This window comes from Macaca fascicularis, chromosome X (assembly GCF_037993035.2).
Source record: "Macaca fascicularis isolate 582-1 chromosome X, T2T-MFA8v1.1".
NCBI classification, from domain to species: Eukaryota; Metazoa; Chordata; class Mammalia; order Primates; family Cercopithecidae; genus Macaca; species Macaca fascicularis.
Window position 1 is genome coordinate 159822024 of NC_088395.1, and position 256954 is coordinate 160078977.

Sequence of the window (256954 nt, forward strand, 5' to 3'; positions counted from 1 at the left end):
CCAGGCGCGGTGGCTCACAGGCTCATGGGCCAGTACTTTGGGAGGTTGAGGCGGGAGGACCACTTGAGTCCAGGAGTTTGAGACCAGCCTGGGCAACATAGCGAAACCCTGTCTCTGCAAAAAATTACAAAATTAGCCGGGCACTGCAGCGCCTGCCTTTAGTCCCGGGTGTTTGGGAGGCTAAGGTGGGAGGATCGCTTGAACCCAGGAGGCTTCAGTGAGCTGTGATTGTGCCACTGCACTCCAACCTGCACAACAGAGTGAGACCCCGTCTCAAAAGAAAAAAAAAAATCAGATTGGTAAATGCTATGATATTAAAATTAAGACTTTCTGTTTATCACATGACATACAGCAAACTGAGAAGACAAGTAACAGGTAGGCCGAAGACATACACCCCAAGGATTGGTATGGAAAATACAGAACGCCTGCAAAATGTAAGGCCAAGACATGCAAGGGCATTTCACAGAAGAAATGAAAAGCGCTGCAATATGGCTGGTGGCCAGGGAATGCCGACTCAAAGCCCAGCAGGGCACCATTTCACACCCACGGTATGCGCAGAAACTATCAAATCTGCTCACTGGTGTACATGAAGACGTGGAGCAGCAGTGGCAGTGGGAGTGTCCGCTGGGATGCTAGCATGGAGAGCTATGTCTTCAGCCCAGCAAACGCGAAGCCCACGTCCCACTGACCCAACGAGTCCCCTTCCAGCATTGAGAAGCCTGGCACACGGAAAGGAGACGATGCTCCTTCCCATCCCTCGGTGAGGGGACCCAGCCATTGCAGGATACATCCAGCACAACTCCCCTGACATAAGATGTTCCAGTTCCCCAAACCAGCCTCGATCCTTTCTGGTTACACCAGCTTCAGACCAGGGGCTGCCATAGCCACGCCTCTTATCTGCTCAGAAAGTTTAGAAGGTGCATTTGCCATCTACACACATATTTATGAAAATGGTGCTGCCTGTGGATGGATTTATTTTCTCTTTCTTTCTTTCTCTTTCTTTCTCTTTCCCTTTCTTTCTCTTTCTTTCTTTTTCTCTTTCCCTTTCTTTCTTTTCCTTTCTTTCCCTCTCTCTCTCTCTTTCTCTCTTTCTTTCTTTCTTGACAGAGTCTTGCACTGTCACCCAGGCTGGAGTGCAATGGCACCATCACGGCTCACTGCAGCCTGCACCTCCCAGGCTCAGGCAATCCTCCCAACTCAGCCTCCCAAGTAGCTGGGACTACAGGCTCACACCACCATGCCTGGCTAATTTTTAAATTTGTATGTAGAGATGGGGGTCTCACTATGTTGCCCATGCTGGTCTAGAACTTCTGGGCCCAAGCGATCCTCCTGCCTTGGGCTCCCAAAGTGCTGGGATTACAGGCAGGAGCCACGGTGCCCAGCCTGATTTATTTTCTTCTGTGGAAAGGAAGGAAAATCCCATCCCTCATGCCAGATTGCAGGCATCGCTGTTGTGCAGGGCCAGCAAGGACATGTGTGTGTGTTGGGGTAGGCATGGGGGGAAGGACAGGGAGAGGGAGAGAGGGCAGGTGGCTCCCCCGAGCCTGCCCTCCTGGAGGTTCTAGATCCCTCCGTGGCCCCGTCAAGGCCGCCCGGCCTTCCTGTTGGGGAGAGACCCCTCGCCAGCTGCTCACTCGATTTTTGGTGGTCCCTTCCCACGGGCCTGCCTGGTTTGCCTCCACGTCCTCAGCGGCCACAGGTGAGAGGCTGTGGATCTTGGGCCCAGTGGTCCAGAGTGTGGCCCATGCCAGAATGCCCGGTTCAAATCCCATCTCCGTGGAGTGCACTCTGAAGAAATGACGTCAGGCCATGGCAAGCCACCTGCCTCTGCGCCCCATTTCTCTCCATGCAGGTTGGAAAGAATGACACAGCTGCTCAGGGAAGCACCCATACGCCGAGCCTGCTGGGCCTTTGAGCTCCAGGGCGAACACCTGGCCCCATACCCCAGCTGCCCCCAGGGCTCCAGTCACCTGAGCCAAGCTTCTCACCCCGCGGCCTCCCCAGCCCCACTGCCATTTCCTCCTCCCTCATGAGCCCCTCAATCTTACCATCCTCCCACTTCTGCCGGCACCTCCATGGACGGCCCTGACACAGGGGGAACAGTGCCCCAGCAGAAAAGCCCCAGGGTCGCCTGGATTCTCCTGCCTTCACCTCCTGCCCTGGGTCCAACACACAGTCTTCAGAATGCTGCCTCCTCAGAGCGCCTCTGGAATGCACCCACCTCTCCCCATGCCCACAACCACCACTGGACCAGGCCTCCCCACATTCTCTGCCCCAGCACCACCAACTTGCAGTTGCCCATGGCGAGGCAAGTCCAAGTTCTCAAGCCTGACTACAGAGACCCTGCCTGATTTGCTGGCCTCTGCCACACCCTGGAAGCCAGCCGTCGACCAACCTTGTGTTCCAGCTGGTGGGAAACACTGGTTTTTTCTCAACTCCACGTGGGCATGTCACGTGCAGGCCTGGCCTGGGGTAGGCCTCAGCTCCATCTCCTGCCAATGCCGGCCAATCTTCATGGTTCAAGGTCATGTAGCCTGATGGTGAAGTGAAGGGGCCCTGTTGTTGACTCAGTCTTGCCACATACTGTGTGACTTTATTCAAGTTTCCTAACCTCCTGTGCCTCAGTTTCCCAGCCTGTGTTTGTTTCTGAATGGTGCCAGTGCCAAGCCCAAGCCTGGCATCCAGTAGGTGCTTCGTGCCAGGTTATGGAATGCCCGCCCGATAGGAGGGCGCTGCCTTCTCTCACCTGCTCCAGCCAAGTGCCCACAGTCAGTCCTCCATCATGCCAGCTGCGGCCAGCAGAGGGCAGCAGCGCCCTGCCCTGCGCCACTGGGCAAAGGGGCGGGCAGAGAGAGGTTGGGCTGCCTGGCCAGGCTTGTTGGGATGAGTCGGGCTGGGCACGATTGCATTGCGGGGAGGGAGGCTGGGGCTCCGTGAGACGTGCTCCTGGCACTGCCAGCTACTACTTGGCCCTTGCTGGTGGCCCGCCAGGTAGGCAAGAGCTGGGGCAGGCTTGGGCTTGGGGTGCCGGGGCTACCAGGCTTCAGACCAAGGCAACAGGGTGTGCTTAGGCCAGGGGGAAGCAAGGGTCTCAGGGCCAACTGGCTGGGGTCAGGCAAGAGCTCTCGGGCGCTGGCCCAGCCTGAAGACGGCATTAGGTGCCTGAGAGCACAATGTCCCCCAAGGGGTAGCCCTGGGGTTAGGAGGTGGGGAACCGTGTTTCTTCCCCGAAATGGGAAAGCCAGCACCAACCCCAGGCAGAGTACAGGGTAGAGAGGCTGCCCGCCTGGCTCCCCACCCCCACAGCCACCCAACTGGCCCAGCCAGGTGGCAGCAGCCCGCTGCCACCTTGCCCTGGAGCCTACTGCTGCCGTGCTGTGAGGGAGGAAGAGACCCCATCCCCAGTGCACCTGCTCCTGTGCCACTGGCCAGGGTGGCCTGCGAGGGTGACAGGGGGGCTAGCTGCTAGGTGCCCCTCCCTTCCCCACCCCCTGCACGGATGGTGTCTAGGCCAGCAGGATGGTGCTTCAGGGGGTGGGGTGGACAGCCCTGGCCTGTGGACCCTCTGCCTCAGCCCATCTCAACCAGCCTCCTCCTGTGGTCCTGCTTGCTGCCACCATGCTGTACCTGGCACCACTTCACCAGTCCCCAGGGGCAGGGCTGGGCCGGGGGTGTGGGGGAAGATCTTTTGGACAAAGGCAGGCATTGAGGGCCAGGACTGGCACTTCACCCAGGCCCCAAGGCTATCAGCCTTGGCTCTGAAGCCCGCCCCGTGCCCTTCACAGGGACCCAGGGGAGTCAGGGAGGGGCATGCTTAGTGACACAGGGGTTGCAGGGCCAGAGGGGGAGGGCTGGCTGGAGGAAACCCCGGCCCTTTGTCCCCAGATCCCGGGGGTGGCTCCCTGAGGGTGGGAAGTGGCAAGGAGCCCCCTGTCCAGAACAGCCCAGTGGGGGTGGCAGCACCAGCGAGTGGGGCCCCGGCCTGGCCTCTGGACAGAGGGAACATTGTTGTGGTGGAGGCAGGGCTGCCTTGGCCTGGCCACTATTGACAAAGCTGCCAGCTGTGAGGGAGCCCGGTCGCCAGGCCCTGGGCGCCACCCCCACCACCGCCCCTCCTTCCCCAGGCCAGCTCGAATGGGGCTGAGCCTCAACTATCTCCCTCCCACTCAGGACAATGCCCCCCACAGCCATCTCATGCCCATCACCACTGCCCTGGGGCAGCTGAACTGAGCGGATGTGCCACGCCACCCACGAGACCCCTCTGCTGCACCACTTCATGGTAAGTGCCCAGGCCCGGTGTCCCCAAAAATGTTCCTGGGAGGGGCAGGGTAGGGCAGGATGGCTCTGGCCAGGGCCCAGGACATACAGGCTGCAGTCTCCCTCAAGGCAGACACTGCCACAGATAGCCCGGGGTCTGCAGGAAATGTCCGTGCTCTTCCTGCCTGTGTTCCTGAGATAAGGGGCCTCTGGGCCTTCCTCCAGGCGCTGCTCTGCCCTGAGTCCCAGCGGCCCCACTCTTGGTTGGCATGTGACCACACACCCAGGGCAACATCTCTCTGTGGGGGACAGCAGGGGCCACAGCAGGGGCTGCTCTCACCTCTCACCCTCAGCGGCTCAGCCCCGGGTTCCCACCAGGCACACCCAGGAGCCATCTCCAGTCTGGCACCCCTCCCTGCCCCTTCCCTGACCCCTCCCCCGGCCAGATCTCCTGGTCTGCTCTTCTCCCGGGACACTGCCACACTGAGGCCCCCTGTGCCAGGCCCTGAGAGACCCAAACTGCTGGGGCCCATGGGGCAGGAGCAGGCCTCCCTGCACCTCTGCAGCCTGTGTTGTCTCTTGGCACCCCTGGCTTCTCCCAGCACCCCTACTGGCTTGCCCCAGTGCTTCCTCACCCCGGAGCTGGGCGCCAGCATGGAGCAGGCCAGCATGGAACTGACCCCTGCTCCTCGCTGACTTGCTCCTTGCTCAGCCCGCGGCTGCCTGGCTCTTTCCCCCAGCTGGGGAGGGTTCCTCCTTGCAGCCGGCCCTGGCTGTCCAGGGCAGGTTTTCTCTCCCTGTCCAGTCCCTTGGTGGCCTCACTCCTCTCACTCCACTTCCATCTCTCTTGTCTGGGTGGTGGGCGCAGGGGCGCGTTGTGACACAGCTTCCGCCAGCCTTCCAGCTCCCATGGCCTCCCTCCCTCCCCTGCCCGCTCTGTGACTCAGAGTCCCTCTGTTAGCGCTCTTGCGGCTTTCCAGGACCTGCCCCCCTTCAACAATCTACATGCATATAAAGTAGGAGATAAAAGAATTCTCTCCTTGTGTGCTTGTGCGTGCGTGCGTGCACCCCTCCCTGCCTCTTGCTCCAGCTCTTGGACTCTGTCTTTGTCCCTCCTTCTGTCCTCCTCTCTCTGTGCCCCCTCTGTCTCTTTGTCTCTGCTCACTCTCCCTCGCCCTCCATCTCTCTGCCTCCCCTGCTCCCAGGCCCTGAGCACCCTGGCCTCTCTCCACCCCGCCTTCCACCTTCCTCTGGTCTTCTATCTGCCTTGCACTCCCACTGCCCTGACCTGTGCCCTCTCACAGGCCCCCGTGATGGCTCGCTGGCCTCCCTTCGGCCTCTGCCTCCTCCTGCTGCTGCTGTCCCCACCACCACTGCCCTTGACAGGGGCCCATCGCTTCTCCGCACCTAACACCACTCTCAACCACTTGGCACTGGCGCCTGGCCGAGGCACACTCTATGTCGGCGCCGTGAACCGCCTCTTCCAGCTCAGCCCTGAGCTGCAGCTCGAGGCCATGGCTGTCACTGGCCCTGTCATCGACAGCCCCGACTGTGTGCCCTTCCGTGACCCGGCTGAGTGCCCACAGGCTCAGCTCACTGACAATGCCAACCAGCTGCTGCTGGTGAGCAGCCGTGCCCAGGAACTGGTGGCCTGTGGGCAGGTGCGGCAGGGTGTGTGTGAGACACGGCGCCTCGGGGATGTGGCCGAGGTGCTGTACCAGGCCGAGGACCCTGGTGACGGGCAGTTTGTGGCTGCCAATACCCCGGGAGTGGCCACAGTGGGGCTGGTGGTGCCCTTGCCCGGCCAGGACCTCCTGCTTGTGGCCAGAGGCCTGGCGGGCAAGCTGTCGGCAGGGGTGCCACCCCTGGCCATCCGCCAGCTGGCAGGGCCTCAGCCCTTCTCCAGCGAGGGCCTGGGCCGCCTGGTGGTAGGCGACTTCTCCGACTACAACAACAGCTACGTGGGGGCCTTTGCCGACACCCGCTCCGCCTACTTTGTGTTCCGCCGCCGTGGGGCCCGGGCCCAGGCTGAGTACCGCTCCTACGTGGCCCGCGTCTGCCTGGGGGACACCAACCTGTACTCCTATGTGGAGGTCCCCCTCGACTGCCAGGGCCAGGGCCTCATCCAGGCCGCCTTCCTTGCCCCGGGCACCTTGCTAGGGGCGTTTGCCGCGGGCCCAGGGGGCACCCAGGCGGCACTCTGCGCCTTCCCCATGGCGGAGCTGGGGGCCAGCATGGAGCAGGCCCGGAGACTTTGCTACACGGCAGGCGGCCGGGGCCCCAGCGGTGCAGAAGAAGCCACCGTGGAGTACGGCGTCACGTCGCGCTGTGTCACCCTGCCCCTTGTGAGTGGCATGCCCTTCCACCCCCACTCCCTCTGTGGATGGCTAGCATCTTTCAGCACTGGGCAGGGGTGCCTGCCCATGGGAAGTGCCAGCCAACCTCTCAGCCAGGGGTCGGCTGAGTCTCCAGGTCTCCTGCCTGCTCTCCACCCGTTTCTTTCCACCTTTCTCCCTCTGGATGCTATGAGCTTGCCAGGTGCCCTGGCCCTTCAGCCCTGATTGCTGGGCCTTGGGATCCTCCCAAGCCAGGGTGCCTGGCTCTCCTCCCGCTGGCACCCTGGGCATGCCCCCTGACTGCCTCTTTGCCCTCTTCCGGGGGCTGATTCTCTGCTCCCTGTCATGTAGGACTCCCCCGAGTCGTACCCCTGCGGCGACGAACACACCCCCAGCCCCATTGCCGGCCGCCAGCCCCTGGAGGCCCAGCCTCTGCTGAAGCTCGGGCAGCCGGTCAGCGCCGTGGCAGCCCTCCAGGCAGACGGGCACATGATAGCCTTCCTAGGGGACACCCAGGGCCAGCTGCACAAGGTGAGGGCCTGGCCTTGCTGTCTGGCTGGGTGTGCCCCTGGCCACAGAGGCTCAGGGAAGCCCCCAGAAACCTCCACCTCTTAGCCCACATCCCACAGTTGGGTTGGGGGGCTTTGCCACACAGTGACGGCTGGTGGTGGCTCACGGTGAAGGTAGCTGAGGTGGCTGGGTGAGGTGGGCAGGGTGTGGTGCCTCCTGGTGACCTTCCTGTCTCCCCATAGGTGCCCTCCCACCTGGCAGAATTGTCCCTGGTACGCAGGGCCTCACCCAGGGTGCCGCTGCTGCCCTGGTATCATGGTTCCCTGGAGAGTGTCCCAGACCTGAGGGTGCTGAGTGGGGGAAGCGATGTGTCCTCCCTCGATGGCCCAGCAGGAAGGGGAGCTGGCTCTAAAAAGGAGCCCCCACTGGGAGGAGGGCGTGTCCCTTGAACGGGCAACCTTTGGCCATCTGGCCCAGCCTTGTCCTTGTCCCCCCACTCAGGTCTTTCTCCACGGCTCCCAGGGCCAGGTTTACCACTCCCAGCAAGTGGGGCCTCCAGGCTCAGCCATCAGCCCAGACCTGCTGCTGGACAGCAGTGACAGTCACCTCTATGTCCTGACTGCTCACCAGGTGAGGGCCGTCCTGGGGCTGAAGGGGCCAGCACACGCGGCCCGAGTCTTGTGTCCATTGCCTCTCTGCTCTGCTGCCCCTCCAGGTGGACCGGATACCTGTGGCGGCCTGTCCCCAGTTCCCTGACTGTGCCAGCTGCCTCCGGGCCCAGGACCCGCTGTGTGGCTGGTGTGTCCTCCAGGGCAGGTGAGCACGGGGCCTGTGCCTAGGCTTGGGCCAATGGGTGGTGTGTGCCAGGAGGCTGCCCCTGGAAGCAGCCCTAGGTGCCTGTTGGAGAGACTTGGGACCACCACGGAGATCACCCATCCTGCCCCATTTCACTGAGCCGTGAATCTGGTTGGCACCCCCCTTTTCCAACACCACCCAGCCTGTGGGCTCCTCATCCCAGCAGCCCCAGCCAGGGTCCAGGACCCCCACATAGCTGCCCTCCAGCCCGTGCTACACCCGGCATTCCCAGGAATCCTTTAAGGCAGCCCTGAGTCACTTTGCGTCCCTCAGCCCAGTCACAGCTCCTTTTTGGCTGGAGCCCATGCCTCGGCCATGAGGCCTGGCCTGCTTGGCCCCTTTCTCTCTGGGCACAATCCCCTTCACACCTCCTGCTCATTGCACCCCACCGCACTCCAGCTGGGCCGGCCTCCCCAGCCCCGTTGTCGGTCATGCTTGGAGTCTAGGACCCCCACGGTGACCTGATAGGCCCCTGCCTGGCAGGTGTACCCGGAAGGGCCAGTGCAGGCGGGCGGGCCAGCCGAACCAGTGGCTGTGGAGCTATGAGGAGGACAGCCACTGCCTGCACATCCAGAGCCTGCTGCCGAGCCACCACCCCCGCCAGGAGCAGGGCCAGGTAAGCTGCCCACCACCACTGGGCCCTCTGGGCAGCCTGACCACTGCCTGGAGCATGAACCTGCCTCCCTTCGTCTCTCTCCCATGGCCTCTGCTGCCGCCCCCAGCAGTGGTCACCCCCTCTGCTCTGGCTCCATCTCCCTGTTTCTCCCTGCTGCGTCCCAGGTCACTTTGTCTGTCCCCCGGCTGCCCATCCTGGATGCAGATGAATACTTCCATTGTGCGTTCGGGGACTATGACAGCTTGGCTCATGTGGAAGGGCCCTACGTAGCCTGTGTCACCCCTCCCCAAGACCAGGTGCCACTTAACCCTCCAGGCACAGGTGAGTGGCTCATGGGGTAGGGGGCTGGGGTGAAAGCTGGAGGGGGAATGAACCACCTGACCTGTCCTGCCCCCACTGTCCCCTCCCAGAACATGTCACTGTGCCCCTGGCCCTGATGTTCGAAGATGTGGCTGTGGCTGCCACCAACTTCTCCTTTTATGACTGCAGTGCCATCCAGGCCTTGGAGGCAGCTGCCCCGTGAGTCCCTGGGCCTGCCTCTTGGGGTAGAGGTGGCGACCGCAGAGGGCACTCAGCTGAGCAGCTGCCCTTCCCCTCCAGGTGTCGTGCTTGCGTGGGCAGCATCTGGCGGTGTCACTGGTGCCCCCAGAGTAGCCACTGTGTATATGGAGAGCACTGCCCAGAGGGCGAGAGGACCGTCTACAGCACCCAGGAGGTGGGTGGGCCCGACCTTCGGGCAGAGACAGGGCTGTCCCTTCTCCACCTTTCCCAGGCCCGCCCGGCAGTAGGCCCTTTGAGTTCTAAAGGGCTGAAGGCTCTCGTTTTCCCAGGTGGACGTCCAGGTGCGTGGCCCAGGGGCTTGCCCACAGGTTGAAGGCCTGGCAGGTCCCCACCTGGTGCCTGTGGGCTGGGAGAGCCATTTGGCCCTACGCGTGCGGAATCTTCAGCATTTCCGAGTGAGCCGTCAGGAGGGAAGTGGGCAGGGCAGTGGGGTCTGCCAACAGCATGTCCACATTCCTGACAGCATCCTTCCCCAGGGCTTGCCTGCCTCCTTCCACTGCTGGCTGGAGCTGCCTGGAGAACTTCGGGGGCTGCCGGCCACCCTGGAGGAGACAGCAGGGGACTCGGGCCTCATCCACTGCCAGGCCCACCAGGTGAGAGGCTGCCCTCCAAACCCTCTTGTCCCCAAGCTTCCATAGACTCTCAGGAGTCTGCCATCTTTGTGGAGAGCCTGTTTGGGGCCCACTGCCTCTGTCCCTGGGCCCCAGTGTTGGGGGAGAGGCAGGGAACAATCACATTAATTCTAGGGGGTGGCCCAGAGGAGACAAGAGTCAGAGGTGCCCTGAGTGGGCATCCAGCCTGACCCCACACTCTGCCCACAGTTCTACCCCTCCATGTCCCAGCGGGAGCTCCCAGTGCCCATCTACGTCACCCAGGGCGAGGCCCAGAGGCTGGACAACGCCCATGCTCTTTATGGTGAGCTTGAGGGCAGCCAGGCAGGCGGGGCAGTGTGGGTGGCAGATAGGAGGCACTCAGCACACTGCCTGACCTTCCCTAGTGATCCTGTACGACTGTGCCATGGGCCACCCGGACTGCAGCCACTGCCAAGCGGCCAACAGGAGCCTGGGCTGCCTGTGGTGTGCTGATGGCCAGCCTGCCTGTCGCTATGGGCCCTTGTGCCCGCCGGGGGCTGTGGAGCTGCTGTGTCCTGCACCCAGCATTGATGCGGTGAGCCCCCGCCTCTAGGGTTGAGTGCAGGTCTCCTGCTGGGGCCCCTACAGCCCAGTGGCCCACTTCTCCTGCCCTGCACTGTCCTATCCTCCGTGGTCAGACCAGCCCTACCCCAGGCCCCCAAACCCCAGCAGCTCGGTCTGGCTGGGTTGGTTGGCCGGCTGGGCACCCGGCACTGTAGAGTGGGGTGTGGGTGCGGGGGATCCCATCTGCCATAATTTGCCTGCTGCAGGTGGAGCCCCTGACTGGTCCCCCTGAGGGAGGCTTGGCCCTCACCATCCTGGGCTCCAACCTGGGCCGGGCCTTCGCTGATGTGCAATACGCCGTGAGCGTGGCCAGCCGGCCCTGCAGCCCTGAGCCCTCTCTCTACCGCACCTCAGCCCGGTGAGGCACTTGGAGGGTGAGGATGGGTGGGGAGGCCCTCAGAGATGGCCACCCAGAGATAAGGCAGGCCTGTGGCCAAGAAACCTGGGGCACTGGGTCACGGGAGGGGTGGAGAAGGTGTGCTCAGTAGCAGCTGGTGGGCTGTCCCCTGCGTCCCTGGGCCCTGAGCAGCTCCCAGGCCTCGGCTTTCCAGGATTGTGTGTGTGACATCTCCTGCCCCCAATGGCACCACTGGACCCGTCCAGGTGGCCATTAAGAGCCAGCCACCAGGCATCTCAAGCCAGCACTTCACCTACCAGGTCAGTGGCCTCCCAGGTGTGCAGGGGAGGGTGGGAGGGAGGGCCAGGAAAGGCAGGCGCCTAATGAGGATGTCAAGCTGGGTCTGCGGGGAGCAGGAAGCGCCGCTGCATGTCTAGGAGGGAAGCCACAGCATGTGAGTGGAGGCGGGCAACCAGGCCAGTCTGGGGCACGAAGCTCTTGGGAAGTGTTGCCCTGGGCATTTGGTGGCACCACTTCCCAGGTGGGAAGGCTGGGACAGGAGCAGTGGGGGCAGGGGCAGGTTCTGCTTGACCCATGCAGTGCCCCAAGGAGGCAACTGGATTTCAGAGTTCAGAGCTCCAGGTCTGGGGCTGCAAGCTGTGGTGTGGAGGAGGCTGTCCCAAGGGGGAGAGACTGGCCGTGAGGATAAAAGAGCCCCACTCCTACTCCCCATGTGGCAGGGGTGGGTGGGAGGAAGCTGCCCAGCGTGCAGTGGCCTCTGGAAGGAGGGTGTGGTCCACTTTGGCCCCAGGAGGTGAAGCCCAGAGATGACCTGCGCTTCAGAACCGGAGAACCTTGGGCATGGCCCAAGGGGGTGAAAGGGCCAAGCTGGGCTGCCTTGCCTACCCAGCCCACGCTGTTCCCCAGGACCCTGTCCTGCTGAGCCTGAGTCCTCACTGGGGTCCCCAGGCAGGGGGCACCCAGCTCACCATCCGAGGTCAGCACCTCCAGACAGGTGGCAACACCAGTGCCTTCGTGGGTGGCCAACCCTGTCCCATGTGAGTCCCAGCCTGCTGCCTGCCGTCGAGTGGTGGGCACTCCCATAGGCCTCAGTGTCCTTTCTACATGGCGGGGGTGGGGGGTGGTTCATTCAGAGAAGTGCTTGCTGTGGCCACCCCCAGTGGTCCCTGCCCTTGTCAAGACAGGCTAAGTAGGGCTTCTCCTATGGGGGCTGGGCCAGGGCTGGGCCAGGGCTAGGGTAGAGGGGCGGTAGTTAGAGCCAAGATGAGATATCCCGCTACCCATCCTGCAGCCTGGAGCCAGTGTGTCCGGAGGCCATTGTGTGCCGTACCAGGCCCCAGGCTGTCCCAGGAGAAGCAGCGGTCCTTGTGGTCTTTGGCCATGCCCAGCGCACACTGCTCACCAGCCCCTTCCGCTACACCGCCAACCCCCGGCTTGTAGCAGCGGAACCCAGTGCCAGCTTCCGGGGGTGAGGGTCAGCCCACAGGCCAGCCTGTGCACCAGGCAGGAGGGAAGGTGGGATGGGGGCTGGGCTGTGCTGCCCACCACCCGCCCACACCCGACTGCCATCCTGGCACAGGGGTGGGCGGCTGATCCGTGTCAGGGGCACCGGCCTGGATGTGGTGCAGCGGCCCCTACTGTCTGTGTGGCTGGAGGCTGACACAGAGGCACAGGCTTCCAGGGCCCAGCCCCGGGACCCAGAGCCAAGGAGGAGCTGTGGAGCCCCTGCTGCGGATCCCCAGGCTTGTATCCAGCTTGGTGGGGGACTGCTGCAGGTGAGCCCCTCACCAGCAGGCAACAGGGCTGTCCCTGACCATGCCCATGCCCGGTGGGGAGGGGGAGGGCAAGCTGCCATGCCCCTGGCAGTGCATAGCGGAGCCCAGCTCACTCCACCTGCGGCCGGCCCCACAGTGCTCCACCGTCTGCTCTGTCAACTCGTCCAGCCTCCTCCTGTGCTGGAGCCCTGCTGTGCCAGACAGGGCCCGCCTGCAGCGGGTCTTCTTCACCCTAGACAACGTGCAAGTGGACTTTGCCAGCGCCAGTGGGGGCCAGGGCTTCCTGTACCAGCCCAACCCCCGCCTGGCACCCCTCAGCCACGAGGGGCCTTCCCGCCCCTACCGCCTCAAGCCAGGCCACATCCTGGATGTGGAGGTAAGGGCCATCTCCAACCCTGCCCACCAGGCTGCTCAGGCCGCCTCTGTGGGGACCAGTGGCTTAGGCTCCCATGTGTGTCCCAGGGTGAGGGCCTCAACCTGGGCATCAGCAAGGAAGAGGTGCGCGTGCACATCGGCCGCAGCGAGTGCCTGGTGAAGACGCTCACGCGCACCCACCTGTACTGCGAGCCGCCTGCGCACGCCCCGCAGCCTGCCGATGGCTCTGGCCTGCCACAGTTCGTGGTGAGTCCGCACCCTGGGTGGGCAGGTGGGCCAGGTGCCGCCGGCATGCACTCAGGAGTCTTGCCCACCCAGGTGCAGATGGGCAATGTGCGGCTGGCCCTGGGCCCTGTGCAGTACGAGGCTGAGCCCCCGCTGTCTGCCTTTCCCATGGAGGCCCAGGCAGGCCTGGGCATGGGTGCTGCCGTGCTGATTGCCGCCGTGCTCCTCCTCACCCTCATGTACAGGTGAGACCCGCCCACCCCCAGCACACTTCCCTCCTCGCCATTGGCAAGGGTACCCCAGCAGGCGGCCAGCCTGGCCCTGGCCCTGGCTGATGCTGGCCCTGGGCTGCAGGCACAAGAGCAAGCAGGCCCTGCGGGACTACCAGAAGGTGCTACTGCAGCTGGAGAGCCTGGAGACCGGCGTGGGGGACCAGTGCCGAAAGGAGTTCACAGGTGGGTGCGGAGGCAGGGGGGACAGGGTGCCCACAGGGCCTGAACTCACACCTCAGCTGCTCCTGGCCTGCAGACCTCATGACGGAGATGACCGACCTCAGCAGCGACCTGGAGGCCAGCGGGATCCCCTTCCTGGACTACCGCACCTACGCCGAGCGCGCCTTCTTCCCTGGCCATGGCGGTTGCCCACTGCAGCCCAAGCCTGAGGGGCCAGGGGAGGACGGCCGCTGCACCACTGTGCACCAGGGCCTCACGCAGCTCTCCAACCTGCTCAACAGCAAGCTCTTCCTCCTCACGGTGAGGGCCTCGTGGCAGGAGTTCCCGGTGGGCAAGGAGGTGGGGCTGGGGAACTGCTGGCCTGAGACAAATGTGGGGGAAGAGTGGGGCTTCCCGGGATGAGCCTCCAACCCTTGCCCAGCTCATCCACACCCTGGAGGAGCAGCCCAGTTTTTCCCAGAGGGATCGCTGCCATGTGGCTTCGCTGCTGTCGCTAGCACTACACGGCAAGCTGGAGTACCTGACTGACATCATGAGGACCCTGCTGGGTGACCTGGCAGCCCATTACGTGCACAGGAACCCCAAGCTCATGCTACGCAGGTTGGCCTTGACCTGGACCCAGTGGCGGGGGTGAGGGCTCGCCACAGACCTGCCCTCATCGCACCCTGGGCGGGCTCTGTCCAGGGGTGCGGGGGGCCAGGAAGCCCCAGAAGGTTGCGGGAAAGAAAGTGAGATGTCCTCAGCAGGGACACAGGCACAAACGCCTGACCCTGTGGCCGGCTCTCCGCAGGACAGAGACCATGGTGGAAAAACTGCTCACCAACTGGCTGTCCATCTGCCTGTACGCCTTCCTGAGGGTGAGGGGCACTGTCCCGGCTGCCCCCAGCCCCGAGTGGCAGACTCCTCCCCTCCCGCCATGTGGGGGCTGCTGCCTGCGCCCTACCTGACCAAGGCCCAGCAAGGGGGGGCTTTGGAAAGGGAAGGACTTTGAACCCTCTCCCGGGCTGGAGGCGAGGCAGAGGCGAGAAGGGCTGCCATCCATCCCCTCACTTGGCTGATGCTGGCTCATCTTGGCAGTGCAGGAGGTGGCCGGTGAGCCACTGTACATGCTCTTCCGGGCCATCCAGTACCAAGTGGACAAAGGCCCCGTGGACGCCGTGACAGGCAAGGCCAAACGGACCCTGAATGATAGCCGCCTGCTGCGGGAGGACGTGGAGTTCCAGCCCCTGACACTGATGGTGCTGGTGGGGCCTGGGGCTGGCGGGGCCGCATGCAGCAGTGAGGTGCAGCGCGTGCCGGCCCGGGTGCTCGACACAGACACCATCACCCAGGTCAAGGAGAAGGTGTTGGACCAAGTCTACAAGGGCACCCCCTTCTCCCAGAGGCCCTCAGTGCATGCCCTAGACCTTGGTGAGAGAGCCAGCCCTGCCCACCCACCCCAGGGACCCTTCCCTACCCCTCCGGCACCTGGAGACCCTCATCTGTGCCTTACTATGAGCGTGGGGCATGGAGAGCAGGCTGTAGACTATCTGCATCCCTGACCCCCTCCAGAGTGGCGCTCGGGCCTGGCTGGTCACCTCACCCTGTCGGATGAAGACTTGACCTCCGTGACCCAAAACCACTGGAAGAGACTCAACACTTTGCAGCACTACAAGGTGTGAGCAGTGGCAGGGCAAGGCAGGGCAAGGCAGGGCTGGGGCGGGGAGGTCGAGGCAGGGCAGGGCGGGGCTGGGGGCAGGGCAGGATGAGGCAGGGCAGGGTGGGAGCAGTGTAGGCGCCTCACCAGGGGTCAGCACAGCCTCTGCTCCCCATCTCTGCCAGGTCCCAGATGGAGCAACAGTGGGGCTCGTCCCTCAGCTGCACAGCGGCAGCAGCATCTCCCAGAGCCTGGCCCAGAGGTGCCCCTTGGGAGAGAGTGAGTCCCTCCGGGTCGGCCCCGACCTGGGGCCACTGGAGTCCAGGCTGGACAGGCAGAACTCCTGGCCACGCATCTGCCTCAGCTTCATCCCCCACCCCACCGAGATCTTCTGCCCATCTCTCCTTCCTTTCTTCCAGTCCCCACCCTGCCCCACCTTGTCAGGGAAGTGGACTGGGCATCCCAGGCCAGCGGCAGGGGGCATAATCCTGAAGCCAGGCTCCTGTGCCCTCAGACATCCCCACGCTGGAGGATGGCGAGGAGGGTGGGGTGTGCCTCTGGCACCTGGTGAAAGCCACCGAGGAGCCAGAAGGGGCCAAGGTGCGGTGCGGCAGCCTGCGGGAGCGGGAGCCAGCGAGGGCCAAGGCCATTCCGGAAATCTACCTCACCCGTCTGCTGTCCATGAAGGTTGGTGCGGCCCGGGCGGCTGGGCCTGAGAGGAGGCTCAGCCACGGGCCCCCGACCGAGCCAGGAAGTGGGAGGGGCAGAGGCAGCCTGGGCCGTGGATGGGCCCCCACACCCTGCCCTCCACATGGCCCTTATCCCCTGCCTCGCAGGGCACGCTGCAGAAGTTTGTGGACGACACCTTCCAGGCCATTCTCAGTGTGAACCGGCCCATCCCCATCGCTGTCAAGTACCTGTTTGACCTTCTGGATGAACTCGCAGAGAAGCACGGCATCGAGGACCCAGGGACCCTGCACATCTGGAAGACTAACAGGTGCCTTTCCTGCTGCCCCACCCCTGCTGTGCACATGGTCCACTGAGTCCCAGAGGGACCAGGACATTCCCAGGGTGGATGCACCCACCTGCGGTCTCTGGAACTTACAGGAAGATCTAGGGCCCAGGTCACCTGGGCCACCAGGCCAGCTTCCAGTGGCCCCTGGCCCCAAGTGTGTTGCCAGTAGGCTGGAGCGCATGGGGTGGAGATCACGATGGCGGGCCAGGGCCTCAAGCCCACGCCCGCCCTGCACCCCCAGTCTGCTGCTGCGGTTCTGGGTGAATGCCTTGAAGAACCCACAGCTCATCTTTGATGTGCGGGTGTCGGACAACGTGGACGCCATCCTTGCTGTCATCGCCCAGACCTTTATTGACTCCTGTACCACCTCGGAGCATAAAGTGGGCCGGGTAAGAGCAGTGCCAGCAGCAGCTGGCAGGGGCTTGAGGAGGAAAGTATTATGGGGGAAGCCTGGAGGGCTCTGCGCAGAGCTCTGGGTGGGCAGTGGCAGCGTAATGGTGGCACCTTCACCTCCTAGCTCATGCCTAGCGCCTTCCCTCCCTCTGGAGCAGGATTCCCCAGTGAACAAACTGCTCTACGCCCGGGAGATCCCACGCTACAAGCAAATGGTGGAAAGGTGGGTATCAGAGGCATTGGGGCTGCGGAGAATGGGGGCTGCCCCACCCCTAACTAAGTCTGTTCCTCCAGATACTATGCAGACATTCGCCAGAGCTCTCCGGCGAGCTACCAGGAGATGAACTCTGCCCTGGCTGAGCTCTCCGGGGTGAGGCATGGCCCAGGGGGTGCGCCTGTCCACATGTGGGTGGGAAGACTAGCAGAGGGGGGACTGGGCTTGAGGACCAGGCTGGGACCTCACTGCCCCCCTCCACATGGTGCCCCCAGAGCTACACTTCTGCTCCCCACTGTCTGGAGGCTCTGCAAGAACTCTACAACCACATCCACAGGTACTACGATCAGGTGAGGCCCAGGGCACTCCAGAGGGGAGGCGCAGCGGAGCGGGAGGCCCGTGGACCCTCCCGGCGGAGCAACGGTGCCAGCCCATGCTGGCGGGGCCCAGGCTGGGGAAGGGACTCGGCTTTCATTCAGATTTCCCAGGAAGACCCCAGGCAGCCCCCACTGGATCCCCAGGCTCCTGCAGAGATGGAAGCAGGGTGGGTGGCCCTGGGCCAGCAGGCAGAGGGGCAGGCTCAGACAGGCACCTTCCTCTGCCTGGGCAGATTATCAGTGCCCTGGAGGAGGACCCTGTGGGCCAGAAGCTGCAGCTGGCCTGCCGCCTGCAGCAGGTTGCCGCCCTGGTGGAGAACAAAGTGACTGACCTGTGAGCTCTGGCTCAGACAGCAGCAAGCCGGATCCACCACCACCGCAGTGCCTTATGACCCCGGAACCGAGCCAGCCACTGAGGGGAGCTGGCAGAGCCTGGGGGCGCAGGATGCACAGCCAGGCGCTGTGCCCAGCAGTGGGCTCCCTGCCTGCCACCTCCCCTGCCAGCCCACCCACTTTCCCCCCACCTGGGATTATTTCTAATTTATAAGGACCCCCCCTTCTTCCCCCTCTCCCCACTATATTTATTTGCCTGCTGGAAAATCACATCTGGAAATAAAACAGAAATATGTCTTTATTTTGAGATGGAGTCTTGCTCTCTCAGGCTGGAGTGCAGTGGCGCGATCTTGGCTTACTGCAACCTCTGTTTCCCGGGTTCAAGCAATTCTCCTGCCTCAGCCCCCCGAGTAGCTGGGATTACAGGCGTGTGCCACCACACCTGACTAATTTTGGTATTTTTAGTAGAGACGGGATTTCCCCATGTTGGTCAGGCTGGTCTCAAAACTCCTGACCTCAGGTGACCTGCCCGCCTCAGCCTCCCAAAATGCTGGGATCACAGGCATTAGCCACCACACCTGGACAGAAATGTCTTTTTACAAAGGGCGCAATCCCCAGCCCCTGCTTTTCCCTGCAGGAGCTGACTCAATGCTCTCCTGACTGAGAGCCCCTCAGCCCCATGGCTATGACCTGCTACCCACAGACAAAGAGAGGCCATCAGGTACCCGGGCTTCACTTTCCCTCCCACTCCCTGACCTCGCTGGCCCCTCCACCAATGCGTGGCCCACCCCTACCACTTCACGGACACTGGTACAGGAACACTGCACCAATATCTTACGACAAGCACCCTCTCTGCCAAGCCCCCTCCCCTTCACTGGGACTCCTCTGTCAGGCCCCAGCTGGCCTCTCAGCTCCACTCTCACCCCTCCATTCCCTTGTCCTTCAAGTGGCCAGAGTAACCTTTTGCTGAGCAGAAACTCAGTGACCACTCCCCAACCCCATATCACCCAAGCTCCACATTGAGCCAACAGACCCCAGGCCTCCAGTCCTTGCCCCCAAACCATGCAGCAGTCATGGCCAGCACGTGACGGGCTGGAACGCGTCTTGGCTGCAGGCCTTGCCCCACTGTGCCCTGGGTTACCGTGGATGCTTCTGGGGACCCAATTTCTCCTGGTCTCTCAGTCACCACCACACTCATGGAGAAGTGGCTATGGGCTTGCTTGTCCCCAGCAGCGAGCAGCTTCCTGCTGCCTCCCCCATGTCTGGCTATGGAGCAGCCCATAGCAGGCACCTTGCAAATGGTGGAGAGGAAGAGCAGGTGCTGGGAGCCAGAGTGCCAGGCAGGGTCGCAGGAGCAGGTTCTGGGCTCGCAAGCTCCCAGGCCTTCCCTCAGCAGGCCTGGTGCCTCTGGTAGGGGAAATGAGGGGTCCCCAGCGACGCCACATTCAGAGGGCACTGGGATCCCACTTGTCCTAGGGGCTGATGAAACATAGAAGCAGGAAGTGGCTGGGAGCAGCCAGGGATGGGGGTTCCCACGGGAGAGGAGCACCTCAAGGAGGATGCCCACGGGGGCACAGGTGGTCAGGGATTGGCCTAAGGACCAGGTTGCCAAGCAGAGCACATCCCCACAGTCGGCACTGGAGAACGGGAACCCAACCTAGGGTACGGGTTGCTTCACCCCCTCGTGGACCTCCCCCTCAGCTGGGGTGCGGAGGCTAAGCCTGGGGGCCCAGTTGTCCCTGGTCCCCAAGCAGTAGCCCCCTCTGCCTCCAGGGTGGGCCTGGAGCAGGAGGGGGGCTCTGCCTGGGGGCCGGGCTCTCTGGGGCCGCCGTCGCGCCGCCCCCTCCTCGCGCCGCATACCTTGCCCACAGCCGAGCAGCTGGGAGGCTATTTATAAAGGCGGGTGAGATCAGCGGCCGGCCGAGGCTATAAATTCACAGGCCGCAGCCAGGCCCCACAGGAGCAGCCGCCCGGGGCACCGGAGCTGCGGGCTGCGCAGCCGGGATGAGCGCGAGCACAGGCGGTGTTGGGGACAGCGGCAGCGGCGGCGGCGGCGGCGGCGGCGGCGGCGGCGGCGGCGGCGGCGGCGGCGGCGGCGGCGGCAGCGGCGGCAGCGGCGGCGGCAGCAGCAGCAGCAGCAGCAGCAGGTAGGGCTCGGCTCAGGCACCCAGGGCCCCTGGCGTCTCTCACGCTCACCGCCCACCCACCCCACCCACAGCTCACAGGCCTCCTGCGGGCCCGAGTCCTCAGGCTCCGAACTAGCCCTGGCCATGCCGGCGCCTCAGATGCTGCAGGGGCTTCTGGGCTCTGACGATGAGGAACAGGAAGACCCCAAGGATTACTGCAAGGGTGAGGCTTGGCCTTGGGCACATGCGGCCTGACGGCCACTACGAGGGACCCAGGGCAGCCCTGGGCCCACATGGGCCAGATGGCCAATGGGGTCGAGGTGTTTGGGGGCCCAGGGGAGAGAGAACCCCCACCACCCCAATCTATCATCTCCCCTTGGCAGGCGGCTACTACCCTGTGAAGATTGGCGACCTGTTCAATGGGCGGTACCACGTGGTGCGCAAACTGGGCTGGGGCCACTTCTCCACTGTCTGGCTCTGCTGGGACATCCAGTGAGTGCCTCCTTCGCCTTCTGGGCCCAGCACTGGCTGGGATCCTGTCCCTGGGTTTGGTTGGGGCCACCCTGATCCCTGCCGTGGGTCCTGCCAGGGCCACAGCCTACAAGGGTCTCGGTATTACAGGCGCAAGCGCTTTGTGGCCCTGAAAGTGGTGAAGAGTGCAGGGCATTACACGGAGACAGCTGTGGATGAGATCAAGCTCCTGAAATGTGTGAGGCACCTCCCTACCCACTCCCAGCTCCCCTGGAGCTGCCTGGGGCCTGGCAATGCGGGTGCAGGGCCTGCTGGGGCTCTGTGGGGCAGGGCGGGGCTCCCCGAGGGGCAGCCTGCAGCTGGCTGTGCCAGAGGGGGAGGATCTGGAGGAACGGGTGAGGGACAGGGGGGGTTGGCGACCTTTCTTCCAGCAGGGCCCAGCTGGAGCAGAAGAGGGATACACTGAAGGGAGCTGTGGGCTTCAGGGCAGGGTGGAACCGTCTGTGGCCCCTTGGCTTTTACTCCAGGTCCGAGACAGCGACCCCAGTGACCCCAAAAGAGAGACCATTGTCCAGCTCATTGATGACTTCAGGATCTCAGGAGTCAATGGAGTCCGTATCCTTTGCAGGAAGAGCAAAGCAGTGTGGCAGCCAAGGGCCGGCAAACGGGGGCCCTCACTGCTAGAGCCTGTCTGCAGATCCACACAATGGGCTTGCATCCCTCCCAGTAAAGCAAGCCTCTGGCATGACCCCACCCCCAGGTAATTGTGTTTACGTGGAGGCAGTAATAAGTTAGCGTTGATGGTCCATGGACGTTGCTGTCACCCCCAAACGGCAGGTGCTGCCTCTGTGGTGCTGCCTTCCCTTTGAGGGACTGCCAAGAGGCCCTATGGCATAACTGGCGTGGGAGTGGGCTGGCCCGAGAGGCCTCTGTGCCTGCTTCTCCAGCGCCACCTCTAGGATAACCACAAAATGCACCATCCCAACTGGTATACCTGTTGAGAGCGACAGGGACACTATCGACGACACCAGCATATTGGTGACCAGGACTGCCCCGGGGAGGCCCTGCCTCCCCACCTCCGCATGGCCCAAGCCTGGCTGCTCCCCCAGCTGAGGGTGGGTGGGGCCTGAGCCGCAGCTGGTGTCTACTGTCCGCCCTTCACTCCCGGCCTAGATGTGTGTATGGTGCTGGAGGTGCTGGGCCACCAGCTCCTCAAATGGATCATCAAGTCCAACTACCAGGGCCTGCCCGTGCCCTGCGTGAAGAGCATCGTGAGGCAGGTGAGTGCCACCCACTAGGCTGCCCAGCCTGGCCTGAGGGGGAGTTCGTGGAGGTCAGGTGCAACCCTCCGCAGGTGCTGCATGGCCTGGACTACCTCCATACCAAGTGCAAGATCATCCACACGGACATTAAGCCCGAGAACATCCTGCTATGTGTGGGGGACGCCTACATCAGGCGCCTGGCTGCCGAGGCCACGGAGTGGCAACAGGCAGGGGCGCCGCCCCCTTCCCGCTCCATAGGTACCAAGGGTCCACATGGGGCTGGGTCAGGACCTCTGGGCCTGAACCCTTGCCTGAGTCTCTGTTCCTCCCTGTCTCCTGCTCCCCACCTACACTCCCAGTCAGTACTGCCCCCCAGGAGGTCTTGGTAAGTTGGGGGGCCCCTCTCTCCCATGCCTCCTCTCCCATCCGAGCCAACTGGAGGCCATCTCTGGAGCCACACTGGCTTCACTCCCCCCTTCATGCACTCCCACGGTGGTCATCCCGAAAGGCCGGGTGGCTGGGCGGAGGGTGACTCCCGGGATGGCTCAAATGCCCCAAACTGCTCTTGGTGAAAGGATGCTGTCTTCCCCGAGTGGCCACTTCCGGCTGCCTTAGCTTGGGCTGAGAGGGAACAGAGAGCACCCTGAGGCGGGCCAGTCAGGTCCTCCCACTCCTAATGGAGCTGTGGGGAGTGGGGCCACAGGTGGGGAGGCAGGGACAGTGGTGAGGAGCTGGTGCCAAGGGGCGCTGGCACCACATTCTGGTGTCCATGGGAGCCCTGGGGCCCGGAGAGGCCTCTTCCCTGGTGGCCATGCAGGGAAACCTCCACTTCATGCTGACTGGGGTGGGCGACAGGAACCCTGGGGTGACCCTGGCTCTGACAGCAGACCGGTAAGCTGTCCAAAAACAAGAGGAAGAAGATGAGGCGCAAACGGAAACAGCAGAAGCGGCTGCTGGAGGAGCGGCTGCGGGACCTGCAGAGACTGGAGGCCATGGAGGCCACAACCCAGGCTGAGGGTGAGGGGCCACAGGGGGTGCTGGGTCGTGGAGCGCAGCAAAGGCTGCAGGGCATCTGCTCAGCAGCTGCCTCCACCCCGTCTCCCTAGACTCTGGCTTGAGACTAGACGGGGGCAGCGGCTCCACCTCCTCTTCAGGTTGCCACCCTGAGGGCGCCAGAGCAGGTCCCTCCCCAGACTCTTCCTCCCCCGCCCCGGGGGATGGTCGTAGCCTCAGCCCCGGCTCACAGACCTCAGGTTTCTCTGGCTCCCTCTTCTCTCCTGCCTCCTGCTCCATCCTCTCCGGCTCATCCAATCAGCGAGAGACCGGGGGCCTCTTGTCACCTAGCAGTAAGTTGGGTGGCGGGCGGCGGGCAGGCAGGGCTGGCAGGAATCGAACCACTTCAGTCTCCCCGCTCTGCCTTCTCCAGCACCATTCGGTGCCTCGAACCTCCTGGTGAACCCCCTGGAGCCCCAAAATGCAGATAAGATCAAGATCAAGATCGCAGACCTGGGCAACGCCTGCTGGGTGGTACGCGCAAGCCTGGGAGAGCAGAGTGGGGGGCCCTGGTCCAAGGGTGGAGGCACAGGGCCACTCTTGGGGAACCCTGCCCCAGCCTGCAGTGCACATGAACCATTGGCTGGGTGGGCATCGGTCCTGCCCAGTCAACAGCACCGGGGCTGTGGCCAAGGGCAGGGGCCATTAGGAAAGGGTCGGCCTCAGCCTCAGATCACTGGGCCTGTCCCTCTTGGAAGATCTGGGGACCCCGAGGCTCAGAGCAAGCCCCACCGAGCTCCTCGGGTAGGTGGATCGGGGTGGGGTAGGAGTCCGTGGGGGCGGGCCAGCCTTGGCCCTGGCCCCTGTCCCCAGGGCTCCCCTTGCCTCCAGCACAAGCACTTCACAGAGGACATCCAGACTCGGCAGTACCGGGCCGTCGAGGTGCTGATTGGTGCCGAATATGGCCCCCCAGCAGACATCTGGAGCACAGCCTGCATGGTACGCCCACCCGGGCTGCCCTGTGCCCAGGGCCACCAGCCCACTGGCCAGCAGCCTCACTTCCTCCCCCTTCCAGGCCTTCGAGCTGGCCACTGGTGACTACCTGTTCGAGCCACATTCTGGAGAAGACTACAGTCGTGATGAGGGTAAGGGATGAGGGCCCTGGGCTCAGCCGCTCAGCCTCCCGGCCTCCCGGCCTGCCCGCCCCCAACCTCCTCTTTCTGCCCACAGACCACATAGCTCACATCGTGGAGCTTCTGGGGGACATCCCCCCAGCCTTCGCCCTCTCAGGCCGCTATTCCCGGGAGTTCTTCAACCGGAGAGGTGAGGGCCCGGGCAGGCTCAGGCCATGTGGCTGCAGGGAGGGTGGGACAGGGACCTTGGACTCTGCAACAGAGGGAACACTGGGGTCCCAGTAGCCAGGGCCAAAGCAGAAGGCAGGCCTGGAGACAGGGACAGAGCCTGACGCCCACTGGCCTGCCCACAGGAGAGCTGCGGCACATTCACAATCTCAAGCACTGGGGCCTGTACGAGGTGCTCATGGAAAAGTACGAGTGGCCCCTAGAGCAGGCCACGCAGTTCAGTGCCTTCCTGCTGCCCATGATGGAGTACATCCCCGAAAAGCGGGCCAGTGCCGCTGACTGCCTCCAGCACCCCTGGCTCAACCCCTAGGCCCGGCCACGGCTCCACCTCCAGCTCTCCATGCCTTGAGGGAAAAGCGGCACAGCTCTCACCACCCTTCTGGGCGCCAGCTCCCCACAACCGCAGGGCAGAAGACACGCTGGAGCCAGGCCCGGCTCTCAGAGCGTGTTCTGCCTGAGACCCCCAGGTGGGCCCTTGGAGAAAGTGTGTGTGTTCCTTTCTTAATAAAGCGTGGACTGAACATCGGTGCCTGGAGTGAGGGAGGCCCACGTCAAGTCTAGGCAGAAGCTGCTTTATTCTGGGCTCTGCCTACCAGGCTGGCTGGGGTGCTGGGGTGGGAAGGGGAATCCAAGGAGGTCCCAGGGCCAGCCTAGGCCTCCACGGCCCGGCCGTTGATGACGCGGATGTGGCGGATAATGTCCTGGATGGCTTCAGATGTTGTGCCCTGGCCCCCGATGTCTGGAGTGTGCATCTGTAGGACACAGGCAGGCTCGGCACACGCCAGGCCCCGCCACTCCCCGCTGTACAGGTGGCCTGGGGCTACCCACTGTCTCCCGTGGCGTGCAGGGCTGGGACTGCCACAGGAGGGAAGTGGCACCAGCTAAGGGCCAGAAGGTGGTGCCGGATCCATTATCACCCTCCCCTGGGGACCGCGGTCAGTGCATGAGGTGGGCTACAGGAGGCTGCAGGGGGAGACTGCGTGGGGTAGCAGGGTAGGGTGCAAGGGGAACCTCACATTCTCATTGTCCATGGACGCCAGGACAGCCTTACGGATGGAAGTGGCATAGGAGTGCAGCCTAGAGGACGGGACAGCCAGGCTTCAGTCCCTGGGGCCCGGAGGGCTGGCTAGGGGCTCGCGGGGCACCGGGAGCCACTCACTTGAGGTGGTCCAGCATCATGCAGCTGGCCAGCAAGGTGGCCGTGGGGTTGGCGATGTTCTTATTGGCGATACTCTTGCCGGTGTTCCTCGTAGCCTGGAGAGGCAAGATGAAGGAGAGTGGGTGGAGGGCAGAAGGATGGTGACTCTGCTCCTGTGACGTGTCCAGAAGAGACCACTCCACAGGGACAAAAGCCCATCAGCGGGTGCCAGGGGCTGGGGGAGGGTGTGGGAACAGACAGCTTATGGGGACAGGCTTTCCTCGTGGGGTGGTGAAAACGTTCTGGAATGACATGGTGGTGATGGCAGTACAACCCTGGATATCCAAAAAACTACTAAATCATGCACTTTGAACGGGCGAACCCGATGGGATGAGTGTGCCTCAGTAAGTCTGTGAACTGGAAAAACGCGGCAGGCTACGGCCCTGCCCCTAGTACTCACCGTTTCAAACACTGCATACACATGGCCATAGTTGGCCCCAGCCACAAGGCCTGGGCCCCCAACCAGTCCTGCGCAGACGTTGTTGACAATGTTGCCATAGAGATTGGGCATTACCATGACATCAAACTGCTGGGGTCGGGACACCAGCTGTGGGACAAAGAGGGGGCTGGCTGAGGGGCAGATTCGGGAGCATGGGTAACAGAAGCCCAGGGCACCCAGGGCAGGGGGGATAGCACTGGGCAGGCTAATACCTGCATGGTGGTGTTGTCCACAATCATGTTCTCGAAGGTGATCTGGGGGTAGCGGGCTGCCACCTCCCTGCAGCACTGGAGGAAAAGCCCATCGCCCAGTTTCCTGGTGAGGGGTTAGGAACAGGACACCAGCTTGGCCATCGCAAGTCAGCCGGAGGGATGGGGCATGCAGAGGCCCCAGGAGGCTGGGGTCTGAATTCTAACCTGTCCCTCACCAGCAAAATGGACAGAATCCCACCCCACCTCCCCTAAGTGTGGGCTCTGGCAATGCCTCGAGGGCAACAGGGCACTCGCCTGGGGTGGCCCCTCGGTGGGTAGCTGGGCTTTTGGACCACAAATCCCTGAGAACAGGCCCAAGCAGGCCACTGCAGCTGCTTCTGGACTACTCTCAGAGGGGTCAGGGGACAGGGGGCATACATGATGTTGGCCTTGTGTACAGCCGTCACTTTCTTGCGCCCGCTCTCCTGCGCCAGCTTGAAGGCATACTCGGCAATGCGCAGGGACTTGGCCTTGGTGATGATCTTCAGGCTCTCCACCACTCCCGCCACGCTCTGAGGAGGGGATGGGGAGAAGAGATCCATGTGCTACTGAAGAGCGGCACTGGCCAAACAAGCTGGTGTGACGGGGCCACAGTGGGAAGCACCCCATCTGCGTATTTCTGACTTCTCCCTCAGGCACAGCCCCTGCCCTCTGAGGGTACGCCTGTCCCTGGTTCCTTAAGCTCTCCCCTTAATCTTGACCCCAAGGGGGCTCATCCCGGGCCGCCCATGCACACCTCATGCTCCAGGCTGCTATACTCGCCCTCTGTGTTCTCCCGGACAATGAGGATGTCTATGTCCTTGTGCCGGGTCACCACACCTGGCAGGCTCTTACAGTGAATGACATTGGCATAGAGGTCCAGGCTGGTGCTGGGAGGGGACAGAGAAAGAGGCTGCTAGGCCTGACAGGTTGCTGACTGGAGCCAGACTCCGCTGGCTCACCCCACATTAGCCCCACCGAGCCCCCAGCCCGCACACCCGGATCTCACCGAAGGATGTTGTTTCGAGATTTGTGTGACGGTGGCAGGTTATGGTTGGTTTCAATGTTGCCTGCAAAACACAACACAGGTTTAGCGGCACTGCCCATCCCCACCCCACCTCAGCAGGGCAGCTGAAGTCTGCCAGGGTCAGGAGAAGACTTGGGGAGCAAAAATGCTTCATGGAACACTAGAATGCAACTTCCAGCCTAAGCCCCACAAGGCTACGTGCTCAGGGATCTCGAAGGGTGCCTGGTGGAGCAGGTGCTCCATGAATAACCACTGAGCGGTGGAATGAACAAGTCAATAAATGAATAAAGGCTGGCAACTGGCCAGGCGGCCATGCCATTCCCTGCCCAGGCTCTGGAGCCACAGAAAGTGACGACTCTTTATTAAACAGGGTGGCCGGCCAGGCTGGAGCTAGCAAGGTGGCCTTGGCGGTGTTACTGCCAGGACCCCGCATCAAGGCACCACACTCAGGGGCAGGCAGGGGCTGCCTGGAGAAGGCCACAGATTGGCCGGGCCCTGCCCTACGACCCAGGGCACCTGGAGTAAGGGAAGCAGAGGCTGGTGGCCACTGGAGACAGCAGTCAGAGGGTGCCAAACAGAGGCCGCCTGCTGGTGAGCGCCACCCCGCCCAGATCGCTCCACTCTGAGTGCAGGGGTCCCCTGTGGCTGGCACAAAGGCCCCTCCACTTGACTGCCAGAGCCTGGGGCTCCTCCTGGGTTCATTTTTGCTCACACGCTCCTCACACAGTGCAGGTGATGGGCTGAGTGTGCAAAATGAGCGATGGAAGCAGTTTAGGAACCTCAAGCGAAGCCCCGAGAATCCCTGCCTGGGCTGTGCCATCCACCCCCAGGCTGGCTGCACCCGAAGCGCCAGGCAGAGGGTCAGAACTACATCTCTGTGATACCTGGTTTGTGAAGAAAGATGCTGAGGGTCAAAGCTGACCCCAGCAGAGATGACTGTCTCAAGAGGGAAGGAGGAGTGGGAGGGAGCCTGTCACTGGACAGGCGCACACACAGCTGCTCCCACTAGAATCCCAGCATCATAGCGCAAACAGGCCCGAGGAGGCGTCCACCCAGTCTCCAAGCACAAGGGTCCTCTCTAGTCAGACAAGCCCTTAAATCAGAGCCATGGGACCTCACAAGAGTCAGCTCAGAGGGAGGTAAAAGAAATCATGCGGGCCGGGCATGGTGGCTCACGCCTGTAACCCCAGCACTTTGGGAGGCTGAGGCGGGCGGATCACGAGGTCAGGAGTTCGAGACCAGCCTGGCCAATGTGGTGAAACCCTGTCTCTACTGAAAATACAAAAATCAGCTGGGCGTGGTGGCACACGCCTGTAATCTCAGCTACTCGGGAGGCTGAGGCAGAAGAATTGCTTGAAACTGGAAGGCACAGGCTGCACTGAGCCGAGATCGCACCACTGCACTACATCCTGGGCGACAGAGCGAGACTCCATCTCAGAAAGAAAGCAAGAAAGAAAACAAGTAAGCGGCTGGGCGCAGTGGCTCATGCCTGTAATCCTAGCACTTTGGGAGGCTGAGGCAGGTGGATCACAAGGTCAGGAGATCGAGACCATCCTGGCTAACACGGTGAACCCCTGTCTCTACTGAAAACACACAAAAAATTAGCCGGGTGTGGTGGCGGGCACCTGTAGTCCCAGCCACTCGGGAGGCTGAGGCAGGAGAATGGTGCCAACCCAGGAGGTGGAGCTTACAGTGAGCCGAGATCGCGCCACTGCACTCCAGCCTGGGAGACAGAGCAAGACTCCGTCTCAAAAAAAAAAAAAAAAAAGAAAAAAAAAGAAAAGAAAACGAAGGAAGGGAGGGAGGGAGGGAGGGAGGGAGGAAGGAAGGAAGGAATCACACCTAGGGCCCCATCCTGGCCCCTGGCCCTGGAGCTCACCCTTCAGGGCCACACGGTTCCGGCGGATGGCCATGATGGCATTGCGAATGTCCTCTTCATCAGCGTTGGAACTCACGTGCACCTCTTCAAAGTCCACTGGTACACATGCGTGCCTGAGGCAGAGCAGGGTCAGGGAGGCTGGCCCAGGCCCTCCCCGCACCTCCTCCAGGAAGCCTGCCCAGGCTACCACTCTCCTGTTGCTACCTGCCCTGACCTGGCTCTAACTGAGAAGGGACTGGGCCCACTTTCACCAACTGATGGGGACATGCTTGAACTCCACAATGCACACTGTGGCAGGACTGGTGCCACCTTCCCTAAGCCCAGGCCAGCCTGGCAGCATCACAGGCCATGCAACGCAAGGCCTGGGCTTACAGGTAGTCCTGCCATGGCCTCACCGAGTGCTTCTGGGCGCAATGCCCCTCTTGGCACAAAGTCCTCAGGGCCCCCTGCCTGAGGACAAAGTGGGGACCCAGGAGCCCCATACCTGAAGACGGACTTGACATGCAGCATGAGCTCCGGCCCAATGCCATCCCCTGGGATCATGGTCACTGTGTGCCGCCCGCCATACTTAGCCGACGGAGGCTGTGGGAGGCAGAGGGTGAAGGTGGGCCTTCCGGGATCCCACATGCCTCCAGCTCGGCCCCCATGGGCTCCAGCCAGTTCCCTTCTTCCTACTGGCGCTGACCCCACAGGCCACCCCGTCACAAGGTGCCAACTTGGGGCAGCCCCGTCCCAGACAGGGCTGCTCATCCAGGGCTCCTGGGTCAGCAGCAGCCCACCCCCACCTGGAATTTAGTCAACCCCAAAGCAACTAAGAGCCCCCTAAACCTAACAGGCAAAGAAGAATACTCACAATTGTTTGTTGCTAGAAAGGAGGAGAAAGGAAGAAGACATAATCAGCCAAGGTTCCAAGAGCAAAGCTGTGACCAGGAAAGTGGGGCCTTTTCCCGGGGGGATGCTGGCCAGTACAACTCCCAGAAGAGGGGTGGGTAACCCGTGGAGACCGCATCTCAGAGGAAAGGACGCAGGCCGTGCGCACACGCGTACAACTGCGGCCACATGGAGACAGACACATGCATGGGCACGGGCAGGTACTTACTGAAGAGATGCTCCTTGAGGGGACCTCGTGGGCGCCTAGAACCTGGCAGAGAGACCAAACGCCAGAGGTTGGTTTGATGTCCAGCCCAGAAAGCCAAGTTAGAAGGAAAAACGGACCGTCCCCACTGTGCCCTGGCAGGTCCCCTGTCTGTGCGGCATGGCCCACTGCCAGGGGCACAACAGACAATTAGCTCCGAAGCCTCTGTCCCCAGGGCCGACCCGCTGGAGCACCCGGAAAGCAGAAGGCACTCCAGCCTCCTGCCTCCTTCGGCTCTTCAGCAAATTTCTTTTTTTTTTCTTTTTTTTCTTTTTTTTTTTTTTGAGACGGAGTCTCGCTGTGTCGCCCAGGCTGGAGTGCAGTGGCGCAATCTTGGCTCACTGCAAGCTCCGCCTCCCGGCTTCATGCCATTCTCCTGCCTCAGCCTCCCGAGTAGCTGGGACTACAGGCGCCCGCCACCGTACCCGGCTAATTTTTTCTATTTTTAGTAGAGACAGGGTTTCACCATGGTCTCGATCTCCTGACCTTGTGATCCGCCCGCCTCGGCCTCCCAAAGTGCTGGGATTACAGGCGTGAGCCACCGCGCCTGGCAGGAAAATTTCTTAAAAGGCATGTCCCTGCCCTCCCTCCTCTTTTTTGCTTCTGATTATTTTCTTGGCCAGTTATTCCTGCTCAGCGATGTTTGTAACATGCGAAAAAGGCAAACTAACCCTGGTACAGCAGAGAAATCATTACAAAAAAGCACAGATCCATGACAACAGTCATGTTATCACTTCGCTGAGCACTTTTCCTTATTACAAAAGCAGCATGTGGTTGCTACAGAAAACGCAGAATAGGGAGATAAGAAGGTAGTACCCAGCCTCCAGCCTCCCTGAGACAAGTATTGTTGGCCCCCTGGGAAATGGCCCTTCGGCGTTAGAAATTGAAAACAAATGTGTAGGGACATCCAGCCATTTCCGGAAGGTTGATAACAGAAACCCAACTCTAGGAAGGCCTTCGGAAAAGACGGCTGGATGCCAAATGTCCCCAACGCCCTGCCTGGAAATGCCGAACAGCTTCAGAGCCAAAGCTGCCTAAGCCAAATGTGCCAGGTGCCAAGTGACCTGCTGTCCTGGAAGAAGCCCCACCTAGGAACACACCTGAGATGGTGGCAGAGCCAAGGTCTTCCCTGCCACTTGGGGATGTCCTGCCACTTGACCACCAGACAGGAGCAAACTGTTCCAGCCAATGGCAGAAGCATCACAGCCATTGGCCAAAGAGCCGTGCCTTCCTGCTAGTCCAGAAGGCTCGGGTGGAGTCTGACCTCTCCCTGTCTGTGTGTATCTGGCCGGCATTCGCAAGGGGCCCACTTGCCCAAGCGCTGGCAGTGCAGATGTACCACTCATCAGTCCAAGCCAGGGGCTAGGAGAGTGTGACCACAAGGACCAGAGCCCTGAGTGGAGCTCAGCTGATCTGTGTGGCACCTGGATCTGCAACCACAGGCACAGTCGGGACTTTTCTGTCTTCTCTCTAGCGCTTGTCAGCATCTGAAATCATCTTATTTGGGGGCTCTTGTAAGCACGCAGAAGGTGGCTTCGATGGATCTTCCTCCAGGGAGCTCTCCCTGATGCCCTAAGGCTACTGAGCTGGGATCCTAAGGCCCTACTTACCCCCCTCCCTAGGTTGTCACTGCATTGCTCCCTCCTCAACCCCTGAGCCCGAGAGGAGGGGCCAAGTCAGTCTGGTCCAATACTGTCACCCTAGGACCCAGCACAGTACCTGGCCCAGAGCTAGGACATAAGGAACATTTCCTGAGTGAACAAGCACATCAGAAAATGAGGAAAGAACTGGAGACTAGGGAGGCCTCGGTCCAAATCCACCATCCACTCCTCTGGAGATGGCTTCACGGCCTCATTTGAAATTCACAGAATGGAGGTACCTACTTTCCGTGACTGCTGGAAAGATTAGGCGAGAGGAGGTGTGTGAGTTGCTCACAGTAGCTAGTGCTACATAGCACACCTGCCCCTTTACCCCACTGGCACCTCAGGTCAGAGTTCAAGGCTGGTGTCCCTGGGGGGGTCACAGGTGGACCCCTGCAGCTCCCAGCAGTAGTTCCTCCTGGGCTTCAGCTGTGGCAGCGAGCCAATCTCCTGAGGGCATGGACCTCCCTCACAGATGGCAACATCACCACCAGGGCTGAACCTCTCCGCCACCCGGTCCCTGTGCCAGGTGTTCCTTTGGACTTTGGCAAAAGACCCAGAGAGCACTCCAGATGGACTTCCCTGACCGTACTGTACAGATGCAGGCACCTTCCTTCAGGAGGTCGCAAAGGCTCTGCCTTGTGCCCCAACTTCCCTGTGAAGCCACCAATCAAAGGAGCCAGGTGTGAGGCAGGATGCAATATGCACACGCCTCCCGCTCTCCCATCACCCTTTCATAGTTCCACAGAAAGAAAGAACATCCACACCCCACATCTTATGCCTGCTGAGGCTTCTCTCTTTCACACATTTCTGTCGGACCATGTGCCAATGGTGGCTGTATGTTCTCCCATGGCGTCCAAATCAGTGGGATCCAAGACCTGGGATTCCTCTATAAGGGTTCCCATACCCAGGACAATCAGTCTCAGGGCAAGGCACTGCCCAGCTACCCACCGTTCACTGTCCCCTACTCCCACCCCAACGCACACACAAGCACATACACAGGGGAGGTCAAGGAGGAGGCACATGTCTTCACCGAGAGCCTACAGGAGCCCAGTTGCTAGAGCCATCAGAGCCTCTGGAAAGCCACTATATGCTGCCGTCCTTTCAGCAGCAAGGTAGGAGAAGTCGGCATTGTCAAGAGAATTTCATTAGGCACAAGCATCTCCCCCAGAGGCCAGAAAGAGAAAACAGCAAGTAGAGGTGTCCCTGGTGAGTGGCAACAAAATCACGGAGTTCTGGAAGGTCAGAGTTGACAGGATCCTTTGAAAACATGAAGTCTCCCCTCTGGGTTCCAAAGGGGAAACTGTAACCCAGAGAGAGGAGAAACTGGCCTAAGGCCACGCACTGGGTCAGTGGGGGAGCATGGCCTAGAGGCCAAACCTCTTACCCATCAGGGCCAGCTGCTTCAGATGGTTTCCAGCCCACCTAGGACCTAAATTAACCTCTTCTTAAATAAGCGTAAGGAAAAAGGACTCAGACCTGAATACGCAAGACCGCAGACCAAGAAGAGCAGAAGCAAAACCCCCGCAGCCTGAGAAACCCTAGCTCCTTCCCATTCCAGGCGCCTCGGGGGGAAGGCATCTGGGGCTCTAAGACTGTGGGAGGATGGGGTATGACTGGCAAAGTCCGGTTCTTTGCCACCGGGACAAGTGGCAAAGCGGTCAACGAGACGGGAACCCATGGAGAAATTTGAGTCCCGGAACCGGATTCCCGAAGCGGTTTGAGAAAGGCGGGCCGGGATACGTGAGTGACTGCGTCAAAGGGCTCTTTCAAGGACAGTAAGGAGGTGACAGCCGCCGTGGCCCACTCTCCCGGCCCGTCCGGAACCCCCCCCCCCGCCACCCGATGCAGACGCCCTGGGGGAGCCGGCCCAGGGCCAACTTCGGCCAATCCCCTCAGTGACAGCGGAGGCGGCCAATCAACCCCGGCGCGCAGCCCTCTCCTAGCCAATCGGACTCCAGACTGCTTCGGGAGCGGCTACCCCACCGCTCCCCTGCGAGCGCTGCCGCGGCCCCGTGGCCCTTTCCCTGCTCACCTCCCAGGGACGGCAGAGAAGGGCTGGCCTGAGCACTGCCTTCGCAGCGCCGCCGGCGACCGTCGCTACCTTCAGCGCCATGACGGAAAGTGAGAGCCTCCGCACGTCCCGTCACGCAGACACCGCTCTCGCGAGAGTTCCACGGGGTGCGAAGTTTCGGGGACCGGCGCGGGCCCGGTACTGCGCACGCGCGCGGTCTCACCGATTCCCACGCCCCCTTCCGGCGCCTAGAGCGCCGCTGCCGCCATGTTGATGGGGGATCGCGACCAGCTGGGCCCCTGTCTCGGGGAGGGGCCACGTCAGTGCTGCCAGAGACGTCACAATGCCGGCCCGGCCCTTCGGTGCACGATTGGCTGCCGCTGTCACTTACGCGTCGCTCTTCCTCGTTTGCCCCTCGTGTTCATGGGAGCTCGTTTTCTTTTCCTCTAGGCAGAGAAGAGGCGATGGCGGCGATGGCATATCTCGGCGCCCTGGCGCTGCTCCTGCTGTCCAGCCTCTCCCGCTGCTCAGGTAGCGGCCCAGTCGGGGCTTCTTTCTGGCGAGCCTCTGACCCACCCCACGTGGTGTTGAGGGGAGGAGGGATGCGGGGGTCTGGCTTTTCGGGGTCCGTCGCTGAGAGCCGGGCCTTCCTCCGAGAGGCAGGCGGCCTTGGGACGCGGGGACCAAAGCACCTCGGGCACGTTTACCGGCAGCCAGGCTTTTCCTTGTCTGCCCATACGAAGAGGAGTCCCGGAGCCTCCACCGTGCGCCCGGCCCCCAGCTCCAGCACGGAACGTGACACATGTCCCCGCTCCCGCTCCCCGCGGGGTCGGACCAGAACGAAGCTCTGTAGTGCTGAGCGATCGCGGTCAAAAACGGGGCTGGAGGAACCACATAAGCTAGGAAGGGACCTCAGTGAGGAGAGGGAGCAAGAACGGGGCGAGTTAGATGGGGAGCCAGAGGTGCGCAGGACCTTGAGTGCCAGGCCGAAGACTGGCCTTTCCGGAGGGCCCTGCCTTACCCTTACCAGAGTTTTCGGCAGAGCCTACCAGGGGTCCCGTCGATTTGCGTTCATGAGGGTCTGAGGCTCCAGAGTGTGTTTAGGAGGTGGCTGCAGCAGCCAGTCCCGGGCCCGGGGGCCAGGACTGGACAGGGGTGGCTTTCTGCACATTCCCTTTTCTGCCGTCCTTCAGGCCAGTAGCCTTGCTGCCTGCAACGTTTTGCCAGCTTAACTGGCCTCCCTGCCCGCACCCTCTTGTCTGCCCCTCAGGAATTCCCTGAGTTATAGCCAGGGACTTATCCAGAGGACAAGCCTGGCCATAAAACCCTTTCGGGGGCTCCCCTGCGCCACAGGAAGCAGGCCCAACTTAGGCAGGACACAGAAAGGCTGGTAGGATCTGGCCCCTGAGAGCGGCCTCCATGCTGTTCCTACGGATCTGCCTCCTCTGGTCCGGACCCAGAGCCTTCTCTGACGTCCTCTGCTGAAGCCGTCATTCTGCCGGAGCATCACATTTGGACAGCTGGTGACTGAGAACGTTCCCATTTTGGGGAGCCTTTGTTTCACACCCTCTGATGTAGGCGGCAGCCTGTCTTTCCTGTGGGCCTCTGTGGTTATGGAGAAGGCTAAGGCAGAGTCCTTTCTCTCACAGCTGACAAGTTGTGCTTCTGGAAGCAGAGCCTCTCCTGATGACTTCCTCAGGAAACGCTGGGGCAGTGCATTGCCTGCCTGCAGCCCTACCCCTGATGTCTCTGCTGAGGATGCCTTCAGTAACCCGTCCAGGCCGTTTGTGGTTCTGAATGGAGGCTGGCCTGGCCCCCTGGCCTCCGTGTCATAGGTCCAAGCGTTGGCATGTATTGTCCAGTGAATCCAGCGCCCACCTGTCCCCAGCACACGCGTTCGCTCTTCCTGCACACCTCCAGAAAGCCGGCCTTGCCCCTCTCCAGTCTGCTTTCACAGCCATCCCACCTACCTTGCCACTGCATTTGTGACCGAGCACTTGGATCTGTCTGGATCCCACCTGGAAGGGACAGGAGGATCCCGTGCGTCCTCAGCTGATCCGTGCTGTGAGGCAGGGCCCGGCCATCCTGCCCTCAGACTGGGATACTCGAGCTGGCCTTACCCAAGCATCTCTCCCTCTTCCCTGCAGCTGAGGCCTGCCTGGAGCCCCAGATCACCCCTTCCTACTACACCACTTCTGACGCTGTCATTTCCACCGAGACTGTCTTTATTGTGGAGATCTCCCTGACATGCAAGAACAGGGTCCAGGTGAGACAGTGGGGTTTCAGACAGGAGGGCGGGTGGGGGTGCTCCTCACTGCCAGTTGATGGGGGACCCGTGTCAACAGAGATTCCAACTCTTGGGGTGCTGGAGAGATCAGGGCACGGCGATGCCAGATCCTAGCCAGTGTTGACAGGTCACCTTCCTCACCTGCTTTGTGTGCTGTGCCTACACGAGGTAACACTGGGCTCACAACCTGTGTCCCGAATGAGTATCTGAACCGGGAGAAAGGGCAGCCCACCCTCGTTGCCATTGGCCAGTTTGTCTGTGTGGGTGTTTTGTCTTTGTTTTTGTTTTTTGTTTGTTTTGAGACAGGGTCTCACTCTGTTGCCCCGGCTGGAGTGCATTGGCACGATCTTGGCTCATTGCAGCCTCCGCCTCCCGGGTTCAAGAGATTCTCCCCTCAGTCTCCCGAGTAGCTGGGATGACAGGCGCTTACCACCATGCCCAGCTAAGTTTTGTATTTTTTGGTAGAGACAGGATTTCGGGTGTTTTAACTTCAAGATTGAGGAGCCTTGGCCTTGGCCCCTGACCTACGTTCCCAAAAGTCCAAAGAAGGAAATGGGGCCTTTTTTTTGGGTATGGCTCTCTTAGGGTAAAGCACCCCTTGGGCAGCCCACTGGGCATCCCGGACCCCAGCACCTCCCTTGTAGACTCAGGAAAATCACTCGGCCCTTTTGATCATCCCGCCCCTGCTCACAGTCAACAAGGTTCCTATGCGTCCAGTTAGGTCCGACCATGGGGATCTAGCCCTGTGCCTCCGTAGGGAAGACCGATGCAGAGGGCCAGTCACAGGATTGGTGAGTGTTACCTGGAACCTCCTGCCAGGGACACTGCAGCCCCCAACTGGGCCTAGCCTACCCATCTGCAGGCCGTGTGAGCAGCACACAGGGTTCCTCTGCCCACACCCAGAGAAGGCAGAAGGTGACCCTGCCTTTGTCTCCTCACCCAGAACATGGCTCTCTATGCTGACGTCGGTGGAAAACAATTCCCTGTCACCCGAGGCCAGGACGTGGGGCGTTATCAGGTGAGGGGCCAAGGGTTCCCTTGCTAGGGGGCTTCCTGCTCCCGGGTGTGACCTGAAGCCCCAGGGGTGGCCAGTCAACCAGGGCCAGGGGCTGTGGGCTCTGGCTGCTGGAGTGCTGCGGTGTGGGCACTGGTGGGCAGGGTGGCCCTTCCATGTCCACTCTGCCCACACCGTGCTCAACACACCCAACCCAGGTGTCCTGGAGCCTGGACCACAAGAGCGCCCACGCAGGCACCTATGAAGTCAGATTCTTCGACGAGGAGTCCTACAGCCTCCTCAGGAAGGTGAGGGCTCCCGCAGCCCACTGGGCTCCCCTGTCCCTGGGGAGCAGGATGGGCCGGGTTGGGAGGCGCTGGCAGTGAGTCCTGAGCTGGGTGGCCTTTCTGTAATCCTGGCCTCTTCTACTGAGAAGGGTCTCTCGTCCATTTCTCTCCTTTCCTTTTCTGGGGCTCTGGCCAGCGTTCCTATCTCTTTCCCCTCCCCTTCCCACCCCCGCACGCTGGGCACCCCTGACCCTGACACCTCCCTTGCAGGCTCAGAGGAATAACGAGGACATTTCCATCATCCCGCCGCTGTTCACAGTCAGCGTGGACCATCGGGTGAGCGGCCTGGTCCGTCCTCCTTTTTGGGGTGGTTGGGCTGAGTGAAGGTTCTCATCCTCTCCACAGCCCCAGCTCCGCTGCTGGGCCGTGATTGGCCAGCGTGTCTTGGTTCCCCTGGTGGAGGGTGACCAGCGCTGGCTGGTCTGCTTGCCTATACCCACCTGAGCTGGCTTGTGATCTCCTTTCTTTCAGGGCACTTGGAACGGGCCCTGGGTGTCCACTGAGGTGCTGGCTGCGGCGATTGGTCTTGTGATCTACTACCTGGCCTTCAGCGCAAAGAGCCACATCCAGGCCTGAGGGTGGCACCCCAGCCCTGCCCTTGCTTCCTTCAATAAACATCACAGGACCTGAGGCTGTTGGCTTGCGTTATTGTGCCTTTCCCTGACCGGGAGAGCTGGGGGCCCAGCGTCCCCTTGTCTGCCTGGCCAGCAGAGGCACCAGGCGGGAAAGGGGCAGGCTTTGGTCCAGAACTCCCTTTCCTCCTCCCAGTGAAGCCCTCTGTCTGGTCCCCACAGAACCCTGTGTCCACCTTCCCATGTCTCTCTCCTGGTTCTGGTGAGGGCAGTGGGCTTGGCCACCTCATCCCCAGGTGGCCCCACAGGCTCCATGGGGAGACAGCCAGCCTGGTCTCCATCACGGCTCCTGTGTTGGAAGCCCCGGGCCCAATCTGCACGCAGAGGGGTTTCCCTGCACTGCTCTCAGGCACAGCAAGTTCCCCCACCTTGCTCATGTGGTGTGCAACTGTCTGGGCTCAGCCCCTCCACACTCCACACCCTGACCACACCACCTTGCTTCCAGTGTGCTGTGCCTTCATGGGATATTGGGAAAATACACACCCATGGCCAGGTGTGGTGGCACATACCTGTAATCCCCACACTTTGTGAGGCCGAGGTGGGAGGATCACCTGATGTCAGGAGTCTGAGACCAACCTGGGCAACATGGCGAGACCCTGTCTCTACAGAAAAATTAGCTGCGTGTGGTGGCATGTGCCTGTAGTGCCAGCTACTCGACCTGGAGAGGTCAAGGATGCAGTGAGCCATGATCGCACCACTGTGCTCCAGCCCAGATGACAGAATGAGACCTTGTCTCAACAAAACAACCAAAAACCCCACCTGTGAGGGGCACATCAACTTCCTCCTAGAGACCCCTCTCCCAAGAGCACCCGTGCCCTCAGGATACCAGGCAGGCGTCCCGGCCTGACACCACACCTGCAGTTCATCCTGCACCTCTCCCATCAGCCTGTTTTTCAGCTTGGCACATGCTGGCTCCTGACTAGCTAATGGCATTCCTTAGTGGCACTGAGGGCCCGTGAGGCAGTGAGGGTCTTGGGGACCAAAGGGACTGGGTGCAAATCCCAGGTGAGCCCTTCCCAGCTATGGGACCCAAGTCAGTTTGCTCAGCTGCGAGGCAGTGACAGTGCCTACTCCAAGGTGTCAGGGAGTCCACTGGTATCAGCCACCAAACTCCTGATGTCTGGGTCACCCATTGGCTGTTACTGGAGAGAAATGGAAATCTCCAGAGAGGCTGTTTTTGTTGTTTGTTTGTTTTTTTTGAGACAGAGTTTCGCTCTTGTTGCCCAGGCTGGAGTGCAGTGGCGCAGTCTCAGCTCACTGCAACCTCCACCTCCCGGGTTCAAGTGATTCTCCTGCCCCAGCCTCCCGAGTAGCTGGGAGTACAGGCGCCACCACCAAGCCCAGCTAATGTTTTGTATTGTTGGTAGAGATGGGGTTTCACCATGTTGGCCAGGCTGGTCTCGAACTCCTGGCCTCAGGTGATCCATCCATCTCGGCCTCCCAAAGTTCTGGGGTTACAGTCATGAGCCACCGTGCCCAGCCAAGGCTGCTCTGGAAAAGGAGGGAAGGCCCAAAACCTGCCTGGGAGGTAGGGGCTCCTCAGTACTTCAGCTCAGTTGCCAGAGAGAGCGGCACTGTGAGGGGCCGGGGGTGTCAGGAGCAGGTGTAGGCTGCCTGTGACCTGGGTCTGTCTGCTAAGCAGAGTCTCGGGTAGGGGGGTCATCTGTACAAGCAGGGAACCCTCTTCCCACCCCCAGGCCTTGGGAAGGGGGTTGGGTGGGGCCAGCTGCCAAGAATGGGCAGGCTCCTAGGAAGAGCTGGGCGCTCACCCCAGGACAATGCAGCAGGAGCGTTGGGGCTGAGGGGCCACACCAACTTTGCCAGCAGATGCAGTTTCCAGATTCCAGAGGAGACCCAGCAGCCTGTGCAGGGCAGGTGGCTGGGGCAGGCCGGGTGCGGCAGGCACCGGTGTGGCTGTTGGGCACCCAGTTGCTCTTTTTAGTTTTGGCTCTGCCACGAAGCCTGATGGCAGTGGGACCCGGACGTGAAGTTGCTATTCCAGGGCATCGGTAGCCAAGTGCTGCCAGCCTTTCTGGCGCCACCTCTCCCTGAACCAGCCAAGGGACTCCAGCCTCCAGGCCCATCTGGGCCCACATCCCATGAACACTGGAGGGCACCCCACCAGAGGAAGAAGGAAGATGCCTTTAGGACCATCCAAGTGAGGCCCCCAGCAGCTAGAGGGAGGCCAAGGGAACAGTTTGACCTCCATCTCCAATCAACTCCGGCCAATGCTCTGTGGCAGGGGCTGGGCCCTTGGACCCTTATTCCCCTGAGGGGCAGGGTTAGGGAGTTGGTCAAGGGTTGGATGTGCCAAGCCCTCATGGGGGTGAGGCCCTGAGGGGTGGGGGAAGCCATTATCTCTAGCCCCTGCCCTCTGCTCCCCTTCCTGCCACCTAGCCAGCAAGCCTCTTCCCCTCTTCCCTGCTGGTGGGGTGTGATATGCCAGGCCTTCCCTCCCGGCGCTGCTATGCAGCAGAGAGGCAGCTGGCACCCTTGTGATCCAGCCTTCCCTGCAGCGGGACTCCAGGCTTCTGGGAACAGGCACTGGGACTTTTCCTTCACAACCTTCTTAGCATCTAATCTGTCACTGACTTGCTGCCCAGATCTCAGTACTTAGAAAAGTTTAAACGAAAAAAAATTTTTTTTGAGACAGGGGTCTCACTCTGTCGCCCAGGCTGGAGTGCAGTGGCACGATCTCGGCTCACTGCAGCCTGCACCTCTCGGGTTCAAGCGATTCTCCTGCCTCGGCCTCCTGAGTAGCTGGGATTACAGGCACCTGCCACCATGCCCAGCTAATTTTTGTATTTTTAGTAGAGACAGGGTTTCTTCATGTTGGCCAGGCTGGTCTTGAACGCCTGACCTCGTGTAATCCACCCACCTTGGCCTCCCAAAGTGCTGGGATTACAGGCGTGAGCCACCGCAACTGGCCTATATTGTCTTCTTTCTGGAGAATCTGAATGCCTCCTTAACCACTTCCGCTCCTTCACAGCAGCACTGCCCACTCCAGGGGGTACCACTCTCATGGCAGGCTGTGCCCATGTTGTCTGCGGAGTTGTCTTTGAGGCCCTGACCCTGCCCAGCATTGAGCTCCTGGCACTTGACAGAGCCCGAAGGTTTGCTGAGAGCTCCCAGGATGCAAGGGCCCTGGCAACAACGTGGGTATTCATCTGTCTGGCCGAGACATCCACTGAGTGCCTTCTGCAAACTGAGCACCTTGCTAGGCACTGTGGAATCACCAAATGGGAGGGCAGCTTCCGCCCTCCAGAGTGGATGGCACCAGGCCCTGCTGGGCAGCATAGGACTGGAACCCACTTCTCTGTGGCATGTGCCAGCAGTGGGCCCCACCTACGGTTTGGTCCATGGAGATGACCATAGCCCTTGCCTGGAGGCTAGTCTGAAGTCAGGCTTCTGCCAGCCTTCTGCATCTGGTCACCACCCTGTGACTGTGACACCTCTGAAATGACTCAGGTGACTCTGGTATATCTCCTCCTGGGGTGCCACACAATTGCCCATGGGAGGTCACAGTCACTGCTCCTGACATCCGAGACAAACCGAGGGCTGCAGCATGGCTTTCAGTTGACTCTAACCCTGCCCCCTCTTCCTTCTCCCACCCCAAACTGACAACTCTTTCCCCAGCCCAATAAGAATGAACACAGGGAGGCCACGATTCAACCAAGTACAAAGGCAGCTTGCTTTATTCTCAAGATGCAGGGGGAAGGGGTGGTGCAGCCTGTCTGCCTCCAATCTGGGGCTCTCCAAGCCTGAGGGGCACCCCCAGGCAGCCTAGTTCACACGTGCAAATCCTGAGGAGGCTGGGGGCCTCTCCTTCCCAGTCAGCCCACCACCTTACTGGGGTCCAGGTTGCGGATCGCCACCAAGTCCTCTCCAGGCCGCATGGCCCAAGGTCTTCCACTGCTGCTCACAGGGCTTGGCTTCTAGACCCCTTCTAAGCACCTTCTTCAGTTCATTCAGAAGAGAAGCCCCTGCTCCAGATGGTGTGGGGCGCAGAACGGGCTCTGTGACTTCTTGGTGGACACCCTGCAAGACCCCTCCGTTCCTGCAGTCTTGCTCTCTCTCTCAGTCACTGGGGAAACAGGTGCCCCCCAAAAGCTCCCCGTTCCCACACCTCAGAGTGGAAGCCACCAGAACAGCTGCTTCCCATTCCTCCCACCTTTCCCTCCCCTTCCCTCCCATCCATCCCCAGCCCTCCCTCCCGGTCTTCCTCCCCAACTCCCTTCCCAGCCATCAGTGGAGGGGGGAGTTCCACCTCTGCCAGGCTGCCTGAAGGAGCTGCCAGCCCCCAGGTCAGGTCCACAAAACAAAACAACTATTGGCAAGCACAGAAAGGGAGAAAAACCACAAAAATCGGGGTGCCTTTGTCTACAAATAACTGCAGCGGGGAGAGGCCGAGCTCAGCAGCGAAGCCGGACACTCTCTTGTGCTCCTTTCAGCTCAACTTCCCTGTCTGCAAGTACACGGGTCGGGTGGAGAGATCACTGGGTGTGTGTGTGCGTGCACGTGCAAGCACACGCAAGAGCATGGGGAATGGGAAATGCACACGCACAGCCGAAGGGGTGCCCATTACAGGTGTGCCCCCAATACTGGCCACTAGCGTGGTCACTTGACTTGGGCAGAAAGAAGAAAAGCGTCCCTTCTCCTCAGGGGCTTCTCTCTGCTAACAAAGCCCTGTGCGCACACCTAGACGGGGAGGTGTGTGCATGCGCACAGCGAGCACGCGCGCACACACACACAATCTCTATAGGAGAGTGAGGGCCGGGGCCCCAGGGGGCTCCTTGGGCCTGGGCCGTGCACCCGCCCGGGCAGCTCACACAGTAGTGACCGAGAGGAGAGGGTTGTAGACCCGCTTGCCATCAGCCGAGCGTGCGCCATGGGCCAGCATCTCCTGGATGGTGATCCAGTTGTCCAGGATCTTCTTGTTCCGCTTCTTCATGGTTTTGCGGTGGCTCAGGGCAATGATGTTGAGCTCGGGCTTGCTGTCGCCATTCTGCTGCTCCCGCAGGCACTCCAGCCGGCTCTGCATCATGAACTCGCGCCGCTTCCGCTGTTCGCGGGCTCGGATCAGGTGCTGCTTCCGCTCCTCCTTGCTCCAGTAGCGGCCCATCTTCATCTCGCTCACTGCGTCATCGTCGGTAGTCATACCGCTGCGCTCCTCCCGGATCTTCAGGGCACGGGCTTTCAGCAGCCGATCTCGCACGGGCCGCTTGGCCACATAGCGGGTTCCATCGCTGCGCACCTTCACCTTCCACTCCATGCGCGGTGCTTCAGTGGCCGCGGTCGCCACCCCACCCACCCGAGGGCCACCGGCCAAGCTCAGGGGACCGTGGCCCAGCTCCTCCAGGCCTCGCGTCGGGGCCAGCTGCACGCAGCTGTGGTAGTGCTCGCCCTCCTGGCCCTGGCCGCGGTGGCGCCGCGAGAGGTAAGGGCTGCCTTCGGGGCCCATGCGCTCCAGGGTCAACCCGGTCTTGGGATTGCGGCGGCCGCGCTCCTCCGCATGCTGCCTCCGGCCGGCCTCAGGATCCCGGGAGAGGGACCGGAACTTGGTGGGGCTCCCCGGTGGAGGAGCTGCCTTGGCGGGGGTGGCAACAGGGGGGCCGGGAGGGGTCCGGTTCAAGTTGGAGTTGCCGGCCGCCGCCCGCCGCAGGGGACTCTCAGGCAGGGGTTCCACGAGCAGCGGGGTGCTGCGGCAGCTCTCCCCAGTGTTGTAGGCGCTGGTGCTGTCCTTGTCCGACTTCTCAGGCAGCTCGGAGATGTCAGACAGCTCGTGCTTCTTGGGCTCGCTGGCCGCCAGGTCGTAGAGGCTCTCCTCCTCCAGCAGCCAGGCCTTCATGCAGCGCTCACGCAGCTGCTGCATCTTTTGCGCCCGCAGGATGTTGCGGCACTTGAATTCCAGGTGCCGTAGCTCCTCCTCCAGCATGGCCATCTCGTGGCCCAGGCTCTCGTTGCGGTTGACGTCCAGGGCACTGTTGCCTCCGGAGGCCCGGGGAAAGAGGAGGCCCAGCTGGTTGCCGTTCTCTAGGTGGCACTTGATCTCCAGGAGCTCGCGGTAGCGCTCATACTCCTCATCCGTGAGGCCCGGGACGTCGCCAGCTCCCAGCCCCGCCCCCTCGGCCAGCAGAGAGTCCATGCTGAAATGGAAGTCCCGGCTCTGCAAGGCGTCCCCTTGCAGGCCAAACTTGCGCAGGCTTCCCGGGGTGTTGGTGGAGCTCGGGGGTTCGTCCCCCAGCAGGTCGTGCTCAGAGCTCTCTTCGTTCCGGGTGCTCTCGTCAGTCCGGCCCACCCCGCTGTCCAGCTCCTGGCTGTTGCTCAGGCCTGGGCCTGCGTCGGGAGCCCCTTTCTCTTCTTCGTTTCGGAGCTACAGCAGAAAGGTAAGTACCGCTCAGTTAGGTCCCATGGACAGGGATGTCACGGGATGTCACAGGAGGATTGAAAGGGCTTCAGACCTGGTTCATTTTCCTGCCAAGCATTGGGAGACCCTGCACAGCCTCAGCGCCTTCCACCCAGTTCTTTCCTTCTTGCCCTCCCCACCAGCGCCCTTCTCCTTCCTCACCTGCTGGGCAGGGGATGATTTCAGTTTATGAGCACGCAGCTCCCCCTCATTCTCAGAGCCAAAGTCATCCAGGAAGTCATCCCGGTCGCTGTCCTTCCACCGTTTCGCCAGCTGTGGAGACAGGCCCTGGTGTCCCCACAGCTTCAAGGACCTCCCCATATACCCTTCTTGTCTGCTCTGGGCCCCACACTTGGTTTGTTTCAGTGAAGTTCAACAACCTGGGGGACAGGGTCCCAGCCCACTCAGCCTTCAGAGGCCAGAAGGGGAAACGGGCCCTGAGAGACCCCTGCCCACCCGCCCTCCATCAACTCCAGGTTGTTGGCACATCTGTGCCCTAGTCACGGCCAGCAGCTTCCAAGACAGAAAGCCTGATGTCGTGGCCCTGGGTCGCCCTGCCAGGCACACACACCTGGCTCTCAGGTCGGGCCACCAGCAGGGAGATGTTGGTGTTCTCTTCCTGGCTCAGGATGGCCACCGCCTCTTCCCGGTTCTGGACGTCCACACCGTTAATCTGAGGCAGGCCAGGGTACAATCAACAAGGATGCTAGGGCTGGCCCTAGGGCAGACCCTGGGCGAGTGCAGGGAGCCCAAGCACTCTGGGCTCCGCTGGGCTAGGCTGGGGCTTGAGCTCCGGGAGGATGTAACTAAGTGGAGGGTACCAGGGAGAGGGTGGCCTGGCTCTTGCAAGAACCAATGTGTGCTCAGGACAGCATGGAGTGGAGCAGAGGGAGGGGTCTGGAGGTTTCAGAGTAGCAGGGGCCCTGGATGCCAGCAAATCCCATAGGCACACGGGAGCCACTGGGGTGAGTGGGCAGGAGAGAGATGAGACTCAGCCTGGGTTTGGGACATGGCAGGCTGCTGGGCCTCAGGCTTGGCTCTTAGTGGGAGAGAGCTAGGGACTGGCTAAAGAGAGGTAGCTGGGCCGACAGGTGCAGCAGGGCCTTGGGCCAGGCCTGCAGCCTGCCAGTGCTCACCTGGATGATGCGGTCTCCCTCACGGATCCGGCCGTCTTTGGCTGCAATGCTGTTGGGATTTACCTGCAGGACACACACATCTTGGGGACTTGGTGCCTAACATGCCCTTTCAGTAGAAGGGAGCAGGCTTACCTCAGGGGCCTCCAAAGCAAGCTGAAGGCTCTCTGGCTCCCCTTCCAGCCCCGAGTCCCAGAAAGCAGGGGCAGAGGCTGTGGAGTAGTCGCCTCTCCCTGCCCCTGCCCCTGGCACTCCTAGGCTCCTCTGCATGGAAGCCTGTGCTTTTGGTCAGCCCTGGGCATTGGTGGGAAGTAGGACATTGTCCATCTGGAAGGGTGGCTTTAGTGGGATGCTGCTAGTAGGGAGGGGAGCGAGGGGCCATCCCCCTCCTGGGGATACACAGACATCTGCCCAAGATGGGTTCAGGAGAAGACTAGAAAGCAACCCTGTTGCTCGTTCTCAGGCCCATCTGCTGTCCCACCCGGACACAGGCCTCTTTCTGCAGATGACTGCCTCAGTGGACAGTGGCTGAAGCCATCGACCATCCTCGCCTCACCACGCAGTACCCTAGCTGTGATGCCCTGTCTCTGCTAGCTGGGACCTCACGGGCAGCCTGTGAGCCATGGGCAGGCCACATGGAGGGGCCTCGGGGCTGGGGCATACCCGTCTGCATACCTCTCCGACATAAATGCCCAGGTCCTCCTCGTCGTCCGTGCGGTAGCAAACCATCAGGCCCAGCTTGTCCCGGTGGCTACTTTTATACAGCTCCACTTCCTGCCACGAGGGGTCCGGGAGGAAGCAGAGATAGAAAGCCCCAGAAATGCGTGAGTGAGGGAGCAGGCAGCACAGCCCAGCCCCTCAACCCGCAGCCCCTCAGCTTCCTCTGGGACCCCTGAGCTCAGTTTCCAGTCCCCGCTTTGAGGGTCTCTCTTACCATCCCACGTGGCGCATGTACTCAGTGGTCTCCCTCCCAGGAAATGCGCGAGGCACACACACAGGCACAGGACACAGAAGACAGACATGCATGGGACGTGGACTCACCAACATGGACGGAACATGTAACCTCACCCGCACCCTCCCTGACTCAGCCAGACACGTGCCGGAAGGGCCACAGGGTCAGGCCTGGGCAGGAAGGCACGCAGGCGTCGGGGCGGCTGCCACAGCTGGCTGCGGGCCCTAGCCTGGCCACCCGGCTCACCTCATACTCCAGCTCGTCCAAGCGGTCTGCCTCCTGCGGGCCGCCCTCCATAAATTCCGCTGGGTCATAATACTCATGGCTGATGGGGGGGCTGCCCAGGAGAAGGTGGGGGTCAGACCGGCTGGCTGTCCTCTCACACCTCAGCCCCAGCTCCCAGGCAGGCCAATCCCAGCGTGCCTGGCACGGAGACCTGCTCTGCTTGTGCTCTCAAGGGTGGGTGGCCCAGCTGCCTCCTGCAGAGCTCCTTCCTGGGCAACATGCAGCCATGCAAAGACCGGGGACACTTCTGGCACCTGAGTGTGCGGCATCCACACGGAGGACCTGCACATGCCTAGCTCGCCCGTCCCGCAGACCAGACTCCTCCAACCACACCAGCTGGCAGGGACTGACTTCTCCAATCTCTAGGTGCCCACCCACCCGCCCAGTACTGGCCCCACTCATGCAACGCCCCCAGGAGTTATCCAGGCCCTGGAGGACTTCTGCAGAGCAGAGGGAGGCCCACCCTACCTCCAGGGGCTGCCTTCCTGGCCCCAAAACTAAGATTGGCTGTTCATGGCCCTGTGGCCTACCTCCCCACAGCCCGAGCTAAGATTAGCAGAATGAGGCAGCGCTCACGCGGTCATGAGCCACCAGGCCTGGATGAAAGGCCCTTCTTCCGGTCAGGCCAAAGAAAGAAGCCGAAGAGATGGAGGAAATTCAGAGCAGGTAGAGGAATGAGACAGACAAGGGATGCAAGAAGATTCAAGGAGTGATGCTTGTGAGGCAGCAGAGGAGAGAGGATGGAGGAGTAGGAGCTGAGGCCCTCAACCCTGGCACTTCCGGCAGCGTCGTCCCGGACAGGAGGGTCCTCCCTCGGCCCTGGGGGTAGATACAACGGGGCACCTTCTGGAGCCCGGCCCAAGGCTAGAGGCCTGGAGGTTTTGGAGCCCTCGGATACCACGGTCAGCTCTGGAGGCCGAGGGGCCTGCTTCCTGCCCAAGAGGGTGGTGTGCAGATGGCCACCCCAGGTGGCCTGCCCTCTCTGGAGGCAGGGCCCGGGGCCCTCCTGAGGGCGACTCACAGCTCAGAGAGGACGTACGGCTCCAGGATGACCATGGGCGGGGTGGGCGGACGCAGCTTGCCCAGCGCCATGATATGCTCGAAGGTGATGTCGGTCTGAGTGCCACTGTCCACCAGCTGCAGGTCATGACAGGAGCTGTCCCCCCGGAGGCGGGGGCTGCGTCTCAGCACCTGGATCACCAGGGGCTCCTTGGAGGAGCGCAGGGCCTGCAGAGTTTGCTCCTGAGACAGCTTGGAGAGCTCCTTCCCGTTCACCTACGGCAGAGACACGCCTCTGTGAGAACCCTCAAGGGCCCACTCCTCCCCTGTGAGGTCAAGGCAGAGGCCCTAGCTGGCAGGACCTGGGCTGACAACCAGCACCCTAATCCACTCAAGCAAGGAATCTGCTCTCTGTCTGCAGCCCTGGCTACCTTTGGTGCCCCCGTTCCCAGGCAAGCCCCACTGCTCAGCCTTCATCCCACTGAAGGCCAGCTGGGGATCGCCAAGTCACACCAAGGGCTGGGGGACCCAGCCTCTGTGCACTGGGTCTGGAGGCTGTGATACCACCCTACAACGTCCTCCAGACTCTGCTTGAGCTCTCCTGGTCTCTCCCCATCCGGACCCGCTTCTTTCTAGGGCAGCACTAAGGCCAGAGCTAGCATGAAGAAGATCCCATTGAGTTCCTTAGCACTGACTGGACCATAACAGCCAACACTCAGTGAGCATCTGTGTTGTGCTCATTCAACATCAAGCAAGAGGATGACCTTGACTCTTCAGATGAGCTGAGTCTCTCAACAAATGTCTACTCACTAGGGAGGGCCAGGGTCAGGTTAGGGGACAAGTAGGAAGATGCCTAAAGATATGGTGTTGTATCCTCACAGCGGCAACTGACTTGCCCAAGAGAAAAGGCTTTGACATACAAGAAACCCCCGGAACTGCAAAGTAGCCTAAAAGAGGTGCCAGGAAAGTGGTCCTTATAAAGCCACCACTGGGCCGGGCACGATGGCTCACGCCTGTAATCCCAGCACTTTGGGAGGCTGATCACAAGGTCAGGAGATTGAGATCATCCTGACTAAAACGGTGAAACCCCGTCTCTGCTAAAAATACAAAAAAATTAGCCGGGCGTGGTGGTGGACGCCTGTAGTCCCAGCTACTCGGGAGGCTGAGGCAGGAGAATGGCATGAACCCAGGAGGCGGAGCTTGCAGTGAGCGGAGATTGTACCACTGCACCCCAGCTTGCGTGACAGAGCGAGACTCCGTCTCCAAAAAAAAAAAAAAAAAAAAAAGCCACCACTGGTTTTTGGGCACGTGCCATGTGCTACATTCTGGGAAAGACCCCTGATGTGGGTCCCCCACAAAATCCTAATCCCCAACAACCTTGAGGGAGATGCCATTATTGCAGATGAGGAAACCGCGTCAGCAAGCTCAGCAAGGTGGTGGCGCTGAGTCAAGGTCATGAGCCAGGACAGGCTGCCCGGTGGCCAGAAGGAGGGGTCAGGGAGGAGGCGGCCATCGAGGGCCAGGGCCCAAGGTGGAAGCGGGACCTGAGCAGCTCTGTGGGATGCTGTGGGGGTGAAGGAAGGACGATGGAGGGGAGCAGAAGGAAGCCCATTATGTACAGCACAGCTGGTGAGGCAAGGAGTGCCCACAAGGTCGAAGGCTGCTTCCACAGCACCCTGGGACAGTATGCTGCAACCTTCAAGTCCTCCTTGGGGAAGGGAGGCAAGTAGAGAAGGGATGAATGACTAAGGACCAAGAAGGACTGAACAGACTCCACCAGAATTCAGGGCACGTGCCACAGGGCCAGCAAGGGTCAGCAGGAAGTACTTCCAGGAGGAGGCAGCCCTCGAGGCAGGTGTGCAGGGTCTCCTCATGGGCCCAGTGGCTTGTGGAAGGGCTGTTCTGGGCCCGGGGAGGCTACACACTAGCATTGTGCCCAAATGGCTATGCCCCACAGGTGAGCGTGGGGACAGGTAAGGGAGCGCACATGGCCGGCCATGCACGCCTCGGCGGGAGGCAGAGAAGGCTTCTGGAGCAGGGGCAGCTGGCCTCCATCAGGCAAAGGGAGCAGGGCCAAGAAAAGACACGGGGAGGTTGGTTTGCAGTTGGAAGCAAAGCCCCCAGTCAGCACGGAGAGGACCCAGAGTCCACCCAGGGATGGAGCAGGCTGGGAGCTTGTGCCAGATGAGAGGGCAGAAGGGCCCTGGGCGTGGGTAGAGGTGGCTGCGGCTGCACAGAGTCCTCTGCTTTTCCGAGTTGTGCGAATATTAGCAAGTTTACAAGAACTCTCTGTCCTGCATTCTCAGGGCAGCACCTCCCTCCCCGGGTTTCTCACAGAGGTATCAATTCCGACGGCAAAATCTTGTCTTAGTGCCTGCAACACAGTAGAACCACCGCTGTAGGAGTCTTTTCAGGAAGACAGATATCACAGGAGAGCCCAGCTTGTCCTCAGAACCCCTGTGGCCTCAGCAGTGGCTCCTGCGTTACCTTTTTTCGACTTATGTCCTTGTAGATAATCATTGAAGTTTTCTATGTCTCCCTTCTCCCCCAAATTTTTCATATTCTGAAAAGAGCTTGTTGTCAAAATCAGTTTTGTCTGATTGTAAAAGAAACACATGTTCATTTTTTGTTTTTTGGGGCTTTTTTTTTTTTTTTTGAGATGGAGTCTTGCTGTGTTGCCCAGGCTGAGGTGCAGTGGCACGATCTTGGCTCACTGCAACCTCCACCTCCTGGGCTCAAGCAATTATCCTGTCTCAGCCTCCCAAGTAGCTGGGACTACAGGTGTGTGCCACCACGCCCAGCTATTTTTTTTTTTTAGACAGTCTTGCTCAGTCATCCAGGCTGCAGTGCAGTGGCACAATCTTGGCTCACTGCAACCTGTCTCCTGGGTTCAGGTGATTCTCCTGCCTCAGCCTCCCCAATAGCTAGGATTACAGGCACCCACCACCACACCTGGATAATTTTTGTATTTTTAGTAGAGATGGGGTTTCACTATGTTGGCCAGGATGGTCTCGAACTCCTGACCTCAAGTAATCCTCCTGCCTCAGCCTCCCAAAGTGCTGGGATTACAGGCATGAGCCACCGCACCCGGCCATGCGGCCTATTTCCTTCCAGTCTGTTTTCTATTTGTGCCATTTTGCAGCTGCAGGCCCCTTAAGGTCCATCCACACCAGTGGACCATCATGTTCATCATCACATCACTAAGGCTGGCTTTGATTTTTTATTATAAAGAATGTGGCAAAGACACATTTCGGGGTGCATTTTGCACATTTTTCATACTTAAATCTTTGTGTAACCAGTGGTTGTCAAAGTGGATAAAATTTCTTGAGGTGCAATTTCTGGATCACAGACTATAAAGGAAACAGCTTTCAGCTAAGAAGGTATTTGTTGGAAGACCATAAGAATGTCAGTCAGGACAGGGCACGCTGTGCTTGGTGGAGAGGCTGCAGTGAGAAAGGCAGGATGGAAGAGGGTGGGCGGCAGCAGAGTGTGGGTTCAGGAAGGCTGTAGACAAAGGGACATGACGGAATGGCCTCAACACTCTCAGCAGCAGTGACTAGAGCCAACTGAAGCTGGGAAATTTGGGAGCCAGTTGTCAAACACAGCCATTATTGATATTGTAACTGTAGAAATGTACAGGTAACTGAATGATATTAACAACAAAGTCAATAAATCCTCGGAACACATCACTGTCTAATTATCTTACTACACTTTTCTGTCATCTGTGTTCTTGGGGTTATTCACATCTGGCGTGGGAGGTGGGAATACTCTGATGGTGTGTGCATTCCCCCCAACTCCAAGCTCAGTGACATCGCAGTGGTGGCTTGAAATCGGCTATAGTGGCAGCATTTACACCAAGGATATCGGCAAATGCTCCAAATCAGGGCTTTTTGTCTGGGAACATTTACCAGCTTACCACTGCCCTTGAGGAGAAGCCAAAACACAAGCAGAAGGGCTCGGAGCTGTCCTCAGGGTTTCTTCCTGAACTCCCGGGGCAGGACAGCAAGCAGGCAGCGGGATGCTCAGGTGACAGAGATGACAGAGAACGCAGGAATGCCTTTCTCCCTGGAATCATTACCCAGCAGCAGTGTTGCTATGGAAACTGAGGAGCGCTTGCTGGGCGGGCTGGTGGAGGCTGGGATGTCAAGAGGGGGATGGGCGCATGCACAGCCTCAGCACCTCAGATCAACAGCAATCAGAGTGATCGCCTGTGACAGCCAGGCAAGTCTTTGGGGGGAAGCCACTGGCTCTTGAAGCCTTCTCTCTCTCTCTCTCTCTCTCTCTCTTCCTCATCAGGTCATGCTGGACCCCCAAGGAAGAAATGAGCTCCTCTCTGGGGAGGGGCTAAGGGCTGCCAACAAGGTGGGACAATATGGGGCCATGAGCATAGAGGTACAGGGCCAGGCACATGGTAAGGAGCCACATTGTGGCCCTTCTGATAACAGCAGCTCTTCCAGTTCTGCTCAGAGCCCTGCCCCCGCCACCCCCAACCATCCTGACGTAGCACACTGGTAAAGCCACCCCTGTAATGCCCCAACTTTCAGATTGCCTACTCGACCACTCCAGTCTCTAAAAGGCACAAACACTCAACATGGCCAACCCCAGGCTTGCTTCCCGCCAGACTCTCGCTCCTGCCCCACCTGCAAACATACCCTGGGAGCTCGCCCCACCAAGACAGAAGACCTAGTCCAAGCCCTGGCCAAGCAATTCCAATTGGATCAAAGACCTACAGGGACAAAGCAAAACAAGAGAACAATATCTTTACGGTGTGGGATAGAGATGAAATTCTCAATATTTCAAATGGGCAAGCAATAATGGAAGAGATGTAAAACTTCTAGATGACAAAAGACACCCTAAATGCAGTATAAAGGCGGGCTCAGAGAGCCTTACAATGCACGGACCTCATAATGGGTTTTCCAGAATATGCAAATAATTCCTACAAAACAAGAAGAAAACACAGACACAAACAACTCAAGAGGAACATGGGCAAAGGATATCAACAGGTGCTCAGGGCAAAGGGGACCCACCAGCAAGCACCTGGAGCCATGAGATAGGAGGAGACGCCCTTCAGAACCGCCACCAGGAGGACCAGGAGGATGTGGGCATGAAGGCCACAGCGGCCAAACACCGGGGACAGCCCAAAGGTCTGCCAGCGGTCAAACAAACAATTCCTGGCATTCTGTATGTGCGGTTAATGGAGGCGCACATGCTTATTCATAGTATGTACTTGGTGGAAAACATGGCAGAGAGGCAAGCAGAGGAAGGGCGTCGGGGACGGGTGGGCACAGTCGGCTTCAATCTGCCTTTAATACCTTCTTCAAGGAAAAACGCTCAGGCCAACAGGGCCCACATCAAGACTGGGTGCCAGTGCTGGTGCTAAGTAACGCTAGATGATGCCCCATACTTCTCCAGATGCTACAGCAAGTCCAGGAGGCCTCAAGGTACCCAGGCCGGAGCTCAGCCTTTTATGTGTGATTGTCTAATTACCTCCCTTTCGTTAGACTACAAACCCCAAGAGAGCTTCACCCTGAGTTCTACTTCCATCCCAACTCCTGGCAGTTTGCTAAAGACAAAAGTTTAATGTTTCTTGGCTGAATTAAAATTTTATATATTTCCATAATTTATTGAATATATATTAATGACCTGTAATTTATCTGATCTATCTTTTAAAAAACAATAATAAGAAATGGGAGGCCGGGCGCGGTGGCTCAAGCCGGTAATCCCAGCACTTTGGGAGGCCGAGACAGTCAGATCACGAGGTCAGGAGATCGAGACCATCCTAGCTAACATGGTGAAACCTCGTCTCTACTAAAAAATACAAAAAACAAAAAACAAACAAACAAAAAAAAACAAAACTAGCTGGGCAAGGTGGCGGGCGCCTGTAGTCCCAGCTACTCGGGAGGCTGAGGCAGGAGAATGGCGTGAACCCAGGAGGCGGAGCTTGCAGTGAGCTGAGATCTGGCCACTGCACTCCAGCCTGGACGACACAGCGAGACTCCGTCTCAAAAAAAAAAAAAGAAGAAACAAGGTTTCACCATGTTGCCCAGGCTAGTCTCTAACTCCTAGGCTCAAACCATCTGCTTAGTCCTCCCAAAGTGTTGGGATTACAGGCATGACCCAGCCCCTGGGTCTGATGTACCCAGACTCTACTAAAAATACAAAAATTGCCCGGCGCGGAGTCTCACGCATGTAATCCCAGCACATTGGGAGGCCAAGGCAGGCAGATCACCTGAGGTCAGGAGTTCGAGACCAGTCTGGCCAACAGAGTGAAACCCCGTCTCAACTGAAAATACAAAAATTAGCCAGGCATGGTGGTGCACGCCTGTAACCTCAGCTACTTGAGAGACTGACGCAGGAGAATCACTTGAACCTGGGAGGTGGAGGCTGCAGTGAGCTGAGATTGCACCACTGAACTCCAGCCTGGGCAACAGAGTGAGACTCCATCCACCCCCCATTCCCCCCCAAAAAAGTCTCCTTCATCAAGTGCAAGCCTCCCTCCTTTGGAACAATCCAGAAGAAATCCACTTTGCTTCTAGTATGTGGAGAGTGGGGATTGTTGACTGAGCTCATTATCACAAAACTCTCACTATTGAATGTTTCCTTCATTGAGAGCAACCTCCCTCCTTTGGAACAATCCAGAAGAAACTCACTTTATCTTGCAACGCTTCGCGTACCTGAAGCCCACTCGAATGCCCCTTGTCCCCCCTCGTCCGGGTTCCCAGTGACTCTCATCTTCTCCAGTGCTCCTGTGCCATCCTGACCACATGCTGGGCATCATGCTTCCCCTAAGCGAGGCCACCCTGTGGCAGTTAACCCTGTTGATTGGGTAGTGAGCTGGCAGCCAAGCAAACCCTCAAAGCCTGTTCACAAAGACCCCTCCTCCATCCCATGCTAGCGCGATAGATTTTGTCGCCATTTCCTTTCAAATAACACTGAGGAGGCAGAGGAGCACAAAGATGAAAATACAAGTCCCTGGTACTCCGCTGCCCCAGGGAGTGCAGCAGCCTGTGAGCACAACAAGGCTCAGCCAGGAGCTTGATGTGCCCTATGGCGACTCTTCAGCATACAGATCTATTTCCTTCCTGATTTGTTGGAGGAGCTCGCCTGGGGAGTGAATGTAGACAAGAACAGGAGAGGCCCAAGGAGAGTCCTGGGGCACCCTGACATTGAGCTGGCTGGGGAGAGAGACTAGGAAGTCCCGGGAGGGAAGTTGAGGAGCAGCTCAATGCACTGGGTCGGAGCCCGGGAGAGGAGGGCGGAAAGTGTGACCTCTGGATTTGCTAAAAGGTGGGAGGGGGCCGGGTGGGGAAGCTCGACCTGCATCGACACAGCCTTCTGGAGCTTTTTGCAGAGAAGGAGCAGGGGCAGCTCGGGCAGAGGAGCTCTCGTTTGGGTTTTCAGGGACATCAGAGCGGCGGCTGAGTACCAATGAAAGAGCAATTCGCAAGGCCAGGGAAAATGCTGGCACCACTTTCCCCGCATGAGGGGGACATGCGGGCAGGGGAGTGGGACACAGGGACAGGGGAGGGGGCAACACGGGGCAGGCGAGGCAGGCATCACGGGCAGTCGCTGTGGGGTGACGATCTCCCGCAAGGCAAGGGACTGGCGGGCCTTAGGGGAGGCGCGAAGCGGGGCGCCCAGGGTGGAGAGGGCGGGGCCCCAGGCGCGCTCGCCCCACCCCCGGAGCCCGGAGCCGCAGACAAAGAGCGCGCCGCAACGGCAGGGTGGCTGCGGCCGCGGGAGCAGGGCGGACCACACTCGTCCCTGCGCCGCCACGCTGGTGGCTGGACTAGCAGGACTCCTGCCCGCCGGCCCCGCCACCTCCGTCGGAGGCTGAGCTCTGTTTCCGGGCCCTGCCCCAGGCACCCTCCCACATCCAGCGGTGGCAGGCCCACAGCCGGGTCGGGCGCGACACCCTCTTGCTGATCAGGAATCTCTGGGAAGCGGAGAAGAGAGACCGGAGAGACTGAGAAAAAGTTGTGGCCTGGGAGACTCGCAATCCCGAGTGCTTGTCACACGGCGCCTGCGACCCCTTTCACTCTCACTGGTAACGCGCGGGATGGGAAGTGAAGCCACATCACTTCCAGGGGCCCCCGTGGCTGCCACGTTCGGACTCCCCTTACCCTACAGATGTAGAGTAGGAAACAGGCTGGGGAAGGACAGACAGGAAGTTATCCTCTGCCCCGGGCCGAGCTCTGACCTACCTGCTGGCTCTCAGCTCTGCCGTCTGGACTATCCAGGACACCTTGGAAGCAGTTGTGACTGTAGCTTCCGGGCCAAGTCAGGCATCAGGGGGATCTTCCAACGGGGAGAGCATCGGAGGAGAAAGGAGGAGCCGCAAGCTCACTACATTCACCTACTCAGTGGCCCAGCAAAGTCCCCATTCATGTTTCCCCAGCTCGGGATTTTGAAAATTGCCCGCCCACAAGCATGTGGGAACATCTGCAGATTCCCCACACCTGCTCTCCGGGTTTCTACACACACATTTGCAGAAGCATTTGAAAGCAAGATGCCACCAGTCCCATTCTCCGTGGAACCACAACACCCTTGGCACGGAATTCCGCACTCATACAATGGGCCAGCCTCACATCTCCCCAACTGTCCCACTAACACCCTTACAGCTTTTTTAAAAAATCTAAGATTTGAGGCTGGGCACAATGGCTCATGCCTGTACATCCCAGCACTTTGGGAGGCCGAGGCGGGCAGATCACAAGGTCAGGAGTTCGAGACCAGCCTGGCAAATTTGGTGAAACCCTGTCTCTACTAAAAATACAAAAATTAGCCAGGTGTGGTGGCTTGCACCTGTAGTCCCAGCTACTCAGGAGGCTGAGGCAGGAGAACCACTTGAATCATGGAGGCGGAGGAGGTTGCAGTGAGCCGAGATTGTGCCACTGCACTCCAGCCTGGGTGATAGAGCAAGACTCCGTCTCAGAGAAAAAAAAAAAAAAAAAAAAGGCGGGGCATGGTGGTGCGGTGCAGCCTGTAGTCCCAGCTACTTGGGAGGCTGAGGCAGGAAAATCAATTGAACCCGGGAAGCAGAGGTAGAAGTGAGCTGAGATCACACCATCACACTCCAGCCTGAGCGACACAGAGAGACTCCATCTCAAAAACAAAACAAACAAACAAAAAATCTAGGATTCAATCAAGAAGCACACATACTACATTCGGTTGTTAGGTCTCTAGTTATTATGTCTCCTCTCTAATCTAGAAAATATATATATATATATGTATATTTACTTTAATGAGAATGACTTCTTGGAAGAGACCAATCCTTATAGAATGTGCCAGAGTATGAATTTGCCTGATTCATTCCCGCGGTGAGATTCAGGATGAGCATTTTGAAAAGAGCACCTTGCAGGAGAAGCTGTATGTCTCCTCCCCAGCCCCGCATCTGGCGGCTGGCAGGGTCAGGCTGCCCCACTGTTGAGGAGGCTGTTTGATCACATGGCCCAGGTGGCGGCTGCCAGATCTCTCGCCTGTAAAGACGCAGTTTCCCTTCCTGATTCACAGGTAATTTGGGGTAATATTTGGAGACTTTGTGAATATTCTGTCCCCAACAACCTCACATCTAATGATTTTGGCATCCAGTGATGATCTTTGCCTGAATTAATTACTGCACTGGTGGCTGCAAAATGTCTCCACCGATGTGTAAGAATTCTAAAAGGGACAAAGAGGTGACAGGCCCGACAAGTAGCATGGCTGCCCACGCTCCCAACTGTGGCCGCCTGGGCAAGCCACACCACCCCCCTCCATAACTCTGTGTCCGCCCTTTCTGCCTGGGGACAGAAGAGAGAGAAACATGGGAGGGCTTCATCTCAAAGGCCTTTGAGCAGTTAGTAGGGGGAAGGGGTGTCTGGGTGTCCATGAGAGACATGTATACTGGTAGGGGTGCCGGTGACAGGGAAGGAGGGTTAGTTAGCTGCACATGGCAGGGAAGAACAAGTTATGTCCTGTAAAGACCCCACGTAGGCAACAACCCCTGGAAGTTCTGATTTAATAGGTGTGGGGTGAGGCCTCACCCTCTTATTTGTTAAAAAACAAAACAAAACAAAACAAAAACAGCTCACTTCGCCATCCATGTTAGTGTGGTTTGGGGCTACCACGGACGTACTCCCGGTCCCTACCCAAGGCCCTAGCTACCCACAGCCAGTGGGTTCCACATCACCTGGGAGCTTGTGAGAAGTGCAGAATCGGCCGGGCGCGGTGGCTCAAGCCTGTAATCCCAGCACTTTGGGAGGCCGAGACGGGCGGATCACGAGGTCAGGAGATCGAGACCATCCTGGCTAACACGGTGAAACTCCGTCTCTACTAAAAAGTACAAAAAACTAGCCGGGCGAAGTGGCGGGCGCCTGTGGTCCCAGCTACTCGGGAGGCTGAGGCAGGAGAATGGCGTGAACCCGGGAGGCGGAGCTTGCAGTGAGCTGAGATCCGGCCACCGCACTCCAGCCTGGGCGACAGAGCCAGACTCAGTCTCAAAAAAAAAAAAAAAAAAAAAAAAAAGTGAGAAGTGCAGAATCCCAGGCCCCATGCTGGTGGCTCAGTCAGAAAGTGCACTTTAACAAGGACTTCCGGTGGAGGGTGGCGCTGTACTGACTCAGAGCACACCCTGGAGGAACCAGGACAGACCTCAGGGAAGGCCTTCTGCACGAAGCAAGCATCTTTCCTTCCTCTCACTTCCCCTTCTCTCCCCGAATCCCAGGGTCTGTTGAAGTCTCATCAATCCACCTGGCCCCCACCTTTCTGGGAGAGTGATGGCCTCTCAGACACCTCTGTAGTCCTGGCTCAGAAGCAGAAAGGAGGCCGGGTGCGGTGGCTCATGCCTGTAATCCCAGCACTTTGGGAGGCCAAGGCAGGCGGATCACTAGAGGTCAGGAGTTTGAGACCAGCCTGGCCAACATGGTGAAACCTTGTCTCTACTAAAAACACAAAAAGTAGCCAGGCGTGGTGGCAGGTGCCTGTAATCCCAGCTACTCGGGAAGCTGAGGCGGAATTGCTTGAACCCAGGAGGCGGAGGCTGCAATGAGCCGAGATCACGACACTGCACTCTAGCCTGGGTGACAGAGCCAGACTCTGTCTCAAAAAAAAAAAAAAAAAAAGATAGGAAAGAGGAGTGTCCCACACCTTGCACAGGAAAAGCCAACCACTTCCGGAAGCCATTATCAAGATCAACCTTCAGATACATGTTCACAGCTTTCCAGGCACGTGGCCCAGCAACTAAACTCATCCTCCCACCCACCTCAGGCTAACCTGACTGGCTAAGGGCACAGTTCACATCTAGCAACAATCAAAGCAATGTTCCCTCTGCAGCGTTTCTCATTTCCAATGCTCCAAGCAGCCATGAGGACAGGCAGAATGCACTGAAAGGGAGGACATCTTGTCCAGTCCCAGGCTGCTCAGCCTCGCCTAACTCCTGGGCAAAATGACCATATATGCCTCCGCTTTGTTCCCTGTCCATCTGTTTTCTTTCTTTCTCTCTCTCTCTCTCTCCCTCTCTTTCTTTCTTTCTTTTTTTTTTTTCCAGACACAGTGTGGCTCCATTGCCCAGGCTGGAGTGCAGTGATGCAATCATGGCTCACAGCAGCCTCCAACTCCTGGGTTCAAGCAGTCCTCCTGCCTCAGACTCCCCAGTAGCTGGGATTAGAGGTGCAAGCTACTACGCCTGAGCAATTTTTTATTTTTGTAGAGATGAGGTCTCAATATGTTGCCCAGGCTGTCCTAACTAATATTATACTATGTCACACTTCTTCAAAACTTGGAGGTCCCTTTCCTGAGAGAAATTCTCAGAATAATACCGGACATTCTTCTGTCACTGGGCATTAACTGTGACATACCCAGATGTAAGGCCTTCTCCATGTAACTTCCTTTTTCATTATTTTTATTTTATTTATTTATTTATTTATTTATTTATTTGAGACAGGGTCTCGCTGTGTCACCCAGGCTGGAGTGAGTGGCTTGATCTTGGCTCATGCAACCTCCACCTGCTGGGTTCAAGCAATTCTCCTGCCTCAGCCTCCCGAGTAGCTGGGACTACAGGCGCATGCCACCATGCCCGGCTAATTTTTTGTATTTTGGTTTTTTTTTTTTTTTTTTTTGAGATGGAGTTTCGAGCCCAGGCTGGAGTGCAATGGCATGATCTCAGCTCGCTGCAACCTCTACCTCCTCCCAGGTTCAAGCAATTCTCCTGCCTCAGCCTCCCGAGTAGCTGGGATCACAGGCATGCGCCATCATGCCCGGCTAATTTTGTATTTTTAGTAGAGATGGGGTTTCTCTATGTTGGTCAGGCTGGTCTCGAACTGCTGACCTGAGGTGATCCACCCGCCTCGGCCTCCCAAAGTGCTGGGATTACAGGCATGAGCCACTATGCCCGGTTAATTTTTTGTATTTTTAGTAGAGATGGGGTTTCACCATGCTGGCCAGGCTGGTCTCCAACTCCTGACCTCATGATCCACCCACCTCGGCCTCCCAAAGTGTTGGGATTACATGTGAGCCACGGCGCCCGGCCAATTTGCACTTCTTAATGACCAACTGAATGGCCTGTGGGCAGCAATTCCCCCCTCCACCCAGTGAGATCCCGTGGGACACATCATCTGTTTTCCTTGTCACAATGGCCTTCAGAGGCCTGCACTCTTTTCACTGCCATTTCACAGGTGAGGAAACCAAGTCACTGAGCCAGTGGACCATGCAGCGACTTGCCCCTGGCCACACAACTGGCAGTTGGTGACTGCCTCCATTCCTATCTCTACGCTGCACTGCCTTCTCTGGCAGGGCCCCTGAAGTAGAAGGAAGGAAGGGACGCCTTTCTCCCCGGGATGCGTGCATGTGGCCATGGAGTTCCTGTTCTAAAGCTTTGGTGAGGTTTGTCACTGGGTGGTAACCTGCACATCTTCAGTGTGCAGAGGGCAGGTGTTCATATGTCATACATGAACCTGGGGAACCGTCACCACCGTCAGGACAGTGGCCATTTCTATCTTCCCCAAAAGTGTCCTCGTGCCCCTCTGCCCATCCCTGCAACCACAAATCTTTTCTCTGGCACTATCGAATTTCATTTCAGCGGACTGGACAGTCCTCAGGAACCCCAAGGTGAGAGGGGAAAGGGCATTCTACAATCTTGGAACAACAATACAGAGCAGGATGACCTGGTCCGGAAGGTGGCAGTCAGAATTCAGTGTCCGGCCCTCTGTTCTTCCACTCCACAAGGACTTTCTCAGAGCCTGCTGCTTCCCCAGGCAGCTTCTGTGGCAGAACCAGCTGACTGAGAGACCAGCTTTCCCTGGAAGGATGGAGGCCAGCGTGGGTATGCTGGCACCATCTGGTGCTGGTGGGGTGGGTAGGCAGACTGCCCGTGTCAGATCCAAATCCCTGCTCACGGGAAGCCCCTGTGCAAGCGGGAGGGAGCCAGAGAAGCCACCTTGCTAGGTGGGTGGGAGAGCAGCTTGGAGGAAGATGTCGCTGAAGAGGGGACACTGGCTGCCACCCTTGCTCCTGCACTCAAGCAGTACTTTCTCCCCCCCACAGTTGCCTACGTGTTGGTGATGGTCTCCCTCTTATTAAAAGGGGAGCCTAGGGCCAGGTGTGGTGGCTCACTCCTATAATCCCAGCACTTTGGGAGGCCGGTACGGGTGGATCACCTGGGGTCGAGTGTTCAAGACCAGCCTGACCAACATGGAGAAACCCCGTCTCTACTAAAAATACAAAATTAGCCAGGCATGGTGGCGCATGCTTGTAATTCCAGCTACTCGAGAGGCTGAGGCAGGAGAATCGCTTGAACCCTGGAGGTGGAGGTTTCAGTGAGCCCAAAACATGCCATTGCACTCCAGCCTGGGCAACAAGAGTGAAACTCTGTCTCAAAAAAAAAAAGTGGGGGGGAGACTGGGGGAGGGGGCAAGGCCCTGTCTGCAGTGAATGCCCTGCACCCAGGATGGCTGCCAGCACCATGGGGGCTCACATGTAGGTGCTTTAGGCAAGAATGCCCAGGAGACCACCAGAAGGGCTGGCCAGGTGTCCTTTGGCCTCCCCCGATGTGGACGGAGGGAAGACATGTGGTCCTGACCCACTCCCCTTGTAAAGCCTGAGTAGGATGGGCGGGAGGCCAGTCCCAAGCACCAGGGATTTATCCCCTGACCATCTCCGGCGTGCCCGGATGCTAGCAAGCACATCATGGTGTCAGAGAGGGAGTGCCAAGGCCGAGAGACAAGTTCAGCAGAGTGTGGACCATGATGAGATATACGACAAGGGGGCCCGGTGGCAGTGGAGGGACATGGGCTGCAGAAAAGGCTCGGGAGCTGAGGACATGTTGCTTCCTGTCTTCCATTCTGGGCAACCGGCCTGCTTCCTTTTCCTAGCTCAACACGCAGTAATCCCCCATTTTCAGGGGAGGTCCCAGATTTTTCCGAACTAGGAGGACATGATTGGAATATAGGAATGGGGCTGAGGTTCCGACATGACACACGAAAGTGCCTGTGACGGCCCACATCCGTGGAATAAAGGAACCATGTGGTCATCTCACTAGCCACAGAAGCAGCACTGCACAATCCAACATCTCTCATGATAGAAACAAATTAGGAACAGAATGGGAACTTCCTTACACTGATAAAGGACAGCTATGAAAAAGCCACAGCTAACTTTATACTCCCTAGTGAAAGACTGGAGGCTTCTTTACCTCTAAGATAAGGAACAAGGAAAAGACACTTCACCGGCACTTCTATTCAACATTGTACTAGAGACTCTAGCCACAGCAAATTAACAAGAAAAAGAAATCGAAGGGTCGGGCACAGTGGCAATCCCAGCACTTTGGGAGGCCGAGGCGGGCAGCATTACTCGAGGCCAGGAATTCGAGACTGGCCTGGCCAACATGGCAAAATCTCGTCTCTACTAAAAATACAAAAATTAGCTGGGCGTGGCAGTGAGTGCCTGTAATCCCAGCTACATGGGAAGCTGAGGCAGGAGAATCACTTGAACCCAGGAGACGGAGGTTGCAGTGAGCCGAGATCACACCACTGCACTCCAGTCTGGGCGATAGAGTGAGACTGTCTCAAAAAAAAAAAAAGAGAAATCGAAGGCATCCAGATTGGGAAGGAAGAAGAAAAACGATTTCTATTTGCCAATGACATGATCCTAATATGCAGATAATCCTGAGGACTCTGCTAAACAAATGATACTTAATAAACAATTTTAGTAAGGTTGCAAGATATAGGATCAATGTATAAAAATCAATTTTTTTTTGAGACAGAGTCCTGCCCCTGTCACCCAGGCTGGAGTGCAGTGGTGCGATCTCAGCTCACTGCAACCTCTGCCTCTGGGGTTCACACGATTCTCTTGGCTCAGTCTCCTAAGTAGCTGGGATTATAGGCACACACCACCATGCCCCGTTAAATTTTTTTGTATTTTTAGTAGAGACGGGGTTCCACTATGTTGGCCAGGCTGGTCTTGAACTCCTGACGTCAGGTGAGCCACCCGCCTTGGTCTCCCAAAATGCTGGGATTACAGGAGTGAGCCAACACGCTCGGCCAATCAATTGTATTTCTATACAGCAGCAATGAGAAGGCTGAAAGTGAAATTAAGAAAACAATTCCATTTACGATAGCATCATAAAGAAAATACTCATGAATAAACTTAACAAAAGTGCAAAACATCATTTAAAGAAATTAAAGACCTAAATAAATGGAAAACATACCCCATGCTCATGAACAATAATCCCCAATTGATCCACAAATTTGATGCAATCTGTATCAAAATGCCAGCTGGCTTCTTTCCAGAAATTAACCTGATCCTGAAATTAATATGGAAATTTGAGGGACTTAGAGTAGACAAAACAGTCTTGAAAAAGACATACAAAGTTGGAGGACTCTCATTTCTTTATTTCAAAACTTGCTACAAAACTGCAGTAATGAAAGCAGTGTGGCGCTGGCTTAAGGACAGACATTTTTCTAAAGAAGATACACAAATGGCCAACAAGCACAAGAAAAGATGCTCAACATCATTTAGCTAACAGGAAGTGCAAATCAAAATCACAATGAGATACCACTTCACACCCAGCAGGACAGCCATAACAAAAACCCAGAAAATAACAACTGTTGGCAAGGATACAGAGAAATTGGAACCCTTATATGTTGCTGGTGGGAATGTAAACTTGTTCCAGCCACTGTGGAAAGCAGTTCAATGGCTACAGGCAAATACTCCAAAGAATTAAAAGCAAGGATTCAAACAGATACAAGTAGACCAGGGTGCCGGGCGCGGTGGCTCAAGCCTGTAATCCCAGCACTTTGGGAGGCCGAGACGGGCGGATCACGAGGTCAATAGATGGAGACCATCCTGGCTAACACGGTGAAACCCCGTCTCTATTAAAAAATACAAAAAAACTAGCCGGGCGAGGTGGCGGGCGCTTGTAGTCCCAGCTACTCCGGAGGCTGAGGCAGGAGAATGGCGTAAACCCGGGAGGCAGAGCTTGCAGTGAGCTGAGATTCCACACAGCCCAAGGGGGTTGGAAGCACCCCAAATGCCCATCAACTGACGAATGGATAAATATTATGTTGTACATCACAAAATGAAATATTATTTGGAAATAAAAAGAAATTGACTACTGATACATGGATGAACCTTGAAAACATTATGATTAATGAAAGCCAGACACAAAAGGTCAGTTTCTATGAAACGTTTAGAATAAACAAATCGATAGAGACAGGAAGTAGACTGGTGGGTGCCAGGGGCTAGGAAGTTTGTAGGAGAAATGGAGGTGTGACCGCTAATGAGTGCAGGGTTTCTTCTGGGGTGATGTAAATGTTCTGGAATTACTGGTGTGGGTTGCACAACTTTGTGAATATACTAAAAACCAGTGAGTTGTACACTTCGAAAGGGTAAGTTGTACGGTAGGAGAATTATAGCTCAATACAGCTGTAATTTTGGAAGTGCTGTGAGTCATTGGCAGAAAATGGCTTGGAACACAAAGCTAGGCTAGAGACTTGGGGGTTCCTAGCCTGGGGGTCCCAGGCCTCTGTGGATTGTATATGGAAGGCGCTGCAGATGCACTTGTGCTTTTTTCTGAAAATCAGACCCATGAAGTGTCTCACCCTGATAAGGTGCAGAGGCCCAAGGGGGTGCAGATGAGGTTATTCAGGGGAGACAGGGAGAAGTGTCGCCTGAAGATGGGGGAGCACCCGTGTTTAAACTGGCCGGGAGGCAGGCACGGGGTCCCAGAAGCTGACTAGTCTTTTGGAACAAAAGCGCCTTCTCCTCTGAAGAGGCTGGGACCTGTGATGCGTCCACCTCCAGAAGCGCAGTCCCCTGGGACAGCTCATGGCCTGCACTGCTTTCCGTATCCACTTTTTTCAGTCCTCTTGTTTTCTCTTAGCTGTAAAGGATAGTTCTCCTCCTAAAATCCCGGCTCTGATTGGGCCAAGGAGGAATGTAGAAAGTGAAAGTTTGCAGCCAAACTTCCACGGGAGTTTTCAAAGGGAGCCCAGCAGGAAAGCGCACAGAGGGTGCATGCGGTAGTGGCCCTCCTCCTGGCGGGTCTCCTTGGAGAGGGCAAGTCCATTCTATGAGGGAGAGCTTAGGGCGCAGAGCAAGGAGGGCCCAGCCAGGTTCACCTCCCTGAAGGCAGGCCCAGCCCGACCTGCTGAGGCCTTCCCGGAGGGCTGTGGGGAGCCCCAAGGGCTACCGGTGTCTTTCCATGGCTCATTTCAGGCCTGGGGTGCAGCTCGGGTCGCTCTCCCCTATCCACGCGTCCCCACGAGGTTGGCCTTAAATGAAGAGCGACACCAATCCTTCTCCAGGAAAGTCAAGACGGCCCCGGAGGAATCGCTTGGAGAAATCGCTTGCCGTTTGATGGAATAACTCCCGAAAAGGAAGCAGTAGGATGGGATCCAGAGTCCCCGTCAATTAACCATCCCAGCCCCGGAATCCAACACGGATTCCACAGGACGCCCTCTCGGTCGCATTCCTATCTCGCTAGGGGGCTGGCAATGGCCACACAAGGTTTCCAAACAGCGGGAACAAGAGATGAGGAGTGGCAGCCAGGAACTGAGAGGGAAGAAGGCGGAGGACAGCGAACGGGAGAAGCCGAGGACCCCGCGCACCCCCGAAGAAGGGCCGGGGAGAGGGGACCCGGAGTTCCGCCAGGCTGAGGCAAGATTTGCGTCCCCGCCCTGCCCCTCCGCTCCCGCACAAGGTGGCCAGAAGAGCTCGGCTCACAGCGTGAAGTCAGTCCCCGGATTCCTAGGAATTCTTCCCCGCGCCCCGCCCCGCCTCCCCTCACCCCCACAGTCGTCGCCGATCCCTGCACGGGTTCCCCCACGTTCTCCCAAGCCAACACCCTTCTTTGCAAAGCACTTGATTCCTTCCCAGTCCAGACCAATAAACCCGGGAGCTGAATCCAGGCCACTAAACGCATACCTGTCTGAGCCCTGTCTGCTCCTGGGTGCCTTGACATTGACCTCCCGCCACTTAGCCCTAGGGGGTCTCAGCCCACAGCATCCGGGACATTTCTCTAGACAGTTTGCAGGGTGCACACAGAAAGTACACAAATGCGGGGCCGGGGGAGCCTCCGCGCACACAGAGACGGGGCACAGGAACGCACTCACGTAGTCACGCCACGCACAGGCAAGAAGCCCCATTTCGGGCCGCGGGGCTGGGCTCCAGGTCCGAGCTCGGGGCCCCGCGTCTCATTCCCTCCCTGCGGGGCCTTCCTGGTCCACGCCCCCCAAAGCCGGGTCAAGCACTGCCACCCGCAGAGAGCCCAACCCGCTGATCCCGGCGGTGCCCACTCACCCGAGACGCCCAAGGCCCGGGAGCCCAACGTTCGGGCAGGGCCAGGCGGGAGTGGGTGTCCGGGTGGGCACGCAGCCCCCGGCCGGACTTGGACCGCGCCCGGGGACGCCCACGCACTCCTACGCTCCAGGCCTGCCGGGATCGAGATTCGGCGCCCCCCCGCACGGCGGGAGCCTGGCTCCCTCCCCCGCCCTGGGTTCTGCGGGGAGAGCGTGTGGGGGGAACTGCGCTCGTTGCTATGCAACCTCCATCCCGCGCCCGCCGCACCGCGCCTCCCGGGACGGAAGCGCGCCCCACCCGGGCCAACCCCAACTTCCCACCCCACCCGTGGCTGGTTTCCACGGAGCGACAACACTCAACAGCCCCAGGATGGGAGGGTGCGGACGGCACACTACCTTTTCCTCCTCAAGCCCTCCCGCTCTCCCACGCCCGCCGCTCCGCCGCTCCGGGCCTCCCCACTGGCCCGCTCCTTCCCGCGGAGGGCCGCGCCCCCGCCGCAGCGCTGGCAGCCCTACCTGCAGCATCACTTTGTACTGCTCCTCCGGTTTCTGGACCACGCACATATTACATCCCATGGTGCTGGCCGGCGAGAGGAGGCGGAGGGTGGGAACCGGAAGACGCCTTTCACTGGCCCGGGCGCGGGACCTCGGGTCCCGGGCCAGGGCCGGGGGCCATACCCTGGCGCGGGGGGCGGGCCGCCTAGCGGGGGAGGGGGGCACGCCCCCGAGGTGGGGGCAGCGGCTCGCCCCTCAGGTTAACTCTTCGCTGGCCGAGGCCAGGCGCGGGCATGCTCCCTCGCACCCGGCCAGGAGAAAAAGGGCAGCGGGGGATGGGCGGGCGCGCCGGGCGTTGCCAGGCTACGGCCCCCCAGGGAGCGCGGGGTCGCGCCGGGCCGCCAGGGGCAGTCAGGGGCCGTCAGGGGCCGTGGGCCGCGCGCCTCCCCGCCCGCGGGGCCCGCCGCTGCCGCTGCCGCCTCCGGCTCCTGCCCATGGCCGCCAGCCCTGAGAGCCCGGCCCTCGCGCTCGGCGCCGCGGCCCGGCCCGCGACAGGGGGGCAGCGGCGCGGCGGCGGCGGCCCCCGCCCGCGGCCAGGCCAGCGCCCGCGCTCCCGCCTCGCCCGGCCGCGCTCTCGGCGCTCCCGGCGCCCGCTCTTCGTCCAGCAGCCGCCGGCAGTCTCCAGCTCCTGCCTGGGACGATGGGCACGCGCGCGCGCCCACGGCGGCGGGGGAGGGGCGCGGGCACGAGGCGCACGCGCGCCGGGAGGGGCGGGGAAGGGAGCGGGGCCTGCTGCAGGAGGGAGCGGCGGGGGCGCAGGAGCGGGCGCGGGAAGCCGGGGGCGGGCTCTCGACGGAAGCGGGCGGGAGTCCTAGGCACTCCACGACACCCGGCGTCCGGTCCTGAGGGGCAAGCACCCGGCGCGTTGTCTGCGCGATGCCGCTCTGGGAGAGAGGGGTCCTACCAAGAGGAGCAGTCTCCTGGGTTCCCCAGAGAGAGTCCGCGATTTCAGCCCCTCTCCCCGTCCTGGACGCAGCAGCCCTCACGCCTCTGCTTCTTTCTGGGGCTTCTTAAATGACTGCATCCCTCCTTCAACTCAGCCATTCCTTGCTGTCTTTGAAACGGACACCTTTGTTTAAAACAAGAAAGAAAGAGAGAAAGGGAGGAAAGAAAGGAAAGAAAAGAGAGAAAGAGAGAGAAAGGATGAGCGAAGCGTGGGGAGGGGGTAGGTCGTGGGGAGAGTGGCCGGAGCAGCCTCGGAGGCCTTGGGACCCGGACCTGCACACAGCACTGGCCAGCGTGGGTCCGCCGCCTACCTGTTCCTCAGCCCCAGCCCTCACCCGGCCCCCGCTTTCACAGCCCTTCCATCTCTTCCTCTTCTCTCCCACCACCTGCCCCCTCTTCTTGGACAAGCCTGGAGGGAGAAGGCCTTTGCCTGGAAAGCAGCAGCGGGTGGAAGGCTGCGTTCCCAGGGGCTGCCCCGGCTGCAGGAGATCACTTGGAGAAATTGGTACATGCTTCATTTCCAGGTTTGGGCAAGTGAGGGAACCCCCAGCCACACGGGGCTGTTTAATTAGAGCCCTTCCTTTTCTCCCTGACTCCTTAGAGGACAAATCAGGAATGGCGGGCCTTCCCAGAATGTGGAGAAGGAAGGCAAGTTTCTTATCCGGGCTTCTCCCGGAAAGCAGAACTTGAGACAAGGGTTGGTGTGCAGGTTGCAACCTGCCCCCCAATGGCTGGCTAGTCTTGAGGAATGGCGTCATATTGAGGGCTCAGCATCGATCGCTGCTGCTGGTGGGGGAACATTGACTAGCGGCAGTGTCTAGATGAGCCGTGGTAAGAGGAAGCCCTTGCCGTTGGGCTTATACAGAGCCTCCAGCCTGCCCACCATAGCCACTGGCATCGTGTGTCCATCGCATCCTGGGGAGAAGCTGGCTGACCTCCACCAGATGGTCCCTTCTGTTCGCCAGCTTCTGGCGCGCCCCCTCCACACTGCGTGCTCCCCAGCGGCATGGGTGCAAGTACGGGGCTCCACACGCTCCCCGAGCACTCCTGTAGGTACCTCTTCGCCAAACCTGTCTCTTCTTCCAATCTTTCTCCACCCGGGTCCCTGACCAGTCAGCCCAGCCATTTTCCACCGCCCAGGGGTCACAGACCCCTTCGTCTCATGCCATTTCTCCCTCTACAAAGTAGGCAACCTAGTGTCTTGCTCCCCGAGAGGATGTCCCCTCACTACTGTCCCTCAGGGCCACCCTGCATAGGGCCTCAGTGTGGCAGCAGGTGTTTTTCCTAGTGGTGACATGAGATGACCAGTCGAGAACCTGGGTCTGAGTCAGTCATGGGAACATCCCACCACCGCTACCCATGAGGCCATAGGTGTGAGCTGAGGGGGCATGCCAGTGTGAAAGAGCCGGGTGACCGGGGTCTGGACTGCCTGGGCCTCAGTGTGCTATCTCCACCTCAATACTCAGTTCACAGTGGGTGGCTTGGGTCACACAGGCCCTGGATGCCCCATGGTCAGGCTCTAAGTCTCTCCTAGGTCCCAGTAGCGTGGTCACAGCTATGTTTTATTCAGTGGTGAGTAGCCCTGCCACTGAAGGTGTGGCCCTGCCACAGCCCCTATGGTCCCTGCTGGGATCCTTCCTTTGAGGCTTCCTGATGGCTCCGCACAGCATCCTGGCCTACCATGGACAGATCCCTCCAGCACCTTTAGGTTGGCGGGCTCTCACTGCTGGTGGCAGAGCAGTTGCTCTGCAGCCCAGTCCTTCTGCAGGGTCCTTTCTTGCTCTAAACAGGTCTCAGCCGGGCGTGGTAGCACGCATCTGTAGTCCCAGCTACTCAGGAGGCTGAGGTGGGAGGATGGCTGGCCCCAGGAATTCAATGTTACAAGGAGCTGTGGTTGCACCACTGCACTCCAGCTGGGGCACAACAAAACAAAAAAAGAACTGGTTTTGCCTGTGCGTCCGAAAGCCCACTCCATTAGACATTCCACCAATTTGGTGATCTACACAGCATCATGCGAGATAAATCCCTTTTCTAGCACCACCATGCTCCCTGGGGCACTTCAGCATTCTTTAACCTGAAGATGGGTACCCAGGTGAGTCTGGCCCAGATTCGTATCTGGATGGGTCCTATCTTACTCTGTGCTGATGAAGTAAGTCCCTGCTCTCCCTCCACATCCCAGAGCTTGGACCCACTGGGGATGCCAGGACACCCCACAGAAGGGCTCCACTCTGACCCACCATAGAGAGCTGCAAAAAGGCCGTGGTGCTCTTAGAAGCAGGACACACAGAGGAGCCCACCCTTCTGACTACAGTTGTCCTTCAGTGTCCACGGGGCATGGGTTCCAGCCTTCCCCCTACTGGGGATACCAAAGTCCATGGATGCCCAAATCCCTGATCTAAAATGGCATACTATTTGCATAGAACCTTTGCTCATCCTCCCTAATGCTTTAAATCTTCTCTAGATTACTCATATTACCAGATGCAATGTCAATGTTACATAAACAGCTACAGTGTATTGATTTTTTTTTTTTTTTTTTTTGAGATGGAGTCTCACTCTGTCGCCCAGGCTGGAGTGCAGTGGCGCGATCTCGGCTCACTGCAAGCTCCGCCTCCCAGGTTCACACCATTCGCCACCTCAGCCTCCCTAGTAGCTAGGACCACAGGTGCCTGCCACCACGCCCGGCTAACTTTTTGTATTTTTAGTAGAGACGGGGTTTCACCGTGTTAGCCAGGATGGCATCGATCTCCTGACTTCATGATCCGCCCGCCTTGGCCTCCCAAAGTGCTGGGATTACAGGCATGAGCCACCACATGTGGCCTGATTTGTTTTTTAATTTGTATTATCTTTATTGTTGTATTGTTATTTTTTATTTTTCAAGTGTTTTCCATCCGTGGCCAGTTGAATCCTCAGATGTGAAACCCACAGATATGAAGGCCAACTCTATTTTTTCCACTGGATGCGTGCAATCCCCAGTCCTCAGCTCAGCCCTGTCAGATATGTGAGTGGGGACCCCTGTTTCCCAGGAGTCTCTAAGGACCTTGCCCACTGGCTTTTCCAGAAGGGACTGTCAGGTAGGCCGAAGCCAGACCATGACCCAGAAACTCTGTCCAGCTCCCTTCTCCTGGGAGCCTTGGCCTAGAGGGACCAGGTTGCCCTTTCCTTACTTGGCCATGAGCTGAGTTTGCTGCTTTGTTTTCTCTCCATGGGTCGTGCTGTTGGCCCTGTATCTAAAGAACTCATCACCAAACCCAGTGTCACCTAGATGTTCCCATGTTATTCTCTAGGACTCGATAGTTTTGTGTTACATTTGAGTCCATGATCTGTTTTGAGCTAACGTTTGTGAAGGATGGAAGGTCTGTCTCAAATCATTTTTCTCACAGTTTTGGAGGCTGAGAAGCCCAAGATCACAGTGCCAACTGGTTCCATGCCTGGTGAAGGTCTCTTCCATCAATGATGTCTTTTCATGATGTCCTTACATGTTAGAAAAGGGGAGAAAAGCAAGACCGCTCCGTGAAGCCTCTTTTATCAGGGCACTAATCCTGTTCATGAGAGTGGAGCCCTCATGACCGAATCACCTCTTAAAGGGCCTGCCCTGTGATACCATCATCTTGGTAATTAGGTTTCCGCATATGAATTTTGGAAGGCTACATACCTTTAAGCCACAACAGTCTGTGCCTGGGTTCATTTTTCCATGTAGATGTTCAGTTGTTCCAGCACCATTTGCTGGGAAGGCTACCCTTTCTCCATGGAATTGCCTTTGCTCTTTGGTCTATTTCTGCTTTTCTTTCTTTTTTTCTTTCTCTCTCTTTCTTTCTTTCTTTCTTTCTTTCTTTCTTTCTTTCTTTCTTTCTCTTCCTTCCTTCCTTTCTTCCTTTCTTCCTTTCCTCCTTTCTTCCTTTCTTCCTTTCTTTTTTTGAGACGGAGTCTGGCTCTGTGGCCCAGGCTGGAGTGCAATGGCACGATCTTGGCTCACTACAACCTCCACCTCCTGGGTTCATGCCATTCTCCTGCCTCAGCCTCCCTTGTTGCTGGGATTACAGGCACCTGCCACCAGACCCAGCTAATTTTTGTATTTTTAGTAGAGATGGGGTTTCACCATGTTGGCCAGGCTGGTCTCAAACTCCAGACCTCAGGTGATCCGCCCACCTCAGCCTCTCAAAGTGCTGGGATTACAGGTGTGAGCCACCTGCACCTGGCCTGCTACATCATTTTTTCAGATGGGCAGGGCCCCGCAGGGCTTCTCATGTTCTCGTATGAACGTGGTATTTTCCTTCTGTCTTTCGTTGTTGCTGTTGCTTCAGATTCACGGAGCCAGATTATCATTATCCATCAACACTTATCCACCCAAGACCCTCTTTCATTTTATTTTCTGTTTAGAAAATAAGCTAAGGCCAGGTGCGGTGGCCAGCACTTTGGGAGGCCAAGGTGGGCGGATCTCCTAAGGTCAGAAGATGGAGACCAGCCTGGTCAACATGGTGAAACCCAGTCTGTAACAAAAATACAAAAAAAAAAAAAAAAAATAGCCAGATGTGGTGGTGTGTGCCTGTGATCCCAGCCACTCGGAAGGCTGAGGCAGGAGAATCACTTGAACCTGGGAGGTGGAGGTTGCAGTGAGCCGAGATTGTGCCACTGCACTCCAGCCTGGGTGGCAGAGACTCCATTTCAAAAAAGTAAATCAATAAGGCTGGGCTCAGTGGTTCAAGCCTGTAATCCCAGCACTTTGGGAGGCTGAGGTGGGCAGATCATGAAGTCAGGAGTTCAAGACCAGCCTGGCTAACATGGTGAAACCCCTTCTCCATTAAAAATGCAAAAAATGAGCCGGGTGCAGTGGCAGGCACCTGTAATCCCAGCTACTCGGGAGGCTGAGGCAGGAGAATTACTTGAACCCAGGAGGCAGAGGTTGCAGTGAGCCGAGATTATGCCACTGCACTCCAGCCTGGGTGGCAGAAACTCCATCTCAAGAAAATAAATAAATAAGGCCAGGCGCGGTGGCTCATGCCTGTAATCCCAACACTTTGGGAGGCCAAGGCGAGTGGATCACGAGGTCAGCAGTTCAAGATCAGCCTGGCCAACATGATGAAACCCCATCTCCACTAAAAATACAAAAAAATTAGCCTAGGCACAGTGGCAGGCACCTGCAATCCCAGCTACTCGGGAGGCTGAGGCAGGAGAATTGCTTGAACCCAGGAGGCAGAGGTTGCAGTGAGCTGGGATCGCTCCACTGCACTGCAGACTGGGTGACAGAGCAAGATTCCATCTCAGAAAATAAATACAATAAAATAAATACAAATAAAAAATAAACTAATGAATGTCTGTAAGTCCACTGGCCAGCCCAGGAATGGGCCCCACACCAATGCCCTACTGAAATACACCCAGGTGCTCTACTGTCTCCCCAAATCCACCTCCCCACTCCAAGATAACCAGTATCTTGCATTTTGTATTTATTATTCTTCTGCTTTTGAAAATTTTGATAGCAGCTGGGGCAACATAGTGACACCCCATCTCTACAAAAAATTAGAAAATCAGCCAGGCATGGTGGTGTATTACTGTAGTCCCAGCTACTCGGGAGGCTGAGATGGGAGGATCGCTTAAGCCCAGAAGGTCAAGGCTGCCATGAGCTATGATCACACCACTGTACTCCAGCCTGGGTGACAAAGTGAGACCCTGTCTGGAAAAAATATATCAAAAAATAAAAAATAGTAAAATAGAATTGTGACCAAACATGTATATAACACAGCACTTGCCATTTTAACCATTTTTCAGTACAAGTCAGTGGTACAACTGACTAGTGTTGTATAAGTAGAGCATTCACACCGTTCAGCCATCACCGTTTCTCAAACACTCCCATCACCCCAAACAGAAACTTTGCACCCGTTGAGCAATAGCTCCCCAGTTCCTGCTCCCCCAGCCCCTGGTAACCTGTAGCCGCTTTCTGTCTCTATGAATTTGCCCATTCTAGATATTTTATGTAAGTGGAATCACAGTATTTGTGCTTTTGTGACTGGCTTATGTGGCTTAGCATGTTGTTTTCAGGTTGATGTATCTTGTAACATACATCAGAACTACGTTCCTTTTGATGGCGCAATAGTAATCTGTTGTGGGGGTACACCACATTTTCTTTATCCATTCATTTGTCGATGGGCACTTGGATTGCTTCCCGCTTAGGTTTTTTTTCGGCAGAGGGCAGGGTTTGGCTCTGTTGCTCAGAATGGAATATAGTTGCACCATCTCAGCTCACTGCATCTTCCGCCTTCTGGGCTCAAGCGATCCTCCCTCTGATCCTCCCACCTCAGCCTCCCAAGTGGCTGGGACTACAGCACATGCCACCACACTCAGCTAATAATTTAAAATTTTTTTTGTAGAGACAGGGTCTCACTATATTGCCCAGACTGGCCTCAGACTACTGGGCTCAAACGATCCCTCCACCTCAGCCTCCCAAAGTGCTGGGATTACCAGTGTGAGCCACCACCCTGGGGCCTAGTTTTTTGCGTTTTTTTTCCTAGTTTTTTTTTTTAATATAGCTGTATCATATATGCCTAAAATTATATGTTCTTTAGTTGAGCTTATTTTTTCCCCTATTCCCCCAGATTTCTTTGTCATAGTTTAGCTTATTTTTGAACTTTATGCAAAAGTGTCCTATGTATAGTTTTCTGGGACTTGCTTTTTTTCTCTTCAACATTATGTAACTAAGATTTTTTTCCATGATGCTGTCTGTAGCCATAGTTCATTCATTTATACTGATATATAATATTCCGTAATTTATTTACCCATTTTCTTGTTGGAGGGCACTTGGGTTGGATCCAGTTTTCTTGCTACTAAACAGCATTGCAGCCGGGCGCAGTGGCTCACGCCTGTAATCCCAGCAGTTTGGGAGGCTGAAGCGGGCAGATCATCTGAGGTCAGGAGTTCGAGACCACCCTGGTCAACGTGGTGAACTCCCATCTCTACTAAAAATACAAAATTAGACGGTCATAGTGGTACGCGCCTGTAATCCCAGCTACTCAGGAGACTGAGACAGGAGAATCGCTTGAACTGGAGAGGCAGAGGTTGCAGTGAGGTGAGATTGTGCCATTGCACTCCAGCCTGGGCAACAAGAGCGAAACTCCATCTCCAAAAATAAAAATAAATAAACAGCATTGCTGTGAACATTTGTGTACCTGTCTCCTAGTGCAAGGTGGAGAAGTTGCTCTTGTTATGTATGCCCAGGAGTTACTGTAAGATAAGCATGCAACTTTGCATAAGCCCTAATTGTTTTCCAAAGTGCTCCTATCAATTTATACTTCCACTGACAATGTGTACAAGATCCTTTTTGATCTACATCTTTCTCAACTATTTTTTTTTTTTTAAACAGTCTTGCTCTGTAACCCAGGCTGGAGTGCAGTGGCGCGATCTCGGCTCACTGCAAGCTCCACCTCCCGGGGGCAGCGTATATCTTCTTCAACTCTTGCTATTTGGGGGAATTCCTTCGTTTTTGCCAGACTGATGGGTGCAAAACAGTATCCCACCATAATCTTGCATTTCCCTGATTACCAGCAAGGCTGCTCTTTTCTTCTGTGGTTTCGGGCCATATGTGTTTTCTCTTCTATTTTGCCTGGAGTTGTCTTTTGCACGTTTTATATTTTCTTCTTCCTTTCGCTTATTGATTTGTAGGAATTTTTTACATATTCTAGACACTAGTCCTTTGCCAGCTATGTGTATTCTCTCATTTGTGGCTTGCCTTTTGACTTTCTTTAAGGAGTCTTTCATAAAAAGAAGTTTCTAATTCTAGTGTAATTAAATCCATCTTATCTTACTTTTTTTTTTTTTTTTTTTTTTTTGACAGGGTTTCATTGCCCAGGCTGGAGTGCAGTGGCACAAACATGGTTCACTGCAGCTTCGAACTCCTGGGCTAAAGTGATCATCCCACCTCAGCTGCCCATGTAGCTGAGACTACAGGCGCCCACCACCACACCCAGATAATTTTTTAATTTTTTGTACAGATGAAGTCACATCATGTTGTCCAGACTGGTCTCAAACTCCTGGGCTCAAGCAATCTTCCCACCTCCACTTCCCAAAGTGCTGGGATAACAGGCATGAGCCACCGTGCCGGCTTCCTTATTTTTTTCTTAAGGATTAATGCTTCTTATATCTGGTTTAAGAAATCCTTTTCTAATCCAAGGTCATAAAGATACTCTTTTACATTTTCATTAAAGAATTTTAAAGTTTCCTTTTTGACATTTAAATCCTTATTCCATGTGGAAATTATTTTTGTGTAAGATGTGGAGGGCCTAATTTCATTTTTCCCCATTATAAATCACCTCTATTTCCTTCTCCTTTTGTTAAATAATCCCTCTTTCCTCGCTGATCTGCCTTGCCACCTTGTCATATTATATATGTATTATTCTCTCTTTTTTTTTGAGACAGGTTCTCACTCTGTCACCCAGGCTAGAGCAGTGGCACGATCATAGCTCACTGCAACCTCAACCTCCCAGGTTCAAGTGATTATCCCACCTCAGCCTCCGGAGTAGCCGGGACCACAGACGCATGCCACCACGTCCGGCGTATTTATTTATTTATTTATTTATTTATTTATTTATTTATTGCAGAGACATGTTGCCCAGGCTATTGTCATATATTAAAGTTTCATCTTTCTGGGATCTCTTTAGGGCTCTCTATTTTGTCCCACTGGCTACTTTGTCTACCCTTGAACTAAGGTCAGGCTTTGTTAATTATGATAGTTTTATAATAAGCCTTGTTATTTGCCAGGCAAGCCCTCTTCATTCATCTTCAGGGTTGTCTCAGCTAGTCTTGATCTTTGCTCTACCATATACATTTTAGAATGAACTTTAGTTTCTCAAAACATCCTGTGGGGATTTGGATTAGAGTGGCATTGAATCTGTTCACTCAATTTGGGGAGATTTGACACTATCTTAACAATCACCGTTGAATATCGCTCCATTTATTTAGGTCTTTTAAAATGTGTTTAGAATTTCCTGTACATCTTTCTTTTTTCTTTTTATGATTATTTATTATTTCAGAGATAGGGTCTTGCTCTGTCACCCAGGCTGGAGTGCAGTGGTGTGATCCTAGCTCACTGCAGCCTCAAACTCCTGGGCTCAAGTGATCCTCCTGCATCTACCTCCCAAAATACTGGCATTACAGCCATGAGCCACCATGCCCTGCCCACATCTTTTATTTTACTTATTTCTGAGTATTTTAAATTTTTTGTTGCTATCATAAATGAGGTATTTTTACAGAATACATTTTCTCAATAGTATGGGTTGTGCATAGACATACACTTGGCTTGTGTATATTCAGCATTATGTCCTGTCAGTTTGCTAAACTCTCTTTTCTTTCTAATAATTTGTCTTTATATCCTCTTTGGATTTTTTTTTTTTTTTTTTTGGCAGAAGATCACTTCATCTGAAATAATGACAGATGTATTTCCACAGTTCTAATCTTTATGCCTTCCATTTCTTTTCTTACTATACTACCCTGGCTAGAGCCTCTGGAACAAAGCTCAATAAAGGTGGTACAAGTGGACTGGCATGCTTTGTTATTGATTGTTAAGAAAAAACTTATAGGCCAGGCATGGTGGCTCACACCTGTAATTCCAGCACTTTGGGAGGCCGAGGTGGGCGGATCACCAGAGGTCAGGGGTTTGAGACCAGTCTGGCCAACATGGTGAAACCCCGTCTCTACTAAAAATACAAAAATTAGCCGGGCATGGTGGCGGGTGCCTGTCATCCCAGGTACTTGGGAGGCTGAGGCAGGAGAATTGCTTGAACCTGGGAGGCAGAGGTTGCAGTGAGCCGAGATCACGCCACTGCACTCCAGGCTAGGCAACAGAGACTCCATCTCAAAATAAAAAAATAAAAATAAAAATAAATAAAAGAGGCCAGGCATGGTGGCTCACGCCTGTAATCCCAGCACTTTGGGAGGCCAAGGCGGGCGGATCATGAGGTCAGGAGATCCAGACCATCCTGGCTAACACGGTGAAACCCCGTCTCTACCAAAAATACAAAAAGCTGGGCGTGGTGGCGGGCGCCTGTAGTCCCAGCTACTCGGGAGGCTGAGGGAGGAGAATGGCCTGAACCCGGTACTCGGAGCTTGCAGCGAGGGGAGATAGTGCCACTGCACTCCAGCCTGGTCAACAGAGTGAGACTCCGTCTCAATAAATAAATAAATAAATAAATAAAAGAAAATATTTCTAACATTTCCCTATTAATACAATTATATATGTATTTTATCAAGTCTAGGAAGTTCCTTTTTATTCCCAGCTTATTAAGAGTTTTTGTTGGCCGGGCGCGGTGGCTCAAGCCTGTAATCCCAGCACTTTGGGAGGCCGAGACGGGCGGATCACGAGGTCAGGAGTTCGAGACCATCCTGGCTAACACGGTGAAACTCCGTCTCTACTAAAAAATACAAAAAAGAAAAACTAGCCGGGCGAGGTGGCGGGCGCCTGTAGTCCCAGCTACTCGGGAGGCTGAGGCAGGAGAATGGCGTAAAAACCCAGGAGGCAGAGCTTGCAGTGAGCTGAGATCTGGCCACTGCACTCCAGCCTGGGCGACACAGCGAGACTCCGTCTCAAAAAAAAAAAAAAAAAAAAGGCCGGGCGCGGTGGCTCAAGCCTGTAATCCCAGCACTTTGGGAGGCTGAGGCGGGCGGATCACAAGGTCAGGAGATCGAGACCACAGTGAAACCCCGTCTCTACTAAAAATACAAAAAATTAGCCGGGCGCGGTGGCGGGCACCTGTAGTCCTAGCTACTCAGGAGGCTGAGGCAGGAGAATGGCGTGAACCCAGGAGGCGGAGCTTGCAGTGAGCTGAGATCGCGCCACTGCACTCCAGCCTGGGCAACAGCGTGAGACTCCGTCTCAAAAAAAAAAAAAAAAAGAGTTTTTGTTATGAATAAGTGTTGAATTTTATCAAATGCTTTTTCTGCACTTAATGAGATGACCAGCGTGTTTCTCCTTTATCCTGCTCCTGTGTTAAAAGACATTTATGGGCCGGGCACAGTGGCTCACATCTGTAATCCCAGCACTTTGGGAAGCCAAGGCGGGCAGATCACAAGGTCAGGAGATCGAGACTATCCTGGCTGACACAGTGAAACCCTGTCTCTACTTAAAATACAAAAAAATTAGCCGGGCCAACGTGTTGGCGGGTGCCTGTAGTCCCAGTTGCTCGGGAGGCTGAGGCAGGAGAATGGCGTGAACCCGGGAGGCAGAGCTTGCAGTGAGCGGAGATCACGCCACTGCACTCCAGCCTGGGTGACAGAGTAAGACTCTGTTAAAAAAAAAAAAAGAAAAAAAGAAAAAAAAAGGCATTTATGGACATTCTAATATTAAATCACCTTGCTTTACTGACATTCACTGAACTTGGTCATTAATGGCTATTTTCCTTTATACACATTTGGATTTGGTTTGGAAAAATTTTTGTTTAGGACTTTTGTCTCTGTGTTCCAGACCAAAATGGACCTACAATCTTCCTATTTTGTTCTGTCTTTGCCTAGTTACTATTAAGGTTTTGTTGGCCTTATAGAATAAATTGGGTAATGGTCCTTCCTTTTCAATTCTCTAGCAGAGTCTGTAGGGCTGCTAGAACTTGTCTGTAAAACCATGTGGGCCGGGTGTTTTATTTGTGGGAAGATTTTTAAACTGCTGCTTCAATCTGTTTTATACTTTTTTTTTTTAAGACAGAGTCTTGCTCTTTTCGCCCAGGCTGGAGTGCAGTGGCACGATCTCGGCTCACTGCAACCTCCACCTCCTGGGTTCAAGCAATTCTCCCACCTCAGCCTACCAAGGATCTGGGATTACAGGCACCTGCCACCATGCCTGGCTAATTTTTGTATTTTTAGTAGAGACTGGGTTTTGCCATGTTGGCCAGGCTGGTCTCAAACTCCTGACCTCAAGTGATCCACCTGCCTCGGCCTCCCAAAGTGCTGGGATTACAGGTGTGAGCCACCGTGCCCAGCCTGCTTTCTTTTTTGTCTGTTTTAGTAAATTTAGTATATTTCTACTTTGTTTCAGGTTTATTGTCATCCATAGTTGATGGTTTATTTTTAGTCATTAAACTGTATATATACATTTTCTGTATTTTCATATAATTCACAATTTTAAAGGCAAAATAAAAAAAAAATAGGTTGGGCGCGGTGGCTCACTCCTGTAATCCTAGCACTTTGGGAGGCTGAGACGGGCAGATCACCTGAGGTCAGGAGTTTCAGACCAGCCTGGCCAACATGGAGAAACCCCGTCTCTACTAAAAGTACAAAAATTAGCCGGGTGTGGTGGTGCTCATCTGTGGTCCCAGCTACTCGGGTGGCTGAAGCACGAGAATCCTTTGAATCGGGAGGCGGAGGCTGCAGAGAGCCGAGATTACACCACTGCACTCCAGCCTTGGTGACAGAGAGAGACTCTGTCTCAAAAAAAAAGTAATTACATTACCTGCTTTAAAGCATACATACAACTCAGTGGTTGTTAGTATACTCACAATGTTGTGACAACATCACTAATAATTCCAGAACATTTTCATCACCCCAAAAAGAAACCCCTTACTTGTTAGCAATCTCCGTTCCCCCCTCCTCTAGCCCCTGGCAACCGTTCATCTCCTTGCTGTCTCTATGGATTTGCCTATTCTGATCTTTCATATGAATGGAATCATACGCTATGTGGCCTTTTGTGTGTAGCTTCTTTCACTCAGCACAACGTTTCCAAGGCTCATCGCGTTGTGGCATGGATCAGTATTTTATTTCTTTTTATGCCTGAATAGTATTTCAAATGATGAGACCAAATCATTGTACTGTTCTTGCAACTTTTCTGTAGGTTTTTAAATTTTCAAAGTAAGAAGTTGAGAAGAAAAAACTTACCTTAAGCAATCATTGGATGAAAGAGGAGAACATACAGAAATGACAAGCTTCGAGAGCATCGTGAAAAGAGGAACACATCTTACTCCAACCTCTACACACAACTCAAGCTTTCCATGAGGGGCAGTTAGAATAGTCAAGATATGCGTGATTAAGGAGGGTAGATCAAAAGTCAACGACAACCAGAAAAATAACGAGAGAAGCCAAAGGGGAAACAAAGGAAAGGAGAAAAGGAGAATAAAGATTAAAACTGGGATGAATAAAATAAAAAACATAAAATAGTAAAAATTGTAAATAAATACAAAAGCTGATCCTTCAACAACAGAAAAAAATTGATAATTTCCTAACAAAATACGACTTTCTGAAAACCCAACAAGAACTAGAAAATTTGAGTCTACAAATTACCATTTTAAAGTAGAGAAGGAAGCCAGGCTCAGTAGCTCACGCCTGTAATCCCAACACTTTGGGAGGCCAAGGTGGGAGGATCACTTGAGTCTAGGAGTTTGAGGCCAGCCTGAGCAACATAGTGAGACTCCCATCCCTACAAAAATAAAAATTAAAAAATTAGCTGAACATGGTGGCATACACCTGTAGTCCTAGCTGCTCTGGAGGCTGAGGTGAGATGATTGCTTGAGCCCAGGAATTTGAGGCTGCACTGAGCTACGATCATGTCACCGCACTCCAGCTTTGGCAATGGAGGGAGACCCTGTGTCAAATAAAATAAAATAGAGAGGGGATTCTCCATAAAAACGGTACCAACCCTAAGTAGTTTCAAAGCCAAATCCTATATAATCTTTCAAGAGAAAATAATTCTGATATCATTTAAACTATTCCAGTCCACACAAAAACATTTCATAAAGCCAACAATACCTAAACCTAGGTTGATACCCAAACCTCCTAAACAGGGCACAAAAAGAAACATATGAACAACTGTCACTTCTGACTACAAATGCAAAAATTCTGAATAAAAGTTAAGTACATGGATTCCAGTGATATAGCAAAATAATAAGATATTATGTCTGACCAAGACATAATATTCTATTATTATGAATAGCATAGAATTTCAAGTGTACTACAGAAATACAGAGGTGATTCAACATCAGGAAATCTTTCCACAGAATTCATTACTCAGCAAATTAAAGGAGGAAACTCACAGGATCACTAGTTGCTGACCAGGCATTTGATACATTTTGACAGGCGTTCCTTGAAAAAGAAAGAACATCTCTTCTAAAAGGAGACTTTGGGTAGAAACACTTGAAGGTGATAGTGAGAGACAGCATTTCCACTCTTCTGCATAGCAACACGAAAGCAACGGGGTGCATGGAAACCCCCTGCCAACTCCATTGTTGGCAAAAGGAGGAGTCAGACAGCCTCCTAGCAAGCAAAGCAGAAATCTTTCCCAAGCCCCAGGTTCTGAAGATATTCTCCTGTTGTCTTCTACAGACTTTACTGTTTTCCCTTTTGTTCTTAGATCTACAACACACCTGGAATTGATTTTTTTTTTTTTTTGTATGATGTCAGGCAGTGGTCATGATTTGTTTTTTCTTTAAAGACACAAAAAGACTTCCAGATTGAAGATCCTCAAGAAGGATTCCGTAGGGTCTTATTACAAGGTCCATTTTGGGTCTTGTTTTTAAGCAATGCCAGGAAGCTGACCAAAGTACTCTTTTCCTTTAAAAGCAACAGTGCATTGAGATGCATCTCCCTTTGAGGGCAGAGGCATTTGCTTACACATATCGGAACTGGGGCGCTTTTACATTGCAAGGGAACCATTGGCAATTCTCCGGTCCCATCACAATTGCCTGCTGGAGAAAATGCACAGTGTGAACCCCTGGGGAGGGGATATTGCCAATTCTATGACTTGCACAACTCGCAAATCGAGTCCTTCCTCTCCTTTCACGCCCTCACTGTCTCAGTGCCAGCCATCTGCATCCTTAGGATGAGACCATGACCCAAAGGGGCTGCTAGGGCGCTAGCCTTCTTCCTTTCTGTCTTTGCAATCCCTCCAATGGGTTGCCTGTGATGCACACCACATTCTGGTTTAATGCTTATTCAGTTATAAATTGTTTTCTTTCTCTTCTACTTTTGTGGAGAGGTTTTCTGGATTGGGAGAAGATTTTGTTTTTAATTACATTTCCCCAACATACTCCATAACAATGGGGAAAGGAGTTGTCCCCTTTCCCCATTGCTATGGAGTATGTTGGGGAAATGTAACTCATCCGACCAGGCACTTTCTCAGGCATCAGTCCCAATCAAGTCATGTTATTATAGCAAGTGTTGTCCTTTCCCCATTGCTATAGAGTATGTTGGGGAAATTTAATTAAAAACAAAAGACAGAAAGGGCCTCACTCTTCTATACAGCTAAGTGGGTCTGTATCCACTACAGTAGGCAAGTTTCACAATTCGGAGCCAGGTGGCAGCTGAAACTGAGAGATGAGGAGAGTTATCTTCCCGGATGATTAATTACATTTCAAAAAGCTGGCTCCCGGATCCCAGAGGAGAGGAAACATTCCTGAGTTGTGAAACTGGCCAGAGCTTCTTTAGCCATTTAAAAGATCTACATACATTTGAAAAGGACTGAGAAAGAAATTCCAAAAGATAAAGGAAAAAGGTGCAGGGAGCCTCTTGCCTTATTTTCAACAGAGAGAATGAAGCCTCTTGTTTTTAATCTGTATTTGCCCTTACAATCTTCTTCCTGTGTTACTATGAAATAATAACATTGCGATATTTAATTAACACCATTGTTGCTTTTACCTTTTTCTGGGCAGGATGCAGATGCCTAAATATCCAGCTAGTCCATAGTAAAATGCAAAACAATGACCACAATTGAAATAGCATCAGTTTTTGAATTCAGTACAATATTTGCTTTGGAGGACAACGTTCAAATATATGACAATATATTTGGTGCAGTTCAATGGTGCAGGGTTCAATCAGATTCTTCGTAAGCAATGTGTAAACATTTCCCTCCATCACACATTAATTGTACTAGCTGTCATGACATCTTCATTGCTTGAGCTTTCAAATAGCTAACCATTTGAACATCGTTTCGTGGCTCCTTACAAAATATTATCCAATCCAAGCTTAAGGAGTAGTTTAACTCTGGAGTCTTATAATTAAAATTTTAATGAAGAGTTTTCCTTGTAAGACCCCCCAGAATTTCTTGAGTTTTCATCATATATATATATATATATATATATATATATATATATATACACAAGCGTGAGCCACCACGCCCGGCCCTGTAACATCATATTGACAATAATAACGTAGGCCCTTTGGTAATTGTTCTGTCTTCCTGAAAAGTATTTCTCAATGTGAACTACAAAGATACCTATGGCCATATCTAGGATCAAAGTCTTATTATGAACTTCCAGGGTGTAATGTACACAGCCCTATTTTAATGTACACAGCCCTTTTTTTTTTGGTTGGTTGGTTGGTTTTGAGACGGAGTTTTGCTCTTGTTGCCCAGGCTGGAGTGCAATGGCATGATCTCAGCTCACAGCAACCTCCGCCTCCTGGGTTCAAGTGATTCTCCTGCCTCAGCCTCCCGAGTAGCTGGGATTATAGGCATGCACCACCACGTCCGGCTAATTTTTGTATTTTTAGTAGAGATGGAGTTTCTCCATGTTGGTCAGGCTGGTTTTGAACTCCCAACCTCAGGTGATCTGCCCACCTCGGCCTCCCAAAGTGCTGGGATTACAGGCATGAGCCACCACACCCGGCCTGCCCTATCTGTTTTCAGTTGAAGATAAACTCATCCTACCGGCACTTTCTCAGGCATCAGTCCCAATCAAGTTATGTTATTATAACAGCCTATTAAGTCTCCCTGGATAACAGACAACCTTTGTTTATCTATCCATACTGGGACTGGAGAGAACTTGCTTTGTACAATTAATGAAGTGGCATTACACCTGTCTTCTCAGCCTCTGTCTGTAAATGCCAGCTTTCTATTTGTGTATTGATTAGATGCTATTCTTTTCATCCGTTCCATAGTCATAGTCTCAATACCTAATTGTTTCCTTAAATATGAATAGACCTGCTAATGATGATATTGTAGAACTGTTTTGTAGCTAATTGCTGCTGGGCTATGAGTGAGGGCCTCCTACAGCTTGATGAGATTATGTCTTCCCAGCATTAAATTATTCCAAACAGATCAATTTCAAATGTTAACAAATAACATGTTTGTTAGTAAAAATGTGAGTCTTACAGTAATTCAAATAACCACTACTGTGGATAGAGCAGCCAATACCAGTTACAGGAAAAGTCCTTTGTGGGAACGACAGTGCAATCCTCCCAAGGGTCCAGCTGCGTTTTTCTTTCCCTCTGATGGCCCTATAGGTGATCAGTAGCATTTGAAAGGGTTCCTCTCAGCACAGTGGCAGCCCAGGCCTTTCCCCTGGAAAAGCTTCGATGCAGAGGAAACCTCCCAGTCAATTGGGATGGTGGACTTCTTTGGAGGGATACCTCCAGATCCTTCTGACTTTTTAAGTCTCATGGTTTCTAAAGAAGAGAAAAGCCCTATTAAGTACTGAGTATGATTATGGGAGGATTCAGTTAAATCAGGCGTAGGAAGGACAGGCACAGTGGCTCATGCCTGTATCCCAGCACTTTGGGAGGCTGAGGCAGGCGGATCACCTGAGGCCAGGAGTTCAAGACCAGCCTAGCCAACATAGCAAAACCCCATCTCTACAAAAAATATAAAAGAAACTATCCAGGCATGGTGGCACATGCCTGTAATCGCAGCTACTTGGGAAGCTAAGGCAGGAGAATCACTTGAATCTTTTTTTTTTTTTTTTTTTTTTGAGACGGAGTCTCGCTCTGTCGCCCAGGCTGGAGTGCAGTGGCCGGATCTCAGCTCACTGCAAGCTCCGCCTCCCGGGTTCACGCCATTCTCCTGCCTCAGCCTCCCGAGTAGCTGGGACTACAGGCGCCCACAACCGCGCCCGGCTAATTTTTTGTATTTTTAGTAGAGACGGGGTTTCACCGTGGTCTCGATCTCCTGACCTTGTGATCCGCCCGCCTCGGCCTCCCAAAGTGCTGGGATTACAGGCGTGAGCCACCGCGCCCGGCTAATAAAAACATTTTTTAAAAGTCAGGCACAGGACTTGATCTTGGACCCAAATTAGAGCTAGGTCACGCTTGCTTAAAGGAGTCACTGTAATTTTAAACAAGGCTAGTGGTAAAGTTCCAGTCCATCTTAACATTGTAGGTTGCGGAATCTTAGCCAATGAGTCTTTCAGAGCTGGATTCATTAATTTGTTAATTCATTAATTTTTTTTATTCTACTGGATGACAGTAGGAATAAAATGACTTTTTCTGTCTTATTAAAATGCTCTGATATTCCAAAAGGGAGATTCATATTTATTAAGAGAGCCTTTCCCATTGTTTATACTCCCTGCCTAAGCATCAGCTCCTTTTTTTCTTTCTTCACAGCTGACAACAGATGCCCTAAATGTTTCACCTCAGGTTAGCCCTATTGCAATTTGTCTAGCAAGACCTTATGGCCCTGCCAGATGAGAAATTGCAGTAAAGCCAAAGCATCAGTTTTGCATTGCTCTTTAGTTTCTGAGGCTACTAGTAGCAAGTCATCTACATAGCGAATAATCATAGATCCCCCTGGTGGGAGAAATTCCTCTAAGTGTTTCTGTAAATTACTAGAGAAAATAATGGAAGCATTCAAAACCCTTGAGGAATTCTTTGCCATAAATATCAGACTTTCTCATAAGCAAAAGCAAACAAGAATTTAGATTCATCCGCTAGAGGAATGGAAAGAAAGAAAATGCAGAAAATTGATCAATTACAGAGAAAAACTTTGCAGACAATGGTACCAAAGTCAGAATAGTTGCTGGGGTAAACAGAACAACACACATATTTACTTCAAGATTTTTTTTTTTTTTTTTTGAGACGGAGTCTCGCTCTGTCACCCAGGCTGCAGTGCAGTGGCCGGATCTCAGCTCACTGCAAGCTCCGCCTCCCGGGTTCACGCCATTCTCCTGCCTCAGCCTCCGGAGTAGCTGGGACTACAGGCGCCCGCCACATCGCCCGGCTAGTTTTTTTTTTTTTTGTATTTTTTAGTAGAGACGGCGTTTCACCGTGTTAGCCAGGATGGTCTCGATCTCCTGACGTCGTGATCCACCCGTCTCGGCCTCCCAAAGTGCTGGGATTACAGGCTTGAGCCACCGCGCCCGGCCTCTTTTTTTTTTTTTTTTTTTGAGATGGAGTCTTGCTCTGCCGCCCAGATTGGAGGTCAGTGGTACGATCTCGGCTCACTGCAAACTCTGCCCCCCAGGTTTAAGCGATTCTCCTGCCTCAGTATCTCAAGTAGCTGGGATTACAGGCACGTGCCACCACACCCAGCTAATTTTTTGTATGTTTCTTAGAGACAGGGTTTCACCATGTTGGCCAGGCTGGTCTCGAACTCCTGACCTCAGGTGATCTGCCTGCCTTGGCCTCCCAAAGTGCTGGGATTACAGGTGAGCCACCACATGCGGCCTTCTTTAAGATCTTATACAAATAAATTCAGCGGTTGACCATCTTCATCACTTTTACCTCTCTTCTCTTTCAGAAGTGTGAGACTATTTCAAAGTTGGTGGCTTTTTCAATTTATCCCTTGTTTCTCTATTTTTTTTTTTTGAGACAGAGTCTTGCTCTGTCACCCAAGCTGGAGTGTAGTGGCACGATCTCAGCTCACGGCAGCCTTGACCTCCCAGGCTCAAGAGATCCTCTGACCTCTGCCTCCTGAGTAGCTGGGGCTAGAGGCACGCACCACCATGCCTGGCTAATTTTTCTTTTTTCTTTTTTTTTAAATTTTTTATTTTTTATTTTGTGGAGACAGGGCCTTGCTATGTTGCCCAGGCTGGTCTCAAACTCCTGGGCTCAAGTGATCCTTCTGCCTTGACCTCCCAAACTGCTAGGATTACAGGTGAGCCCCCACATCTGGCCTCTAATTCTTTTTTTTTTTTTTTTTTTTGAGACGGAGTCTCACTCTGTCGCCCAGACTGGAGTGCAGTGGTGCAATCTCGGCTCACTGCAAGCTCCACCTCCCGGACTCACGCCATTCTCCCGCCTCAGCCTCCTGAGTAGCTGGGACCACAGGCACCGCCACCATGCCCGGCCAATTTTTTGTATTTTTAGTAGAGACAGGGTTTCACCGTGTGAGCCAGGATGGTCTCGATCTCCTGACCTCGTAATCCACCCGCCTTGGCCTCCCAAAGTGCTAGGATTACAGGCGTGAGCCACCATGCCCGACTCTCTAATTCTTTTATAACTTATTTCATTCCTTCTAATTGAGCTCCCAACAAAGGAGATCGTTTTACACGCAGCTATGGCTTATCCCTTTGGTAAATTGATTTTATGGGTTCTATAGCTCAAATTAAACCAGCATCTTGATTCTCTAGGGCTCAAAAGATGCCTTGATTTGTGTCAGCTCAGGAAGGGGGCTTTTCCGGCACTGAATATGGTAGGCTTGAAGGTGCATGGCAGGTCTCTCGCCACTAGGTTTACAGAAGAGTCAGGAGAAAGGGGGAGTACTTGCTCCTTAAGCAAAGGCAGAGGGCCCACCTGATGGGAATTGGAGGGAAGGGAACATGTAGAAGGCTGAGCCAAGATACCAACAACCTGTACTGATGGAAAGCAAGAACTTTCCAAGGCAAATGCAGAATAAGTAGCACCAGTCTCTAGGATAAAAGGCAAGGACAGATCAGCCTAACAAACAGTGATCAACACACACACACTTAACCCTAATCCCTTCCCACCACTGCCATTTCCTCAATCTATCTATTTTGAGCCATTTGCAAAGCATCCCCTAGCTGAAGGTTTTGTCCTCTTACGCCCCCACCCCTGATTCTCTTGTTCCTGCCATCCTTCATGCCTCAGTCTCTTTGGACAATCCCTCTTCCAATGTCCTTGCTTCTTGCAATGATGACACGTGTCTTGCTTCCTTTCCTTTCTAGGTTGTCCAGAGCAGGAGTTACTCCCTTTTAGTAAACAGACATGAGCAACTAACACAGAAGTTTTTCAGTTTCTTTACTTCTTTGACTTTCTCTAGATTCCCAAATACTGAATAGCTGCTCCTAAGCTTACATGATAGTCAGTCCTGCCATCCTACCACCTTTTCCCTTATTTGAGTTGTTGTTGTTATTTGTTTTGTTTTTTGTTTTGAGACAGAATTTTGCTCTTGTTGCCTAGGGTGGAGTGCAATGGCACCATCTCTGCTCACTGCAACCTCCACCTCCCGGCTTCAAGCAGTTCCCCTGCCTCAGCCTCCCGAATAGCTGGGATTACAGGCCTGCGCCACCATGCCTGGTTAATTTTGTATTTTTAGTAGGGATAGACTTTCACCATGTTGTTCAAGCTGGTCTCGAACTCCTGACCTCAGGTGATCCACCCGCCTCAGCCTCCCAAAGTGCTGGGATTACAGGCGTGAGCCACTGTGCCCAGCCATATTGGCACTTTTTAAGCCTCGTTTTTTTTAATGTCCCATTAACCAAAGCAAATCACATGATCAAGCACAGATCTGAGAGTGTGGAAAAATGGACTCTACCTCTTGCAGGGAGGAGCTGAAAGTTCCATCACAAAAGGGTATGCATCCAGGGATGGCAAGAATTTGAGGCCATTTTTGTGATCTCTCGCAGAGATTGTCCTTGGACATAAAATTCAAGGCTGGCAGTTATTTTTTTTTGTTGGCACATCAAATATACCATTGTCTTGTTTTCTGGCTTCTGTAGTTTGTGTTGAGAAGTCGGCTGTCAGTCAAACTGCATAACTATAAAAGTAATCAACCCACCCACCAGCTGCTTTGAATATTTTCTCTTTGTCTTTGCTTTCCCTCAGTTTTACTATGATGTGCCTAGGTGTGGTTTTTTGTTTGTTTGTTTTATCCCGCAATTGGTTCATGTGACTTCTAGAAACTGACTTGATATCTTTTACCAGTTTGGAAATATTTCATCCATTAACTCTTCAAATGTTATCTGTGTCCCATTCTTTCTCACCTTGTTTTTCTGAACTCCAATTAAGCGTATATTAGATCAAGCATGGTCACTCACGCCTGTAATCCCAGCACTTTGGGAGGCTGAGGCAGGAGGATTCCTTGATCCTAGGAGCTCAAGACCAACCTGGGCAACATAGTGAGACCTCATCTCTACAAAAAAAAAAAATGATCAAAATTAGCTGGGCATGATTGCATGTGCCTGTGGTGCTAGCTACTCAGGAGGCTGAGGCAGGAGGATTGCTTGAGCCCAGGAAGTTGAGGCTGCAGTGAGCAGAGATTGTGCCACTGCCCTCCAGCCTGGGTAACACAGCAAGACCTTGTCTTACACACACACACACACACACACACACACACACATATATATATTAGACCTTCTTTCTGTATGCCCTATGTCTCTTACCTCCTTTGCCTTGTCTTTTACCATCTTTTTACCTCTCCAAGCTTTAGTCTGGTTATTTTATTCTGATTTATCTTTCAGGTCACTAATTCTGTCTTCAACTCTTGTGTATCCCACCCATTGAGCTGCTAATTTTAACTTGTATATTTTATATTTCTAAATTTTTCATTAGATTCTTTTTGTAGTTTCAAATTATCTGCTAAATTTCTCAATTCTGTCTTTTGTTTCCTTGAATTATTAAATATAATTATTTTAAATTCTGTATCTGATAATGCCATTATTTGGAGTCCTTGTGGCTCTGTTTTTATTATATTACTTTTCCAATTTCATTTTTATTACATTTTCTTTTCTCCTTATGACATTTTTTGTTTGTTTTTAAGACAAGATCTCACACTGTCACCTAGGCTGGAGTGCAATCATAGCTCACTATAACCTTGAACTACTGGGCTCAAGCAATCCACCTGCCTAGGCCTCCCAAGTGCTGGGATTGCAGGCATGAGCCACCATGCCGGGCCTTGTCCTGGTTATTTTTTATTGAGTGCTGGACATTGTGAATGGAAAACTATAAATCATTTGAGGCCGAGGACAATGTTATCTTCCTCCAGAGAAAATTTACATTTGTTTCTGGCAGGCAGCTGGGGCACTGGAAGTCCTGGTCACCTTAATTCAATTTTCAGGGATTGAAAGAGCTCAAATCTTGACTACAGTCCCTTGGGGGACGGGGATGCAGTCCTTTAGAGGGCTATTCTATTTCCCGTTTACACTTATTCCTAGACCTTTGGGTTTCCAACCCAAAGCATGAGGGGCTTACTAGGGCCCTCCTCCTTGGTGAGCCCTGAACTCTGATTTTTGACCCCTTACCTCATAAGTCTACTAACAGTTCTGCTCAGCTTCTTGGGCCCTCAGCTGTCTGCTGGAATTAGCGGATGGCCATAGGGGATAAGCAGCCTTAAATGCTGAGCTCATCTCTCAGCTCATTTCCTTTCTCCCATATCTTGGTCCCATATGCTTCACCACCTATTATCACTTGGATATTTTCAAGCAAATATTTTCCCTATTTTATTGAGTCTGTTTAGTTGCTCCCAGTGGATGTCGTGGTTCAAATTACTTATTTTGTCATTGCCAGACACAGAAGTCATTCAGCACTAGGTTTTAGGCTCTATTTATATTGTTGGGTCTACATATAATCTTGCTTCCAAGTACTGCATAGCACTCCCTAATATTTTATCTGCTTCTTCAGTCACTGCAAATAATGCTGCCATGACCTTTGTCATGCAGGCCATTGCTCTGTCACCCAGATTGGAGTGCAGTAGCATGAACATGGCTCACTGCAGCCTCAACCTTCTGGACTCAATGGATCCTCCTGCCTAAGCCTCTCACGTAGCTGGGATCACAGGCATGAGCTACCACACGCGGCAAATTTTTGTATTTTTTGTAGAGAAAGAGTCTCACCATGCTGCCCAGGCTGGTCTCAAACTCCTAGATTCAAGTAGTTCTCCCACCTCAGCCTCCCAAAGTGCCATGATTACAGGCATGAGCCACCACGCCCAGCCAAGAATTTTTGTGATGTATACCCAAGAGCAGAATTACAGAGAATTACCAGAATTACCCAACCTAGTGTACACTTTATTTGACAGGATACTGACATATTGTTCTCCAGAATGGTTGTGTTGGTCTGTATCTCCACCAGCAGTACATGAGCGCTCTCTAGCCACACATCCCTGCCAGCATTTGCTATTGCCTGCATTTCTAGGTGTGTGCATATTTGTCAATCTAATGGGTATGCAGTGATACTGTTGTTTTTTTTTTTTTTTTTTTTTTTTTTTGAGACGGAGTCTCACGCTGTTGCCCAGGCTGGAGTGCAGTGGCGCGATCTCGGCTCACTGCAAGCTCCGCCTCCCGGGTTCCCGCCATTCTCCTGCCTCAGCCTCCTGAGTAGCTGGGATTACAGGCGTCCGCCACCGCGCCCGGCTAATTTTTTGTATTTTTAGTAGAGACGGGGTTTCACTGTGGTCTCGATCTCCTGACCTTGTGATCCGCCCGCCTCGGCCTCCCAAAGTGCTGGGATTACAGGCTTGAGCCACCGCGCCCGGCCCGATACTGTTGTTTTGATTTGCATTCCTCTGTTAATCAATGGGCTTGCACATCTTGGGTGTGGCATGTCTGCTGCTGGTGCTGCCAACACTTGGTGGGGCATGTAGAGCTGGGCCTCCGACCTCTGAGGAAGGGGTGTCATCTGGCGGGTTCTGAGAAGGCTGAAATGAGCTGGAACCTGAAACCACTGCTGCTGCTAAGGGCCGATCGAGACTGGCGCTACAGCAACAGGAATAGAAAGCAAGCAGGAAGGAGCAAGACCCTTCTCTCCTTCCCAGCCTTCCAGTCTCCCTCTAGTGTCCCAGTTGGTGGAAACTGACAGCCAGCCAGAAGACAAAGAAGGAATGTAGGTTCAGAGGCCCAGCGTCAGCCTCACAAAGCAGAGTATGGCACCTTCCCCACCCCCGTCCCTTTGGCTTCGCAACATGAGTTCGAAGCCTTACATACGTTTGAACTTCCCTCAGCAGTAATGACAACTTTATGTTTCTGCCTAACAAGATGCCAGTCTCTTTCATACAAATATGCTCCTACTCTCTTCTCAAGAGGGGAGACATAAAGTCCCAACAGTCTTTGCAATCATCTCCAAATTAGTCACGCTATTGATGATATTAATTTCTCCTTTAAATAAGTCATAGTACCACTTAACTATTCTGTGACCTAGAGGCTAAGTTGTAAAACTTACCATCAAAACAACTGTTATTGACCAGGTGCGGTGGCACATGCTTGTAGTCCCAGCTACTCAGGAGGCTGAGGCAGGAGAACCGCTTGAGCCCAGGAGGTGGGGGTTGCAGTGAGCCAAGATTGCACCACTGCACTCCAGCCTGGGCAACAGAGCGAGATTGTCTCAAATTAAAAGAGAGAGAGAGGCTGGGCGCAGTGGCTCACGCCTATAATCCCAGCACTTTGGGAGGCCGAGGCGGGTGGATCACGAGGTCAGGAGATCGAGACCATCCTGGCTAGCATGGTGAAACCCTGTCTCTATAAAAATACAAAAAACTAGCCGGGTGAGGTGGCGGGCACCTGTAGTCCCAGTGCACCCTCATTATGGAACAGGCGGTGGTGGTTGTGGTGGGTCCTGAGAGGAGAATGGGTATCCTCTTGCAAGGCACCAGAGGGCTACCAGGTCAGCCCTAAAAATTGTCTTACTCCTTGTACCTGCAGGGCTAACAGTGCTAAATCAAACACAAACTTTAATTGCTTGGGTTACAGAATTGTAACATCAGTTGAATTCCCAGCCTAGTCATGTGTCTCACATGAAATGTCAGGCAGTGGTCGGGAGGAGTGAGACCCTGAAACTTACCACTGCTTTCAAGCACAAGGATGCAAACAAACCAATCTTCAAACCCCATCTTCCAGGATATGATTCTTGACACCACTCCAGCTGCCAATTTTGCTATCACCCAGGATCTGATCAGGAAGTAGAAAGGATGACAGCTCCTCCCCTGGTGCATGCAGTTGAGATTTCAAGTGATCTTCCTGCCTTGGCTTCCTGAGTATCTGGGACTACAGGCACCTGCCACCACACCAGGCTACGTTTTGTATTTTTTGTAGACGGATCTCTTGAATTCCTGGGCTCAAGTGATCCTCCCAGCTCAGCCTCCCAAAGTGCAGGGGCTGCAATGTGAGTCACAGCGCCCAGCCTCCTCTGTTTGAAGAGTTCTAACTCCCTTCATTCCCCAGCCTTAGAGGCTCTGTTAATTTCCTGGAGCTGCCATAGAAAAGCACCACAAACCCAGTGGCTTCGACAGCAGAAATGGATTCTCTCACAGTTCTGCAGGGAAGAAGCCCTAGATCAAGGCTGTGAGAGAGCAGGAGGATCACTTGAGCCTGGGAGTTTGAGGTTGCAGTGAGCCATGACTGTCCCACTGCACTCCACTCTGGGCAACAGAGAGAGATTATGTGGAAAGAAAGAAAGAGAGAGAGAGAGAGAGAGAGAGGAAGGAAAGAAGGAAGGAAGGAAGGAAGGAAGGAAGGAAGGAAGGAAGGAAGGAAGGAAGGAAGGAAGGAAGGAAGGACAGGACGGAGGAGAAGGAAATAAGAAAAGGAGAAAGAGAGAAAGAGAAAGGAAGAAAGGAGAGAGAGAAAGGAAGGAAGGAGAGAGAGAAAGAAAAGATAGAGAAAGAAAGAAAAGAAAGGAAAAGAAAGGAAGGAAAGAAGGAAAGAAGAAAGAAAGAAAGAGAAAGAAAGAAAGAATGAGAAAAGGAAGTAAGGAGAGAGAAAAGAAAGAAGAAAAGAGAAAGAAAGAAGAAAAAAGAAAGAAAAAAGAAAGAAGAAAGGAAAAAGAAAGAAAGAAAGAGAAAAGAAAGAGTACGAGAAAAGGAAGTAAGGACAGAGAGAAAGGAAGGAAGAAAAGAGAAAGAAAAAAGAAAGAAGAAGAAAGAAAAAAGAAGAAAGAAAGGAAGAAGGAAAGGAAGGAAAGAAAAAGAAAGAAAGAAAGAAAAAGAAGGAAGGAAGGAAGGAAGGAAGGAAGGAAGGAAGGAAGGAAGGAAGGAAGGAAGGAAGGAAGGAAGGAAGGAAGGAAGGAAGGTTAGAGAGAGGCCCACAGAGCTGAAGCTGGGTCTCTGAGGTCTGAGGTGGGGGCATGGCCTAGCTAGTTGTGTAGGAGTGAGCTCAGTAGAAGGACTTGTGGGGCTGGGATCCAGACCTCTAAGGAGCAGGGGTCTGGCTGATGCTGGGGTTTCTGAGCTCCGGGGATGGCCTAGTACTCAGATTTTTGAGCATAGGGCACTGGGTGTCTGGTGGTGGTGTCTCAGAGATGGGATGCAATGAAGCTCGTCTTGCAAGTGGTGAGAGATCTGAAAATTGGCTTCAGGCGGTGCCACGGAAATGAAGCGCTTGCTGCAAGGATGAAGAAGCCTTGCTAGATGGTGCGCACAGGGAGAGCAGGTCCCTTCTTCCTCCTTCAGTCTTGTGGTCTCCCTCAAACGCCCCCGGCTAGCAGAGCCTAGGAGGGAGGCTCTGGCAAAGCAGGAACATCACCAAGCAGAGGACAGCAAAGGGGGTGGCACGCCCACTCCACAAGCCAGCACTGCTCCTTCTAGGGCACAGGTCTCAGAGAAAGGACTGCATATGCCCACTTTATCCATGATGGCTACAACTGGAAACAACCCACACGTCTATCAACGGGGAAATGGGTAAGTGAGTTGCAATGCATACATACAATATGGCTACTAGTCAGCATCACAGAGGGAAGAAGTGACACAGACAGCAACCTGGATGAGTCTCATAGAAATAATGCCAGAAAGAAGCCGGCACAAAGGGCTCCAAAGCATATGGTCCCATTTCCATACCCATCAGGAGCAGGTGAGACCATCTACAGCCATAGATGACAGGACAGGGCTTAGCTCTGCAGCCAGGGATTGGCTGCCTGGAGGCACAAATGCACTCTGTGTGGTGATGCAGATGCTCTTTAGTTTGGACCAAGTTGTGGTTGCATGTGTGAATAGGCAGGTGAAAAAAGCAGGCGTGCACTTGATTTTCTGCACAGTAACCCTCAATAAGGACATGTTTCATAGATTTTTAGGGCAGTGGAGTTACTCTGTATGATACTGTAATGGTGGACCCATGTCATTATACATTTGTCCAAACCCATAAATGGACAACACCAGAGTGAACCCCTATGTCAGCTATGGGCTTTAGTTTATGGAGCTTCTCACTCGTCGCTCATCAATTGTAACAAATGTACTACACTGATGCGAAATGTTCACCATGGGGAGGTGTGGGGGAAGTGATGGGGTCCGCAGGAACTCCTTACTTTCCGCTCAATTTTTCTGCAAACCTAAAATTTCTCTAAAAAACAAAATGCCGGCTGGGCGCCGTGGCTCAAGCCTATAATCCCAGCACTTTGGGAGGCCGAGACGGGCGGATCACGAGGTCAGGAGATCGAAACCATCCTGGCTAACATGGCGAAATCCCGTCTCTACTGAAAAAATACAAAAAACTAGCCAGGCGTGATGGTGGGTGCCTGCAGTCCCAGCTACTCGGGAGGCTGAGGCAGGAGAATGGCGTAAACCCGGGAGGTGGAGCTTGCAGTGAGCTGAGATCTGGCCACTGCACTCCAACCTGGGCAACAGAGCCAGACTCCGTCTCAAAAAAAAAAAAAAAAAGCCTTAATTTTTTAAAAACCCAGGGAAGCAGCTCAGGGCCGATGTGGCAGCTCCAGGTCCTCAGGCCCTCAGGCTGCAATTCTTGCTGTTCTGCCATCCTCAACGTGCGACTTCCCTTTGGTGTGACAAGGTAGCTCTCCCCACCATCACAGATCACGTTTGTCTTTCAGCTGTAAGGAGACAGAAAGTGGCTGGCACAAGGCCGGGCACGGTGGCTCATGCCTGTAATCCCAGCAGTTTGGGATGCCGAGGCGAGTGGATTGCCTGAGGTCAGTAGTTCGAGACCAGCCTGGCCAATGTGGCAAAACCCCATCTGTACTAAAAATACAAAAATAAGCTGGGCGTGGTGGCGGGTGCCTGTGATCCCAGCTACTCTGGAGGCTGAAGCAGGAGAATCACTTGAACCCAGGAGGCAGAGGTTGCAGTGAGCGGACATCATGCCACTGCACTCCAGCCTGGGTGACACAGCAAGACTCCATCTCAAAAAAGAAAAAAAAAGAAAGAAGAAAGAAGAAAAGAGGAAGAAAGGAAGAAAGAAAGAAAGAGGCTAGCACAGGTTTGCCCTGCAGGTATAGGCACACTCATGCCCCACCATCCTACTGGGTACATAGAGACTGGGAAATGGGTCTTCAGCTGAGCTGCCACATCCCCAAGCCACAGATCTACTGTTATGGAAGAACAGAAAAACAGATATTGGAGGGCAATAAGCGGACGCCGTTACAGGTGGGGATCAAGGGGGCCAATGAGTGTAGAGGAGTCTTGTGGGGTTTTGCTGTAAACAGGAGCAGTGAAATGGGGCAAGAGCCAGGGGGTGTGCGCAGGCAGGAGCGGGCGCTTCTGGTGATAGAAGCTCCGAGGGCATGTTGGTATGCTGCTGGCCCTGACCCCATAGGGAGGAGAGAAAAATTACAGATGCAGAAAACAGGAGGAGAGACAGGGTCCCAGGGGTGGCAGAGACCACTGCACATGGGAGGAGGGGTTCACCTGAGGGGGCTAGGGCTGGGGAGGGGACAGATTTGATGATGGGAACTCAAGGAAAGAAATTCTCGTCAGATGCTCTCAACTTTCTCAGTGAAACATGAAACAAAGTTCTCACCTTGAGAGTGCAGGGCCTGGGGGTTGAGGGGAAGGTGTGAGGCCCTGGAGAACCAGGGAGGAAACTCCAGAATTCCCAAGGAAGGCTGGCTCTGCCTGGGTCCACTCGAGGCTTGTGGTCATAAATCTAAGGTGCTTTGTCCTGGGCTGGGTGTGGTGGCTCACGCCTGTAATCCCAGCACTATTGGGAGGCCGAGGTGGGAGAATTGCTTGAGCCCAGGGGTTTGAAACCAGCCTGAGCAACATAGGGAGACCCCATCTCTACAACAAAAATTTAAAGATTAGCCAGGTGTGGTGGCGTGCTCCAGTGGTCCTAGCTACTTGAAAGGCTGAAGCCAAAGGATTTCTTGAGCCTGGGAAGTTGAGGGCTCACCTGTACCAGCTTGCTTGCTTGCTTGCTTGCTTGCTTTTCTTTCTTTCTTTCTTCTTTCTTTTTCTTTCTTTCTCTTTCTTTCTTTCTTTCTTTCTTTTTTTTTTTTTTTTTTCCAGAGTCTTGCTCTGTCACCCAGGCTGGAGTGCAGCAGCACAATTCCGGTCACTACAACCTGATTTTTTTTACCTGCCTATCTACACATGCAACCACGACTCGGACCAAACTAAAGAACATTTGCATCACCACAGAGAATGCCTTTGTGCTTCCAGGCTGCCAATCCCCAGCTACAGAGGTAAGTCCCGTCCTGCCATCTATGGCTGTAGATGGTCTCACCTGCTCCTGATTGCGCCACTGCACTCCAGCCTGGGAGACAGAGTGAGACCTTGTCTCAAAAAATGAATAAATAAGGTGCTTTGTACTGGTTTAGAGGGCTGGGTACCCCAGAGCGAACTATGCCACCAGGACACATCATGTATCTTCCACTGAGCCATGGAGCTGTGTCCCTTGAGACAGGGGAAGAGGCTCCCGCTGCTGGCCACACTCCACTCCCATGTTTGAGCAGTGAAGGGCCCGGCCATGGTGACAGCTAAGATTGGTCTCAGGAGGCCAGCAGAGGCGAGGATCCTGAGTCCTAGCAACAATGTGACAGCAACACCCAAGGGGGCCAATAGCCAGGCCTGGGAGGGTGGGTGGAAGGCCCGGGCTCTGGGAAGGGGCAGGGAAACATCAGGACTGCGTGGCTGGGCCACACCTGGGCCCGCCTGGCAGGTCACTCCTAGCACCTCCCACAGTGTGACATGGACAGGGGAAGTAAGCGTTCTGCGAAATGACAAAAGGTGCTCTTGATTTTCAGGTTTTATTTGCCTGTTATAATTCTGATATTATGTACATATATATATATACTTTTGTTTTTTGTAGAGGGCTTATCAGTAGACCAAGCACAGGCATACAGGGAGGCTGTGGCTGCTGAACAGGGGCACAGCAGTGCTGGGAGAACCAATCTTTCCTTTTTTTTTGTCTGTTTTTATTTTTCCTGGGATGGGTTCATCAAAGCTAATTGCTATCAATCCTAGAAACCACCTAGGGACTCGGACATCTGCCTACACACTAGTGATGTAAAGGGAAGGACAGGGGTACAAACTTTCAAAGTCACGGTGTATTTACATTCCCAAGGTGGGGGCAGGAGGAGGCTGAGGAAGACAATTGTTCAGACGATGGGAAGTGGGGGAGGGCAGGGCTGCTAAGGGGTCCTGGGAAGTGGGGGTGGCTGAAAGAGGCCGGCCGGTGGGCAGTGGGAGGAGGTGTGCCCGCCCCGCAGCCAGGTAGTGACGGAGGCCACTTGGATGTTGTCTGGTGGGTACCGAAGGCAGCGTGTGTTTGGGGCTCCTGAAAGCCGGCTGTGGAGCGGGCTGGGCGGTGGGAAGAGGTGGTGCTGCCAGAGTGCAATGCTGGCGGCGGGGGTGGGGGGACTCTCTGGGCTCTCCAGATGGCCTCCCTTGCCCCTGCGGCCAGCTTGCCCACCTCCCATCCCAGTTGGAGCAGAGATGGCAAAGAAAAGACAGCAGATGGTGGGGACACCGAGTTTTGTCCCCAGTCCCAGCCAGGCTGGCTGGGGAGTGGCTGGGGGAGGGGGAAGGTGCCAACTCTGGTCCTGAGGAGACCCCACCATGTCTGCCCCCAGTCAGGGAGCAAGAAAGACAGCATTTTCGAGATCCTTTCAGGCCACCCCTACTTCTTCTCCCCCAAACCACAGCCTCTCTGCCCAAATGGGCTGGCAAGGCAGCATCCAAAGGCCCCTGACATGTGGGAGATCTGCCCCCAAGCTGGGGCAAAGCAGCGTGTGCCCAGGAAGGGATGCAGCTGGGTTTTGGCAATAAAGTGGGGACTGGGTGGTAAGAAGGGGATCTGAGGCAGCAAGTTCTCCTCTGCCCCAACTCCAGCCTCCCATGGGCCGGCTGGAGAGGAAGGGGCCTCGATCCCAAGGCCAGGGGCACAGCATCTCCTGTCCTGGATTCCACTATTCTAGGGCCACGGCAGGGTTCATGGGGGAAGTGGCCCCTGAGCTGTCATTGCCCCCTGCCGCCTCCTTCTCCTTCTTGCCACTATACTGGCCAATGAAGGAGCCATCCTCGTTGAACTGAACATCCACACTTCCCCCATAATCGGCCAGGCTGTCGTCACTGCCCAGGGGCTTAATGTCCCCATTGAGCGATGGTTGGCTGCTGCCGAAGGCCTTCTCCTCGTTGTCACTGCGGAGGCACAAGGCAGGTGTGAGTGAGAGCACTGCCGAGCCCCTGCAGGAGCCTGGCTGGGGGTGAGGCAGACGCCCGCCAGCCTTCCATTTGCTTAGAATGCGCTCAGGAAGAGCAGCTCCGGCCACCCTGGCAGGCAGGTCTGGGGCTGTCACCTTTGGGCATTCCCCAGATCCTGGGGACTGTGAGGGAGCAAATGTGCATTCAGCAGGGATTACAGGGCCTGGTTCCTGTCTGGGAAACTGTCTAGGGCCTCCCTTGGGGAGATGGGAGCAGTGAAGTTATCTGTTTGGAGAGAAGGGGCTGGGGTGTATTGGCCTCTCCCTGAAATGAGGAGCTGCCGGGCCTGGGGACTGGGAAGTGAGAGTCCTGTCAGAGCACGGGCAGCCAGGGGACAATGGCACACCAGGCACACATTGTCTTTAGGGAGTCCCTGCTGTTGGCCCCTCCCCACTACCCCTGCCTTACCTCTCCAGGGACCTGAAGTCACCCAGCAGCACAGAGAAGAGAGAGAGGGGGTGAGATGTGAAGGCCAGGGGGCAGCTGAGTGCCAGCACCCGCTCCTGCCCCAGCTCACCTGTACTCGCCAAAGGTCTCATCTTTCATCGGTCGGGCCTCAGAGTCCACCTGGGTGTCCTCCTTATCCTTCACTGGAGACACAGAGAAGGACAGCTTCTTCTCCCACCCCAGCCTGACCCAGGGCTCCAGGCCCCTCTACGCCCTGCACCTGCAGCACTCTGTCTCAACAGCGTCCAGAGGCGACAGGCCTTGAAAGAAACCACTGGTCCCCTGTGGTCCGGCCACCACTTGCCTGTGGCCCCAACCCCGGCCTAGGAGGATGATCCCCCTGCCCACCCCCACCATGCGCCTGTCGTCTTGTGGGGAGCTCGGGGAATCCAGGAGGCCTTGCAGAAGGGTGGAAGGGGCGAGGTGCTCCTCTCTACCCTCGGCTCCACCCCACTCACATGGGGCTCAGAGGCTACCTGAGTATTTGCCGCCCTTGCTGCGCTTGATGAAGCAGAGGATGAGCAGGACGAGGAGCAAGAGGATGATGGCACTCACAAAGCCGATGAACCAGCCTTCAGTGGCAAAGCCAGCAGGAGGGAGCCTCACGCGGCCTGAGGGTGAGACACCAGCCCCCCGTGCTGCCGCCCAAGCCAGAACCCGACCTGAGGCCCTGAAGTATGCTCTTAAAGTCGGGGCCCTCTGGGGGGCTGAGGAGTGACAGGGACAGGGAGATAGTGAAGAGGGCATCTGCGGAAAGGGTACAAAAGGGGGCTGATTTGGGGACACCCAGATTCTGGGAGGAGAAGCAGACAGGAGCCGTGGAGGGGCCTGGGCAGTAGTGGTCATTCAGGGGACAGAAGGGCATGAATTGTGCAGCCTCCATGCCTCCCTGGCAGGCAATGGCGGGCCCCCGGCGCCTCACCTGTGCCATTGGTCTTCACAGCCATCTGGTGCCGGAACATCCTCTCCTTAAACAAGTGGATCTCATAGTCAGTGTCAGGCTGCAGGTCCCACTGCGTGTAGGAGCTCTGGTTGTAGCTGACATACTGTGGTGAGAGGGAAGCCCCGCCCTTCTCTTCTGCAAAGGCAAGAGGGTAGCAGCGGGGGTGACTTGGAGTGCCAGGCAGCCCTTCTGGCCCAGAGCCCCTTTCCCCACCATGCCCCAGGGCCCCCTTTCACGCTTACCTCCCAAGGCTTTGAACAAGATATGGAACCTAAAGTTGCACTGGCCCTCCTTGGGGACCCAGGAGACGACGCTGTAGTTTTCACCCGCTGTGGCTGAGATGTTGCCAAAATCTGAGATCCCTGGGGGATGCAGGGGCACGAGGAGAGTGTGGCAGCTGCCAGGCAGTCTAAGGCCCTCCCTCCTGGACCCGGCTGGCCAGGGCATCCCTGTTGGCAGGTCATTCCTCCGTCTCACCAGACAAGGCCATAGTGCCTCCTTCCCGTACGATGGCTTCACCAGGGCCCTCTTTGGTGGTGGCCTGAAGCTGGAAGCGGTACCGCAGGTGGGGACTGAGATCGGTCAGGTTGTGTGTCCGAAGTTCAGGGTCCCGAAGGTTGAAAGACAGCTGCCCCTTGCCCCCCTCATCCACTGTGGGGACAGGCAGGGGTTGGCTGTGGCTGCAGCTCTGCCCCCTCCCCGTGGCCCCTCCACCTCCCTTCCCTGCTGGGGCAGTGCACGCACAGGGGTGGTAGGAGAGCACGTAGCCGGTCAGCACACCGTTGTGGCTGAGTGGGGGCTGCCAGCGCAGCAGCAGGCTGGTGTTCGACTGGCACTCCAGGTGCAACGCCTCAGGGTGGCCAGGCACTGCAGGGCACAGAACCGAGTGGCAGGTAGGTCCTCGCCCAGGTCTGGGGAGGAGGGTACGGGATGAGGCGTGGGGTGCAAGACTCACCTCCCTCTGGGGTGCTGAAGGTGAACTCGCTGGCGGGCCCCAATCCCCGCCCATTAAAGGCCTGCACCTCCAGGTGGTAGGAGCTATAGGGCCGCAAGCCACTGAGGATGACACTGGTGGTGTTGGCGGGCACCACCACATGGTCTTTGTGGATATGTCTCTTGCTGTGCTTCCTCTGACTGCCCTCCCTCCAGTACGTCACCTGCACATGTGGACAGGAGACCTTACAGGGGCAGAAGGCACCCAGCAGGGCCCCCAGCGCACGCCCACCACCCTTGATGGGGACCCTCTTCTCAACCCAAGTCTTCCAGGAGAGCGGCTGACAGGTGGCAAAGCCCCCTTACCGTCCTGTCACTTTACCTCAGTGATCACCCTCCCGGGCCCCCACACCTTCAACCCTTACATTGTATCCGCGGAGGTGGCCCTTGACCTGGGCCAGGTCCACTGGCCGCCACTTGACCAGCACGGCACTTGAGTTGAGGATCTCGATGCCTTCCAGCTCAGGGATTGCCTGGGGATCTGGAAACCACCAGTGACTTGGAAAGAGCCACAAGCTCTCACCCTAGCCCTGAGGCCAGGCCCAAGCCCCCAAACACAGAGAAGATGGATTCGGAAGTTTTATGAGGCACAGTTTGAGGAGGAGAGGTGCATTTGCATGGTCTCAAGATCTCCCCCTGGGCTGCTTATTAGTTGCAAAGGTGAAAATCGTAGCTTATACAAAGGAGAAACCATGGCCGGGTGTGGTGGTTCACACCCATATTCCCAGCACTTTGGGAGACAGAGGCAGGTGGAACATTTGAGGTCTGGAGTTAGAGACCAACATGACCAACATGGTGAAACCCCATCTTTACTAAATACGAAAATTAGTTGGGTGTGGTGGCAGGTGCCTGTAATCCCAGCTAATCAGGAGGCTGAGGCAGGAGAATCGCTTGAACTCGGGAGGTGGAGGTTGCAGTGAGCCAAGATCGCTCCCCTGCACTCCAGCCTGGCTGACAGAGCAAGACTCCATCTCAAAAAAAAAAAAAAAAAGGCCGGGCGCGGTGGCTCAAGCCTGTAATCCCAGCACTTTGGGAGGCCGAGACGGGCGGATCACGAGGTCAGGAGATCGAGATCATCTTGGCTAAAAAAAACGGTGAAACCCCGTCTCTACTTAAAAAAAAAAAAAAAAAAAAAAAGAAAGTGAAAAAAAAAAGGAGAAACCAGAAAAAACTTGACCGGGTACTTCAAGTTACCATCTGGTCATGTTCCAGATTCAAGGAAATGAAAGAAGCATCATTGGCTGATACAACTGGAATACTGCTGCCAATTATAGAAATGTGAAGTGTGGGGAATTTCATAACGTCGCTCTGGTTATGTAAGAGAATATCCTCACCCTTAGGAAAGGCGCACACCAGCGCGGAGAGGTGTGGACATGGGCTGGGGTGGAAGCAGGCGAGCTCCACCCTGGGCGAAGGAGCCTGCCAGATACTCACAGTCCTCTCCGGAGTAGCCAATGGTGACCTGGGGCTCTGGTCCCTTGCCCTGGCTGTTGACGGCCTGGACTTTGATCTCGTAGGGCACAAAGGTGGACGTGTTGGACACCACCAGGAAGGGGTTGCTGACAATCTGCTCCTGCCAGGGCCCTCGTGTGCCCTGAGGGCGCCACTGCACGCGGTACTGAACCTGGGGGGCGTTCCAGTCCATCCACCGGAGCGGCTGGAGGAGGCCAGCAGAAGAGGAATTGGTTGGCCAAGAACACCAGCATTCTTTGGCCCGCCCCCCAGCGCTGACTGGCATCCCCAGACATCAGCCCCTTCCTTTGCACAGCCAAGGGGGAGCAACAGACACCCAGGTCATGGCCTCATGTCCCACAGGCAGCTTAGCCCAGGGACTCTCACCTTCCATGTGATGACCATATTGGTGGTCTCATTTCCTTCCCCCTTCACATCTACAGGGTTCTTCTCCGGGGCTGGAAAGGAATGTATTAACACATCAATGCTGCAGCCTCTTTTGGAGAACCATGAGGACTGAGGACCAAGGAACAAACGGCTCATTCTGGCACCAAGGGAGTCCAGTCCCCTCGCACTCCCCCTGGAAATTTGGAAGCAGAGGAACTTGGGCACGGCACCTCTCTCAGCCCTCCCTTCACAGCCCGGAGCCCCTTCCGGGTGGCATGGGAGTGGGTGCCAACCTGACTCACCTGCCTCAGGTGTGACCACAGTCTCAGAGACGGGGCTGGGCTCCCCGGGGCCGTATTTGTTGATGGCAGTAACCCTAAAGGTGTAGTGGACATAGGGCGACAGCTTGAGGGTGGTAGAGGTCTGGTTTCCTGGAACCTTGCCCAGACTGTACCATTTTTCAGGCGCCATTTCCTTGTCCTCAAATTCAATGTCATATTCTGCCAAGAAGTGAACCAGCAATGAAGTGATCGGCGTGTGGCTTTGGGGGAAGGGCTGTGGAGGGATTGGGTACAATCTGGGTCCCTGAGTACCCAGGCCAACTGGCATCTCCAGATTCCCATGAGGAACCGTGAGTCTCCCCAAGCCATGTCCCCCCAGGAAGGCTCCAGGAGGAGGGAGGACCCCAGGAGGGGCCAGGGCTGGCAGAGATGATGGTAGGGTAGCACCGAGCTCAAGCCTCTTACTCTCAATGGGGGCATTGTGGTCTTCTGCAGGACTCCAGGACACGCGCACCTGGCTCTGCGTCAGCAGGTGCAGATCGGACAGCACCAGCCGTGGCACTGGCCCGGGGCTGCCTGAGGGTGGGGAGGGTAGGTGCTTGAAAGGGCCCAGCGATGTGAGCCCTGGCCTTCTGGAGTGGAGGCTTCCACCCTAAGACTTACCCACCACCAAGAGCTGTGCCCTACTCTCCACCACATCCAGCTCGGTGCTGGCCACGCAGCTGTAGTTGCCCTGGTCGCTGTAGTCCAGGCTGTGGATGACCAGGCGCCCATCCTCTATGAAGTACCTGTGGAGGAGCCATGTCTGTCCTTCCTGCCATCTGGGCTCTTCTCCCCTCTCATCCCTGCCTCCTGCCTTCTTTCCCCACTCCTGTCAGAGCCTTCCCCCTCAAAGCAAGCATGAGGCCAGAAGGTCTGGACTTCTAGCTTTTCCCACTCTGCCCCCTTTCACTATCACTGTCCTCACTTGTCACTGTCCCCAAGCTCCTGGAGGTCTCGGCCGTCCCCACGCCAGGTGATGCTGGGCTGCAAGGAGGGGTCAAAGGAGGCCTGGCACGTGAAGGTCACCCTCGAACCTTTCTTCTCGATTGCGCTGCGGGGTCCCTGTGTGATCTGAGTTGCATCTGAGGGTAATGCATACGTGAGGAAGTCACTCTGATGTCCTCCAGGGGCCCGGACCCTCCCTCCCAGAGGCACAGCCAGCCATGTGGCAAGGGTAGCCTGACCTTTAACCTTCAAGTTAGCCACAATGGTCACATTGTTTTGGTCATTGGCAGCCAGGCAGAAGTAGCGTCCGGTGTCATTGGCCTGGAGGTCTCGAATGCCCAGGGTCCCGTTGGCATAGGGGAAGAAGCGTTCATCCTGAAGCACTGTTGTCCCATCCTCATCCAGCCTGGAGGGAGCAGGGTGGGCCTGGCTCTGACTGGCTGGCCTGGGGTCCCTGCCCTCCCTGGCTCCCTGGCCACTGAGACAGGACTCTCACCACTACCGGGACAAGACACTCACCACTGAACGCTGGGCACAGGCGCTCCGAAGGCCTTGCAGAGAAGGTAGGCGGTGCTGCCCTGGACGGCCATGTACGTCTGATTGTCCGCAGTCAGGATCTTGGCCGGCAGCTCTAGGGGAGGAACAGTCTCGGGAAACAGGGTGGGACTTGGGGCCACAGCTGGGCCAGGAGCCAGGGACCATCTGCACGGCTTCCTCAGGCCCCCAAGAGCCCTGCAAGTCTTGCTTCCCTGCTCCCAGCTGAGGCCCCCGCCAGGCTGCGTCTCTCTCTGCCTTCAGACACTGCCCTCTGCCTCAGATGCGCCTCTGGTTGCAGCCACCCAACTTTTACGTTATTCCAGACCTAACTGACAGTCACCTCTCCCCAAAAACCTTCCTGGCCTGGTCCCCAGCCTTCCCTGAGGTTCCAGGAGAGGTGCCACCTGGGCTGGCCTCGGTCACATCCTGTCCGTGGTGAGCCTCCACTCAGTCACAGTGACAAGGCCTTTCCCCTCTTACATCTCCCTCGGCTATCATGAGGCTGAGTGAGATGGGGTGAAGGGTCTCAGCAAGGAGAAAGGCCGGTGCCAGCCTGGTAGGCCGAGGACACGTCAGCTGCCAGCTGAGTCACTCTGGTGGCCTGGCCCAGTGGGCTGCAGGGACAGACTGGGAGTTAGGAGGTAAGGAAGGGAGGGTACTCACGGACAACATAGATGTAGGCATTGGCCAGCAGGAGCCCATGCCGGTTGCGGGCCTCACATTGGGTCACCATTGTGTCACTGGGCTGCGCGTTGCTCAGGATCAGGGCACCACGCTGAATCCGGTACTTCTGGTCCTTGGCTAACTCTGTGCATGCAGCAGGTGTGCCCGTGGGCCCCAGCCCGGCATTGAGCTGAGTTGAGGCCCTTTCTCACCCTCCTTTTCCTCTCCCCCACAGCGCCCAGGGCTCACCACACTCCCCACTCCTGCCTGAGGCCCTGCTCACCCTCCATGGGGATCCCGTTGATTCTCCAGGTGACCTCTGGTTGGGGCCTGCCCTGGACTTGACAGTCCAGGCGGGCAGTCTCTCCTGGCCCATATAGATGGCTCTGGGGCTTGTGAAGCCAGTACGGGGCAGCTAGGAAGAAAGGGACAGCCAACCTGAGCCCGCAGCTGGCAACCAGCTCTTGCCCCAGCAAAGACCCTCCCCTCCCCCATGACAGTGGGCATCATGGGCCACTGTCCTAGGAGGTCCATACCCTCCACGGTGACATAGTAGGCGTGCCGGGCACTGCCCAGTGAGTTCTCGGCCAGGCAGCGGTACTCGCCATCATCCTCCTCGCCCACTTTCAGCAGCTGCAGGGTCTTGTTGTGGTTCTGGTAGGTGACACGGTCGGCTGGCATGGGGCCGCTGGGGCGCAGCCATTTGATGGTGGGCGTGGGACTGCCCAGGAGGCAAAAGGAAGAGAGCAGAAGGGAGAGAGGACAAGGCCACTCACCCCAGCCCCCTACACCCTGCAGTGGTCTGAGCTCCCCGCTAGGGCTGCCCCACCCTGATCTGCCCTGCCTTGGGTGCCCAGACTCACAAGCCCTCGGCGATGCACTCCAGGACCAATGGCTGCCCCTGCAAGGCCACCAGGTGGCTGCTGGAGTTGGTGGGGAAGAGCAGGCGCGGCTTCCTGTCAATCATGCTGTTGGCTGCCAGGAGAAAGTGGGTGGGTGGGCTGCCCACTCTTCCCTCCACCCCAAAATCGCAAGGCTGAGGGACTTAACACTCCAGCCAGCCCCTGGGGCCTCTGTTTCTTCCTCCGTGAAGGAGAGTGTGCTGTCTCTGCTCTCGACGCCTGGGAAGGGGTCTGGGCAGAGTAGAGGTGGGAGCCAAGCTGTTCTTGAGGAAGCCTGGAGTTGTCAGATGGACCTATGTTGGGAAGGGCCATGCCTGAGGGTGAAAGGAGTCAGGGAGAGGGTGCAGAGCCTCTGAGACTCACTGGCCTTGACCCGGAGGTCAATGGGCTCCTTCTGAATGATAGTCCTGGTGCCTGGGAAGTGGGCGTGGCAGATGTAGTCTGAGTGATTGTCAGAGGTGAGCACATTGGCAAAGTAGAGGTTGCCGTTCTGGCCCATCGTCACCCGCTCATCCTGTTTGATGTGCAAGATCTCTGCAGGGGGAAAGGAGGCTGAGGTCATGACCCTGTCCAGGAAGACACCCCCGCTAACACCCCGACCCCATGAGGCAACTGCTCGCCGGCACTCACTGCTGTTCATCCAGTATATCCGGAGAGGCTCTGCACTTGGGGGAGGGTGGCAAGGCAGAACAACTGACTCCCCTTCCTCCACCTCCACGGGCTTCACTGTCTCCTTTGGCCACTTGGGGGCACCTAGAAGGGACAGACGGGCTGACACTCTCCTCTTGGCCCAGATGGTGCTGGGCAGGAGAAGGGAGGCGGGGGCGGGGGGAATGGTGGGCTACCCTGGGGATGGATGAGAAGGTGAGAGGGTCAGGCCAGGAGAAAGTTCACAGAAAAGGAGGCAGACACTCTGGATACCTTCTGGGCTCATGGCAGAGACTGGCACTTAGGGAGGCCAGGGTGAGCAGGAGGCCAGGAGGCCAGGAAGGGTTAACCTTCCATGGTTCTCAACTCTCCCTGCCCACCCCAGGAAAGGACGGGTGGGGGGAGGCTGAGGCTGAGGTGCAGTGATGGGGGAGGGGAGCTGTGGAGGGATGCAGGAGTCACAGACCCTTCCATCATCCTGACACAGAAACCATGGCAACGGTTCCCAAGGTAACCAGAGGGGTGGGGAGGGGAGAGGAGAGCGCTCAGGAGGCAGAAAGCTCAGGGAGGATGGAATGCGAAGGGAAAACCCCAGGGAAAAGGCGACACAGATCAAGACAGAGCTGTGGGGCAAGAGAAACCAAGTCGGAGGTGGAGAGGGAGAGATGGAGAGCCAAGTGGAAAAGCCAGAGAAGAGGGGCCCTGCTAAGGAGTGCGGGTGTGGACAGAGATGACTGCAGCCAGCCAGCCCCTCACCCCCGCCACCTTCCCACCCAGCCGTGAGGCAGGCACCAGGAAAGCCTGAGGGAGTGAAGGGGCATGAGATGACTGGAAGCGCAATGGAGACAGAGACAGGGTAAAGAAGGAGAAGACTGCACAAGAAACAAGATGGGCCAGGGGAGAAGCTGGGGTGGAAGGCTGGCAGGGCACCCAGGCCCCTCGCCATGAGACAACCAGCTGAGAGACAGCAGCTTCCAGCCCACACTCCCACACGAGCTCCGGGACCTGCCCTCCCTGGTCCCTGCAGCGCCTCGCACCCTCGGCCATGAGTCGGATCTCATGGGACATGGCGGTGCCCAGCTTATTGCTGGCAAAGCAGCGGTAGATGCCCTGGAACCTCTGCGCAAAGTTGCTGTTGTTGCCTGTGATGGTGAAGGAGCCAGAGTGGGGCGACTGGTACACGGTCACACCCAGCTCTTCCTTGGGTTTGAAGTGGACACCATCCCTCGTCCAGCGGAACCTGTGGGCGGAAAAAGGCCCAGAGGCCTGAGGCCCTGGAACCCAACGGGGGCTGGAACAGGCTGGAGGGGACAGGTGCAAGCAGTCAGGGCCCCCAGGGGATGGACTGGGAGATGGCAAGGACTTGGGCTGATTAGCAAGGTTTGGGGCTTCTGGGCTTAGAAATTAGGCAGTTCAGGGAGGCACAGGCCGGGGTCAGTGGCAGGCAACAGGGGCTGAGACGGCAGAGATCACTCACTGCACTTCAGGCTTGCCACTGGCCTCACACTTGAGGCTGATGTCATCTGTGGGGAAGACAACCAGGCGCCGTGGAGACTGTTCCGTGATGACAGGTGGCTCCATCACTGGAGACAGGGTGGAGAGAGCGGTGGTGAGGGTGCTGCCTGGCTGGTGCCATAGCCTCGGCCCCTGTCCCATCGTGAGGGAAGCAGGGTCCAGAGCCCTTGGAGGCCCCATGGCCACAGGGGGATGAATGGAGGGGAAGAACAAAAGAGGCTTGTGGGACATGAAAAGAGGAAGAAAGAGAAACGGACACATGCAAAAATGTAAAGAGAGGCAGGGACAGAGGGGACAGCCACGGAAGTTACAAAGAGATGCCTGAAAAAGACAAAAAGCGTATGACAGAAAGAAGCCGGGATAACAAAAGCCAAGACACAGAAACCAAGAAGGACAAACCCCAGACAGGGGAGAAGGGACCAGAGAGAATGGCAGAGAGGAACAGTGAGGGTGACAGAGTACCCAGGCTGGGGCAGAGGCAGAACAAAGCCAGCCCTGCACAGGTGAGAGAAGCACATGGTGCTCAGGAAAGCCAAGCAGGACCCGGGCACTCAGGAGGGCGGGCATGCAGGCTCAGCCAAGGGCCCCCTTACCCCTCTTCTTGGCCTTCTTGGAAACACTCTCACCCCTCCCCAACTTACCATGGTGTCCTTCATCTGAGAAATCCAGGCAGGCAGTGAGGGAGGGAATGGAGAGAAATACTGACAGGCAGCCCCAGAGTGGGGCAGATGGCAGGGGACATAGTAAGCTTCTGCAGTCCCCCGGTGGAGAGGGAATGGCAGTAGAACAGGCCCTGGCAGTAGCAACAAGGGAGCACACGCTGGGCTGGAGCAGTGGCAGGTCAAGCCCAGGGAGATGGGACAGAGAAATGCCCAGGGGGAGGGGCTGCACTGGATAGACACGGGATATGTAGCCCAGAGGCAGCCAGGCCATGCCTCCAGGTCTAGCAGACAGGGAGAGAGAAATTCTTGCCTTTAATAAGGAGCGTCCTTGCAGCCCCCTGGCAGGGCCTGGCAGGGCCTGCAGAACTGACCCCACCTGTTCAGGATGCCTTGGAAGGCACCCTCCCCTGCTCCAGCCTGCTTCCCTCCTAATCCAATTAGCACAGCTGAGTGTTTTCAATTACCAGGGCCCAGCCTTCAGAGCCCTGCTGCCCCCTCCCCCTGAAAACTATCCCAAAGGCCCTGCTGCCTCTGAGTTTCCATAGCCTGCGGGGTTGGCACCAGCCCTCCTCTTCTCCCTCCTTCCTCCCAGTCAGTCACCAAGCTCTCTGGGGCAGAGGCCAGAGCTGCTGCCCCAGCCCCAGGACTCTGCAGAGCACTGGCCAGGGCGGCCTCAAGGAAGGGAGAAGAGGGAGGGAGGGAGGGAGCAGCAGGCTGCCTCTGAAAGCTTTGTCTCTGCAGAAGACCTCAGTGTGAAGGTCCAGGGAGGGAGGAGGGGGCTCCCTGGGGACACTGCAGAGGGCCCTGAGCTGGGGAGGGAGATGGTGACAGGGATGACAGGATGCAGAAAGCCAACTAGGTGGAGGAAGCAGGAAAAGAGACAAAGCAGGCTGGAGTGGCTGGGAGGGAGAGATGGAAGATAGGTTCCAACAGGGAGGGCCGGCTGCCTGCCACTGCCCACTGTGCCATATCAGGGTCAAGAACAAGTGCTGGTCAGTGCCCAGGGCAGCCTTGGAGCTGCCATGGCCTTTGGCCTAGTTCTGTTCTCCCCACTCCCATCTTTCTGTAGAGAATGCACAGCTTGCATTCCACTGTACAGTGTTATATTGTGTATCCACCTCTGTGTCCTCTGTGTCTAAAAGCCTCACTGGTATGTGTTTCCACTTGTGTGGCCTCTCAGTGGCTCTGCTCCTTCATCCCTGTACCTGGCTTGTCTTCATGCACCAGTGTGCATGTGCCTATGTGCATCTGTGCCAGGGGAGTCTGCATGGCCCTGGCCCTCCATGTATGTGCCTAAGGGGCCAGCCTCTTTACCTCCTCCAAGCCCTCATTGCCTCCCAATGCCAGGTGCCTCCCCAGCCTCTCTCTCGCAGCCCCTGTCCCACTGCTGGTACAGACAGTCTTCCCAACCCCTATCCGCCAACTAATCTCTCAGTGACACTGGCCTCTTCCTTGTCCAGGTCCAGAGACAAAGGTGTCAAGATGAGGCTGGGAAGGGACTGGAGCCTGGTAGCTCAAGAGACACAAATGCCCTCACATATGATGCCCTGTGACATGCCCCTCACACAGCCTGACAGCTACTTAAAGAGAAGACACCATCACAGTAACACCCCCCACATGCAAGTGTGTACTCACATTCAGCCCCACTCACACATACACATGACCCACTGCAATCAAATGTCGTGATCAAATACCTCCCAACCTCCACAAACCTGGCCAGTAAGTAACAGAGTGACTCACACAGTTACCCATGTAAGGAAGTCAAAATCACATTCACGAATATCTACACTCAGTCAATCACAAGAACACACAGAAATACACAGTGTATCCATGCTTAGTCACAACCCTATGGCCACACTCCCCAACCTGCTTTGCCCCCAACAAATGTTACAACCAGAGACACATGCTCCAGCAGCCCTGCCCCCACCCCCACCAAATAACTACACACGAAAAAGGGTCCAGAAGGCTGCTGAGCTGGGACCAGGATTTTTCAAGCCACCTTTTCCTGTCTCAGTTCAGAGACAGGGTGGCCAAGGGCCCAGCAGGAGAAAGAGAAACGGGGACAAGACTTGAACACAAGCCTTTGGACAAACCAGCTGAGGGCTGGGACAGCCCCATTCTCCTGCTGCCACACCCCTGTAGTGGGGGATGGAAGCGGAGGAGTCGGAGTGGGGCGAGCAGGGATGGGGCGGCTAAGGAGAGCATGGAGGAGGCCCAAGACCTCGTGGCCCTGTGCCGGGTTCGCTGTCCCTGGTGCTGAAATCGCCCCGGCCGGCCGCGCCTGTCCCTGTCCATGGTGCTGACACGCCCCGCACCTTCTACCCTGCCCTTCTCTCCAGGGGTACCCAACGTCCTGGCTATGTCCTGCCCACCCCGTGCCCAGGAAAGGCCAGGGAGAGGAGTCAGAGTGCGGAACAAGGAGAAGGTGAGGAGGCAGAAGATAAAGAGGGGCCCAACATAGCGGCGAGGGGAGGCGCCCAGGTTCCCTTCAGCTACTCACATTCCTCGGGGATCTGGATAAGCAGGCAGGGGCTGCAGAGGAGGAGAGGCCACACATACCGCAGCGCCACGACCATCTTTCCCGGCGGCACCGCGCAGCACAGCCAGCCGGGCTCGGTTCAGGCTCCGGCCGCAGGGGAAGGGGTCTTGTGGTCGGCTTGGGGCGGGAGCTGGGAGTGGGGGCACTGGGAGAGGGGAGAAGGGAAGGGAAGGGTGGGGGAAGAGAGACGAGAGAACGGAAGGACGTTAGTGACTAACATCTGGGTAAGCCCGGGCTCTTGGCCCCGCCCTCAGCCCCGCCCCCAGCTGGCCGGCTTCTCCAGCCGTCCCCTCCCCATCCGCACCCCTCCCCACCTTGGAGGGAGAAATCTAGAAGAGATAGCCCGGGCTGGGCCCCCAGGTTGCCTTTTATTCCCTCTCTACTCTCTGTCTGCACCTTTCCTGCCAGCTGCCTACCCAGCACCAACTTGTTGCCCCATCAGCTCCCCTGTGCATGGCACAGGCCACTGTATGCACACCATCCCCGTATGTGTCTGCATGTGCCTGTGAGCAGGTGTCCGTGGGCATGTGTGTGGTTGTAGATCTGCATGCAGGGAGTGAGCTGAATGTGAGCTGGTATTTCTGTGGCGTGTCTTCTCTGGGAGGGGTTGCACTCATGAGTGGGTGTGTTAGTATGTGTGCCTGAGGGAATCAACACACAAGTCTGCTAGCTACGTGTGTCTTTATGTATCTGTGGAGATGAATCCATGTATCTATTATCTCTGTGTGCACATATATGTAAAGAAGAACTCTTCTTGCAGTCACGTTGCTATAGCTTTCAGAGCCAACTGATGCCTGGGTGCTGTACAGCCCTAAAAAGCTAAGGGGGGCTTGGAAAATGGGATAGAGAAGGGAGGAAAGGGGCCCAAGATGGCTGCATTTCACAAAATAGTTTCAAGAAAATGAAGAAAGAATGGAGAAAGGGCCAGGCACGGTGGCTCATGCCTGTAATCCTCGTACTTTGGGAGGCTGAGGCAGGTGGACCACTTGAGGGTGGGAGTTTGAGACCAGCCTGGCCAACATGGTGGAACCCTGTCTCTACTAAAAATACAAAAAAAAAAAAAAAAAAAAAAGCAAAGAAAAAAAAATTAGCTGTAGTGGTGGATGCCTGTAATGCCAGCTACTTGGGAGGCTGAGGCACGGGAGTCACTTGAGCCTGACAGGCAGAGGTTGCAGTGAGCCAAGACTGTGCCACTGCACTCCAGCCTGGGTGATGGAGTGAGACTCTGTCTAAAAATAAAAATAAAAATAAAAGGCCGGGCGCAGTGGCTCATGCCTGTAATCCCAGCAATTTGGGAGGCCGAGGTGGGTGGATCACCTGAAGTCAGGAGTTCAAAACCAGCCAGGCCAACATGGTGAAACCCTGTCTCTAGTAAAAATACAAAATTAGGGCCGGGCACGGTGGCTCAAGCCTGTAATCCCAGCACTTTGGGAGGCTGAGGCAGGCAGATCTTGAGGTCAGCAGTTTGAGACCAGCCTGGCCAACATGGTGAAATCCCATCTCTACTAAAAATACAAAAAAATTGGCCAGGCATGGCAGCGCATGCCTATAATCCTAGCTACTCAGGAGGCTGAGGCAGGAGAATCATTTGAACCCAGGAGACGGAGGTTGTGGTGAGTAGAGATTGTGCCATTGCACTCCAGCCTGGTCAACAGAGCAAGACTCTGTCTCAAAAAGAAAAAGTTAGCCTGGTGTGGTGGTGCATTCCTGTAATCCCAGCTACTGGGGAGGTTGAGGCAGGAGAATCTCCTGAATCCAGGAGGCTGAAGTTGCAGTGAGCCAAGATCACGCCATTGCACTCCAGCCTGGGCAACAAGAGAGAAATTCCATGGAAGGAAGGAAGGAAGGAAGGAAGGAAGGAAGGAAGGAAGGAAGAAAGAGAGAAAGAAAGAAAGAAAGAAAGAGGAAGGAAGGAAGGAAGGAAGGAAGGAAGGAAGGAAGGAAGGAAGGAAGGAAGGAAGGAAGGAAGGGAGGAAGGAAGAGGGAATGGGGAAGGAAGCCTTCCCTCGAGAATTGGTGTGGGAGATGAGAGCAAGGAGGAAAACAGCCCCCCTGCTGTTCCTCAGCCCCCTTGGGGGCAAGAGAGGCCACTGAGGCCTCCTCCCTTCCAGATGCTCCAGGTTAGGGTCAGGACAGGGGTCAGGACAAGCTCTGGGACATTTTTTTTTTTTTTTTTTTTTTTTGAGATGGAGTCTTGCTCTGTCGCCCAGGCTGGAGTGCAGTGGCCGGATCTCAGCTCACTGCAAGCTCCGCCTCCCGGGTTTACGCCATTCTCCTGCCTCAGCCTCCCGAGTAGCTGGGACTACAGGCGCCCGCCACCACGCCCGGCTAATTTTTTGTATTTTTTTAGTAGAGATGGGGTTTCACCGTGTTAGCCAGGATGGTCTCAATCTCCTGACCTTGTGATCCGCCCGTCTCGGCCTCCCAAAGTGCTGGGATTACAGGCTTGAGCCACCGCGCCCGTCCAGGACATTTTCTGTGAGAGTGTTTCTGACACTTCTTGTGTGTCTCAAAGTCCCAACTTCTAGGTCTTTGTCTGAGTGTTCAGAGCTCAACTGCTGCATGTGTCCACCCCAAACCCAAGCCACACCAACCATGTCCACATCCACCTACAAGTAAGTGGACCCAAAGACTAAGGGTCTGAAAGAGGGAGCTCCTCTGACAATGACAAGAAGAGGAAACAGACTCCCAAGTGGCCAGACCACTTCAATTACAAACAGGAAGTGGTTAAAGTGCAGGTGAGGCAAGAAAAGGTGTTGTTAGGTGACAGAGCTTGGAGGCTGAAGTCCCAGACTGGACGCTTTCATTTAATCCATACTGCACATCCTCCCTCTGCCCAGCCAGGACCTTATCAAAGCGGGTACCGAGTCTCAGCAGGAACACCGAAAGGATGGTAGAGAAGTCAGCCATGCTGTGCTAAGGCTCTGGGCCTTGTCAGTTTTGTGTAACAGAGTCACCCAAGAAGAGCTGTGAATGCAGCAGATCCTGTGGGGACTCTGGGCAGGAGCTTGCTGCAGAGGGTGGTGGAGAAGCAGCAGGGTGGGTCAGCATGCATGGCCTGGAGGCCAAGAGATGACTTGGAGGGTAAGAAGTGTGATTCCCGACCTGCAAGAGCTGGACCAGGGCCCAGAAGGGAGGAGCAACAGTGGATCTGTTCCACCCCAGCCTCTCCCCACAAAGCCAGTGGATCAGGGGAGGCCCCAGGCAGCACTGGCCTCAACTTCAAGGCCTGTAGGAGCAGTAGGAGACTCAGATCAGAGAGCAGATGATCAAACAGCAGCCTTGGGAGCTCTGAGCATTGGTCTTAGGAGGGGGAGGGGAGGAAACTGGAGCAAGGAGAAGCTCAAAGAAGGGCCCTCCTGCATATCAGAGGCTTGGGTGCTCTGGAGGTTGATGATTTCTGCCACGCAAGTTCCTCTATTTGTCCTCCAAATCTAGAATCCTGGAATGGTGTGTGGCATGTACACTCAGGGGAAATACAATATCCCCAAACCCCTGGTCCCCGCTCCCTGCCCCATCCCGGCGCTATCCTATCTTCCCACAGGCTCATATCCAACTTCTTTTTTGGTGTCCCAGTATTTTCCACCCAGCTTTCCACCACCCTGGGCACTTGGAGACAGGCAGGAAGCAGCCAGAAGGTTGCGAGGCATAACAGCTGGGAGGGGGCGCTCCCTCTTCCCCTCCCACTGCTGCTGGGTCTCTGATCTCTCACCGTTCCTCAGGCAATTACAGAGCAAGCGGCTAGGGTTGTCAGCTCAGCAGGCCTTCTACCCCCCACCAGCACCACCAAGGGCAAAGGAGCGGGGAGGGGGTGTGTTCCACAGATGGAGCCAAGGCCGGGTCTGCCAAGGGTGACAGACAGAGTGAGAAGAGGCAGGAGGGAGCAGGAGACAAAGACAGATGTAGGAAGACAGCGCTAACCACGATGGAGACGGTTAGGGAGGTGGGGAAATTCAGAAACGGAGACCCAGGCAGCAGGGAAAGGGAGAGAAGAGGAAACCGGAGCACAAAGGGTGAGAGGCAGCCGCAGAGAGCACTGCTGAGAAATGGCAGAAAGAGCGAGAAGAGTGAGGGGTGGGGGTGGGCGTGTGCACGTGCGCGTGCGCACAGGCCGCCTGCACAGCATCCTTGTCCCTAGGGGCTGTGCCAGGCAAGGGGCGGGAAGGAAGGAAGATGGTCCTGGGTCAGTGGAGGGGCTTCCAAGTGTGGACGTCATGCTGGCCTGGGAGCAGGGTAGAGACAGACAGAGGGTGGAGAAGCTGTGAGCTGGGGCCGGAAGAGCCTACAAAGCCCCACGCAACAGAGCATCAAGGCCCTGCCCACTTGTGGCACTGGGCAAGGGACGGCCGTGAGACAGGATGAATGGTGCACTGCTGGCTGACCCATGCCATGCCAGGGAACAGGTGGTGGGTTTCCTGCTGTGGGTAGGGATGGGAGAGGGAAAAGCACCCAGAAGATCCAATATTGCTGCTGGCTGGGAGTAAGTGGCCACCTGGCTGGAGGAGACACACATGTGTTAGGCCAACAGTGATCATGTCTGACCATGCACTGAGTGGACAGTAGCCGCTGTGCTGGGGCAGTTGAAGGTGGGACCGTTCCTGAGTAAGTCCGGTCCCAAACCCATCCTCCCTGGTGGGAAAGGACCAGGGAGGCAAGGGTCAGGCCCAGCAGCCTACAGGGAGGGGTTCAGCCCCAGAAGAACCTCGCCCCATCCCACCCTACCTGGCCTCCCACTATGACCGCAGGTCCCTCAGGGAGTGCTCTGTCCTCTGCTCCGAAATGCCTGCTTCGGTCTGACGGGAAGCAGCTTGCCAGGGAGGGACCTGGGAGGTCGTGGAGCCTGGCTAGACCTGGGGTGGCTGCCTCCTCTCTGAAAACACACACACACACACACACACACACCATCACCACCACCACCACCACCACACACCTTGGGAAGGGAACCTCCAGCGGTGCCCTGCACATGTGCCCTGCACACCTGCCTGTCAGTTCTCAGGTTCTGCCTGGAGTTCCTCTCAAAGGAGAAGCAACAAGAGGGCCCTTCAACAGCACAGCAGAGACTCCCCAGCTTCTCCTGCCCTTGTCTTCTGGGGACATGGTGCCTGGTGACCCAATGGGCCAGAGTGGGGGTGGGGCTGGGGGCTCAGCACAGGGCACATGACAGGGTCAGAGTGTGGTGCTAGGCCCATATGCTTGCAGGCCTGGGAGCCTGGGGGTCTTTTGTGCCTGTTGGTGTGTATATGATGGTGTGGGTGTCACTTACACCCCTTGCACTGTGTCCCTTTAAGGCTCCCGCTGGCCCTCCCCCTGAGGCTGTGGCTGGCAGGTTTCTATGGTGATGCAGCCCAAGTCCCTCGGTAGCAGAGGTGGGGGAGCCAGAGGTAGGGAAGCCAAGGAAAGCCTTGTTATGTGTTACGTAGACAGCACATAAAGGGGGCTGCTCCAGGGAGCCCCCACAGGTACCTGGGGGCCCAGAAGTCCTTTATGACTGCTACTTAGTCCCTGCACTCCCCACCTCACCCCTCCCTAAGGGGGTACCCCCCAGAGAGTGAGCCTTCAGCCCCCTCATCTCGCCTGAGGCTTTAGTCTCCAAGGCAACTACAGCTCACCTGTCATGGACCATTCTCCTTAAAAGATGGGGAGAAGAGACAGAGGTTTACCCTTTGTGGGGGTGCAGGGAGGATGATCTTGACTACTGGGAAAGGGAGGGAGGAGCCCCACTCCATCCCCGCAATCACATCCCTCTGTGGTCTGTTCTATTAAATCAACCCTCGGCGTGGACTTACCACATACCAGAAAGTCTCATGAGCACTTCCAAGCACATCCACTCATCTCCTCCCCAGATTTGCCCCAGGGAGGGAGGTGCTATCATCATCCCCATTTTACAGATGAGAAACGGAGGCTCAGAAAACTGGAAACTGTGTCCAAGATCACAGAGCTGGCACTGGCTCTCAGCAGGGGTGGGGTTCTAGAGGGCATGGTGGCTCCCCAAGTTGCCTCTCAGAGGCTCTGGCATCCTAATATGTGTGCCTGCTAGGCTTCCCAGGGGACCAGTGGCCTGAGCAAGGATGGCCTCCAAGCCATCCTGCCCCACGGGGAGGGCTTATTTGCCAGGCAGATGGCAGGCAAATGTGGGGGGCAGGGAGTGACATCTTGGGATGGAGGCCATGCGGAAGAAGGATGTGATCAACATCACGTCTCAGCACAGAGCTGAAGCCTGACACTAAACAAACCCCCAAGTCCCCCACCCAGGTACTCAGTCCAAGAGAAGGCCAACTCCTTTCCCTTTTGGGTTTGGGGACAGGCTGGTTTCTTGGTCCCCTCTTCTGCTGTCTGAAATCTGGACTTTTTCTGATACCTTTCTTGCAACCAGAGGCTCCAGAACCCCTCCCAGAGAGGCCTGTCTCCAATCAACACTTAGGGACAGCAGTAGACCCATTCTTGTGTCAAAGGGGATACTGATGCCCAGCAGGTGGCAAGGCTTCAGCCTCCCAGACCCCTAGAAGGCCAGAGAAATGCGGTGGCAGCAAAAATAGGGCTCCTCTCGGGCCCCGGGCCTCCTCAGTGAGCTAGGATAACCCTAGTACTAGAGGGGACTTCAGGGGTCAGGCCAGAAGGAACAGAGTGCATCCAGTTCCTGGGGCTGTGGCCTGAAAAGCAGAGCAGGGAGGGAGTCGAGCCTGAGACAGGGAGAGGCCCTGGCCCACATCAGTCCTGGAACACCTAGCCTGTGTTGGTTTGAGGGGGCGGGGTGGAGGTGCCTGGAAACAGCTCAGACACTGCCAGGCCCCATCGGCCCCCTCCAGGGGCCCCACTCCCAAAGGGTTAAAGGGCAGAGGGGGACACAGGAAGCCCGGGGGCGGACAATGGAGCCTCTGTGATCCCCAGGGCTTGGGCATTCCTAAGTCATGAACACAGACGCAGATGGCTGGGGGAGAGGGCCACAGGGAACCCCCCTCCACTGAAGCACGGCCTGGGTTGGCCAGAGGCTCTGTCCCCATATCATGCAGCGCTGCTTCCAACCACTGCAGCCGCCACCCTCAGCCCCACCCCTTCCCAGCACAGGCCCTGTTGGGGCATCTGAGGAGACCCACGTGGCCACATGACAATATCTGTGTGCATGCTGGCTCATGAACACACACATACATGCAGCCAAATATATGACCCCACCCAGACAAACAGGAATACTGGAAGTTACACACACACAAATACACAAACACAAGCAGAGACACAAACCCCACACATGCAGATAGGAAGACTGCCTGGCTGGAGGGGTGGGGGCGGAGGGGCTCCCGGGACTCAGTCTCTTTCCTTCAAGCTCCACTCTCAGACTCACACTGGGATGGACGGGCTCAGAAGTCCTCCTTGGCCAAGTGCATGGAGCCCAGGACGCTGCCACCCTCCTGCCCCACCCAACCCCTGGCCCGCGCAGCTGCCCCTGCTGGGCATAAGGGCCAGTTAGATGAGCAGGAGCTGCTGACTGGCGGTGGCTGGGCACTCCCTCTGCAGCTTTCCAACCTGGGAAGAACACGGGGGCCTGGGGAGGGGGCCACTGGACAAAGAAAAGCTTCTAGAAAGAACAGCGACCAGACCCTTCCCGGCTCCTCCCTCTATTTCCAGCCACAGCCTTCAGGAAGCCACAAAGACCCTGTTGATATCTGGGGAAGAAGCAGGCTGGGCAGGCTACCTCCCCCAGTGCTTGTCTGGCTGGTATTCACCAGGCACCCCCCATCCAGCCTTCCACTCAGACAAGGCCCCCATGGGGGGTCTGGGCCCAACCCTAAGGCATAGAGTCCAGCAGAGGGGTGCTGAGTGGCTGCTGGACAGGGCACAACGTCAGGGCCTTCAAGGGTGAGGCAGGGGCAGCTAGGGGGGACAGGGAGAGGAGAAGAGTGGTGGAAGACAGACAAAAGGGTAAGCAGAGAGATGGAGCAGAGCCCCGACAGGAAGGGGAAAGAGGGGAGGGAGGGCCAGGCAGGCAGAGGCAGAGGGAGGAGACAGGGAGTGGTGTACCCCATCCCTGGCAGCAGCAGACTTCTTCCTAGAAGGAGGGGGAAGGTGATGGCCCTGGGGGTGGGGCACAGGGAGACGTGGGAGGCTTCAGAGGAGAGAGCTGCGGGGCGGGGGAAGCAGGAGAGGGAGGTGTCCGGGATGGGCCAGATCAGAGCAAGTAAGAGCGACTGTGAGGGCAGGGATGCTGCAGGCCCATTCCAGATGGCCCCACCCAGGGACCCAACCCCAGCCCATCGTGAGGGCAGAGGACAGGGCAATGAGCACCCTGCTGGGGACCCTAGAGGGGCATCCAGACCCCCTGCGTCCCCCACTGTCTGAATCACGGGGGATGGGGGGCACGGCCCCCACTCATGCCCACAGAGGGAGGCCTGGCAGACCAGGGGCTTGGCTGGAATCCCCATCCTTGCAGACCTCCTCACAGGACCCCACCGCTACCCCGTGTTCTCCCGTGAACGTGCCCTCCTGGAGCCTGGGCCACTCTGCGAGGCCACATCACCCTCACATCCAGAAAAGCACCCAGTTGCAGCCATTTCAAGCTTTGAAAGGGATCTTGGTGATCAAGGAACCTACCCCCATGGGAAAGGGACGGACTGTCCCAAGTCCTTGGGCTGGGGGCTGGCCAGTATGGCACACAGGCCTGTCTCCTCGACCCTCACGGGCCAGTCCTGGCCAGGTGCATGCCAAGGAAGGCGCCAGCTGTAGGTCCAGTGGTGGAAAGGGCTCAGAACTGGGAGAGGCCGATTGGGGGCACAACCTGGGCACCCTGCTCACTGTAGCAGCCTTCAGGCCAGGCCCTTCCTCACTCTCTGCCTCCCTTTTCCCTTCAGATAATCATCAAGAAAAAAAGAAAACAAGTGACACCCCACGAAGACAGGGACAATGCTGGTCCAGTGTGTCACTGGCTCTTCCATGGGCAGCCCAGAGCCTGGCCCAAAGGAGCACTGGCAGTGAGCAGCTGCCCAGTACATGACTGCCCATCACTGGGATGCTTAGCACCCGGGTAGGGAAGCTCTTCACTGGCTGCAGGGCAGGGGACCCCGCCACCTTGAAGCGCTGATTGTCCTCCTGATGCTCAGCAGGGGGCTGGCAGCTGGGAAGGGGAGGGGGAGGAGCCTTTTAGGAGTGCGGTGTAGCAAACCAGGGAGGCTGGGGCGTGCTGAACGTGTTTCCCTCTTGGTGATCAGATCACCAGCGATTCTTAATTTCTTTTGTTCTTTTCTGTATATTTCAAGTGTCCTACAATAAGATGTATTATTTTCGGGATCATACACACACAAACATCAATAAATATGGAGAGAAATGACCAGAAGCCAGGGAGGTGGGAAGGTCCCAGGCCCAACCCTGCCCCGAACTTCCCATGTGGCCAAGACAGCTAAGTCCTCAAAGGCTCTGGGGCCCACAGGTGTGCACATGCGGGGCTGCATGGGAGCTGTGCCAGGGAAGAGGCCGGGCTGGGCCAAGTCCCACCACCTGCAGCAAGGAGCCGATGGGAGGGGAGAGGCCCCCGACTCAGAAAGATGACACTGGGCAGCAGCCCCCGGGGAAAGAAGGGAGGACTGCAGTGATTTATGTCAGGGCCACGTGAGTCAGCAGAGATGGCACTGGGCTGCCCCGATGCCCCTGCCTTCAGGGTGGGGTTAATAAGGGCAGGATAGGGGGTGCCAGGCCCCACTCCTTCTGGGGAAGGGGCAGATGGCTCTAGGCCTGCCTTCCTGAGACGGGCAGTGATAGGTGGGGGGTCCAGATACCCTGTTGGGGGCAATGGATTGTAGTACGTGTTCTTTGCAATCCCTGCCAACCAAGAGGCCCCAAAAGTCTGTCTTGGAAAGGAAGGAATAGGAATCGCTGATCCCTCCCATAACCGCACAGAGATGGGAAGATGTGGCAGTGGGCAAAAGACCTGCAATGCGCAGGAACCTTCTGAGCCAGTGAGGCCCACCCTCCTCACCCCGACCTGATGGACCCTACCTGATGGACACCCATGCACGGGAGGCGCAGCAGTGTGTGCCCGAACCGACCTCACCCACTGCAGCCCTGACTGGCCACAGAGCCTGTGGAAACGGGCTCCAGAGGTGCCCTGCGCCTCCAGGGAGGAGCCCCTGGCTCTGCGGCAGGTTTTCAGGTGAGCCCGGAGGAGCCCAGGCTGGGATTTGGAAAGAAGAAGGAGGAGAACAAAGCCCCCCCAACCTTGGGGCGGAGGGGCAGGCAGCGCCCAGTCCCGTTCACTCCCTTCCCCCCTTTGCAGGGGCGGCTTATTCCAATCTCCCCCTCACCACGCTGTCAGCCGGGGTTTTCAACCAAACTGGGCTCTCAGCTGGGGATGAGGGGGCAGCCACGCCCAGGGCCACACCCCACGGCGGCCGGTGAGGGAGCGCTCAGCCGGATCTGGCTTCTTTTCTCAGACACGCATACGCGCACGGGGACCCGCCAACTTCAGCCCCCGCCTGCCCACACAGACCCTACCTGACGCCCCCCGCCCTGTTCTCTCGCCCAGGCCAGCATATGGGGCGCCGCCCAGGTACCCTTCACCTGTCGGGCTCGGGCACCCGGCCTCCCTCCCCCGCCCCGCTCCCGCCCGCGGTGCCTGGAGCCGGACGCCCTGCATGGGTGGGGCTCCGTCAGCAACGCCGGTTACCGCGGGCCGGACCGGGCCGGGCGGCGCTCCCTGGTCCGTGCACCCCGGGCAGAGTGGGGTGGGAGACGCCGGGGATCACAGCCGCGGCCCGGGCGCACGGGGAAGCCAGCCCGCCTTACCTGCGCTGTGGCCACCGCTGGGGCTGCCGCCCAGCCTCCGCGCACGCCGGCCTCGGACCCGCCGACCGAGCGCGTCTGTGATGCCGATGCTGCGGCAGCAGCGGCGGTGGCGGGGCGGGGCGGGCGTGCGCGCAGGGGCGGGGGAGGGGAGCGCCGGGGAGGAGAGGGAGGGAGGAGTGAGATCACCTCCCCGACCGCCCGCCCCGCCCCGCCGCACCCTAGCCCCTGGTTCCAGCCGAGCGCGACTCGGGCTGGGGGCCCCCGGGCAGCCCACTCAGGGAGCTCATTGGGATCCCAGTCGACGGGTCCCGCCAGACCCCCTCCCCAGCAGACCAGGAGTCTCCGGCCGGAGAGTGTTCCCAGCCCCAGCGCAAGGGAGCCCGCTGTGAAGGCTCGGAACGGGAATCGCGGGGCGAGAATGCTCCCAGAGACCTGGGGCCGGGCGGTGGAGAGAGGAGTCCGACAAGGAAGGGGATTCTCCCCCAGTCTCGGCCCGGCCCTCGACGGCGCAGGCCAGCGATGGGCATCGCACGTAACGCCCCCTCCCCCCGACACACACACACATACCCAGGGCAGGACTCCCGGGACCTCTCCCGAATGCCCCCCCCCCCCCCGATCCTGAGCTCCCAGTTCGGGTCCTAATGGGAGGGGTGCGGGGGCTTCGATCTCCAGCGTGTTGGGGAGGCGCCGCGGAGGGCGGGCTCCTGCGCACCCCAGAGCCCAGGCGGGCGGCAGGGTAGGAGGCGAGTCCAGGGGCGACAGGGTCTCGGAGACGGTATCCCTCGAACTGCCACCCCCAACTCCCAGATTTTCCTCCAGCTCTCCGGTGTCTTATTTCTTTGTCCTCGGGATTGGCCTCATTCGACCTTTCCCGCCGACCCCACTCTCTCCCACTCTCCCCCGCAGCCCTGCACAGGATCGAGAAGGAAGGAGCTCCTCCCCAGCGCCCCCTCCTAGGCTCAAGGCCATGACCTCACAGGCGAGGAAGCAAAATGGAGGGGTAGGAATTCCGGAGCTGGCGAGCTGGCTGCAGCCGCAGGGCTAGGAAGGCCTAGAGCCCTGATGGCAGATTACAGCTCTGGTGGCCAAGATATTTTTATGGGCATGCCTGTTGCCCAGTGAAGCATTCCAGGGGCCCTCAACTCAGTCTCACAAGATTCCCCAAGTGGTGTGGGGCCCTGGAGGGCCCACATGGGAGCAGCCCTGGCATCCTGGCTTGGATGCCCCACCCCCATAGTGCCAGCTTCAGTTCCCCTGGAATGGGAAGCTTGCGGTGACCCACCTGTGCTCAGATGCCATGTTTGCCCAGTCTTTAGGAGGGAAATGGACAAGACTAGGCACCTGAGTGAAGGTGGACAGCTAGGGAGACTGCTCCCAGAGTGGAGGCACCTGCAGGGCATCTTCAGGTGACAGCAGAGGAAACTGAGCCTGCCTGGGTCACGAGGCCAGCGGGCCCATGAGCTGGGCGAAGAGGGTGTGTTTTCCATGAGGCACTGAGCTGTGGTCAGCTTCCTGCCTTTGCTGATCTGAACTCTGATAGGCCTCTCTCCTCTCCAGCTGCTGCCTCCACTCACTCCCTATGTTCCCAGCCTTTTCTCCAAGCCCCAACTTCTGCAAATCCTTTACCTAATCTAGGGTTTGATGCCCATCAGGATGATGACTTTGACAGGGGTGAAGTAAGCAGAGAATAGAGCCCGTTTATATGCTACTGCTAATGTGTAGTGATGGGTCCATTTATTATAACAAAAAATTCATTACTAGGACTACACGACATCACATTTCCTGAGCAGAGCCATGGACCTGCCATCATTACGTTTCCTGCACATTTAAATTGCACACCAACCTGGGGAGGTCTGTTGAAGCATTCGCCCCACGTTACAGATGAGAAAACCAAAGCCCACAAAGCTCAAGGGCTGGGTCCAGCAGGCACAGTTAGGAAGGTCTCTTTATCTCCACTGGCTCATTGCATCCACACACACACCTCCCCCAGATGACAGTGCTGTTATTATCCTCACTCTACCAGTGAGGTACCCAAGGTCCAGAGAGGGGCAGTCATGCAACCAGGAAATAATTGGCACTATCAGTGCCCCCATTTCACAGATGAGGAAACCAAGGTCCAGAGAGGTCAAATGACCCACCCAAGATCGCCCAGAAAGTAAATGGCAGAACTGGGACTTGAATTCCCTTCTGCTTGACCACAATGTCCATTCTCACTTCCGTGTAATGAGGTGGAGGAGCCAATGGGAGCAAAAGCAAGAGTGACAGAAGACCAAGGGCAGGGTAAGTCCCAGGAGAAGCAGGAGGGACTGGCCCTGAACAAGAGGCAAGCCACCCCTCCACTGCCATGTGCTTGCTGTGGCGGTTAGGGAGACACCAAGCAGACAGATGGCTGCCTCTTTCCCTTCAACGTCAAGTGCTTCTCACAGCCCTGCTCCCTGTGACCCACCCCTCACAGACACAGTGGACTGGACAAGGGAAGCCCCAGACTGACCCTGTGATGAGCATGTGCAAGTCGCAGAAGCCACAGCCAACAGTGGGGCAGGAAGGAAGGGCCAGCAGGCAGGCAAGCTGGGTTCAGCCAGACATGTCTTTCTCTGTTCTCCTTTCAATCTTTCTGTGCCTTCATATCTCAGGTGTGGCGCTTGGAAACAGCACATAGTTGGGTTTTGGTTTCGTTTGATTCTGTCTAACAATTCTTGTCTTTTTAAAAATCAGCTTTGAGACCAGCCTGGGCAGCAACATAGTGAGATCCCATCTCTTAAAAAAAAAATAGAAAAGTTAGTCAGGCATGGTGGTGCATGCCTATAGTCTCAACTACTCAGGAGGCTGAGGTGGGAGGATCCCTGGAGCCCAAGAGGTTGAGGCTGCAGTGAGCCATGATCACGCCACTACACTCCAGCCTGGGCGACAGAGTGAAACCCTGTCTCAAAAAAAAAAAAAAAAAATCAGTTTTATTGGAGTATAGTTTACATACAGTAAAATTCATCCTTTTGAGGTTTACAGTTCAATGAGTTTTGGTGAATGTTGTGTAACCATCACCAAAACCATGCTCTAGAACATCTCATCACCTCTCCAAATTCCCACATGCCCTTTGCAGCCAACCACTCCCTCCACCCCCTGCCCTTGGCCACCTCTGATTTGATTTCTGTCTTTTCTAAACTTTATTATAAATTGAATCATGTGGTATGTATTCTTTTGTCTGGCTTCTTTCACGCAGCATACGTTTTGAGCTTCATCCGTGTTGGTGTGTGTGTTTGTGTGTGTGTGTGTGTGAGAGAGAGAGAAAGAGAGAGAGAGAGCGAGAGAGAGCAGTGCATTTCCTTTTGATTGCCGAATAGTATTCCATTGTTTGGCTGGATCGGGGTTTGTTCAGCCATTCACCCGCTGAAGGACACTTGGGTGGTTTCCTGCTTTGTGTCATTATGATGGAGTGGCTCTAAACATTTATGTGCAGGCTTGTGTGTAAACGCGCATCTTCATTTCTCTAAGGTAACTGCTTAGGAGTGGATTGTTCGGTCAAGTGGTAGATTGACGTTGAACCTGCCTTTGTCTTTGGACTGTGCAGGTCAGCTGGTCGCACAGTGATGACTGCTGTTATCTCTGGATGTAGTCATGCCAGCTGAGTGTTTGCTTTCTATTTGTCCTGCTTTCCCCATTTCTCTCCCCCACCTCCACTTCATTATTTTTTTATTAGTGTTGTTATTACTTTGAGACAAGGTCTTGCTCTGTTGCCTAGGCTGGAGTGCAGGGGTGTGACCAGGGCTCACTGCAACCTTGACCTCCTGGGCTCAAGTGATCCTCCCACCACAGCCTCCCAAGTACTGGGACAACAGATGTGCCACCACCATACCTAATTTTTTTTTCTTTTTTTGGTAGAAGTGAGGTCTCACTATGTTGCCCAGACTGGTCTTGAACTCCTGGGCTCAAGTGGTGATCCACCTACCTTGGCCTCACAAAAGTGCTGGGATTACAGGAGTGAGCCACTGCACCCGGCCTCACCCCCACTTTGTATCAGTGAAGGTGTGTCCAGAGTTGGTTCCTTCCAGTGGGTTCTTGGTCTGGCTGACTTCAAGAATGAAGCTGCGGACCTTCGCAGTGAGTGTTACAGTTCTTAAAGGTGGCACAGACCCAAAGTGTGAGCAGCAGCAAGATTTATTGTGAAGAGTGAAAGAACAAAGCTTCCACGGCATGGAAGGGGACCCAAGCGGGTTGCCCCTGCTGGTGGAGGGAAGGTGGGGTAGCCAGCTTTTATTCCCTTATTTTTCACCTCCCACATCCTGCTGATTGGTCCATTTTACAGAGTGCTGATTGGTGCATTTACAATCCTCTAGCTAGACACAGAGTGCTGATTGGTGCATTTTTACAGACTGCTGATTGGTGTGTTTACAATCCTCTAGCTAGATAGAAAAGTTCTCCAAGTCCCCACTCAACCCAGGAAGTCTAGCTGGCTTCACCTCTCAAAGGTTCAGGATAGGAAGCAGAAATTCCTCCTGTGATCATGAACAGAAAGGAATTCTGTAGAAGTGATCAGATGCGTACTTGACCATTGGATGGGTCAAAAGAGTCGACTCTGGGCTGGGTGTCAGTAACACCAGTGCAGACCTGGCTCCCCAAGGAAGCTGCTACCTCTGCCACCATCCACAAGGTGGGGGATTGGGAGGCAGCCAGTGTAACCTTTGAGTTCAAAAAGATACCACCAAAGTCATGACCTGAGGATCAGCAAGCTGGGACCTGGAAGCCATTGCCACAAGTGCCCCTCAACAACCAAGGAGTGGAGGTTAGACCCCAGAAATTCCTTGATGTCTAGCAGAAACGTAGCCCCACACAGCAGAAGGGTGACTTCTCTTCCTTCGGTCATCCAAACTTCATGTGAGCACACCAGATTGGCAAAACTAAATTTGCTTCCCAAAGCCCAGCTGCTCTGGAGTCTGGGACATTTCCAGCCTCTGCCATGCAGAGCCCACGAGGTGGGAGTGAGTGCCCAGAGCTGTCAACACACCCAGGGAGACGCTCTGCTCTTGGTCATCTTTTAGATGGACTGGATTTGTTTTCTTATTCTATTTTCCCCTCTGTTTGTTTAGAAGTGTTCTATGAAATTTTTAGTAGTTCCTCTACCTATTTTAACATGTATTCTTAACAAAGTCTAAAGTTAACCAATACCTCTGCTCTGTTGGTTTTAATGTAGGTGCATAAATTATTTTATACTCCTGCCTTCAAGAGGTAGTGCCTAATTCTCCTCCTCTTGAGTATAGGCTGGACTCGGTGGCTCACTTTTTTTTTTTTTTTTTTTTGAGATGGAGTTTTGCTGTTGTTGCCCAGGCTGGAGTGCAATGGTGTGATCCCGGCTCACCACAACCTCCACCTCCTGGGTTCAAGCAATTCTCTTGCCTCAGCCTCCCAAGTATCTGGGATTACAGGCATGCGCCACACCACGCCTGGCTAATTTTTGTATTTTTAGTAGCGACAGAGTTTAACCATGTTGGTCAGTCTGGTCTCGAAATCCTGACCTCAAGTGATCCACCCACCTTGGCCTCCCAAAGTGCTGGGATTACAGGTGTGTGAGCCACCACGCTGGGCTTCTTTTTTTTTTTTTTTTTTTTTTTTGAGAAGGCGTCTCAGTCTGTTGCCCAGTCTGTTGCCCAGGCTGGTGGCTCACTGCGACCTCCAACCCCTGGGTTCAAGCGATTCTTCTGCTTCAGCCCCCCAAGTAGCTGGGATTACAAGCGCCCACCAGCACGTCCAGCTAATTTTTGTATTTTTAGTAGATACAGGGTTTCATCATGTTGGCCAGGCTGGTCTCGAACTCCTGACCTCAGGTGATCCGCCCGCCTCAGCCTCCTAAAGTGCTGGAATTTCAGGCTTGAGCCACTGTGCCCGGCCTCACTTCTTTTTTAAATTTTATTTTAGAAGTTGGGGTCCTGCTCTGTCACTCAGGCTGGAGTGCTGTGGCATGCAGCCTTGAACTCCTGGGCTCAAGTCATCCTCCCATCTCAGCCTTCTGAGGAGCTGGGACCACAAGCACACACCACCACACCTGGCTCATCACTTCTGAGGAATAAAATAAAGCAGAAGCAATGGCTGCAGCTGTGGGGACTAGGTCACACAGGCACTGCTGCTTCCTCCTTGTTCTCTCTCTCTCTCTCAGATTGGTCTGTTGGGTGAAGCCAGGTGCCACATCGTGAGGACACTCAACAGCCCTATGGAGGAGCTCATGTGGAGAGAAACAAAGGTCTTCCGCCAACAACCATGAGTGTGCCACTTTGAAAAGGATCCTCCAGCCCCAGCCAAGCCTTTGCATGACTGCAGTCATGGCCAGAATCGCACTGCAGCCTCACAAGAGCCTTTGAGCTAGAACCATCCAGCTAAGCCACTCCTGAATCCTGACTCACAGAGATTATGATATAATAAATGGTTACTGTCATAGGCCGGGCGCGGTGGCTCAAGCCTGTAATCCCAGCACTTTGGGAGGCCGAGATGGGCGGATCACGAGGTCAGGAGATTGAGACCATCCTGGCTAACACAGTGAAACCCCGTCTCTACCAAAAAATACAAAAAACTAGCCGGGCGAGGTGGCGGGTGCCTGTAGTCCCAGCTACTCGGGAGGCTGAGGCAGGAGAATGGCGTAAATCCGGGAGGCGGAGCTTGTAGTGAGCTGAGATCCGGCCACTGCACTCCAGCCTGGGCGACAGAGTGAGACTCCGTCTCAAAATAAATAAATAAATAAATAAATAAATAAATAAATAAATAAATAAAAATTAAAAAATAAATGGTTACTGTCATTTTGAACCACTGCCTTTGGGAGTGATTTGGTTTGCAGCCACAGATCACTTACACATCTTCCCTCCTCCTACACAATGCACTGCCTGGGATAACATACTAGCCACATGAGGTGGACCCTATTCTCATGTAGGAACGAGGAAGGCAGTAACCTCAGATATGTGGACAGGAACCCAGGCAGAGTCAGCCGTCTGAGCTTTGGGAAGCCTGGTTTTCAGTAGCTCTAGGGACCAGCTTATCTTACCCACACTCCCACACCCCCACCTTCCCACCCCTGAGCTACTGTTATGGTGCTGCAGTCCCCACGGTGCCTGTCACTACCCACCAGCTGCCGTCCCCTCTCCTCTGTGTCCATCTTTTCTTCATCTCTTTGCTTCTCCTGGCATTATCCTGCTTTGTGACAAATACTCATGGCTTTTTCTGCACATGTCTTTTGGCTTTTAATCTCACTGAAGTTTCAATTCCAAGAGAGAGAAATTTATGGGCCCAAATACTCATTATTCTCATTTTGGCAGAGCCTTCATGCCAGGTAACTTCGTAGGCAACTAACCAGCCTATGGACTAGCTAGTCTTGGCCAGGTGCGGGCTCCTGGTCCAGGAAGCTGAGGCCAAGGTTGGTTCAAGCTGTGTGATATGCAGTATGGCCATCTGTTATGGACTGAATGTTTATGTGCCCCCAAAATTCGTACGTTGAAGTCCTAACCCCCAGATGGAGCAGATAAAGAAGAACAGAGAGGCTGGACGTGATGGCTCATGCCTGTAATCCCAGCACTTTGGGAGACCAAGGTGGGCAGATAACCTGAGTCCAGGAGTTCGAGACTAGCTTGGGCCACATGGTGAAACCCTATCTGTACAAAAAATACAAAATATTAGCCAGGCATAGTGACACACACCTGTAGTCTGTTACTTGGGAGGCTGAGGTGGGAGAATCACTTGAGCCTTGGTGGAGGAGGCTGTAGTGAGCCGAGATTGCACCACCGCACTCCAGCCTGGGTGATAGAGTAAGACCCTGCCTCAAAAAAAAGAAAGAGAGAGAGAGAGGGAAAAAAAAAGAATGAATGAATGAATGAGAGAGAGAGAAAGAAAGAAATAAAGAAAGAAAGAAAGAGAGAGAGAGAGAGAAAGAAAGAAAGAAGAAAGAAGAGGAAAAAAAGAGAAAGTAAAAGAACACAACAAAAGCACTCTTCCCTCCCTTCCACCACTGCCCCTACCATGTGAGGACACAGTGAGAAGGTGGCTGTCTCCAAACCAGGAAGACAGCCCTCACCAGAAGTGGACCCTGCCAGACCTTGATCTGGGACTTCCAGCCTCCAGAATTGTGAGAAGATAAATTTCCATTGTTTAAGCCACCCAGTCTGTGGTATTTTGTGATGACAGCTGGAGCTGACTAAGACACCACCAATGTGTAAGTCACTGGCTAGTGGTGCTGCTGCAGCAGGAAGTATGTCTTGGTGGGCATCTTGCTCAGCCTCTCCTATCTAACCACACTGAAGTCGTGCATTCCCTTGTCTTTACTTTATACTAGGCCCACGAAGCCCCGTGGTTTGAACAGAATTGCTTATTTGCCTTCACCACTCCTCCTCACAGCCTGGAGGTGATCATGTTACTGTGTAGACTGGTATCCCTAGGGGCTTATGGGCTCCAAACAAGCTGCCCATGAATATCACAATCCTGCCACACGCCCTTAGCCAGCCCTGCTTCCCCTTCCACTCAGTGCACCTTCTAGACTTTCTCCACATACTGTTGATTTGAAAATGAAAGTCACTGGCCAGCGTGGTGGCTCCTGCCTGTAATCCCAGCACCTTGGGAGGCCAAGGCGGGCGGGTCACTTGAGGTCAGGAATTTGAGACCAGCCTGTCCAACAAGGTGAAACCCTGTCTCTACTAAAAGTTAAAAAAAAAATAGCCAGGCATGATGGGGCACCTGTAATCCCAGCTACTTGGGAGACTGAGGCAGGAGAATCAGTTGAACCCAGGAGGCGGAGGTCGCAGTGAGCCGAGATCCTGCCACTACACTCCATCCTGGGCAACAGAGCAAGACTCCATCAGAAAGAAAGAAAGACAGATAGAAGGAAGGAAGGAAGGAAAGAAAGAAAGGAAAGAGAGAGAAAGCAAGCAAGCGAAAGTGACAGATGAAGCATTCAATTTCTCTTCCTCATGAAATCCCACCAAAATGACAGTAAATGACTTTTTAAAAAGAAAAACCTCCCAAGGACAGAAATAATGGGAAAATAGATAACAGCTGCAAAATCATGGGAGCTGAACAGTAACTGATGAAGCAGACCCAGGAAAGTGGGACAATGGGGAAGGCTGAGCACCACCTGAATTTCACTGCAGAACCCACACACATCCTAGAGAGGAGCCAGAAAATGGGGGTGAGTATGGAAGTGCCATTAAAAGTCTGTTGAAGAGGCAGTTAGATCTCCACGTGCTTTTCCCCATCCCAACAGAACAGAATGTTTACTCTTTGGAGATGATGAAGCAAAGAGTGTTCCAAGTGGGGAATAAATTCCAGGAGCAGCTTAGATGATAGCATACTAAAAATGAGGGGGTTGAATAAATATTTACCTACTGAATTTGGACCACTTTGGACCCTCTTGGCCCACTCTGTTTCTCAAGTGCTGACAACCAGCCTCAGGCATCAGGCTACCCATCTTTGGGTATTTGGCCATCCCAAGGTGAAGGAACTAAAGGTAGTAAAATTGGGGTTCTCCAGTAAAACAAGCCCAGCCAGATCATCCTATGATGAGGCTCATAGTTGACATGTCCTTCCCTTCCATTCAGCTCATTAGTGCCCCATTCATTTTTTTTTTTTTTTTTTTTTTGAGACGGAGTTTCACTCTTGTCGCCCTGGCTGGAGTGCAGTGGAGCCATCTCGGCTCACTGCAATCTCCACCTCCCGGGTTCAAGCGATTCTCCTGCCTCAGGCTCCCGAGTAGCTGGCACTACAGGTGTGCACCACCACGCCCGGCTAATTTTTGTATTTTTAGTAGAGAGAGGGTTTCACCATGTTGGCCAGGATGGCTTTGATCTCTTGACCTCAGGTGATCTGCCCACCTCAGCCTCCCAAAGTGTTGGGATTACAGGTGTGAGTTGCCACGCCCAGCCTGCCCTATTCTTAAATATGAGAAGACAACCAAGGATCACCAGACACCTGAGGAAAACCTCTAGCATGAAAGCAGGAAAGATCAAGATCAAAACAAAGAGGAAAACAATTGTTGGGAAACACAACTATGAGAGATAAGAATTTTTAAAACTAGGCCAGGCACGGTGGCTCACGCCTGTAATCCCAGCACTTTGGGATGCTGAGACGGGCGCTTCACGAGGTCAGGAGTTTGAGACCAGCCTGACCAACATGGTAAAACCCGCTCTCTACTAAAAAATGCAAAAATTAGCTGGGCGTGGTGGCACATGTCTGTCATCCCAGCTACTCAGAAGGTTGAAATAGGAGAATTGCTTGAACTCGGGAGGCAGAGATTGCAGTGAGCTGAGATTGCACCATGGCACTCCAACCTGGGCAACAGAGCAAGACTCTCTCATTAAAAAGAAAAAAAAGGCCGGGCGCGGTGGCTCAAGCCTGTAATCCCAGCACTTTGGGAGGCCGAGACGGGCGGATCACGAGGTCGGGAGATCGAGACCATCCTGGTTAACACAGTGAAACCCCGTCTCTACTAAAAAATACAAAAAACTAGCCGGGCGAGGTGGCGGGCGCCTGTAGTCCCAGCTACTGGGGAGGCTGAGGCAGGAGAATGGCGTGAACCCGGGAGGCGGAGCTTGCAGTGAGCTGAGATCCGGCCACTGCACTCCAGCCTGGGTGACAGAGCGAGACTCCGTCTCAAAAAAAAAAAAAAAAAAAAAAAAAAAAAAAAAAAAAAGAAAAAAAAAAGAATTTTTAAAACTATTAACTCACTCAGGGAGATAATAGAATGCAAAAATATCCATGAAACAAGAAGAGGACGCTATAAAAAAGGAACATTCAGAGAACAAACAAGAGTTTTTTGTGGAAGCATGCATGAAAAATTCAATAGATGGATATTTTTCTTCTAACAAAACATAGAAAGTTGCAAGACAACATCACTCCCATCCTAGCTACAAGAACAAGCTGGATCACCTACAAATCATAGAATTTTTTTTATTTTATTTTAAGGCTATTGGGAAGCTGAGGTTGGGGGAAAAAAGAATCAAAATCTTGAAAAGCCCTTTCTAGGAGAAAAAAAGCCCCATAGCTGCTTTTATTTTTGGCAGAGCAGCAGCAGGAAGAGGAGGCTGCCACAGACTTGTGTAAGAAAGAAACAGAGAAACTTTGAACACATTTTAAAAGGCTGAGTGTGGGATGGCATGAGGCTATAGACTCTCTAATGCCTCCAATTAAAGAGAGCTTACATTCACCCACTAACTCTTTTGCATGGGCCTTCACCAAGAGAGTTTGAAGGCAAAGCAGGTGGGTCGAGAGATACTCTCTGAGGTAGAGATGTGTTCAGGCTGCTAAAGTCTGGATGTAGGACAAGGGAACAGACAGGAACCCCCCTGGGGCTCCTGACCTTCCACTGAGTACAGAGCAACTGTAACTGGTGACTGAAGCAGGGCAGGAGGACTGAAGAGTTCATCCCCAGGCTCTAGGAAGTCTTAAGGCAGGACAGAAGAACTGAAACAAACCTTCCAGTTGGTTCTAAGCCTTACCCTGAGTACAAACCAGGAGCCAACTATGGGGTGGAGTGGAGGCAAAAGACCTACAATAGGCACCCGGGAACGTGCGTTCAGGGATCTATCGAAGTCTACGGGTGAGGCAGAAGAGCCAAAGAAACTCCCAGCCACTCAGATCACAAGTCCTGCCAAAGAGAATGTTCTGATCCTGCTCTGAAATCATCTGAAGTATACAGGAAACTGAGTCTACGCAAAGCAACAAGAAACCCCAGACTCCGCTTAACTACACACCAGCCTCTAATACACACACACACATGAACAAACAAGAAGGGTCATGCCCTTTTTTGGGCATAATTTTATTTGTGTCCTCCCCACTGTTCTTTTTTTTTTTTTTTTTTTTTTGAGACGGAGTCTTGCTCTGTCGCCCAGGCTGGAGTGCAGTGGCCGGCTGGAGTGCAGTGGCCAGATCTCAGCTCACTGCAAGCTCCGCCACCCGGGTTTACGCCATTCTCCTGCCTCAGCCTCCCGAGTAGCTGGGACTACAGGCGCCCGCCACCTCGCCCGGCTAGTTTTTTTGTATTTTTAGTAGAGACGGGGTTTCACCATGTTAGCCAGGATGGTCTCGATCTCCTGACCTTGTGATCCGCCCGTCTCGGCCTCCCAAAGTGCTGGGATTACAGGCTTGAGCCACTGCGCCCGGCCTCCCTCCCCACTGTTCTATTACATATATTTACCCAAGAAGGTGTAAATATATATGATTATTTACTTCTTAAAATAGAAATAGGCCAGGTGTGGTGGCTCACACCTGTAATCCCAGCACTTTGGGAGGCTGAAGTGGGAGGATTGCTTGAGACCAGGAGTTTGAGAACAGCCTGGGCAACATGGCAAGACTGTGTCTCTACAAAAAATACAACAATTAGCTGGGTGTGGTGGTGCATGTCTACAGTCCCAGCTACTCAGGAGGCTGAGATGGGAGGATCCCTTGAGCCTGGGAGGTCGAGGCTGCAGTGAGCTGTGATCATGTCACTGCACTCCAGCTTGGCTGACAGAGTAAGACCCTGCCTTAAAAAAAAAAATGGGGCCGGGCGCGGTGGCTCAAGCCTGTAATCCCAGCACTTTGGGAGGCCGAGGCAGGCGGATCACAAGGTCAGGAGATCGAGACCACAGTGAAACCCCGTCTCTACTAAAAATACAAAAAATTAGCCGGGCGCGGTGGCGGGCGCCTGTAGTCCCAGCTACTCAGGAGGCTGAGGCAGGAGAATGGTGGGAACCCGGGAGGCGGAGCTTGCAATGAGCCGAGATCGCGCCACTGCACTCCAGCCTGGGCAACAGCGTGAGACTCCGTCTCAAAAAAAAAAAAAAATGGAATTTGTGAAGGGCTCACCTGGGTAGTCCTGGCCCAGGTCTTCCATGTGGTAGCTGTCAGATGGTGGCTGAAGTTGGAACAGTGTGGTGCCGGAGCAACTGAGAGTTGCCTGGGCATCTCTCCCTCTTTATATTGCCTCAGAGCCTTTTTTTTTTTTTTTTTTTTTTTTTTTTTTTTTAAGACGGTGTCTCACTTTGTTGCCCAGGCTAGAGTGCAGTAGCGGGATCTCAGCTCACTGCAACCTCTGCCTCCCGGGTTCAAGTGATTCTCCTGCCTCAGCCTCCTGAGTAGCTGGGATTACAGGCATGCACTGCCATGCCCCAGCTAATTTTTTGTAGTTTTAGTAGAGATGGGGTCTCACCATGTTTGCCAGGCTGGTCTCCAACTTCTGACCTCAAGTGATCCGCCCACCTTGGCCTCCCAAAGTGCTGGGATTACGGATGTGAGCCACCGTGCCTGGCCTTTTTTTTTTTTTTGAGACAGAGTCACACTCTGTCCCCAGGCTGAAGTGCAGTGGCATGATCTCGGCTCACTGCAATCTCCGCCTCCCAGGTTCAAGCTATTCTCCTGCCTCAGCCTCCCGAGTAGCTGGGATTACAGGCACACGCCATCACACCCAGTTAATTTTTGTGTTTTTCAGTAGAGACGGGGTTTCACCATGTTGGTCAGGCTGGTCTCTATCTTCTGACCTTGTGATCCGCCTGCCTCAGCCTCCCAAAGTGTTGGGATTACACGCATAGCCACCGTGCCTGGCCTCAGAGCTATTTCGTGTGGTCCTTCCATGATGGCTGATTTGGGCTTTCTTGTAGCCTCAGGGAAGTTGGAATGCTTACATGGTGGCTAAAGGCTTGAAAAGTGAGTGTCCCTGTTAACAAGGCAGAAGCTTCATTACCTTTTCTGCACTAGCCTCAGAAATCAATCAGCACCACCTTTACCATATTATCTTGAGTACAAGAAAGTCACAAGCCTGCCCAGATCATAGGGGGGAGGGTTAAATTCCACCTCTTGATGGGGAAGTGGCAAGGTTCCAGGAGAGCATGTGGGATGGGAGATATTGTTGGGGCTACCTTTGAAAAACACAATCTGCCACACACACCAGTTAAAAAGCAGAGACTGTTGGGCTAGATAAAATAGCTATATGTTATTTACAAGAAGCACATTTGAAGCATAAAGACACAGACATGTTGAGAGTAAAAGTATGGAAAAAGATATACCAAGCAAACACTGAGCATAAGAAAGCTGCCATGGCATCATACTAATGTCAGGTAGAGCAGAATTCAAGACAAAGAGTATTACTAGAGATCAAGAGGGACAGTCATAATGAAAAAGGAACACATAATCAAGAAAACACAACCATTTCAAATATATAAGAACCTAATCTACCAAATATATGAAACAAAATTTATAGGACTAAAGGATTCTAGATACAGATAAATCTCCAAACATACTGGCCGACTTTAACATTCCTTTCTCAGTAAATGATAAAGCAAATACGAAAACAATCAGAAGAGGCCGGGCGCGGTGGCTCAAGCCTGTAATCCCAGCACTTTGGGAGGCCGAGACGGGCGGATCACAAGGTCAGGAGATCGAGACCATCCTGGCTAACATGGTGAAACCCCGTCTCTACTAAAAAATACAAAAAACTAGCCGGGCGAGGTGGCGGGCGCCTGTAGTCCCAGCTACTCCGGAGGCTGAGGCAGGAGAATGGCGTGAACCCGGGAGGTGGAGCTTGCAGTGAGCTGAGACCCGGCCACTGCACTCCAGCCTGGGCGACAGAGCGAGACTCCGTCTCAAAAAAAAAAAAAAAAAAAGAAAACAATCAGAAGAATATAGATTTGAACAACACTATCAACCTAATTGACTCAATTTATATATACGGAACTCTACATCCAACAACAGCAGAACACATATTCTTCTCAAGTGCAGATGGAACCCCAACCAACATAGACAGCTTCTGGGCAATCAAACAAGCCTCAATAAATTACAAAGGGTCAAAATCATACAAAGTATGATTTCTGACCACAATGATGTTGAATTAGAAATCAACAACAAAAAGACATCTAGGAATTTTCTAAATATTTAAGTATTTTGAAATGAAAAAATACCTACTTCCAAATAACCCAAGAACCAAAGAAGAAACCCCAAGTAAAATTATTGGTAGAGGCCGGGCGCGGTGGCTCACGCCTGTAATCCCAGCACTTTGGGAGGCTGAGGCGGGCGGATCACAAGGTCAGGAGATCGAGACCACGGTGAAACCCCGTCTCTACTAAAAGTATAAAAAAAAATTAGCCGGGCGAGGTTGTGGGCGCCTGTAGTCCCAGCTACTCGGGAGGCTGAGCCAGGAGAATGGCGGGAACCTGGGAGGCGGAGCTTGCAGTGAGCCGAGATTGCGCCACTGCACTCCAGCCTGGGCGACAGAGCGAGACTCCGTCTCACAAAAAAAAAAAAAAAAAAAAAAAAAAAATTATTGGTAGAACATATTTTTCACTGAATAGAAATGAAAACAAAATATCAAATTTGGGAATTCAACGAAACAACTGAGAGGAAAATGAACTACTTATATTAGAAAAGCAGAAAGGTCCCAAAATAATTATTTAAGTTTCTACTTTAAGAAACTAGAGCCAGTCACGGTGGCTCACACCTGTAATCCCAGCACTTTGGGAGGGCTGAGGCAGGCGGCAGATCACGAGGTCAAGAGATCGAGACGATCCTGGCCAACATGGTGAAACCCCATCTCTACTAAAAAATATAAAAATTAGCTGGGCGTGGTGGTGTGTGCCTGTAATCCTAGCTACTGCTACTCAGGAGGCTGAGGCAGGAGAATTGCTTGAATCTGGGAGGCAGAAGGTGCAGTGAGCCAAGATCGCACCACTGCACTCCAGCCTGGTGACAAAGCGAGACTTCATCTCAAAAAAAAAAAAAAAAAAAAAGAAAAAGAAAAAGAAAAAGAAACTAGAAAGGAAAGGGCTAATTAAATCCAAAATAAGCATAAGGGAGGGGATAATAAACAGTATAAATCAGTAAAACAGAAAAAATTAAAAAGAGAGGGCAGTACATAGTGGCTCACGTCTGTAATTTCAGTGCTTTGGGAGGCCAAGGTGGGAGGATCACTTGAGGCCAGAAGTTCAAGACCAGCCTGGGCAACAGAGCGAGACCCTGTCTCTACAAGTAGCTAGGATTACAGGTAGTCACCACCACACCTGGCTATTTTTCTTTTCTTTTCTTTTCTTTTTTTTTTTGAGTCAGAGTCTTACTGTGTCGCCCAGGCTGGAGTGCAGTGGTGCGATCTCGGCTCATTGCAACCTCTACCTTCCGGGTTCAAGCGATTCTCCTGCCTCAGCCTCCCAAGTAGCTGGGACTATAGGCGCATGCCACCATGTCTGGCTAATTTTTTTTGTATTTTCAGTGGAGACGAGGTTTCACCATGTTGGCCAGGCTGGTCTCAAACTCCTGACCTCAAGTGAGGCACCTGCCTCAACCTCTCAGAGTACTAGGGTTGCAGGCGTGAGCCACTATGCCCGGCCTCTATAAAAAAATTTAAAATTAGCCAGGTGGACTGGGCGCGGTGGCTCATGCCTGTAATCCCAGCACTTTGGGAGGCCGAGGTGGGTGGAACCTGAGGTCAGGAGTTCAAGACCAGCCTGGCCAACATAGTAAAACCCTGTCTCTACTAAAAATACAAAAAAATTAGCCGGGCATGGTGGCATGTGCCTGTAGTCCCACCTACTCAGGAGGCCAAGGCAACAGAATCACTTGAACCCCGGAGGCAAAGGTTGTGGTGAGCTGAGATCACACCATTGCACTCTAGCTTGGGCGACAGAGTGAGACTCCATCTCAGAAAAAAAAAAAAAAAAAAAAAAAAAGCCAAATGTGGTGGTGACTACCTGTAATTCTAGCTACTGGGGAGGCTGGGGCAGGAGGATTGTTTGAGCCCAGGAGTTTGCAGTTGCAGTGAGCTATCATCACACCTCTGCACTCCAGCCTGGGTGACAGAGTGAGACCCTGTCTCTAAACAAACTAGGAAAAAAAAAAAAAAACCCAAACAATATCACAAAGCAAAACAACAAATGAGGAATAAACGGGGCTGGGCACGGTGGCTCATGTCTGTAATCCGAGCACTTTGGGAGACTGAGGTGGGTGGATCTCCTGAGGTCAGGATTTCGAGACCAGCCTTGCCAACATGGATGAAACCCTGTGTCTACTAAAAAGACAAAAACTAGCTGGGCGCGGTGGCAGGCGCCTGTAATCCCAGCTACTTGGGAGGCTGTGGCAGGAGAATCACTTGAACCTGGGAGGCAGAGGTTGCAGTGAGCCAAGATTGTGCCACTGCACTCTAGCCTGTATGACAGAGTGAGACTTCGTCAAAAAAAAAAAGAAGGAGAAGAAGAAGGAGAAGGAGAAGAGGAAGAGGAAGAGGAAGAGGAAGAGGAAGAAGAAGAAGAAGAAGAAGAAGAAGAAGAAGAAGAAGAAGAAGAAGAAGAAGAAGAAGAAGAAGAAGAAGAAGAAGAAGAAGAAGAAGAAGGAAGAAAGGAGAAAGAAGAAAGAAGAAGAATAAATGGATCAAAACAAAATCTGCTTCCTTGAAAAAATCAGGCTGGGTATGGTGCTATTCCCAGCACTTTGGGAGGTGGAGGCAGGTGAATTGCTTGAGCCTAGGAGTTTGAGACTAGCCTGGACAACCTGACAAAACCCTGTCTCTACACAAAATACAGAAATTAGCCAGGTGTGGTGGCTCATGCCTGCAGTCATAGCTACTAGGGAGGCTAAGGTGGGAGGATCACTTGAGCTCAGGAGGTCCAGGCTGTAGTGAGCTGAGATCTCACCACTGCACTCCAGCCTGGATGACAGAGTGAGACCCTGTCTCAAAAATAAAAAATAAAGAAAAGAAAGAAAGAAACGAAAAGATCATGGGATGCCGAGATGGGTGGATCACCTGAGGTCAGGAGTTCAAGACCAGCCTGGCCGACATGGTGAAACCCCATCTGTACTAAAAATACAAAAAATTAGCCAGGCATGGTGGTGGGCATCTGTAATCCCAGCTACTTGGGAGGCTGAGGCAGGAGAATTGCTTGAACCCAGGAGGTGGAGGTTGCAGTGAGCCGAGATCACACCACTGCACTCCAGCCTGGGCAACAAGAGCAAAACTTCGCTTCAAAACAGAAAGAAACAAAACAAAAAGATCAATGAAATTGATAAGCCTCTAGCCAGACTGATCAGAAAAAAAAAAAATGGAGAGAAGATACAAATTACCAATATGAAGAGTAAGAGAGAGGGGGGCATTATTACAGATCCTACAAAAATAAAAAAGTGATAATAAGAGGATGTTGTGAAAAACTTATTCCAATACATCCAACAACTTAGATGAAATGGACAAATTCCTTGAAAGATACAAATGGTCAAAGCTCATTTAGGAAAAAATAGATAACCTGATTAGCCCTATATCTGTTAGAGGAGTTGAATTTATAACTGAAAAAAATTCTCGGCTAGGCGCGATGGCTCACGCCTGTAATCCCAGCACTTCGGGAGACCAAGGCAGGTGGATCACGAGGTCAGGAGATCGAGACCATCCTGGCTAACACGGTGAAACCCCTGTCTCTGTTAAAAAAAATATATACAAAAAAATTAGCCGGGCGTGGTGGCGGGTGCCTGTAGTCCCAGCTACTCCAGAGGCTGAGGCAGGAGAATGGCGTGAATCCGGGAGGCAGAGCTTGCAGTGAGCCGAGATCACACCACTGCACTCCAGCCTGGGCGACAGAGTGAGACTCAGTCTCAAAAAAAAAAATTCTCTACAAACTCTTCCAGAAAGCAGAAAGAGAGAACACTTCTCAACTCATTTTATAAAGTCAGCATTATAGCCATCCCCAAACCAAAGATATTACAGAAAAGGAAACTGTAGACCAGCATCTCTCATTAATACAGATGTAAAAATGGTAAACAACGGCCAGGCGCAGTGGCTCACGCCTGTAGTCCCAGCACTTTGGGAGGCCAAGGCAGGTGGATCACCTGAGGTCAGGAGTAATAGCAAAACTCCGGCTCAAAAAAAAAAAAAAGAAAAAAGAAAAAAAAAAGAAACAATTCAATACTCACTTGTGATAAAAGCTTTCAGTATACTGGGAGACAGAGTGAGAGAGTATGCCTCCTCCCCACCAAAAAAAATTAAAAAAAAAAAAAGAAGTTACAAAGTACTACGTACTCATTTATTTATTTATTTTTATTATTATTATGATTTTTGAGATGGAGTCTTGCTCTGTCACCCAGGCTGGAGTGCAATGGCAAGATCTCGGCTCACTGCAACCTCTGCCTCCCAGGTTCAAGTGATTCTCCTGCCTCAGCCTCTGAGTAGCTGGGATTACAGGCGTGCACCACCACGCCCGGCTCATTTTTGTATTTTTAGTAGAGACGGGGTTTCACCATGTTGGTCAGACTGGTCTCCAACTCCTGACCTCAGGTGATCTGCCCGCCTCGGCCTCCCAAAGTGTTGGGATTACGGATGTGAACCACTACCCCTGGCCCTTATTTATTTATTTTTTGAGATGGAGTTTCACTCTTGTCACCCAGGCTGGAGTGCAGTGGTGTAATCTCGGCTCACCACAACTTCTTCTTCTTTCTCCTGGGTTCAAGTGATTCTCCTGCCTCAGCCTCACAAGTAGCTGGGATTACAGGCGCACACCATCATGTGCGGCTAATTTTTCAAAATACTACATACTCTATGATTCTATTTATATAAAGTTCTAGAAAAGGAAAATCTATAGTGATAGATCAGTGTTTGCTAGGCTTTCAGGTAGGGGAAGAAACTTGACTGCAAAAGGCCACGAGGGAACTTTCTGGAATGTTCAAAATATTTATTCTATGTCATGACTGTGGTTGTGGTTACATGACTGTATGCATTTGTCAAATCTTATTGAACAGTGCAATTAAAAATAATGAATTTTACTGTATGCTAATCATACCTCAATAAAGCCGGAAAAAAAGTCATTCTGGAGGAGAGAAATCAGAAGAGAGAAATCATTGCCTGATGAGGGCCGTTGCAGGGTGGTGAGTGTGTGAGCACTGAGGACACCCGGAGCAGCTGCTGCAATAATCTGGGGGAGGAACGTGCAGGCGGAGAGAGCACGAGGAAGTCAGACTGGGGAACCCCAAGACAGTTACCCAAACAGCCCACTAACAGGAACTGCAGCCGCCCGCCGCTGGGAGGAAACGGGGAGGGCCCATTGCCTTTTTTAAAAAAAATCTCTGCAGCTTTGCCAGGGAGCCGCCTCCTGCCTGACTGTCACGTGATGACCTGGAGGCCATCTATGGGTACGGCCCTCAAGCCCTCAACGCTCACCCTTCTTCTACCCCCGGCCCCTCACCCCAGCACCTGCTGAAGACCCTGGCCCTCCCTTCCACTCCGCAGGGCTCCTAATCTATCCAGTTCCATGGGCTGCCTTCCCGCAGCCATCAACAGGCTCTGTCCAGCTTTTCCAGTTATTATTCACTCAGGTGAATGGACACAATTAGATGATCATCCGCAGACTGTCTTCCTGTCATCATTGGCCACACCGTCACACACACCACACACCACACACCCTCACGTGCACACCCTCACACACGCACACCCTCACACATGCACACCCTCCTACACACACCTTCACACATGCACACCCTCACACACATCCACACAACACATGCACACCCACACACGCACACCCTCACATACACGCACATCCACACACACGCAAACCCACGCACACCATCACACACACCGTCACACACACCTTCACGCACACCCTCACACACATGCACACCCTCACACACGCACACCCTCACACACATGCACACCCTCACACGCACACCCTCACACACCCTCACATGCACACTGCCACACACACCCTCACATGCACACCCTCACACACACACACCCATACCCGCAAACCCTCACGCACATGCACACCCTCACACACACCCCCGCACACACCCTCATACCCGCAAACCCTCATGCACATGCACACCCTCACACACACCCCCCACACACACACCCTCATACCCGCAAACCCTCACACACACGCACACCCTCACACACACCCCCCCACACACACCCTCGTACCCGCAAACCCTCACACACACGCACACCCTCACACACACCCCCCACACACACCCTCGTACCCGCAAACCCTCACACACATGCACACCCTCACACACACCCTCACACACACACCCTCGTACCCGAAAACCCTCACACACACGCACACCCTCACACACACCCCCCCACACACACCCTCGTACCCGCAAACCCTCACACACACGCACACCCTCACACACACCCCCACACACACACCCTCATACCCGCAAACCCTCACACACGCACACCTTCACACACACCCTCACACACACACCCCACACACACACCCTCGTACCCGCAAACCCTCACACACATGCACACCCTCACACACACCCCCACACACACACCCTCGTACCCGCAAACCCTCACACACATGCACACCCTCACACACACACCCCACACACACACCCTCGTACCCGCAAACCCTCACACACATGCACACCCTCACACACACACCCCACACACACACCCTCGTACCCGCAAACCCTCACACACATGCACACCCTCACACACACCCTCACACACACACCCTCGTACCCGCAAACCCTCACACACATGCACACCCTCACACACACCCCCACACACACACCCTCGTACCCGCAAACCCTCACACACATGCACACCCTCACACACATGCACACCCTCACACACACACCCCACACACACACCCTCGTACCCGCAAACCCTCACACACATGCACACCCTCACACACACCCTCACACACACACCCTCGTACCCGCAAACCCTCACACACATGCACACCCTCACACACATGCACACCCTCACACACACCCTCACACACACCCCCACACACACACCCTCGTACCCGCAAACCCTCACACACATGCACACCCTCACACACACACCCTCACATTCACACTTGTGCACTTGAGTTTTTATTAAATTTGTTTTTGTCCCCTTCAATCCCATCCTCCAACCCGTTGTTCCTCCCTGTCTCCTGGGCTCCACGTATTATGCTCCTTCGGGTCACAGTCCCTGTGAGGGCCGTTTCTGTTGACAGGCACTTGGCTCCTTCATCCTTCCCACTGCCCACAGGCTCTGTCATCTGCACAAGCACCCCTCCCACACAATCAGGGGCCTCTTTCTCCACGTCCTTGGCTGCCTCCTCTTTGTCTTCCACCCCTTACAAATCCTTCAGGGCCCTTCAAATGCCTTTTCCACCTGCCTGCCCCCTCTAGCCCCGCTGCCCAGTGTTAGGTGGGTCACACCATTTCTCTCCTGGGTGACAGGCACAGCTTCCACCGGCCTCCCTGCCTCCACTCTTCTCTGCACAAGCCCATGTGCTCCTGGGGCAGAGCCCAGGTCCTTCCATCTCTGTAGCCACAGTGCTGGGCCAGCGGCACTTGCAGTTTGGTGAATGGAGGGTTCTGATCATGGGGAACCGGTGGATAGAGAGGGACAAACAGTGTCCCCTCAATCTGTCTCCTGTCCTTTTCTGCCCAGGTACTAGGCTGGAAGATCAGGAGCCACACCTCGGCACTCACAGAGCCCTTTCTGCAAGTCTTAGAGTGACCAGTGGGAGGTGTGCACAGGGGTGCTGCATTGGCAGCAGTGGGGGCCTGGCCCACCCCCAGATAGATGCCCTGCTCCTGTTAATGCCCAAGGGCAGGGGCTTGAGGCAGCCCAGTGCCATCCCTGCTGACTCACGTGGGCCTAGTGTGAATCAGCACAGTCTGCCCTTCTTCCCATGAGAGCTGCTGCCCAGCCCCATCTTTCTCGGTCCCTGAGGGGTGTCTGTCCAGGGTCTGCCCAGGGCCTCTCTCCTGGCACAGTTCCATGTAGTGCCTGCCCATGTGGCTCCCAGTTCCTCCCGGGGGTCCTGGCTGAGCAGAGTAGCGTTGGGTCCTGATCTAGCTTCTTGTGTCCCAGAGGAGACCGCCATGGGGGCCCTTCCTCCAGACTCTTCCCCAGTTTAACAACAGGATGTGAGGAGTACAGGGGGCAGAGATTGCCACAGGCCTGGCCACGTTGCTAGGGGAGGTCCCAGCCCGCTGCTGAGATCTGGCACTGCACAGCCTCTTTCAGGCAGAGAAACTGATAAGGAGACAGTTGCCTGCTCACCCCAAAAGGCTGGCATGGATTCCTTGGCCTAGCCAGCTTTAGACAGAGGGAACAAAGGTTTTCCCAAGGCCCTGCCAGTCCCCGGCCCTCCCCATCTTACCACCATAGGTCCCCCTCAATCATCAAGTCCCATTGCGCAGAAGGGGAAGCTGAGGTGCCAAGAGCTGGCATGGCCTGTTCAAGGTCACACTACTGGGCAGGGGCCAAGCAGGGGCTGGAGCCTTGCTTTCCTATTCCCCAGCCAGGGTCCCCAAATTCTCTGCCAATTGAGGGCAACCATCTCCTAGTCCATTGATCTGGGTGGCATTAGGAAGGCCATTTCTGTGCTCCTAGGTTAGTGACAGCGTGAGGATGTGCGTGCACTGAGGCGATACGGCTGAAGGGTCAGGCCCTGGGTGCCAGCACTCTGCAGCCTGCCCCCAAGGCGCTCTGCAAAAACATGGTAAAGATGCGTGTGTGCGCTGCGGGGTGTGATGTGCACTTGTGTGTGCTGCGGGTGTGCGCATGCATGTGGGTGTGTGGTGTTGGCTGTGCATGTGTATGTGGTGTGGTGTGGTGTGCAGGTGCGTGCATGTGTGTGGTGTGTATGGTTGTGTGGTTGGTGCATGTGTGGGTGTGTGGCGTATGGGACTGTGTGGTGTGTGCATGTGTGGTGTGTACGAGTGTGTGCATGGTGTGGTGTGTGTGTGGTGTGGCATATGGGTGTGTGGTGGGTGCATGTATGTGTGTGGTGTGACTGTGTACATGTATGTATGCGGTGTGGTGTGTGCACTGTCTCTGGAAAATGCCCACCCTGTGTTCCCACCACCCTAACAGGGCCGGGAGGCGCCAGGGTGCTGCCAGGCTCTCTGGGCAGGAAGAGGAGGCCTTGGCCACGGACTGGACTTGGGCCTGGTCTGTGAGGCTGTTTTGGTCTCTGGCTTCACAGGGCAACAGAGAAGACAGATAAACAGGAAGAAAGCAGCTGCCTTGGGCTGGGCTGGGCTGGGCTGGCCTCGGCTGAGCTAAGCCAGGCCTGGGTGCGGGGGGGAGTGGAAAGAGAACGACTGGGATGAGGGCTGGAGGGGATGTGGGGGCAGGGGAAGGAGAGAGGTGTTGGGGGAGGGAGGAGAAGGGCCCAGGTACAGGGAAGGTGCATCCACACTCATGGCATGTTCAGGAACATGAGCAAGCGTCTCTGTGTCGTGTGTTTGTGGCTGTGTGGCTGTATCATGTATGTGAGGGCGTGTGTGGTGGGAGGGAGCCCTTGAGCACATGGAGATCCCCAGCCCCTCTTCCTGGGACAGGTGCGGCAGGAGGAAGAGGGTGGGGGTGTCCCTGGATCTCACAGGGGTTCATGAAGCCTGACTTGGCCCCTGCCCCACTCCTCCCTTTCCTGTCCCTCACCTCCGGCCAACTGGGCCCTAATTGAGGAGGAGGAGGGGCCTGCGTGGGCCTGGGAGGGGCCCAGCGAAAGTGTTTTCACCCCTTCCTTGCCTGGGCCCAGCGAGGAGCAGGAGGACCCCAACTTGGGAAGGGGGCGTGAAGCTCCCACGAAAAAGCAGCGCAGTCCTGGACCAGACCCACTTCTCTCTGGCCTCAGTTTCCCGACTTATAAAATGGGAATGCTGAACTAAGTGACCTCCCAGAGCACTGCCAGCCCAGACAATCCAACCAGGGGAGTGTGGTAGGGTGAGGGTGGGCGTGGAGGCTATAGCAGTGGGAGGAGGGAGTCCTGGGCCAGGACCAGGGAGGCCCTGGGGAAAGGAAAGGAAACGGGAGGCCAGGGGAGGCCTGGGGGAAAGGGGGAGGGGGAGGAAGTCCCCTCCTGGCCAGGTCACTCCCAGAGGCTGGGCTGGGCCAGGGCGGGGCGGCCGATGGAGAGCAGATCTGAGCACCCGGCCACCTTTACGCTACCACCCAGCTGCCCAGGAGCCCAGCCAGGTAAGGGGCTGCACAGGCCCGCCCCCGTGCCCAGTCCCCAGCCCTCGGATGGCCTCTCTCGGCCTCGGTTGGGGCAGCGGAGTTCTGCGTGTCTGCCTGGGGCGCCCACTTCCAAACCTGGGACTCATGGGCTGCCTGGGGGATCCTGGGTTCTGTGCATCCATCTGTCTGACCGTCCCTCTCAATTTTCCCTGCCCAGGACTGGCCATACTCCCACCGCACACGTGCACACACGCGAACAGGCACCCACTGTGCTGGCATCTCTGTAAGGGCTCCAGTTCAGAGACCTGGGTCATTGGGCTGGCCCCTCGGGCAGAGGCTGAGTCTGCCCATCTCCTCCAGGCCCTCAGAACACCTGTCCTGGCCCCACCATGCTCAGGACGTTCACCACTTCCGGTAAGGCTTGCCCCCCCCCATGAGCCCAGTGGGCAGAATGGCCTTGACGATTTAGGGAAGCCCCTCTTTCTAAAGACCTCCTTCACCCTCACCTCTGGATGCACCTTTCCAGGCTGCCAACGAGCGGGGAGGGGGGCATAGCCCCACTTCCCTGCCAGGGCTGGGGCTGGGGCTGGGGCTGCCCTTCCCTATGGACTGCATGAGCCTAGGGTGTGTATCCCCCATAACATGGCTTTCCTGGAGTCCCCTCTGCTAGGAGCCAGGAAGAGGGTGTCCAGATGGGGGCACGGGAGGCAGGCCTGAGTCCCCATGCACAACACCCTCTCTAACCGGGCCTTCTTCCTCACCCCTGCCCAGCTGTGCTTGGGCACCTCTCTCTGCCCAGCAACAGCAGCCAGGAGAGGCCGCCGGACACCCGGGACCCGCTGCTAGCCCAGGCGGAGCTGGCGCTGCTCTCCATAGTCTTTGTGGCCGTGGCCCTGAGCAATGGCCTGGTGCTGGCGGCCCTAGCTCGGCGGGGCCGGCGGGGCCACTGGGCACCCATACACGTCTTCATTGGCCACTTGTGCCTGGCTGACCTGGCCGTGGCTCTGTTCCAAGTGCTGCCCCAGCTGGCCTGGAAGGCCACCGACCGCTTCCGTGGGCCGGATGCCCTGTGTCGGGCTGTGAAGTATCTGCAGATGGTGGGCATGTATGCCTCCTCCTACATGATCCTGGCCATGACGCTGGACCGCCACCGCGCCATCTGCCGTCCCATGCTGGCGTATCGCCATGGAGGTGGGGCTCACTGGAACCGGCCAGTGCTGGTGGCTTGGGCCTTCTCGCTCCTTCTCAGCCTGCCCCAGCTCTTCATCTTTGCCCAGCGCAATGTGGGAGGTGGCAGCGGGGTCACCGACTGCTGGGCCAGCTTTGTGGAGCCCTGGGGCCGTCGCACCTACGTCACCTGGATCGCCCTGATGGTGTTTGTGGCACCTACCCTGGGTATCGCTGCCTGCCAGGTGCTCATCTTCCGGGAGATTCACACCAGTCTGGTGCCAGGGCCGTCAGAGAGGCCTGGGGGGCGCCGCAGGGGACGCCGGACAGGCAACCCCAGTGAGGGAGCCCGCGTGTCAGCAGCTGTGGCCAAGACTGTGAGGATGACGCTGGTGATTGTGGTCGTCTATGTGCTGTGCTGGGCACCCTTCTTCCTGGTGCAGCTGTGGGCCGCGTGGGACCCGGAGGCACCTCTGGAAGGTGGGTATAGCCATGGCTAGGGCTGTCGGGGGCCACTCGGGCTTGGCGGCGTGCCCCGGTGCACCACCAGCCATCCTGAGCCCAACGTGGATCCCACCACCTTCACAGGGGCGCCCTTCGTGCTGCTCATGTTGCTGGCCAGCCTCAACAGCTGCACCAACCCCTGGATCTATGCATCTTTCAGCAGCAGCGTCTCCTCAGAGCTGCGAAGCTTGCTCTGCTGTGCCCGGGGGCGCACCCCACCCAGCCTGGGTCCCCAAGATGAGTCCTGCACCACCGCCAGCTCCTCCCTGGCCAAGGACACTTCATCCTAAGGAGCTATTGGGTGTCTTGCCTCCAGAGGCTTTGAGAAGCTCAGTTGCCTTCCTGGGGCTGGTCCTGGGGGCCACTGGGAAGGGGACCCATGGAGAATTGGCCAGATCCTGTGGCCCCGAGGCTGGGAAACTGTGTGTCCCTGGACAAGCCGCAGCCCCTGCCTGGGTCTCCACATCCCCAGCTGTATGAGGAGAGCTTCAGGCCCCAAGACTGTGGGGGCCCCTCAGGTCAGCTCACCGTGCTGGGTGTGGGAGGAGCTGCAGCAGAGGGCTGAGGGGCCTGGGGGTGGCAGGAAAGAGGGAGCAGGTGCCCCCAGGTGAGACAGCGGTCCCAGGGACCCGAAAAGGAAGGACCGGGCTGGGGCCAGGGGACCTTCCTGTCTCTGCCTTTCTAATCCCTCCTTTCCTCCATCTCTCCTCATTCTCCCCCTAATAAAAGTTGCACCTCAGCTCATTTTCCACATGGCAAGGGGTCTCTTTGGATCAGGGTAACAGTGGGTGTGGAGGCAGCACACAGCCATACACAGACCCCCACACACATACCCACAGTAATGTGCACAGCTCTGGAACCCATGGTGCAGGCGGCCAAGTCTTCAAAGCTGCAGGACCCCCAGGGAAGCTGTTCTGGCCTCCAGCACCCACCCGCCCACCCCTGAGACAGAGAGCTGGCTCCCATCAGGGAATCAACACGAGGTCTTTATGAATCACCACCCAGCCCTGCCAGGCATCTGAGCAAGGGCACCTGCCACCCAGCAGCCACTGACCAGCCCTCCACAAAGTCGCAGAAGAGGGCTTTCCCCAGCCTCCAAAAGGGGTCTGGGCCAGGGCTGAGAGGCAGGCAGGCTGTGGAGTGGGCATCCCTGCATGTGCGGCCCCATCCCACCTCTGCACAGGGTGAAGTGCAGGCACCCTGAACTTGCTGGACAGGGTTGGAGAGAAGCAAGAGGGCTGGGGAGAGTGGCCGGTCCAGGGGGTAGCCGCCTGGGGCACACAGCTCCAGCAGCAGCACCTCAGTGTGGCTTGGGGGTTGTGTCCAGGCCCTGGGGGTGGGATGCTGAGGGTGAGGCTGGGGCCCCAGGGCCCCGGGAGAAGCCTTTGTTTTTGCCCAGGCGGCTGCCGGCCGGTGCCTTTGGGCTTCGGGGCCCAGGGCTGGGAGAGGTGGCAGATGCTGGCCCGAGGCCCTGGCGGACAGAGGTCTTTCCCAAGAGCTCCTTAAACACAGAGTCCATGTTCTGTGCCACAGCCTAGTGGAGGGGAAAGAAAGGGAGGGTGACCAGTGAGCTCCCCCGACTGACCCTGCCCCAGACCCACCTGAGTTCCTCCCACTCCCAAAGCAAGTCCCCGGACATCATCCCAGTCCCTCATCCCAGTCCCTCATCCCAGTCCCTCAGCCTCCAGGTCGCTCTCCCCCACTTCGCACCTGGCATCCCGCCTGCCCCTTCTGGTGTCTCTGTCACAGTCTCCTCTGAGGACAGCAATTCCTTGGTTTAGCCCGAAAGTGGGGACCCCTCTCTTCTCGCCCCCGCTCTTTCCTTGGCAGAGATCACAGTCCCCCTGCCCGTGGCCTCAGGGACCGCCAGCATGCGGGGAACTCCCAGGTCAGTGTCCTCCCATGGCATCTCCTGGCTGCTCTGTCCCTGGCTCCCGCTCCTGCTCCTGCGTGTCTACCCGACCCTCCCTGGGCTCCCTAAGCCGGGGGGCTTGGCCACACCTGGGACACCCACATGTTCTCGGGTCTCTCCTCCTTGGGCTTAGCAACTTTCCCTGGGCTTCCACGTCAGTCCAACAGTGTTCACAGGTCCCATGGCACAGAGCATGGAGCAGGGCTCCCCAGGTCGTGCGCTTGCCAGAGCCACATCTTGAGCCTGCGCTCTGCTCCTTCGAGAGCCACTGCTGCCCCACTCCAATCCCCAACCAGCCACCCCCTCCTGCCTCCCTGCCATCTGTCCCTTTCATCCTCCCTGGCATGCCAGGCGCCTGCCATGGCACCGCCTGTTACCTAGCCCAGCTACAGATGCCAGCCTTGAAATCTGCCCTGGAGTCCCTTGCCTCTACCAGGTAAACAGCCTTAACTCAGCCCTGCCACTCCCTGCTCTGAAGCCAAACGTGAATTCCAACGTGCAAGCCCCAGGCTCTAGCCAGGCCAGGTGTCTTCTGTCCCTCTCATCCCTGCCACTGTGGCCATCCCTCTCCATCCCCACTCGCCCTTACATCTTTGCCTTCCTACCCTCCATGGGGTCTGCCTTGGGCCTGTGCGTCTGGCGGCAGGTTCCCCTTAGCTAAGGCCAGGGAGGGCAAGGACTGGAACCTCAAGGAGGGAGGAGTTTGGCTCCCAAGGGAAGGCAAAGATCCCCCCAGGACAGATGTCCCTCACCTGCCACATACCCACTCTCACCTTATCCACCTCCACGTGTTGCTCCGGGGAGGCTGGGACCAAGCAGCGTCGTCTATGTCCAGAGAGTCCCACGGCCTCGGGTGAGATGCATGGCTCTGGCCTGCAGGACAGACGGGGAGCCTGGTGGGGGCTCTGGGAAGTCCCTGAGCTAACTGGGCAGTGGCTCCTCCCATCTTGCGGTGTGGCCAAGGAAAGGAGGCTGGCCCAGTGGTCCCCAAGCTCCTCTAGAGCCTCTTTCCCTGTCACAAGCTGGGTCACTCTGTCACGTCCTCATCTGCCAACTCCTCCCACTCCCACGGGGCCAAAGCCTGACCCCAGTCCCCTCTGGCCTAGAACGGCACATGTGTGGGCCCCCCAAGCCCTGTCTTCTTGCTCACCGGTGAACCAGCTCTGATGCCAGGAGGCCCTCAGGACTGCTCCCAGACTCCCCTGCAGTCTGCGGCCCTGCGCCCACCACCTGCTTCTCTGCCCTGTGGTGGGAAGCACCAGCCTGTTTTGAGTGCTCCTTCCCTGCACAGGGTCCAGGGCCAGCAGCCTCCGTGCCAGTCAGAAGTAGTCAGACAGGCTCCATTCTCTGGCCTAGCCCAGACCTTCAGAATCTAACTTGGGGTCAGGGGAGGGCTGGATGAAGGGGAGGTGCGGAGACTCCAGGAACCCTGGGGCCTGAGAGCGCAGCTCACTTACCCCTCAGGCAGTGTGATATACTTGTGGGGGATGAGGCCCCGCACACCATTGTGCTCCCCCCGCCACCAGTCGCTCGAGGCCCTCTCGTGCAGCCGCAGTACGTCCCCCCGCCGGAAGCTCAGCTCCTGGGCCGTTCGGCCCGTGTAGGCAAAGCAGGCCACAGCCTCCACAACCCCCTCCAGGTCTGGGGAGGAGAGGGGGTCCAAGCTGTGGGTGGGGGGGGCGGGTGTGGACACTAGGGCAGGGACAGGGTGGGGCTCTCTGCCCATCGCCCTCACCATCCTCCTGGGCAAGCATCTCAGCTTCCAGCTCCGGCTCGTTGTCCGCCCCCAGGCTCTCCAGCTGGGCATCCCTGAGGTTCAGGGCAGAGCAAGGTGGATGAGGGGGGCTCTTCTCCAGTGGACCCCCCATCCCCTCTGCAGCACCAAGGGTGTACCCCAGGCAGCTGGCGGAAGGCGGTGCCATGCACTTCTCGTAGACGGGGCCAGGCAGTGAGGTCAGGGGTGGGAAGACCCGATCTGGCTGCAGTATGAGCGTCTGCACCAGCTGGTTCACCCGGCCCTGCAGCGCCACCGGGTCCTGCCCAGCGGGCACCGGTAGCAGCGTGGGCCCAAAGCACACGGCCAGGTTGTAGGGGTCCATCATGTTCTCATCGCTGTACTGGGCCAGGCTGGGGGGACACACACATCACAAGCAGAGAGCCCGCACCCCGAGTCCCCTTATCCCCTCGACCCTGGCCCCCACCCCAGCACTTGCCCCACAGCACTCACTGGTTGAGGAAGTTGAAGAGGTAGCGCAGAACCACCAGCACTGGCGCGGGCAGCCGCCATAGCAGGCGGCTCACGTGCTCCACCCTCTCTGCCGTGGCCTCCAGCTCTGTGGCCAAAACCGCCCAGAGAGAGCCGAGTGAGTGGGGCTGCCCTAGCAAGTGCCCTACCCCCACTGGCCTCAGGCCCCGGCCTCACCCGAAGAAGCCAGCAGCTCGCTGAACAGGTCTGGGGGGAAGAGTGGGGGCTCCAGGCTCCGGAAGTAGAGCTTCAGCACCCCGGCCACCGAGTCCAGATCGTGGGCAGTGCAGCCCTCCACCAGTGGGTCCTCCCCTGCAGACAGGCGAGTGGTGCAGTGGGGGGAGGAAGCTGGTAACGTCTGCCCGAGCCCCCAGCCCTGCCCGCCCTGCCCATCCCCACCTCTCTCGAAGGCATCACGGATCTCTGAGACCCGGAGCTGGGCACCCGACACCCGGAAGATGCCTTCGTGCTGCAGGCCTGTGGGAGGACAACGAGCTGGTGGGCACTGAGCATCTTCCCCAGCCCCTCCAGGATGGCCTCCCATGCCAGGTGCTGGGAGCTGGGTGCTGGGTGCCAGGACAGCGGGAGGGGCTGGGTCCTGCTTACCGTTGAGGTTAATGAAGCGAATGCAGCTCTCCACCACCAGGGGCACAGGCTGGCCTGAGCACTAGGGACAGAGGGTGTTCACTTCACCATGGACACAGCATGCCCCGTGTTGTCATCCAATTGCTTTTTTTTCTTTTTGTGAGACAAGGTCTCACTCTGTCACCCAGGCTGAAGTGCAGTGGCATGATCTCGGCTCACTGCAGCCTCGACTTCCTGGGCTCAAGTGATACTCCTGCCTCAATCTCCCCAAACGGTGGGATTACAGGCATGAGCCACCGCACCAGGCTGAGTGCTTTTATTTTCTCTCAAGAGCACATCATCGTTGTCGGCATAGAGGCCTAGCACACTGTTTGTTAGATCCACTCTTAGGTGTCTGATATCTTTGATGAGGTTTTAGGCAGTGCCTTACATTTTATTTGCAAATTGTTGCTGGAATATAAAAATGCAATTGAATTCTGTACACCGACCTTGAATCAAGTAACATTTAGAAACTCAAGCTGGGTGTGGTGGCTCACGCCTGTAATCCTAGCCCTTTGGGAGACTGAGGCAGGAGGATCACCTGAGGTCAGAAGTTCGAGACCAACCTGACCCACATGGTGAAACCTCACCTCTTCTAAAAATATAAAAATTAACCAGGTGTGGTGGTGCACACCTGTAGTCCCAGCTACTTGGGAGGCTGAGGCATGAGAATCGCTTGAACCCCAACAGGTAGGAGGTGAAGGCTGCAGTGAGCTGAGATCGTGACCACTGCACTTCAGCCTGGTCAACAGCACAAGACCCTGTCTCAACAAATAAAAAAAAATAAAATAAAAAAGAAAGAAACTCAAAGTGTTCATTTAAAGAATCTGTTGATTTTTGAATGTTCTACACACATAACCACATCACTGAAAATGATGGTATCAGTTCTGATCTTCTGGTATTCTCCATGCCTGGCCCCCTCTGATGCTTTCTTTACTTTTCTCTTTTCTTTTTTCTCTCTTTCTTTCCTTTTATTTCTCTGTATTTCTTTCTTTGTTTCTGTCTTTCCTTTTTTTTTTTTTCCTTCCTCCCTCCCTCCCCCCACCCCCCCCGCCTCGGATTACAGGCACGTACCGCCATGCCCGGCTAATTTTTGTATTTTTAGTAGAGACGCGGTTTCACCCTGTTGCCCAGGCTGGTCTTGAACACCTGGGCTGAAGTGATCTGCCCACCTCAGCCTCCCAAAGAGCCGGGATCACAGGCGTGAGCCACCGTGCCTGGCACCCTCTGATACTTTCTGATCTCAGTATTAGTTTTCTGATCTTTCTTGCTTCCCCTTATTTCACTGTCCAGGACCCCCAGTACCACGCTGGCCAGAAGTTGCAGGGGAGAAGCTCTCAATATCTCGCACCTAAAAATGCTGCTGCCCCAGGTTTTCTATACATTCCCATTACTAGTTAAGGATGCTCCCTTTAATCAGCAGAGGCTACAGGGGAGCCCAACAGCGGCCTGGAAGAGGCCCACCCAGAAAGGGACAGTTGATGACTGAGAGTGGAGGACCCTGGGATCAGGCAGATGCTCTGGTCACTGAGGTGACCCAAGGCTGAAGAAAGACCAGCATGTACAGGTGGGCTGGCATGTGGGGCAAAGCAAGTACCTGGATAAACTTCTCCATGTCTCCCCCAAAGAGTCTCTGGTTATACTGGGAGCTGGGGCGGGGGTGGCGGCTCTTCTGGAATTTTCTCTGTGTGTACTGGGTCCTGCGGTGAACGGGAACTGGCTCTGAGGGGGCCGGGCATGGAGAATAGGGTGCCCCACCCACCAGCCCAGCCAAGTAGGCCTCTAATTCTCTGAAGTTATTCCACAATCCAGTGCGAAAACTGGGATATTGAGGCTCAGGGAATTGGGCAGCTGAGCTGGGCCCGACGGAGAGAAGAGATGGGGGACCATCGCAGGGCCCCAGCTTCTCAGAACACACCAGCCCCTCATGAAGGACTCACCAAGACATCTCCCGCTCCTCCTTGTCACCTGTGGGGTGGGAGAACATTGGTCTGCCTCTCAGGCCAAGGGTCTTCAATGCATCCCAGAGAGAAAGGTGTGGATAATGGCCAAGGACAGGCAGGAGGGGAGGACCGTGGGCTACATAGGGTCCTGGGCCCACCTCGCTGAAGGGCCTCCTGCAGCTTCTCGTGCTTGGCCTGCAACTTGGCGAGGATGCTCCGTCCACTCAGATACTCCTGGAGCTTCTAGGCAGCCCCAAGAAGAGCCCAAAGTGTTAGCCCTGGCTTGAGCCCCTCCCTCTGCCCCAGCCACGCCCCCACGGGTCCCACCCACCAGCCCAGCCCTCCCCACCGTGAGGTAGAAGGTTTCGGTCTCCTGCTGCTGGCCACGCCTCCGGCCTGCCTGCCGGCTGCCTGGGTCTGAGCTGGTGGACTTGAGGGACTCGGTGGAGGGGCTGGTCTGGAAGGAGTCGAGCACATCCCCGTCATCCGAGGCCACCACCTCCAGCAGGGCCTGCAGTGTCGCCTTCAGTGTCTTGTTCACCTGCAGAGGAGACCGCACAGGGTGGTAAGAGATGGGGGACAGGGATGGAGACAGGAAGTCCAAGTCAGAAGGAAGGGACCAGAGGGAGGCGGGCAGGCAGGGCAGCCACTTCCAACAGCAGGCTATACAGGCTCCAGGTCCCTGTCTCCCTCTAACCCCCAGTGGGCTGCCCAGACCTCCTCCGTCTCGATGGTCTGTCGGTCCAGGCGGCTCTGGATGTTCTGGGCTCTGGGCAGAATCTCGTCCTGCAGCTCCATTTCAACGCAGATCTCAGCCACCTGCAGAGGGTGGCGGCCAGGGGGCTGAGGGCTGCGCTTGGGCAGTAGGTGCCAAGATTCCCGGGGCATAAGGGAAGCAAGCACCCTTTTGTGGTCTGGCGGCCAGACACAGGACCACCAGCCCAGACGCTCAGCTGAAGAATGGCAGAAGTGAACACATGTGTCCAAACTAAGACTTGTCCACAGAGGTTCATAGCGGCACCACTCATCCAACAGACGGATGGCTAAACTCAGTGCAGTCTACCCACAGAATGGAAGAGGATTCAGCCAGGAGAAGGAATGAATCCACTTATGTAAAGTGTTCAGCCAGGCAAATTCATAGAGACAGGAAGCAGAGGAGTGGGTGCCAGGGGCTGGAGAGGGGAACAGGGAGCAGTAGTGGCTAATGGCTCCTTTAGGGGGTGACAAAAATGTTCTGGAATTAGATGGTGATGGCTGCACAACTCTAAATATACTAAAAACCACTGAACTGTACACTTTACAACGGTGAATTTTATGGTATATGAATCATACCTTAATAAAACTCTTATTTAAAACAGAATGGTGGCCCAGCGCAGTGGCACACGCCTGTAATCCTAGCACTTTGGAAGGCTGAGGCGGATGTATTATCTGAGGTCAGGAGTTCGAGACTAGCCTGGCCAACTTAGTGAAACCCTGTATCCGCTAAATATACAAAAAATTAACTGGGCATGGTGGTGTGCATCTGTAGTCCCAGCACTTTGGGAGGCCGAGGCAGGCAGATCACAAGGTCAGGAGTTCAAGACCAGCATGACCAGCATGGTGAAACCCCGTCTCTATTAAAAAAAAAATACAAAAATAGGCCGGGCACGGTGGCTCAAGCCTGTAATCCCAGCACTTTGGGAGGCCGAGACGGGCGGATCACAAGGTCAGGAGATCGAGACCATCCTGGCTAACATGGTGAAACCCCGTCTCTACTAAAAATACAAAAAAACTAGCCGGGCGAGGTGGCGGGCGCCTGTAGTCCCAGCTACTCGGGAGGCTGAGGCAGGAGAATGGCGTAAACCCGGAAGGCGGAGCTTGCAGTGAGCTGAGATCCGGCCACTGCACTCCAGCCTGGGCGACAGAGCGAGACTCCGTCTCAAAAAAAAAAACAAAAAACAACAACAACAAAAAAAAACAAAAATTAGCCAGGCATGGTGGCGCGTGCCTGTACTACTTGGGAGGCTGAGGCAGGAGAATCGTTTGAACCTGGGAGGCAGAGGTTGCAGTGAGCCGAGATGGCGCCATTGCACTCCAGCCTGGGTGACAGAGCGAGACTCCATCTCAAAATAAAATAAAATAGAATAGAATGGTAAGGAAGACTGAGGTCTGAGACAGAACAGGGAGGGCCCAGCCCCACTTCTTCTAGGGAAAGGAGTAGACAGAAAAACTGCTCACTCTAACTGGGCAGACATAAATTTCCGTGTGGCAAGATGAGAGCAGCTTGCGTCATGGGCAGAGTGGGAGCCAATACTTTATGAAGGAAGGAATTACTCTTTTAAGCATGTAAACATCCAGAAAGTTGACATTACAGTTAAAATTGAAAGTGAGGACTCATCTGTGGCTAAACACTTGCCCTGCTCTCCATCTCCACCAAGCCCCGCCTTACAGGACTGCAGGAAGGTGCAAGTCATGGAGAAGAAAGTACGGCCATTTTGAGATGGGCTCCAACATGGCTGACCCTTGAGGACATGGGACTCAGTGAAAGGAGCCAGTCACAGAAAGGCCCGCACTATAGGATTCCACTCCTGTGAGGGGCCTCAAATGAGAGCCGTGAACTCTGTAGACGGACAGTGGAAGGGTGGGTGCCAGGGGCTGGGGGGTAGGGAGTTGGGGTTGAACGGGCCAGAGCTTCAGTTTGGGAAGATGAACAAGTTCTGCGGCTGAATGGTGGTGATGGCTGCACAGCACCGTGAATGTGCTTCTGCCCCTGGGCCGCACACTTAAAAATGGTGAATGTGGTATGTTTTATGCTATGTGTATTTTGCCACACATTTTTTTAAAAGTTCATCTAGGCTGGACTAGCTCACACCCGCAATCCCAGCACTTTGGGAGGCTGAGGCAGGTGGATCACTTGAGCCCAGGAGTTCGAGACCAGCCTTGACAATATGGTAAAATCCTGACTCTACCAAAAATACAAAAATTAGCCCGTCTCATAACCCGGTCTCAAAATAAATAAATAAATAGATTAAAATTTAAAAATAAAATAATTGTTTTTAAAATACAAATCTTAGCCACACATGGTGGTATGCACCTATAGTCCCAGCTACTCGGGAGTCTCAGGCAGGAGGATGACTTGAGCCCAGGAGTTGGAGGCTGCAGTGAGCTATGATCACACTACTGCACTCCAGCCTGTACAACAGAGCCAGACCCTCTCTCTAGAGAAAAAATAAATCTATCCATACCCTAGGGAACATTGAAATTTGATCCCTCCCTTAAACTCACACGATCAGTAGAAAACTAACGATTTGCTCTCTGGAAAGGATATAGCAGGGATTTGGGACTCAGGGTCCTATCAGCCCAGTCTCAGTGCTGTCCTGCTGAACACCGGAAATGTCCCAGAGCATCAACATCAGGCAAGGCCACTGTGTGACCTTGATGGGCGAAGACAGAAACAAGACCACTCTGCGATCACGTCTGAGTGAGGACAAAATCAAGAACTTCTTCCAAGCCACAAAACCATCCCTCCATCCTGGTTAATGTAAGTGACTATGACTTCCTCGCATCACTTCAGCTTCCATCACTGTCTCCTTCTAGATAAGATTAATCAAGACATCCAATCATACATCATACAATTACTCTGCTTCCAGAAGGCATTTAATCCAGGACCAAGCCCCACTTACCTGGGCCCTCCCCGCAGATCCCTTAAGGCAAGCCCAAGTCCTCTACCACCCTTCCACCACCCTCTCACCGAGAGGCCCCAGCTTCCCCACGGAGCAGGGTTCCCTCTAGCAATGGAGATTACAGGACTGTTCCTGTTAGGCTTTGGCTGGAGGGTGTGGAACTGAAACCAGGTAGTTCCAAGGAAATCCACACAGCAGAGTGAGCTCCCAGCCCTCTCGCCCCCTCTCCTCCCTAGACAGGGTCAGAAGAGTTTCTACTGGGGAAACTGGCTAGGCCAGGAGGAAACACCACAGACATCCACATTTGTGGGGTATGTGTTCAGGCCTCTTCTTAAATATGAACTGACGGCCAAGAATCACCAAACAGACACGATCAGCAGAAAACTAACGATTTGCTCTCTGGAAAGGATATAGCAGGGATTTTGGACTCAGGGACAAAAGCAAGAAAATAGAGCAGATGCAGGAACAGGAGAAAACAAAAAACATTTCAGGCGGGGCATGGTGGCTCACACCTGTAATCCCAGCACTTTGGGAGGCTGAGGCAAGCAGATCACCTGAAGTCAGGAGTTCGAGACAAGCCTGGCCAACATGGTGAAACCCTGTCTCTACTAAAAAATAAAAATAAAAGGGTCGGGCATGGTGGCCCACGCCTGTAATCCCAGCACTTTGTGAGGCTGAGGCAGGCGGATCACCTGAGATCAGGAGTTTGAGACGAGCCTGGCCAACATAGTGAAACCCCGTCTCTACTAAAAATACAAAAATCAGCCAGGCGTGGTGGTGCACACCTGTAGTCCCAGCTACTTGGGAGGCTGAGGCAGGAGAATTGCTTGAACCTGGGAGGCAGAGGTTGCAGTGAGCCGAGATTGCGCCACAGCACTGTAGCCTGGGTGTCAGAGAAAGACTCTGTCTCAAAAAAATTTTTTTAATTTAATTTAAAAAATTAAAAAATTAGCCAGGTGTGGTATCTGGTACCTGTAATTCCAGCTAATTGGGAGGCTGAGGCAGGAGAATCACTTGAACCTAGGAGGTGAAGGTTGCAGTGGGCCAAGATCGTGCCACTGCACTCCAGCCTGGGCAACAAGAGGGAAACTGCCTCTCAAAAAAATAAATAAATAAAAGTTTCAGAAAGATTCAAGAAGTACTGTATTCATGAAATAAGAATAAAGGGTTGGCCGGGCACGTGGCACACCTGTAATCCCAGCACTTTGGGAGGCTGAAGCAGGCCAATTCTTTGAGCCCAGGAGTTTGAGACCAACCTGGGCAACATAGTGAAACTCCCTCGCTATAAAATATAGAAAAATTAGCCTGGCGTGGTAGTGCAAGCCTGTAGTCCTAGCTACTTGGGAAGCTGAGGTGAGAGGACCAGAAGGTTGCATCTGCAGTGAGCTGAGATCACATCACACCACTGCACTCCAGCCGGGGGGACAGAGTGAGACCCTATCTCAAAAACAAAACAAAACAAAGAATACAGACATTTTCAGATGTGCTAAGTCGGGAAACCCTTGGTGAAGGCGTCCACGAAAACAAGGGTATCAAACCAAGAAAGCTGCTGCCGTGGAATCCAGAAACAGGGCACTGGGCAGAAGCGAAGCAGTCCAGACTGGAGGGCTCTGGGGCGCTGAGGGAGGGCACAGAGGAGAAGGTGGACCCCACAGGGTGCCTGGTGTGGAGGACAGTGCTGGGACGAGGTAACGATCAACTCCTAGCAATGGGTATGTTCTAGCAAGCAGCATTCCTGAGGCGAGGGAGTTATAAATTTCAGAAGAAAAGGAAAAATTGTCCAAGGAAGGACATGTGATCCTAATACAGTACATGGCTCAGCTGCCAACAGTACCTGTTGTCATGGTGATTGAAACATTGAATGTTAATTTAGCCAAAAATTCTGGAATAAACCCACTGGGAGAACAAGATGCAGGGAAGCGTGTGGTGGCTGTGAGAGATGCTAGTCGTCATTGGCCAGTGGAAAATGGCTGCTTGATGCTGAGAGGTGGGTGGCTGTTTCTGGGGGTGGAAGCTGGGAACAGGAGGGGTAGGTTAGGGAGTAGCTGTGTGCCATCAGAAGCCCTGGTGATGTTGGACTCTTTGTAAAGTTCCAAGTCGGCCCACAAGGGGCCCAGTGTAATCCCAGGTCATTGCCAATGCCCATCAGGATAAACTGCTGCAGGAAAAAGTAGCTCGAAGAAGAAGAATAAAGAAGTCCGATTCCATCTTACTGTGTGTGTGCTTCATTTCCTCCCAAGTTTGTGTCACGAAATTTAAAAACACAGAGAAACCAGCCCAGAACAATGTATGGGCAGCTACATGGCTGCCTGCTGCATGGTTTGAACAGTTAGTGTCCTGCCCTCCTTGGCCATTGTGGCGGTGCACCCTTGGAGTGAGGCTGCAAATGGAAGTGGGACAGTTCTCTAGCTGCTGCACTGCCTGAGACCATGGAGAACTTGGATTCCTGAGCAAAGCGTGGGTCACGCCACTCCACTGCCCGCCAGTACAGTGAAGGCCAGAGAATGCCGAGCCCAGCAGGGGGTGACCCTCACCTCATCCCCATCATGGGGGTGGTAGTCAAAGCGCAGCGGGGGACAGAAGATGGTAGCATGCACCTCGAGAACCTTGGCCTTGTCCCCTGAAGGATCCAGGGCCTCCACGGCTTCTTCCAGGCTGCCCAGGCCCTGCACTTGGGAGGCTTGGGTGCGGCTCTCAGCGGCCATGTAGCTTCGGAGCACCTGCCCCAGGGCCAGGTGGAACCCTGTGTCGCAGCACTGAGGAGGAAACAAGCAGATGCTCGGGTGGGTCCTGGAGCTGTAATTTCCCAGCCCCGGGGCACCAGGCACCTTTTCCCACCTGCCCACCAAGGACTCACATCCATGAGGTCCAAGACGTCATGCAGGTAGTAGTTACTGACAGCGGCGTTGACGCTGGCCAGGCTAAGCAGGTACTCGTTGCGCGCCTTTGTGCACTTGAGTTTGTGCTCCATGAACTTGGCCTGCCGCTACTCAAGACAATGCAAGTGTGCCAGGGTCACGCACGTGGCCAGCCCCTATCTCTGGCCTTTCATGTAATGCCCATCGCCACCCCTCTCGCTGTGGACAACTACACCGGAACTGGTCAAGCCCAGAAGTCCTGCTGCCTTCCCCACACCACAGCCCAATGCCAGGAGGTGACTCAACTCCGCGGCTGTTCACCTGCCAGTGCTGGCGCTGCCTGCTGTGCTTCCACCACTTGCCTTGGTTCGAGCCACAACATTCCCCACAGAGGTGGGGGGTGACACAGAACTATTCACAGATACCTGATGAGTGGAAAGTGCGCGCGTGGCACCCCACCATGGAGGGTGTACGAGAAACCCAGCTTGGAGCTAGCACACAGGTGCACAGCTGGAAGTGGCCACAGGCCTCTGCAGGGGCCAGGGCTGAGGGGGAGCGAGCACCGCAAGGGGTAGGGATAGATCATCGAGGGCCATGAGACAGAACCTGGTGGCAACTGGGTTCTAAAGCTGGCACTCTATTTTTTTTTTTTTTTTTTTTGAGACAGAGTTTCACTCTGTCGCCCAGGCTGGAGTACAGTGGCACAATCTTAGATCACTGCAACCTCCGCCTCCAGTGTTCAAGTTATTCTCCTGCCTCAGCCTCCCGAGTAGCTGGGATTACAGGCACCCGCCATCATGCCCGGCTAATTTTTGTATTTTTAGTAGAGACAGGGTTTCACCATGTTGCCAAGTTGGTCTTGAACTCATGACCTCAGGTGATCCACTCACCTCGGCCTCCCAAAGTGCTGGGATTACAGGCGTGAGCCACTGTGCCCGGCTAAAGTTGGCACTTTAACCACAGCAACCAGGGAGACCTTCCCCCAACACAGCCAAACTCTGTCATTTCCCCTAAGAACACCGGAGATGCCCGACTCCTTCCTCTGCTCCCAGAGTCCCAGAGACCATCACTCTCAGCCCCGCACAGCCTGGCAGCTCCATCTAGGCATTTCCCAACCTCCCCACTCTCTCTACTGGGCTCACCTCAAACGCCCTTTCTCCGTGCGTGTCACCCCATCGCCCACCTTAAGTGTCTTCTCGCCCCTTTCAAACCTTATGGAATGGCTGGCGAACAGCAGAGCTGCAGGAGCCCTGCTCAGAGCTTGCAGAGGCTGCGTGGGGCTGTCCAGGGCCGGGCGACCATTTTGCCCGCTCTCTCAGGCCCTGGGAGCCTTCCGTATGGAATCCCTGGAACCTGATGGCGCCGTCCTGCCACTCCCGCCCTCCCCTGCACCCAGCCCTGGCTTCCCCCTCAGCACAGCAGGTCCTAGTCAGGGCCCATGCCCCATAGGCCTGCATCCGAGGTGCCCCCCGGGCCCACCTTCTCCACCAGCCGCCCTCCCTTCTTGAGGGAGCTCTTGCGGAGGGGCCCTGCCTCAGTGGCAGCAGCAGTGGTGGTGGGGACACTCCGGCCTGCCCGCTTCTCCTCCTGCCGCTCGGCCTCCCGGAGCTTGGCCTCAGCATTCACACTCTCCATGTGATATGCCTGGTACGTCTTCTTGGCCTGCAAGGAGACCCAAAGCAAGGTAGTGCTGCTGAAGGCCACGGCCGGGCCAGCCCCTAACCCTCCATCCCTGCCCCTCTGGAACTTGGATCTCAGAGCTGGGCAATCCCATGTGAGCACTTAGCCTAATGCCTTGTGCTTAGGGAGAGAGGGCCTTTGCTCCTAGGTGCATGCTTCTCCCTGAGCCTGGCTTGGGAGATGTGATGGCCTGGGGATGTTCTTCCCCAGCTGTGAGTGGCATTTCTCCCTGGGCCATTGGGGCAGGCCCCTCCCCGGCCCTTTCCTCACCGTCTGGAGCTCTGAGACCACCTCCAGGAGCTCGTCCTGCAGCTGCTGCTCCAGATCCCTGCTCTAGAGGCAGAGGCAGGGGTGAGCACAGCACTGCCCAGAGAGGCCCCGCCAGGCACTGGAAGCTCTGCCCAGCTCAAGCCCCATCTGGGAGGCACACAGATTCACTCTGCCTGGTCCCCACCTGGCCTCCAGTGCCCTCCCAGCCTCCTGATCCCAAAGCCTTGAACACTTCCCATGGCCCAGGGTGAGAGCCTCACCTTCTTGACCAGGCGCCCCACGTCCTCCGCAATGTGACTCAGGCGCTGGGCCAGGGGCCCGGCCAGCACCTCGCTCAGGGCCGCGCTCTCCCGGCTCTGCTGCCGCGTATGCTGCAGCAGCACTGCCCAGCAGTGCAAGGGCGACAGGAGTGACGGCTCCTTCCTGGGGGTAGAGGGGCAGTGAGACCTGCAAGCAGACCCTGCCGTGGCCCCCCTGCCAGCACATCACCTACCGGAAGCTTTGGTGCTCCCGGCTGCTCCCCAGGCGGCCTCCACGGCTGGAGAAGCGCTCGGCCAGCTTTTCCAGGCCCCGGGAGTACTCCAGCTCCACCTCAGCGCGGCGCCGCATGAACTCTGCCAGTTCCTGCAGCAGCTCCCGCCGCAGCTCACCCTGCAGCTCCAGGCAGCGCAGCTGCTCGCTCAGCTGCCAGCGCATCTCTGTGGGGGGAACCACAGCTCAGGCCTGGCCAGCATGCCCTGCCTGGGTCAGCCAGGCCAGCGTGGGGTGGGAGAGGCAGAGACACACAGACCCCAGTCCTGTCTGCTCTGAGGGCTCCTCTGGACCCAGCCTAGGTTGAAGGCAGGAACTAAGAGGGGAGGAAAGAGGCTAGGCCCCTGCAGGCAGATCTGGCCTCAGCTGTCCAGCCCACCTCTGTGCTGAGGCCAACAGATGGCCCGAGCCACCCGGCTGAGGGGGAGAGAGAAGGGTGTCCCAGAGAGAGGTGAGAGCCGCACAAAGGCCCAGCGTAAGAGGGAGCAAGGCCGCCCTGGGAAGGGTGAAGCCATTCACGGTGGGTGGAACACAAGGCTGCCCAACCCTGTCTCACCCCAACGCCAGCCAGGCACCTTTCAGTTTGGCTTCCTGTCTCTCCCTCATTCCTGGAAAGCCACTGAATGGTTTCCCCTGCCACTTCCTTTCCCCCAGTACCCAGGCCCCAGGAGGTGGCAGCCTCCCTTGCAAACACACAGATACACAACACACAGATCACAGCGCTGCTCAGGGCAAGGCTGCAGCGATCTCGCAGTCTCAGTGGCGGGGGAACCCTGCCCTCAGGCCCCAGGGGAAAGGACAGTCCACAGTGAGGGCTGGGCACCAAGGAGAGCTGATCCCACCTTGGAAGTGAAAGGATGGGGCAGGGAGCTAGTCCCTGTCTTCTGTCCCCACTTCCCACTCCCAATCATCCCCCGCCCCACCTGTGCATTCCCTCACCGTGCAGAAAGAGTCACACCCAGGGCCCCATACCGCCAGCCTTTTGACACCCTATCACTGGCTTGATTTGGCAACACTGCTTCCCCCACACAGGCCTGAAGCAAAGAAGTGCCTGTCCGGCAAGTTTAAGCAACCTGCGGAAGACACTTTTGCCACCTCCTGAGTGCCCAGCCAGGCACTGAGGGTCCCAGGTAAATAAGATGCTAGCTCAGCTTCTGGCCAGTAGGCTGCCCACCTACTCATCTCCATGCACATCCCCAGGGAGGGACATGAATTGATTTCTTCCTTCAGCAGAATGTTGATTATGCACCCATTCTGTGGCAGGCACGTTTTAAATACAGAGGCAAAGAGGGTTGACCAAGTGTCTGCCCTCTTGGAGCTGGGATTGGAATGGGGCACGGACACATACCAGAATGTCCAGGAGTGATGGGTGCTGAGAAGATGAACACACAAAGCAAGATCAGAGCCGGGGGTGGGTGGGGACAGGGAGGATCTCTTTTTAAAGGAGGGTGGTCAAGAACAAGCTGCATCGTTGGAGCAGAAGGCTGCAGCTGGCTGTGTGGGGGCAGTAGGGGGAGTCCGAGAGACCGGTAGGGACGGATGGCACAGAGCCCGTGGTCTAGGCAGAACTCCCAGCTGGACTCCGAGTGAGAGAGGAGCCACAGTAGTGGGGGAATGTGGTCCAGCTTCGTTTTCAGGGCCCACTCACACTGCCAGGTGGAGCCCAGGTGGCCGCTACCGCATTAATCCAGGCAAAAGACGGCAGGGATTCAGACCAGGACAAGCGAGGGATGACTCCGCTGGGAAGAGCTCAATCTCATTGGATTTCTGTCCCGCCAGTGACTTCCCAGGGCCTGTTGCATGGCGACCCTGTGGGTTTGGCCTGCCCAGCATCCTTACCTCCTCCCTGATCTCCTCTTGCAGAATGTCCCCTCCCTAGTCTCAGCTCCCCTGACTCCAGGTGCCCCAGCCCTGGCTGCATGCGTCACCCACCCCTCCGTCCCTCCACTCCCTGCCCCCACCAGACTAGCCAGGTGAGGGACCCAGGAGCCTGATCCTTCCAATTGAATTACTGAACAGGAGAGCTCTTCCCACTGGGGGATCAAGCTGGGTAAGTGGAAGCCTGGGGCGGGGGACCTCCTGACAGGGCAGGGCAGAGCCCACGATGCCAAGTGAGGCAGATGGAGAGTGTCCTCATCCTATCTGAGGCTGGCCTCCTGTGGTTAACTTGTCAGCTCCAAGGCCAGGTGGGGTGGGCGCTAATGCCATTTGAAATCAGGAGAGTCCTCACTGAATCAGTTTAACGTTTTGTTTTGTTTATTTTGTTTTGAGACGGAGGATATTGCCCAGGCTGGAGTACAGTGGTGCAATCTCGGCTCCCTGAAACCTCCGCCTCCCGGGTTCAAGCGATTCTCCCACCTCAGCCTCCCGAGTAGCTGGGACTACAGGCATGCACCACCACACCCAGCTAATTTTTGTATTTTTAGTAGAGACAGGGTTTCACCACGTTGGCCAGACTGGGTCTCAAACTCCTGACCTCAGGTGATCCGCCCGCCTCGGCCTCCCAAAGTGCTGGGATTACAGGCGTGAGCCACCACGCCCAGCCCGGTTTAACATTTTTTGATAGAAGTAAATTTCATTTCATTCCAAGAAAGGTGCGACTGCTCACCTCACTGGCCCTCTGGAGCCTGTCTTGCCCTGCTTCCCCCAGAGGAATACAATCTCTGGGGACTTATGACAACTGAACAGTGCAGAAGGAACCAGCAGAGGGAACCGCTGCCTTTCTTCATCACTGCCGGCAGTAAAAGCTAACTGGAAGCCATGTCCCAGTCCAGATCCGGGCATGCACACCCGGCTGGTGTTGAGCAGGAAACTTGTGAATTGCAAGTTGATTGCACTGGTGGCTTTCCTGGCCGAGCTTTCAGATCTCAGTTCAGACAAACTCGTCAGCACACCCTGTCCTGGCCTCCCCCCAAACTAGGGCTGGCCCTCTTCCGACCCCTTCTTGGCACACTGCACTTTCCCTCTGTGGTGCTTATTATCATAATGGAAAGTCTATGTCTCCCCCACTAGACCCATGAGCCATGTGAGGGCAGGGTGGGTGCTGACGCCATTTGAAATCAGGAGAGTCCTCATTGAATCACTGTTTTTACTCTGGGTAAAAAGCCAGGGCTGGAGGGGCTGGAGTCGGGGTTCTCTCCTGTACAGCAGTATGCTTCCAGGGCCTGGGACAGCAGAGATGTATAGGAAACATCTGGCAAAAGGAGAGCTGGAATCCATGTCTGCCTGAATTACAGAGCTGGGCCCAGGGCCCCACCAGCACTTCCTGTGAGCAAGGCATTTGGTCTCACTTCTGCTGACAAGCAAAACAGAAGAGAAGATGGTCTCCAAAACCACGGCTATGCTGACCTTTGAGAATTTAGGGTGTCAAGACAGTGACCCCGTTTTGTAGCATGGTAGGAAGTTTTTCTAGGGTGTGGGATGCAGACCCAGAGCAAGTGAGGAACCCTTAGATAGTCTTGCTCGAAACCCCAACTTTTCAGTGTGAAATCACTGACCCATATTTGCTGATTGAAGTTTTCCAAGTCTTTCAGCTTCATGGCATTTTGGGGAAGCAGGATGGAGATGATTACTTCCATCTGAGCATGATGGTGAGGCTTGGAAAGCTGGCTCACCCTGCGTAGTCACCTCAAGCTGGTTCTGGACACAGGCTGCCTTTTCCAAAGGAGGAGGACTGGGGCATACTTTAAAGGGTATAAATTGCTTGCACTGAATAATGATGTTAGAACCTACATCTCTGGGTTGAAAGGCACTTCAAGGGTTATTGCATTCTACGTCCTAGAAGTTGTAGTGCTGTGTTACCACGGGCAAGTCATTGCACCTCTCTGAGCTTGTTTCCGTAACTGGTAAAATGGAGTGATTGAGAGTGATATGGAGGAGCTGCTGGCACTGAGATGCTGCCTCTTTCCTTTGCAAGAGTTACCATGCCCTGAATAAGATGGGCACAAGCTATTGGCTAAGAATTTGCAAAGCTGATTTGCATGTGATTTGCACATGGGTGTTTATCAGAACCCAAAGAGGTTCAATTTCAGAAGGCTGAGAAGCCAGCCCTGTTAAATCTCTCAACCAAGACTCACTGCGCCAGCTTGACCCAGAGACAGTGGCCCTTGCCTCTGATCCCCCTCAGTGCTAAAGGGGGGCAAAAGGTGCTGAGGCTCCAGGGACTACACTGGGGTTAGGGCCAGGTGATCTCCACCAATCCACTTACCCAGACTCCCTTACTCACCCCCCACCCCCCACCCCCTAGCCCAATCAAGGTGGTTGACTTCACTGTAGCTAAACTACCGCCTTCTGGGGGGCACGTTGGTACATCCGGCTCCCCTTTACCGGCGGCCACCAGTGTCTACACTGAACCTTGGGTGAGGAGCAGAGACCCAAGGAGGACAAAGACCAAAAGAAGGAAGACAGGAAAGAAGGAAGGGAAGATGGCAGGCGGTTGAGGCCAAATGGGCGTGGGGAGGCAGGCAAGAGGCTCAGGCTCCCTCCTCCACCCCCACTCCAGAGGTCGCTGGGGAGAGCATCGGGCCCTGGGTCAGCGCGGGGACGCTTGGGGCTCCCTCACGACCTTGGGGTCTCCGCAGGAAACGGGCCGGGAGCGCCCGGCGCCCTCTCACCTTTGACTTGCGTCTCATACTCAGCCTGCAGCCCCCGCTCCCGCCGCAGCTTCCCGTGAGCGGCCATGGCGGCCTAGCGGCCGCGCCGTCGAACCCCACTGCTCCCACGCGGCCGTGAGTGGGCCCGGCGCCGGGACTTGGGGGCGCTGCGGCCAGCACCCTGCGCGGGCTCCGCCCAGCCCCGCCCCCAGCGCGGCTCCCGGTGGGGCGGGGCGGCCCAGGGCTGGCACTGCCCGCGAGGGGCTCCTGGGGGCAGGGCGCCCCTTCCAGCCCCACTGTGCCCCGGTCTTGCCGTCTCCTCCCACTGGGCCTGCACCTAGACTGCCTTGTGCCCAAAGCCCCGCTGCCAAGCAGCCGGAGCGGGCATGAGAGCCCCAACATAAGCTGGCATCCCAGGCTGCCATCCCCCCACCTCCAGAAGGCTGTCCCTGGTCACCACTGCCAGACTGCACAGTTCACAGCGGGGCCGCTGGCCCACAGTACCAGTGGACATGAACACCATTGCTGCCCCAGTCTCTGGACTCCCCCTGGGTGGCCTGCTTCCCCCAGACATCGGATGGGGTCCTCCCTTCCCAAGTCAGCCCCCAGAGAGGTCCAAGGAGCCTTGAGAGCTGGGGTGGGAAGTTCAGAGGGGAGGGGGAAGGAAGGTCAGCACCAGAGAGCAGAACCTCAGCAGCTGGCTGCCATTCCCTCCAGGCCCCCTTGGTAGGGGAGGAGAGTTCAGCTCCGGTTCCCCTTCTGCTCAGCCCCACGATTTCCCCATAGGCGGTTACCACTTCCTGCTGCCGGAAGAGACTGCTCTGCCTCCCTTCCCCTGCAGCTGCACCTGCCCGTCATAGGCCTGAGGGGGGCAGCCCCCTCGGAGTAAGATCTTAGCTACCCTGGGGGCAAGTCTTGGGGCCTCCCTCATCCACGGGTGGTGGGGCTTTCCTCCACTCTCTACCACAGGGCAGCAGCTTTTCTCCGGGAAATCGGGAAGGCAGGAGGCAGAAGGCGGTTGACAAGTCAAGCAGACAACTTACTTCAATTTGGTGGGAGGGAAATCCCTGGGGTATAGATGTGGGGAGAGGGGCAAGGCACTTGGGCACCAGGCGTCTGTTCCGAAGGCGGGCCTGCGGGCACTAGTGCAGGGGTACTAGGCGTGTGTTTGCACGCATGTCAGAGTAAGGCTCTGTGCAAATGTGGGCACATATGACCCTGACCTGCAGATCTGGGGACGAGAGGCTGTGCGGGTACTTCCTGCCTTTCAACTAGGAGCAATTAATTCTCTTGCCCAGAAGGGAAAAAACACTCCCTCACCTCCCCTCCCCCTTCTCCCAGTACCAAGGCCCTTCCCGAACACGTCGTCGAGTGTGTCTGCAGGACCTGGTGCTTCAAGGCCTGGGAGCTAGCCAGACCCAGGCAGGCCCAGGACCTGGACTTCCAGCAGCTGCCCTCGGAAGTACCGATGTTCGAGTTCTCCAGAGAGACTAGAGAGCCTGCGCCCCTGCCTACAGCCGCACCCACACCCTAACCTGCTCCTGGTTGGGAGACTCCCACGTCCCACCTCTGCCTCAGGCCAAGGGGAAGCAGGGACCCCCGCCCCTCACTAGCTGGCCCCCACACACCCTGCCCCTCCATCCGAGCCCCGACTGGTCCCCAAAGATCCCTCCACCCAGCAGAGCCAGATACAGGGCTCAGGCAGGCAGGAAAGGCCTCAGTCCGTGCCTTCAAACGCTCTCTTCGCTCTTTTTTTCACTCCAGAGCTATTCCTAGGATGCCCCATTCAGCCCGTGCTTTAGAGCCTGAGTGTTTGGCCCAGGCTTTTAGGGCACTTGTTTGGCATTTAAGGCCCTGAACGCAACTGCCCCCTGCTGCTCGCTCTATCCTTCGCTCCATTGTTCCCCTTCAAAGCATTCAAAAGCCAGGCAGCCCGCAGAAGGCGGGGACCTGTCCGCCTGGGGACGGAGGGAGCGGCCGACAGGCATCGGGCCCGCCAGGGACGGATGGCAGAGGGCGGGCCGGGTCCAGAGGGCCGGGCAGGGGCGGAAGGAGGGCGCCGCGGACGCCGTGGGAGCTTGGGCCAGCTCCCTTCCACCGGCGCCGGGGCGCGGCCGAGGCAGTGCGCAAGCCCGCCCTTCCCCCGCACCCCACGCGCAGAACCCAGAGCCGCCGGACCAATCAGAGCCTGGGAACGAAGCTTGCCGCGGGCTTGCGAACCGGAAGACACTGACGCCAGGCGCGGGGCGGGCCAGAGCTCCGCCTCCGGCCCATACAAAGGGAAGCCCACGTCTTAAGCCAATCAGAACACAGCCTCGCCCGAGCCGCGAACCGGAGAGCTGCGGGCGTGCGCAGACGCGCCTTTCCGGCCCCGGCCCCGCCCTGCCGGTCTCCGGGCTCCGCTTCCACAGCAGCTGGCTGCCTGCTGGTCACGTGCCAGGCGCCAGCCAAAGAGAACCGAGCTCCAGGTCTGTTTGGCGAATTTTCAACCTGGCGGAGGAGCAGTGCCACCTGCAGTAGCAGGGTACACAGAGGGCTCAGGAATACAGGGCCCGCCCAGGGACTAGGAACAGCAAGCGATGGCTTTGCAGCCGGAGGGAAGGGAAGGGAGGAGACACAGGAGAGAGCGTTACGGTTAGGGTGACTCCATGAAAAACAGGATTTTGATGTGTGTGTATGTATTTATTTATTTATTTAGAGACGGGTCTCTGTCCCTGGAGTGTGGTGGCGTGATCAGAGCTCACAGCAACCTCCACCTCCCGGGCTCAAGGGATCCTCCTGCTTCAGCCTCCCGAGTAGCTGGGATTACAGGCGTGCACCACCACACCCGGTTTTCTATTTTTAGTAGAGATGGGGTTTCGCCATGCTGCCCAGGCTGGTCTCCAACTCCTGAGCTAAAGTGATCCGCCCACCTCGGCCTCCCAAAGTGCTGTGATTACAGGCATGAGCCACCGCACCCAACAGCCACCCAGTTTTGTATTCTGCATGAAATTATTTTGAGGGAATAAATGGCTTTATGTATTTGTGTAACCCCATAGAAACTGTACAACACAGACAGGAAACCTAATGTAAACCATGGGCTATAGTTTACAATAACTTATCAGTATTAGCTCATCAACAATAACAAATACACCAACTAATACAAAATGTCAATAGGGCAAACGGGGGGAAATTGTACTAAAAATAAATTATTTTCAAATGCAAACTCAGGGAGTAGACTCAAGAGGTATCATGGACTCACTGACCATTAGGGTGGCAGGGAAGGGAGGACTCAAGGACCGTTGACAGGGCGTCTGGCTGGGTCATTATACTCAGGACAGCTGTAGATAAGCCCAATGAGCAGTCAGATGTCCACATCTGGAGCCCACGGCTATGCCGCAGAGCTGCTGTAGCCCAAAGCAGGTGTGATTAGGGAGAGAAAAGGTCTGAAGGTGAAGATGGGAGGAGAACTGAAGGATACCAAGAGTGGGAGCCCTGCTGTTGAGCTTTGAGCCTAAGCGGCCCAGGCTTATGCCACAAAACACATTCAGCGTGGCCAAGCAGACCTCCAAGGCAGGGTCTCTCCCTAAGCCCAGGGCCTCCTTCCCGGGGCCACAGCTGCTGAAGGCCATGAGACTGGGGAGTCCCACCTCCAAAGCTCTTCCCTTCTATTCGGACTGGCAGGATGCTCTGGGTCAAAAGGCTGAGGCTCACCTCCCCACCAGAGGACCTGGAGAAACACACCCTCTAAATGTGCACACGCACACACACGAAGTTCCCCAGTGCCACGGAGCGAATTTATTGTGAAAGCTCGTGGGGTGAGGAAGGGATGGGGCAGGCTCTAAGAGGCCGAGTCGGAAGCCTCTGAGCTGTCCTTGACATCTGTGCTCTCTGTGGTCTCGCTGACCTCGCTGAGGTCCTTGCTGTCCCCACCACTATCCTCGGCAGCCAGGCCCTTCTCCTCGCGACAGGCCTCTCCTGAGCTCGGAGGTGAATTGCCTTTGCTCTCCACCTTGTTCTCGATGGCACCCAGCACCACATGCCTGCCCTTCTCCTTCAGCTCCAGGTGCCGCCTCAGCTGCCACCAGGAACCCAGGGAGAAGCAGGAGGTAAAGAGATGGGGCCTAAGTTTCCAGACAAAGGGAGCCTGGCCCTGTCGCTGGCTGAGGAGAGGGGCATAGTGAGGCAGCAGGGCTAGGCAGGACACGTGGGACTGAGTGGGGACACCTGGCTGGAGCCCCAGTCCACTGCTACCTGGGCTCACTGACTACCACGGAGGCCCCCACGACACAGCGTTGCCCCTTGACCAGCCCTGCCACCCAAGGAGCCTGGGGCAGAACCCTGACTCAGAACTACCTCTGAGCAGGCAGGCCACCCACTGGTCCCCAGGCCTCCCCACTTCCCTTCTAAAAGCCTCCTCCCTCTGCCTCTCCCATCACCCTCCAGGCTGCTAGGCAGATGGCCTCCTCTAAAGCCCAACCTAGGAAACTGAGGTCGTGACTCCTGGCAACATAGCCACAAGGGCTGGCATTCAAAGTTGGTCGCACCTCCAGCCACTGTCTCGGGGCTCCCCAATGCCACCCCCGCTTGCCTGGCTTGGCTTCATGCAGGCTCTTACCTCGTCGGCCATCTGAGTGAGGTCTCGCTTCATGGCATAGGCGTCCTCCCCATCTGCATAGTATTTGGGCTCCACTTCACTGATCCTGGGGGCAGAGGGTAGAGAGCAAGGAGGAAGACCCATACCTGGGGGACACCCTCCTCCACTCCTGGTATCATGGCTACTGGAGCAAGATGCCGTGTTTTCTCCCTGAAGGGCTCCTTTCTGAGACAGCAAGTCCGGTGTGACCTGCCCTCTGTTCTCTCCAGCAAAGGCTCCAGGAAACAGCGGCCCGCCCCACCCCTGTCCTGCCCCCGTTCTGTGTCCTTAGCCTGGCTACTAAGGATTCATTTCTGTGGTTTCTTGTGAGCTGAATTCCTGAATTCAGCCTTCCCCTTCCCTCCCTGCCCTGCGTCCTGTCCCTTACTGAGCTGCCTCTCAACAGCCATCAGAACCCAGGAAAGACAGTGAGCTCTGTTTAGGGGAGTCATCCCTAGGCAGCACGGGCCCTGCCTGAGCAGCTCAGGGGCCATGCCTGCACTGGGGAGGCATGTGTGCAGACTCGGGTGGCCATGTCCCTGGAAGGGGAGCTGGACTCAATGGCCTAGGCTGGCCCTGCCAGGCCTAAGACATGAGGATTGTTGACTTAGCTATAAAGCAGTTCCCACCAGACATCCTCATCTGGGTCACAGATCCCTCTTGCCAGCATCCAGCCCAGAGGCCACTGCCCTTCCCAACAGTCCCTCCTCTTCACCCCTACCAAACAGGGGCTGACTGCAGTTAGTGTCCCTCCACGGGCAGCCCACCCCAGCTTCACTTGCAAGCACTTTTTTCCACTGTCTACTGGGCATGCTGACTGCCAGGTCCTCTCTCCTGTGCTAGGCACACGGGGCCTCCCGGTCCTCAGGCAGACCTGCCCCATCCACTAGGCTGCCTGGCCGCCGGTCCTTCCTTCCTGAACGTGCATTCTCCTTGATTCTGCTCTCTCTTGGATTCTTCCAGGTGCTTGGCCATGCTATGATCTGCTCACGCCAGGGACCCACACCTCTTTATTCCCAAACATTACTAAACAGCCCGTGTGCCCTTCACCAGCCTCTGCCAGCATGGGCCAGAGCTCCTCCATCACAACACACACGGAGCACGTTTCAGCAGGCAGGTGCTGTCTCCATGCCGGCTTTTCAACCATCAGCCACCGAGTGAATGTGGAGGCATCCTGGCAGCACTGGGGTCCACAGCGTCCTCCCCACATCCGGCCCACCCCTAGCCTGGAAGGCAACTCAGCCGGTCTCAGGTGCCCTGGTGGGCCAGACCTGGGGCCAACCCCAGCCCACGAGAAAACTCGAGATCTACTTACTGAAAGTTGAGGGTGTTGGAATAGAGGTGCAGGGCGGCCCGGTTACTGCAGGGGAACAAGGCACTGCTGAGCTGCACGGACATGGCCAGGGAGGGGTAGCACGTCCAGTGCCTGCCCCTCCTCTTGGTCCCTCCTTCACCCCAATCCCACTTCCTGGATCTTCACCAAAAGCCGAGGTACCCCAGGACCCCCGTCAAGGCAATATCTCTCCCCCTCAATCCCCCTTCCCTCAGCCCGGCTTCCACCTCTTCCTGACATGCAGGGAGACGTATTTGGCATTGAAGTTCTCTATCATGGCTCGAGAGGCCTGGTCCATCAGTTTCTGAGCCAGACCGAGGCGCCGGTGGGAACGCTTCACAGCCTGGTAGGAGAAGAGCAGAGAGCGGGTGAAGGACTGGGACCTTGAGGGCTGCCTCAACTAACCCCCACTTCCACCCCCACCAGAGAGCCTGAGTGAACCTTACATACCAATGAAGTGATATGTCCATGGGGCACATCATCTGGGTCCTCTTCCCTGGAGAGGGAGAAAGCAGAGGCTGCAAAGGAGCTCAGTGTAGGCACAGCCACCCCCACCCCCCGCCATCTGTAAAGTGGATATGCAAATTCTAGGCTGGCCCTACAGCCCCCTAAGACCCCAGCTCGGGGAGAGCCAGGAGCCTCTTGGATCAGAGCAGCTGATCCTGCCACCCTCTACTGCCTGAAAACCCCATGCCTGCCAGGTATGGGGCACACGCCTATAGTTCCAGCTACTCGGCAGGCCGGGTCAAGAGGATTGCTTGAGCCCAGGAGTTCGAGACCAGCCTGGACAACACTTTTTTTGTCTCTACAAAAAAAAAAAAATCAAAAAATTAGCTGGGTGTGGTGGCGCATGCCTGTGGTCTCAGCTACTTGGGAGGCAGAGGTGAGAGGATCACTTGAGCCTGGGAAGTTGAGGCTGCAGTGAGCCATGATCATGCCACTACACTCCAGCCTGGGCAACAGAGCAAGACCCTATCTCAAAAAATAAAAATAAAAAAAGAAATGAGCTGTCAACCCATGCAAAGACAAGGCAGAAGCTTAAATGTGCACTACTAAGTGAACAAAAGCCAGCCTGAAAAGGCTGTATACAGTATGATTCCAACTCTATGACATCCTGGAAAAGGCAAAAACTATGCAGACAGTAAAAAACCAGTGGTTGCCAGGGGTTAAGAGGAAGGGATAAATGCGTGGAACACAGTGAAACTATCCTGTGATAATACAAAGGTGGACACATATCATTTGGTCAAAACCATGGGGCTTACAACACAAAGAGAAGTGCAGGGGGGTTTAGTTAATATTAATATATCGGCTGGGTGCAGTGGCTAACGCCTGCGATCCTAGCACTTTGGGAGGCTGAGGTGGGTGGAACACCTGAGGTCAGGAGTTCGAGACCAGCCTGGCCAACATAGTGAAACCCCATCTCTACTAAAAAAATTAAAAAATTAACCAGGTGTGGTGTCACATGCCTGTAATCCCAACTACTAGGAAGGCTGAGGCAGGAGAATCACTTGAACCCAGGAGGTGGAGCTTGCAGTGAGCCAAGATCACGCCACTGCACTCCAGCCTGGGCAACAGAGCAAGACTCCGTCTCAAAAAAAATAATAATAATAATAGTAATATATCACATTAGTTTATCACTTGTCACAAGCGGACCACACAAATCCAACAAGCTACTAATAGAGGAAACTGGCAGGGAGGGAATGCTGAGGGGTTCTATGGAACTCCATGTCCTTTCTATTCAATTTTTCTATAAACTTTCAACTGTACTGAAAAGAAAGAGCCTATTCATTTTTTTAAAGCCCACAGAGGCATCCACCAGACACGTGTAGCTTCTCTCTTCCTCCTTGGTGACTCACATTTTGGCCAGGACATACCCCACAATCTTCCCATTCTCGTCCTCAGCAATGTAAGAGAGCTGGTGACAGAGAGGAAAAGGGAGTGAGAAAACTTCATGTTGGAGCTGGAGGAGCCCTTTAGAGGGACACAAGCTGGACGAGTGGCCAGTTGTGTGATGGCTCATGACCTCCAGGCTGGGTGACTTGGTCTCCCCCGCGCCACACTGTGCCCTGCCCATGCCCAGAAAGAAGATGCAATGTGGGGATCCTGCCCGATGCCCCTATTCTCTGCTCCCTTCAGGCGCCTTCTTTTCCTTTGCCCCTGCCTGCCAGCTGAAAACACTAGGGACGTCACCAACCATACAGCCCCCTGGGCTCTGACAGACTTGTCCACTCCCTCCAAGATGGCCCGATTGGATTTTCCTCGGCCTGGTTTCCCCCACGCCCAAATTCAGAAGCTGCCCACCTGGGGCCAGGAAAGGCCATGGTAGAAGTAGTATTTCATCTGGTAGTTCTCGGGCAGGCAGAGGAGGTTGCAGTGCTGCATGTTCATTAGGTCCTCTGGCTGCAAGGAAGGAGGGCAGTGGAACGCGCTCAGTCCAAGGCGCCGGTGACCACGGGTGAGAAGTCTGCTCCCCGTCGGTCTGCTCGGCCCCCCTCCCTCGGGGCTGAGCAGGCGCTGTGACGATCTGACTTTGCACAACGCCCAGAGCACAGGAACAGCAGTGGGCGCCCGGAGGTCCCCGGAGCCCACCCAACGCAGGCCCGACATCACGCAAACAGGAGGGAATCGCAGCCCCGGCCCCGCGCCCCGGCCTCTTCGGCGGACTGGGCCAGCCCCATAGGTCCAGCGGCCGCAGGCACACGCAGGGCCACCGGGCCGGGCTCGGCCAGGGCCCTCGGGAGCATGCGCAGCAGCCACCGGGCCCGGCGCCCACGCGGCGCGGACAGCCTCCCGCCCCGGGCGCTCACCCTCGCATTGCGGATGTTCATAACGGCGGCGGGGCTCGCGGGTCCCAGCGGATCGTGAAGGCGCAGTCAGCTGCCGCCGCGCTCCGAAGCGACGCCGGGACGGCCGGGGCTGGGACCGGGGCTCGGCTCGCTGGGCGGTGGCGGAAGGGGCGGTGCGCGCCGGGCCGGCCACCGGCCGGAAGTGCACGGCCGCCGGGCCCGTGCTCCCGGCCGCTTGGCCAATGCGCGGGACAGGCCAGCGCGCGAGGCGGGCCAATGCGCGCAGCCGGTCAGCGCGGGGCGGGCCTGGGGGCGGGGCGGGCCTGGGGGCGGGGCGGGCGCTGCCCCGGAGCTGGAGTAGGCCCCTCCCTCGGCGCCGCAGCCCGGGTCCCGCGAGCCCACAGACACGCGCACAGCCGCAGGTGGAGCAGACTCAGCCTTTATTGCGCGCCTCGACGGGCGGGGGTGGGGACGGGCGTCGGCGTGGGGGCGGGGCGGCTCAGCAGGGCGCCCAGCATCTCCTCGCACATGGCTAGGCACCGCGGCACGTGGAAGCAGCCTGCGGGTGGAGGCGGGCAGGTAGTGAGGGCCGGGGGCAGCCGAGAGGCGCAACCCCTGCGGCCCCGCCCTGTCCCCCACTCACCTTTGAAAGGACCTCCCTTGATGGAGAGGGCCACCTTGCCCTCTCGGCTCAGGTAGCCAAACCATTCTCCGTACTCGGGATCGCGAAACTGGAATAACAGAGACAGTGACAGCTAGCGCCTGCAGGACCCGCCCAGATGCCACTGCATCGCTACCAGGGGTCAGAGCCTGGGTTGATCCCAGGTAACATGGCTCCAGAACCAGCGATCTGAACCGCGACACTGCGTCCTCCACAAAGATGAAAGCAGGGGTGGGCGCAGCAAGCAGGGCTACAACTATATAACCGACTGGGCAAGGGGACGAGACACTGCTAGATGGAATGAAAGAACCCTGCCCTGCGATGTAGAAGCGTTCTCTATCAAGACAGGCGCTGTGGCTCGCGCCTGAAATCCAGCACTTTGGGAGGCCGAGGCGGGCGGATCACCTGGGGTCAGGAGTTCAAGATCAGCCTGGACAACATGGTGAAACCTCATCTCTACTGAAAACACAAAATTAGCTGGGCGTGGTGGCGCACCTGTAATCCCAGCTACTCGGGAGGCTGAAGCGGGAGAATCGCTTGAACACAGGAGGCGGAGGTTGCAGTGAGCCGAGATCACGCCATTGCGCTCCAGCCTGGGTGACAGAGCAAGACTCCATCTCAAAGAAAGAAAGAAAGAAAAGAAAGGAAAGAAAGAAGGAAGGAAGGAAGGAAAGAAAGAAGAAAGAAAGAAAAAGGTTCTCTATCGTGACTGTAGTGGTGGTTACGTTGATTTAAAGAAACAAAGAACCCTGATGGAGGAAACGACCTGTCATGAAACTCTGAAGATGTGACTCCCTTGGAGCTCCCATTCCCAGCTTCACAGGCCTGTCTTCCAGCAGATGTACAATCTCATCTGACTCCTGTCCTGGCTCACCATTGGTCCCAAATGCATCTCGTCGTCCGTCTGCCCCTGCCCAGTGCCCATTCCACTCTCTTTCCTTCTCTCTCCACTACCATTCCTTGGGGCACCTGTCTCAGGAAGCCTTGTCAGTTCAGCCTCTTCTCCAAAGGATCATGGAATCAATTACATTGAAGTCCAGTATGAAAATGTCTCTTTAAATGGTGGCCCATAAGAGTTGGTGTATTCTTCTTCGTAGGAAGTAAAACTAGTCCTGGGCTGGGCACAGAGGCTCACGCCTGTAATCCCAGCACTTTGGGAGGCCGAGGCGGGAGGATCACTTGAGTCCAGGAGTTTAAGACCAGCCTGGGAAACATAGTGAGACCCCATCTATACAAAAAAAAAATTAAAGAATTAGCTGGGTGTGATGGTACACAGCTGTAGTCCCAGCTACCTGGGCAGCTGAGGTGGGAGGATCGCTTGAGCCCAGGAGGTTGAGGCTGCAGTGAGCCATGATCGTGCCACTGCACTCAGTCTGGGCGATAGAGACCCTGTCTCAAAAAAAATAAAAAAATAATAGTAAATAAATAATACTAGTTCTGTGTGTATTCATTCTATCTGTTGAGTTACATTGTTCAAGTCCTTACTTATTTTTTGACTACTTGACATGACACAGGAAGGTAAAGAATTTCCCTCAATGTCTGGATTTTTGCCTTCTGTATTCTGTTATGTTGGTTGATGCATAATGACTTACCTGTTTTTTTTTGTTTGTTGGTTGGTTGGTTGGTTTTTTGGTTTTTATTTATTTTTATTTTTATTTTTTTTGAGACGGAGTCTCACTCTGTCGCCCGGGCTGGAGTGCAGTGGCCGGATCTCAGCTCACTGCAAGCTCCGCCTCCCGGGTTTACGCCATTCTCCTGCCTCAGCCTCCCGAGTAGCTGGGACTACAGGCGCCCACCACCTCACCCGGCTAGCTTTTTGTATTTTTTAGTAGAGACGGGGTTTCACTGTGTTAGCCAGGATGGTCTTGATCTCCTGACCTCGTGATCCGTCTGTCTCGGCCTCCCGAAGTGCCGGGATTACAGGCTTGAGCCACAGCGCCCGGCCAGTTTTTGTTTTTTTAAGACAGAGTTTCGCTCTTGTCGCTCAGACTGGAGTGCAGTGGCGTGATATCAGCTCGCTGCAACCTTCACGTCCCAGGTTCCAGTGATTCTCCTGCTTCAGCCTCCTGAGTAGCTGGGATTACAGGCACCTGCCACCACGCCTGGCTAATTTTCTGTATTTTTAGTAGAGATGGGGTTTCACCATGTCAGCCAGGCTGTTCTTGAACTCCTGACCTCAAGTGATCCGCCTGCCTCGGCCTTTCAAAGTGCTGGAATGATGGGCGTGAGCCAAGGCACCCAGCCCAATTTTTGTATTTTTAGTAGAGACGGGGTTTCGCCATGTTGGCCAGGCTGGTCCAGAACTCCTGACCTCAGGTGATCCACCCGCCTCCGTCTCCTAAAGTGCTGAGATTACAGGTGTGAGCCACCATACCCAGCCAATTTACCTGTTAATCATAGCTTTTGTAATTGTTTAATGTCATCTATATCTTATTATTTCATTTTTGAGTTATAACTGGTGGCCCCTAATACATACTCTATGAATGCATTAAATATTAAGATATAGCTGCAGGTCTAACAACCCTGGTGGTTTGGAAGTAGTGATGAGCATATGTGATACTTGCAGATGTCCCTCTAACTGCAATGCAATATAAACACATCTGGGATTTCTATCGGTGACAAAGCCAGGCACTTCTATTACCAATGTGGTTCACTGCCTCCACTCATAATGGAAGCAAATGCTAGTTTCCGTTAGAGGTTAGTACAAATACAGATGTGATTCTCCACCCCCGGTTTCAAAGCCCACACACCCCAGAATAAGATCCCCTGCTATAGTCCTCCCAGTACCAGGGTTTACCAGTGGAGTCGGAGTCGTGGCTTTAGAAACACATGATGAATCTTCATTCATTCACCACCCAGGCCTTGCCACCACTGGGTGCCATGTCCTTTCCTGCATTCAGCAGCTCGAGGTGCCTCCTGGGCAGCAGTCAGGACAGCTTATCACTCTGCTCCTAGCACTTGGGCCTCAGGGGGCCCCTGGTTTGGTCTTCTTCCTACGTCACCACTGATTCCGGTCTCCTTTGCTGGGCCTCCATTTCCCTTTTTGCCTCATAGATCTCAGCAGCATCTGTACTCTTTTTTTTTTTTTTTTTTTTTTTGAGACCAAGTCTTGCTGTTGTTCCCCAGGCTGGAGTGCGCAATGGTGCGATCTCGGCTCACTGCAACCTCTGCCTCCTGGGTTCAAGCGATTCTCCTGCCTCAGCCTCCCAAGTAGCTGGGATTACAGGCTCCTGCCACCACGCTTGGATAATTTTTGTATTTTTAGTAGAGACGGGGTTTCACCATGTTGGCCAGACTGGTCTTGAGAGACGGGGTTTCACCATGTTGGCCAGACTGGTCTTGAACTCTTGACTTCAGGTGATCTGCCCACCTCAGTCTCCCAAAGTGCTGGGATTACAGGCATGAGGCACCACGCCTGGCCTTTTTTTTTGAGACATAGTCTTGCTCTGTTGCCCAGCTCAGGCTGGAGTGCAGTGGTGTGATCATAACTCACTGCAGCCTCAAACTCCTGGGCTTAAGCAGTCCTCCTGCCTCAGCCTCCTGAGTAGCTAGGACTACAGGTGTGCATCACACTCAGGTAATTTTTAAAAATTTTTTGTAGAGACCAGGTCTCACTATGTTGCCCAGACTGGTTTTGAACTCCTGGGTTCAAGTGATCCTCCCGCCTCATCCTCCCAAAGTGCTAGGATTATAGGCATGAGCCACTGTGCCAGGCAGCATCTACATTCTTATGATATTGAAAACATTCATGGTGAGTCCAGATCTCTCCATCTGAACTAGAGACTCAGGAATCCCACTGCTGCTCCACCAGACTCTGAACCCTCTGTCCCCACCAGTTCCCACCTGGGCCAGCCCTCACTGGCTGGGATGACAGCTACAGCTTCCTCTGCTGTCCCAGTTTCTGCCCTATACCCTACAGGCTTCCCCCATAACACCCTCCCCCTCCAAACCCCAGGACCCAGGTAACAGTGGAATCAGACCAGGCAGCTGGAGTCCATCCCTTGCCTACTCTGCCTTTATCCTTCCAGGCTGCCAGGCCCCCCTGCTGTGCCACATGCCCAGACTCCCAGTCCCTCAGACACACCCCTGATTGACTTGGCCCCTGTTCAGTGCTTCCCCGTTGCCACCCCATAGGTAAAAGCCCCCCACAACCCTCTCCAGTGGTATTATTCCCACAGCTGTCACTCTCACCAGCACCTAGGTCTGCTTGCTAACAGTCTGCTCTCCTGGCCCCCACCACCAAAATTCGAGCTCTAGGAGGACAGGGGCTTCTTTGTTGACTGAACGAACAGCACTGGGGCTCCAGAAACTCTCAGACCAGCTGAGCGACTGTGCTCAGCAAGGGGGCAAGAGCACAGCCCGGCCAGACTCCCCCCATTACCCCATTCAGCCTCTAGAGGGGACAAGGAGGCAGCGCTCACCTGGCGGAAGGTGTACTCAGCCACTTGGTAGAAGAGGCGCAGCAGCACAGGGTCCCCACTCTCACTGTAACCCATGAGGAAGGCAATCATGGCTTCGCTGTGTGGCCACCAGAGCTTCATGGCCCACTCCAGCTGAGGGGAGAGCAGGGGCAGGCATCTCAGCAGGACACTCCCCTCCCCAACTTTCCAGACCTGGCTGTGTCTCCATTGACCCAAGCTACTGGAGGTGAATTGGGACACCTTTGGAGGTTCTGAAGGACCCTCCCAGTGACATCAGCTTCCTGAGCTGTAGGTCCTTGCATGGACACCAGGGCTCCAGACGAATGGCACATACGTCTGAGCATCAGCGTTTCACCAGCTCCCTGGTGGCTTCCATATGACATGGGACTGGGGAGCACTGGTGTCAGAGGTGTGTGAACCAGAGCAACTCCATCTGAAATAGGAGCTGGGTCAAATGAAGCTGAAACCTACTGGGCTGCATTCCCAGACGGCTGAGGCATTCTAAGCCACAGGACGAGATAGGAGGTCAGCACAAAATACAGGTCATAAAGACCTTGCTGATAAAACAGGTTGCAGTAAAGGAGCCAGCCAAAACCCACCAAAACCAAGGTGGCCATGAGAGTGACCTCTGGTGGTCCTCACTGCTATACTCCCACTAATGCCATGACAGTTTACAAATGCCATGGCGACATCGGGAAGTTACTCTATACGGTCTAAAAAGGGTAGGCATGAATAATCCACCCCTTGTTTAGCATATCATCAATAAATAACCATAAAAATGGGCAACCAGCCAGGTGCGGTGGCTCTCGCCTGTAATCCCAGCACTTTGGGAGGACGAGGTGGGTGGATCACCTGAGGTCGGGAGTTCGAGACCAGCCTAACCAACATGGAGAAATCCCGTCTCTACTAAAAATACAAAATTAGCCGGGCATGGTGGCCCATGCCCGTAATCCTAGCTACTCGGGAGGCTAGGGCAGGAGAATCGCTTGAACCTGGGAAGCAGAGGTTGCGGTGAGCTGAGATGGCGCCATTGCACTCCAGCCTGGGCAACAAGAACAAAACTCCACCTCAAATAAATAAATAAATAAATAAATTAAATAAAATAAAATAAAATAAAAATAAAAAATAAAAAGGCAACCAGCAGCCCTCAGGCCTGCTGTGCCTATGGAGTAACCATTCTTTTATTCCTTTACTTTCTTAATAAACTTGCTTTCACTTTGCATTGCGGACTCGCCCTGAATTCTTTCTTGCGCAAGATCCAAAAACCCTCTTCTGGGGTCTGGATCACAACCCCTTTCCTGTAACACTGGCACAGAAGCCGAGCGCAGGCCTTTAGGTTCCAATCCAGCCCCAGGTTACCCTCTAGAGAAGCACCCACCTCCCCAGGCAGAAAGCCTTAGATCAGCGTGGGTCACACATGGCCCTGGGTGCTCTCCCACCTGGGTGGGGCAGAAGTCATCAGCATCCTGGAAGTAAAAGAGGCCTCCATGGTCAGGGTCCCATCCGGAGCGGAAAGGCAACAACAGGAACTTGTCAACCACGTGGGCTCGAAGTTCAGGGTCGCCTTTCCGATTGCAATGACGGAGCAGAAACCAGCCGGCCTCCAGTGCGTGGCCTGGTGAGGGTTGGAGTACGGAAGAGCGGGGTTGGGGCTGAGGGACTGGACAGAGGGAGCAAAAGCCCTTGGCGCCTCTCTGCTCCCTCCCTAACAGTGAGCAAGCTTCTGAGCTCCCTGGCCCTGGAAGCCTGCCCCTCTGCAGAAATCCCCAGCCTCCGGAAGCCCATCCTCTCTCCTTTGCCTCCTCAAGGCGTCCCCCCAGGCACTCCCACATCTGAAGCCCAGAACGCAAGGCTCAGTGTTCCCCTCCTCCTGGGTGGCCCCCAGCCTACCCTGCCGCTCACCTGGGTTCTGCTGTCTCCCCAGGCAGCCAGAAAGTTCCTTGCCATCCTCTGACACATTCTCCAGCACAGCTTGTCCATCCCTCTACCGGGAAGCAGCAGAAGGGAATGTTGCCTCCAGCCCTTTCACCCACCCAGCCACCCAACTAGAAAGACCCAGCCCCAGAAATCCCTTCCTCCCTCCCTTTCACCCAAGCCCCTGGACCTGCTGGCTTCGGTGGGCCAGGCTCAGAGGGGCATTTGAGGAGGGGCCGATTCACTCCCTTGGGCCTAGCAAGTTGTTTTTTCATTTTTTAGACAGAGTCTTGCTCTGTCACCCAGGCTGGAGTGCAGAGGCCACAATCTCGATTCACTACAACCTCCACCTCCTGGGTTCATGTAATTCTCCTGCCTCAGCCTCCCTAGTAGCTGGGATTACAGGCATGCACCAGCACGCCCAGCTAATTTTTGTATTTTTAGTAGAGACGGGGTTTCACTATGTTGGCCAGGCTGGTCTCGAACTCCTGACCTCAAGTGATCCGCCCGCCTCAGCCTCCCAAAGTGCTGGGTTTACAGCCAGGAGCCACTGAGTCCAGCCAGGGCCTAGGAAGTTGTAATCCTCGCTTCTGGCCCAATCCTCTCCAGCAGAGGAGGGTGAAACATTGAATGGGGACAGACAGGGCGGGTTTCACGGCCCAGAGGCCTGGAAGGGACTTAGGGACTTGGGTGGGGCAGGGGTCTCCTTCTGTCAGGCCTTGCCTGGGGCTCCACACCCTCCCGCCAGCCTTCAGGCCCTCCACCTTCCCCAGGTGGGGACCTCCCCGAATCTCTGTCTCTCCAGGTGTGTCAAGCCCCAGGGCACCCAGGGGAGTGGGGGAGTGGAGGGCCTCCCACCACCCCAGCTCCCCAGGCATCCCCCACCTGCACGTGCTGCAGAATCCTCTGGGCACACCAGTCCCCCAGCTCTGTGTATTTGCCTGCCAGCTCCTCATCTGCCTCCCCAAGCTGCTCTACCAGGTTCAGCAGCATCATGGGCACCGCCATGGGCTCCGCAGTCGGGGCCCCCTGGAGCTGGGGCCGGCCCAGTCCCGACGCGTCCTCCCGCACCCAGTGGACAATCTGATCCATCATCTCCACGGCTTCCGTCTGGGAGTGCAGGAGGCGAGGGGAGGCCCAGGCTGAGGCTACATCCTGTCCCATCCCCCAGGACACAGCCTTGGGATGAGAGAGTCAGTTCCTCTCCTGAACCCGAGACACGTTCACCCAGGGCCTACTTGGGGCCTGGCACCTGGCGTCCAGTAGGGACCAGGCAGATCCGCCCACTCTGCCTTGGGGGCTCCCAGTCTGGGGGTGCAGTCCCTTCCAGGCTGTGGGGTCAAGGTCTGGAAGCACAGGGAGCCCAGGGAGGAGGGAGGGGCCTCTTCCCAGCTGGGGGCAGGGCGTGGATAGGGCCCTCTCTGTCTGCGCCCCTGTGGGGGTAAGGGAGCGTTCAGAGGTGAAGGGGACTTGGCCCACAGATGGGTCCATGGCAGTGGACTTGCGTAGTGAGTGGGAATGCATCAGGTGGCCATGGCAGGGTCCCAGGGTGGGGTCTTCAGGGGCACCGTCCTCTCACACACCTGGTACTGTACTTCCCCTGTGGCCCTCCACAGCTCGTTCATGGCCATGGTGTAGAAACACTCGCTGAAGATGGTCCGCTGCACCTTGACCGGACGGCCGTCCCGAGTCAGCACAAAGGCACACTTCTTGCCAGGAGGTGCCAGCCGGGCATAACGCAGCAAGAACTCACCACCTGGAGGTTGGGGGGTTGGCATGCCAGGAGTAAGGCCAGGACGCCCCCCACACACCACCCTTGAGCCTCCCCAGTCCATTCCTGCTTCTAGACCCCTCTAGGAACTCCGCACATGTGCCCTGTTGAGTAAACATGGACAGAGTCACTGGGAGATGGGCAGGAAGCGAGCACCTGCTTTTGCTGCATTCAGAAGCTGAGAGTGGTGGAAGCGCTGGAAAGTGCGGTACAGGCGACAATACATCCACACCTGCGGGGTACGGGAGGGAACGTGGCCTAAGCGGCCGGCTGGGGTGAGGTGGGGAGACCTTTGAGGCGATGGGCCGTGTGCCTGAAGCTTCCAGGCTGGGAACACCGTACCTGCCTCCCCTGCAGCCACACGTACTTGAGGTCATCATACACCCGTCCCTCGCGGCCAAGGCACGTGAAGAAGCCCCTGTGGGAACGCGGGATTAGCAAAGTCTGGAAGGGGCCTTGCCAGCCCCTCCTGCCCCTCCGGGGTCAGCAAATCTGTGAGGTGCCTGAGAGTAAGGAGGGGCCTCAGGAAGGGCAAAAACCCTGCCGAGGACTCCAGAAGCTGCCGAGTACCCGTGCTCCTGGTCGTGGGAGTGCTCCATCCAGAACGCCACTACACGGTCCAGCTCCTGCGCCACGCGCTCCTTCCAGGCCTGCAGAGTCTCTCGCTCTTTCTCCATGTCCTAGGGGAACTGGGGCTTGAAGGCGCAGCTCCCGCATGGGACCTAGGCCCCCCAGCCTCGGGAACCAGCCCTCGGGGATCCCCCCACCTCTGCACGGGGCTTCAGACATCACCATCCCCGGGACCCTCCAAGGCAGGACTCCCTGCACGCACCCCACCACTGGTCTGCCGCGCTCGGAGACCCTTGCTCATCCCTCCCTCTCCTCTAGGAAGCCAGACAGAGTTGGTCGCGGTCCCGTGACTGTCACTCAGCTGACAGAGCCGCGCCCGGCTCACCCACCCCCTCCTCTTCAGGTTCCGCTGGGCCTGGGGGCGGGGCTTTGAGGCCCCGCCCCCGCGCTTGTTCCTGACGCGACCCTCCCCTAGAATGGGCCAGTCCCGCCAGGGCCCCTGCTGGGTGCCCTGGTCTCAAGATCCTGCTTGGTGGGAAAAGCTGGGATGGCCGGACGGTCTGGGATGAGGGGGAAGGGGAAACGGGGCTGCCACCCACCCCGCCCTACACCAGCTACCTTTAAGGGAGCCCGGAGAGGGGCCCTAATGTGCCCTTCTAATGTGCCCCCTAATGTGTCAGGGGCCCAGGCAGGGCGGCTGAGGGCCTTGGCCCTACCAAGCCTGTAGGGCAGGGGTGCAGCAGGACAGGGAACAGCTAGTGGGCCTGAATGCAGGTCCCTCTGACCTGTCACCACATAGGGTAGACAAGAGGCAAGCTTTTTTTTTTCTTTTTCTTTTTCTTTCTTTTTTTTGAGATAGTGTTCTGTCGCCCAGGCAGCTCACTGCAGCCTCGACCTGCCAGGCTCAAGCGATCCTCCCACCTCAGCCTCCTGAGTAGCTGGGACCACAGTTGTGTGCCACCACGCCTGGCTAATTTTTGTATTTTTAGTGGAGACAGGGTTTTGCAATGTTGCCCAGGCTGGTCTCGAACTCCTAAGCTCAAGCGATCCTCCTGCCTCAGCCACCCAAAGTGCTGGGATTACAGGCATGAGCCACCGCACCCAGCCTAGCAAGTCCTCTCTTTTGAATCAGTTTGTCACCAACTACCTCAACAGTCAGTAATGGGGAGCCATTGGCGCTGACTTCTTTTTTCTGAGATGGAGTCTTGCTCTGTCACCCAGGCTGGAGTGCAGTGGCACAATCTTGGCTTACTGCAACCTCTGCTTCCTGGGTTTAAGCAATTCTCCTGCCTCAGCCTCTGGAGTAGCTGGGATTACAGGCGCCTGCCAGCACACCCGGCTTTTTTTTTTTTTTTTTGTATTTTTGGTAGAGACAGGTTTTCACCATGTTGGCCGGGCTGGTCTCAAATTCCTGACCTTGTGATCCACCTGCCTCGGCCTCCCAAAGTGTTGGGATTACAGGTGTGAGCCTCCACACCCGGCCTCGGCACTGACTTCTTTACACAAGTGACACAGCTCTAAGGCCAGACAGTAACTGCAGGTGAGCCCACACCCCCGTTCTCTGGGCCTGTTTTCCAGCTGCCCAAATCTGTCTGTGGCTCTATGACTGACCCGATGATGCTACAAGGCAGCTGGGCTGAGCTGTTCCCTACCTTCCAGGCCAACAGCCCACAGAATGGTTCCGGCCTTTGGGCGTGGTGCTGCACTGCTGGTCTTTGATGCCACAGTGACCGTCTCAGTCCCTGCTGCAGGCTGACCCACCCAACCCCAAACAGTTCCCCTTCGGGGTGCTTGGTAATGAGGCTGACGCCCCTGGCAGCTGGGGAGGCATCTTCTGTGTGCTCGCACCCACCCTCGGCCTTGGCTCATGCTCAGGGGATGAGCTTTGTGCCCAGCCGGGCACAAAGTATCTACCTGCCCTGCTCACAGGCCTGTCATGTTCATGTCCAGCCTCCCTCCTGCCTCCCCAGGCTGAGTGGTACCCTCAGACGGAAACTCGGTATTTTCAGATAAACACCAGAGGCATGGCTGATGTGGCCCTTGCCTTCTGGAGTGTGATGCAGCCGTGGTGAGACAGGTGAGCTGAAGGAAGGCAGAGGGTGGGTATCCCCGCAGGTGCCAGCTACAGGAGTGGGGTGGGAAGAACCCTGGTACCACCCCCACCAGGCAAAGCGCCCAAAAAGTCATTTGCCAAAGGCCCCTCGGTTCTGGGGCCAGCCCCATGTGGCCCCTGGCCTCCACCAGCCCCAGCCATGACTCCTACCACTCTGCTCTAAAGGACACTTTCCCACCCCTCTCCTTAGGCCTCTGCAAGGCTAGGCTCCAAGGCAGGTCACAGTTGCTGCAGTGGGTAAGACAGAGCCACGGCTCCCGGTGTCAAGCCCTGGCCAGTCTGCTTTCCCCGCCCCCACATGACACAGCACACCCCACATGACAGAGGCTTCCCAGAAGAGGTGGCATTCAACAGGGCCTTGCACACACACCCATGCCACAGGTGGAGACACGGAGGCTTTTGTTACTCCGGGAGCTTCTGGTAGCAGAGTGCCTGGGTGCTCTGAAGAAGACTGGGCAGTAGAGGTGTGTGGGGGAAACAAAGGCAGGAGGCGGGGGGCTTTGAGGGGGCAGGGAATACAGGTGCACCAGGAGCACCAGGCCCCAGAAGCGGGATGTCACTCCCCTTGGACTCGTCTAGGCCTATGCTGCTCCGGCCGCCTTGTCCCGGGGCTTTCTGGGCCTCCTGGTACAAATTCAGCCCACAGGATCCCAGCTGTCCCACCGACCCAGCCACTAGGTGGTCAGTCTGGATCATAAGCTCTGCTTCTTCCCCTTGGGGGCATGGCTCACATGTAACAGGAAGCCAGAGGAAGGGATCCACCTCTGCAGTACCCATGGTGTACTTGACTCAGCCCACCTACCCCCAAACCCACCCAAGGAGGCTGCCGCTGGTGACCTGCCAGGCCTTTGCCCCATCCTATCCTCTAGTGTAGGAGGGGAGGGAGGGAGGGACATCTGGCCCCAGACACAGGAAGTCAGCAGCAGCTGCCCAAGGGATCCTTTGGCCCTTGCCCCCTGCAAGGCAGCTGCCAAGCAACCTGCTGGAACCTGGTCCGACTTAGTCCAAAGACTGCAGGCCACAGCAGGGGCCTCACTCTGGGGCCTTCTACACTTTCACCAGGTTCCCCTCCAGAGCTCAGGTTCCCCTCCAGGGGACTCCTGTGAGCCCAGGGCAGGTCTCAGCCTTCCTGCTGAGGCCTCCTGTGAGGATGCCGGGACACAGTGAGACACCTAGTGGTTATTTCAAAAAAAGTCTTTTAATTGTTCAAAATAGCACAAAACGACATCGCACTATGGTAATATTGAGTCACAGGAGTTACTCTACAATAGTGAACGGTGTACTCTCCTCAGAAACAAATCAATAGGCGCGCAAGAGAAGGGATGGGGTAAAACAACAGGACCAGGTGAGTGGGCTCCAAGGTGACTAAACGTGACATTTTCCACAGCGAAATATACTATAATACAAGAAACCAGAGGTCCTGGAGGACACAGGCTGCTGCATCTCCAGGCAGAGGTCGGTGGGGGAGGGCTGGAAAGATTGGCTGCTCAGTTTAAATCCTTCTGACTTGCTGGCAAGCCTTGCTCCTTGACGGAAGTTGAGGGTCGGGGGCAGAAAACTCCAAACAGATCCCCCAGCCATGGAGGCTGGCCTGGGTAGCTGCTGCTGGCGGCCTGCTCCACTGCCCTAGCCTCCCTTGTGGGTGACATTACAGTTGCCCTCCTGGGCTGCCTCCAAGGACGCCTGGTTCCCCTCCATTCTCCACCCTTTCCATGACAATTTGGGGGAGGTGGAGCAGTGCCTGCGGAAAGCAGCAGCCCTGTGTGGGAGGCGGTGCCGGTGGTGCTCAGGGAGGGGGCAGGGGGAGAGCTGGGAACCCAGGACAAGGAGGCCCCAGCCCTCCCTCAAGCTCCCCCGGCCTCAACCCTATAGATGCGGAGTGATCGCCCATGAGGAATGAGCTGTCCTTCCTTTGTTCCAGCGGCCTGAGGACAGGCAAAAGGGCAGAGGGCAGGGGCCAGCAACAGGAAGTTGGGCTGGGTGGCAAACAGCAGGCCCCACGTAGCAGATTTCACACCTCTCCTGCCCTGGCTGGCCCCAGCTTTTCCTCCAGAAAGATCCCTGCCAAGAATTAGCCAAGAAGAAAAAAATAAAAAAACAAAAACAAAACAAAAAACAAACAAACAAACAAAAAAAAAAAAGATTACACATTCTGTACACAGCTAACAACAAGAAAAAAGGGACAAAACCCCACACGCTAAAATTACAATGAAAGTGTGAACTTCACCAATTTCAACCTAAAAAACACAACAAATGCAGCAGTTGGCAGTGTGGCCTGCAGGGAGGTCTGCACAGGCACTGCCCAGGCCGCCGCGGGGCTCCTTGCCCCTTTTTTCTTTTTCCTTCTTTTCTTTTTTAAAACGGGAAAGAAGAGGGGGAGGGTAGAAGAGGTGGGAGCACAAAGGCCTCTGAGAAAATGTGTAAGCTTCCTGTGGGGTCACTGAGCAGGACGGGCCGGGGGAGCCTGAGGAAGGGAAGTTAGGTGACTGGAAACACAGGGGAAGAAAAGAAAACAGAACCAGACACCCAGGCCAGGGTGCTGGGAAAGCCACTCTGGGGAGGGCCAAGAGGAGTGCCTTTCCTCACTCCATGCCCGCCCCCCGACCTGGCCCTCAGGAACGCACAGCCTTGGGAGGGCGGAGCTGGCTGTCCTCAGCTCCGCCTTCCCTCCCCGCAAAGGTCTCTCCCCAGGGTGGGCAGCAGCAGGGAGGAAAGGAAGCGCGCTCCTCTCTCTGCTTTCCCATCTGCCTCTGCTTCCTCCCAACAGCAATGGTAAAATGTGCTTTCTTTAGATTATTTTAAAAACAGAGAGAAAGAGAAAGGGGAGAGGAGTGAACAGCGGCTCGCGAGGGTGAAGTGCGAATGCCGGGATGGGGCGGGAGGGGTGGGCCCTGGCGGGTGTTCCTGAAGCAGGGGGTTCTGGAGAAGAATCCAGGGGCTGGTCAGCTTCCTCTCACTGACCATCGGCCTTAGATTTCTTTGGAGCAGATTTCCTTGGAAGGCAGAAAAAGGAAAGAGAAAGTTAGTGTGGGCCCCGCACCACTGGAGGCCCTGCCAGTGCAGGGCCTGGTGTGGGGCCGGTTACGGGCCCCCAGTCAGTCATTTGACGAGAGGCTGAGCCCAGCTATTTCCACTCCCCAGCCTCGAAGGTTCCTGAAAGGGGCTTCCTGCTTACATTTCTGGAGAGGACATGGGCCGCTTGTTGGCCGGCTTGGTGCCAGAGCTGTCTTTACTGGTTTCTGGAAGGAAAGAGAGAGATGGGTGAGCAGCACTGTGACAGAACAAGAGCAAGGAACACATGTGCCCTGCCCACCCAGAGCCTCTTGGTGCCACATGGCATGACCAGCAGCTGGCAAGGGTGGGGCACCTGCCCTGTGGGTGGTCACCTTTTATGCCACACCTTGGGACCAGAACACACCATCACTCACTCCCCCCTGGACGTAGGTTAGAAACCCACTCAGCTCAGCTCAGCTTCCACCTCTCACTGTCCTCCCATGTCCCAGAGCCCAGGGGAGCTGGAGCAGGCGCATGACCTGACAGGAGGTAGGCTGGCCTCCATCCTTCACCTGCTGCACTCCAGGGACGTGGGACACGCTGTTTTCAGGCCTGGAAACCTACACTTTCCTACCAGCTCTCTCACTGCTTGTCCCCTCAAACATCCTGAGGCAGTGTCCCCTGCACCTCCAGGCCCGGAGCTGGGTCCCCTGCTCCACTCGATGGCCGCCTCCATGGGGGGCTGTGTGCACACCAAAGGAAGCAGGGAGACACTGCACATGGGAAGAGATCTCAGGTGGTGACAGTTCCTCCTGCTGCACCCAGCTTCCTGTGCCTTCCCTAGAAGCTGCCTGAGGAGTCCCACAAAGGACACTCACCCTGCAGCCACCTCACTTGTGTGGCTGGGCCATAGCCCTTCTCATTGCGGGCGGCGATGCGGAAGATGATGGCGGGCTTGGTGGTATAGTCGATGTGGGCGTTGGAGAGGCTGGAGGACTGCACCAGGCAGGAGGGGCTGGGCCCGCAGTACACCCGCATGAAGGCCAGCTGGGCCGGGGTGGAGCTCTTGAGCTCGCCCCCAGCCTGTGAGCTCTGGATGGCCAGGTACACCGAGTACTCGATGATCTTGCCGGAGGTCACAGAGGGTGGCTCCCAGGTGAGGTGAGCACCGTCCGGACTCTAGAACCCAGGGGGTCAGGTCAACAACAGAACAGGCTAGAAGCTTCCATAACTGACTGATCATGGTTCCCATAAGCCATTTTCTAACACAGTAGAGATATTCCATGTCGTAGTTCAAGGGGCTTCAAAGAGATCTTCCCCCAAGTGGAAGGACTAAGACAAACTGGGACTCAAAACCTAGCCCTCCTACCCCCCCACCGGCTACCTCATGTGCAGGAACCAACCAGGGACAGACGGCCACCCGATGGCAAGACTCACTTTGCTGATTTTAATGGCACAAGGGGCCCCTGGGAAACCAGGCAGACACGTCTTAAAGGCTGAGATTTCGCTGAAGGGCCCCCGGCCACAGGCATTGATTCCGGCAACACGAAACTTATAGGCTGTGCCTGGCTGCAGCTCCTGCTTCTTCAGCTGGTTATAGTCGGGGACGGTGCCCGAATCATCCTGGGAAGACAGGAGTGGCATGAACTCCACTGTGGAGAAGGCAGTTCTGAGCCACCCCAGGAACGTTGCAGGTCCATGGTGATTACGGGCCAGAGGGAAAAGAGGTCAGCGGTGGCTGGCCCCTCACAGCAAGGAGGGATGTGGCAAGGCTGACTGTGCACAGGTACTGGAGGGAAGGAACCAAAGCTCTCCTTTCCTACTGCTTCAGGGGGGATGGTCTCTGCCCACCTTCCTCAGGCTTCCTGGCTACTCAGCTTGGCCCAAAGATGGAAGAGTTTCCTGTAAGCCCCGCTCAGGGCGGTGGAGTCAAGATTCACCCACCTGAGGACATCAGCACCTGGGGACACTTACGTCTGATGGGACAGCATCATCTGGTGGCAGGAAATAGTGTGTCACCATTACATTGGTGCCCTTAATGACCCCTACATCAAACCACTGGTTCTCCTTCTTCATGGGGGCTTTGCTGGGTGGGGGTGGCAGGTCCGGCTTCTGGAAGACAGAATCGGTGCGACGAGATCAGGCCTTCAGTACCCAGAGGCAGTGCTGCCCCCCCAGGCCCTGGCCTCAGGAGCCCCAACACACCCGACTCACCACACCCAGGGACTCGATGCCATTGGCCACTTCAGTCAGGGTAGCTGCAGCCTGCAGCTTGGCTGGGCTGGCCACCACAACCGGCTGGGGGGCCACAAATGTGTTGGATGGGGCCAGGCCTGGGAAGAAAGAAGGTGTCAGCAGGAAAGACTCTGGAGACCTGGCTCCCAAGTGGGACCGAGCCTCCCATCCTGCCCTCACCTCCCTGGGTGCCCCTACCACCCCAGCACCAATTTGCCCTCAGTCGCTTACTCTCAGTGGCCGTTGAGGGCAGCAGCGCCACAGTGCTGGGGACTGTGCCGGCCAGCTCATTGAGGCAGTTGCTCTCAATGGCCGGGTCGTTGAGACTGTCGGCAGGGGCCAGGGCCTCAGTGGGGAGGTGGTGATGCTGCTGCTGGGCCTGGGCCTCCTGTAGCTGCTGCTGCTGCACCAGGGCAGCCAGCTCCTGCTGTGTCAGCACAATAGGGATGGTGGTGGCCTGGCCCTCCTGACCCTCGGCTGACAGGTGCCCCAGCTCTGCCTGCGTCACGGTTGCTGCTGCCTCAGAGGTGTCCATAGGCTCGCCAGTGCCTGCTCCAGGGTGGAGAGAAACACTACTCACTAGGAAGGCTGGCCGCAAGCGGGCAGCCCGGGCAGAGGCCCCCAGAGCCTGTCCACCTCCCACTGTGCTCCACTGTAGACTAAGCCCTGGCTGAGGGGCCCTGCCTGTTTCCCGGGCGCTAACCCCGGCCGGCCTGTCTTTCATGGCAGTCCCTACTACCTGGTCTGCCTGGGGTCCCCTGTGCCTGTCCTGCCCATCACATCTGGCTCATGCCACCCTCGAGGGAAATGGGCTCCTCTTCCCAGGATGTCTCCATAGCCTACTGCTCCCCCAAGGTGGCACCAGTGCTCACCCATGACGGCCTGCTGTGCGGCCTGGAGCACCGCCTGGATGGCCAGGGCCTGGGCTTCCTCCGTGGCTGCGGCCTGGGCGGCTGCTTCTGCAGCGGCAGTCACTGCCAGCTCCTCAGGGGTGAGCCCCGTTACCATGAGGGTGGTGGTGCCGGCTTGGGCCTCGGCCATTAACTCTTGGGGAAGTGATAACTGGTCTACTTCAGACTGCACAGGTGGGGGTGGCTGGACCACCACAGTGGCCACCACCGCAGAGCTGGCAGACTCCTGGCCCGAAGATGGCTCCCCTGTGCTGCTCAGATCCACGGCGGCTGGGAGCTCAGGGGTCTGGGAGGCTGACAGGACCTCAGTGGACTCCCCCATCAGGGCTGTGGAAGCCGACTGTAGAAGCTGCCGTGGCGGCAGCTGCTGGCGAGGCCCTGGTGACACCTGGAGTTCCTCTGGGGGCTGCAGGATGTCAACAGCAGAGAAGGGCATGTCAGAAGTTTCTGTGTTGGCTATGGTCACTGTTATTTTGGCCGGGATGGGGACTTCAGTAGTCAGAGCCCTTGGGGCAGTCTCAGTCATTGATGAAATCTTCTAGAAAGGGAGAGAAGCCCCTGTCAGAGGGGAGGAGAGGGGCCAGAGCCAGGCAGCAGGGCTGAGAAGCAAGCCAGCCTTCACCTTTCCTTGTGGGCCTAAGTTTTCATTCTTGATGGGCTAGCTTGAGCCCATGTTAAATAGGGAGGGAACAGTGGTTCTCTGAGCAGCATGAGGACAAAGGCCCTTGAGACCCCCGGTCAGGTTTAACCTGTCCTCAGTCACCCTGGCCTGGACAAATGGGCACTCAGATCCCCACCATGTCTTATACAGGCTGCGGTGAAGTGACACGCGATGGGAACCAGTCACAGAAATAAAAGCGCCCCAGGGATGTGGGGGACGGTGAGGCTCCTGCCTCCTGCCACAGCAGGCACCGAGGCTACCCTTTTATGGTCCGGAAAAGGGACCAGGAGCGGCCCCATGCCTGGTACAAGAGCGACATCTGGTGTCTAAGTGTGGAACTGCATGGGCGTAGGTGAGGAAGGCAGGGAGGAAAACGGCCCCCTGGGCTCTTACCGGCACGGAGGGGCCCGGGACCGGCGTGGACTGCGTCACAGTGGTCACAGCCCGCGTCAGTGTGGAGGACACAGTTGTTGTGATGGCACTGGAGCTGGTGATGTTCACGCTGTCGCCCTGGGTGCTCTCCACCTCTCCCTGATCGCTGGCAGCGGGTGGGGGGTCTATGGGGGCGACAGGCAGGCGGCTGCTCAGCAGAAACCCCCCAGGCCTGCACTTGGCTTGACCACCATGGACTTCCTCTACCACCAAGGGGAGGGCCAGAGAGGGCAGGACGGGCTCCTGGAGACCTCCGTCTGCTTCAGGTATAGCCAGGACGCCCCAGCCCACCCCACTGGTAAACTGGGCACCAAGGAGCCCGACTGGTAGACTCTGGACGGACCCCTGCCATCGTTGTCTTGGCCTCTCGGCCTGGGGGGCTGGGACACCATGAAAGTCAAGCTACCCGCCTTCACTCACCTTGGTTTGAGCTCATGTTGGAAGTGACAGTGGTGGCCGTGTGAGTGGTGCCCGTCTCGTGGGTCTCACAGGGGGGGTTGGAGCACACCCTCTGCGTTGGGAAAGGAGCCAGCAGTGCGGTGCCAGCCTGGGGGGTGACGCTGGGCGCCGCCGCCACCTCCAGACCAGACTCCAGGGTCCTGTGGGAAGAAGTGGCGTCGGGAAGTAGGGCGCCCATGCTGACTGACATGGTGGTGCCGGTGGAAGTGGTCTGGTGTGTCTCACAGGGGTGACCAGCAGGGGGCTGTTGCCCACCCTCGGGCTGGCCCGTGCCCCCGTTTGAAGTGGCGGTGGTGGCCGTGTGGGTGGTGCCTGTCTCGTGGGTTTCGCATGGTGGGTTGGAGCACACCCTCTGGGCGCTGCCTGCATTCGAGGTAGTGGCGGTGTTGGTGGTGCCTGTCTCGTGGGTCTCACATGGTGGGTTGGAGCAGACTTGGGTCACGGTGGCCGAGGGGCACAGCAGTGCCTCCAGGGCCGTCACAGTCACTGTGGTGCTAGGCGAGCCACCCTGGAGGCTCTCGCACGCAGGTGCCGTGCGGGGCTCCCCAGCACCCATGCTGGAACGGGCCATGGCAGTGGTGTTGGCCACATGGCTGTGGCGCCCCGCGGGCAGGTCCTTGCTGCCTGGGCTGCTCAGCCTGACTTTGCTACTCAGAGGGGCCAACTGCACAAAAGCAGGGCCACGGCCCCCAGGTTCCCGTGCCATGCTTGGCCCAAGGAGTGGGCCGGCCGAGCACGGGGCCCCGGTGGCCATCACAGTCATGGTGGTGCTGGTCGTGCTGGTCTGGCGGGTTTGGCACTGGGGCTTAGAGCCCTGAGCTGCCTCCAGCGCCCCAGTGGCCACACTGATCCGGATCACGGCAGGGGTGCCGGCTGCACAGGCCCGACGGGCATCTCGCTGGTGGTTGGCGCCGACACTTGACATGGCTGTAGTGGCAGTGTTGGTGGTGCCTGTCTCATGGGTCTCGCAGGGTGGGTTTGAGCAGCCATGCTGCCCGGCCATGTTGGAGGTGGCGGTGGTGGCGGTGTTGGTGGTGCCCGTCTCATGGGTCTCGCAGGGTGGGTTTGAGCAGACTCGAACCACACTACCATTCTGCTGCCCCACAGTCGAGGTCACAAGAGAAGCAGCTGCCTCCTGTCTGTCACAGACGAACTGCACTTGGGTGGGCTGGGGGTGTCCCCCAAGGTTAGCCACAACAGTGGTGGTTGCTGTGTTGGTGGTGCCAGTCTCGTGGGTCTCACAGGGTGGGTTGGAGCACACCAAGGTGACAGTGCCAGGCTGCACATCACCCTGGCCTGAGTCGGCAATGGTGACTGTGGCAGTGGGCTGTTCTGTAGTCGGGGAGGCCAGAATGGACACAGGGAGGTCGTGCACAGGCTGAGCCTCCACCCCACTGGGTGCCGTGATCAGAGTTACCTGGGTGGGCTGGGACACGGGCTGGGGAGACACACGAGGAAGAGAGTTAGTGCCACAGCTGGCTGTCTGCCTGTCCCTCCCACTGTCCTGCACTGTCACCGCACAGGCTGGGACCACTGACCACTTCTCAATGGCCCTGGCAAACGTAAGACCCACTTGCCCCTGCCCCCAAGACACCGACTTGCTCAGACGCCAAGGAAGAGGCACCACTTTGCCTCAAAGGCAACTAGGATGAGGAAGAGGCTGTGGGGACAGGGCAAGGGGAAGGCAGGAGCCTGGCTGGAGTCAAGTCCTTTGTCAGAGAATGGAAATCTCCCTCAGTGCTCAAAGGCCAACAACAAACGTTTCACCGTTTTCCTTAATACATATGAAGAGAACACCGCGCACACATGCAGACGAGCTGCAGTGTCCTCTAGAACACAGCGAGAGGAAGAACTCGGTGTTCAAACACCAGGCATGGCCAAACCATGACGGCCAAACCACGGACTATGACACAGGGACCATGTGACACCAGGAAAAATACCCCAGGTGAAGAAAGGCCCTCCATGGCTGTGCCCGGCAGCAGTGCAACCCCAGGAAGGAAAGGCCTGTGGCTGGACGGTGTGAGCCTCACGTGCTTCCACTTGTGTGGGGTCCCTCGCCCACACGTGCCCTCAGGCCCTGCCCTACCTGCATGGTGATGGTTGGGGTCGTGAGCCCGCCTGCCGCTGTCAGCGTGGTCTGTGCGGCAGACACAGTGATGGCAGTGGGGTTGATCACCTGGCTTGAGAGGGTGGCGATGGTGCCCAAGGTGGTGATGGGCGTGGCCAGGGAAGCACTGGTGCTGTGGCCCCCTGCCCCGGCAAGGCTGGTGGAGACCGTGCCTGTCACTGTGCCTAGGGTCGTGACACCTGAAGGAAAGGAGGCAGAGTTGGGCCAAGGCTGCTGCTGTCTCCTTCCCAGCGGCTCCTCCCACACAGGCTGCGGCACTCTGGAGCTGCTTGCACAGACGGTTCCGGAGAGAGCAGCTGCTGTGCCCCCAGCTGTGCCACGGGGATTGGAGGCCAGCCTGCTTCATTATAATCTAGGGGCAGCAGGGGCCCTGGCCTGTGGGTACACACCTGTGGTGCCTTTCACAACCAACGTGGTGACAGCTGGCTTGACAGCGGAGACGGTGACGGGTGTGACTAGGCGAACACCCCCCATGGGCACAGTGCGGAGAATGGTGCCTGGCTGTCCCGGGGCCCCCTTAAGCACCACCTGGAACACCAGAGGAAAGTGCCACCAATGTCACCACCAGGCTGGTGGATGCCGCCAACGCTGCCCCTCCCAGGCCCGTCGGGAGGACCTGCGTGGTGTGCTGGGGTGGACTACACTAGGACACTGGACTGAGAGACGGCTGGGGGTGCCTCACCTGCGTCACTCCCTGCTGCCCATGACCAGTGGCAATTTTGGGGACAGCAGTGATGATTTTGGCAGGTGCTCCAGTTCCTGAAGTCATCACCTTGGTGGTGATGATGGTGATGGGGGACTTGATGCCAGGACTGCTGGTCACACCTGGATGGGAGAGTGGGGGCCCAGGGAACACAGGTTCTGTGAGGGCTGCCCCTGCTGCCCCTAGATTATAATGAAGATCCACAAGTCACAGCCACAGCCCGGCCCATCTCCCCACAAACCTTAGACACCAAAGGCGGCAAGGAGAAGGTAGAAAAGGGTAAACTAAACGGAAACACAGCACGCCTCATAACCCAGACTCATTTCCCCTCCAGCGAGGACCTGCAGACATCCGTATGTCGGGGGAGGCCCCTACCGGTGGCGCCCGCCTGGGTGATGATGGCCGACATGGGGATGGTTTTGATGATGGTGGTTGTGCCGGGCTTGGTGGTACTGGGGGAGACGCTACTGATGCCCAGGATGGTGGGCTTGGTCCCCGCCCCACTGGCCTGCGTGGTAGTGATGATGGTGGTGGGCTTGCCATCTGCTGAGGTCACCAGCTTCAGGATTGTTCCCGCTGGCAGAGGCCCTTTGGTCTGAAAGAGGGAAGCAGGTGCATGAGCTGGCATCACTGCCAGGAAGGGAAGTGTGGTCTGGCTACTCTCCGCTGGCAGCCTTGGTGGGTCAGGGAATGTTCTGGAGGCTGTTGGTGAGGGGACTGAGCAGCAGAACCTTCTGAGCCATGTGTGCTCATGGGATCTTCCATGGGCAGGGACGCGAGTTCTTCCTGTGGCCTGGCACCCAGGCCCCCACTCTTGTGTATGTGTAGAGACTGAGAGCTCACCTGGATGATCTGAGTCACAGGACCCGTGGACGCCTGGCCTGTGACTGCTGAAGTCTGAACTGGTTTGGTCTGGACCACCGACATCACTTTGCCCAGATTGGAAATCTAAAAAGGAAGGGATGGAGCAGGGAGTGATCTGGAAACCAAACAAGGGCATGGCCTGGCTGAGACTCTCCTGGAGCTGGCCCAGGGCAGTCAGTCGCCACTGGCAGTGGCCGTAGCCCGGCAGCACCCATCACTCACCAGAGCGCTGCCTCCTGGGACAGAGATGGGGCTCTTCACCAGGGTGATGGTCTTGGTGACCCCGCCCACGACTGTGGTCACCACCTGGGCTTGCTGGGCCACTGTCACAGTGCCTGACTTGTGCACTGTGATGATAGGGCGGGTAGACGTGTTGGTGGCGGAGGAAACCGATGTCCCCACCTGGGCAGCTGCAGTCTTCAGCATGCGAGTGGCAGGGTTGCTCACCTGGAGGAGGCAGAGATGAGTGATGGGCCAGGCAGAGAAACAGATGGGGAAACCACCCAAGAGGTCCATGGCGGGCCCACAGCTCCTGCCTCAACACTCACCTTCCTCCTCCTCCCGCTCCCAAGCCCAAGAACAGCTTGGTTCCCCCTTCCTTTAACAGGCAAGGGAGGAGGCTGAGCCCGCAGGTCTCGCCTGAGGTGGTGATGCCCTTAATGGAGACAGCTTATTCTGCAGCCCATGGTCCAACGGCTAGCTCTAAAGCCCGGAGGGAATAACTATGCTTGTTTGATCACAGTGATAAGCCCCGGAAGACACTCACCATGACTGGCGAGGAGGCCACCTTCACAGTGGCTGGGAGGGTGGTAGTGCCAGGTGTCACAGCCATGGTCTTCACGATGGTGGTGCCCGCTGGGACACTCAGCACCGTGGGTGCCGAGGAAGGGGGGATCTTCTGGGTGGCAGCAGCCGCAGCGGCCAGTGCGGCCATCCCACTCATCTGTGGGCTACTGCCAATCACCTGCAGCGGGCACAGGCATGTGAGGCCAGGTCACAGGTGCCACCCACTTCCCTGCTTGGTGGACCTCAACGGAACCTGCCCAGGGGTTCAGCCCTGCTCTGGGGAGCCTCATCCCGCCAGCATGGCTCAGCTTTCTCTACTGCCAGACCCTGCTCTCCTGGCCCCAGACACGGAGAGCTTCCATCACCGACCATGCACAGCAACCCCCGTGGCAAGAGGCGGCTGGGAGCTCTGGATCCTTTCTAAAGACCAGAGTCAGGTCCAGTTCATTCTCATGGGCCTGTGGCAAGCCCAGCTGGCTAGATCCTCCTCTCAGGCTGCAGGACAAGAAAGCCCACATGGCAAATGCCCTTAGGCCTTCTAGGCATTAACTTATTAATTCCCACCACGACCTCACAGGAGCGCTGTCCCGTCTGCACGTCCCAGGAGGGAAAGGCATGAGGTGCGTGGTACCAGAGCCCGAGAGGGATGTGAACCCCTCGGTACACTTGCAACTTAGTCCACTACATCAGCAGGAAGTCCCACCCGCCCAAGTGACCACTCCTCACCGTCCCCTGGGCACTCTGCGTTGGCACAACCATCCGCACTCCAGCAGGCAGGGAGGTCACGGTGACAGGGGCTTTCCCGGCCTGGCTGGTAGGTCGCATGGTGACCAATGGAGTTCCTGTTGTAGCCTGAGGACCGGTCACTTTGAGAACAGCAGGGACACCTGATGAGAGAAGGGGCCAACCGTCAGCCATCACCTTCTGCATGACGTCCCTAGTCCCTAGCCCCTTTGCCGAGGCTCAGCAGGCAGCCCTGAGCCACTTCTGTTGGCCTGCTTGTGTGGGAGTCTGGCTCTTCTCTGCGCCCTGAGGGTGATCATCTCCACAGGCGGGGCCAGGCTTTAGCATCCCCCCACGACCCTTGGAGACGAGCCCGAAGCTCCTGGCTGCTGGCCTGCTGTCTAGGCTGCTGTCTCGCAGCCCCTACTTGGCCGCTGCCTCTCCCTGGAGGCCAGCCCCCTACTTTCAAATGTCCCTGGTCCCCTGGCTCACCTTGAGTCCTGGCTGCAGTGGGCACAGAAATGGAGCTGCCAGGCACCGTCGGCAAGACCTGGATGGTGGTGGTGGTCGGGGGCGCAGGGGCAGCCTGGGGCAGGAGCGTGATGCCTACTTGGGTCAGCGGCTGCACAGCAGGTGCGGCTGCTGCTGGGGCAGGGCTCTTGGGAGGGTTGGCAGGCACAGATGGGACCGGATTGGGCGTAGGGGAGGTGGCAGTAGCGGCCGTGGCAGGAATGTCATATTTCTGGAGCTGGAGAAGGTAGCTGTCGGCTGTTGCCACTGCCCCCCAGCTCACCTCCAGGGAGTTGGTGTTGGCGCGTACCAGCTGTACTCGGGCTGGGGGTGGTGGCTTTTCTGTGGGAGAACGCAGTTGGTGAGAAGGGGTGGGAGGCTGCGGGAGGAGGGGGGTCGCCTGGGCTGGGCCTACCTGTCTCTAGGTACCAGAGGTCCTTGCAGCAGACCTGGTTGTTCCAGGCCTTGCGGTAGCCGTCACGCCCACTCCAAATGTACAAGCGAGTGTTGATGGCGACTGCGCAGTGGCCAGCCCGAGCGCGGGGGATGTTGTCCTCCAGTGTATCCATCAGGATCGTCTCCCAGGCCATGGTATCTGGGGGAGGGCAGACAGGGGAGGTCAGCAGGGAGGATGGAGAAAACCCGCCACCCCTGGTTGCCCTTGGTTCTTTTGTTGTCAAGGATGGGAATTAAAATCGAGAAGTTATTGGATTATTACATTAAAAACAACAAAACAAAGAAACCCTTTGTGGCAAAAAGCAACACAAAAAATAAAATTACAAACCACCACTGGCCAACTAAGAAAACCATGAGAAACACAGTCAGAGGTTTACCTCCTTGCCCGTTAAGGAACACTACAACTCACAGAAAGAGACGGCAACGGGGAAGGCGGTTTAGGGAAAACGTGATAGAAAAATCTTAAGAAAAAACACACACCCTCACACAGAAGAAATCTAAACTTCAGCCACTGGCGCCAGGGATTTTGATTTTTTGGGCCTGCAGCAGCTGGGGCTCAAGGTGACCCGGAGGGGAGCTTCGGCCACCCATCAGGCTTGGCAAAGAGTGGCCTGACCATTCCGTGAGGGTACCACCAGAGGTGCCTATGTGGGCACAGCCTCTGTGCAGGGCAGTTCAGCTGCATCGGACAGCAACCGTACTTCTAGGTTTTCACCCCTAGGATATACACTTGCACACAGGTGGAAACGGTGCAAGGATACTCACGGAGCGGCGCCTGTACAAGTTACAGCAGCACAACCGCAACTCGAAGGAGGCTGCTGCGGGGCAGGGATGTGGAGTGATCTCCAAGATACGGCGGATGAGAAAGGCCAGGTGCGGCCCTGCGTGCGCCAGGCTGCCATTGTTTCTTTTTAAAGGGACCTATAGCTAATGCTCGGATATGAAGAGCCCCTGCAGGGTGGACAGGAAACCACCCATATGGCTGCCTCTGAGAAGCAGAACCAGGAGGAAGGAGGGAGGCCCTGTGCTGTAGAGGCTTTTGCACTTCTGGATGTTGGGCCATTTGGATGGAGAGCTCATTCAAAAAACTCAGAGGCAGAACATTGCTTCAGAGAGCTCTGCCCAATGGATCCTTCCAGTGTATTCGAAAGGGAGCCGTGGGCCCAGCTTGCTCCCCGCACACCCCACACAGCTCTTAGGCTGGGAAGGGCCGGCCTCCTGCAGCCTCCCACAGGCCACTCGGAGCCCGAGGAGGCCATACCCAGGTTGAGACAAGCCAGCGTGTTGGTACACTTCCACTCCTTCTCGTGTGTGGCCACTTTGACGTCATCCATGACGAGAGGCACCCAGCCACCAAACACGTACATTCTGGGAGTGAGGAGGGAAGAGTGGGAAAGGATTGTAGAGTTGGTGCCAAGCTAGAGGCCACCTCTGCTACCCCAGTTCTAGAGCTCGGTCCTCTGGCTCTCCCCAGGAGAGTCCCCAAGGATGCATGAAGCCTCCTGATGTGGCCCTCTCCTGCCTGGTGGCTCAGCCCTCAGGAGAACTGTGTCACCTCTACCACATAAAAGTGCCGTTCGGCTCATTTAAAGCTCACCTTCCTGTCCACAGTTCCTAGGTTCCCTTTAGGACCTGGGCATTCACAAAGACACCCAGGTGTTTGCACAGAGGACCTATAACACTCTGCACCCGATGGGGCGGAGCCTCACAGGCCCAGGGAGGGTCTCAGACTCAGCTTGTGTGTGGCCCTCTTCCCCCGAATCTGTCTTTCCTTGGTCCCCCAGGGTTGTAATGGAAAAATAGGGCTGCCGAATGCCAGCCCAGCCAGAAAGAGGCATCCTCAGGCCTTAGGGTCTGACAGGACAAAACTGAGTGAGAGCCCTTCGGGGGAGGGGCCACGCCAGCCTAGAGAAGAGAGATGCAGGCGAGCAGCCACTCACTTATTTCCGATGGTGGTTGCCGAGTGGAGACTGCGAGGAAGAGGCGCCACCCCGCTGAGACTGGGCTTATTCCACGTCAGTGTGTCTGCAGAGAGACGGAGGACAAAGGGTTATACAAGCTAGACTGCACACAGGCCGTTCCCTGGATTCAAGCTAGCTCAGGAAGGTAGGATCTGTCTCAGTAAGAGAATTCCATCCCCGGCTTCCCTACAGCCCATGGCAGACCCTCTGATTGTTGTCATGGTAGCTAGATTCCCGTGTTACCCAGGCAGTTTTGACCAGCCTAGCAATAGCGCTCCTTCAGTACATCCTGAACGCCTGCCTTGAGCCAGCACTGCACTCTGTGCTGGGGGAGGAGTGGTGAGCGCACCCTGAACTCTCCATGAAATATGTTCATTGCCATAACCACCTTAGGCTACAGACATTTTGGCAAACACTGTTGGAAATTTCTCTCACAGGAAACTGTTTCTTTGGAGTGCCGACTCTGATCTATAGGACAACATCGGCATCTCCTCTCTCCCAGCGGAAGAGGCCTGTGGAGATCCACAGTTAGCAATCTTCCCCAACCACTCCTGATACCACCACCTGGTGACCTGCCCAAGCAGTCCCCGAAGGCCTCATGGTTTACCGCCATCCAATGGTACCACAGCAGTCAGACCAGGATGCAGCACTCCACACACAGTCTGACCACTGACGAGTCAAGAGGGACTAACGCTACCAAGATCCAGATAATTCCATTCTAGAAAGCCTTACTGTCTTATTCTCTTCTAGGCCCATAGACCAACACAGCCCACTGAGCCAGCACAGGGCAGAGATAACAACCCCAAACCTAGGGACGATGCAGGGTTCCCCACCCTGGCCCACCATGACAAGAGGAAAGTACAAAGTGGTACGTTCCAGCTCCCTACGAGCCCCACCTCACCATACAACAGCGCCACCCATGGGGCCAGCCAAGAGGCAGACCCACTTTGTCCCACGGCTGCTGGGGTGCTACCACCCTGCTCACCAATATCTAGGGTCCACAGGTCCCCCAGCCTGCAGCCACTCATCCCGCCGTAGATCACCAGCTTGGACTTCTTGTTGTCTTTCTCGGTGTAGACCACGGCAGTATGTGACTCCCGGGGTGGTGGTAGGACCCCATAAGTGATGGGGATATCCCAGGCTACCACTCCGGAGCCTGGCCGTAATTCCAGGATATATAAGTCATTCAGGTACCTGACAAGGAAAGATCAGTTACAGCAAGTCTCAACTCCTCACGCCAGAGGCTTCGCTGGATGGCTATCAGTGAGTGGCGGCCTCCCCAGCACACAAAGGGGCTAGGGCCATGGGAGCTCTGAAGTTCTGCTCCAGCTCTTGAGGCAGGGGCTGCCAGAAGCTCCCTAGCATGAATCCAGTTGGAACAGGGGACAGGGTGGATGAGGCTGCACAGCAGCCCCGAGTCCAGACCCAAGAGCAGGCCCCCACCATGCACACAAAGCTGGGCATTATACGAGGGCTACACAGAGCAAGAGGGGGCGCCAGCTTGGGACTACCTCCAGACAAAGAGTCCTTGGCCATGGGCCTTGGAAAATACCCATCAGGAAACTTGTAGGCAGTGGAGGCCGACAAGGAACGCGAGCAGCTCTAAGCCGAGTCTGAGAGCTGGGCCAGCCCAAAGCAAAGTGGCTTTCACCTCCGGCTTGGCCCTTCTCCCACGAGGCCTGCTCAGGGTCAGTAGTGATTCTGGAGCCTGAAAGCTCCTGAGAGGGCATCTGGTGCTGCTCTCTCATTTACAACCCACCACGACAAAGGGACCCAGCTGCGGAGCTCTGCTGTGCACATTCTTTAGGACACCACAGAGCCCTGTGCATGTGAGAGCACACCCATCCGGGGGGTTCCACAGAGAAAAGGACCAAGCCTCACCTCGGAATGTTGTTCTTTGGGTCCTCGCTATCATTGGCCAGACCCCCAAACAGGTAGCATTTGTTGCCCACGAGGGAGAAGCTGTGCCCGAGCCGAGGACATGGAGGGGGCCCGTTTTTGGGCGTCTTTGCTTTGAGTCTCTTCCACTCCCACCGGCTCGCCTGCAAAATCAAGACCTGGAGACTGAACCGTGGGATGAGAAGGCCACCACCGGGAGCCCAGGGCAACTTGTGGTGGAGGAGGAAATGGCTGAGGGTGAGTTAGGGGCCTTGCTGGAGCAAGAAGGTCCTGGGTGTTGGGCCCTGCCTTCTCCTGAGGTGGGCCAAGTTCAGAGCGGCCTTGGCAGACTCTCAAGCATCCCTTCCACCTCCCACTTGCCTCAACCCTGAAGCTACTACCATCAGGTCACGTGAGGCCAAGGAGACAGAGTGAGAACCTGGAGTTGCTTTACCTGGAGCTCGTAGAGGTCATTGCTGTATTTTCCATACTCCACCATCCCGCCAAACACCAGGAGGCGAGTCCCGTCACACACGAAGCCATAGGCTGCACACCCAGGGGGAATGTCCCCCCTCACGGCTGGGATGAACCACTGGTTGGTTGCTGGGGAAGAGAAGGAGGCAGAAGTCAGAACACCCAGGAGCCCCATTCCTCTCATTCCCCAAATCTGCCAGCCGTCAAGCTCGGTGAGAGGGGCTGAGCCAGCACCATTCCTGCAGGCGCTCTAGCAACTCCAGCCGCGCTACCTGGGCCATTTTCCAAACCCCTCGACTTCAGGCCACTGCAAAAGAGCCTGTGACCACCCTGCTTCTAGCCAAGGTCATCTTAATGAGCGGGAAGTTACTGTGCAAGATCCCTCGTCAGCTACTGGGGATCTAGCCCCTGCGTTCCTTCCCTAGCACTCAGTGATCAGACATGAACTTCTCCCCAAAATACCCTATTGGTGGGCCTGTGCTCCTCCTCCCTGGAGCCCACATTTTTGTCCCTTCATCACAAGATCAGGACAGCCAGAGCCCAGAGCAGCACTTTCAAGTGGCCAAAAACAGCGACCACTGCAGGCTGCGAAGGGCCACGGGGATGAGACCCAGCCTCTGCTCTGACCTCCTGGACCTCCTCTGGTCTCCTAGGTGATGGTCCACCAGCATCCCTCCCTGCCCCCACTGCCACACCTATGCTACTCCAGAACATTCTTGCAAGCCAGAGGCGGCAGTCTCAGCAGAGCCGTGACAGAAGCTTCTCAAAAGCTCATGGGGGTTAGGAGACCGCCAAGAAAGAGGGGAATCAGACCCTACGCACTGCTTTGCTTCCGCAGGATGTCACGGCCAGCCTTCAGCTGGGACCAGGCCCTTCCCTCATGTCCTCGAACTTGACTCCCCTCACACCTGGCAGGCCAGGGCTTCCCCGAAAACCTCCTCCTATGAGGGGTCCCTCAGAGGATTTGCCACACTCTTTCCAGAAACCCCAAACTGGGGGCCAGGTGCAACATCGACTCGGTGCCCCTGAGCTGGCCTGGGTGAGATCTCGGCGAGCAGATGGCGGAAGGAGATGAGGCCCCTTCCACGTGACTCAAGATGCAAGATGGGTCCCCCAGGACATGACAGGGCATGGGGGGAATTCCTGTGGGGTGGGAACTGGGAAGGCTTCCACACAGGGATGCTGTGATATTGTGATATAACACAGACTATTCAGTTTGGTGGCCAAAAGTGTGAGACCATAGAAGAGAAAAAACAAAGTGTTTTTTTTTCCGTATTCAGGTGTGCACTCGGGGCCAGGCGGCTGGCCATGGTTGGGAATGCACGCCCCACTGCACTCTGGTCCCACCCAGTCTCACGCTGTCACCCCCAGGGCTCAGTGCAGAACTGTGTGCAAGGCTAGCCCTTACCCAAAGCACAACTCCCAGCCTGGGTAGCACAGGGAGACCCCGTCTCTACAAATAATTTTAAAACATTGGCTGAGTGTGGTGGCATACACTTGTGGTCCTAGCTACTCAAGAGGCTGAGGCGGGAGGACTGCCTGAGCCTCAAGAGTTCGAGGCTGCAGTGAGCTGAGACGGCACCACCGCATCCCAGCCTGGGCAACAGAGCAAGACCTAACCTCAAAAACAAAAACAAAAACAGAAAAACCCCCACAGCACAACTGTACCACCACCACTCCTCCCGAGGCAAGAACACCCCCACCCTGCTCTTCAGCACCCACTCCGATGGTAGGCTTTGAGCAGGCTGACAGTCTCTGCAGCCATCCAGCTGAGTCACTGGGCCTCGGACATGCCAAGCACTAGAGCTCCCCTGCCATTTCCCTAAAGCAGAGGGGCAACACCTGTGCCACCCACGTGTGCAAGCTTGGATCCTGGCCCTCTGCCTCTTTTTCATTCCTAGTGCAAAAACCACCCCAGAAAAGCAAGAGCTGCCAAGGCCAACAGCCTTGCGCACTGGAGAGCCGTCTTGACCAATCCCTGGAGGGAGCTCCATGCAAGCTACCAGGGTAAATGCATAACGAGACCCAAGGCTGCCTGGGCCAACTGCTCTCGGTAGATAAAGGGGCAGAGCCCAGGAGGGCAAGCGACACCTGAGGTCACAGTGTAAAACAGAGACAGAGACAAGACCCCTGTCATTGACTTGAAGTGACCGATCTGTGCCTGCCCAAGGGTCCCATGTCCAAGCACCCACCCTCGTGGTCAAAGCTCACAGCTATGGGGCCGTGGGTCAGGGTTTGGAACAAAGCTAAATGGCACATGGGGTCAGCTGGCAGCTTTCCTATCACACGCTGATCAGTGAGCCAGGCGGCCAGGCCAGAAGCGCCCTGTGATATCTTCGGGGCTCCCGCTCACCAGATCCTTCTACAAGACCCAAGAGGTGCCCATCTCATTCTAGAACACTCCAGGCAGGGCAGGGGCCCTCCCCACCCCCATCAAGAAAGGTCTGTCAGGGAGCACAGCTCCTGAAGACAAGCCTGCGGCTCCTCATCTCACCCACAAGTCCGGGTTCTACCCGCTGAAAGCACACGAGCAAGCTCTCCTCCCTTCTCCCAGCTTTTCAATGTGACAGCTGCTCTCAGTCACCTCTGAATCATCTGGGGGGTGTCATGTAACCCAATCCTTGGGCTCCTCATCCTGGAAATGCTGGCTCTCAACTGGGAGGGGAAGATGAGGAAAGGACCCTGCCCTAGATGAACACCACTCTAGCTCTCCTCTCCTAAGCAAGGCTGTGCCCTGGCCTCTCCGTGTTTCATCAGCTCCCCCATTCACTTCATGCTCCGCCAGCTCCATCCTTTGTTCACTTCATGTTCTGCCAGATCCATCCCTTGTTGCCACTGTCCCATCACCACCTAGAGACTGGTGCCCATGCAGTGAGGTGGCCGGTCAAGTTCAACGAGCTGCCTTCCTCTTTGTTACACCTGTCACATTCGAGCATTTCCTCTCACACGACGTGCTGAGAGGCACAGAAGACACCGCTCTTGTGCTCATACTCCCAATGGGGTAGGAAGGCTGCGTGCCCCCCTCCCACGATGAGACAAACACCCTAGAAGAGCTCTGACCCAAGCCCGGCCCTCGGGAGCACACAGCAGGGTGACTGCTGGAAAGGGCAGGGCAGGAGTGGAAAGGGCTTCTCAGAAGAGGTGACATTTCAGCTGGGCCTTGAAGGGTGAACAGGATTTCCCGACAAATGAAACTAGTAGGGCCAATCAGGAAGTGACTGCAAGAGTCTAGTAAGAGGAGAGGAGGGCTTGGTGTGGAAGGGGACAGATCTGATGCCTGCCCGACACAATGACCAATTAGATACAGGGACAGAGAAGAAGGGAGGCGTTTCAAAGGTGATGGGCCCCAAGAGACAGGTGGCAGAATGGCCTCTATGAAGGTTTGCACTCCCGCCCAACTCCGCCACCAGCTGGGGGGGCGACCCTGGACCTGTCACTTCCCCTCTTGGACCCCAATTTCCTCATCTGCAGAAACAAGGAAGTAGTTCCACTAGATGTTTTCCAAGGCTCCCTCCAGCTCCAAGAGCCTATGGACATTACAGAGCCACCGTGGCCAAAGCTCTTGCTTCCCCCCCTACACCCCAATACCTGGCAGCACTCTGAATCCTTTGGCTTGCCACGTGGAACTAAAATTCCCTAAGGACAAGGATAGTAGCTACCCTAAGACCTCTCAAAGCACGCACCCCCTCAAGCTTTCTTATCCTAGCCCGGGACCCCTTCCAGATCAGCTCTCTCCAAAGGTGGAAGGCTTTTTGAGGACTGATCCCGCAGAAGTGCAAGGGGCACAGGCATGACAATATGCCCTGACCTCATCCCAAATACAACAAAAGGAGACAAGACAAAGGTGATGAGGCTGGGCTGGCGGGAGGGGGCAACTCCCACCGATTCTGCTGATTCCTGTCAGCAGAAACCTCGGTGAGGAAGAGGGCGTCGGGTCTGCCAGCTGCTCTCTCGAGAAGTCTGAGGAATTGCTGATGACAGTTTCCAAACTGCTACCCTGGAGGATCCCAGAGCTTCATTTTAAGCAGCCCTTTGGAACGCAGGCTACCCTCTAATGCACAACCTGTCTTTGCAGACTGGTAATGAATTCATGCCAAAGTGGTCAATTTATTTTAATAAATAAATGAATATGCAGAGGCCCCAGGAAGCCAAGGCAGCAGTGGTGGTGGACTTTGGAGCCGATTGTAATTAGGCCCCTGCCCTACTTTCTAAAATTGCGTTTCCCTGCCAGGGAGCCTGCTCCAGGCCTTATGAGAAGAAAGTCGGTCCAAAGAGTGGAGAAGGTGCTGCTCATGGTGACGGTGCCTCTATAAACAGCCCCACCACTGGAGAAGCCTTAGCTTACTGAGCTAATTCCTGCTACTGCAGCTGCCTGGGCTGGCACGGGGCACCACCAACCACCAAGCGCCCCCGCCCAGGGGGTGCTGAGAAAGGCCCTGCTCCCTGGAGGCAACAGGTGCTGAGAGACCTGGAACGAAAAAGGGCCACCGGCAACCCCCCAGCCTTTCAAAGTCAACGTGGTAGGTGGCGATAATCTCCGAGATGTGGAGAAACCAGCACTTTCTGCCTTGGGGGGTGGGGAAGGAAGCAGCACCCAAGAGCCCAGCTCCAGCCTTCCCAACTCCCTCAACCAACTTTCTCCCTCCAGGCAGCTCCAACTTCCCATCCCCAGAGCATCGAGGCCCTGGAGCTCAGTCAAAGGACAGCAGCCTCTCACCGCCCAGGACACAAAGCCCACCCAGCAAGGGTTTGTCTGCAGGGCCACCACCGAGGCCAGGGGATCACCAGAGCCCCCAGAAGAGAACGGCCGCGGAGCAAGGGGTTAGTGCTGGGAGGCATACCTGCCACTGAGGACTAGGGCTTCCCAAGCCCCCTTCACCTGCCTGCAGGGGGCTTTTCCCTCACCCACACTCTTCCAGGTCTTGCCTGGGACAGAACTCACCCTGACTCTGCCTTCTGGGCAAGGCCAGGGTCCTGTGGGCCAAGGGGCAGTCAGTAGGCAACTTGGGAGCTGACCCTTGTGCTAGGGGCACAAAACGGACCAAGAGGCCACCAAGAAAAAGGATGCCACAAAGCTGTCATGGACAGCAGTAGGCTTTCTGCCCTAGAGACTAGACAAGGCTACTAGGCAGGGGCAACTACAAACGGACCCCACGAAGGCCGTGGTGCATCAGCCATACCTGAAGAGAGAGGTTCCTTCCCCTCCCAACTAACAAGGGCTTGGGTTTTGCAGGGAGGCAGAAGAGCGGGCGGGGTAACCCCCTGGCTCCGCAGAAGCGGAGAGACACAGGACTACGCAGGCCGCTGGGGGGTAACCGGAATTCAGCTTGTAAACCAGAAGTCACCAGATTAGGAGAAAGGGCGACTTGGAAAGAAATGCTACCAGAAGTCAATGTCGAAAGGGAGACGCGGCCCTGCCGCCGGCCCGTCCTATGGGGTCCCCAAGGCTCCAGCATGACCCGGGTTGGCGGATGTTAAACTCTGCGCCCTAAGGGCGCTTCCCTTCCCTCCCTTTTTCGAGAGACAGAGAACGAATTTGTAATCTAGAAATGGTCATTTCTCCAGAATGGGCACTCGAGATGAGGTAGAGCTGAGCAGGCGCAGGAGAAGGGAGGGAGTGAGCAGAGCTCTGCTTGCGCCAAGGCGACACATCCGCCCGCCCCAGCCCCAGCCCCAGCCCGCTGGGTAACGGTGTGGGTCTGAAGTCACCACCGCTGGAGACCGCCCCTCTCCCTCACCAGTCGGACTAGGGGCTTTCTTTTAACTAACGAAAACCAATCCTCAAACACGGGAGAGACAGGGGAACGGGGAGAAGATCAGAGGAAAGCACTGAAGCCCGGCACAGCAAAGGGGAGGGGCAAGCCGATCAGTGGGGAGGGAGGGGGCGGAGGGAGGAAGGGGGAGGGGGACGAAGGGGGAGGGGGACAGGGAAGGGAGGAGGGGGACAGGGAAGGGAGGAGGGGGGAAAGAGCGAGGGAAGGGTAGAGGGTGAGGGAGGGAGGAGAGGGAGGAGAGAGAGGAAGGGAGGGAGAGAGGGAGGGAGAGAGGGAGGGAGGGAGGGAGGGAGGGAGGAAGGGAGGAAAGAGGGGAGGGAGGGAGGAAAGAGGAGGGAGAGGGAGGAGATGGAGGGAGGGAAAGAGCCGAGAACCCAGCGGGCTTTGCACTCACCCGTGTTGTACACGTGCAGTTCGTCCACTATTCCCTCGTTGCCGCCGCCAAACACCACGATGAGCTCCTTGATGGCCACGGCGCGGTGGCCGTGGCGGGGCCGCGGCACCGGACCCGACCAGCCCACCACTCGCTTCCAGCGGGGCTGCAGGAGCACCGCTGGCGAGTTGGCGGGCGACACGGCCGAAGCCATAGTTCCGGGAAAGGGTGCGGTGGGGAGAAGTCAACAAGCGGGAAAGGAGCCCCTCAATTCCTTCCACACACCCCCTTTCGTCTAAGGCAGCTCTCACGGAGAAGCGGTTCCTCACACAGCGGTAGACGACTCCATGGAGGCCGCCATCTTAACTGCCCTCCTTCCCTTTGGCTCTTCCCTTTCTTCTCGCTCACCCCGTCTCCTCAAGAGCCGCCCGAAACTGTCGAGCGCCTAGGCTCAAGAAGCTGGAGGCCGCCGAGTCCCGTCGCCCCGAGTACTTGCCCGGGCGCTCCCGCTTACAAGCTCGGGCGGGAGGCCCTGGGAGCCGCCATCTTGAGCCGCCTCTCTCTCCTCCCTTCCTCAGTCGTAGCCCTCCCCCGCCGGAAATGGCGGAGCCCCGGCCCGGTTCCCACACCCCCAAGTCCCCAGCACTGGCCGGCTTCCGGGGCGGGTGGAAAGGAGCCACAAGCACCGCGGTCGTCGCAGCCCCGCCGGCGCTCAGACCACAATTGTGGGAGCCGCCATCTTGAGACCGTCCCGCTTCCCCGCCCAGCGCCTTAGTGCAGCCGCCGCTCCCGAAACAGCCTCGACACACCTAACGAGTGGAGGCGGGCCGGAGGCCGGTGGAACCAGCTCGAGCTCTCGAGGGCCGTTTAGGGGCTCGCGCCGTACGGCTTGTGAAGTCTCGCGCCTCTCCCCTTAGTCCGCCTCTGCTGCTCAGGCTGCGCCTGCCGCCGTGGGAGCCGCCATCTTGAGACTAGCTCCCCGTTCCCCCCTATTCTCTTCCTCCTGGGTCAGTTCTTCCACTGCAAACCAAACTCAAGGCAGTGTCCGATCCTCACTTCCCGCCTTATGACTCCTTCCCACAGGAGCCGCTTCAAAGAGCTAGAGTTAGGCCCCGACGCGGCAACTGTACGGCAGAAGGAGCGGTAACGGCAGGGCGCTCATGCCTCCTCCCTGGGAGCCGCCATCTTGTGTGAAGAAGTAACAACTAAACATGGCGGCAGCGGAGCCGGCGGTCGGGCGAGGGGGCGGAGTTGGGTGACGTCACCGCTTCTCCCCACTCGCCCTCGCACCGCTTAGCCCCTGGGCCCAAGCCTCTTAAAGGACCCCTGCGCTGCCTCGCGGCGGGGGTGGGGGTCGGCGCGGCCGGGCGCTGGTCTAAAGCTCGAGCCGCGCTCAGGTCAGGTGCAGGCGCAGGCGCGCCCCGCCCCACGGCCCCCCAACAGGGCGAGCCTCCACGCCTCCGCCCTGGGAGCCGCCATCTTGCCACTTCCCTTCGCCCGGCCGTCCGCGGGCGTCAATAGCGACTTTCAGCACAAAACAAAGATGGCGGCGGCGGCATCTCTGAAATGCCCGGATGAGAGTGCTAATCCCTCCGACGCGCTCGGCCCCGCCCCCCTTGGGAATAGTCTCTCCGGTCGCTGAAGGGACGCACGCCCGAGGAACTGCCTTTAACTGGCAGTGGGGACAAGGGAACGTTGGTGGCCGGGGGTGGCGAAGAGCCACTGCAGCCGTGCCTGCGGCCGGGAAGCGAGCGTTTTCCCGCCCTGCACACACAGCAGCCGCAGGAGGCTGCCCGAGGCACGCCGCGGGGGAGCCGGGGGCGGGGCTAGAGTAGGAGGCGACGCAGCCGAGCGCCGGTGCCCGGGGGTGGAGCCTCTGCCCGCTCCCAGGCCGCCGGTCCCGCCCTCGGGCGCCACCACCTCCGCCCGAGCCGCAGCAAAATGAGCCGGGCCGCGCGCCCCAGACCGCCGCGCGCTCGGCCGCCCCCACCGCCGAGAAGCCTACAGTCGGGCCGGTGGCGCCCGAGCCGGGCGGGCGGGCGGGCGAGCGAGCGAGCGAGCGCGGGAGGCGCCCGCGTCACCTCGCGTCACCTCGCCCCGCCCGCTTCCCAGGCCCCGAGTCCCGCCCTGCGCGCAGGCGCAGCGGCGCTGCTTGGGTCCGCCCTTTTCGGAGATTTGAATTTTCCTCAGCGAGGCGAGTGAGGCGAAATACCCGTATGGTGATCGCTGGCCTTTTCGCGCCAATACTGTAAGTGCTTACCGCAGCCCCGGGAGGTGGGTCCCAGCTTCGCCCCCACGTTCCGCCGCCTCCAGGAGGCCGCCCGGGCGCGGCGGCGGCGGCGGCGGCATCTTCTCTGCCACGCGCAGGCCGCCGCGCGGGGACCCAAGCTGCTGCCCGCGAGCGGCAGTCGCCAGTAGAATTGGACAGACAGGTCCTGTAAGAGCCTGTGGCTTTTGTTGTAAACGTCTAGAGGTTCAATTAAATTACAAGATCTACCAGATCTACCGGCGAGCAGAATTATTACTTTGAAGTTACTGAAGTTATGCGTCCTGCTGGAAGACCTTGTAATTTAATGCGTTAGTAAAGAAGCACATATCACCGTCTCACACATTTTCAACAATATTTTTAAAGTCGCCTGTCAACATATTACATGAATTTTGTAATCCTCTGTGTTTTAGTTCATGCAGTTGGAAGTATCCATTTGAGAAGGGACAAAGAGAAGAATTCCTGCTTGTCTGGCTGTGCCACCACCTGCTCTTTGTGACCTTGGATAGTTACTTCTATGTCCCCAAGTCCCCCACCCATGTAAATAAGAAAACTAAGGCTTGACGCGTTGGCTCATGCCTGTAATCCCAACACTTTGGAAGGATGAGGTGGGAGGATCGCTTGAGCCTAGCCGGGGCAACATAGCGAGACCCGGAAGCATGGTGGCACACGCCTGTGGTCCCAGTTACTTGGGACGCTGAAGTGAGAGGATGGCTTGAGCCAGGGAGTTCAAGGCTGCAGTGAGCTGAGATCGCGCCACTGCTGTAGCCTGGGCGACAGAGCAAGACCCTGTCTCAAAAAAAAAAAAAAAAACCACACACACACACACACACAAACAGCTGCTGGTTTCCAAGAGCCTTGCCTGGAATCAGTCCAGAAGCCAAATTAATGTTAATTGATGTCCCTTTATCCACAGAATGCAAGGAAGGTCATCCGGGGGGGACATAACTAACCATAAATGCTAAAGGCCTGGAGGTGACAGTGCCTGCTGTTTAAATGTGTGCGGGAGAGTCTGGGGCCTTTAGCCAGGAGATTGTCAGGCTTTCCAGGGCTTCCCTGAAAGACCCCAGACCCAGGGGCCAGTGCTGTTGAGGTGTTGGCCTTCCCGTGCCAGGAGCTGGGGGAAGCTGTGATGAGATTTGAGTGTCACATAATAAGGATCATAGCAATTCAAAGGTACAGGGAAGTTAGGCTATAAGGTAACCAGCTCGGTTTTCCTGGGGGTCTTGGACAGGTGCTTTGATTACATTGTCACTGTCAGCCTGTATCCCGGGTCAGGTAGACTGAACCCCTGCAGCTGGAAAGAGGAGTTGCTTTCCATGTCTTTCCTGGAGTTCCTCCTTGATCAAGTTGACAGTGTTTGACTCCTGTTCCAGCTCTCCGCCCTGCTTGCTGGCAGGCAGGAGGGTCAGGCTAGCACCGGTGCCATGGAGCCCTAGGTGGGTGCAGGGAAGGACCTGTAGACATCAGGCGGGGCCTCAGCTGGTGTCTCAGCTGGAGTCAGGAGCTGAATGGGGAAGTGCCTGAGAGGAAATAACAGCTGAGTCAAGGGCAGTGGCCAGGCGCAGTGAGCAAAGGGCTTTCAGGACAGAGCTGGGCCTGAGGAGCTCACAGGGCTGGATGGGGATGGCACTTTAAGTCTGGCCAAGACTTTGGGACATGATCCAGGGCATGGAATGGGAAGCTGGTCATGGAAGGGTGGAAAGCCAGGGCAGACATGATCCCATCCAGGACTGCTCAGCAAAGATGCTGGGGCTGCTGTGTGCACACTCCTGGACCCAGAGGCTTTTTTGACTGGGAGGAGGGTGCAGGAGGAGTTCGGGTGCTCCATGCTGAGATGGCAGGCTTTTTTTTTTTTTTTTTTTTTTGAGACGGAGTCTCGCTCTGTCACCCGGGCTGGAGTGCAGTGGCCGGATCTCAGCTCACTACAAGCTCCGTCTCCCAGGTTCACGCCATTCTCCTGCCTCAGCCTCCCGAGTAGCTGGGACTACAGGCGCCCGCCACCTCACCCGGCTAGTTTTTTGTATTTTTTAGTAGAGACGGGGTTTCACCGTGTTCGCCAGGATGGTCTCGATCTCCTGACCTCGTGATCCGCCCGTCTCGGCCTCCCAAAGTGCTGGGATTACAGGCTTGAGCCACCGCGCCTGGCAAGATGGCAGGCTTGTGTGAAGCAAGGACAAATGGAGTAATAGTGAGGGCTGTGGTTCCTATGGGGCAAGACCATGCTTCAGAGGGCAGTGGGCCACCCACATGCAAGCCTGGTGGTCCTCCTTAGCAACGGAACTCCAAGGCAAGAAGACTGAGAATGAGGCCCAGGAGGATGCAGGTGGGCCCCAGGACCTGCCTGAGAAGTGAAATAGCAAACAGGACTGGTAAAAGGGAGCAGAGGTGCTGGCTTTGTACTTTAATTGAATTGAAATTGAGCAGGGCTTCACTGGGCACCTGAGGAAGAGCAAGGAATCAGACCCTTTCCCACCCATTTGGGGCCTAAATTGCAGTAGGGCAGATGGACATTGCACCTCAAAACTAAACAGTGCTTACATGAATCGTTTGCAAATATTTTCTCCTATATTGTCTCTTCATTGTTGATTGCTTCTGTGCTGTGCAAAAGCTTTTTACTTTAATCTACTCCCATTTTCTGTTTTCGTTTTTGTTGCCCATGATTTTGGGGTCTTAGCCATAAAATCTTTCCCCAGACCCATATCCTGGAGCATTTCCCCATTTTCTCCTAGTAGTTTTATTTTATGTATTTATTTATTTACTTACTTATTTTTGAGACAGAGTCTCACTCTGAAACCCAGGCTGGAGTACAGTGGCACAATCGCGGCTCACTGCAACCTCAGTCTCCTGGGATCAAGCGATTCTCCTGCCTCAGCCTCCCAAGTAGCTGGGATTACAGGCGCCTGCCACCACCCCGGCTAATTTTTATACTTTTAATAGAGATGGAGTTTCACCATGTTGGACAGTCTGGTCTGGAACTCCTGACCTCAGGTGATCCGCCCGCCTCAGCCTCCCAATGTGCTGGGGTTACAGGTGTGAGCCACCACACCCAATTTTTTTTTTTTTTTAAGGCAGAGTCTTGCTCTGTTGCCCAGGCTGGAGTGCAGTGGTGTGATCTTGGCTCACTGCAACCTCCTCCTCCTGGGTTCAGGCATTTCTCCTACTTCAGCCCCCCCGAGTAACTGGTATTACAGACGTGTGCCACCTCGCCCAGCTACTTTTTGTATTTTTAGTAGAGATGGGGTTGCACTGTGTTGGCCAGGCTGGTCTAGAACTCCTGACCTTAAGTGATCTGCCCGCCTTGACCTCCCAAAGTGCTGGGATTACAGGTGTGAGCCACTGCAGTGGCCTCTTCTAGTAGCTTTCTAGTTTGAGGTCTTACATTGAAGTCTTTAATCCGTTTTGAGTTGGTTATTGTGTGTGGTGAGAGATGGGGTCTAGTTTTCATTCTTCTTCACATGCTTATCCAGTTTGCCCAGTGCCATTTATTGAAAAGACTGTCCTTTCCCCAATATAGGTTATTCGTGCCTTTGTACTACTTATAATAGCTAAGATATGGAAGCAATCTAAGTGTCCATCAGTAGATTGATATGTAAAGAAAATGTGGTATATACACATGATGGAATATTATTGAGCCATTTAAAAATAAACTGTTGGCAGGCGTGGTGTTTCAAGCCTGTAATCCCAGCACTTTGGGAGGCCGAGGCGGGCAGATCACCTGAGATCAGGAGTTCGAGACCAGCCTGGCCAACATGGTGAAACCCCATCTCTACTAAAATACAAAAATTAGCCAGGTGTGGTGGCAGGCGCCTATAATCCCAGCTACTCAGGAGGCTAAGGCAGGAGAATTGCTTGAACCCGGGAGGCGGAGGCTGAGGTGAGCCGAGACTGTGGCACTGCACTCCAGCCTGGGTGACAGAGTGAAACCCTGTCTCAGGAAAAAAAAAAAAAAAAAAACTATTGGCTGGGTGCAGTAACTCACGCCTGTAATCCCAGCACTTTGGGAGGCCAAGGTGACAGGATCGCTTGAGCCTAGGAGTTTGAGACCAGCCTGGGCAATATAGCAAGACCCTATCTTTCAAAAAAAATTTAAAAATTTGCCAGGCATGGTAACATGCCTGTGGTCCCAGCTACCTGGCAGGCTGAAGCCAGAGGACCACATGAGCCTGGGAGGTGGAGGCTGCAGTGAGCTGCAATCACACCACTGCACTTAGCCTGGGAGACAGAGCGAGACCCTGTCTCAAAGAAATAAACAAACTGATAAGATAAATCTTGTTATTTGTGGCAACATGGATGAGCCTAGAGGACGTTATGTTAGGTGAAAGAAGCCAGGAACAGAAAGATAAATATTTTATGTACTAATTCTTATGTAAAATATTTAAAAAATCAAGTTCATGGAAATAGAAGCATAGTGGGTGTCAGAAGCTGGAAAGATTAGAGAGTAGGGAAAGATTCGGAGGAGTCGGATAACAAATACGAAATTCCAGCTTCATAGCATGAATGGATCCTGCTGTTCTGCACTGTAGGGTGAGCCCTGTTAACTATAATTTCTTGTGTATTTTCAAAAGACTATAAGAAAGGATTTGGAATGTTCCCAACACAAAGAAATGATAAATGTTCCAGGTGATGGATATGCTAAGTACCTTGTTTGATCATTATACATTATATACATGTATCAAAATGTCACTCTATATGCTATTAAAAATAATAAAATAGGCTGGGTACAGTGGTTCGTGCCTGTAATCCCAGCACTTCGGGAGGCTGAGGTCGGTGGATCAGTTGAGGTCAGGAGTTCAAGACCACCCCAGCCAATATGGCGAAATCTCATCTCTACTAAAATACAAAAATTAGCTGGGTCTGATGACTCCCGCCTGTAGTTCCCGCTACTTGGGAGGCTGAGGCAGGAGAATCACTTGAACCTGGGAGGCGGAGGTTGCAGTGAGCCGAGATCCTGTCACTGCACTCCAGCCTGCCCCACAGAGCGAGACTCTGTCCCAAAAAATAAATAAAATAGGCCAGGTGTGGTGGCTCATACCTGTCATCCCAGCACTTAGGGAGGCCGGGGCAGGTGAATCACAAGGTCAGGAGTTCGAGACCAGCCTGGTCAACGTGGTAAAACCATGTCTCTACTAAAAAAAAAATACAAAAAGTTAGCTGGGCGTGGTGGCGGGTGCCTGTAATCCCAGCTACTCAGGAGGCTAAGGCAGGAGAATCCCTTGAAAACGGGAGGTGGAGGTTGCAGTGAGGCAAGATCATACCACTCCAGCCTGGGCAACAGTGCAGACAGTACAAGACTGCGTCTGAATAAAAAATAAAATAGGCCAGGCACAGTGGCTCATGCCTGTGATCCCAGCACTTTGGGAGGCCGAGGCAGGTAGATCACGAGGTCAGGAGTTGAAGACCAGCCTGCCCAAGATGGTGAAACCCCGTCTCTACTAAAAATACAAACATTAGCCTGGCTAATTTTAGCTGTAATCCCAGCTACTCAGGAGGCTGAGGCAGGAGAATCACTTGAACCCAGGAGGCGGAGGTTACACTGAGCCAAGACCACACCACTGCACTCCAACCTGGGCAACAGAGCAAGAGTCTGTCTCAAAAAACAAAACAAAACAAAATAAAATAAAGTAATAATAAAATAGTGCTAAGTGGTCTACATATACAGATACCTTTTTTTTTTTTTTTTGGAAACGGAGTCTCATTCTGTGGTCCAGGCTGGAGTGTAGTGGCATGACCTCAGCTCACTGCAACCTCTGCCTCCCGGGGTTTGAGCGATTCTCCTGCCTCAGCCTCCCAAGTAGCTGGAACTACAGGTGCAAGCCATCATGCCTGGCTAATTTTTGTATTTTAATAGAGATGGGGTTTTGCCATATTGGCCAGGGTGGTCTTGAACTCCTGACCTCAACTGATTGATCCACCTCAGCCACCCAAAGTGCTGGGATTACAGGCGTGAGCCACTGTGCCTGGCCCCCTTTTTTTTTTTTTTTTGGAGAAGGAGTTTCACTCTCGTTGCCCAGGCTGGCGTGCAGTGGCACGATCTTGGCTCACTGCAACCTCTGCCTCCCGGGCTCAAGCAATTCTCCTGCCTCAGCCTCCTGAGTACCTGGGATTACAGGCGTGTGCCACCACGCCCAGCTAATTGTTTTATTTTTTGAGATGAAGTCTTGCTCTGTCGCCCAGGCTGGAGTGCAGTGGCACAATCTCGGCTCACTGCAACCTCCGCCTCCTGGGTTCAAGCGATTCTCCTGTCTCAGCCTCCTGCATAGTTGGGATTACAGGCGTGTGCCACCACGCCTGGCTAATTTTTTGTTTTGTTTTGTTTTGCTTTTTGAGATGAAGTCTCACGGTGTCGCCCAGGCTGGAGTGCAATGGCACAATCTTGGCTCACTGTAACCTCTGCCTCCTGAATTCAAGCGATTCTCCCGTCTCAGCCTCCCAAGTAGCTAGGATTACAGGCATGCGCCACCACGCCTGGTTACTTTTTCTGTATTTTTGTAGAGACAGGGTTTCATCATGTTGGCCAGACTGGTCTGGAACTCCTGATCTCAAGTGATCTGCCTGCCTCAGCCTCCCAAAGTGTTGGGGTTACAGGCATGAGCCACTGTGCCCGGCTTATTTTTTTGTATTTTTGGTAGAGACAGGGTTTCACCACATTGGCTAGGCTGGTCTCAAACTCCTGACCTCAGATGATCCACCCACCTCGGCCTCCCAAAGTGGTAGAATTATAGGATTATACGTGTGAGCCACTGCGCCTGGCTTTTTTTTTTTTTTTTTTTTTCTGAGATAGGGTCTTGCTCTGTGGCCCAGGCTGGAGTGCAGTGGCATGATCATAGCTCGCTGCAGCCTCCACCTCCTGGGCTTAAGTGATCTTCCTGCCTCAGCCTCCTGAGGAGCTGGGACTATAGGTGCACCACCATGCCTAGCTAATTTTTATTTTATTTTTTAAATTTAATTTTATGTATTTTGTGTAGAGACAGGGTCTCACTTTGTTGCCCAGGCTGGTCTCAAACTCCTGGACTCAAGCAATCCTCTCACCTTGGCCTTCCAAATTGCTGGGATTATAGATGTGAGCCACCATGCCCAGCTACATATGCTTTTTGGCGTATAACAGGGTAATGTCCAGATAAACCCATCATAAGTTGAAAACATTGGAACTGGACTTTCAACTTAAGAGGGGTTTAGCTGGGTGCAGTGGCTCATTCCTGTAATCTCAGGACTTTGGGAGGCTGAGGCAGGAGGATCACTTGAGGCCAAGAGTTCGACACCAGGCTGGGCAACATAGTGAGACCCTGTCTCTACAAATTTTTTAATTTTTATTTATTATTATTATATTATTATTATTATTTTGAGATGGAGTCTCGCTCTGTCGCCCAGGCTGGAGTGCAGTGGCGAGATCTCGGCTCACTGCAAGCTCCACCTCCAGGATTCACGCCATTCTCCTGCCTCAGCCTCCCGAGTACCTGGGACTACAGGCGCCCGCTGCCACGCCCGGCTAATTTTTTTGTATTTTTAGTAGAGATGGGGTTTCATCGTGTTAGCCAGGATGGTCTTGATCTCCTGACCTCGTGATCTGCCCGCCTCAGCCTCCCAAAGTGCTGGGATTACAGGCATGAGCCACCATGCCTGGCCCCAAAAATTTTTTCACAAAAATTAGCAGGGCAAGGTGGTGGTATACACCTGGTCCCAACTACTTGGGAGGCTGAGACAGGAGGATAGCTTGGGCCCAGGAGGTAGAGGCTGCAGTGAGCTATGATTGTGCCACTGCACTCCAACCTGGGCAACAGAGCAAGACCTCCATGTCTAAATAAAAATACCCAGGCCATGGCACCAGAAAGCAAGGAAGAAGCCACGTGGAAGCCCTCCTGGTGCTTCTTCAGGGAGGCCAGCAGAGAGCACCTGGGGCCAGGAGGCGGCATGCCTGGGTTTCTGCTCCTCCTCACTGTAACTTTCAGCCAAGTCAAACTTCTAGAGTTTCAGTTTCTTTATCTGTGAAATGACGGGGCTGGCACAGATGGTTTCTAAGATCCCTCCCAGGCCTGGAACTTCTAAGCCGTTAGGTCAAAGATGAGCTAACTGTGCTGGGCGCGGTGGCTCATGCCTGTGAATCCCAGCACTTTGGGAGACTGAGGCGGGTGGATCACTTGAGGTCAGGAGTTCAAGACCAGCCTGGCCAACGTCGTGAAACCCCATCTCTACTGAAAATAGGAAAGTTAGCTGGGCGTGGTGGTGCGTGCCTGTAATCACAGCTACTAGGGAGGCTGAGGCAGGAGAATCACCTGAACCTGGGAGGTGAAGGTTGCAGGGAGCCAAGATTGTGCCACTGCACTCTAGCCTGGGCAACAGAATGAGACTCCGTCTCAAAAAAAAAAAAACAAAAAAAAAAGGTGCGCAAACCGAGGCCCAAGACAGTTAAGGTACAAGATCACATGGTTAGTCGGTGGGAGAGCCAGGGTTTGAACAGTCTGGCATCAGCTGACCAGGAACTGGAGCCCACCCTTCTTTCTCCCTGAACCCGCCTGCCTGCCCACCCTCTTGAGTGCCAAATTTATTAATATGGAAGGGAGAAGAGCTTTAATGATTGGAGTCATTTTCAGAGCATTAAAGCTGTTCTCCCTTCCATATTAATGTGTTTCTCAGCTACTAGGCTCACTCACAGCACCACTGGTCCCAAAGCAGTTGACAGTCAGTGATAATTAAATTGTCTCTCTGGTTCTGTGACTGAAGGAGACGGAAGGCTTTATGGTGGCCTGAGAAAAGCAGGTGATTTGGGGCTTGGCACTTCAGGAGAGGGCAGGTGAGTGAGCCAGGGAAGCTGGCCTGGGAGGCCTACAGGTCACCCCCTTGCTTCCCGGCCTGGTGCTTGAGTGGCAGACGGTGAATTCTTCTCCTCCTCCCTCCCCCACCTCGTGTCAGAGGCCAGAGCTCGGGCTCCATCTAATGGTCTCTGGTTCATCTGGGTATTTGGTGAAAAGGGCTTCGGGGCTGGAGACATCCACTTTTATAACACACCGGCATGGGAAGGCACGTTCTGAGTTGTAATGACAGAGCTAGGCAGGTCTTGTCTGTAGATGCAGTGGCTTTAAGGAAACTAGGACGAGGGGCAGGATTTTCTTAGGTGCCAGGAGAAAGGGGCGATAGAGGATTGTAGAGACCACGCGTGAGAGAGCCAGTGTGCAGTGGTTTCACTCTGATTTGCTTCTTCCCGTGAATATGGTTGGTAGCTCCTGAGGCCGGGAGTCAGGAACATGGAGGCGGTGCTGGGGACGGTTTCTTTTCTAACCACACTCCTTTTGTAACCACAAAGGAAAAAGGCAGAACGTTCCTCCGCTGGCGCCAGCCAATCAGCAGGACTCCTGCCTTCCTTCGGGGCAAGGTCGCAGCATCTGCCTCGGAAATCACGGGGCTTCTTCCTGCTGGCTCAGCTTGGAGGCCCAGAGTGTTCTGCAGAGGCTGCCTATTGAAGGCTGCTCTCTGAAGCTCCTGCCCCAGGTCAGGCCACCAGTTCCACATGAATCCGGAGTGGGGGCAGGCCTTCATGAACGTGGCCGTGGCCGGCGGCCTCTGTGCTGTGGCTGTGTTCACAGGCATTTTTGACAGCGTCTCCGTGCAAGTGGGCTATGAGGACTACGCCGAGGCGCCGGTGGCTGGTCTCCCTGCCTTCCTGGCCATGCCATTCAACTCACTGGTGAATGTGGCCTACACGCTACTAGGGCTATTCTGGCTGCACAGGGGCGGCGCGGTGGGGCCGGGTCCCCGCTACCTGAAGGATGTGTTCGCAGCCATGGCCCTGCTCTACGGCCCCGTGCAGTGGCTGCGCCTGTGGACGCAGTGGCGCCGCACCGCCGTGCTGGACCAGTGGCTCACCCTGCCCATCTTTGCGTGGCCTGTCGCATGGTGCCTCTACCTAGACCACGGCTGGCGGCCCTGGCTGTTCCTCTCCCTTGAGTGCATCTCCCTGGCCAGTTACGGCCTCGCTCTGCTGCATCCCCGGGGCTTCGAGGTCGCACTGGGTGCTCACGTGGTGGCCGCTGTGGGGCAGGCGCTGCGCACCCACAGGCACTATGGCAGCACCACCTCGGCCACCTACTTAGCTTTGGGGGTGCTCTCTTGCCTGGGCTTTGTGGTCCTCAAGCTGTGTGACCATCAGCTCGCACGGTGGCATCTCTTCCAGCGCCTCACAGGCCACTTCTGGTCCAAGGTCTGTGACGTGCTCCAGTTCCACTTTGCGTTTTTGTTTCTGACGCATTTCAACACTCACCCAAGATTCTGTCCCTCTGGCGGGAAGACGCATTGAACTGTGGGAAGAACCTGCTGAAAACCGACGACCCCCGGCATTGAAACAGACTCTGAGATGGTGCCAGTGTTGGGCATCCTACGTGTGATGATACGCACTGATCACACAGGACTGCCCTTTCCTGAGAAGCTACGGGCTTTGGTGTGGAGGGATGGAGCGCTGTGATCTCGACAACTTACTTTCAAAGACATAAAGCAAAGATCTTGGCATAAGGGATATGGGTGTTCCTGATGTAATTCTCATAACTTTCCTGTAGTTTGAAATGTTTCCAAATAAATATTGGCAAGGGGAGTGGAAATGACACCAAGAAGCCCCTTGTGCTCATGGTTGGACAGAGAGCGATCGTCTGGAGTATCTTTGGGGTGTCAGCTGTGGGTGCGGACTGGCAGCAGCGAGGCAGGCCAGTCAGTGGGGTACCAGTGAGTGTCCTTAGAGGTGGCTGGATTCAGGGAGACTGAGCCACACTAAATACGTGCCCAGCAGACTGACGGGGAAATCACTTAATTACCTCCATGACATCTGTGACTGTTAACTGTAGGCAGGTCACGTGAGAGCCACATCACCTCAGATCATCTGTGGAACCAGGCAGGGTGTGTCCAGATGAGGAAACACACAAATGTCAAAAGCTGAACTCTCAACAGAAAGTTGCTTTGTGGGTCTCCCCTTGGAGCCGGGGTGTGGCTTAGATGTCCTTAGTGGCTACAGTCTGAGCAGTCCCCATGTGCCCGTCACCCAGGTCCTTGTGAACTGATCTGCTGACAATATCGCCAGGCGGGGTACTGGAGGTGGCACGTGCTTCTCATGCAACAGTTTTTGAGCCCTCGAGCCCAAGGCCCAGACTCTAGTTTGTGGTCAGGATGCTGGGTCATCCTTGGCTGCAGCCAGAGAAGCACTGAGGACTCCATGCCACCCTCTCTACTCCCAGGGCAGTCCTTCTTCCTGCTGGTCACTATGTTACTTAGAGGCCTGCCTCACCTCCTTTCATCTGAAGGCATCTGGTCTGTAAAGGGGACTTCCTTTTTTCGAGACAGAGTCTTGCTCTGTTACCCAGGCTGGAGTGCAGTGGTGTGATATTGGCTCACTGCAACCTCTGCCCCCTGGGTTCAAGCAATTTTTCTACCTCAGCTGCCCGAGTAGCTGGGATTACAGGCACCCACCACCATGCCCGGCTAATTTTTGTATTTTTGGTAGAGACGGGGTTTCATCATGTTGGCCAGGCTGGTCTCTAACTCCTGACCTCAGGTGATCCACCTGCCTTGGCCTCCCAGTACTGGGATTACAGGCATGAGCCCCTGCGCCTGGCCTGTAAAGGGGACTCCTGAAGAAAGCTAATGTCATTTAACTCATGGGCTCTTCATCCCAGACTCCATAGTCTTGTCCCTGGAGCCTTAAGTACTGAGGAGGGTCTGCTTTAATCCCACAAATTAAATGGAGAAGTGATCAGCTCCAAAGGTGAGGGCAGAGGAGAGAGGATGCCCTATCCCTGCCAAATGGCATCTCAGCATGGGCCACCCATGTGCACCTGCTCAGTGCCCTCAAGGTTGGCATTTGGCCCATGGCTGTGATGACTGAGATGTTTCTGGAACTGGGCACCTGGGCTGGATGTTCTGTCCTGGCTGGCTGAGCACATCGCCACCAGTTAAGGACCTGGGGCAAATGGCAGGGCCTGACCCAGGGCTTGGGGCCTGGGGGCGGGGCATGTGGTTGGCAGGGGAGAGCAAGGACAGCACCTGCTTAGAAAAAAGCCTGGTTCCATTTGAGGTTGTCTCGAAAGCACCACGTGCCCTAGAAGAGGGAAGAGGCTGCACACATCACCAGAGAGGCCACCCTTACTTCACAGAGGCTGGAGGGAGGGCGAAGAGAAGGCGGGCTTCCATGTGGGCTCAGAGACAGGGTAGGGACCCCCTTTTGTTCATGCCACATCTCACAGCTACAAGCACTCATCATGATTTTACTTTTTCTTCCTACCAATACCTGTGTAATAAACAGCCCTGGGAGCCTCCTGGGTCAGGTGGGGTCCCACAGGAAGCAGGTGGTGTACCTAGATTGGGGTGATTCAGGGCGGTTTCGTGGAACCCCTGGAAGAGTGGACCCCACCCAAAGGAGAGGCTTATGTGGAGGGGACACCTCCAGAGGGGCAGAGACTGCAGGAAGCCTGGCTCCGCTGTCCCCTCTCTTGCCAGGTGCCACCCAGAGTCGCCAGGTTATACACCAGGCGATGAACAATGGTTTTGCACAAGTGTATCTCAAATGTTGCACGAGACATTTCTCCTACTAAAAAAAGTATTGTTTACCTGAAATTCAGATGTAACTGGGCATTCTGTTTGTTATTTGCTAAATCCAACAAGCATGCACTGAGCCAGCCCAAGCAGAGCCAGAAGCCCCAGAACCGGTGCAAGGCAGAGCAGGTGGCCAGGAAGGCTCCAGGCAGGCCCCGGCCTGGAACCTGCATTCCCCAGGCCCTTTTTAAAATTAGTGTTTCTCAAAGTGTGGCCAGCTGCCATTAGTCACACAGCTTCCTGCATCCCTTCCCTGCCCAGGCGAACCCCCTTTCTGGGACCGGGACCTCAGAATACCTCAGTCCTGGCCCGGGGTTTGCAAGTGCCGGCGACCCCTGAGCCACCGGAGGAAGGAGGCTGGCGGCTGTGCCTCCCTCCAGCTCTGCAGCCCACAGAGGAGCTCGGCCTCGCCCAGGGGGACTGGCTGTCAGGGCAGCCGTTGTTGTTACTGGTCTTGGTCTCAGTGTCGCTGCTCCACCGTGTCCCCACCACAGCTGGGGAGCCAATGGTTGCCAGATGGGGCCCCTCCCCCACCTTTCACCTAACGGCTTAGAAGTTCCAGGCCTGGGAGGGATCTTAGAAACCATCTGTGCCAGCCCCGTCATTTCACAGATAAAGAAACTGAAACTCTAGAAGTTTGACTTGGCTGAAAGTTACAGTGAGGAGGAGCAGAAACCCAGGCATGCCGCCTCCTGGCCCCAGGTGCTCTCTGCTGGCCTCCCTGGAAGAAGCACCAGGAGGGCTTCCACGTGGCTTCTTCCTTGCTTTCTGGTGCCATGGCCTGGGTATTTTCTCCCCATATAAAATAGTTTTAGGGCTGGGCGTGGTGGCTCACGCCTGTAATCCCAGCACTTTGGGAGGCCAAGGTGGGTAGATCATCTGAGGTCAGAAGTTTGAGACCAGCCTGGCCAACATAGTGAAACCCCATCTCTACTAAAAATACAAAAAAATTAGCCAGGCGTGGTGGCGGGTGCCTGTAGTCCCAGCTACTTGGGAGGCTGAGACAGGAGAATCGCTTGAACCCAGGAGGTGGAGGTTGCAGTGAGCTGAGATCGTGCCATTGCACTCTAGCCTGGGCAACAAGAGTGAAACTCCATGTCAAAAACAACAACAACAACAAAAATAGTTTTAGGCCAGGCGCAGTGGCTCATGCCTGCAATCCCAGCACTTTGGTAGGCCAAGAAGGAAGGATTGCTTGACCTCAGGAGTTTAAGACCACCCTGGACAACATAGGGAGACCTCATCTCTACCAAAAATCAAAAAACTTAGCTGGGCATGATGGTGCATATTTGCAGTCTCCGCTACTCAGGAAGCTGAGGTGGGGAGGATCGCTTGAACCCAGGAGATCCAGGCTGCAGTGACACAGTTAGCTGTAATGAGATGGCATCACTGCACTCCAGCCTGGGTGACAGAGCAAGACCCCATCTCAAAAAAAAAAAAATTACAGCATAGGGCACACACTGTCATGCATTCACTTTTCTGGGCCCCATTTTGGCTTGGTGACATGCCAAGGTCTGCTAGAAACTGCACACACCGGCCTCTGCACCCTGGAGCAGGCCCGTTTCCAGTTAGGTCCCAGGAGTGGGATTGTAGGGCTGAAGGGAACTTCAGTTTGAAATCCCTGGAGTGCTTTTCCCAGTGGTGTTCACGATTCACAGTTCTACCAGCAATGTCAGAGTGGGTGCTTTTTCGTGGCGTGCCAATCTGATGGGGGCAACGTGAGATTTCATTGTGACTAACTCAGACCCCCTCCCCTCTCTCTGACCCCCCCAAAAGTAATGTGTGTGCATTTTTGAGACAGGGTCTCCCTGTGTCTCCCAGGCTGGAGTGCAGTGGCGCAATCATGGCTCACTGCAGCCTTCAACTCCCAGGCTCAAGAGAGCCTCCCACCTCAGCCTCCCAAGTAACTGGGACCTGGCTAATTCTTTTGTTTTTGTTTTTGTTTAGACGGAGTTTTGCTCTTGTTGCCCAGGCTGAAGTGCAATGGCGCAATCTCGGCTCACTGCAACCTCCGCCTCCCGAGTTCAAGCAATTCTCCTGGGTCAGCCTCCCGAGTAGCTGGGATTACAGGCATGCGCTACCATGCCTGACTAATTTTTGTATTTGTAGTAGAGACGGGGTTTCTCCATGTTGGTCAGGCTGGTCTTGAACTCCCGACCTCGGGGATCTGCCCGCCTCGGCCTCCCAAAGTGCTGGGATTACAGGCGTGAGCCACCGTGCCCAGCCTCCCTGGTTAATTCTTTAAAAAAAAATTTTCCTTTTTTTTTTGAAATGGAGTCTCGCTCTGTCGCCCAGGCTGGAGTGCAATGGCGTGATCTTGGCTCACTGCAACCTCCACCTCCCAGGTTCAAGCAATTCTCCTGCCTCAGCCTCCCAAGTAGCTGGCATTACAGCTAAAATTAGCCCGGCTAATTTTTTTTTTTTTTTTTTTGAGACGGAGTCTCGCTCTGTTGCCCAGGCTGGAGTGCAGTGGCGCGATCTCTGCTCACTGTAAGCTCCGCTCCCCGGGTTCACGCCATTCTCCTGCCTCAGCCTCCCATGTAGCTGGGACTACAGGCGCCCGCCAGCACGCCCGGCTAATTTTTTTTTTTGTATTTTTAGTAGAGATGGGGTTTCACCATGTTAGCCAGGATGGTCTCCATCTCCTGACCTCGTGATCCGCCTGCCTCAGCCTCCCAAACTGCTGGGATTACAGGCGTGAGCCACTGCACCCGGCCAGCCTGGCTAATTTTTTTGTATTTTTAGTAGAGATGGGGTTTCACCATGCTGGCCAGGCTGGTCTCGAACTCCTGACCTCGTGATCCACCCGCCTCAGCCTCCCAAAGTGCTGGGATTACAGGCATGAGCCACCGTGCCTAGCCAGAGCCCAGCCTAATTCTTAAAACTTTTTTCTAGAGACGGGGTCTCTCTGTATTGCCCAGGACCACACTCCTGCCTTGCCCTCAAAGCACTGGGATGACAGGCATAAGCCACTGTACCCAGCCTCCTCATTTTGTCTTCGGACTCCTGGGCTAAAACAATCCTCCCACTTTGGGATTACAGGTGTGAATCTTAGCATCTCCTGTAGATGCTTCAGATCTTTTTATTACAAAATTTTCATTATAAAATTATTAGTTAAAAATTATGTTTATAAAGAAAAAAATGCAGCTGTCACATTGCCGACATGACAGTTTATGTAACTATAGTGAAGTGGTGCACTTGGTGAGGGAGGGAAATGCCAGCACGCTTGCGCAAGGTGCCTCATTGCAGCCTGGGAGAACAAAGGTGGGCAAGGCATTTCCCTCCCATGCCGAAGGCCTCCAGGAATAGAAATACCTGGTAAATGTCCACTGGCCAGTTTGTGTCCTCCAGCGGGTCCCCATGCCATCATGTGATTGAGGAGCGCTTCTTCCCATTCAAAGGGGGTCTTTGGGGACCCGGGTTTATGGAGCCCTCCTCTGCCTTGGTCCTGGGGGCTCCTTCTCCGTTCAGTGACCCTGTGACACCGGGCCATCTTGTTCCCAGGGTCACTAGAGCCTGATTGCTGTGGTGGCACGCCAGGTCCTTCAAACCTTTCATGTTTTTATTTTATTATTATTTCTTTTCTTTTCTTTTCTTTTCTTTTCTTTTTTTTTTTTTTTTTTTTTTTGAGATAGAGTCTCACTCTGTTGCACAGGCTGGAGTGCATGGCGCAGTCTCAGCTCACTGCAATCTCCACCTCCCATGTTCAAGTGATTCTCCTGCCTCAGCCTCCCGAGTAGCTGGGATGACAGGCGTGTGCCACCACACCTGCCCTATTTTATTATTATTTTAAATTTTATTTTAATTTCGGGGCTACATGTGCAGGTTGGTTCCATAGACAAATTGCATGTTGTGTGGGTTTTGTGTACAGATTATTTAATCACCCAAGTATTAAATAGTAAGCCTCACACCCAATAGGTGGTTTGTTTCTATGTTTTTCTAGCCTTTCCTTCCATGGCCGGCCTTTCACTTTGATCTTTGCTGTCTGTTTCTCTTCAGAACCACTGACTTCTGGTTTTGTCTTTCCTCTTCTTGGCCCCACTTGACCTCCACTGGGCCTGGGCTAGCGCGCGCGCGCCACCACCATCTTGGCCAGCTCAGGTCTGTTTCTTTGCGAGATTCTGTGGTCCTCCCATGCCTCTCCTGCATGTGGCCCATGCACAGGAGTGTGTGGCTGCCCTTGCCCTTGTGGGTGGTTTTTGTTGGTGGTGGTGGTTTGTTTGTTTGTTTGTTTGAGATGGAGTCTTGCTCTGTCGCCCAGGCTGGAGTGCAATGGCGCAATCGCGACTCACCGCAGCCTCCTTCTTCTCCTGGGTTCAAGTGATTCTCCTGCCTCAGCCTCCTGAGTAGCTGGGATTACAGGCGCCCGACACCACACCTGGCTAATTTTTGTATCTTTAGTAGAGATGGGGTTTCAGCATGTTGGCCAGGCTGGTCTCGAACTCCTGAACTCAGCTGACCCGCCCGCCTCAGCCTCCCACAGTGCTGGGATTACAGGCCTGAGCCCCTGCGCCCAGCCTCCTGTGTTTCTCTACATGCACATTGTGCAGAGCCTCCCCACCCGGCTGCAGGACGTGACCGATGGCACATGTCCCCAGTCTCACACTCCTTCGCACGCCTCTTGGTGCTTATGTGTGAGAGCTTCGCACTTCAACTCAAGTAGAATTTAGCAAATCCCTTGCCAGTGGGGACAGAGCTCCCACTGCACCACAGCCTCAACAGCACTTGATGTGCTCACCAGGGTGATCTGCTGATCTGACAGGAGTGACAGTTTCATTTTGTCCTCTTTTGCCTTTTTCAGCTTAAAATCGAGGTTGCCTCAAAATATTAAACATAGATTTCCCATAGGGTCCAGCAGTTCTACTGCTGGATATAGGCACAAAGGAGTTGAAAGCAGGAGCTTGAAGGGATGCAATTCACAGCAGCCAAGAGGTGGCAGCTGGCCGAGTGTCCATGGATGAATACATAGATAAACACAATCTGCTTTATCCACACAATGGAATATTATTCAGCCATGAAAAGGAAGGGAATCCTTACACAGGCTACCACATGGATGAACCTGGAGGACATCATAATCAGTGAAAGAAGCCAGGACAGAAAGTACCTGATTCCACTTTTGGGAGGAACCTGTGTCAGACTCAGAGACACACTGCAGGATGATGGTCGCCAGAGCAGGGAGAGTGGTGGGGAGTTAGTCTTTTTCTTTCTTTTTTTTTTTTTGAGATGGAGTCTTGCTCTGTTGCCCAGGCTGGAGTGCAGTGGTGCAATCTTGGCTCACTGCAACCTCCACCTCCCGGGTTCATGCCATTCCTCCTGCCTCAGCCTCCCGAGTGGCACCCGCCACCATGCCCGGCTAATTTTTCTTGTATTTTTAGTACAGATGGGGTTTCACCATGTTAGCCAGGATGGTCTCGATCTCCTGACCTTGTGATCCGCCTGCCTCGGCCTCCCAAAGTGCTGGATTACAGGCCTGAGCCACTGTGTCCGGCCTGGAGTTAGTCTTTCTTTCTTTCTTTTCCTTTCCTTTTTTCTTTTTTCTTTTCCTTTCCTTTCCTTTTTCCTTTCCTTTCCTTTTTCCTTTCCGCTTTCCTTTCCCCTTTCCTTTCCTTTTCTTTCTTTCTTTTTTTTCAGAGACTCACTCTGTCACCCAGGCTGGAGTGCAATGGTTAGTGTGATCTCTGCTCACTGCAACCTCTGCCTCCCTGGTTCAAGCAATTCTCCTGCCTCAGCCTCTGGAGTAGCTGGGACTACAGGCATGCACCACCATGCCCAGCTAATTTTTTATATTTTATTTTATTTTAGAGACAGTTTCATTCTTGTCGCCCAGGCTGGAGTGCAATGCATGCTATTGGCTCACTGCAACCTCCATCTCCTGGGTTCAGGTGATTCTCCTGCCTCAGCCTCCCAATTAGCTGGGACTACAGGCCTGCACCACCATGCCCAGCTAATTTTGTAGTTTTAGTAGAGACGGGGTTTCACCAAGTCGGCCAGGCTGGTCTCAAACTACTGACATCAAGTGATCCACTCGCTTCGGCCTCCCAAAGTGTTGAGATTACAGGCGTGAGCCACCGCGCCTGGCCTCTACTTATTTATTTCTTGTAGAGATGGGGTCTCACCATGTTGCCCAGGCTGGTCTTGAATCCCTGGGCTCAAGTGATCCTCATGCCTCAGTTTCATGCCTCATCCCCAGTTGCTGGGATAGCACACATGAGCCACTGGGCCCAGCCTCCTCATTTTGTCCTTAATATCTGCTTGTAACCACCTCAACTCAGAATACATACCAAAACTTAGTTTGGATGTGTTTCCCAGGTTGCAATCCTCAAATTTGGCCCAAATACACTCTCCTTATATTAATGTTGCCTCAGTGGGTTCCTCTAGGTCGACACCACAAAATCTCGTACGGGTAATTCCGCAGGGCCACTCCCTCACCACTGCTGTCTCATAGATGGCTAGACGGAGGCCATGCTGGCTAGCAGCGATCGAGGGCTTACTGTCAAGAAAAGTCAGTTTAGAGAAATTGAAAGGCCAAGTTCACAGTGATAGGAAGTGGCTGCGGTGGGCTTTGCCCTGGGGCTTTGGACTTTGCCTGGAGCTGCTCCTCACTCATTCCAGGGAGCCCTTCCACCATGACCACTGTGACTTGGGATCCAAATTTCATTTGAAAATATATTTTTTTCATTTTTAAAAATTTTTTAGAGGCTGGGCGTGGTGGCTCACGCCTCTAATCCTAGCACTTTGGAAGGCTGAGGCGGGCAGATCACGAGGTCAGGAGATCGAGACCATCCTGACTAACACGGTGAAATTTTCTTTTTCTTTTCTTTCTTTTTCTTTTCTTTTTTTTTTTTTTTGTAGAGATGGGGTCTTGCTATGTTGTCCAGTTGTCCTGGGCTCAAGCCATCCTCCCACCTCAGCCTCCCGAGTTGCCGAGATTACAGGCCACCATGCCTGGCCCGATGTTTTTTATTGGGGTAAAATACATAATAACATAAAATGTACCATGTTAACCAGTTTTGTGGTTAGTTAGTTCAGTGGTATTACACACATTCATAAAATGGTGCAACCAACCCCATCATCCATCTCCAGAACTCTTTTCATCCTTCCAAACTGAAACCCTGTCTCCATTAAATGCTAACTCCCCAGTCCCCCTCCTGCAGCCCCTGGAAACCACCCTTCATTTGCGCCACAGGTCAAATGTGGACACAGGGAGGCCATTGCACCCGGTCCCTGCATCTGAGCTTCCCCAGGGACTTCCCCGCCCCTGTTGCCTGAAGGTCTCCATCTCGCTGTCCAGATGGGCTGTCTTCCCCGCTGGCTCTGTATAGAGTGCAGCCCCAACAGGTGGAGAAGCTCAGCCCACAGCTCCCACATGGAGCTGAGATGTGCAGGTTGCCCAGCCGGCCCCGCTGCGGGGCTTCTGCTGGGACAGACACAACAAGCAGCAGATGTAGCACCCCTCCGAGGACTTCAGATCAGGAATTGTCAGAGATTCCAGAGACTGTCAGATTGGATGGAAACCCCCACTTCCAGCATATGCTGTTTACTAGAGACACACCTCAAACATATGTCCATGGAAATATTACATGTGAAAGAATGAATGCTAGGCAGTTACTACCAAAATCAAGCTGCCATGGCTATATTAACATCAGACAAAATAGGCTTTGGGATAAAACAAAAACAGTTTAGGAATGATGTTAAAATAGGCTCTATATATCTTAAGCAAAAGTTGACAGAACTCTAGGGAGAAATAGGCACATGAAGCATCATAGAGGGAGGTTTCTTTTTTTTTTTTTTTTTTGAGACAGTCTGGCTCTGTCGCCCAGACTGGAGTGCAGTGGCACAATCTGGGCTCACTGCAACCTCCGCCTCCCCGGTTCAAGCGATTCTCCTGCCTCAGCCTCCCGAGTAACTGGGATTACAGGCATGCACCACCACGCCCAGCTAATGTTTGTATTTTTAGTAGAGACGGGGTTTTGCCATGTTGGTCAGGCTGGTCTTGAACTCCTGACCTCAGGTAATCCACCCACCTTGGCTTCCTAAAGTGCTGGGATGACAGGTGTGAGCCACCGCGCCCGGCCCATAGAGGAAGGTTTCTACAAGGCTTTCCTGGGACAGTTCCATGGAGACACAGACGGTGTGAGCAGGCCCATGATTAAAGGCGCCTTGATGGACAAGTGTGGCAGTTTGTACCCTGCATGGGTGCAAAACACACCTCCCCATGTCCACAAGTGGCATCTAGAGGCAGTGGTGGTATCTGAGCTACAAAGCAAGAAGCAACTCAGTTCTAAGACTTAGAGTCAGACAGATCACATTTTCAGAGCACAAGCTACTGAACTAGAGTCAGTCACACACACACACACGCACTCTCCACATGATGCAAATTAAAAATATCATAATGAGGCTGGGCATGGTGGCTCACGCCTGTAATCCCAGCAGTTTGGGAGGCCGAGGCGGGCAGATCACTTGAGGTTGGGAGTTCGAGACCAGCCTGACCAACATGGAGAAACCCTGTCTCTATAAAAAAAATTAGTTGGGTGTGGTGGCACATGCCTATAATCCCAGCTACTCGGGAGTCTGAGGCAGGAGAATCCCTTGAACCCGGGAGGTGGAGGTTGCAGTGAGCTGAGATCATGCCATTGCACTCCAACCTGGGCAACAAGAGCAAAACTCTGTCTCAATAATAATAATAATAATAATAATAATAAAAAAATAATTAGCCGGGCATGGAGGCACATGCCTGTAATCCCAGCTACTTGGGAGACTGAGGCAGGAGAATGCTTGAACCCACGAGGCAGAGGTTTCAGTGAGTGGAGACCATGCCACTGCACTCCAGCCTGGGCAACAAGAGTGAAACTCCGTCTCAAAAAAAAAAAAAAAAAAAATCATAATGAGAATTCGAAAGTATTTAGAACTACTTTTTTTTTTTTTTTGAGACAAAGTCTCACTCTTGTCTCCCAGGCTGGAGTGCTATGGTGTGATCTCGGCTCACTGCAACCTCCGCCTCCCAGGTTCAAGGGATTCTCCTCCCTCAGTCTCCCAAGTAGCTGGGATTACAGGCGCCCACCACAACGCCCAGCTAATTTTTGTATTTTTAGTAGAGATGGGGTTTCAACATGTTGGCCAGGCTGGTGTCGAACTCCTGACCGCAGGTGATCCACCCGCCTCAGCCTCCCAAAGTGCTGGGATTCCAGGCCTAAGCCACTGTGCCTGGCCTTCAGGGTTTTAAGGAACAGTTTCATTTCCACAGTGGGGTGGCTGGAGAAGTAGGAGCGCCCTACCAGCAGCTGAGCAGAGAAGAAATGGTGGCTATCACACAGCCCACGCCTAGTGAATCCTCCAGTGAATTATTTCTGGCCTTTAAGAGACAGGTAATTCCAGCCGGGCAGGGTGGCTCACGCCTGTAATCCCAGCACTTTGGGAGGCTGAGGCAGAGGGATCACGAGGTTAGGAGATCGAGACCATCCTGGCTAATACAGTGAAACCCTGTCTCTAATTAAAAAAAAAAAAAAAAAGAAATACAAAAAGTTAGCTGGGCGTGGTGGCGGGCGCCTGTAGTCCCAGCTACTCTGGAGGCTAAGGCAGGAGAATGGCGTGAACCCGGGAGGCGGAGCTTGCAGTGAGCCGAGATCGTGTCACTGCACTCCAGCCTGGGCAATAGAGCGAGACTCCGTCTAAAAAAAAAAAAAAGAGAGAGAGAGACAGGTAATTCCAGGGTTTCAAAGAAAGAAAAGAAAAGTTTCTAGATGTGCTTCATGAAGCCAGAATAACCTTTGTCCCCCAGGAGAATGTTAGTGTTACAAAGACAGATTCTTATGGGTCCTGGTCGCTTCTCCACTGCGAGTCCACACCGGTGTCTGGCACACAGTAGGTACTCCTGGCTGACTCACTGAATCTGGTTGTAGACCTGACACACACACATGCACACACGGAAAAGTATCAATACTGCTGTTAAACACTGGTAGGCATTTCTAAAATCAAAACATTAGCTAATATCATCCAAAAGCAGATCAAGGCATGAATATCCAGGCTGGGCACGGTGGCTCATGCCTGTAATCCCAGCACTGTGTGAGGCTGAGGTGGGAGGATTGCTTGAGCCCAGGAGTTTGAGACCAGCCTAGGCAACATGGTGAGTCCGTCTCTAAAAAAGAAAAAATACAAAAGTTAGGTGGGTATGGTGGCGCGAGCCTGTGGTCCTAGCTACTTGGAGGCTGAGGGAGAATTGCTTGGGCCTAAGAGTCTGAGGCTGCAGTGAGCCGTGATCAAACCACTGCACTCCAGCCTGGGTGACAGAGGGAGACCTGTGTGAAAGGAAAATAAATCTTGGGGCGCGCGAATCATTAAGCTAAAGGGAAAAGTCAAGCTGGGAGCTGCTTATGGCCAACCTGCCTCCCATTCTATTCAAGGCCACTCCTCTGCTCACTGCTTTTAATACTACCGTATTAGCCAGCAATTTCACTAAAGGTATACATTTAAAGTTGAAATCACCATGTCAAAGAGATACCTGCACTCCTGTGTTCACTGCAGCACAATTCACAACAGGCAAGAGATGGAATCAACCTAAGAGTTTATCAGTGGGTGAATGGATAAAGAGAGTGTGGTATCTGTACACAACGGAATCCCATTCAGCCATAAAAAAGAAGGAAATCCTGTCATTTGCAACAAAGTAGATGAAACTGAAGAACACTATGTTAAATGAAATAAGCCAGGTACAAAAAGACAAATGCCACACGACCTCACTGATAGGTAGAAAATCAAAAAGCTGAACTCATAGAGCAGAATGGTGGGTACCAGGGGCTGCAGGGTGGTGGGTGGGGAGGGAAGGATGAGGAGATGTTGGCCAAGGGACTCAAAATTCCAATTAGTTCAAGAGATTTATTGTACGCCATCATGACTATGGTTAATAACAATATGTTGTATACATTTGGTTATAGTATATTCACTTCTTTGCATTTTTTAGGAGTTGGGTGTGAACCCTGAATATCTGAGAGAGGTCTCAGTGAATTTATTTTGCCAAGTTTATTTTGCCAAGGTTGAGGATGCACACCCATGACACAGCCTCAGGAGGTCCTGACGACATGTCCCCAAGGTGGTCAGAGCACAGTTTGGTTTTATACATTTTAGGGAGACTTGAGACATCAGTCAACATATGTAAGATGAACATTGGTTTGGTCCAGAAAGGCAACTCGAAGCGGGGAGAGGCCTTCCAGGTCATGGGTAGATAAGAGATCAATGGTTGTGTTGTTCTGAGTTTCTGATGAGCCTCTCCAAAGGAGGCGATCCAATATCCAATATGCATTCGTTTCAGCGAGCAGAGGAGCGGCCTTGAATAGAATGGCAGGCAGGTTGTCTTTTCTTTTTTCTTTTTCCTTTTCTTTTTTTTTTTTTTTTTTAGACAGGGTCTCACTCTGTCACCCAGGCTAGAGTGTAGTGATGAAATCTGGACTCACTGCAGCCTCAACTTCCTGGGCTTAAGCCTCCCACCTCAGCCTCCTGAGAAGCTGGGACTACAGGTGTGCACCACCACACCTGGATAATTTTTGTATTTTTAGTAGAGACAGGGTTTCTTCGTGTTGACCAGGTTGGTCTCAAACTCCTGACCTCAGGTGATCCACCTGCCTCAGCCTCCCAAAGTGCTGGGATTACAGGCATGAGCCACCATGCCCAGCCTACTCTTAATTTATTTTTTAAGTGCACAAGCTAATTTTTTAATTACTATTTGTAGAGATTAGGTCTCCCTATGTTGCCCAGGTTGGTCTCGAACTCCTGAGCTCATGCAATCCACCTGCCTTGGCCTCCCACAGTGCTGGACTGCAGGTGTGCGCCACTCTCTGGCCTCATTCTAGTTCTTAAACCCAAGGGTACTTATTTTCCAACATGAACCTTAACCTCACCCTTCCAGAAACTTCTCAGGCATGGGCAAGGTTGCAGTCTCCCTTACCGCAGGCAGCAATGACTTTACCAACAGGTGATCTCGGTGGGCTCGTAGGGGAGTGGGAGTGGGCAGTGGCCGTTGTCTTCCTTTTGTTGTCCGCTGGGGATCTTGGTTGGGACGGCTGAACCCAGCATCGTCTCCTAGCCCTGTGTCCAACAGCGCCGGGAGCGAGGTGACTTCCTATCCCCATGGTAAACAGTTCTGGGGCCTGGCGCTCTGCCACACAATCCTGAGAATTCAATTCACTTCCAGGACCAACACACTCGTGCTCCTGAAAGATGAGACTCGCAGAGCCCGGCCCGAGGCTGCACCCAGCAGTCCGAGGCTGACCATGCTTCCTACCCGGCCCTCTCTGCGCTGGCTCGCACTTCGGGCATTTTCTCTCTTCCTTTCCTCCGTAGTGATCCAAGGCCAGCTCTGTCGAGGGAGTGTTCTTCCTCTTTGCAGCGAGTCCAATAAACTCAGCTTTGCCTGAACAACAGGTTTTTCTGGTGGTGATTTTGGGGAGTCTACAGCCAACAGCTGAAATGGGGAAAATGGGGCGGGGGTGGGGAATCCCTTTTGTTTTTTGTTTTTATTTTTTACAGTCAAGTGAAAGCAAGTTTATTAGGAAAGTAAAGGAATAAAAGAATGGCTGCTCCATAGACAGGGCAGCCGGGAATCCCTTTTAGCACCTGGTGGCTGCAGATGGGTAGAAATACAGACCATATTCGGTTTAGTTCAACTAGCCAGAGACGCAGAACAGGGTGGGAAGCCAGACGGTCACACCCAGCAGGGTAGCCGTGCCCCAGCACCTCATCAGGCTGCAGCCAACCAGGGCCTCTCCAGGCTGGGAAAACTCGATTCTTGCTGTACTTGGGCTTACTCGGCTCTCCATCTTATGCAAACACCTCTCTCCTTATGAAAGGCAAGAAGAATTTCTTCTGCACCAGGGATGGGTTGTGCCTGTCACAGCGGCCTGGGGACCTGGAGGGACCCTTTAGAAGCTTAGCCCAGCAATTCCTTTTTATATGTGACTCGTGTTCTATTCAGTTTTACTACTTCTTTTTTTTTTTTTTTTTTTTTTTTTTTAAGACAGAGTTTTGCGCTTGTTACCCAGGCTGGAGTGCAATGGCGTGATCTCGGCTCACTGCAATCTTCGCCTCTCGGGCTCAAGCGATTCTCCTGCCTCAGCCTCCCGAGTAGCTGGGACTACAGGTGCCCGCCACCATGCCTGGCTAATTTTTTGTATTTTTAGTAGAGACGGGGTTTCTCTATGTTGGTCAAGCTGGTCTTGAACTCCTGACCTCAGGTGGTCCCCCTGCCTCGGCCTCCCAAAGTGCTGAGATTAAAGGCGTGAGACACCATGCCCGGCCTTTTTTTGTTTGTTTGTTTTTTTGAGATGGAGTCTTGCTCTGTCACCCAGGCTGGAGTACAGTGGCACGATCTCAGCTCACTGCAACCTCTGCCTCCTGGGTTCAAGCCATTCTCCTGCCTCAGCCTCCTGAGTAGCTGCAATTACAAGTGCATGCCACCACGCCCGGCTAATTTTTGTGTTTTTAGTAGAGACGGGGTTTCACCATCTTGGCCAGGCTGGTCTTGAACTCCTGACCTCGTGATCCATGGTGCCTGGCCTACTACTTCTTTATTCATTTATTCATTTATTTTTTGAGACGGCGTCTCGTTCTGTCACCCAGGCTGGAGTGCAGTGACATGATCTCGGCTCATTGCAAGCTCCACCTCCGGGATTCAAGTGATTCTCCTGCCTCAGCTTCCCGAGTAGCTGGGACTACAGGTGCCCACCCAGCTAATATTTTGTATTTTTTAAGTAGAGACAGGGTTTCACTGTGTTGGCCAGGGTGCTCTCAAACTCCTGACCTCAAGTGATCTGCCTGCCTCGGCCTCCCAAAGCGCTGGGATGAGTTTTACTGGGACGTGCTTGGCGCAGTTTTACTTCTTGAGACAACTCTGAAGATTTCTATTTTTCACAGAAAGTCATTCAGTTATATCTAGATTTTCAAATGTGTTGCCATAAAGTTATATTTATTATTTTAAAATTTTAATTTCCTCCTTAACCCAACATTTATTTAAAAGGGTCATTTCAGCTGGGCACAGTGGCTCACACCTGTAATCCCAGCACTTTGGGAGGTTGAGGCGGGTGGATCACCGGAGGTCAGGAGTTTGAGTCCAGCCTGGCCAACACGGTGAAACCCCATCTCTACTAAAAATATAAAAATTAGCCAGGCGTTGTGGTGGGCACCTGTAATCTCAGCTACTTGCGAGGCTGAGGCAAGAGAGTCACTTGAACCCAGGAGGCAGAGGTTGCAGTGAGCTGAGATTGTGCCACTGCACTCCAGCCTAGACAACAAGAGCAAAACTGTCTTAAATAAATAAATAAAGGGTCATTTATGGTTTTTTGAGACAGGGTCTCCCTCTGTCACCCAGGCTGGAGTGCAGTGGTGTGATCATGGCTCACTGCAGCCTTGCCCTCATGGGCTCAGGTGATCGTCCCACCTCAGCCTCCAAGTAGCTGGGATGACAGCTAGTTGTGCCAACTAATTTTTCCTTCTTTTTGTAGAGACAGGGTCTCACTATGTTGTCCAGGCTAGTCTCAAACTCCTTCAGCCTGATTTTCAGTTGGAGATTTCGTGGGGAGGGAGTGTTTTCTTTGCATTTCAGTCACTAATGAGGTCTGTCAAACCTCCACTTCTTGCTGACCTGTTCTTTGTGGCCGACAGCATGGTATGTTTCTGAATGTTTCATGTTTGTTTGAAAAGAATGAGTATTCCCTGTTAGTTGGGCACACTTCTCTGCATATCAGAAAATAATTAAATGTTAAAAGATAAACATACTGGAGGCCGGGCGCGGTGGCTCAAGCCTGTAATCCCAGCACTTTGGGAGGCCGAGACGGGCGGATCACAAGGTCAGGAGATCGAGACCATCCTGGCTAACATGGTGAAACCCCGTCTCTACTAAAAATACAAAAAAACTAGCCGGGCGAGGTGGCGGGCGCCTGTAGTCCCAGCTACTCGGGAGGCTGAGGCAGGAGAATGGCGTAAACCCGGGAGGCGGAGCTTGCAGTGAGCTGAGATCCGGCCACTGCACTCCAGCCTGGGCGACAGAGCGAGACTCCATCTCAAAAAAAAAAAAAAAAAAAAAAAAAAGATAAACATACTGGAAGAAAACATGAGTGGCTTTCAAAAGTGATCTGAAAGTGGGAAAAGCCTTTTGAAGCCTGATATGCAAGCCAGAAGCTTAAAAGAAAAGATTAGTTTTTGTACGGAAAGTACCGCAAAGTCAGACAGAAACCAGGACAGAGTATCTGCAACATGTGTGGACAAAGGATTACAATCCCAAATATGGAAATAATTCCACCCACCAATCAGGAAAAGACCCACAACCTGATGGAAATCTGACAATGGAGGAAGGTCCACCTGAACTCATGATGAAAGAAAGAAAAGCATGTTTAAAAACAAGATATGGTTTTTTAATCTACGAAATGTACAAAGATGAGGCTGGACATGGTGGCTCACGCCTGTAATCCCAGCACTTTGGGAGGTCGAGGCAGGTGGATCACCTGAGGTCAGGAGTTTGAGACCAGCCTGGGCAACATAGTGAGACACCATCTCTACAGAAAAATAAACAATTAGCCGGGCATAGTGGCACACATCTGTAGCCCAGCTCCTCAGGAGGCTGAGATGGGAGGATCACTTGAGCCTGGGAGGTAGAGGCTGTAGTGAGCCATGATCGCACCACTGCACTCCAGCCTGAGTGACAGAGCCAGACCCTGACTGCTGCTCACAGAGGTCTCACCTGAAGACACAGAAACTGGAACAACCGAACTGACCCTTCGGAGAGGCTGGTGAAATAAATGACGCAGAGTACATTCATACAGCTCTAAAAAAGAACAAAAGTCAGGGTCATCTGTGTCCAGGGAACACTCTCGATTTGTCTTGTGAAACTGGCAAGGTGTGCAATCATGAGAGAAGCGTGAGTAGAGGGGACTTAAACCAGGGACTGGTGGCCACAGCTACTGTTAGTCAGGGGACTGGAGACTGGGAGACTGAGAAAGGGTTCTTCTTTCTTTGTACATGTCTGTACTATTTGGATTTTTTTTTTTTTTTTGAGAGGGTTTTTTCTTTTTTAAAAAAAGAAAAGCTTGTTTTGTTTTTCTTTTTAAAAAATAGGCTGTAAAAATTCTGGAGAGAAATCAAAAAGGCAACATGATGGCCGGGTATAGGCGTCTCTTCTGATTCCAGGCTGGTCGGCACTGGCCGCCTTGCTCAATAGTTGCCTTAGAAACCGGACTAGGGAGGGGGTGTCAGTTGTCTCTGGTAGCCATTAAGGCAGTGACTCAGCAGAAAACCCAACCCAAGAGGGAGTTGTTCATTCACTGACTTTCCTTCCCTCCCAGAAAAGCATGGGCGAGGCCATTTCTGTTACATTTGCTATCGGGTGGCAGCTGCTCCGCTGTGAAGGCGGTAGTGAGAAGCCTACCCACTCTTCCAGCCTCTCACTAGGTGAGTGGCGTCTCTGTGCTGCCCTGTCCCTCAGAAACCACAGGTTCCGGTCCCTCTGCCAGCCTGTCCCCTGTCTCGCCCCTCCTGCTGACAGGGTGAAACCAGCTTCCGCTCACAAGCGCTTGCTGGGGGTTGCCACGGCAACTGCTGTCCTAGAGACCACAGGCATGGCTCTTGGGGAGATCTTTAGTAAAAAACCCAACCAAACATCATGAGTGGTGGAACTCAGTGTGGCTCATAAACTCAACTGAGAGAAAAGCCAAGGGACGCATGTGGGCGTCCCAACCATTAAGCAAAATAAATACAAAGAAAACCCAGCATTGGTCCGAGTGGCTGGCACCTGTAATCCCAGCACTTTGAGAGGCCGAGGTGGGTGGATCACCTGAGGTCAGGAGTTTGAGACCAGCCTGGCCAACATGGTGAAACCCCGTCTCTACTAAAAATACAAAAATTGGTTGGGCATAGTGGCGGGCGCCTGTAATCCCAGCTACTCTGGAGGCTGAGGCAAGAGAACTGCTTGAACCTGGGAGGTGGAGGTTGCCGCGAGCAAGATCATGCCTCTGCACTCCAGCCTGGGCGACAGAATGAGACCCAGTCTCAGAAAAAAAAAAAAAAAAATGACATGCTGAGGCATGCTGCAACATAAATGAACCCCAAAATCATAATGCTAAGTGACAGAAGGCAGACACAAAAGATCCCATGAGTATTATCCCGTTTATATGGAGTGTTCAGAGTAGGTGAATCTATAGAGACAGAAAGGAGATGAGTGACTGCCTCAGCTGGAAGGGAAAATGGGGGAGAAATGGGCAGTGACTATTAAAAGGTATGGTGTTTCTTTTTCTTTGTTTTTTTTGTTTTGTTTTGTTTTGTTTTTTGAGATGGAGTCCCGCTCTGTCCCCCAGGCTGGAGTGCAGTGGCACCATCTCGGCTCACTGCAACTTCCGCCTCCTGGGTTCTAAGAGATTCTCCTGCCTCAGCCTCCTGAGTAGCTGGGACTACAGGCACCTGCCACGATTGCTGGGCAATTTTTGTATTTTTAGTAGAGCCGGGGTTTCATCATGTTGGCCAGGTTGGTCTCAAACTCCTGACCTCAGGTGATCCACCCACCTTGGCCTCCCAAAGTGCTGGGATGACAGGCGTGAGCCACCCTGCCTGGCCAGTGTTTCTTTTGGAATGATGAAAATATGCTCAAATACAGTGCTGGTTGCACAAGTCTGTGAATCTATTAAAAACAATGAGTTGCACACTTCAAACAACTGAACCTTGTGGTGTGTGAGGTGTCTTAACAAAGCCGGAACCCAGTACTTTGGGGGCTGAGGAAGGAGGATCGCGTCAGCTCAGGGGCTTGAGGCCAGCCTTGGCAACATAGCGAGGCCCTGTCTCTACTAAAAAGTAAAAATAATTAGCTGGGCATGGTGGCATGCGCCTGAGGTCCCAGGTACTCCAGAGGTTAAAGCAGGGGCTGGGGGGGCGGGTAGGTGGGGATTGCTTGAGCCCAGAAGATCAAGGCTGCAGTGAGCTGTGATCACACCACTGCACTCCAGCCTGGGCAACATAATGAGATCCTGTCTCACTGTCTCAAAAAAAAAAAAAAAAAAAAAGTCCCAGCATGATCCTGATCACCCAAGCCCTCTCAACAAACACATGAAAGAAACACATATTGTTATTTCAAACTTCACTCAAAATACACTGCCTTCTACGTGCTGGGACCCGGAGAGGGTTTGCGGCATGTTTGTAGGAATAAGTCAGGATCAGAACGGAGCTGAGAATGGGTGTTCACTCGTATTCTTCAATGTCTCCTATTGAGATGATGTTATCCACTTGTTATTTTCTTTTTTTTTTTTTTTTTTTTTTTTTTGAGACGGAGTCTCACGCTGTTGCCCAGGCTGGAGTGCAGTGGCACGATCTCGGCTCACTGCAAGCTCCGCCTCCCAGGTTCCCGCCATTCTCCTGCCTCAGCCTCCTGAGTAGCTGGGACTACAGGCGCCCGCTACCGTGCCCGGCTAATTTTTTGTATTTTTTAGTAGAGACGGGGTTTCACTGTGGTCTCGATCTCCTGACCTTGTGATCCGCCCGCCTCAGCCTCCCAAAGTGCTGGGATTACAGGCTTGAGCCACCGCGCCCGGCCCCACTTGTTATTTTCTTGACCCTATTTTCTGCCAAAAAATAAAGTAATTTGAGAGAGAGATCGAGATCTAAGGTGGAAGAACAGATCTGCAGGAAGGCATGGAAGGCTCTAGAAAGGGTGTATACATGGGTAAAAAATGAGTTGTTTAGAACAACACTAATAATGTCCTTTGGGATTTAAAACATATTAAAACAAGAGTACCCGAGGCCAGGCGGAAACACAGTCTCGCTGCTGGGAGGCTCTGGCGTTGCTTGGGCCGCTGTACCGGCGCTAAGGCTATCCTAAGGCAGGGCTGCAGACTCAATCCCTAGGGTAACTGCTGGAGTAATAATGAAAACTGACACTGAGAAAAGGCAAAAAAAGAGAAAGAAAGTAACCAACAACAGATGGGACAACAGAAAACAAATGGTAAGCTGGTCCTCACACACAGCCAGAGCAGGAGGGTGGCGGGGGTCACGGTCTCATGGTGCAGAGGAGGAGGAGGATGTTGAGGGTGAAGAAACAAAGCCCATGCCCCCAAGTTGTACACTTATGAATAGTTAAACAGATGAATATTATGTTCTGTATATTTTATCACAATAAAAGATCGCACATACAGCCATATTGGCAAATCCATTAAAATGAAAATCGATAAACACACAAAGATTGCCGGGCTGGAGTAGAGGGAAAATAAAACCAATCAATCAATATGCTGCCTCAAAGAGACGTTTTTTCTCTCTTCCTTTCTTTCCTTCTTTCTTTCCTTCCTTCCTTTCTTCCTTTCCCTCTCTCTCTCTCTCTCTCTCTCTCTTTCTTGCTTTCTTTTTTGACAGAGTCTTACCCTGCTGCCCAGGCTGGAGTGCAATGCAATGGCGCAATCTCAGCTCACTGCAAACCCCGTCTCCCAGGTTCAAGTGACTGTCCTGCCTCAGCCTCCTGAGTAGCTGGGATTATAGGCGTGCACCATCATACCCCATTAATTTTTGTATTTTTTACTAGAGACAGGGTTTTACCATGTTGGCCAGGCTGGTCTCAAACTCCTCACCTCAAGTGATCTTCCCATCTCAGCCTACTAAAGTCCTGGGATTACAGGCATGAGCCACTGTGCCCGGCTGCATTTTATTTCTTAAAAACAGCTTTTTTTTTTTTTTTTCCTGAGATGGAGTCTTGCTCTGTTTTCCAGCCTGGAGTGCAGTGGTGCGATCTTGGCTCACTGCAAGCTCTGCCTCCCGGGTTCACGCCATTCTCCTGCCTCAGCCTCCCAAGTAGCTGGGACTACAGGCGTCTGCCACCACGCCTGGCTAATTTTTTGTATTTTTTTAGTAGAGATGGAGTTTCACCATGTTATCCAAGATGGTCTCAATCTCCTGACCTCGTGATCCGCCCACCTTGGCCTCCCAAAGTGCTAGGATTACAGGTGTGAGCCACCGCGCCCGGCCAAAAACAGCTTTATTGAGGTATAATTGACATAAAATAAACTGCACATTTAAAGTGAACAGTTTGAAAGTTATATCTGCCAAACTATCACCACAATCAAGAGAATGAACACGGCCGGGCACGGTGGCTCAAGCCTGTAATCCCAGCACTTTGGGAGGCCGAGACAGGCGGATCACTAGGTCAGGAGATCGAGACCATCCTGGCTAACACGGTGAAACCCCGTCTCTACTAAAAAATACAAAAAACTAGCCGGGCGAGGTGGCGGGCGCCTGTAGTCCCAGCTACTCAGGAGGCTGAGACAGGAGAATGGCCCGAACCCGGGAGGCGGAGCTTGCAGTGAGCTGAGATCCGGCCACTGCACTCCAGCCAGGGCGACAGAGCGAGACTCCGTCTCAAAAAAAAAAAAAAAAAAAAAAAAAAAAAAGAGAATGAACACACCAGGCCGGGCGTGGGGGCTCATGTCTGCAGTCCCAGCTACCTGGGAGGCTGAGGCAGGTGGATTGTGTGAGCCCAGGAATTTGAGACCAGCCTGGGCAACATGGCGAGACCCCATCTCTACAAAAAATACAAAAATTGGCCGGATGCAGTGGCTCACGCCTGTAATCCCAGCACTTTGGGAGGCCGAGGCAGGTGAATCACGAGGTCAGGAGTTCGAGATCAGCCTGGCCAACATGGTGAAACCCCGTCTCTACTAAAAATACAAAAAAAAAAAAAAAAAAAATTAGCTGGGCGTGGTGGCAGGCGCCTGTAGTCCCAGCTACTCCGGAGGTTGAGGCAGGAGAATTGCTGGAACCCGGGAGGCGGAGGTTGCAGTGAGCTGAGATCGCGCCACTTGCAGTGCAGCCTGGGTGACAGAGCAAGACTCTGTCTCAAAAAATTAAAAAAAAAAATTAGCCAGGCATAGTGGTGAGTGCCTGTAGTCCCAGCTACTTGGGAGGCTGAGGTGGGAGGATGGTTTGAACCTGGGTGGTGGAAGCTGGAATGAGCTATGATTGCACCACTGCACTCCAGCCTGGGTGACAGAGCTGGTCTCTGTCTCTAAGTAAGTAAGTAAATAAATAAATAAAAGAGAATAAACATAAACCAAATAAGAATAAACCAAAAGTTTCCTGGTGCCTCCAGCATCCCTTCCTCCAGCCCATTCCTCTTTGCCTACCCGCAGGCGCTGACACTTCCTAGACCAGCACAGAAATGGAGCCATTGCTCTGTTGAGTTGAGTGCTTTGCCCCTCTCTGTTGCTAGACTCCCCGGGGAGTCTTTCTCCTAAGGGGCGTGGGCGAAACTGGATGTCCCTGTGAAAAAAGGACATCTTGATACCTACCTACCCCAGATACAAGTATCAATTTGAGATGTAGCACAGATCTAAATATGAAATAAAGCAAGCATTAACCATAACAGAAATGAGGGGTGAGTTCGACTACGCTAAAATTAAGAATCATGTGCTTTTATCCCTAAGGCATAATGTTTTAAAAATTAAGATCTGTTCATCAAAAGTCATCATTTCTTTTTGAGACAGGGTCTCTGTCACCCAGGCTGGAGTGCAGTAGCACAATCTCGGCTCACTGCAGCCTTGACCTCCTGGGCTCAGGTGATTCTCCCACCTCAGCCTCACGGGTAGCTGGGATTAGAGGTGTACACCACCACGCCTGACTAATTTTTGTATTTTTATTAGAGATGGGGTTTCACCATGTTGGCCAGGCTGGTCTAAAACTCCTGACCTCAGGTGATCCGCCCACCTCGGCCTCGCAAAGTGCTGGGATTACAGATGTGAGCCACTGCGCCACTGCGCCCGACCTATTTTTTTTTTTTTTTTTTTTTTTTTGAGATGGAATCTCACTCTGTTGCCCAGGCTGGAGTGCAATGGCATGACCTCAGTTCACTGCAACCTCCGCCTCCCAGATTCAGGTGATCCTCCAGCCTCAGCCTCTTGAGTAGCTGGGACTACAGGCATGTACCACCATGCCTGGTTAATTTTTGTATTTTTAGTAGAGATGGGGTTTCATCATGTTGGCCAGGCTAGTCTCGAACTCCTGACCTCAAGTGATCTGCCTGCCTTGGCCTCCCAAAGTGCTGGGATTACAGGCGTGAGCCACCATGCCCGGCCGAAAAGACATCATCTATCTTGAACATGCAAAGAAGTACCATATATTAATAAGGAAAAGACAACCTAGTTAAACAATAAGAAAAAGATTTGAATATGCCTTTCACAGAAAGGCCAATAAGCAAATGAAGTGATGTTGAGCATCAATTAGTCATTAGGGAAATGCAAATTAAAACTACAATGAGATACCACGTTGTGCCTATTAGAATGACTACGATGAAAACATGCTTCCAGTACCAAGTGTGGAGCAGCCAGAACTTTCATACATTGCTGGGGACACGTCAGCTGGTCCAGCTGCTCTGGATAGTGTCCGTCAGCACCTACTAAAGCTGAGCGCATGCACTGCCTGTGACCCAGCAACTCTGCTCCTAGGGACACACGCCTGTGATGCTTTTGTGTTTCCGAGAATCCCTGTCCCTGTGTGGCCCTGGGTTAGGGTTACCCACAGGAGCCATTCGCCTGGGATCTGGAAGGCGGGGGGACGCAGTAGGCATTTGTGTGCTGTGAGGCCTGCTGTGGGGCCACCACAGCACTGCCAGCTCCCATCGAGTCTCCCTGCTCAGATGTTCCAACATACGTATACAGATGTGTACAACACCCAAGAGAAATGAGTGCATACGTGCAGCAAGACATATTCAGAAATGTTCATAACAGCTTTATGCCAGCCAAACTCAATCCAAACATTCAAGAGTAGAAAGAGTCAAATGTGGCCTGTTCATACAATGGAACGCTACCCAGGAAGGCGAAGCAATCGCTTAGCGCTACTCATGGCTGCATCAGAACAACAGTGCAGAAGGCAGACGCGAGGCCGCACCACGTGTTAATCTATCCTCGCACTGCTGCACAGAAATAGCCAAGACTGGGCAATTTATAAAGAAATGAGGTTGAATGGGCTCACGGTTCTGCAGGCTGGACAGGAAGCGTGGCTGCATCTGCTTCTAGGGAAGCCTCAGGAAGCTTGCAATCATGGCGGGAGGCAAAGGGGGAGCAGTCACATCAGATGGCCACAGCAGGAGCAAGAGCCAGACAGTGGAGGCACTACACACCGTTAAACAACTATCATGAGAACAGCACCCAGGGATGGCGTGGAACCATTCATGAGACCCAGTCACTTCCCACCAGGCCCCGCCTCCAGCACCGGAGACTGGGGCAGGGACACACACCCAAACTAAATCACAACACAATCTCATTGACATGAACTTCTAGAACATGCAAAACTATACGCATTTAAAGCCAGGAGAGTGGTTGTCTCTTGTAAGAAACCTTTCTGGGGTGCTAGAATCCCCTTGGGGTGGTTTGTAACATGCCCACACGTTCTCTGGTGTTACACTCATCAAAAAAAGGCGACCTACAGCGCCTCTCCCCTTGCATACACTGGCCTCAGGGACTTGCGTCTAGTGAGCAGGCTGCTGGGGAAGTGGCAGCACCTGATCCTGAGGTCAGGCCATCAGATGATGTGGCCTCCGCTGGGCTTTCTGGCTTGAGATGTTCCCCGGAGAACCCAGCCTTCCAGGGACGTAGAGGTGTCCTCACCCTGGCAGCATCCTCCGCTGGACACGAAGGATGGGCGGTTCCAGCTCGTGGCCACTGGGCCGCCCCGGCTAACCAACTGCAGCAGATGAGCTCTGCCAACTGAGACCTCACAGAGTGCAGGCTGACGAGCAAAACAAACATTGCCATTATTTTCAGCCCTTACATCTTGGGGCAGCTTGGTATCTAGCAAGAGATAACTGGAGCAGATTAATATGTGGGTCTATGTGGTGGCTGCCACATGGCCGTGTATGTATAAAACAGTCATTGGGCTGTACAAGTACAGTTTGTGTACTTTTTTACCTTTAACTTGTACCTCCCTAACAACGTCTTTCAGAAAAGCGTTAACTCCTGAGGCTCTGGCGTGGGCAGCTGGGTGAGCGCTGGAACTAGTCCCACATGCTGAGGTGGGAAGCTCGGTGAAAGAGAATCCCAAGTCTGGTTGGCCATTTAAGTTTATGGTGCCTGTGAGAGAAATCGGAAGACCAAAACCTCAGAGGAGAAAGCATGACGGAGATGCAGGCAGCTAAGAGGGCGCAGGGGTGTATCTGGAGGGACTCACAGCTTGTAGGGGCTGGGTAGAGAGAGCTCACAGCACACAGAAAGAGACAGACTTCAGCATCACAGAGGTCACAAGAGGCAAGTGGTTGGCAGGGGAGTGGGCACCGGCGAGAGAAAGTCCAAGAGGACTGGATGGATTTGGCAACACAGAGATCACTGCTGTCCTGGACGAACACTGATTGGATGGAGTGGCAGCGTAGAAGCAGAGGAAGAGGTACTGCACAAGGAATGGGCAAGCGAGAAAACAGACAAGGATTCCGAAAAGTTCACCTACAAAGAGGAACAGAGAATTAGGGTTGTGGTTGGAGGGGGTGTTGGGTCAAGTGAGTTTTTATTCTTCAAGAACGGAAGCTACCAGGACATGTTTGATGAAAATAGATCCAGAGGCTGGGCGCAGTGGCTCACGCCTGTAATCCCAGCACTTTGGGAGGCCGAGGTGGGCGGATCACCTGAGGTCGAGTTGGAGACCAGCCTGGCCAACATGAGGAAACCCTATCTCTACTAAAAATACAAAAATTAGCTGGGCTTGGTGGTGCACGCCTGTAGTTCTAGCTACTCAGGAGGCTGAGGCAGGAGAATTGCTTGAACCCGGGAGGCGGAGGTTGCAGTGAGCCGAGATAGCGCCGCTGCACTCCAGCCTGGGCGACAGAGTAAAACTCTGTCTCAAAAAAAAAAAAAAAAAAAGAAAAAGAAAAGAAAAAGAAAGAAAGAAAGAAAAAAGAAATAGATCCAGAAGCCAGGAAGAAATTGATCATGTGGGGTGACATTATGAGTGAAGAAGTCCTCAGAAAAGAGGAGAAACTTGCAATTCTGGCCACGATGGAATAACTGATGCCAGCTGTAAACACCTAAAAAACTGGGCAACTCTTTTTAGATATTGGACAATAGGCTGTGCAGGGCTGTGAGCAGAGAGAAAACAAAGAAGGTGAGCCTTACAAGCACCCTGAGTTTCTGCCTGGAGGCACTTTCAGACCATGGTTTAGCAAGGGGGTCTGAGCAGCACCAGCACTCTCAGAGTTACCAGAGCGACCCAGCCAATAGCAGAGAAACAACGGAATCCCAGAAACATGTAATTAATCCAGAAGTCAAAAACAGAGGAAAACAGAACAAATAACAAGATGATAGACTTAACCCTAACCATTAAATGTCAATGGATTCAACAGACCAACTAAAGGCAGAGATTGCCAGATTGTTTAAAAGAGTAAGGCTGGGCTGGTTGCAGTGGCTCACGCCTGTAATCCCAGCACTTTGGGAGGCTGAGGCAGGCAGATCACCTGAGGTCAAGAGTTTGAGATCAGCTTGGCCAATATGGTGAAACCTTGTCTCTACTAACTAAAAATATAAAAATTAGCCAGGCGTGGTGGCACACAACTGTAGTCCCAGCTACTATGGAGGCTGAGGCAGAAGAATCGCTTGAACCTGGGAGGCAGAGGTTGCAGTAAGCCGAGATTACACCACTGCACTTCAGCCTGGGTGACAGAGTAAGACTCTTATCTGGAAAAAAAGCCGGGTGCAGTACCTCACACCTGCAATCCCAGCACTTTGGGAGGCCGAGGTGCGTGAATCACCTGAGGTCAGGAGTTCGAGACCAGCCTGGACAACATGGGGAAACCCCATCTCTACTAAAAATAGAAAAATCAGTCGGGCGTGGTGGCGGACGCCTGTAATCTCAGCTACTAGGGAGACTGAGGCAGGAGAATCACCTGAACCTGGGAGGCGGAGGTTACAATGAGCCAAGACCGTGCCATTGCACTGCAGCCTGGGCGACAAGAACAAAAACTCCATCTCAAAAAAAAAGAAAAAAAAAAAAAAAAGGGAAAAAAGTAAATATAAAGACAGCTTGGGCCAGGTGCAGTGGCTCACACCTGTAATCACAGCACTTTGGGAGGCTGAGGCGGGTGGATCACTTGAGGTCGGGAGTTCAAGACCAACCTGGCCAACATGGTGAAACCCCATCTCTACTAAAAATACAAAAACTAGCCGGGCGCGGTGGCACGCACTTGTAATCCCAGCTACTCAGGAGGCTGAGGCATGAGAATTGCATGAACCTGGGAGGTGGAGCTTGCACTGAGCCAAGATCACACCACTGCACTCCAGCCTGGGCAACAGAGTGATCCTTGCTTTAAAAAAGAAAAAAAAAAAATATACACACACACACACACACACACACACAGAGAGATTGAGAGAGAGAGAGAGAGGGGAGAGACAGCTAGCTAGGTTAAAAGAAAATAATGCAAAAAATTAGACCATGAAAATCATTAAGCATAAGAAAGCTGGAGTAGCAATATTCATATCAGACAAAGCCGACTTTGAAAGACGGAATATTACCAGAGATTGAAAGGGGCATTTCATAACAACAGGGCTAGCCAGGCGCAGTGGCTCACGCCTGTAATCCCAGCACTTTGGGAGGCCGAGGTGGGCGGATCACTGGAGGTCAGGAGTTCCAGACCAGCCTGGCTATCATGGGGAAACCCTGTCTCTACTAAAAATACAAAAAAATTAGCTGGGCATGGTGGTGGTCACCTGTAATCCCAGCTACTCGGGAGACTGAGGCAGGAACATGGCATGAACCTGGGAGGCGGAGGTTGCAGTGAGCAGATATCGTGCCACTCCACTCCAGCTTAGGTGACAGAGTGAGACTTCGTTTCAAAAAAAGAAAGGCTTAAAAATGAGTGATTTAAAGTGATGCCTTAGGAAGCTGGAAAGAGACAAGCAGGTTAAACCCAAAATAAACGAAAGGAAAGAAACAACAAAAAGTGGAAATCAACAAAATGGAAAATAAACCAACAGAGAAAAATCAGTAAAAGCAAAAATTGGTCCTTTGAAATTAACAATAAAAATTGATAAGCCTCTATTTATCTAGGCTGATCAAGAAAAAAAAAGGGCCAGGTGCAGTGACTCACGCTTGTAATCCCTGCAGTTTGGGAGGCCGAGGCAGATGGATCACCTGAGGTCAAGAGTTTGAGACCAGCCTGGCCTACATGATGAAACCCCGTTTGTACTAAAAATACAAAAAAAAATTAGCTGGGTGTGGCGGTGGGTGCCTGTAATCCCAGCTACTCAGGAGGCTGAGGCAGGAAAATCACTTGAACCTAGGAG

General features: G+C 55.2%; 13 protein-coding genes and 1 long non-coding RNA gene across 105 annotated transcripts; 7 read left to right on the plus strand and 7 right to left on the minus strand.

The window, feature by feature from the left end:
* The first annotated feature begins 2885 nt into the window (after nucleotides 1-2885).
* Nucleotides 2886-17785, plus strand: PLXNB3 (plexin B3). Of its 17 annotated transcripts, none has more exons than XR_012430046.1 (36): nucleotides 2886-2991; nucleotides 4171-4279; nucleotides 5562-6602; nucleotides 6945-7124; nucleotides 7605-7733; nucleotides 7819-7919; nucleotides 8442-8574; nucleotides 8739-8895; nucleotides 8985-9093; nucleotides 9175-9289; nucleotides 9405-9530; nucleotides 9612-9728; nucleotides 9957-10050; nucleotides 10133-10302; nucleotides 10538-10689; nucleotides 10883-10988; nucleotides 11596-11726; nucleotides 11981-12157; nucleotides 12269-12464; nucleotides 12601-12840; nucleotides 12927-13085; nucleotides 13158-13309; nucleotides 13419-13519; nucleotides 13593-13816; nucleotides 13938-14116; nucleotides 14307-14373; nucleotides 14594-14926; nucleotides 15068-15171; nucleotides 15338-15431; nucleotides 15667-15839; nucleotides 15989-16149; nucleotides 16409-16556; nucleotides 16685-16783; nucleotides 16855-16930; nucleotides 17050-17124; nucleotides 17385-17785. XR_012430046.1 is itself a non-coding variant. In XM_005594917.5 (36 exons), the coding sequence occupies exons 2-36, from the start codon at nucleotides 4235-4237 to the stop codon at nucleotides 17487-17489; spliced, it is 5730 nt and encodes a 1909-aa protein (XP_005594974.3). In that variant the 5' UTR covers nucleotides 2886-2991; nucleotides 4171-4234; the 3' UTR covers nucleotides 17490-17785. The 17 variants fall into 17 exon arrangements, 11 of the variants coding, with proteins under 11 accessions (XP_005594974.3, XP_015299728.3, XP_065394188.1 ...); XR_012430045.1 differs by having other exon boundaries at nucleotides 16719-16783; XR_010584240.2 differs by having other exon boundaries at nucleotides 14599-14926.
* A 1657-nt stretch (nucleotides 17786-19442) lies between these two features.
* SRPK3 (SRSF protein kinase 3) lies at nucleotides 19443-24218 on the plus strand. 3 transcript variants are annotated; one of them, XM_045383736.2, is made up of 15 exons: nucleotides 19443-19631; nucleotides 19703-19833; nucleotides 19994-20102; nucleotides 20232-20319; nucleotides 20609-20696; nucleotides 21255-21361; nucleotides 21436-21601; nucleotides 21703-21728; nucleotides 22228-22360; nucleotides 22450-22689; nucleotides 22770-22870; nucleotides 23228-23335; nucleotides 23412-23481; nucleotides 23567-23659; nucleotides 23823-24218. In XM_045383736.2, the coding sequence occupies exons 1-15, from the start codon at nucleotides 19489-19491 to the stop codon at nucleotides 24005-24007; spliced, it is 1788 nt and encodes a 595-aa protein (XP_045239671.2). In that variant the 5' UTR covers nucleotides 19443-19488; the 3' UTR covers nucleotides 24008-24218. The 3 variants fall into 3 exon arrangements, with proteins under 3 accessions (XP_045239671.2, XP_045239672.2, XP_045239673.2); XM_045383737.2 differs by having other exon boundaries at nucleotides 22231-22360; XM_045383738.2 differs by having other exon boundaries at nucleotides 19443-19625; nucleotides 19700-19833.
* Nucleotides 24219-24253: 35 nt separating this feature from the next.
* IDH3G (isocitrate dehydrogenase (NAD(+)) 3 non-catalytic subunit gamma) lies at nucleotides 24254-33371 on the minus strand. 4 transcript variants are annotated; one of them, XM_005594925.4, is made up of 13 exons: nucleotides 33281-33371; nucleotides 29570-29611; nucleotides 29324-29335; nucleotides 28955-29052; nucleotides 28471-28583; nucleotides 26574-26634; nucleotides 26322-26454; nucleotides 25964-26097; nucleotides 25547-25649; nucleotides 25296-25442; nucleotides 24857-24951; nucleotides 24714-24774; nucleotides 24254-24449 (listed from the first exon to the last, which is right to left on the minus strand). In XM_005594925.4, exons 1-13 carry the CDS (start codon nucleotides 33359-33361, stop codon nucleotides 24348-24350), a joined length of 1182 nt encoding a protein of 393 aa, XP_005594982.1. In that variant the 5' UTR covers nucleotides 33362-33371; the 3' UTR covers nucleotides 24254-24347. The 4 variants fall into 4 exon arrangements, with proteins under 4 accessions (XP_005594982.1, XP_015299730.1, XP_065394191.1 ...); XM_015444244.3 differs by having other exon boundaries at nucleotides 24254-24552; XM_065538119.1 differs by lacking the exon at nucleotides 29324-29335.
* A 321-nt stretch (nucleotides 33372-33692) lies between these two features.
* On the plus strand, nucleotides 33693-37517 carry SSR4 (signal sequence receptor subunit 4). 2 transcript variants are annotated; one of them, XM_074029623.1, is made up of 6 exons: nucleotides 33693-34782; nucleotides 34909-35525; nucleotides 36490-36564; nucleotides 36759-36848; nucleotides 37098-37163; nucleotides 37359-37517. In XM_074029623.1, exons 3-6 carry the CDS (start codon nucleotides 36493-36495, stop codon nucleotides 37461-37463), a joined length of 333 nt encoding a protein of 110 aa, XP_073885724.1. In that variant the 5' UTR covers nucleotides 33693-34782; nucleotides 34909-35525; nucleotides 36490-36492; the 3' UTR covers nucleotides 37464-37517. The 2 variants fall into 2 exon arrangements, with proteins under 2 accessions (XP_073885724.1, XP_015299731.1); XM_015444245.2 differs by having other exon boundaries at nucleotides 33693-33790; nucleotides 35407-35525.
* Nucleotides 37518-41186: 3669 nt separating this feature from the next.
* Nucleotides 41187-67243, minus strand: PDZD4 (PDZ domain containing 4). Of its 10 annotated transcripts, XM_074029625.1 has the most exons (9): nucleotides 66060-66253; nucleotides 47317-47570; nucleotides 46872-47114; nucleotides 46257-46347; nucleotides 45734-45832; nucleotides 45062-45124; nucleotides 44497-44598; nucleotides 44088-44198; nucleotides 41187-43892 (listed from the first exon to the last, which is right to left on the minus strand). In XM_074029625.1, exons 3-9 carry the CDS (start codon nucleotides 46877-46879, stop codon nucleotides 42345-42347), a joined length of 2022 nt encoding a protein of 673 aa, XP_073885726.1. In that variant the 5' UTR covers nucleotides 46880-47114; nucleotides 47317-47570; nucleotides 66060-66253; the 3' UTR covers nucleotides 41187-42344. The 10 variants fall into 10 exon arrangements, with proteins under 10 accessions (XP_073885726.1, XP_005594984.2, XP_005594985.2 ...); XM_005594927.4 differs by lacking the exons at nucleotides 46872-47114; nucleotides 66060-66253 and adding an exon at nucleotides 66575-67243; XM_005594928.5 differs by lacking the exons at nucleotides 46872-47114; nucleotides 66060-66253 and adding an exon at nucleotides 66575-67060 and having other exon boundaries at nucleotides 47335-47570.
* A 31051-nt stretch (nucleotides 67244-98294) lies between these two features.
* On the minus strand, nucleotides 98295-123564 carry L1CAM (L1 cell adhesion molecule). 5 transcript variants are annotated; one of them, XM_005594936.5, is made up of 29 exons: nucleotides 123488-123564; nucleotides 112682-112865; nucleotides 110161-110175; nucleotides 109482-109587; nucleotides 109042-109244; nucleotides 107987-108109; nucleotides 107720-107890; nucleotides 107318-107429; nucleotides 106991-107175; nucleotides 106738-106869; nucleotides 106455-106598; nucleotides 105774-105885; nucleotides 105494-105660; nucleotides 105235-105391; nucleotides 104931-105055; nucleotides 104733-104843; nucleotides 104289-104486; nucleotides 103987-104057; nucleotides 103582-103804; nucleotides 102513-102628; nucleotides 102110-102311; nucleotides 101899-102021; nucleotides 101632-101805; nucleotides 101397-101516; nucleotides 101134-101289; nucleotides 100688-100822; nucleotides 100282-100354; nucleotides 100173-100184; nucleotides 98295-99701 (listed from the first exon to the last, which is right to left on the minus strand). In XM_005594936.5, the coding sequence occupies exons 2-29, from the start codon at nucleotides 112755-112757 to the stop codon at nucleotides 99470-99472; spliced, it is 3774 nt and encodes a 1257-aa protein (XP_005594993.1). In that variant the 5' UTR covers nucleotides 112758-112865; nucleotides 123488-123564; the 3' UTR covers nucleotides 98295-99469. The 5 variants fall into 5 exon arrangements, with proteins under 5 accessions (XP_005594993.1, XP_005594995.1, XP_005594994.1 ...); XM_005594938.5 differs by lacking the exon at nucleotides 110161-110175; XM_005594937.5 differs by lacking the exon at nucleotides 100173-100184.
* On the plus strand, nucleotides 120872-126264 carry LOC102129587 (putative lung carcinoma-associated protein 10). The gene is given in 10 exon segments (XM_074029432.1): nucleotides 120872-120968; nucleotides 121143-121355; nucleotides 122782-122855; nucleotides 123228-123242; nucleotides 123244-123301; nucleotides 123304-123391; nucleotides 124307-124315; nucleotides 124394-124488; nucleotides 125934-125973; nucleotides 125975-126264. Coding segments are annotated over 10 exon segments (861 nt in total). The 3' UTR covers nucleotides 126147-126264.
* Nucleotides 126265-148280: 22016 nt separating this feature from the next.
* Nucleotides 148281-150776, plus strand: AVPR2 (arginine vasopressin receptor 2). Of its 2 annotated transcripts, none has more exons than XM_005594940.5 (4): nucleotides 148281-148379; nucleotides 148579-148775; nucleotides 149133-150008; nucleotides 150117-150776. In XM_005594940.5, the coding sequence occupies exons 2-4, from the start codon at nucleotides 148751-148753 to the stop codon at nucleotides 150320-150322; spliced, it is 1107 nt and encodes a 368-aa protein (XP_005594997.1). In that variant the 5' UTR covers nucleotides 148281-148379; nucleotides 148579-148750; the 3' UTR covers nucleotides 150323-150776. The 2 variants fall into 2 exon arrangements, with proteins under 2 accessions (XP_005594997.1, XP_045239684.2); XM_045383749.3 differs by having other exon boundaries at nucleotides 148722-148775.
* A 223-nt stretch (nucleotides 150777-150999) lies between these two features.
* On the minus strand, nucleotides 151000-170499 carry ARHGAP4 (Rho GTPase activating protein 4). Of its 24 annotated transcripts, XM_074029647.1 has the most exons (23): nucleotides 170371-170499; nucleotides 165720-165924; nucleotides 165487-165649; nucleotides 165227-165289; nucleotides 164756-164938; nucleotides 163276-163404; nucleotides 162953-163174; nucleotides 157474-157575; nucleotides 157106-157297; nucleotides 156915-156999; nucleotides 156754-156781; nucleotides 156411-156513; nucleotides 154796-154856; nucleotides 154589-154666; nucleotides 154367-154501; nucleotides 154172-154277; nucleotides 153838-154071; nucleotides 153680-153753; nucleotides 153402-153585; nucleotides 153095-153187; nucleotides 152718-152817; nucleotides 151743-151787; nucleotides 151000-151566 (listed from the first exon to the last, which is right to left on the minus strand). In XM_074029647.1, exons 1-22 carry the CDS (start codon nucleotides 170435-170437, stop codon nucleotides 151776-151778), a joined length of 2619 nt encoding a protein of 872 aa, XP_073885748.1. In that variant the 5' UTR covers nucleotides 170438-170499; the 3' UTR covers nucleotides 151000-151566; nucleotides 151743-151775. The 24 variants fall into 24 exon arrangements, with proteins under 24 accessions (XP_073885748.1, XP_005595003.1, XP_015299739.1 ...); XM_005594946.4 differs by lacking the exon at nucleotides 151743-151787; XM_015444253.4 differs by having other exon boundaries at nucleotides 153680-154071.
* Nucleotides 170500-173010: 2511 nt separating this feature from the next.
* Nucleotides 173011-179240, minus strand: NAA10 (N-alpha-acetyltransferase 10, NatA catalytic subunit). 4 transcript variants are annotated; one of them, XM_045383750.2, is made up of 8 exons: nucleotides 179105-179240; nucleotides 178599-178697; nucleotides 178154-178212; nucleotides 176748-176793; nucleotides 176525-176640; nucleotides 176280-176324; nucleotides 174947-175031; nucleotides 173011-174058 (listed from the first exon to the last, which is right to left on the minus strand). In XM_045383750.2, the coding sequence occupies exons 1-8, from the start codon at nucleotides 179123-179125 to the stop codon at nucleotides 173915-173917; spliced, it is 615 nt and encodes a 204-aa protein (XP_045239685.1). In that variant the 5' UTR covers nucleotides 179126-179240; the 3' UTR covers nucleotides 173011-173914. The 4 variants fall into 4 exon arrangements, with proteins under 4 accessions (XP_045239685.1, XP_073885756.1, XP_005595009.1 ...); XM_005594952.3 differs by lacking the exon at nucleotides 173011-174058 and adding an exon at nucleotides 174104-174406; XM_074029655.1 differs by lacking the exon at nucleotides 176280-176324 and having other exon boundaries at nucleotides 174947-175030.
* Nucleotides 179241-179506: 266 nt separating this feature from the next.
* Nucleotides 179507-188754, minus strand: RENBP (renin binding protein). Of its 11 annotated transcripts, none has more exons than XR_012430051.1 (12): nucleotides 188683-188754; nucleotides 188421-188530; nucleotides 188193-188268; nucleotides 188007-188082; nucleotides 187663-187835; nucleotides 186965-187189; nucleotides 186068-186149; nucleotides 185544-185780; nucleotides 184166-184297; nucleotides 180240-180972; nucleotides 179727-179814; nucleotides 179507-179642 (listed from the first exon to the last, which is right to left on the minus strand). XR_012430051.1 is itself a non-coding variant. In XM_015444256.3 (12 exons), the coding sequence occupies exons 1-11, from the start codon at nucleotides 188719-188721 to the stop codon at nucleotides 179775-179777; spliced, it is 1227 nt and encodes a 408-aa protein (XP_015299742.1). In that variant the 5' UTR covers nucleotides 188722-188754; the 3' UTR covers nucleotides 179507-179642; nucleotides 179727-179774. The 11 variants fall into 11 exon arrangements, 7 of the variants coding, with proteins under 7 accessions (XP_015299742.1, XP_065394006.1, XP_005595012.1 ...); XM_015444256.3 differs by having other exon boundaries at nucleotides 180240-180337; nucleotides 185605-185780; XM_065537934.1 differs by having other exon boundaries at nucleotides 180240-180361; nucleotides 185605-185780.
* Nucleotides 188755-191712: 2958 nt separating this feature from the next.
* HCFC1 (host cell factor C1) lies at nucleotides 191713-216347 on the minus strand. 20 transcript variants are annotated; one of them, XM_005594958.4, is made up of 26 exons: nucleotides 214877-216347; nucleotides 208689-208837; nucleotides 208238-208398; nucleotides 207342-207550; nucleotides 206336-206420; nucleotides 205657-205763; nucleotides 204355-204534; nucleotides 203922-204281; nucleotides 203433-203593; nucleotides 202687-202884; nucleotides 202143-202367; nucleotides 201900-202004; nucleotides 201432-201651; nucleotides 201036-201178; nucleotides 200743-200881; nucleotides 200312-200532; nucleotides 198187-199663; nucleotides 197728-197891; nucleotides 196635-197079; nucleotides 195994-196311; nucleotides 195742-195860; nucleotides 195502-195639; nucleotides 194965-195150; nucleotides 194406-194706; nucleotides 193709-193772; nucleotides 191713-193526 (listed from the first exon to the last, which is right to left on the minus strand). In XM_005594958.4, exons 1-26 carry the CDS (start codon nucleotides 215067-215069, stop codon nucleotides 193487-193489), a joined length of 6108 nt encoding a protein of 2035 aa, XP_005595015.3. In that variant the 5' UTR covers nucleotides 215070-216347; the 3' UTR covers nucleotides 191713-193486. The 20 variants fall into 20 exon arrangements, with proteins under 20 accessions (XP_005595015.3, XP_073885737.1, XP_073885738.1 ...); XM_074029636.1 differs by having other exon boundaries at nucleotides 195733-195860; XM_074029637.1 differs by having other exon boundaries at nucleotides 195994-196314.
* LOC107128564 (uncharacterized) lies at nucleotides 212925-214250 on the plus strand. Its single transcript, XR_010584210.1, has 3 exons — nucleotides 212925-213228; nucleotides 213357-213529; nucleotides 213942-214250. It is a non-coding gene; the product is annotated as an uncharacterized lncRNA (long non-coding RNA).
* Nucleotides 216348-217018: 671 nt separating the features above from the next.
* TMEM187 (transmembrane protein 187) lies at nucleotides 217019-227750 on the plus strand. The gene is made up of 2 exons (XM_005594959.4): nucleotides 217019-217103; nucleotides 226423-227750. The coding sequence occupies exon 2, from the start codon at nucleotides 226627-226629 to the stop codon at nucleotides 227410-227412; it is 786 nt and encodes a 261-aa protein (XP_005595016.1). The 5' UTR covers nucleotides 217019-217103; nucleotides 226423-226626; the 3' UTR covers nucleotides 227413-227750.
* Nucleotides 227751-256954: the final 29204 nt, after the last annotated feature.

Coding starts and splice junctions, on each gene's coding strand:
- PLXNB3 (XM_005594917.5), top strand. CDS start 4,235: ATGTGCCACGCCACCCACGAGACCCCTCTGCTGCACCACTTCATG. Junction 8,896..8,984: donor ACTTAACCCTCCAGGCACAG/GTGAGTGGCTCA, acceptor GTCCCCTCCCAG/AACATGTCACTGTGCCCCTG. Junction 15,172..15,337: donor ACACTTTGCAGCACTACAAG/GTGTGAGCAGTG, acceptor CATCTCTGCCAG/GTCCCAGATGGAGCAACAGT.
- SRPK3 (XM_045383736.2), top strand. CDS start 19,489: ATGAGCGCGAGCACAGGCGGTGTTGGGGACAGCGGCAGCGGCGGCGGC. Junction 22,690..22,769: donor GGGCCTCTTGTCACCTAGCA/GTAAGTTGGGTG, acceptor TGCCTTCTCCAG/CACCATTCGGTGCCTCGAAC. Junction 23,660..23,822: donor GGAGTTCTTCAACCGGAGAG/GTGAGGGCCCGG, acceptor GCCTGCCCACAG/GAGAGCTGCGGCACATTCAC.
- IDH3G (XM_015444244.3), bottom strand. CDS start 33,361: ATGGCGCTGAAGGTAGCGACGGTCGCCGGCGGCGCTGCGAAGGCAGTG. Junction 26,635..28,470: donor GAACCGTGTGGCCCTGAAGG/GTGAGCTCCAGG, acceptor TGTGTTTTGCAG/GCAACATTGAAACCAACCAT. Junction 26,098..26,321: donor ATAGCAGCCTGGAGCATGAG/GTGTGCATGGGC, acceptor TCCCCTCCTCAG/AGCGTGGCGGGAGTGGTGGA.
- SSR4 (XM_015444245.2), top strand. CDS start 33,724: ATGGCGGCGATGGCATATCTCGGCGCCCTGGCGCTGCTCCTGCTGTCC. Junction 35,526..36,489: donor CATGCAAGAACAGGGTCCAG/GTGAGACAGTGG, acceptor CTCCTCACCCAG/AACATGGCTCTCTATGCTGA. Junction 36,849..37,097: donor CCTACAGCCTCCTCAGGAAG/GTGAGGGCTCCC, acceptor CCTCCCTTGCAG/GCTCAGAGGAATAACGAGGA.
- PDZD4 (XM_005594927.4), bottom strand. CDS start 66,634: ATGGGATGTAATATGTGCGTGGTCCAGAAACCGGAGGAGCAGTACAAA. Junction 45,125..45,733: donor TGGGCATTTATGTCGGAGAG/GTATGCAGACGG, acceptor TGTGTCCTGCAG/GTAAATCCCAACAGCATTGC. Junction 44,199..44,496: donor TGGCCCGACCTGAGAGCCAG/GTGTGTGTGCCT, acceptor CTGTCTCCACAG/CTGGCGAAACGGTGGAAGGA.
- L1CAM (XM_005594933.5), bottom strand. CDS start 110,452: ATGGCCTGGCTGCCTCTGGGCTACATATCCCGTGTCTATCCAGTGCAG. Junction 105,661..105,773: donor CCTGTGCCCAGCGTTCAGTG/GTGAGTGTCTTG, acceptor TGCTCCCTCCAG/GCTGGATGAGGATGGGACAA. Junction 105,392..105,493: donor GGCTAACTTGAAGGTTAAAG/GTCAGGCTACCC, acceptor CATTACCCTCAG/ATGCAACTCAGATCACACAG.
- AVPR2 (XM_045383749.3), top strand. CDS start 148,313: ATGGAGAGCAGATCTGAGCACCCGGCCACCTTTACGCTACCACCCAGC. Junction 148,380..148,721: donor CTGCCCAGGAGCCCAGCCAG/GTAAGGGGCTGC, acceptor CATCTCCTCCAG/GCCCTCAGAACACCTGTCCT. Junction 150,009..150,116: donor CCCGGAGGCACCTCTGGAAG/GTGGGTATAGCC, acceptor CCACCTTCACAG/GGGCGCCCTTCGTGCTGCTC.
- ARHGAP4 (XM_005594942.4), bottom strand. CDS start 170,437: ATGGCCGCTCACGGGAAGCTGCGGCGGGAGCGGGGGCTGCAGGCTGAG. Junction 156,782..156,914: donor GCAGGAGGCCCTTCAGCGAG/GTGGGCCCAGGA, acceptor CCCACCCCACAG/GTGACAAGGAGGAGCGGGAG. Junction 154,857..156,410: donor ACATGGAGAAGTTTATCCAG/GTACTTGCTTTG, acceptor CTCTGTCCCTAG/TGCTCAGGCCAGCCTGTGCC.
- NAA10 (XM_005594952.3), bottom strand. CDS start 179,125: ATGAACATCCGCAATGCGAGG. Junction 178,213..178,598: donor ATGGCCTTTCCTGGCCCCAG/GTGGGCAGCTTC, acceptor CTCTGTCACCAG/CTCTCTTACATTGCTGAGGA. Junction 176,325..176,524: donor TCCCTGCATGTCAGGAAGAG/GTGGAAGCCGGG, acceptor GTTCCCCTGCAG/TAACCGGGCCGCCCTGCACC.
- RENBP (XM_005594955.4), bottom strand. CDS start 188,721: ATGAGCAAGGGTCTCCGAGCGCGGCAGACCAGTGGTGGG. Junction 187,836..188,006: donor TCTGAATGCAGCAAAAGCAG/GTGCTCGCTTCC, acceptor CCCAACCTCCAG/GTGGTGAGTTCTTGCTGCGT. Junction 187,190..187,662: donor CAGGGGAAGTACAGTACCAG/GTGTGTGAGAGG, acceptor CTGCACTCCCAG/ACGGAAGCCGTGGAGATGAT.
- HCFC1 (XM_045383751.2), bottom strand. CDS start 215,069: ATGGCTTCGGCCGTGTCGCCCGCCAACTCGCCAGCGGTGCTCCTGCAG. Junction 202,005..202,142: donor TCCCAGGAGGCAGCGCTCTG/GTGAGTGATGGG, acceptor CTTCCTTTTTAG/ATTTCCAATCTGGGCAAAGT. Junction 197,892..198,186: donor CAACATGAGCTCAAACCAAG/GTGAGTGAAGGC, acceptor TCGCCCCCATAG/ACCCCCCACCCGCTGCCAGC.
- TMEM187 (XM_005594959.4), top strand. CDS start 226,627: ATGAATCCGGAGTGGGGGCAGGCCTTCATGAACGTGGCCGTGGCCGGC.